The 288358-nt window shown below is 39.9% G+C and overlaps 4 protein-coding genes across 8 annotated transcripts in view; 3 read left to right on the top strand and 1 right to left on the bottom strand.

Annotated features, from left to right (window-relative positions):
- The window catches only part of ganc (glucosidase, alpha; neutral C), a 124604-nt gene extending 105484 nt beyond the window's left edge, over positions 1 to 19120 (top strand). The window contains exons 20-24 of the mRNA XM_028822299.2: positions 2688 to 2762; positions 9228 to 9341; positions 9839 to 9951; positions 11945 to 12048; positions 18485 to 19120. Coding sequence (XP_028678132.2) covers positions 2688 to 2762; positions 9228 to 9341; positions 9839 to 9951; positions 11945 to 12048; positions 18485 to 18588 — 510 coding nt within the window. The 3' untranslated portion in view covers positions 18589 to 19120. The remainder of the gene's footprint in view (positions 1 to 2687; positions 2763 to 9227; positions 9342 to 9838; positions 9952 to 11944; positions 12049 to 18484) is intronic.
- An 8924-nt stretch (positions 19121 to 28044) lies between these two features.
- atp6v1d (ATPase H+ transporting V1 subunit D) lies at positions 28045 to 61895 on the bottom strand. Its single transcript, XM_028821537.2, has 9 exons — positions 61619 to 61895; positions 51111 to 51228; positions 50500 to 50579; positions 50021 to 50088; positions 44197 to 44241; positions 41614 to 41717; positions 40965 to 41031; positions 35255 to 35333; positions 28045 to 28805 (listed from the first exon to the last, which is right to left on the bottom strand). Exons 1-9 carry the CDS (start codon positions 61657 to 61659, stop codon positions 28661 to 28663), a joined length of 747 nt encoding a protein of 248 aa, XP_028677370.2. The 5' UTR covers positions 61660 to 61895; the 3' UTR covers positions 28045 to 28660.
- A 10922-nt stretch (positions 61896 to 72817) lies between these two features.
- On the top strand, positions 72818 to 79355 carry LOC114666945 (zinc finger and BTB domain-containing protein 18.2-like). Of its 3 annotated transcripts, none has more exons than XM_028821998.2 (3): positions 72818 to 73169; positions 74400 to 74431; positions 76524 to 79355. In XM_028821998.2, the coding sequence occupies exon 3, from the start codon at positions 76527 to 76529 to the stop codon at positions 78015 to 78017; it is 1491 nt and encodes a 496-aa protein (XP_028677831.2). In that variant the 5' UTR covers positions 72818 to 73169; positions 74400 to 74431; positions 76524 to 76526; the 3' UTR covers positions 78018 to 79355. The 3 variants fall into 3 exon arrangements, with proteins under 3 accessions (XP_028677831.2, XP_051776038.1, XP_051776039.1); XM_051920078.1 differs by having other exon boundaries at positions 74400 to 74601; XM_051920079.1 differs by lacking the exon at positions 74400 to 74431.
- Positions 79356 to 121793: 42438 nt separating this feature from the next.
- LOC114666982 (zinc finger protein DPF3-like) lies at positions 121794 to 287175 on the top strand. Of its 3 annotated transcripts, none has more exons than XM_028822040.2 (9): positions 121794 to 121935; positions 203303 to 203499; positions 209754 to 209861; positions 224080 to 224207; positions 240564 to 240659; positions 254601 to 254673; positions 259487 to 259633; positions 271150 to 271281; positions 286665 to 287175. In XM_028822040.2, the coding sequence occupies exons 1-8, from the start codon at positions 121820 to 121822 to the stop codon at positions 271194 to 271196; spliced, it is 912 nt and encodes a 303-aa protein (XP_028677873.2). In that variant the 5' UTR covers positions 121794 to 121819; the 3' UTR covers positions 271197 to 271281; positions 286665 to 287175. The 3 variants fall into 3 exon arrangements, with proteins under 3 accessions (XP_028677873.2, XP_028677872.2, XP_028677871.2); XM_028822039.2 differs by lacking the exon at positions 286665 to 287175 and adding an exon at positions 275244 to 275867 and having other exon boundaries at positions 203303 to 203463; XM_028822038.2 differs by lacking the exon at positions 286665 to 287175 and adding an exon at positions 275244 to 275867.
- Positions 287176 to 288358: the final 1183 nt, after the last annotated feature.

Below are 288358 nucleotides of genomic sequence, written 5' to 3'. Positions count from 1 at the left end.
TTCCTCTTGTACTTACACATATTATTAGTGAAATGCTGATTAATTAAAACAGTGTGTGTGATGCATATAGAACCTTGTGGATTAATTCTATTCAGTATGATGTTTGACATAGCACTTTACAGAATTACAATGATTAGGTTTGAACTAGTTTGTATTTGTCATTGTTCTTCAAACAAGCTCAAGAAAGCTTTCTTTGTGAACTTGCACTGTGGGAAAACTGCTGTAAAAATTAAGATAATAAGATATGGTAAAAATAAGATAATACAATTATCGTATTTTTATTGTCAATAACATTTCACATCTGTTGAGTTCTGAGCCCCTTGAAGGCATCTGGAAGAGCCAGGAAAAGGATTCTTGGAAAGATTCAAAGTATTGCCTCCTGCTTTTGTCACAGATGCAGCACCGTTATACAGTTAGATTACAACCAAAAGTTCATATACAAGCACCATGTGTTTTATAAGCTTCTAACTTCATATACTCCTAGCAGAGAATCAACACACCTATTTTATGCTCTCTAATCAATTTCATTCATATTTTCATGTAGTAAGATTACCAAATTTTGCATGTTGCTGATATTGGAAAGGCAGGTGGGTAGGAGCTTATTTTTCCATATCTGCATATAGGTTTGGACCATTGCAATTCCTGCGAAGAACTGCACCAATGTTAGGAGTACATTATGTATTCATCCAGTTTTGGCTTATCTTTATCTTTTTCAGAAAGTATCTCCTCTTATTTTTCTGATTTTATTAGTCCTTTTGGAAGTAAAGTTGCATTTCAAATTTTACATGGTAATCAGGTAGCCATCCATCCATCCATCCTCTTCCGCTTATCCAAGGTCGCGGGGGCAGCAGCTTGAGCAGAGATGCCCAGACTTCCCTCTCCCTGGCCACTTCTTCTACCTCTTCCAGGAGAATCCTGAGGCGTTCCCAGGCCAGCCGGGAGACATAGTCCCTCCAGTGTGTCCTGGGTCTTCCCCGGGGCCTCCTCCCGGTTAGACGTGCCCGGAACACCTCACCAGGGAGGCGTCCAGGAGGCATCCTGATCAGATGCTCGAGCCACCTCATCTGACTCCTCTCGATGCAGAGGAGCAGCGGCTCTACTCTGAGCCCCTCCCAGATGATTGAGCTTCTCACCCTATCTTTAAGGGAAAGCCCAGACACCCTGCGGAGGAAACTCATTTCAGCCGCTTGTATTCGCGATCTCGTTCTTTCGGTCACTACCCATAGCTCATGACCATAGGTGAGGGTAGGAACATAGATCGACTGGTAAATTGAGAGCTTCGCCTTGCGGCTCAGCTCCTTTTTCACCACGACAGACCAATGCAGAGCCCGCATTACTGCGGATGCCGTACCGATCCGCATGTCGATCTCACGCTCCATTCTTCCCTCACTCATGAACAAGATCCTGAGATACTTGAACTCCTCCACTTGGGGCAGGATCTCGCTACCAACCCTGAGAGGGCACTCCACCCTTTTACAGCTGAGGACCATGGTCTCAGATTTGGAGGTGCTGATTCCCATCCCAGCCGCTTCACACTCGGCTGCAAACCGATCCAGAGAGAGCTGAAGATCACGGCCTGATGAAGCAAACAGGACAACATCATCTGTAAAAAGCAGTGACCCAATCCTGAGTCCACCAAACCGGACCCCCTCAACGCCCTGGCTGCGCCTAGAAATTCTGTCCATAAAAGTTATGAACAGAATCGGTGACAAAGGGCAGCCCTGGCGGAATCCAACTCTCACTGGGAATGGGTTCGACTTACTGCCGGCAATGCGGACCAAGCTCTGGCACCGATCGTACAGGGACTAAACAGCCCTTATCAGGGTAGCATAGTGGTATATTGCTTTGGTTAGTGCTGTTTCCTCATGAATGCAGCATTCTAATTTCAAATCTCATTCTCAGTTGCTGGCTTTGTGAAAATTGTACCTTCTTCCAGTTTCTGTAAAATGTTTTCTCCTGGTCCCCAAGTTTTCATCTCATATCCCAAAATTATGCATTTTTGCTTTTTAGACAACTCCAAATTGACCCTGCTTGAATGTGGTTATAGGTGTGTGTGTGAGAGACTGGACCTAGAGTTGCATTAAGAGGGGCTGCAAGAATTGTTATCTTATGTTAACTTCTAACCAACATTAATTAATCAGATTCAAGCTAATTTTTTTTAATGTATTTTAGCAGCAAAAAAAGAATAAATTTATCTATTAAAAATAAATCTCCCAGTTCCTCACTGCCATGGATTGATCTCACACTTGCAGGGAGATTGTGAGAGAATGCGTTATACTTAACTCATGCTGTTTGGAAATGATTACAACATGGAAGCTGAGAGACAAAAATATTGGGGGAGGCTCTACATAAGATAAAAATTCAGTCTTAATGTTTTACACTCCCTTTGACACAATTTTTACACATGTTAGTGTCATAGTGAAACTGTGTTTTGATCTATTTAACTGAAGATGATAGTGAATTTAAATTCTGTAGAGAGAATGTGCTAGCCTCTAATTCAGGGAGGTTAGCCTTCTTCTGCCATTTACTGTTAATGGTAGGTTGATTATAATGATTTAAATTCTTTTGGATAAGGTTATGGAATACTCATTTTGATTTCAAGCACACAGTCATGCTGGCCCATTTATACCAGATGAGAACTGATATAAAAATAGTTATACATACACATTGCTTTTGTTCTCTTGCAGAGATGGTATGATGTCCGTACTTACCAGAGGTTTGAAGGAGATCAAAACATATGTGTCTCAGTTAATCTGGAAAGTGTGAGTAATTCCAATCGAATTGTTTATTTTGTTAGTGTAAAGACAGAAGAAACAAAAGTCATCCAACTTTTAGAATAGTTTTTTGATAAGATAATTACTATCAGGGCAATATTTGGTGCAATGCTTAATCTTGCTTGTGGAGCATGACTTTAGTTTCAGCTGAGTCATTGTTGGTATGGAGATTACATGTTATTCCTGTGCCTGTGCGTTTTATCTTTATGGGCTCCAGTTTCATTCTACAACCTGTACTATTGTATTTTTGGTTGATTCATAGATCTAACTTATTCCTGAAAATGTGAGTGTACAGTATGTTGTTGTAAGAGTCTTCTCTATAATAAATTGGTGCCCTCTCAGCTGATATTTCCTTCCTTCTGACAGATGCTTGATAACTCTGTAAAGCATTGTTCAAAATGTGTGGCAGCTGTATAAAATGCGACTTAGTAAATGTTTGTGACTTTTTGTATAGTTAACAGCTTTTTGTTAAAAGCCTTAATTTAACATCTATGAGCTGCAAAAGTTGCATTTGCTCTTGGTTTTATTTTATGGGTTGTGAATAAACTGTCATAAATGCAGAGGAATCCATTAAAATCAAAATTGACCCAAAAGACATGGTGACATAAATAAAATTGTAAAAGCTGTGCAAATCATGGGATATTTAACTTGTGTACCTTATTGAAACAAAAATGGGTCAAATTTCACCCAAAGGCATTGTAAGGGTTAAACAATGTTAAATAAGGCAATAAATAAGAAAACAGTAATAGTAGACACCATTGTAGTATTATTATCTTACTAGACATTAAGCCCGTTACAATAACGGGCATTAGAACAGTAGTGCATAAACATTAGTAGGAACAGTCTATATTAAATGGCAAGGGACCTTGACCTCATTCTGTTTCTTGTCTTAATTTTTTTGTCAAAAATATTTTTGCAAGAAGCCTAAAGTAAAATAATAATAAAAATAAAATAGAAACGTATATGACAATACAGTAAGTATAATTAATATTACATTTATCCTCTCCTCTGTGGCTGTTGATTGATGTGTTGTGTCTGTTTGAAGATCTCCTATCCTGCCTCTTTATTTTAGCTTGCTGTGGCGTCTCTCCAGCAAGTACTGTGCAGTTCCCCAGCAAGTATTTTAATCTGTGCTGGCGTGCAGCTGATTATTGTATGTGTGGCGTCTCCCCAGCAACGGATTTTATGTGCGCGAAAATAAATCTACTTTTAAAAGTCATCCTATTGTAATATCATGAAAATTCATATATTTAGGAAAACCCCTTCAACGACTGACACTTTACCAGGCCAAGCTTCCTAATCGCAAATCTGACATCCTCAGAATGAACATTTGCACAACAACAAACACTAATCCCACCTCTTTGGGGAAGCTGGTCTCCACATCTCAGTACCTGATTGGATTTTTCATGCCTTATGTTTTAGGTGTTACCTCATTTACCGAAATCTGATGGGATCGGCCGCGCAATATTTTATATGTCACACCCTCTCTGTCTTGTGTGACGCGTCAGGCGGCCTTTGAAGCATCTGCTAGAGGCCGGTGACTCTGCCACTCATTTCGCCCTTCCCTGTACTTCCGCCTTGTCCATAATTTGCGTTTAACTTTCTGTCACAACAGTGGGCAATCAGCAGAGTCTCTCCAGGAACTGATGTAATGTGTGGCGTGCAGCTGATAATCGTGGCTCTGGCGTCTCTCCAGCAATTACTGTGCAGTTCCCCAGCAAGTATTTTAATCTGTGCTGGCGTGCAGCTGATTATTGTATGTGTGGCGTCTCCCCAGCAGCGGATTTTATATGCGCGGCCTCGAGTACCCAATCAGCACTCTCCCCAGCAATGATGTCCTTTATTAAAGAGTGCCCCGCGCATGCGCACTTCACCAGAAGACACACACACATGGACGCATACAGGGATTTTATTAAAGAGGATAGGCAAATCTTATGGCAGGCTAAGTGACTTAAGCAGAGAAAACCTTTAAACTGGTTGTATGCATGAAATTGTATTTCCCAAATTAACAACAGTTATAAAAATGCCAATTCAGTCTATCATATGCCACTGATTTGGAGACACGGAATAACTTCAAGCTAGGGTAGTTGATGTACATCTCTTCATCCCTTAAGTCTAATCTTTTTCTTCATGTGTCCTCTTTTTTGGGTTTATAACAAAGCAGCCATTAGTTTATTATGGATAGGCTGTACTATTTTATCTAACATTGTAGAGGCCTTTCTGATGTCAAATGGAAACAAAGAGTGGCAAAAGAGTGCTATTCATCTTCCAGTTTCAGCAAATAGGGCGATTCATTTTGAGTTTTTTCTTAAACAGTTGTCTTCTATGAAAAAGCTGAGAGCACTCTATATGTTTGTAATACAGTAAAAACAAAAAGGAAAATAACAACAAAACACTGAGCTGTATGCACATTAATAGTTGTGTGTGTGTCTCTGTATACCTACCATATTAGCAAATTCAATCAGTCTAGTGCAGGGTCACAGAGAATGAAACTTCTTCCAGCAGCAATGGATATAAGGCAGAAAATATCTCTTTGTAACTTAAGAATAGGTTAAGCTAAGACTAGATGTTGTTATGATTTGCTGGCTAGTTAGAAGGGAAGCTGTGAAAGGAGTACTAAAACCCATAATTATATATTAAAATAATTCATATGGAATAAAGATTAAATAGACTTGAATAGCCACAAAATTAATTAAACTAAGAACAAATCAACTCACAAGACCATGTGATAAAGTTTCTGGGCACTGGTGCAACTGTTGGGATGCCAAGACAACAGTTCCCCTTTTTAATTGATATTTTCAAAATAAAAAAAGCCCAAAACAAAATGTAATTGAGTGTATGCTGTCCTGTAGATGTTTTTCTACAAAATAAACTGGTTTAAGTGGCGAGATCTTTGTCTCTTTTTACCTGTCTAGGCTCAAAAGATAGCCTTCCTAATTCCAGCCTTACAAATTTATAGGCCCCGGTTCAAGAAGGGAGGAACTGATGCAGCCTGTTATGGTTTGGACTGTGTCTCCTGTTCTGCTGACTTCTTGGAGAAGCAGAAAATACTGTTAGTGATCGTGTCTCCTCTCCTCCCAAGATGGTATTTGCAAACTTACCAGAGCTGTTGACGCACACGTACAGTATGTGACAACAGAAATACATCAACTGCAAGGCAGTATATCTTTACAAAAAAATCAACAGAGAATAATAAATTGACTTAAACATGCACAAGCATCCTCTCAAGAAGATACATTAAGTAATCCTATACAAAATCAAAAATGGGACACTAAGAACAAGAACTTGCAAAATGTAGTCAGTATTCCAACAGTCTGGCTAAGGCCAGGTAAGACCTCAAATACAGTGTATAAACTGGTACCTGACTTGTTTGATTGCCCACATGAATAACTGCGGCTCCAGTCCCCTTGGGTCAATTAGAAGTGCACAGAGAACAATATAATTAACAAATAAAAGAGCAGACATCCAATGTTTTACTTTACTTAAGCAGTCAGTGAATGCCATCATTGAAGAACAAAGGTCCATTCATAAAGAGAGATGAGTCTCATCAACTTTTAAATGAAAGTTAATGTTTCATGACCAGTACCTCTTAATTTAAAGAAACAAAAAAACTGTCCAAGTTGATCTTGATGGATGCTGTTTTACTTCGGAAATGAGTGAAAAAGTACTGTCATCAGATTTCTGCAAGTATGGAAAATAATTTTAAATAGCATGAAGTAAACCAACCAAAATAGTACTTGACAGTCCAACTGATTCCGTCTGCAGAGTGGAATTCTTTCAAATCATTCCTCTGAATATTTTAAAAATATAGTGATTATAACATTTCCTGCATCTAAGCATATTAGACTACACTTTCTCTGCTAGACTAGTCTGTTTGAGGTACAGTAATCCCTCCTCCATCACGGGGGTTGCGTTCCAGAGCCACCCGCGAAATAAGAAAATCCGCGAAGTAGAAACCATATGTTTATATGGTTATTTTTATATTGTCATGCTTAGGTCACAGATTTGCGCAGAAACACAGGAGGTTGTAGAGAGACAGGAACGTTATTCAAACACTGCAAACAAACATTTGTCTCTTTTTCAAAAGTTTAAACTGTGCTCCATGACAAGACAGAGATGACAGTTCTGTCTCACAATTAAAAGAATGCAAACATATCTTCCTCTTCAAAGGAGTGCTCGTCAGGAGCAGAGTCTGTCAGAAAGACAGAGTAAAGCAAACAAATCAATAGGGCTGTTTGGCTTTTAAGTATGCGAAGCACCGCCAGTACAAAGCTGTTGAAGGCGGCAGCTCACACCCCCTCCGTCAGGAGCAGAGAGAGAGAGAGAGAGATAGAGAAAAACAAACATCAAAAATCAATACGTGCCCTTTGAGCTTTTAAGTATGCGAAGCACCATGCAGCATGTCGCTTCAGGAAGCAGCTGCACACAGAAGGTAGCAACGTGAAGATAATCTTTCAGCATTTTTAGACGAGCGTCCGTATCGTCTAGGTGTGCGAACAGCCCCCCTGCTCACACCCCCTACGTCAGGATCAGAGAAAGTCAGCGCAAGAGAGAGAGAATAGTAATTTGGGTAGCTTCTCAGCCATCTGCCAATAGCGTCCCTTGTATGAAATCAACTGGGCAAACCAACTGAGGAAGCATATACCAGAAATTAAAAGACCCATTGTCCTCAGAAATCCGCAAACCAGCAAAAAATCCGCGATATATATTTAAATATGCTTACATATAAAATCCGCGATAGAGTGAAGCCGCAAAAGGCGAAGCGCGATATAGCGAGGGATCACTGTACTGTTAACTGAATCAGTACAAAATCAAAACAAAGGTGCTCTGGAAGTTAATACAGAATGAAACGCTGTGTAAGGAAAAAATTATTGGAAATCTGAATAGAGCAGATTGTGCTCACTGAGGTATTTACGGAGTATGTTGTGTCCCCAGAGAGTCAAGGAAGCTCAGTTTAAGACTCGGGCTTTGTTCAATCAACTAATTTGTCTACTATCCAGTTTTGAGAATTGGTCAAATAAGATTTTATATCTTCAGATGTTTGTGATGTGACCAGATGCCTGTCATTTCAGACACCATCAAGAAACATGAAGTATCACTGTTAACACAAGCTATTTCATATGTGTTAATTGATTTGTATCTACTGGTACAAAACTCATTGGCACCAATATACAGTACTGCTTAGATGCGCAGTTTGTGCCTCATAATGCAAACTGATGAGAAAAAAAGTTTAACTTCTTGTAAAAGAGTTGCTTATAGTTTAGTTGAACTTTACATCTCATCTTTATTAATTTTTAAAGAAATTATGGAATAGATCAGTTTTACATTTTATCCCACATCTCAGAGACCATCCATCCATTTTCCAACCCGCTGAATCCGAACACAGGGTCACGGGGGTCTGCTGGAGCCAATCCCAGCCAACACAGGGCACAAGGCAGGAACCAATCCCGGGCAGGGTGCCAACCCACCGCAGGACACACACAAACACACCAAGCACACACTAGGGCCAATTTAGAATCGCCATTCCACCTACCCTGCATGTCTTTGGACAGTGGGAGGAAACCGGAGCGCCCGGAGGAAACCCACGCAGACACGGGGAGAACATGCAAACTCCACACAGGGAGGACCCGGGAAGCAAACCCAGGTCCCCAGGTCTCCCAACTGCGAGGCAGCAGCGCTACCCACTACACCACCGTGCCGCCCTCTCAGAGACCAGCATATTAGGTAAATTGGGGAGTCTAAATTGTCCAGTGTGAGTACAGTATATGTATGAGAATGGTGTGGCCTCCTATCCAGCTGTGTTGAAAACAGTTTTACCTGGATAAGAACCTACTTCCCAATACCCTGATTTGGGTAAGTGGGTTGGAAAATGGATAGATGAATGCGTGTACGCTTAATGTTTGAGTTATAGGCCATTTCCATTGAAAGGAAAATACCACAGAGGGCAGAGGTCACTTTTTTTTTTCCTTTGTCCTTTTAACTGGTATTTAGAGCAAAGATATGCATTCTGGGTGTGTACTAAGCTTTATGAAGTTCTAAATCCTTAGCAGTTAAATTGTGAATATTTCAAATAATATTGAATGTTAAATTTGTCTATATTTCTTTTCATATATTAAATTTTGAATTAATTATCATTGAGGAAGATATTAATACTAATAGCTTTCATCTAATGTGTTCTTATTTGGTATTGTTCATCAATATGGTTGTGTTTTGGCTTTACTGAATTTTGATCATTGCTTATACTTTTGGTATCAGGGTGTAATTTGAAGTTTGTTTTCACTCACTTTTGGTACACTTATCCTGCCTATCTGATAGCTTCAAATGTCTTGTTTTTTAGGCTAACACACCAGACAAACAAAGGGAGAAGATGAATACTTTTTGTGTTTTATTGTTGGATTCTTCCAAAATATCAGTATCATTAAGCTAAAATCTATGTGTTTTAACCATTCTAAGGTCCCAGTATTCCAGAGAGGTGGCACTGTTATTCCAAGAAAAACTGAGGCAGGCATGACCACAGCCAGCCAGACCCAAACGGCATTCTCTCTGAGCATAGCACTTGATTCTAAGGTACTGAAAAGTCTTTTACTTCTGCCTGGGTCTGAAAAGCTAGTAAAGTGTTATTTCTTTATTACTTTTTGCTTAGTTGCTTGTCTTTTCAGCTTACTCAGGTACATTTTCTTTCACTACCAAAATTTGTCACTATTAAAGCATATGGCAACTTCATCTGAAAGAGTAATATATGCACATTTTCAAAAGATGGACATTCTCAAAATACACACACTGACCAACTTACTGATTACTGCCCGATTTACAAATCAAATGTCTATTTAAAATGCATACATGCTATAAGGTGCAGAGCTGATGATGATAACAAGTGGATCAAGCCAAATAACTAAAATAGAACTTTCCTGTTTTATACTTAATGGAAAAATGTTTGAATATATGCACGATCACAAGGAGCCTTTCATTTTGGCTTCCACAGTCAAGTTTAACTTGCACTGAGGCCAAACCATGAAAATCCTAAATATAATTATGCATGACTAGTAACATTTCATACTTCACAGGGTTTTGCTGAAGGAGAGCTCTACATAGATGATGGCTATTCATTCAGTTACAAAACAGAAAAACAGTACTGCCATTGGAAGTTTGTCTTCTTAAACAATGTGCTAAAAGCCAGGTAATTTAATATGTATTCTTGCTTTTTCTTTCCTGTTTTTGTTGTTGGTTAACAAATATAAAAAATAATGTTTGACATCTGTATGCCCATCTGAGAATTCTTCTTAAGGATTTCTTCTGGAGTCCATCTCTCTCTCTCTCTCTGTCTCTCTCCCACCAAATAAGTTGGCTTGACCACTTCCAAATACTGCATACTTTGCACTCTCATGTGTCTCCCTCACCTCTTGCTCTTTTGCTACCTTTCCTCTACTGGAGAACTCATACTTCCTCTGTAGTTACTTCAATGTCAAGTCTCTCTATGTCTATTGAAACCCAAGCTAGCGTTCCCACTAGTGGATTCTGGTATCTATGTCATGTAGCTGTGTTCAGGGCACTGTACAAGCTTCATTCATTTGTAGCCATCTACCAAACTAAAGGGTTTTCAAGGGACACCTTGAACTAGTAGTAGTCCCAGGTTAAGCTTTAGTGTACCAAAGGGATACCAGCAGTTTTTCCCAAGTAGTCTCCATCTCTCTCTCACACACACACACGCACACACACACACACACACGCACGCACACACACACACACACAGCCCCCATTGGTAGTCCAGACAGGCCAGTTACTGGGGAATACCTCAAACATTTGTTTTTTAAACTCGCCTGGATTGTTTTTGTTGAACAAGTTGTACTCATATACGGTAAATATGGTTTTATTAGTACTTTCACAACTTTATCTTTATTTTATGTTTTTTTTTCTTCTAGCAACACGCAGTTGTTATTAAATAGTCTAACTTATTATCTTTTTCTGTATTCCTGTAGCCCTTTTCAGGTTAAACTAAACTAAACTGAAGTAACCAGATCAGAGTAGTGCTGTCTCTTTGTCTCTTTATGTATCACATTTTGGAAATTTTCAGAACTTTACAGGACACTGACGATTAGCCCAAAAGGTTACATTTAAATTGAGTGTCAAATTTTAAATAAATTACCATAAATTGGAATTTGCTTCATTTTCTTCATTACTGCTTATTTTTCACAATGAATATTATTATTATTATTTTTTTAAACCAAAACACAGTATTATTCTGTTAGTATTCTGTTACTAATTTGGGTGTTAGAATGGACTCCCAACTTACTTTTGACACCCACATCAAATATCTCTGTAAGTCATCTTTTTACCATCTCAAGAACATCGACAAACTCCGCCCATTACTCACCCTGGCAGATGCAGAGAAACTCGTCCATGCCTTTGTCTCTTCCAGGCTGGATTACTGTAATGCACTCCTCATTGGGATTCCTGGCAAGAGTATCCAGAGACTCCAGTATATTCAGAACAGCGCTGCCAGGATCCTGATGAGGGTGCGAAAGTATGATCACATCACCCCAATCCTGAAAAACCTTCACTGGCTCCCTGTTTCATTCAGAATAGAGTACAAGGTCTCCCTTCTTACCCATCAGTGCATTTATGGACATGCCCCTCTTTATCTACAGGAACTCCTTACCCCTCATAACTCCTTACGTTCCCTCCGCTCTGTACTCACTAACACTCTTCAAGTCCCCAGAACTAAGCTCAGCAGCATGGGTGACAGGGCGTTTTCCTCGGTGGCGCCGAGGCTGTGGAATGCCCTCCCTGATTACCTGAGAGCCCCACAGTCGACTGAGGCCTTTAAGCGAAACCTAAAAACTCATCTTTTTAGAAAGTCATTTTGTTAAAGTATTTTATAGACTCCTCTGTTTTTTTTTATTTTATTATTCTATTTTTACTCTGTAGCACTTTGGGATTGCTAAAATATAAAGTGCAATATAAATAAAATTTATTATTATTATTATTATTATTTAAAATCAGCCTTACAAAATGAATAAAAAAAACCTTTTCAAAAGATGCACTATTTGTTTGTTCCTGTCTGGTTGTCTGCATTTTTTTTTGATTCCCAAAGTATACATGTTCAGACTGAAATAAAATTGGGTATCTAGATTGCTGTGTAAAATTTCAGTTTCCTGCTTTTGTTTTTGCAGACCTGTTGATGAAATGGGGAAGATGATTTCATGTTTAACTGTAGAAAGAGTTTGGATAATGGGCTTAATGGACAAGCCTGTATCAGTGACAGTACAGTGTCCAGGTAAGGTACCCTCCTTGAATTAGACTATTAGTCCAGAACACCTGAATGAATGACAAAGGTCAAACAAGGATGTATAGTAATTTCCAAATTAAATTGATAATTATTTTGACCATAGGCTGTTTGTAAGGCTTGTTGTCAATTGGGCAGAAAACATTCAGTTCATCAAGCACATTGGTTAGCTAATAGCTAAGATGTCTTAAAGTCTTAACCCAGAAATTTCAAGGCTTCAACTACATTCTCATGTTGTTATGAGCTTTCTAGTTTTAATTCACTGCCCTTTAATTTTCACTGGTGTGCTCAAGTATGCATTCACTATTTAAGTGAAATAATTAATCTGCTCCAGCATCATTAATGACTCTAGGGGTTCTAAAGACCTGGATTAGTTCTCCACATAGCCTTCTTTCCTTAAGTCTAAAACAGATATGTTTTGAGTCTGTTAGAATCGAACATACCTTTTATCCCAGTGGTGCAATTGTCTGCTTTCTTTGCACAGGTTCTAGAGCTACTTTATATTTTTTGTAGCATGTTGTCCAGAACTCAAACCAGAACTCTAGATGATATCTGACTTCATCATAGGGTTCAAACAATATGTTCTGATTTACTATATATTACATAATTTTAAAAGTATTGCTTTTAGTTTTACTTTTGAATTGCTTCTGAGCAATAACACTGTTAAGAGGTTGCTTTCTGTAAATTAGTGTAGCCCATCTTGTATTTATAGTTAACGTTCCTTTTTTGTTTGTTTATTGAACTTTGTACTTTTTTTACGTGTATTTGATATACCAGAAATTACTCCCTATATCAGAATTAATGTTGTTAATCTACATTAGAAATGTGGTAGAAATTTAACATCTTATTAAAGAAAGAAACATCCTCTAACAGGATAATTCAGTAATCAGGCAGGAGAAAAGCTGTTAATTGAATCTTTTAATTACTCTTTAGCAAAATGCCTTGGAGGGAGCATTCATCAAAAGCAGTTTGTTACAGCCTGGTCAGAGAAACAAAGAATAGCTGAGGTTCATTTTATAAACTGTTGAATTTACATACAGTATCAGTCAGTGCATACATTTTACTACGGTTGGTTCATTGGTTTACGCCCAAATGATTTACATAAAATAAAAGTCTTTTATATTATACTAGCCAACCCGCGGCGTACCATACGCCGCATAATCAGGCCGCTTTTTTAATGATTTTTAAGCACAGGGAAAAAATTAACATTTGAAAAATCCGGAGAGGGGAAGGACGCCCATTACGCCCCATTCGTCATGCTAGTCTGCTGATTTGTCGTTCAGTAAGTTGTGAGTAGTGATGGGCGGGGTGAAGCCTCGCGAAGCATCAACACGTTTGAAGCAATTGTGTCGGAAATCGTATCGAAGCTTCGAAGCATTTGACACTCACCTGTCACGTGACACCTTCTGGCCATTTTCATTAACGTTACAGAAACTTATGATACACTTCAATGACGTCTGTTAAAAGTCGTATTGCTTTTATTTTTTCGTAGCTACAGACTGACAACGAAGAGAAGGGTTCGTCAGTAGCTTCTAGTGTCTGATGTCTAAAAAATATAAATATAACTAATGCCGACGGGCAGAATGCACTATACGATAGCAAGAGTTAAACAAAATAAGACGCCTCACCTCATGCTTTCCCGGCTCTTTCAATTAGTATTTACTTTTGCACTGTATCATTATAATCGCTCCTGTTATTAGTATTATAATTAACCCTGATCTTTTCTTGAGATCACATTTAATAGCCGTAAATGTTTTGTTTGGTCTGTCTTAATTAAAACGGAGTAGACAGAAAATAAAGGTTTATCCCTGTACTTTGCCATGATATAGGTAAGCACATTTGAGAAAGAAAATGTGAAATCCTTAAATCACAGATGTCATTATTCGATCAAGTATTCTGCAAATCTGCAGTGCTTCGAAAGCTCAACATAGTGTCGAAACCTTAGTATAGAACGGCCCATCACTACCTGTGAGTCACGTAGAGTTTTGATTGTTGTTTGCGATTCTGGCCGCTTTTCGCATACTGAGTTGTTCGGGAGTCACAGTTGAGAAACAGTTTTTTAATGTCTTTTAAGCACAGGGGAAAAAATGAACATGTGGCCCGGTGCATTGTTTAACTGCCTTGTGGCGGTGTAGTAGTAGGGCTGCTTTGCAGTAAGGAGACAGTGGAAGATTGTGGGTTCACTTCCCGGTTCGTCCCTGTGTGGACAGCAAATTATCCGTGACAAACTGTTTTACACGCTGCAAACCAATCCGCGCCGCTTTTTCAATGTTTTTTAATCCTTCGAGTTGCTAATTAACTAACTAACACCCACTCACTCAGCCTATCAAAGACTTGGTGATCATGTTTTGTAGACTCAATATATATTGGCTTTTCAGTCAGCGCGAGGGCGCGCATTCATCTGGGATTATTACATCTTGCTAGACTAATCTGCTACACGGCTGCGTTTGAAAAACCGATTTATCCCGGATGAGTTTCACCGGCATTAATGATTAGGAATCTGGTTGGAACAAAACCCTGCAGCCACAGGGGTTCACCAGGACCGAGTTTGGCAAACACTGCTGAACAGAGACGAAACCGACTCAGGTGAGGAGTGGGGGCGGGCAAAGTAGTTGGAGCTATTGATTATTCAGTGTTGTTTGCCTGGGTGTCTGATCTGTTCAACAGGATTATAAATAAAAGGAAAACAATGTGAAGGCAATGTCACAGGTGATCCTGTGGTATAGCGGGTCCACAGTTCCCCTTCAAAAGCCCATTTTTAAATAAATAATCATCGCACTCACAGTGTAGACTCGTGCTTCGGGCATTTCTCCCCTGTGCAGTGTGTGAGTGAGGAGAGAGAGAGAAAGCCGGTACGTTAGAGTGAGCGAGAGCAGGCTTGAAGGCAATGTGTTCCTGTGGTATAGCGGGTCCATAGCTCACATTGAAAAGGCCATTTTTAATCGGGCGACTGACAGTAGTGGAGTCAGGCACGCACTGAGGTTGACTAATGAAAAGTCAACGTAGCTCAGAGCTGCAAGTGGAATGTGGCACAGACAAACAGAAATGACGGCATGTTTTTCGAGGCGTCGCGTCCGAGTTGGTGGGCGTGACTGATTTTTTCGTCGTATCCAATGGTCTAAGAGTTGGTGGGCGTGGCTCCTTCCTGCGTGCGCCATTGGCGTCTTACTTGTCGGCGGTTTAGTGAATCCACGCCCCTTCCGACGTGCTTTCCGTGGTCGGCTACTTGTCTCCTGGCTTAGTGAATTATATAATCCACGCCCCTACCGGCGTGCTTTCCATGGTCGGCTACTTGTCTCCACGCCCCTTCCGGCGTGCTTTCCATGGTCGGCTACTTGTCTCCTGGCTTAGTGAATTATATACAGTATATAGATTCTGGTTCGTCTTATACCTTTTGAGTTGTGCCACCACCCTTGAACTTTCTGTGCATATAACAATTGTCCATTCTCGTTTATAGGACATCTGCTGATTTCTTAGTCATCCTCTTTCAGTACGTTTTGTATATTACATCAACCTTTCTTGTGGTACATTATTTAATTGACCATCTCAGTATTTTTTCTAAACTAATTCTTATATTTCAGTGTACATTTTGTTGTTCACTTGACCTTTATTTGGTTTCCTGGTGTGCCTGAACATGTTTCTGACAATTATTAAGCCCTTGTGATATTTCATTAAGATGAATGTCATGTTACCCTAAAATTATTCTTCCACAGAAAGGGATCAGATCACTGAGAGACTCCACTAATGACCTAATCCCATAAGCAGCATTCCTTTGTTATCAGAATTCTATTCCTCTGGTAAATTAGTTTTGTAAATTACTTCTAATTACGATGGCTTCCACCCTCTGTGTAATCCTCACTAGAAAACCGTCTCTGTACATTACATTGTACGCTTTGCTTCCATTCACTTCTCCTGCTGACTGTTCAAAGATGTCTAACATTTTGGTTAATAGGGTTTTCAACTCATAAACCCATGTTATCTTCTATTTATATTGTTATACAAGTAGTTGTGACTATAGTGTGAATAATGTTACGTGTGAAAGAGGTAGGTACTGTTGGTCCTTAATCACTGGGATCTATTTTGTGGACAGGAGTCACTTTCGCAATTATCCAGGCATCAGGTACTTATCCTGTATGAAGAGACTGCTGAAACAGTTTTATTAATATCATCTATTTTGACTGTGTGGTCACTGGTGAGTCTTCCTCACATTAAATTGTAGTCAACAAGTGGTTTTACTTCTGGAGTTCCCCAGAAAGTTTTGTAGCACAATTTTCTATTGCTAGCAATTTATTATAGAATCATTTGAACATACTTGAAGGATAACTAGATGTATTTGCTACATGGTTGATCATGTGGCATAATATCTATCAATATAACTCCGTCTGCATCCAAAATTGCAATGCCCATGGCTCTCCCAGCTGTAGAAATAACCAACTTCTTCTGAGCAGAGGTTACGAGTAGATGATGCCATGCATTTTTGGCTGTCATTTGATTGCCACTTCAGAGTTATTGATCTATATTTCATCTTCAGTGATTTGACTGTCAGCCTTGTAATAGAGAACAAACCTAAACACACCTCTTTCTGTATAGTTTTGCGATTGACGGTTAGACTTTTTCAAACCCAACATACATACACACAATTTTGAATAACCTATAGCAAGTGTTTTCAGCTTTTTTCACACTGTTTACCACGTGGCAACTTTTCAAAAAACATTTACCACCTGTCTTCCTTTCTTGTTCAGTAATTTGAGTTATATCCATCCATCCATTATCCATCCATCCATTATCCAACCCGCTGTATCCTAACGACTGGGTCATGAGGGTCTGCTGGAGCCAATCCCAGCCAACACAGGGTGTAAGGCAGGAAACAAACCCCGGGCAGGGCACCAGCCCACCACAGAATTTGAGTTATACTTCTACCATAATAAAGTGATCGATAAAGGTGAAATTTTAAATTACTCTACTGTTTTTAACATTTTTTATTTTATTTTAAGTTTAAGTAACAATAATAAAAGCACATAATAATGCTATATCACTTATTTAAAATAAACTAATGATGAGAAGATACTGGTATACCAGAACAAAACACCCTGAGTCAATAAGAACATATCAATTATTGAGACGCTTTTCTTGTTTTTCACCTACGATTTAGGATATTCTTGGCACAGTTGCTGGAAGAGCAAGTCTTTTGGAACTAATTGAGATCTTTGCGACTTTAGCTTTTACAGCAAATTTACCCCCTGCATAGATGATATTTACCCCTGGTTGGGAACCCCTGTCCTACAACATCAGTAACGTTGTGAGGTTTTAGTATCCAATCACTTGGTTGCTGAGAGCTCAGTTGCAAGCTTACTGGCTGAATGAGTTCATCAGATAACTAAAGCAGTGACAGTGTGACTACTCTTATTGGCCTAGAGAGAGGCACATCAATGAGTCACACTTGTCCTTTAGCAGAACTCACAATTAATGAAACCCCTCGACTAACAGTGCTTTTAACAGCAGCATTGTGACTGTATAAAATTTTACCGGTCTGTGAATATTGGTCAGTGATTCCACCTCTAGGAAAAATTCAATAATAGAATGGTGTTTTAAATACTCCTTGGCGCTGCAGTAGCAAGTGGAATGACATTTCAAATTAATCACAGAGTAAGTTGCAGACATTCCTTTTTATTTTGACTAAAACATCTAACATTGTAAACTTTTGTTGGATATTTGTCATAAATGTTCAGGCTAGAATGGACTTTATCAATGACAGTGTTCTACAATTAGGCATATCTTCAGTATACACTATAATTATAGTGCATTAATTATGCAGTATGCCACAAAAACATGGACAGTATGACTTATTTTCTGTGTGATCCTGAGTGAGTTACAAGCATTCTAAATGTAAAATAAATATGTTAACAATTATTAAATAATTCTGTATTTGTATAGTGCCTTGGGATAATGTTTACTATGAAAAGGTCTATGAATAAATGATCAAACTCCCTAGCTCTAAGTCAGGGTCATGGAGACTGCAATCTGTTGTGAAAGTAAGGAGCATGGAACAGAGACCAACCTTCGACAGGTTAGCAGATTATTGTAGGGCACTAACAAAAGGTAGTATGAAAAATTGTCTGTTTGGACAGAACATGTAGCTTAGTGGTTAAACGTTTGGACTACAAACCACAAGTCTACTGATTTAATATCCTTCATCAGTAATTCATTATGCGACTGTCCTGTGTTTGTACAGTGTTTTGGGGTGATGCTATAGGATGGTGCCCTATACTGTATGTTTTTGCTTATAAAATCGGTGTGGAACACACTCAAATTAGTTGTTCAGTGTTTAATTTTGAAAATTTAGATGCAGTTTTTTTATAATATGAACATGGTTTCTATTATTATTAACACTTAACTAATCAAATTTTTATTTGTATTTTCTTTCAAGGCAAAAAAGAAGAAAAATTGGATTTTAGTTTCAAGGACGAAACAATGACAATAGGAAACTTACACATTCAAGTTCTCCAGGGTTGGCTGCTGAAGTTAAAGTAGTATTCAGCCAATGGAGGAGGTACATATTATATTCTGAAACATTTTGAAGTGAACCCAGGATAATGAAAACTGAATTAGATTACAGTTTTATATTATTCTAAGAAAACTGTTCTGAAGAAAATTTAAGTGAAAATTTAGTAAGTGATTACTGGATTCATATACAATAGTTAACAATGCACACAGGTTCCTATAACAATTTTCAGTTTCATCAGAGATGTTAAGTCACGGCTGGCATGGTGGTGTAGTGGCAGCACTGCTGCCTCACAATAAGGAGACCAGGGTTCGTGTCTTGGGTCTGTTCCCGTGGGTTTCCTCCAGGTGCTCCAGTTTCTTCCCACAGTCCAAAGACATGACATTAGGTAAATTGGCATTGTTAAATTGGTCCTTGTGTGTGTGTTTGTGTGCACAATAGGCAGCTGCCATGTCCAGGGGCCTCATGTATAAACGGTGCGTACGCACAGAAATGTTGCGTACGAACCTTTCCACGCTCAAATCGCGATGTATAAAACATAAACTTGGCGTAAAGCCACGCACATTTCCACGGTAACTCATTTCTTTGCGTACGCAATTTATCCGCCCGGTTTTGCAGACTGGCGGCACCCAGCGTCAAAGCAGTGCTACTGTTCCTGTGTGATCACCCTTTCTTTCTTAGACCCACATTCCTGGCGCGGCTTTATAAATACACTGAAATTAACTGCATATTGTTTATTAGTGTAATGCATCTGATTGTAATTAACCTGTAGCAATATAATGGTCCAGGGAATAGCCATAGTATTCATAATACCATAACTGCTTTAGCGTTGTAACTCTCACTGCATCTTCTTTCAGCTGATCCCGTTAAGGGTTGCCACAGCAGATCATCTTTTTCCACATTACTCTCACTGCACCACTCAGAGTATTTATATCACTGTATCTGAGTGGGAAATCACAGCAGCAGCTGATTGGAAAGAGAATTATCGGTACACAGCATGAAGCAGATGCTGCCTGAGCCACAGCAAACGCTTTAGTCCCTGTACGGACTTCGCGGTTTAGAAACAGTTTAATCCCAAGAACTCTAAACGCACTAAATCAGTCCATCAAGTGGTCCTTGTAGAAATGTTTGGACTTATAAGTACAATTACCCCACTGTAAACTTGCACTACAGTTATAATATTGCACAACCTGCGCCACTTTATAAAGCGCGTATTTACATGTGATGACGGTATTCATTTCTAAGACGAAATGCAGCAAAACATGTTGATTATATTATACAGATAAAACTTTAACTTCATTTAAATAATCTGTATTGTTAATAATTAAACATGTGAGGACACGGTGCCGCAGCGCTAGCTAGTTCAGTAATTGTTCCTGCCTTGTGCTGTATTCTTGCTGGTGCTGACGCGACACTGGAAAGATAGACGGATAGAATAATTAAACACGTACTACTAAGATATGTCAATGTTCCTTAAAAGTTTTGAAGAATCGAAGTTCTAAGCTTACAGATGGCTTCACGTCTATTACATAGCTTATTGTGTGGCGATTGAGTTTTTGGAGAAAGAAAAGTAAGGACAGGAATTGGAGGTTAGTACGTTTGAAAGAGACAGTACTGCTGTGATAAATTATTACATCGAAGGTTGCGCATGGCGCAGCAAACCTCTTGCGTGAGACATGAACAAGCACTGCGCCACCGTGTTCCCATGTTTAATAACATGCTTTCATTCCTATCATCATGAAAAAGATATCACGTATACATCTTGTATTTTAATTATTCAGAGAGCTGTAATATCAAGAATGTAATGGATTATGTGTCCTGTCGGAGAAAGAGAAAGCCCGTTTAAAAAGCAGGTAGTGATTCACACACACAGAGCACATAGAAGATCAAATACAGAACAAAGCATTTAACATGCCACTTTAGTTACAATGGGATTTGAGAAACTAGTAAATTAAACGATTTTAAGATGAAGTTCATGATGTTCTACTTTAATGGTAAAATAAACTACGTGATTAAAGTGGAAATTTCGAGATTAAAGTTGACATTTCGTGCTTTTTTCCCCACTGTGTGCCTTTTTTTTTGTCTGTACCCTAATAAGCTTTCATATGACACTCAGACGGTGGGCTACGACTCGCTTTTTCACGGCGACTTTGATATGTGATTTCTTTTTTATTTCGGGCACTGTGCGACTTTGTGAAGTTGAGCCTTCGAGTTTCTCCGACACTCTGTCACTCGATCAGCTTCCTTTTGTTGATTATACCACTGTTTAAACCAACAAATAGTACGTTTTTCCTTTGCCTCCACTTGGTATTCGCTGAAATTCTTATATTTTCTCCCGTGCTTTTCCCATTGTCTTTTCACAGAAGACTATTTATATTGATTTGCATATTCAGAGGAGTAATTCTGCGAGGAGTTGGGGCGGGACAGAAGGCGCGTGCACGTGCGTTACTTTTCACGCAAATCGGGATTTATGTAGTGGAAGAACGTGAAAGTATGCGTGCGCACAGATTCCTGCATCTGGATTTTTCTGTGCGTACGCACAATCCCGCTTTTGTGCTTACGCCATGTTATAGTGTGAGTTCTACGCACGGCGTTATACATGAGGCCCCAGGTCTCAGTGGCTTTCAAACCCCAAAACACGCTACGGCAAAAATTGGTCCACCCTAAGGATCGGGTGCCCCGGCACAGACAGAATAATATAGTTTATGCAGTTAAGTGCCAAGAGGATTGGCATGAATCATACATCGGGGAAACCAAAAAACCACTGGCGAAGCGGATGGCACAACACAAAGAGCTACCTCGTCAGGCCAGGACTCCGCAGTCTATTTACACCTACATGACAGTGGTCACTCTTTCAGTGATGAAGATGTGCACATCCTGGACAGGGAGGAACGCTGGTTTGAGCGAGGAGTCAAGGAGGCCATTTACGTGAAAAGGAATGACCATCTCTGAACCGAGGAGGGGGCCTAAGGGTACAGCTTTCACCATCTTACAATGCTGTGATTGCAGCCATTCCCCAACTCTCTGTGAATGGTACTCAAGGCCATTGATCAATGGTCAATTTGCATATCGTTGATCACACAGTCCATTGTTAGTCAATGGTGCTAGTTTCGGTCATTATGCAAAGGTACTGTTTATAAGGTTTGAGATACCTACAGTACAGTCAACTGAGACTGAGGAAGTCACTTGGATGAGTGATGAAGCATAGTTTTTTTCCAATATGTCCAGATGAACAGAACCAACTTTCTAGAATTTCCTAACCCGGATTATTGAGCATGCAACGAAACAAATAAAACAAAGACTTCTTCATTGAAAGCCTGGGTACTGACAGAAATTTCAGCCCTTCTCAGAATTTGCCCACGGCCATTGGACCACCATTACCTGAAGCCCTGCACACAGCAGCAGCTTCTCTTGGTTTTGCACACAGTGCCGCTATTATGCTTCCCTCCGGACTCTTCCTTCCTTCTCACCAGTCACCTTCTGCCTTCACTGTTACTAAAACTTGCTGAGCATGGGGGTTGATGTGTTTCGAACCTAGTTTTGTTAAACTTGACATGCTTGTATGAAATGTTATTTGATTTTAATAAAATCAATAAAATACACTTCCAGACCTCTAATCAGAGTTGGATTACATTTCACTCTCTCTCATCTCTCTAGTAACCTGCACAAGGCTCACTCCATCCACCCTGTCCCTCTCTTCTCTCTCTTGAGCTCACTTTCACTCACTTTTTTTTTCTAGTCAAGTATGGTGGAAGCTGTTTCATGCTATGGGGATGCATCTCATCCACAGGGAAGGAGTAACTTGCTGGTGTTGGAGGAAAATCATTGGAGCACTGTACTAGCAAACATAGCAAGGGTGCTTGTCCTAGTCTACAAAAAAACATAAAGATTGGGAGAAGATTCACCTTTCAATAGGGCAATGTTGCACAGTTAGAAGTTAAGAGTTTTAATTGACTCAGTCAAAGCTCCAATCAGAACACCACTGAGAACCAAGGCAACAATTTGAAACGAGCTAAACACAAGCACTGTCCTAAAAACGTGAAAAAGCTGCCTGGTGTGCAGCACAGGAGTCCATTGACCTCAAAAGATATAAAGGTATGAAAGGTCACAAAGGGAATACAACCACATACTAATGCTTGAGGCCCCATGTATAACGCCGTGCGTAGAACTCACACTATAACATGGCGTAAGCACAAAAGCGGGATTGTGCGTACGCACAGAAAAATCCAGATGCAGGAATCTGTGCGCACGCATACTTTCACGTTCTTCCACTACATAAATCCTGATTTGCGTGAAAAGTAACGCACGTGCACGCGCCTTCTGTCCCGCCCCAACTCCTCCCAGAATTACGCCTCTTTGAATATGCAAATCAATATAAATAGCCTTCTGAGAAAAGACAATGTGAAAAGCACAGGGGAAAATATAAGAATTTCAGCGAATACCAAGTGGAGGCAAAGGAAAAACGTACTATTTGTTGGTTTAAACAGTGGTATAATCAACAAAAGAAAGTTGATCGAGTGACAGAGTGTCGGAAAAACTCGAAAGATCAAATTCACAAAGTCGCACAGTGCCTGAAATAAAAAAGAAATCACATATCAAAGTCGCTGTGAAAAGGCGAGTTGTAGCCCACCGTCTGAGTGTCATATGAAAGCGTATTAGGGTACAGACAAAAAACATAGGCACACAGTGGGAAAAAAGCACGAAATGTCAACTTTAATCTCGAAATTTCTTAAAATCGTTTATTTTACTACCGTAGTTTCTCAAGTAGCATGTTAAATGCTTTTTTCTGTGTTTGATCTTCTATGTGCTCTATGTGTGTGAATCACTACGTGCTTCCGTTCTTTCTCTTTCTCCGACAGGACACAGAATGCATTACATTCGAGATATTACAGCTCTCTGAATAATTAAAATACTGAGATGTATACGTGATATCATTTTCATGATGATAGGAATGAAAGCATGTTATTAAACATGGGAACACGGTGGCGCAGTGATTGTTCATATCTCACGCAAGAGGCTTGTTGCACCATGTGTGACCTTCGATGAAATAATTTATTACAGAAGTACTGTCTCTTTCAAACGTACTAACCTCCAATTCCTGTCCATACTTTTCTTTCTCCAATCGCCACACAATCAGCTCTGTAATAGACGTGAAGCCATTTGTAAGCTTAGAACGCCGATTCTTCAAAACTTTTAAGGAACATTGAAATATCTTCGTAGTACATGTTTAATTATTCTATTCGTCTATCCTTCCAGTGTCGCGTCAGCACCAGCAAGAATACAGCGCAAGGCAGGAGCTATCCGTGAACTAGCTAGCGCTGCGGCACCGTGTCCTTACATGTTTAATTATTAGCAATACAGATTATTTAAATGAAGTTAAAGTTTTATCTGTATACTATAAGCAACATATTTTGCTGCATTTCATCTTAAAAATGATATTGTCATCATACGCGCTTTATAAAGTAGCGCAGGTTGTGCAATATTATAACTGTAGTGCAAGTTTACAGTGAGGTGATTGAGTGCGTTTATAGTTCTTGGGATGAAACTGTTTCTGAAACGCGAGGTCCGTACAGGAAAGGGTTTGACGCTTTTTGCCGTGGTTGAGGTAGTGTGTACTTGAAACTGTATACCGATAATTCTCTTTCCGATCATCTGCTGCTGTGATTCACACTCAGATACAGTGATATAAATACTCCGAGTGGTGCAGTGAGAGTAATATGGAAAAAAATGATCTGCAGTGGCAACCCTTAACGGGAACAGCAAAAAGAAGAACAAGATGCAGTGAGCGTAACAACGCTAAAGCAGTTCTGGTATTTGGAATACTATGGCTATTCCCTGGCCCGTTATATTGCAGCAGGTTAATTATAATCAGATGTATTACACTAATAAACAATATGCAGTTAATTTCAGTATATTTATAAAGCCGCGTCAGGAATGTGGAGCTAAGAAAGAAAGGATGAGCACACAGGAACAGTAGTTTGACCATTCTGTGGACCATTATATTGTTACAGGTTAATTACAATCAGATGCATTAAATTTATGAACGATATGCGGTTAATTTCAGTGTATTTGATAAAGCCGCCGCCGTGGATGTGGATCTAAGAAAGGGTAACCACACAGGAACAGTAGCACTGCTTTGACGCTGGGTGCCGCCAGTCTGCAAAACCGGGCGGATAAATTGCGTACGCCAAGGAATGAGTTACCGTGGAAATGTGCGTGGCTTTACGCCAAGTTTAGGTTTTATACATCGCGATTTGAGCGTGGAAAGGTTCGTACGCAACATTTCTGTGCGTACGCACCGTTTATACATGAGGCCCCAGGTGTTTTTCCTGCCTTGTGCCCTGTGATTGGTAGGATACACTCCAGCTGCCCTGCAATCCCTATCCTGGATTAGTGGTTTAAGAAAATGGATGGATGGATGGATGTCAAAGCAGCATGTTTTGGTTATTATATTGTAAGCTGTAAACCATATCTAGTGGTACAATTACACACAGGTCAGCACCTCGCCTTACTTCTACAGAGACCCAAATTTGATTTTCTGCCCAGTCACCCTCCATGTAGACGGTTTTCTAATCATGTGTTTTTTCCAGCCTGTGTTGTTTCTGCCACATTTCAAAAGTGCACTGGCCAATTATGTGAAACACCATGCAATAGATTGGCACCCTGTCCATTTTTCTTTGCTGCTTTGTGCTAAATGATGCTGAAATATTCAAAAACTGAATGGACATAAACCAAACCATAGGCAATGTCTGCCTGTTATTCCATCCACAATGGCAAGGTAAGCCCCTAGAAAATCTGGGACAGTTTGGAGAATCTGCATATTTTTCTCATTTCACAGATAATGATACACTGAAGTGAGATATCGTGATACAGTGCTGCTTCCACTTAGCACCTGTCTTGGGTTCTGTCTTGATTTTTGAATCGCAGCCTAGGGATTGCCTGTGTGTATTTTGCACCCCATATACTCTCATACCCCAACAGTGGTGCATTTCACATTAATCAGCAGTTCTGTATTGGTTCTACAATGGGCTTGGTCCCTGTCCAGTTTGGTTTGTGCCTTGTGTCCAGTATTGCCAGGGTAGACACTGACTCCCTACAGACATCAATATTTTATGTATGAACTGTCAAATGATATGAAATAAGCAATACAATTTCTCCATCTTGATTAAAACATTTTTCAAAATAGCTTAGGGGAAAAATCAACATTATAAACAGCATGTAAACAATATTTCAAATACTGAAAAAATACTTCTGTAAAATATGCTGTTTAAAACCAGAACATCTTGCTAATGTTTAAAAGGAGTATCTTTGAACAGTTATTGGAGATGTATGTATGCCATGTGCCTAAATGAATGGGTTCATGCTCATATTACTCAAGTTTTACAGTGTCAATAATACTGATGGAACTGGAAACTGTGGTCAGATCTTTTGTACATCACAAACTATTGTATTTCATACCAGCCCTTTGTCCAACTGATAATGTTCACATACAAGTCTTTGATGAGCTTTGTGCAATCTATGTTAAATGAACTCCAGAAATGATAAACAAAATAAATTAAAAACACATTTAGTCTTTGTGTCATGTACTCACATTTTGTTATGAAATTAAGGCCTTGAAAACTACATGTGGTCTTTTCATTTTGTGCATTATCACAAGCCTGACAGTTGTTTTAAAATGTTATCTTCTTCAAGCCAGAAAACTTTAATAATAAACCAAATAACTGTAACCTAATATTTAAGTTAGGTGAAGTTAGCTTTGGCTGAACAGTAAAGACTATGAAAACAGTGATAATTTTGAATAAAAAGTGGAAAAAAATGGCTAATAAACTGAGTATATTTTTTTCTTTTCAATACCTTTCTCATTGGTGATATGTAAGGTGTACTTATGTGTTGATAGAAATATATTTCACATTTAGAAATCTGATCTAGCATTATTATTACTTTTCATACAATATTTGTAATTATGGTATAGCACACTAGATTCTTAAGTGGAAGTACGCTTAACAAGAATTATTTGAATACAATCATTAGTACAAGCGATAGAACAGTTGTAATAACTCATGAAACGACAAATTAATCTTATCCTAGTGTTACAGTTAAAAACTTTAATGGTTTTCAGCAGTTGTTGTAGTTCATTTGAAAAATTTTGGGACGCGAGTGTAAGAGGCACCGAATCAATAAAATTGCCCCATTTCATTTAAGAGTTTGAAATACATGAAAATCCGGGCATAGATCAGAGAAGAGTGAGCATCCATCATTCTTTGGCTACTTCTTCCCTGCATATTGTAAATGGCTTTCACACCATACTATACATACTCCATATACTGACGGACCCACCACTTTCTCATTGTATTTTTTGAAAATATATACATTTTCAAAATAGAATAATTTCAGAAAATTATAAGTAAAAACAATGGGCAGCCCTCTGGTTAATGCCACTGCTTCACATACTGGGTTTGAATCTTGTTTTTGTGTGTGAATTTTGTCTGTTCTCCCCAGGTCCATGCAGGAATTTCTCTGGCTATCCCAATTTTCCTATCACATCCCCAAAAACATGCATGTTGGGTTAAGTGTTGATTCCAAATTGACCCTGTGTGGGTATGTGCATATGTGGACCCTGTAATGGACTGTTTGGTTCTGGTTTTGCGGCCAGTGCTGTGAGAACATGTACATGCCCCCATTACTCTAAATTAGATTAAGTGGGATTTGAGAATGCTGTGTATGTTATGTTATTAAAAACACACACACAACTTACTTTTTAACATGACAATTACTAAGAGCAAATCAGATGTGGCCAGATCATTTATTCAAACCGAGCCCTGATGGTTTTCACTTTGTCCAAAATCTGTTAAGAGTGGAAAAATGGTGCTTCGGTATAGGTACCTTTCCCACACTCTGCATTTATACAAAGTACTTTTAGCATGTGAACCTATCTATAGTGTTTGTGTAAAAAGCTATACTTACCATACTACAAGTCACACACAAAACTTATGAACCCTGGGGAATCGAGGAGAGAACAGGACAGAACTTTACTTTTAATTGGAAATTATACCACAAAGAAAATATAACCGAGTGTGTCATGTTTAGTAATATTATTTATGTATTCAAACTTTTACACTCTTTAGCACTTACTGACTTTTTAGCATCCAAATACCACATTTATTTGCTAAATCATTACAAAGTATTTTCAGTTCATAGGTTGGTAACTAAATGTAAGATGGTCCACTATAATTTATCAACATTATTTTTTTTTCTTCTTCCCCAACACAATGAAAGGTTAATTGTCAATTCTATACTGGACCTGCAATGTACTTGCAGCCTTTCCAGAGATCTTTTCTGCTTTCCACCCAAAGCTGCACAGACAGGCAATATTCTACCCACAGTGACATGACCCTGAATTGGATTAAGTTGATTACGAATGTTATTTTTTTTTCTCTGCCATTTTAGCTATAACTTGAAATATTAACACAATAGGGCAAAACAGACCATTTTGATATTTTGCTTTATTTCCTCCATACACAGTGTACGTGTTTCTTTAATAGATTATACAGTATAGTTTTCTTCCTGGTGCAACCCATTAGGTATCATCCTTAACTTAGGTATATTAAATGACAGTAGTAATACAGATTTTACTGCACAACTTGGATTGTAAAGAACCAAGTTCCAGGTTTAAATTAGAACTTCAATACTTTGTTAATTGGACCCATTCACATAACCATCTTATTCTCCAAAAAAAAAAAAAAAAAGCCACTACACAACAATGACAATACTGAATAAAAACAAGACTTGCTTGGAAGAGGCTACAATCAGGACTTTTTTAATCACTTGATGCATATATCTACAGTGTACTATTTAGTTTAAACCATTAACTGAAGGACACTGGAAGAGGACTCTGAAAAATGAATGGATTGTCAAAATGGCATACATCAAGTTTTGTCTTGGGTAAAAGGGTAACTGGTACAAGAAAAGTTCAGGAAAAAAAGTAAAATGCCTGTTTCCATGTGAGCCACATTAGACAAAAATAAGTCTCACAATAAATATATTCACTATACAATAAATGACCTGTTTTTTCCACAGTGTTAGGTTGGAGGGTTGACATTGTTATTCAAATAGAAGGTCTTCATCCTTTCCATCAATTAAAAGATTAGCTGGCTCTGATGTTGGACCAATCTTTTTCAGTCGTTCTTCCATTTCCTTTTCATTTTTAAGTTTAAGTGCTTTTTTCTTCTCCTGAATCTTTTTCAGCCTGGAAAAGAGAATAAAAAGGTAGTGATCTCAGATACAAAGTATGACAGTAGAGTGGTGAATTAGTTCTAATTTAATAAGCAAAGCAGCTTTCCCTCTGCTGATCTGATAACTAACAACATTTGCAGATATGTGTGTGACATTTAAGCATTCAAATTCCACTTGGATGTTTACTCTGAATATCAAAGGCAAACTAGCAAAACACATGACTTTCAATACTAGTAAATGTACCTTCTTTTGTAATTCGCATTTAAACTGGACGTTTTTTTGTTGTAACAGTATAAAAGATATAAGATGCATTTTTTCGAGATAAAAGCAAACAAGTAATTCTATCAATGTACAGATTTTTATATTGTACTACTGGCTACATAAATTCATGAAATCATTTTTTCTCCCCGCAATACATATGGTACAAAGAGGGAGGAGTAAAATAAACAATGGATTGATTATTCAGGTGTATGGTCTAATGCCTGAAACGACTGAGTTGAAATCATAGAGTTGCAGCTTCAAGACAAACTGGTGACACCTAGGACACTTTCTTAAAGTCATGTCGCCTGCCTTTACTAACTATGTAAAGGTTTGAATCACTCATTGTTTGTTTTTGTTTTTTTCCCCCCATTTAAGGTTTTCTGGGGTGGGAACTGTACTGTAAAACTGTATATCCAAGCTGGCAAAGCCAATTCCTAAATGGTTACTATATTAACAGCCAATACTATAGGGTCCAGTACCTCCATCTGGATAAGGATTCCTGTGGGTTTTGTGTACAAAGAAAACCAACTTTGTATTATTCAGTTAATAAAATAATTGCAGCTTCTCCATGCTTTTGATGAAAAGGCAGAAATGTAAAAATGATAGGGATTGCTTTGTATGTTGCAACTGCATATCAGTTACTAATTGTTGTACAAGAGACTCCAATCTGGACCAAGGCTGCAGCAGCTAACATGGTTTAATCCAGTAGATGGCACTATTCCATTTTTTGCGCAAAGCTCTGGTAGGGATACTTTGAATAGCAGGAAGAGTATGCTTCTTAAAGGGAGAAGGAACATATACTTCCAGGATTCCAGAATGCAGTCATTATAACACTTAATAGGGTACCATCTATTAAACAGGATTTTGCTACCAGTAGGGATCACTATGGTTTAGGGCTCTACGATTGAATATTGCTATTTGAATATACTTTGAATCTACAGGAATTTTTTTATTCAAACAATGACTTTTAACTGTCCTTTATTGTACTCGCTCTCATTTCAGCAACATTTTACTCTGGACATGCTATGCTGCAATACTCCTGAATTATGCATGTGTTTTACACATCACTTCCATGACCAGTAATTTTAAAATTTTTAATTGTTAGTTTGTGTTGTCATTTACTGTATACAACAGACAGATTTTCCTACTGCACTGCATTGCCTTTCGGTAAACTGGTGTACTACAACAAATTCTGATCACTACTCCAGTGCTCCAAAAGCATCATTTTGCTCCTCATCTTGTTCCATTCATTCTTCAACCCAAGACTTCCAATTTGCTGATTTATAACTATTAGGCATTCATCATAGAAAAGAAAAGCTGGTTTCCTTTGAAGAATTAGTAATAGATAGATAGATAGATAGATAGATACTTTATTAATCCCAATGGGAAATTCACATTTTCCAGCAGCAGCATACTGATACAATAAATAATATTAAATTAAAGAATGATAATAATGCAGGTGAAAAAAAGACAATAACTTTGTATAATGTTAAATGTTAACCTCCCCCCCCCCCCCCGCCCCCCCCAGGGTGGAATTAAAGAGTCGCATAGTTTGGGGGAGGAACGATCTCCTCAATCTGTCAGTGGAGCAGGACAGTGACAGCAGTCTGTTGCTGAAGCTGCTCCTCTGTCTGGAGATGATACTATTTAGTGGATGCAGTGGATTCTCCATAATTGATAGGAGCCTGCTGAGCGCCCTTCGCTCTGCCACAGATGTCAAACTGTCCAGCTCCATGCCAACAATAGAGCCTGCCTTCCTCACCAGTTTGTCCAGGTGTGAGGCGTCTTTCCTCTTAATGCTGCCTCCCCAGCACACCACCGCGTAGAAGAGGGCGCTTGCCACAACTGTCTGATAGAACATCTGCAGCATCTCATTGCAGATGTTGAAGGACGCCAGCCTTCTAAGGAAGTATAGTCGGCTCTGTCCTTTCTTGCACAGCGCATCAGTATTGGCAGTCCAGTCTAATTTATAAGGTTACATGTGTTAAGTAATAAGGTTACATGTGTTATATTTTTCCTGAATCTGTTATGTGGTAAAAGTATCCCATTTAGTTTAACCTGTATGTTATTTTTTGTCCACTGGACTCCCCAACTGCAGTGATTGACCGGTGCCCCGCTCTACAAACTTATCAAATCTGGCACCTCTGCACATATCCACAAGCTCCTTATTTATCCTTTTTTTAAGTTGTTGTTAATGAAAGTGTTTGCCATACAAAAAATACATTGCAGAAAAAATACATAAAAGATTATTACAATGTTAAATTCAGTAACTCCTTTTCTGAAACATGAATATACTGACTGTGGCTCAATTTCTATAAAATACAAATGGACACTGACTTTCTGTCTTTTGCACCCTCGGACCAGAAAGGCACATAGTGGAGCAGAGGACTGAAGGACAGGAAATGGTGCAGAGGATAAAAGTAACAAGTGCATTTAACTTGTTTAACTAATCTTGAGTGATTTTGTGTGGGTTTCATACTGTATATATATTACAGACATGTGAAGTGTCCTGTTTCCACTTTTCTCCTTTAACATGTTATTCATGTTACTTTTCACACAAAGTGCACACGCAGAAAATAATTTTTTATAGAGTCGTGTTTTCTAAGTTAAGGCTGTGTCAATGCACAAGTCATAATAAGCATTGAACATTTTGCAAATACACCACAAGAAAAAAGGCAAAAATATTAGCAATAGTGAATCATACAATGGCACAATAAGTACAAACCTAAATGTAGCAGAACTTAGAACTTTTAACCAACGTTCAAATATAAAGTTTTTGAATATTTACATACTTTTAATATGAGTATTTGAACTCTAATTTTTGTGTAATTTGACAGCCCTACTGTGTCTCTTAGTTGTTTGTGCTGAATGTGGTCACACTTAGGGCAGTAGTGCTGCAAGAGGTGAAAACAAAGGGGGCAGTGTCTGTGCTCCTTCTGTCTATTAGGTGCCAGCAGGGAGCCTCAAAATAATAGATGTGGTACCTGCTATACATTATTATGGGCAGTCGACCAGGCTAGGCCTGATCTTTTAAATTGGCACTGAAGACTGCAAGGGTGCCTGGGGTCAGTAAAGGGAATTCTAGCCAGATAGCTCCAGGAGTACCAGTGGCCAATCCTGACCTTCAGGATAATTTGAGAAACCATCCCAGAAGTGTTCCTCTGGACAGGAGTAAAAAGGCCTCTTGCAGACAGGACTCCTGTGAGTGTGGAGGTGGAGGGAATGGTGTCACAAACACTCAAGTCAACGGCAGGAAAAAAGGCCAGGGTAAAGAGTGAAAACGAAAGAAATGAGCTGTAGCATACTGGAAGGAAGGCAAGTGGGCAACCAAACTACATAACAGACAAGGACAAATCTGTTTAGTTAGGCCCAGAAGGTTGTTGTTCCTTGATATAAGATCAGCCACAATGTTAAAACAAACTGCCTAATAGTGTGTATGTCACCCTCCTTCTTCTACTTTCGGCTGCTTCTGTTAGGGGTTGCCACAGCAGATCATCTTTTTCCGTATCTTCCTGTCCTGTACATTTTGCTCTGTCACACCATCTAGTGCTACCAAAACAGCTCTGACCAGTCAAGGCATGGACTCCACAAGACCTCTGAAGCTGTCATGAGATAACGTTCATTTCATTTCATAACTGTCCATTAGAAAACTGGAAATATTTACATGAGAACAGTACTTTCATCCCAACAGTGCTTGTCAGTCCTATCCACTTAAATCCCCCAAATTAACATCAAGTCTAGTTTTGTAGGTCCCTAAAGTCCTACTTTCCACTATACTATTTGGTAACTTATTCCAAGTGTCTGTGGTTCTCTGTGTAAAGAAGAACTTTCTAATGTTTGTGCAAAATTTATCTTAACCAAGTTTCCAACGGTGTTCCTGTGATGTTGTTCAACTCATTGTAAATTAAGTCTTGAACCACTTTACTAATTCCTTTCATTGTTTTAAACATCTAAATCATGTCTTCCCTTAATCTCCTCTTGCTTAACCTAAAAAGGCTCAGTTCTTTTAATCTTTTCTCATAACTCATCCCCTGCAGTCCTGGAATCAGTCTAGTCACTCTTCTCTGGACTTTTTCTAGGGCTTCTAGTTCCTTGTGTACCCAAGAGACCAAAGCTGTACACAGTACTCCAGATGAGGACTCACCAGTTCATTAATAAAGCTTGAACATAAACCTTCTTGGACTTGTGCTGTACACATCAGGGCGCTATATAACGTAACATTCTGTTAGACTTCTTAATGGCTTCTAAACACTCTCTGAAAGTTGATAGTGACAAATCCACTATATTTAAATCTTTTTATATAGTGTACTTTCAAGTTTCAGACCTTCCATTGGTATTAAAATCTAACATTTTTACTTTTGAATGTATAATACTTTACATTAACATTGATCTTCCACAAGTCTGCCCAAGGCTGTAAGCTGTCCAAATCTCTAATGATTTCAATGGATTCTAGATTATCTGCCAGTCCACCTAGCTTGGTATCATCTGCAAACTTAACCAGCTTGTTATTTATATTCCTATCCAAATCATTTATATGTATTATAAATAGTAGTGGCCCCAGCACTGATCTATAAGGTACTCCACTCTTAACATCACCCAATTCTGATAAGGTTCCTCATACCATAACCCTGTGTGTCCTGTGTTTTAATCAATTCTATACACATCTGAACTCCCAATTTTTTTAGTGTGATGCCCAACCTCTCTTGTGGTGCCTTTTCAAATGCTTTCAGAAAGTTAATATAAATAATACCATATGCACTGCTTTGGTCACGTCCTTATGTTACTTCCTCATAGAATTCCAGGATGCTAGTAAAACGAACCCTCCCTCATTTGAACCTATTCTGAAGGTTTAGTAAGTCCTGTAAATTTAGAAGTCAGGCCTGCATGAGTTGGAAGTTTTTTTTCAGCACATCCCACAGGTGCTCAATCAGACTGATATCTGAGGAATTTGGAGGCCAAATCAGCACCTTGAACTCTTTGCCATGTTCCTCAAAATATTCCTGAATAGTTTTTGCAGTGTGTCAGGGTGTATTATTCTGTTGAAAGAGGTAACTGCCATCAGGGAATATCGTTGCCATTACAGGGTGTACATGGTCTGCAACAATCTTTAGGTAGGTGGTACATGTCAAAGTAACAATCACATGAATGACCTTGTGTACATGATCAAAAAAGAAAACATAATTCATCAGACCATGCCATCTTCCACTGCTCCATGGCCAACTTCTGATGCAAACATTCCCATTCTAGGTGCTTTGGTCAGCAATGGGAACTCTATCCAGTCTGCAGTAGCGAGGAACCATACACAGCAAGCTGCAATACACTGTGTGATCTGACACCTTTCTTTCATGGCCAGCATTAAGTTTTTCAGCAACTTGTGCTACAGTAGCTTTTCTGCAGTATTGAACCAGGCAGGCCAGCATTTGCACCCCACATGGATCTAAGAGCCTTGGGCACCAAAGTCCTGTTGTTGGTTCACTGGTTTTCTTTCCTTGGGCCACTTGTGGTAGGTGCTAACCACAGCATGCCAGGAACATGCCAAAAGACCTGGCGTTTTTCAGATGCTGTGACCCAGTCATCTAGCCATAAGAATTTGCCCCTTGTCAAAGTCACTCAGATCCCTACACTTGCCCAACACATTGCCTTCAAGAGCCGACTATTCACTTGCTGCCTAATATATATGCCAACACTTGACAGCTGCCACTGTATTGAAATAATCAATTTTATTGACCGGATGTTGGTTTTAATGTTGTGGCCAAATGGTGTATGTTGTACAATTCAGTTTATTATTAGTGTTATAAATAAATGGACTCTTACAGTTATTTTAATTTCTTTTGGCCTTATTTAGGTTTGGGGATAGTTCACAAACGTTCTGAGTGTCCACAGTGTAAAAGTTAGCAATAGGAATTAGAGTAATTAACTACCAGATTATTCACACAAAAAAATAATAAAAAAAAAAACCACACAGACACAAACAAAAAACAAAACACTGTGTTAGAACAACCAGTCCATCAAGTTGAAGACAATGTAGTACAAGCTACAGCCTGATGCTGTAATTTTCATTTTAGAACATCCTGTGTAAAAGGATGATACATGTGTAAATTGTTTGTATAAGGAGGGAGACTGGCCTCCTATTTGCCAATTACATCATTGTTGTTACTCTTAAATGCACTAATGTGCAGAAGCCTTCTAACCTTAACTTACCTGTAAAACTCCTCTCTTTCTCGTTCATCCAGTTCTGTTATTATGTAAGACAGGGTCCGCTCGATGCGAGGGATGATTACTGGAAATAGAACAGTAAATACAACAAGTGAAATTTCAGTCATCCTAACCCATTAAACCACTCTGCTTTGAAAAGGCTTCTGTTATTACTGAACCTTAATTGGCTTAAATGCACCGATTTTGTGCAGGGGAAAAAAATTTGATATACAGTAAATTAGTCCACTTTGAGTATATAGAAGGTAAACAGTTGAAATGTTTGGTCCTAGGACATACATCATAACGTATACACTACAAACACAGTATAAAAACAACCTAAAAATTTTTTTTAGCATGTAAATAGAGCGAGTTCTAGCTAGATAGTACCAAAAGCTCAGCAGAAATATTAAACTGATTTTGATTCCCACAGTTAAGAGATGCAATGCTGGTAAATGTACCCTCACATATGGCATTTAGCAGTGCTTCACTAACTTGCATCCGGAGGCCTCTAGTGACTTGAAGTGTTTTATTTCATTCAATTAATGCTTTTTACTTGGCTCTTACATTACATGTGTGTTTATTTTCTAGTGGCTACATTTATTGCACTAAATTTTAGCAGTGTTTATTAATTTAATCTAGGAACTTAAAGAGTGTTTATGTGCCTTTACATGAATTTGAACAGTAGTATTTATTCTCAAATTGAGTAATTTATGACATTGTTTACTAACACACACATAAGTGGAAATTACACTCTAGTCACTAAACTTCTTCATCTTTCATTTTCACTTATACCTTGATCTGTTCTTTGAGGAATAAAAGCAACTGGATACAGTTAAGAGAAGAGGACTCAATACTCATTTTTTTACAAAAATGAAAGTCTTTTTTATATTAAAAGCTATTACATAGTTTTTAAACATAAAATATCTTTCCACCCACAGAAATAGGGCAAAAATACTAATTACTATTAATCAGAAGTAGTAATGAGTAACTAAAATTATATGTTTAGGCTCAGATAGAAACCCAAACCTAAATACCACTGATTTACATACAAATTTTGTTTCTCTTTTTGCAACATCCAAAAGCATGCTGAACCTGGGATAAACTTACAGTTGGATGGAACTTATTACAGCTATTTGTATAGCACAAATAAGCAAATAATAAATAAACAGAGGAACCAACAACATATTTAAGTACAGTTATTTTTCCAGTTTGTGTCAAAGACACATTTTTCTTTGATTTACCCCTCTGCTCCACAGTTTTTAATTATATCTGAATTGTTTGATTTGTAATTTTAGTGCACATGGCAGACTTTCAATTAAGGGGATTTGCATACATTTTGGTCAAAACATGTAGAAATTGCAACATTTTTTCTACATGATCTCCCCATTTCAGGGCACCATAATATTTGGGACAATTGGCATCAAGGTGTTTGTGAATCCTCAGGTGTGTTTCACTGCTTCATAAGATACAGTGGCATATAAAAGTTTGGGGACCCTTGCTTAAAATGTCTGTAACTGTGAATAGTTAAACGAAGAGAAGATGAACTGATCATCAAAAGGCATAAAGTTGAAGATTACACATTTCTTTTCGGCATTTTATGCAAGATTAGTGTATTAATAGTTTTTGTTTTGTGCAAATGTACAGTGTAAAAGGAAAAGAGTGCTATGCAAAAGTTTGGGCACCCAAGACATTTGAGGTCTCAAATGTTTACCAAGGTGGTCTCAGACCTTCATTAGCTCCGTAGGGCTATGTTCACAGTCATTGTTAGAAAACCCCTGATTATGCAAATGTCAAAGCTGTATAAATTCTCTGACTCTTCAAATTTTGTCCCAACAATCAGCAGCCATGGGCTCATCTAAGCAGCTGCCTAGCACTCTGAAAAATAAAATAATTGATGCTCACAAAGCAAGAGAAGGCTACAAGAAGAGAGCAAAACATTTTCAGGTAGCTGTTTCCTCAGTACGTAATGTTGTTAAAGTGATGGCAGTTAACAAGAATGATGGAGATCAAGATGAGGTGTGGAAGACCAAGAAAACTTTCTGAAAGAACTGCTGATTGGTTTGCTAGAAAGGCAAATAAAAAAACTCTGTTTGACTGCAAAAACCCTTCAGGAAGATTTAGCAGACTCTAGAGTGATGGTGCACTGTTCTACTGTGCAGCAACACCTGAACAAAATATGACTTTCATGGTAGAGCCAGCAGAAGAAAACATTTCCTGCATTCGAGCCACAAAATTCAGCACCTGAATTTTACAATTTTACAAATGAACATCTAAACATGCCTGATGCATTTTGGAAACAATTTCTGTGGACTGGTGAAGTCAAAGTAGAACATTTTGGCCATAATATGCAAAGAAGGTATGTGTGAACAAAAAAAGAGTGAAAAATTTCCGGAGAAGAACATGTCTCCAACTATTAAGCATGGCCGGGGATCAGACATGCTTTGGGCTTGTGTTGCAGCCTGTGACACGGGGAACATGTCATTGGTAGAGGAAAGAATAGATTCAAATAAATACCAGCAAATTCCAGAGGTTAACATTACACTTCATCTGTAAAAAAGTTGAAGTGAAAAAGAACATGCATAGGTCCTGCAACAAGAGGATGATCCGAAACACACATCAAAATCTTCAATGGAATATCTCAACAGCTTTGCTGTGGCCTTCACAGTCCCTTGACCTAAAAATCATTGAAAATCCGTGGATTGATCTCAAAATAGCAATGCATGCAAAATGTCCCAAGAATCTGGCAGAATTAGAAGCCTTTTGCAAAAATGAATGGGAGAAAATACTCCAAGTAAGAACTGAAAGACTCTTAGCTGGGTACAAAAAGCATTTATAACCTGTGATACTTGCCAAAATGGATCTTACTAAGTACTGACCATGTCGGGGGCCCAAATTTTTGCTTCAGGCCCTTTTCATTTTTTTGTATTTTGTACCTGTGAATGATGAAAATAAAAATGTAATCTTGGTTAAAATATTAAAGAAATGTGTCATCTTTAACTTCATGCCTTTTGGTGATCAGTTCATCTTCTGCTCACTTAACTATTCACAGTAACAGACATTTTAAGCAAGGGTTCCCCAACTTTTGCATGCCACTGTACTTCAGCTCGATTCTACCCTTTACAGTCTGTAGTTGCCATTGTTCAACATGAGAACAACAGCTGTGCCAATGAAAGTCAAAGAAGCAATTATGATTCTGAAAAACTAGAATAAAACTATTTGAGACATCAGTAATACCTTAGGATTACCTAAAACATCTGTCTAGAATATCATGAAGAAGAAAGAACGCACTGGAGGGCTCAGTAATCACAAAGGTATTGATAGGCTAAGGAAGACCTTCACTGCTGAGAACAGAAGAATCCTCACTATGGTCAAGAAAAAGCGCCAAATGCCTGTCCGACAGATCAGAGACCATCTTCTGGGTGCAAGTGTGGATGCGTCACAGACTGCTATCTGCAGAAGACTTCATGAACAGAAGTAACAGCAGCAAAACTGCAAGATGCAAACCACTTGTTACCCACAAACTCTGGCTGGCCAGATTACAATTTGCAAAAAAGTGCTTAAAAGAGCCTGCAGGGAACTGAAAAGATCCAATGCATACCATCTCATCTGTTAAATATGGTGGTGGTGGTAGTGTTACAGCTTGGCAAACATCTCTTCATTGCTGACTTAGTTACTGACGACAGTGGCACAATGAATTCTGAGGTGTATAGAAACATCCTATCTACTCAAGTTTTAGCAAACTCACTGGCCGGTGATTTATCCTACAACAAGATAATGATCTAAAATATACTGCTGAGGTAGCACAGGATTTTTTTCAAAGCTAAAGCATGGAACATTCTTGAATGGTCAAGCCAGTCACTCTGTTTAAACCTAATTGAGCAGGCCTTCCATATGCGGAAGAGAAAACTTGAGGAGACAACCCCTCAAAACAAGCAGGAGCTGAAGATGGCTGATTTAGAGGCTTGGCAGAACATTACCAGGGAAGATACCCAGCACCTGATGATGTCTATGAATCACAGGCCTCAAGCAGTCATTGCATGCAAGGGATATGTGACAAAGTCCTATATACAATGGCTTTAATAGACCTACCATTGCCATGTCCGAAACATTATGGTGTCCCACGGAAATGGTGTGATGGAAATATATGCAACTATCCTTAAATAAAAGTCTGCAATGTGCACTTTAATCAGGTTTCAGTTGTTTGGTTTGTAATTTTAAACTGTGGAGCAGAGGAGTGAACCAAGGAAAATGTGTCTTTGCCCAAACATTATGGAGGGCACTGTATATCTTTCATCTTAATAGCATAACATATTATTCTCAGTCCTACTTAATCCTGTTCATGGTCATAGGTGAACCACAGCTTGTGCCCCACAGGACATGGTGCAGAACAGGAAACTGTTGCAGACAATGTGCCACTTCATTGCACATTTCAGTTACTTGTGCACCCACATTCACAGTCACACAGGGCCAATTTAAAAGTGCCAGTTCATCTAAACTCAGATTTTTGTGAGCACAGGAGGAAAATGGAAGTACCCAGAAGACATAGGGAAACACGTGAACAACATCTTTACTTAGAAGGCACAGAATTTGTAAATCTACCTATTGTACCACAGTCCTACCCCTCACCACTTAATGATTAAAAATGGCTCTAATGTCTCAAAAGCTGGACTGATAAACACAACAGTACAGCCTCACTGCACAATAATTTGCCAGTCACGTTCTTTACCAGTTACCTAAACAGTAGCCCTAAGCAGTTGCTCTGGTATATCCAGCACATGACTTTCTCTATATAAAGCTAGGATGCTAGAAGAAGAAAACAAATTACAAAATCATTCTCTCTGTATAGCAACATCTACTGGTGCAAAACTTCCTTAAAATCAATAGGCTTCCAATATTTCACAATACTAATAGTAGTGCAATGTCTTAATTGGTTTAAGTGATTCATTTAGGAATTGTTGTGTCTGAAAATGGTCAGCTTGTATTCTAGGATCCCTAAAACATCCATTGAAAACTCCACATGAACATTTTAAACCTGTCACATTACTTTCTCCATACTGCATGCCTATGGTTTATGCAGATAAAGTAACTAACACCTGGATTTGTATTTAGGCCCATGAACTGTCTGTGTGAAGTTTACGCAATCTCTGCGGACAGTTTGGTTTCCTTTCTAAATGATGTTTATGTGACATAAAACTGGCCTGATATGAGTGACTACGACTGTGTAATCAAAGAGTGTTGTGAGACAGACTAGCTTGCACTAACCTCAGTTGGGATCAAGCAGCTTGGCAAATGAAATAATAAACTGATTGAATGGATTTCCAAGCCAAGATGCACAATGTAGTGAAATTTGTAAACAAGAGAATTAGTTTATACCTATTCTATAATCTGGTACAAATCTGTGGTTTGGTGCATCTAATTGTTATTTTAAAATCAGACCTAAAAAAATCCTTGTTTTTATGTTAGTTTGTTACTGAGCTGTTTTGGGGAACAGTTTGAATATGTTACATTCGGAATGCAGAATCTGCTGTCAGTAGTTGGTTAATCTGATCTTTATATTAAAGCATATTTATTGAATCCTAGTATCCAAATTGTGTCAGTTATACTGAAGGAACAAGTATTTACAATAAATGGTTGCTTACAGAAGCTTGTAAATTTTCAGACATAAATCACATAGACTATGACCTCGTTTGAAGCCAGGCGTTAGGCAAAAACTTACCATGCTCAATTGCGTTCACACGTCGGTTAGTAATCTTTATTGCTTCGTCAAGAGTCACAAAGGAAGTCTGAAAAATAACACAACACATGTTTCATTTTCCCTCTCGATCAGCAGGAATCTGTTTCCAGACATCTAGGGATTTTAAAAATAAAAAAAAAACACTTTCCGAGTGCAAAGCTACACTATATCCAGAACCAAGAATGAGCTGTAAAATCCACATTTCTAACAGGCAATAAGGAACCATGGAAGCATGTTGTTCATTTATGGCACAAACTAAGCTGGCTATTTTTATTTCATAGTTAAACAAAGAGAAGTCAGGAGCTCCCAAAGTTTTATCATCTATTCTCACCTTCAATTTCAATGAAAAATTAGACATGTCAAAATTGAATCTAGAAATGAGACTGAAAACATGATTAGTCTGTTTTTCCCCCAAAATTTCTTCTCTTTGGGATTATGCCACAACCAAAATAGCACTGCACCAACCATTACAGGCCAAAAAACATTTCATATATCCATAAATCTTTGTAATTTAGACCAAAGTAAAGTGTTTGTCAAGCACCGTGGTAGTCATGCACCATTCACCTTCATCAAGAACACTTTTCATAAAAGAGTGGAGCATGTACACACTTCAAACTGGTTAGCTGCCTACCTGCAGTGAGGCCAGTTCCACCAGAAGCTCCACAGCTTTGGCATAGTTTCGTTTCAGTTTGGCCACCTGCTCTCCACCTCGAGCCAATCCAGTCAGCTCATAACCTGTTTGAAAAAATACATTTGCTTACACTGCGGCCAGGAAAACAAGCTGCATTTTTGTTTTTCTTTTTTTAACTCTTTAAAATTTTATCTCAAATCATAAAGGTGCCAAAATATATGGGATAATATAAGTCAATTCAACTCATTTCGTATATACCACAGTTATAATACACATACTGGTGTAGGACAAACTGGGTGTTGCCCTATTTTCCTAGGTTTTTAGGGCCCCTCAAGAGAAGCAGGAAGCCAGCTGCTCATTCCCCAACCATATTCCATGTAAACATTTCACACTTTATTTTAGTTGCTCAAGTATTCTACAGCTCTGATACTATCCAACATTCGATCAGCTTGCTTTATCAAATTCATCTAATTTACAACAGAGTGGTTAATCAAAGATAAACTGACATCTTTGCAGCCTGGAATGACATTAATCGAAAGCTTGTACCTGCAAGGTGACCACTTCCTTACTCTGATGGGTCACACTCATACTGGGACATACTCCAGTAAATAGAAGTGGAATTTGATCCAGTCAGTAGAGGATGTAAATTCTTGTCAAAACTAATGGAACCTTTTAATTCTTGTTGAGGACTGAAAATATTCTTTGGAACCTGGAAGCTCACTAGCCCTATTTGGATTTGAAATTTTTTTCTCACCTTAGAAATGGACATACTGGAATCCCTCTTAAATAACCCTGTGGCAGAAAGGGGAATCTATAGAAAAAGTTCTACTTCCAAGAAGTGAATCTTAGCACATAAACTCTTGTGGCAGAAACAGTCAAACTTTTTCCTATGAAGGTGAAGAGGATACAACAAAGAACTTGACTTCCAAAGTGACCTGAGGAAGACAATGTTGCATGAGACACATGGATAAACATCCATTTGGCAAATATAATGAGTGGACTCCACTGTAAGCAAAAATATTTCAGTTCAGCCTGGAGCAACACCACATGATTCCACACAAATATTGTAGATATTTAGATGAACTAAGATTCATAGATGACCTAACTAGGAAATAGCCAACTAAACACCAGCTTGCAAATTTTTAATTGTTCTTGTGTAATAATATGATTATTGGTCAGTCATTGTTCTACCTTCTGTAACGACTACTGTTTTATTTGATGTTTGGTAGCAGTAATGTGTGGGACTTATGTTTTGAACTGGTCCAATGATACTGGGAAAGTAGTTTGCTCTGACTCACTTTTTCTTTGCATGGGAAGCAAGTTAGAAGCACATGATGTATAGAGACATTATCTTTATGAACTCTCCTGTTGTATCCCCAGACATAAATGGGTTTCTCACTCCTGTTCATTTATGTCTTTTGGAAAGTTGATTAAAGATATAATGGAACTCATTTCCAGACTTGTGAATAGAGTTTACCTTACTGTTTACCTGCATCACCATTTAGGAAGTAACACAGAGAGAACAGTACTGCCAGCTTCTATTTTTTTTAAAAGCTTTTAAAAAATTTCAAGTCAAAGTGAGTTTAACCCTCTCACACCCATGGCTGTGATTTAGATAGATAGATAGATAGATAGATAGATAGATAGATAGATAACTTTATTAATCCCAAGGGGAAATACACATTTACAGCTGGGGCCAGCCGACAGCTACTGTACCTTATGCTAAAATTCCAAAAGTGAAATGTTTAAGGAATGAGCTTATACAAGCAAACACTCTAGAGAACCTTTAAATGATTTAAGAGCAGCCACTTCTGAGTCATATGTATGCCTCTTCCTTTTATATTGGCACATACAAGCAATTACCTTATTTCTATAATCCTTGTATCTATCAATAAATTATATTATTTCTTAAAATGAATGCACTTTAGTTAATTGCTGGGAACCCCCATTTAAAAAGGGAAAGTAAATGACAATAACGTAGGTACCCTAACATCATGTCTAATAAATGACCGCTGTTGTCACCAGTAAAGCAGATACTGAATTAAACAATTAACTAATATCACCCAATCAATTCAATGTACCCATAATAAAACTTTCTCAAACCTGCTTAATCCAGTTCATAGTTACTGGGCCCAGAACTATTCCAGGAGCATCAAACAAAGAGAGCCCTAGACAGATTATTAGTGCATTGCAGGGCCAATTTGAAATCTCTGGTTAACTTAACAAACAAGTATTTTCAGGGTGTGGGAGAAAAGTGCACTCTGACAAAGGGAAAAATGTAAAAATTCCATATAGACAATGACAAGGATTTGAACCCATGAGACTATGTGTGTGTAAGTCAGCAACACTAGCCACTGTGGTACCTCTGTTTGGGACTGAAAGGTATATTGAGTTTCAACAAGATTGTCTGTTGTCAAAACAAGAAAAGTTGAAAACATAGGTTGTGTGTTTCACATAATGTCCTTCTGGATGGCATTCACCATATAAGGCTGTATATGAAACTACTACTAGTTTACATTACAGCACACCAAATACAGTACTGTGAACTGTGAACAAAGAGACCATAAAACATGTGGAACTTACTGTCTGTTCCTTCATGGTAGTGTTCAAACACAGGAAGAGTGACACCTGCAAAACAAAATGTGATTGAAAACGCAGAATAAGTCTTTGTTGATTTTTAAATAGCTGGAGTTTATAGAGTGCCTCTTGTCTATGGTATTAAAAAATCAATTGCCTTCAGTTTTTGCCTCTATATACTGCTTCCTCATCAATTTCCCTGTTTGTCTTCAGCACAGGCCATCCTCAGGGTGGTCCAGATCTAATTATGCAACTGTTTAACTGACAACCATCTCCCCGCCATTTTGGAATGCAGGGCAGGTGCTGCCATCTATTGGCAACTAAAAGAATTTTAAGTGAAATCTCTATGTTCAGGGCAGGTGCTGTGAATTCTCTATGTAATAAACTTAAGTTATAGCGTAATGAAAATTGCATAATTAGATCTGGACCACCCTATACTGTATTAACTTATTGCTGAATTTATATTCCCATTTCCAAATTTCTGTAGAAAGTGCCTGAAATATCAAACAATGCAAGACTTGTACAGTTTTCATACTGCCAACTGAAAGTAAGCAAAATTTGTTATATCCAGGACAAGTAACATTTTCTGTAAACTTCAATATTTAATGAAGTAGACCATTTTGAGGGGGTCCAGTTTGGTGGGCTCAGGATTGGGTCACTGCTTTTTGCAGATGATGTTGTCCTGTTTGCTTCATCAGGCCGTGATCTTCAGCTCTCTCTGGATCGGTTCGCAGCCGAGTGTGAAGCGGCTGGGATGAGAATCAGCACCTCCAAATCCGAGACCATGGTCCTCAGCCGGAAAAGGGTGGAGTGCCCTCTCAGGGTTGGTAGCGAGATCCTGCCCCAAGTGGAGGAGTTCAAGTATCTCGGGGTCTTGTTCACGAGTGAGGGAAGAATGGAGCGTGAGATCGACAGGCGGATCGGTGCAGCATCCGCAGTAATGCGGGCGTTGCATCGATCTGTCGTGGTGAAAAAGGAGCTGAGCCGCAAGGCGAAGCTCTCAATTTACCAGTCGATCTATGTTCCTACCCTCACCTATGGTCATGAGCTATGGGTAGTGACCGAAAGAACGAGCTCGCGAATACAACCGGCTGAAATGAGTTTCCTCCACAGGGTGTCTGGGCTTTCCCTTGAAGATAGGGTGAGAAGCTCAGTCATCCGGGAGGGGCTCAGAGTAGAGCCGCTGCTCCTCCGCATCGAGAGGAGTCAGATGAGGTGGCTCGGGCATCTGATCAGGATGCCTCCTGGACGCCTCCCTGGTGAGGTGTTCCGGGCACGTCTAACCGGGAGGAGGCCCCGGGGAAGACCCAGGACACGCTGGAGGGACTATGTCTCCCGGCTGGCCTGGGAACGCCTCGGGATTCTCCCGGAAGAGCTAGAAGAAGTGGCCGGGGAGAGGGAAGTCTGGGCATCTCTGCTCAAGCTGCTGCCCCCGCGACCCGACCTCGGATAAGCGGGAGACAATGGATGGATGGATGGACCATTTTACATGTAATATATGCTACTTCATATATTAATGGTTAAATAATTAATTAATTAATTTTAATCATACCAGGCCGCCCTATCCTTAGTGACATTTTCCAGCTCATCCCAGGTCAGTTGTGAGATATAATCCCACCAGTATGTAATGAGTCTTCTCCTAGTGAATCACAAATGTTTGTTTAAGTAAGCATCAATTATATCTGTACTAGGGGGCCCCGCCCCCCTGCTCGCTTCGCTCGCCAACCCCTGGGGTTGGGTAATTATAAATAGCGTGATGTATGTATGAGATATAGCATAGTGTGAAGGTGTAGATGACGCACATAGGAAGCAAAGAATAAACTGCATGGCACAGTGTAAAGATTTATCGGAAAATTTGTTTGTACACAACATTAGTAGTAAAGATGGGGTCTTGTCCTTGAATGAGTTTTCTTTGGCATGGATCATGTATAACCTTAACTTTAACATCAGATGAATGTCGAACTCGTGAGAAGGCCACATAAAGTTGTCCATGTCCAAAAACGGGCTCAGAGAGGTAGATGCCAACCTTGTTCGTGGTTTGTCGTTGTGATTTGTTGATGGTCATGGCAAATGCAGGTTTAACGGGGAACTGTCGCCGTTTAGGTCAGAACTTGTAAGGTCAATTCTAGGAATCAGCACAGTATTGTTAGCATGTGATCCTGTAAGAAGTTTTGCTTCAATAATATTGTGTGTCATGGTGTTGACGACTAAACGTGTACCATTGCATAAACCTTGTTTAGTGTTAAGGTTTCTTAATAGCATGATTATTGTTCCGATATTAAGGTTAAGATTGTGTTGTGGTAATCTGGCTGGGTTAATAGTATTCAAATATTGTAAGGGGAAATTAAGATGGTCATTGTCGTCATCAGAGTCAACTTTGTCAGAGCTTAGAAAGAGCTGTGCCTCTCTAGGAAGTAATGCAATGACTTGGTTATTTATGTGATCAACATTAATATTTTTTGGACATAATACAGTCCGTTGTGTTAAAAGGGGTATTTGGTCTAATGAGATTGTTGTTCCAAATATCTCCGTAACTAAGTCGTCGCAGATAAAGGCTTGAGGAATTGTAATAATATCTGGGTGAAGTCCATCTGTATTGGCGAGTGTCCCATCTCCCAGTTTTAATAACTAATTGTTATATTCTGGATCTGGACATCGCATGTTTTGTACCAATTGTATCTTTTGAAAGCAATGCCAAATGTCCGCGTATTTTAAGGTGGACTGAACAATAGCTCAGCGCATGGCATGTGGAACAATAGCTAAGCACTGTCTAAAATCTCCTCCTAATAAAAGTACCTTTCCCCCAAAGGGAATATTATTATTCATCAACGTTTGTAGAAGTTTATCAATGGTGTTGAGTAAGTGACTGGATGCCATTGTACATTCATCTATAATTAACAGTTTTGCAAGACGGATGTCACGTGCATTGTTACTGTTCATTTTCATAGTGGATACCGATGTTTCTGTAATTGGGACCGGTATTTTGAATAAGGAGTGACATGCGTTTTTGGAGCCGAGACATTTTTTCTTCCACGGTTTCAGAAGCGCGTTGTAGGCGCCGACGTGTATTGTTTTTTTTCATGCGGGTTCGTGTACGCGAAAGCAGTATGGGCCATTGCCTTTTGGTGGCCTGATATTTACTCCGGTAGATGCAAAAGCAAATGAACTATTGTAGGATGTAATGCAGTTCATAAAGTTTTTATTTTCAGGTACATCGTTAGTTAGAAGCTTCCGTAGATATTCAGGATATGAATGTAAAGGAGGCAGTCTAACTTGACCCTTTTGACAACAACGTGTAAATTCATTACTTGTATTACCAGTTGTTTCTTCAGGGAAGTTAAGTGAATGACAATGATTGCAAATGACATTCATTAATCCCAATGAATTTTCATGAATAGTGGACTCACTATTGAACGTGTTGTCAGCTAACTGGCGGAATCGTTTAGCAGGTGTTTGTTGTTCATGTCTTTGACGTTTATCTTTTGCTTGTGTCGTTTGAGAGGCGCGTCGTTGTATACCCAGTATTTGGGATGTGTTGTTTTGCAGCTGTAATCACTTTGCTTGTGTTGTGTGAGAAGCCCGTTGTAGTCGCCGGCGTTCATTGTTTGTATTGAGCCTGGCCCGTTTTTGAATCTCGGTCAGTCGAGCTTTCTCTTTTTGGAGCTTTGCCTGCTTGTTTTCTGGCATTTCAGATGCGCGTTGTAGACCTCTGCGTTCATTTATTTTTGTCCCTTCGCTCCCGTTTTTGTATCTCTGTGACTCGAGCTCTTTCGTTTTGAACCCGTGCCTGCTTCGCTTCAGTACTTTGAGACGCGCGCTGCATGTGTCTACATTCATTGTGTCTGTCCATCTGGGCTCGTTTCTGTAACTGTGTTAGTTGAGCTTTGCGTTTTTGGAGCCGAGACATTTTTTCTTCCGCAGTTTCAGAAGCGCGTTGTAGGCGCCGACGTTGATTGTTTTTTTTCATGCGGGTTCGTGTTTGTGGTCCCGTTACTTGAGCCGTATCGTTTTGTACCCGTGATCATGAATTCATGACTTGTTTGTTCTTTATTGTTAGTAATATGGATAAGTAATAAGGAGGATCGCAGTCACTGTTAATATGGAGCCTTTTCTGTGGTTGTACGGTTAATAGTGCATCATTGTAATGAGATTCACCTATGCTGTATAGTTTGAACGTGTTCAGATGACGTATGTTTAATACGGACTGTTCGTTTCTTCGTATTATTACCCATCAGGTGTCGCGCCCGTATATGTATTGTAGTCCGGTGTCTTGTTGTTTATGTATGACGTCGTTTGTTGGCGTGCGTTTTTTTAGAAGTGCGTGGAATGTGCTGTATAGTCTGTACATTGATTTCAGATGCGAGTTGTAGGCGAATGCTTCTATCGTAGTATCTGCTGTTTTCCGAAACACAAATCGCTTTCTGTAATATGATGGGTTTGATGTGTGACCCTTTGAGGACTCCGTAGTTCAATCTCGGGCTCGATGGGTGACCGTGTGTGGAGTCCGTAGTCTGTCCCGTTTCACTTTGGGGTGTATGTCTGACTCCTCGTTTTTGTGTGATATGGGTGCGTTGCCTCATTTCATATTTCTGTTAGTGGAGGGGCGCTTTGTGTCTCATTTCTTATTTATGTTAGTGTGTGAAATCCGTAGTCTGTCTCGTTTCATGTGCTATGGGCTTTGTGTGGCACTTGCATCTGACTCCTTCTTTATGTGTGTTAGGGGCGCGTTGCCTCATTTTTTATTTCTGTTAGTGGAGGGGGGCTTTGTGTGTTGTGAGCCTGAATCCTCTTTTTTGTGTGCGTACCGTTTCGTGTGCTATGTGGCGCTTGCGTCTGACTCCTTTGTTTTTGGTGAGCTAGGGGTGCGTTGCCTCATTTCTTATTTCTGTTAGTGGAGGGGGGGCTTTGTGTGTCGTGGGTCTGAAGCCTCTTTTTTGTGTGCGTCCTGTTTCGTGTGCTATGGGGTTCGTGTGGCGCGGTGTTGTCGCTTGCGTCTGACTCCTTTGTTTTTGGTGCGCTAGGGGTGCGTTGCCTCATTTCTTATTTTTGTTAGTGGAGGGGGGCTTTGTGTGTCGTGGGTCTGAAGCCTCTTTTTTGTGTGCGTCCCGTTTCGTGTGCTATGGGCTTCGTGTGGCGCAGTGTGCCATAGGTTTGTGTGGCGCCTGTGTCTGACTCCTTTTTTTTGTGTGCTATGGGCGCGGCGCCTCATTTCTTATTTTCCGTTGCTTGGAGGGGGGCTTTGTGTGGCGCCTGCGCACTACGTCTTTTGCGTCCACGGCCCATGTCCCTGCGTCCATATCCGGTTTACCATTCTCGTTTAGTAATATGGATGAATAATTTAAAAACTATAAATATTTTGGTTGTCTTAACAACTAGTCTTATATCCTGGCTTGATTCAGAGAGTTTACTATCTGAAAACACAACATTTCTTTTTCTTAACCCGTTACTTTTTAAATCTGCCGAAATGTTTAGGATCATCGTCATACTGGAGGCCCTCGTTTTCAGCTCAGTTCATTTCAGTTTCAGAATATTTTGGTATGATTCTGAATGCATGGTTTCCTAAGTGCTGGTGATTTAGGAGTAGACAAGCAGCATGAAATCATGACACTTGAGGTTGACACACCAGCCCATTGCAGGGCCCACTTACACACACAAGCCTTTGGGATGTGGAAGGACAAACTACAAAAACCTCCAGACCTTAGAGAAAAACACTGACTGGATAGGACAGTTGAACCCTAAAAATTAATTAGCCTAACTAATCTGTCCAAAAGAGGCTTATGTCAATGTTAAATTGTTTGATCCAATCTCCAGTGCCCATGGGTAATGTTACCTGCAACGTTGTCCTTCTTGGCTCTAACTTTCACTTGTGCTCGGTTTACATTCTGAATCACAGTGGTACTGGGTGAAAAAACAAAATGGAAACATAAAAATTAATTATATATACATAATAGATCCTGAAACTAACTGATTGGTAAAATTCAATAGCTATAATTATCTATCCTTGAACAGCCACTTGAACTATATTTCTTAATTGTTTTAAAAATATATCAAATTGTGATTTTCTGACTTACTGAGCTGAACAAATGCAAGAAGCAAATACAACTATCTTGAGAGTGGAATGTATGCTGAATGCTGGTAAAAATACCTCACAAAAACACAGGAAGAATAGTTATAAACTAAGGAATCCCAACCTAGAATGGGAATTGGATTGCTAGAATGTGGGGACGTTACCTGAGCTACACCTACACCCACCAATTTTTACTCAGACTGATTTAAATTTTCCTAAATTGTAAAATTCCAAAGGCTCACCTAAAATCTCCAGCAGCAAACTTTGCTTCAGCCAGAGAAAAAGCAGCCTCTCTCATTACTTCACCCATCAAAGTCTTTGTCTGTAAAAGAAAAAAATTGGCAAAAAATGAAAAACACATATTTCATAGAATTTCTAGGTCTTTATGTAGTAGTGGAGTGATCTACTGTTTTAGCTATTTTTTAAAATAAAAAGTGCACTAAAATGACAACTTTTATTGGCTGAGTAGATTACAATATGCCTGATTACAAGGTGTCTGGAGACGGGGCCCGATCTGCCTCGAAAAACTTCTATATTGTAATCTATTCACTTAGCCAGTAAAAGGTGTCATTTTGCATCATTTCTCATTAAGTCTTCATGAAAAGAAGTGGCGCCAACATGACATTCCGACACCTTAATAAGAAACCTAGCAAGTCCCAGACAGGGTGAAACCTGAGGGGAAGGAATGGTTCTAGTCTGAAGTAATGACAGTATTTATTCTCTGAGATTGTACCTCTGGAAGCATATATTATGGAGTTGAAAAATAAGGTCACAAGAATGATCACAATGAAAAGTAGCACTGTCTCCGAACTGCAGACAGATGATTTATGAAAATGTGACTTTTACCACTCACCTCAATAATCTTCCTCAGAATCTGTCTGAAACGCATTGTAAGGGCATCAGCTTTCTTCTTCAAAAGGTTACGGCCAGTTTGAGCTCCTTTAAGCCGTGCTTTCATAATGGTCTGTGCCCTTTAGAAGAGTAAAAAACCAAAATGAAACCTACTTTGCAATCTGACAAACTAAAGAAATTGTATATAATCAGCAATTGGATTGACTTCTTATTACAAAAAACTGGTTTGAAACAAAACCTGCAGGTGTTACTTGAAAACCTCAGTTATGTGGGAGAAGATATCAACTTCTGCTTCATTCAAATAAAAATAGAAATATAAAAGAAATATTTTGCTAATTTAATTTCAATAATCAATATCTGAAATTTAAAGAATTTACTATTTTACCATAAAATGACTTAAGTGTTTGGATAATATCATATGGTGTGGTCTCTGCAATTTCCTCTCCTATTATTTATAATGAAGTATGATAAGACATGATGCTTTCAGTCACTGCCCTGCAACAAATAACCTTTTCCATTATTTAAATCAAAATTTAAACTCATTAGTTTACCAAACCTGTAGTCAAAATAAACACCCCATAAAAGATTTTAAATAACTAATGCACCATAAACTTTGTTTTAGAATGTAGAAACCTGGAAGGAAAACAAAAAAATTCCAAGTTTGGTGGACTCAGGATTGGGTCACTGCTTTTTGCAGATGATGATGTCCTGTTTGCTTCATCAGGCCATGATCTTCAGCTCTCTCTGGATCGGTTCGCAGCCGAGTGTGAAGCAGCTGGGATGGGAATCAGCACCTCCAAATCCGAGACCATGGTCCTCAGCTGGAAAAGGGTGGAGTGTCCTCTCAGGATTGGGAGCGAGATCCTGCCCCAAGTGGAGGAGTTCAAGTATCTCTGGGTCTTGTTCATGAGTGAAGGAAGAATAGAGCGGGAGATCGACAGGCGGATCAGTGTGGCATCCGCAGTGATGCGGGCTCTGCATCGGTCTGTCGTGGTGAAAAAGGAGCTGAGCTGTAAGGCAAAGCTCTCAATTTACCAGTTGATCTATGCTCCTACCCTCACCTATGGTCATGAGATGTGGGTAGTGACTGAAAGAACGAGCTCGCAAATAAAAGTGGCTGAAATGAGTTTCTTTCCGCAGGGTGTCTAGGCTTTCTCTTAAAGATAGGGTGAGAAGCTCGGTCATCCGGGAGGAGCTCAGAGTAGAGCCGCTGCTCCTCTGCATCGAGGGGAGTCAGATGAGGTGGCTCGGCATCTGATCAGGATACCTCCTGGATGCCTCCCTGGTGAACTGTTCCGGGCACGTCTAATCGGGAGGAGGCCCCAGGGAAGACCCAGGACACGCTGGAGGGACTATGTCTCCCGGCTGGCCTGGGAACGCCTTGGGATTCCCCCATAAGAGCTAGAAGAAGTGGCCGGAGAGAGGGAAGTATGGGCATCTCTGCTCAAGCTGCTGCCCCCCTGACCTGATCTTAGATAAGAGGAAGAGGATGGATGGATGGATGGATGGATGGATGGATGGATAAAAGCTACACTTCAAAACAAGAACGATAACAGGGTCAAAAATCCAGAAAAACAAAATGAAAGCCAAATAATCTACTGTATATACAGTAGCTAGCAAGAATAGAAAAAGAGCAAAGACATTCTGCACTCAGTGTTAGTTAATGCAACTCTGTCAAACGAGCGGCAAACACAGGTCTTTAAAGCCTTTAGTTGCTACAGTCTGACCTGCTTACAGCACCTGATCAAGTGATTCACCCCACAACTTAATTACATAATTCAACGTCAAAATGCCAATGCAAAACAGTACACAAAGACACATTATTCAATTTAAACTAAAACTGAACATTTGAAAGTTAAAAAAAATAAATACAAAGAAAAAAACGCAAAATTTACAGTTGTGTATGTTTTTATTTTATTTTTGTATAAATACAAAAATAGATTAATTTCATGTTCTCTACTTGTTGGTTTAAAAGTATGCTCCTAGATAGATAGATAGATAGATAGATAGATAGATAGATAGATAGATAGATAGATAGATAGATACTTTATTAATCCCAAGGGGAAATTCACATATTCTAGGGAGATTAAAACCTGGCAAGTTACAACTTGACTATTCTTTAACTTTGATTCTGGCTGCCAAAGCTAAAAACCCTTTGCTGGTTTTTTTTGACATCTAAAAAAGGAAGAGGTTGCTACCACTTCCTCTTATACAGCCAGTGTTTCCATCTCTTACCCATCATATGTTCCCTTGTGAAGATAGCAGATCACGATGGCTATTTTTTCAATGATTATATGATGATTTTTTAAAAAAAAAAAACACCAACTGCCTTTTCAATCCACATGAATGGGCCTGCTGTAAAAGGCTGCTTGGTAGACTTTCCATTCACAATACAATAATATACTTCTATATTAAAATAAATTTCTAGCAATGTAAAGCACCAGGTGTACAGAGTAAGTATTGATGGTTGGATTCTTCACATTTCTTAGGCGATCCTGCGGGGGGACTCCCACCTGCATCAAATCACCTAAGAAATTAAAACATCAGGGAGCAGTGCGATAAGCAAACATTGGAAGAAGTCTCAATACAAAAGCAAAGGCTATACTGATTTGGTCTTGTGAGCAGAATGGAGAACCACTGCCTGCCCTACAACCTCTGGAGACCACAACCATTGAAGTGGAAGATAACTTAACCACCCCCAAAAGAACACGTGGATAAGTCAGACTGAAGTACAACTGCAGAACCAGCGACTCGCAGTAATGAATGCAAGACAAGTGGCTATTGACTGAAAGGCCTGAAAATCAGCAGTACAAGATGCCAGATGCTCAGTGGCACCCACAGCAATGTACTGGTCCCATGGCCAACCACATCCAGATGCTTGCCAAGGGGGAAAGTAGAAGATGGCTGTGTTCTTCTTTAGTTGTTTCTATGTTTCTAACAGTTTACTTAACAATTTGGTGCTTCTATGTTGTGTGTGCCTATCATATAGATAGATAGATAGATACTTTATTAATCCCAATGGGAAATTCACATTCTTCAGCAGCAGCATACTGATACAATAAATAATATTAAATTAAAGAATGATAATAATACAGGTGAAAAAAACTGACAATAACTATGTATAATGTTAAATATTAACGTTTACCCCCCCTGGTGGAATTAAAACACATATATATTGAAATTTGTGATTGAGTTCTTGAGTTCCAGCTGGAATATAATGGAAAATGTACAAAGTACAAATTTATCTTCAAAGACATCTAAGCAAGGAATCTATTGTTCTAACATACATTCATTCCTTTTCAAAAGCAGCATTTGATGCCTAGGTTGCCTGCAGCTTTGGCATCTTCTTGTACCCAGACATCTACAGAGATGACCAGCATGGTTAGAGAAATGGTGACATATAAACAAACAAGGTTGGTGCATCAAAGTGCTTTGTGCAGTTTTAGTCAACAGTGTCCATAAATAAATAGGGTGCAGCATCAGTTTTTCTATAAATAAATGAATAATCCAATAAAAAACAGTGCATCCGTTAAGAAAAAAAAACTATCAATAAATAAGTCCCTCAATTAAGTTAAAACCAAAGAATTATAGTCAGAAATCAGGCTCCCTTTCATTCCCTTTCTCTCTGAATCCAGTGCATCTTCCCTGCTCACCCGTCAATCTTCTTAGCCAGGCTGAGATGCCAGCAGCTGTGGTCCCCTCTCTGGCTCTCATCCCAGCCATCTCAGTTGGTCACTGCTGGGATGCTGTTCTTGGTCCAGCAGGACCCATTGAGCACTCAATAGCGCCTGGTCCTATCGATTTTTCAGCAGCGCATACCCGCCACTGGAAGGCCATTCCCCTCACTCCATCAACGGGTGCCACTGACCCTTTCCCCACCCCCCCCCATCATGCAGGCTCAGTCTCCCGATTCTTTACTTTCTTGTCTCTTTCTGTTCTTTCCTAGTCATTCCTTACCTCTTGTCTGTCCTGCTCAGACTCCCTCTATACCTTTGTGTGTGTAGGTGCTTTGTTTAATGAACCACAGAGTGCCAATGAGAAACAGCTGTGCTGAACAAACCTGCAAGCTAACAAGAAATCGCCTAGATTCCACGATGAACATCCCATGGTTGCACAGCTTCACAGCAGCACACTCCCCATTACCCACAAGCCTGAGCTGCACTGTTTTTCGTTCTAATATCCATCACTACCACCGACCCCTAACACACAGCACCACACACGTAGGTTACTACTATGTAACATTTTACGGCAAGGTAACTGATGATTATGGCTGATGATTATGTATCCAAGAGAAACACCTCTGGGAATACTCTGGCTTACAATTAAGTGCATCAAAATGAATGGGTTCATAAACCAAAAAAGAAAAAAAATACACAAAAGTGTTATGAAAGTACATTTAGGGGTCCATGGTAGTGTGCAAGTTTTTAAATATAAAATGGGCTCTCAGGTTTGGGAGGGGGGTCGTAGATGTGCATGGTAGCACAGCCAAGTGGCCATGGGGTGTTAATGCGGAGACTGACTGAACAAGCATGCACACGCAGACGGACACAGCTCAGCTGGTTTCCTCATCGTAATTAAGGTGTCTATGCAGTCCAGAGTATAAAATGAGCCTTAGTAGGAAGATTGAGAGAGAGAATGAGAAAGAAAGAAATAAAAAAGAAAAAGACTAGATTCAGGAATGTGGCAGAGCTGGTGCTGTAGTATGGAAATGGCACCAGAAAGAGCAAATAGAAGGTGTCTACAGGGCAAGCAGGATGGACCAACTGCTCCGAGTGACTCCTGCTGAAAGACGATGGGAGAAGGGAACATTTCCATGCTTAACGCCTAGGGATGGTGGCTAGAACTCGAGTAATACTGAAGAATGGGCGTGTTTGTCAGCGGACATCTTCCCTTGCTGAAGACACCTACAAGGGTGAACAGAGGAGACTTCGGTTTTAGATCGATGCACCAAGGCTTGTGATTTATTTATGTATTTATTTATTTTAATATAGATCCTGAGTATGGTTTTACCCTTTGATTTTAAACTACTGAGTTAAGTTATTTATAGAATTTTTAATCCCCACAAAAAGACAGTTTTTATTAAGATTTATTTATGGAATACAAGCATGGAAATGGTGCTATATAGATAAAGTGTATTCTAAAAATGTATGTAAAATGATAAAATGTATTATTATATTATTATAATTATGAAAGAAACTGCACTGCACTTTGTTTTTGACACTGCTGGAAATGTCTCATAAAAGAACTAACTAACCACTTAGCACCATCTCTTGCTTTGTGTTTGTGTTCTCATTGCCTAGTCTATCTTTGGTTTATGTCTATTGATGTCCTGGGTTCATTAAAGAGTATGCCAGCTGTGAACAACCCAGTCATTACAGAGGTTTAATTATAAAGAGGACACAAACAAAGGGGCATCAAATTTAAACAGAATCCTATGGCACCACTATGTCTAACACAGGTGGGGTGGCTTCCATAGTTCAACGTCATAGAAAAAATGTAATGACTCTTCATCTCACTTTCCATATGTGCCTACTTTTCTTCCCTGTCAGTAAGCCCTCACAGAACTCAAATGGTTCCAGCAAAAAGCACCCTGGATAGTCTTTTGAGTCGCTTTTGTTTAATTGTTTGAACCTACTTATTTGCGTTATGTATAACCTTTTTCATTTTTTTGTCTACAGCAACAACACCTGCTGCTGATCATATAGGCAATACACATGACATGCTCACATCAGCAGCAAACTCCGGAAGGCATCTAAACTCTAAATTCTCAAGGGAAAGACCTAGAAAAAGGGGCTTGCTTGTTGCTACCAAGAAAACAAAATGTTTGTACGGTTTGTTTGGTTTCAAATTAAAAATTTTAGATTATGTCTTGAATAAAAGTTTTATATTTACCCACATTACAACTTTCATCTGTCTCCTGACAATCCTTCTGAAACTCCCTTTCAACACATGGTTATCTCTGCCGTTATAATAATTTATAAGTCCATTTGGACTGACTTGCCCCTTTCCAATACAAACTTAACGTCAGGGTTCTGAAGTTTGATCAATAAAGTTTTGGGGCATTCTAATGATAGTCATTCCCTCCCAGGCCATCTTTGAGATCCTACACTAAGACCTGTCCTTCAAGGGGCTGCTTTTAAGAGACTTATTCTCATGTACTTAAAGATTCCAATAAAATAAATTTGCAGAGCTGCAATGCAATGATGTCAGTGCAGTTTTAGGGCATAACATCAGTACAGTTTTAGGACGAAAGCTACAGTAAGTGGTTAGGCTTAAGTGTGAAGAGTATCCACATTCAGCATAAACTTTAGGCATAACGTAAGCAGTTCAGTTCAGCATGTACCTAGATAATTATATAATTTTATTTTTTTTTCAAAATGCAAACATAGCCTTTAGAAGTTAACATTTATTCTTATTTTCTATATCATATGATGTTGCTTGCTAATGATGTTACCTGTTCTCCCTTCTCTCCTCTGCTATTAGTGCTGTAATGCGGTGCAGATGCCTTGTTTGACACACTATGTGGAATCACAGTGGTTGTTTTCAGGCTTGAATCACATATAATCCAGCCATCCATGCATTTTCCAACCCGCTGAATCTGAACACTCTGCTGGAGCCAATCCCAGCCAACACAGGGCAGGAACCAATCCCGGGCAGGGTGCCAACCCACCACAGGACACACACAAACACACCCACACACCAAGCACACACTAGGGCCAATTTAGAATCGCCAATGCACCTAACCTGCATGTCTTTGGACTGTGGGAGGAAACCGGAGTACCCGGAGGGAACCCACGCAGACACGGGGAGAACATACAAACTCCACACAGGGAGGACCCGGGAAGCGAACCCAGGTCTCCTAACTGCGAGGCAGCAGCGCTACCACTGCGCCACCATGCTGCCCTACATTGAATCATTCATCTTCAAATTCTATCGGGAAATAATGTGATAATGTTGTAGGAATGAACATATCTAGAGACGTCTAGGAACATTTAAACTAGAGTGTGCTTAGGCATCAGAAAGTAAACATACATTCCCTGGCCACTCTATTAAGTACATATTACTAGCACCAGGTTGGACCCCCCTTTTGCCTTTAGAAGTGCCGTAATTTTTTGTGACATAGATTTAACAACATGCTGGAAACATTTCTTGGGGATTTTGGTCCTTTTTGACATGATAGAATCATGTAATTGCTGCAGATTTGTTGGCTGCACATCCCTGATGCAAATCTCCCGTTCCACTGCATCCCAAAGGTGCTCTATTGGATTGAGATCTGGTGACTGTGGAGGCTATTTCAGTACAGTGAACTTGTTGTGATGTTCAAGAAACCAGTCTGAGATTATTTGAGCTTTGTGACATGGTACATTATCCTGCTGGGAGTTGCCATTAGAAGATGGATACTTTGGTCATAAAGGGATGGGCATGGTCAGCAACAATACTCAGGTAGGCTGTGGCATTTAAACAATGCTCAATTGGTACTAAGGGGCCCAAAGTGTTCTAAGAAAATATCCCCTACACCATTACATGACCACCACCACCAGCCTGAACTGTTGATACAAGACAGGATTGATCCATGCTTTCATGTTGTTGACACCAAATTCTTACCCTACCAACCAAATGTCACAACAGAAATCAAGACTCATCAGGCCAGGCAATGTTTTTCCAGTCTTCTATTGTCCAATTTTGGTGAGCCTGTGTGAATTGTAGCCTTAGTTACCTGTTCTTAGCTGTCAAGAGTGGTACCCAGTGTGGTCTCCTGCTGCTGTAGCCCATCTGCTTCAGGGTTCGATGTGTTGTGCATTCAGAGATGTTCTTCAGCATATCTCAGTTGTTACGAGTGGTTATTTGAGTTACTGTTGCCTTTCTATCAGCTCGAACCAGTCTGGCCATTATCATCTGAACTCTGGCATCAACAAAGCATTTGCGCCCAGACAACTGCAGCTCACTGGATATTTTCCCTTTTTTGGACTATTCTCTGTACAGGCTACCACTGCGCCACCGTGCCGCCCATCACATATTATGTAGTTCTTTAAATCTCTCTTTAAATACAAATGGAAAATGTCCTCATGAAAGAAAATACTTCTTGTACAGTATAATTTAAGAGAATTTCAGCCTTTAGCCATTTGCCTGTTCAGTGGTTTTGAGTTTGCTTTTGCCCTATCTGTTTCAGCTTGGGCAGAGACATTACATCACAGATTAGGTCAAAAAACAATGAAGTGCTTATACTGGGTTGGTTCACATTTTGGGCCTAATGCTACAAGATCCGACTCAGTCCCTTTGAGCTTATAGTGAAAATGCTGCATACAGTAAATGGATGGTTGTTTTGTTGAAAATCACACCTCCATTGTTTTTCCCCCTGCAGCTTGGCTCCAGGATTGGTTACTGAAGAGGTTGCCCATTATCCTGAAATCACAAGGGTAAGTGGATTCTGTACATCTTCTCTTTTACTTTAATAATCATAACTGCACTAGTTCCACATAAGTTGTCATTTGGTAGTACTAGAATTAATAAGTACAGTGATCTTCTTATTGCCTATTGAACCATCATGCAACATGTTACACTCTGTGGCTCCATCATAAACAAGAATGTTTATCAAAAATACATTGCAACAGAAGATTTTTTTTCTGTTTACTGATTAACACTGACCTTCTTCTACCTTTCTATAAACACAAAAGCTGCTTTTTGCATGTTTGATTTTTTTCTTGCAACAATGGTTATTAATGTGTACAAATGCTTGTGTGAACGTAAGCCTGCAAGTCGCAAAGTTTAAAGAAGGTGAGAATCCAGAACTAACTAGTTATAGCCTCATCTGTCCATTTGTTACCCAGAAACGATGCAGAGTGAGGTGGAGATGTGTGTACAAAACAAAGTGAGCTGCAGCAGAGCAGAGAGTCAGGTGGGGGAAACTAAAAAACAGACTTTTCAGTCATTTCCTTAATTGTAAACCAGGCTATACATAATTATTAACTAATATGTGATCACTATTACTGTGAGCCTTATAATTTGCAATTATTAAATTATAAAATAATATACCAAACACAGTAGTTCTTGGCTTTTCGGGACTGATGTAAAAGATATGGTATCTTAATGGTGATACCGGCGCCATTAACCTTTACAATGGTGCAACATTACAGGATAAAACTTGCAAAATAAAGGAAGTAAAAACTAAAGTAACATGTCATACCATCAACATGGGGAGGAATTCATCACAAGGAGAAAATTAAGTGACACAGAGTAAGCATTTGTCACTGTCGGTGTGACGATGAAGTAGGGAAGATCAAAGTATTTAGCTTGAATTTAAATAACATGTTGACAGATTTAGCCAGGGTTGAATAGTAAACGTATTCCACAGTGCACCTTCTTAGTAGATGGTTCTCTCCCACATACCAAACACATGAAAGTACTGAAGAAGAACTGCCACTACATACAGGGCTTCACCTGATGCTGCAGCTCCCTACAGCACTAAAATTGGTTTAAGCAGGTTCAAGCAGGTGATGTACAGACTTCTGTTTTTAGTCTTCAAGGTCACATGTGTGTGGGGCACCTTTCCTCACACATCTTTATCTTAATTTATTTAAATATTTGCAAATAGTACATGACTAGTGAGTGGAAATGGTCAGTGTTTTAAAAAGAAATCAAACAGCAAATTCCTGTTTAACAGTGTCACAGAAAACTAACTTCTGGCATACTTTACAAAAAAGAAGAAATGTAAATCCTGTGTCTTAACATTTCTGATCTCTGCAGTGACAGCGCAACTCAGCTGCTAGACAATAAAATGGGCACTTCACTTTACGGCAGGAACTCACTTTGATGAACCTTCATCCACGAGATCACACGAGGACTAAAACTTTAAATCTTACTTGTTATTTTGCTCAACCCGCAATTAACACTGTGGCTTAACGCGCTTGTTCAGTTTTCAGTAAGGCATGGGATTTGATCCGAATCACCCTTAAATGTAATTCTGCTTGTATTAAGAATAACCTCAGCATGAAAAGTGCTACATAAAAGTGGCGCAAAGTGCTAACCTCTTCATCAAAAACACCATGATGAATGACAAATAGAAGTGCAGACTAGTGTAGGATGCAATGTTTGTTTAGTTGACAACAAACAAGTTGTATCGATCACCTCTTCTACGTATCCACCCCGGAATACACACATCACATGAGGAGTAGCTTCGGATGATTTCAGCTAATTTCCTCTTTTTCAGACGTTAGCTGAATCACAAATTGGAAAAAATAAGTACATTATCAATCGACCTATCCAATACCTTCGACATTCAAACAAATTAACTCTTAGATCGCCTGGTGCTATTCGCAGCACGATGTCAGCTGCTAGTGAACAAGTCGAATACTGTGCTAATAAAATCATGGAGTGGGTGGCGGGCAAAATAACGGGAAAACAAATTTGGTAATGAATGGCGGCTTCGATCGAGATCCCTTTCATGACAGGCTACAATCAGAAATAGAAATCGTTGCATTTTCCTGTTGTTGTTTTTTTATTGATACTCACATTCGAGACGGGAAGATCTCGATCCTGTCTTTACCAGACATCTTCCTGGATTCAGCTGCAGATCTGAACCTATGGCGCTACTCTCCTTCTGCGTCTCTGTCTCTCTCACCGGCGCCCTGCGTCCTGTCCTTTCAGCCGTCGTGGACCAGCCTTTCTCAAATGTAAATGTAGGTGATTCAGTAGATTTCCACGTCCCTGACAAAACGTAACAAAAATGACAATGCTTGGGGAAAAAGAAGCAAGCGCAAAATACTTCCTGGGGCAGGCAAGCAAGGGGCGGGGAAGTGACCCATCGATGACCAATCAAAACCAGGGTGGGCGGACTTTCCCGGCTTCTCTATATAGAGATTGGTCATAAACACGCCAATCTGACAATTGCAATGCAATTAATTCACGTGACCGTGAAATAAGTAGTAGTGAATGAAATTCTAATCGTCCTTCTCAGAAAGAAGCAATTCGTAGCATATGGAGAAAAATCATTATTTTAACATGGAACACGCATATCAGTTTCTTGTAAGAATTGACTGTCCAAACCATGCGGTCAAAGCATACAGCTTTCGAGATGTAGTGCGACGTTACCGTTTAGTTTTGCAACATCATTTTGCTAAGAACGTTAATCGATTTTACTTTACAAGAACAGCCTGAAGATTGGTGACACATCTTATTGACAGGGCTATTAAGGACAAGACAACATATCGAGAGGTCGCGTTATGTTGAAGTATGAAGGTCAAAACGAAGTAATATCTGAGACCGTAGGGTGGCGCTTCGGTAGTTGGGCATTTCGTAAATCAGTCGGTTTATGAACTGAGGTTGGATTGTAGTTTCGAGCTTCGTAGTACTTGCAAACCTGTAACAACTCAAAAACTGGAACTCTGATGCCGGTATGGTGACCGTTGACGGTAATCTTTTCAGTTCAGGCCTGCGGGTGCTGACACTTTGCCTGGGACCTTTCTTTTCTTATTTAACCGAAGACCTAGATCCGTCTTTTTTCTCATTGTTTAATCCTGTACTGAGTTGCTGAAGCCAGTCCTATCCATTTTTAGCTGGAATACCATTCTGTTGCAGGGTGCTCAAGTACTCGCACACCCTTGGCCCAGAGTAGAATTGCTAAGCAACTGGGTCTTAATTCTTTCTGGTCTATGTTTATTTTCCACATAACAGCTTTAAGGGCAGCAACTACTGTACTTAATGAATGCAATAACAGACTTGTGGTAGGAACAAGCCCTAGACGGAATGGCATTGCTATTGCACACCAAGCTAGTTCGTCTGCTAACTCAACTGTTGATGTGTGGTTGGAGCAGCCGAAAGAAGAAGAAGAAATTAGATATATAGATATTAGATATATAAGGTGTGGCAATTAGATCTGGTTGTTCTTGAGCCATCGTTGTGTGTAAGGTTTTTAGTTACAAAACAATATAGACCTGTTTATGATAAGCGTGAAGGTTTGTTTTGCACTTTTAGTGTTTAAATTTTGTTTAACAATGCCCAGGTTGATTTTCTGTTTAGTGTACTTACATTTATTTGAAATTTATTGTAATATTAATGATAATATTCAAGGAACTATGGTATCTTTATTGTTTTTGTTGATTAATCAGTGGAAAATACTTTGAGTTCTTATAACTGTATAATAACTTTATTTTTATAGCACCTTATCATTATAGTTTGAGTCATTATTCAACACATCCACATGTGTGGGGTACCTAAGACAAAGGTACACTTTGCCTGTTCCAGAATTGTTCTCCAGTTTGAGTGTTTTGGGTTTAAATCCAAACACAGTCACTTCTTGTGTGTAGTCTACATGTTCTGTTGAAGTCTGTGAAAGTTTTTATCACAGATACTCGAGTGTGACCCTCTTCAGGGCATGTTCCTGGGTTGTGCCTCATGCTTCCAAAACTTTAATGTTGCATTTGGTTAATTGGGGACATTAGGAAGAAACAAAAATATGCAAGTCCTGCAGTCCACCAGTCTTTAGTCCAAGGTTTGGTTTCAGCCCTGCACGTGATACTGATGGACTGTAATTCTTTGAAATCGGGGATAAATTAGGTACAAAGTTATTTTGGGAACCACCATGTAGCCTATTTAAAATGTTGTTATGGTGTTGTTCTCAGCTGACTTAAGTACATAATATCTGTGATGCATTATTCCAACCTTCTGTTTAAAGTTTTATTATTAATAATTTGTCAGTTCCTTTTATCCATGGGGAATAACAAAGTCATTTTTTTCTAAAATTGTATCTTATTTGTGTAATTAAAATTGGAAAAAAATGACCTACCTCTGTCACTGGCATGGTGGATAGGTATATCCATGGATGTGCCTTCAGATTGACTGCCAGACCTTTTGGTGACCTGAGGTGCATATCTTTTTTTTTGATGTCCTACATCCCCACAGAAAAGCAGAGTGAAGGGGGTAGAAACCCCAAAAATAGGTATATGGCTTGAAGAACCAAAACGGCAAAACAAAAGCCACGGAGTTCAAAACTTTTGTATAGATCTTTTCTGCCTGAAAATGGGTCTTTCCCAGGGAGAATTTGGAAGTTGGATATATATATATATATATATATATATATATATATATATATATATCCATATCCACATTACTAACCGAGAATGGTAAAGCGGATGGATACTAACCGAGAATGGTAAACCGGATGGACGCAGGGACATCCGGCCATGGGCCGTGGACGCAAAAGACATACTGCACAGGCGCCCCAAGAAATGAGGCGCCGCGACCACAGAAAAAAGGAGTCAGACGCCGGCGATGCACACAGCGCCGCACGAAACCCATTGCACACGAAACGGGACACACACAAAGAGGAGGATTCCACAAGCCCCTAGCACACAAAAAAAAAGAAGCCGCTCGCGCCCCACAAATCCCACCCCCACCTCCAAGCAACCCCCCCCCCCCTACAAGCAACGGACGGGACACACACAAAGAGGAGGATTCAAGAAGCCCCTAGCACACAAAAAAAAGAAGCCGCTCGCGCCCCACCAATCCCACCACCCCCGCCAAGCAACCCCCCCCCCCCCCCAGACCAAGGCGCTTGCACACGAAACGGGACGCACACAAAGAGGAGGATTCAACAAGCCCCTAGCACACAAAAAAAAGAAGCTGTGACCGCCACACAAAGCCCATTAGACACGAAACGGGACAAACTACGGACATAGCACACGAAACGTTCACAAAAACAACGATTCAGACCCACAACCACACTAACATCAATAAGAAATGACACCCAAAGCCCCATTTCTGAAGGAACCGTCCGTATTAAACATACGTCATCTCAACACCTTCACACTATGCAGCATTGGTGGATCTCATTACAATGAAGCACTATTAACCGTTCAACCGCAGAAAAGGCTCCATATTAACAGTGAGTGCGATCCTCCTTATTACTTATCCATATTTCTCACACTGAAGAACAAACAAGTCATGAATTCACGATCACGGGTACAAAACGATACGGCTCGGATAACGGGACCAAACACACGAACCCACATGAAAAAACAAAATACATGGCCGTGCCTACAACGCGCTTCTGAAACTCCGGAAGAAAAAATGTCTCGACTCCAAAAACGCAAAGCTCAACTAACCCAGTTACAGAGACGAGCCCAAATGGACAGACACACTGAACGTAGACGCATACAGCGCGCGTCTCAAAGTGCTGCATCGAAACAGGCACGGTTCAAAACGAAAGACCTCGCGTCTCAGACATACAAAAACGGCAGCGAAGAGACAACATAAATAAACGCAGACGTCTACAACGGGAGTAGCAGCTAATTTGTTAATAAATGGTCGTACATGTCACTCCTTATTCAAAATACCGGTCCCAATCACAGAGACATCGGTATCCACTATGAACATGCACAGTAGCAATGCCCGTGACATCCGTCTTGCAAAACTGTTAATTATTGATGAATGTACAATAACATCCAGTCACTTACTCAACACCATTGATAAACTTCTACAACCATTGATGAATAATAATATTCCCTTTGGAGGAAAAGTACTTTTATTAGGAGGTGATTTTAGACAATGCTTGGCTATTGTTCCACATGCCATGCGCTCAGCTATTGTTCATTCCACCTTAAAATACGCAGACAATTGGCATTGCTTTCAAACGATACAGTTAGTACAAAACATGCGATGTCCAGATCCAGAATATAACAATTGGTTATTACAACTGGGAAATGGTACACTCACCAATACAGATGGACTTCACCCAGATATTATTACGATTCCTCAATCCTTTATCTGCGACGACTTAGTTACGGAGATATTTGGAACAGCAATCTCATTAGACCAAATACCCCTTTTAACACAACGCACTATATTATGTCCAAAAAATATTAATGTTGATCACATAAATAACCAGGTCATTGCATTACTTCCTGGAGAGGCACAACTCTTTCTAAGCTCTGACAAAGTTGACTCTGATGACGACAATGACCATCTTAATTCCATCCATCCATTGTCTCCCGCTTATCCGAGGTCGGGTCGCGGGGGCAGCAGCTTGAGCAGAGATGCCCAGACTTCCCTCTCCCCGGCCACTTCTTCTAGCTCTTCCGGGAGAATCCCAAGGCGTTCCCAGGCCAGTCAAGAGACATAGTCCCTCCAGCGTGTCCTGGGTCTTCCCCGGGGCCTCCTCCCGGTTGGACGTGCCTGGAACACCTCACCAGGGAGGCGTCCAGGAGGCATCCTGATCAGATGCCGAGCCACCTCGTCTGACTCCCCTCGATGCGGAGGAGCAGCAGCTCTACTCTGAGCCCCTCCCGGATGACCGAGCTTCTCGCCCTATCTTTAAGGGAAAGCCCAGACACCCTGCGGAGGAAACTCATTTCAGCCGCTTGTATTCGCGATCTCGTTCTTTCGGTCACTACCCATAGCTCATGACCATAGGTGAGGGTAGGAACATAGATCGACTGGTAAATTGAGAGCTTCGCCTTGCGGCTCAGCTCCTTTTTCACCACGACAGACCGATGCAACGCCCCGCATTACTGCGGATGCCGCACCGATCCGCCTGTCGATCTCACGCTCCATTCTTCCCTCACTCGTGAACAAGACCCCGAGATACTTGAACTCCTCCACTTGGGGCAGGATCTCGCTACCAACCCTGAGAGGGCACTCCACCCTTTTCCGGTTGAGGACCATGGTCTCGGATTTGGAGGTGCTGATTCTCATCCCAGCCGCTTCACACTCGGCTGCGAACCGATCCAGAGAGAGCTGAAGATCACGGCCTGATGAAGCAAACAGGACAACATCATCTGCAAAAAGCAGTGACCCAATCCTGAGCCCACCAAACCGGACCCCCTCAACACCCTGGCTGCGCCTAGAAATTCTGTCCATAAAAGTTATGAACAGAATCGGTGACAAAGGGCAGCCCTGGCGGAGTCCAACTCTCACTGGAAACGGGTTCGACTTACTGCCGGCAATGCGGACCAAGCTCTGGCACTGATCGTACAGGGACTGAACAGCCCTTATCAGGGGGGCCGGTACCCCATACTCTCGGAGTACCCCCCACAGGATTCCCCGAGGGACACGGTCGAATGCCTTTTCTAAGTCCACAAAACACATGTAGACTGGTTGGGCAAACTCCCATGCACCCTCCAGGACCCTGCTAAGGGTATAGAGCTGGTCCACTGTTCCGCGACCAGGACGAAAACCACACTGTTCCTCCTGAATCCGAGGCTCGACTATCCGACGGACCCTCCTCTCCAGGACCCCTGAATAGACTTTTCCAGGGAGGCTGAGGAGTGTGATCCCTCTGTAGTTGGAACACACCCTCCGATCCCCCTTCTTAAAGAGGGGGACCACCACCCTGGTCTGCCAATCCAGAGGCACTGTCCCTGATGTCCATGCGATGTTGCAGAGGCGTGTCAGCCAAGACAGTCCTACAACATCCAGAGCCTTGAGGAACTCCGGGCGTATCTCATCCACCCCCGGGGCCCTGCCACCAAGGAGTTTTTTGACCACCTCGGTGACCTCAGTCCCAGAGATGGGGGAGCCCACCTCTGAGTCCCCAGGCTCTGCTTCCTCATTGGAAGGCATGTTAATGGGATTGAGGAGGTCTTCGAAGTATTCCCCCCACCGACCCACAACGTCCCGAGTCGAGGTCAGCAGCGCACCATCTCCACCATATACAGTGTTGACACTGCACTGCTTCCCCTTCCTGAGACGCCGGATGGTGGACCAGAATCTCCTCGAAGCCGTCCGAAAGTCATTCTCCATGGCCTCCCCAAACTCCTCCCACGCCCGAGTTTTTGCCTCAGCAACCACCAAAGCCGCATTCCGCTTGGCCTGCCGGTACCTATCAGCTGCCTCCGGGGTCCCACAGGACAAAAGGGTCCTGTAGGACTCCTTCTTCAGCTTGACGGCATCCTTCACCGCCGGTGTCCACCAGTGGGTTCGGGGATTGCCGCCACGACAGGCACCGACCACCTTACGGCCACAGCTCCGGTCAGCTGCCTCAACAATAGAGGCACGGAACATGGCCCATTCGGACTCAATGTCCCCCACCTCCCTCGGGATGTGGTCGAAGTTCTGCCGGAGGTGGGAGTTGAAGCTACTTCTGACAGGGGGCTCTGCCAGACGTTCCCAGCAGACCCTCACAACACGTTTGGGCCTACCACGCCTGACCGGCATCCTCCCCCACCATCGAAGCCAACTCACCACCAGGTGGTGATCAGTTGACAGCTCTGCCCCTCTCTTCACCCGAGTGTCCAAGACATGTGGCCGCAAGTCCGACGACACGACCACAAAGTCGATCATCGAACTGAGGCCTAGGGTGTCCTGGTGCCAAATGCACATATGAACACCCCTATGCTTGAACATGGTGTTCGTTATGGACAATCCGTGACGAGCACAGAAGTCCAATAACAAAACACAGCTCGGGTTCAGATCAGGGGGGCCATTCCTCCCAATCACGCCCTTCCAGGTCTCACTGTCATTGCCCACGTGAGCATTGAAGTCTCCCAGCAGAACGAGGGAGTCCCCAGAAGGTATGCCCTCTAGCACCCCCTCCAGGGACTCCAAAAAGGGTGGGTACTCCGAACTGCTGTTCGGTGCATACGCACAAACAACAGTTAGGACCCGTCCCCCCACCCGAAGGCGAAGGGAGGCTACCCTCTCGTCTACTGGGGTAAACCCCAATGTACAGGCTCCAAGTCGGGAGGCAATAAGTATACCCACACCTGCTCGGCGCCTCTCACCGGGGGCAACTCCAGAGTGGTAGAGAGTCCAGCCCCTCTCAAGGAGATTGGTTCCAGAGTCCAAGCTGTGCGTCGAGGTGAGCCCGACTATATCTAGCCGGAACCTCTCAACTTCGCGCACTAGCTCAGGCTCCTTCCCCTTCAGAGAGGTGACATTCCACGTCCCAGGAGCCAGTTTCTGTAGCCGAGGATCGGACCGCCAAGGTCCCCGCCTTCGGCCACCACCCAACTCACACTGCACCCGACCTCCTTGGCCCCTCCCATAGGTGGTGAGCCCATGGGAAGGGGGACCCACGTTGCCTCTTCGGGCTGTGCCTGGCCGAGCCCCATGGGTGCAGGCCCGGCCACCAGGCGCTCGCCATCGAGCCCCACCTCCAGGCCTGGCTCCAGAGTGGGGCCCCGGTGACCCGCGTCCGGGCAAGGGAAAACGCCGTCCAAAATTGTTTTTCTTCATAGGAGGTTTGTTTAACCGCTCTTTGTCTCATCCCTCACTTAGGACCAGTTTGCCTTGGGTGGCCCTACCAGGGGCATAAAGCCCCGGACAACAGAGCTCCTAGGATCATTGGGACACGCAAACCCCTCCACCACGATAAGGTGACGGTTAAAGGAGGGGGCCATCTTAATTTCCCCTTACAATATTTGAACACTATTAACCCAGCCGGATTACCACAACACAATCTTAGCCTTAAAAACGGAACAATAATCATGCTATTAAGAAACCTTAACACTTAACAGGGTTTATGCAATGGTACACGTTTAGTCGTCAACACCATGACACACAATGTTATTCAAGCGACAGTTCTTACAGGATCACATGCTAACAATACTGTTCTGATTCCTAGAATTAACCATACAAGTTCTGACCTAGAATTACCTTTTATATTGAAACGCCGACAGTTCCCCATTAAACCTACATTTGCCATGACCATCAACAAATCACAAGGACAAACCATGGACAAGGTTGGCATCTACCTCTCTGAACCCGTTTTTGGACATGGACAACTTTATGTTGCCTTCTCACATGTTCGACGTTCATCTGACGTTAAAGTTAAAGTTATAAATGCTCCATGCCAAGGAATACTCATTCAAGGACAAGACAACATCTTTACTACTAATGTTGTGTACAAAGAAATATTCCAATAAACCATTACACTGTACCAGACACTTTATTGTTTGCTTTCTATATGCATCATCCACACCTTCACACTATTCTATATCTCATTCATACATCTCACTCTTTGTCATGCCCCAACACCAGGGGTTGGCGAGCGAAGCGAGCAGGTGGGGGAGCCCCCTAGTATATATATATATATATATATATATAAGCGAAGGTCTTAGAAACAGTTTGCGGATTTCTAGCTGTAAATATACAAAGGGAGAAAATAATTAATGTATCTTATTACAGTTTTTTATTTCTGAGCTTTCGTTACTTACCAGGTGTTGTCATTAGAAGAAACTGATTAGACATACAGGAATCAAATGCAATATCTAGCAAATGACGAAGGGGTGGGGGTAGGTGGGTATAAGAGGGTTGGATTAGTAAGATGGAGTTTGAAGGGTGTTGGTCTTAAAGTCATTTAACTGGCATACTGTGCAAGTAAGATTTAGGGCAAATACTAATAGTGCCAGAGAGCTAGCTGAATTGTGGCCATCAAATGAAAATGCCATTAACAAATACATGAACCCAGTATATGCACGCTTGAAAAGAAGAAAAACCAAATAATAAAAAGACTTCAAAAGTTTGGCTTTACAGAGTTGAGGACTGTGTGACATATATGTGCCATGCTATTTCATGTTTTAAAAATTCAGACTAAATTGTGCCTTAACGACCCCTTTAGAAATTACTTACTAAATGTCATGTATATTTATTTACAAGTGGTTTGCTATTGTGTGATGAATCACACACAAATTTGATTTTACAATGGCTAATAAACCTAAATGGTAGTCATTGATTTTTCAGTTTTTTTAGTTTAGTATTGTGTAGGCTTCTCCCCGTGTCTGCGTGGGTTTCCTCCGGGTGCTCAGGTTTCCTCCCACAGTCCAAAGACATGCAGGTTAGGTGCATTGGCAATTCTAAATTGTCCCGTGTGTGCTTGGTGTGTGTGTGCGCGCCCTGCGGTGGGCTGGCACCTTGCCTGGGGTTTGTTTCCTGCCTTGCGCCCTGTGTTGGCTGGGATTGGCTCCAGCAGACCCCCGTGACCCTGTTGTTAGGATATAGCGGGTTGGATTCTGGATGGATGGTATTGTGTATGCAATGTCTCCCTCTAGTGGAAGAGGCTCTGGACTTTAAACCTCATTTTTGCTGGTTCAGTTTCACCTTTCCCTGTTTGACTCTGTGTAAATCAACGAAGCTGCCTATGCTCTGAATGTACTAAAAGCTTGTGGGTGGCCTACTGTTTTGTGTGCAGTCTCCTACTGTAGGTTACCCCATCACAGCGTGATCTTGCCCTTATATTATAGGAATAGAGTTGCCCTATATGAGTTTTATGGAACGTTTCTGATCCTGACTGCATTTCAAGACTAAGAACCCAAAATAATTCCAGAAGGAAGTTTGAAAGCTCTACTGACTTCCAAACAAAGGTGTTTGGAGTTGGGAGTAGAATGGCGGTAGTCTTATTTGGCAGGGACTAAGAGAGATCATTCAGAATGTAAGCATTTAGCAAGGGCTTCATTGACAGTGGGGAAAAAAGGAAGACCATGGTGTGAAGGAAGTGTTTGTTCTTGTGTTTAAAAAAAACAAAACAAAATGAGCCGTGGAATTTTGTACAAGGTGTTTGTGGAGAGTGAGCCAGCCATCTGTAGATCACAGACACTTACTGTTTGTATCGCAATAAAATATGCTCTATCAGAAATTTGGGGTTTTGGCAGAATGCAAGTAGACTCAAGCAAGGTCATGTATTTAAATGTCACTTTACTAGCACAAAATGGGTTTTAATTAAGAAAATAGGCAAAAACACAACCTGCCTTGGATACCCTACTGCTAAGGTAGCCTTTCAATGTGCTAGTACCACCTAGGGCTGATTAACAGCCTTGGTATGATATAACAGCCATTGGGTTTCTTTGAGACCTTTTTGTTTACCACCATCACCTCTGCTACAATCATACGTCATCCAGACAATCAATAACAAGTAAAAAATCAAATTAACATCTTTGACCATATAGTATTATGTCCCTCAAAAGACATTTGCCTATAGTAACTTATTTATTATACACCAAACGCATTTAAAAAAAAAAAAAAGTTGCACCACCCCCAATTTCCTGCACCAGTCTCCTTAATCATTCCTGCATTTTGGACATTCATTGTTATCTGTCCAATGTCAAAGAAATGTCTGATTTAATGGCACTGTCCCTCAACTCGAATCCTTTGCTACCACATGACCTTACTTCAGAATTGTCAATTACCAGTATTCCACAGGCATAGTTTATAATCGTTCATAATTTCTTCACCAATCGAGGACCCAGCAGTGTTGTAGGTAAGGCGCAGCCACCACAGAGTTGATAATGCCTTAAACCAAATCTAAATCTTCCTCATGTCTGTCACACTTTTTGTACCTTCCTATCTGCTGGCATAAGATCCTATAATCCTTGCAATAATGTGCCAGTTGAGCCTCTCATTTTACTTGATCAGGTTCTTGGCAGCCTTCAGTTGTCCAATAGTGTGATTCTCCAGCACCAAGCAACTCCCTAAAACCTCAATATGTATGTGAGTACAAAAATCCATAGGAGGGATTCAGGAAATGAATAGATGGTGTGACCCAAAAACAACAATTACAGTAGTTATCTTGTATGAACCTGGGACCTCCACCTTAAGTTTTCTTTGCGTATTTGGTTGAATATTTCTCAGATCTCTACCACCATAGTCATATTATTCTTCTGTGGTGCATTTGTATCAGTTCTAAGAATGATGTGCAGATCATCAAACATACAAACATTCCATCCCAAATCCCTCAGGATATATATAAAATACATTTCTTGAACATGGTCTAAATGCTGAAGTATTTAGCATATTTTAGTATTTATTTTTTTTTAGATTCCACCTTTTAAGGATGTAATCAGACTAATGAGAGCTACTTGATTAGTAAGAGTGAACAGAAAGAAAAGCGCCGAGGCCATGCCCTGTGACTCCTTACCCCCCTTCTTCCCCTCGCCAACTTACCTTCACTGCCATGGGCACTATCGCGAGACTGCCCGTTGCCACCTGAATAACAAACATAGAGGGCTGGCAAGCTAAAGGACGCACACCCTGATCAATCGAGACTCGGCTGCTTCGCCCAAGGGGACCTCTGCCGCTTGCAGGACGTCAAGTCTTCAGCTCTTTCCTTCTGCTCAGTCTTTGTTTATTCCATGTAAGTATGTTACAGCAGTAAGAGACGCGCGGGCGGAACTTCCCTGAAGTTTATCCGGTTTTCTTTCACTGCACTTACTACTAAACTGATTTCCAGTGGATTCATTCCACTTTGCCCGTCCGTTCTTATTTATGACGGGTCAGTGGGTAAGTTGAAAAGGGCAGCGCACATCCCGGAGACGCCCTACAAAGACCGGTGCCATTTAATAGAGGTGCGTCACTTTTTTAGGGAACCTGTGAGAAGTTGGCAACGATGAGTGACCTAAGGAAAAGAAAAGTGCACTGTTGGCAAGTGTAGTACGTCTGTGAGATGCAGGAGCGAAATGGAGCCTTTGCAATGAGCAAGCTGTGCATATTTTTTTTGAAGACCTGCTGTAATTATAGTGGCACTCCCAGGACCTCCTTCTGTTCCAGCACGGTCTTGGTACCAAAAAGGAATGCCAGGGTATCCAATTGGATGCCCAAAAGAAAACCTGAACCACTGTTGGTTGCATCAAAAAGAAAGGTTTTACAATTTTATTTTATTTTTTACGCGTTACACTTTTCAAACAGTTTGCGAAATGTTTCTGAATGAACACCGCCTGAGTGTGTGTGCGTTGCACGTTCTGTACTGTTAAAGCTTTTGACTGCTTTCAGAACGTTCTATGGTTCAACCCTGGACAGCAAGCCAGCACTGTGAGTTTATATACCGATCTAATTTTTCACGTATATAGGTAGTCGAACATCAGACAGAGGTAAACATTGGGTAGCCTTGAAAAGTGGATCAGTGTAGGTTGGTGGTTTTTTTGGGCTGGTGGAATGGCAAAGAAAAACAACTTGATCAGTGTTTTATAACGGTATGTTCGTGAGCACCTTGGGTGCAAGAGCATGGGCAAACCCTGGACAGGTCAACAATTTTCTGACAGAGAGTGGACTAAGTAATAATCAGATAAACAAAAAAGGCGCCTATGTCCACTTGAGGCAATACTGTCCCTTTTTATATTTGATTAAATCATTATTCGCAAAAGTTTCCAAAGTGGCGAAAATCTAGGTGTGCGTGGCATAGTGTGCGCTACCCCTGAAGCTCCGCAGTTTTCTTGTTTTATATATTATATATTCTAGACATTAAATTGGAATGAGCGTGTCCGAGAATGTAGAATTTTATTAATCTCTTAATCATATGTGTTACATTATTTAAAACAATTAGCACCTGTCTAATCAGTTTTCATTTTTCACTGTTGTTATTTCCTAGATATGTGACGGTGTAAACGTTCCCTTTTTAAGGTACGTTGGTGCTGAAGTATATTATTATGCAAGGCTACCACTGGGATATATTCTGTTTTTTATGTTTGAGGATGTTCCAATATTATTGTTTAAATTTCAATGATGTGCAGTTAGCACTGGTATAATCTCAGGTGTGGAAATCACATCTTCGTTTTTGCCCGTGACTCATGGTGAGACACCAATCACTTATTCTTTTTTACAGTACTTCCCAAATGTGCGTCCTTTTATATAGTACCATCTTAGGGCACTTTACAAACAGAAACACTCCAGCAAAGTCTATATGTATAATCTGAGCACAAACAAGTTAAGTGTTCAGGTTCACACTGAAAATCGGCTATGGAACTGATTCAGCGCCCTCCTTTTACATTTCAATGTCTTGACCAGAATGCTTGACAAGCAAAAATCATTTGTTAACTGAAAAGGATAACAATGCTGAAAAATGTTTACAATATTTCAAAACCTATTTTAACTCTGACAGGAATTGTCAATGTAAAAAGTCGAACCAAGAAAGCTAATTAAATTTGATTTCAGTATGAAATTTACAAACAGGCTGTATTAAAAATCTGTAATCCTCCAGCTCACAAACCTTGCTTTAATGAATAGTGTGGAGCTTTGTAAAAATGGTATAGTTTCTGTGCAATTCACCAAATCAGTGTATCATGTAACCATGAAGTGTCCATCCATCCATGATTTTACTCATTCACTTTCGTTTCCACTTTTTATAAGACAAGGTTGCAATGAGCCAGAGCCTATCCCAGTAGCAGTGGTTACAAGACGGAAACAAAGCCTGGATAAGATGTCAGGCATTTAAAAAGGTGTCACCATCCATCCAAAGCCATCCATCCATCCATCCATTATCCAATCCGCTATATCTTAACTACAGGGTCCCGGGGTCTGTTGGAGCCAATCCCAGCCAACACAGGGCGCAAGGCAGGAAACAAACCCTGGGCAGGGCGCCAACCCACCGCAGATCCATCCAAAGCATTTCTGCTTTTTCAATGTACAATTGCAGTAATCCATAGTTTATTCCCATATTGTAGTTCTAATGTTACACCAGTATTACCATTCATCTATCTTCACATTTTCTTACCCTGCATTTCTTGTAACAAGTTCATGGAAAACCTGTTTTGGCTCTAATGGATGAAAGGCTGGAGCCAGTGCTGGATAGGGTACCAGCCCATAACACATGCCATCATCCATACTTTCATTCATCCACTTTCTCTTTTTGCTTTTTTAATACTCAGTTGTACAAAGTCAGAATCTATTTCAGTAGCAGTGGTGGTAAGGCAGGAACCAACCCTAAAAGGGTGACTAGGACCATTACACGTGTATTTATCCAATTTGCTATTCGTCTTTTTCCATAATATGATCATGGAGAGCCTGTACCAGGTGTAATGAACATAAGGAAAGAAGCAAAACCAGTTAGGACACCAGTCCATTATAAATATGTTACTATCCATCCATCCTTACATTTATTTATTCACTTTCTGTTCCTGCCTTATACTCAATTGAAACAAGTCAGGATCTATCCCAGGGGCAGTAACCAACCTGGAAGGAATGCCAGTCCATTACACATGAATATTTGTCATAACAGGGTGATGGAGAGCCTATCCTGTTATAAAAGGTTTATAGATTTACAGGGAAATTTTTGTCATAATGGATGAAAGGCAATAACCAAACATTGATGAGGCTTTAGACCATTACACATGTGTTACTGTCCATCCATCCATCTGTCTATCCATCCATCCATCAATACATTTTCTTCACCAGTTTTTTCCAGTAAAGTGTCACAGGAAATTTAGGCTTATCCTGGTAGAAAGACAGGAAAGTGCCTTGCATGGGACACACACACTTACCCCATTAGACCAGTTTAGAATGGCCAATCCATCTATTGTATATTTTTTAAATACAAATCTAAATGGCCTTTTGAATTTTGACTTAATGAACACATATGCTCTCCTTTGTCCTATGATGAGTAATCTGTTATGCTGTGTTGATGCAAACTGGCGGCGTGTTCCTACTTTACTGTAATTCCTCTTCAGAATAGCTTTCTTTTCTTTGTTTCATATCCGGTTCTTCCTGTTTTGATTAGGTTATGGAGTTCCCAGAGCACAGCCGGCAGTTGCTGCGCTGTCTGAGTGAGCAGCGTCACCAGGGTTTCCTGTGCGACTGCACTGTTCTTGTTGGAGATACACGGTTTCAAGCCCATCGGGCAGTTCTGGCCTCTTGCAGCGTCTATTTTCACCTCTTCTACAAAGAACAGCTGGACAAGAGAGACGTTGTTTATCTGAACAGTGACATTGTCACGGCACCAGCTTTTAGCCTGCTACTTGAATTTATGTATGAAGGGAGGTTGGAAGTCCACAATCTCCCCACAGAAGATGTCTTGGCTGCTGCCAGCTACCTGCACATGTATGACATTGTGAAAGTTTGCAAAGGTAAACTGAAGGACAAGGAGATGAGTGTGTTACGGGATGTCAGTAAGGAAATTGGCCCAAATGGCCACTTGGAGGAGGCTTGCAATTTAGAGTTATATAAGCACCAACAGAAACTGTACTGGAGTTTGCCCTGGCAGCAGCGCCAGTTATATTCTGATGCAAAGAGTCTCAAGTTTGATCCGAGTGGCACAGATTGTGAACGGGCAGCGCAGAGCAGACAGGAGGCTAACGGTCACCCTGGCGCATCACAGGGCCATGTATGTGTCAATTATGTGTCAGCGGAGGCCAAGTCCTATGGCCGAACAGCTGGAAAAATAAAAGCTGATGTCGCTGGTTCAATGGGATCGGTGTCCCAGAGGTCCAAGTCCTCCAATCAGGTTGAGTCGGCTCTGGATTTGTCTGTGAAGTCACTGTCAAGCAGCAATTTCCTACTTACCTCCTGTGTCTCAGGACAGCTGGCTACAGACAACCAGCAGCAGGGCACCAAGTCACTTGTTAAGGAAGAACATGATTTCCTGTCAGAGCAAGAGGACAGTGATCTGATAATCCCTGAAAACCGTCCCTTTGGGGATTTGCCCAGGAAGGCAGTGGTGACAGGGTTCATGGCCCTGCTCAAATGCAGACATGGCTCCTTAAATGTACTTGGGCACCAGCGCAGTGTGTTAACGGAGCCAGGCACAGGGCCAAGCAGTGAAGAGGATGATGATTGGAACCCCTCAGCCATGTCCACCTCAAGTGAGGCTCTTTCGCAGATCTATGTTTGCTCCATTTGTAAAAAAGTCTTTTGGCATGCTCAGATGCTGCAGCTTCATCATGATTCACACTTGAAGGAAGCAGAAAAAGCACAACTCAGTTTGCCTTCAAATGGCACTGTGCCAACGTGCCAGCAATGTGGAAAGACCTTCTCTTGCTTGTACACTCTGAAGCGGCACGAGCGCACCCACTCAGGGGAAAAGCCATACACATGCGGGCAGTGCGGCAAAAGCTTCCAATACTCTCACAACCTCAGCCGCCATGCTGTGGTGCATACGCGGGAGAAGCCACATGCCTGCAAGTGGTGTGAGAGGCGCTTCACTCAGTCAGGGGACCTTTACAGGCACATCCGCAAGTTCCATTGTGGCCTTGTGAAGACCTTAATGTTGGACTGAGTAGGTCTTATATATATAAGGGCCAAATAAGAAAGGTAGAAATCTGAGCAAGATTGTGTTTGTGTTTAGTAGGTATATGATATACTGTATATTTATCCATCACCTTTCTGAAACCACTACAGAGCCGCAAAGCAGGAACAAACGCAAAATGAAGTGCTTGTCTATCACAGGGTACATTCAGTCAAGCAACTTCTGCGTATCTTCAGAACATGAGTAGAAATTAGAACAGTGCCAGGCACAAATGGCAAACAATCAGACTCCATAAAAACCTTCCACAGGGGCACTAGGCCATTGCAAAGAGCAATTTAAGGATCCTTGTCAGGGTTTTTTAGAGGACATTCAAACTGAAGGTGGAAAAGTTGGCACTTGCCTCCAGCCTATATTAGTCATGTGTTATCATGTTTGCATGTAATTTAATAAAAAAGCTGCCTCCTTATCTAATCCTTGATTTGCTGAAAGGCTACATTTATCCAGACAGAAAAAAAAATATATTTACATTTTTTAAAAGGGTCAATTACCCACATAACATACTGGCTTCACAATAATAATGTCATGGCCTTCGGTTGTATCTCATAGAATATTAATTGAAGTGACACACAGAAACATCAATATTTGTGAATAGTATTGTTACCACATTGCTGCTGAAGAATGGTTCAGTATTTTTGGGGTGCCCCTATACATTCTAAACTGATTGCTTATACTGTATTTAAGTGGAATCTTATTTTTTACTTAATAAGGAAAATTAAATGAAATTCAAATTCAAGTATAAATCCAAGCAGAAATGTATTGCTATGTTCAAAAATATTATGCCAATGAGAGGTGAATGTGTGAGAACCACAAAAAGAATCAAGGCAAGAAAAATGGTGGCTGGGGAGGCAATAGATTGAAACTGTTTAGTATATAATTAAGATGAACATTATCATATAAAAGACAGTGGTAGGAAGACCGTATATGGCTGCAGCCTTTGTGCTCACACAGTGAAAAGGCTATGTGCTTAGTGTATGTATGTAGTGAAATCCAAGCAGACCTAGTAGAACAGTTTGTAAAAGTACATTCTTTACTTTGTGTCACTGTATACTTACATGACCATGGTTAGGAGCTGTAGGAATCTAAAAGAGTGCAAGAACTTTGAAAAATAACCAGGGTCTATAATCTAATATAGTATCACATGAGTCCCTTCTGGGGTTTCTTTTTGCCTTGTACATATTGCTGCCAGTTTGTAAACATGTATTAGAATAAACAAGTTTGAAAAATCTATCTATCTATCTATCTATCTATCTATCTATCTATCTATCTATCTATCTATCTATCTATCTATCTATCTATCTATCTATCTGTCTGTCTGTCTGTCTGTCTGTCTGTCTGTCTGTCTGTCTGTCTGTCTGTCTGTCTGTCTGTCTGTATTATAGCTCATCTTTTTTAACTATCTGCATATTGAGTGCATGGTGGCACCAAAGTTAGTATTGATTCGTCACAGCTTGTCACTGTCTGTATGCAGGTACTCTGGTTTACTTTCCACATCTTACTGATGTGGGTTTGTGATTAATTAACATCTTTAAATTGGCACAGTATGAGTAAATTTACCCATGCCTATAAGAGTGCCCCATCCAGGGTTGATTCTTGCCTTGTGTCTAATGCTATTGGAGAAGGCTCTGGACCTCTGCAAGCTTAAACTAAGAAAATGGACAGTGGGAACAAAAGCCAACACCCATTTATATATATATAATATATATATATATATATATAAACCGTATATTTATATCCTTGTGTGTATCTGTATTGTATTATGAATGTATTTAATATTTTTGATTTAACAGTATTATAATGGTGAATGTGCATAGCGTTCTGTGGTGTTCTAAGTGTAAGTTTGCTTTATAAGAAAAATAAATTGAATTAAACATTTACCATTTGATAACCTGGAAATGCTATCTATGTGGCCTGAACTGGTGGCTTTGATCAATAGAGCAATGACACAATCGTCCATTTTGAAGCCTGTCAGCTAGACTTGAAAGCTAAGGCCATATCCCTGTTTCTTTGGGTGTCCTTTGAGTAGGCAAGTTAACTGGTCTTGGCTGTGCACTACTTATTGTACTACTGATATATATTTGTTTTCATGATAGGTACTAAATAATAAAATGCATTATACTGAATTATATCACCAGTTCCTAAACACTATCTCTTACCAGTATTTTGTAGATTTGAAAATACTACCATTACTGCTACTACTTCCCTGGTAATTTCATTGTGGTGTGCTAATATCAATATTATTTAGCAGAGGAGATCTTTGTGTTTTGCGTGTACTGCATATTGGACATTGTTGTACTGAAATAAAGAACATCATTTACTAATTTCCACCAACACACTATTCCAAGCACCCCAGCACAATCATTTCACACCTCTGTGATCAGATAGGTAGTATCACTTCTTCAAAGCTGGCTCTGCCAAAACATCAATAAATATGGGAAATGGGTGACCAAAGTGAACAGCTTCATTTTGTCTTGCAGTACAAGTGTCTTTAACGTTGTTGAATTGATGCACCACCATTTTTCCAAGAGAAAATCAATCATCTCATCTTGATGTACATAGCCTCAGGTGCAACTCCAGTTTTTCAGAAAAGTTGTCTCAGATCTGGTTATAGGGTCAGCCATAGTCTGTTGTTGACACAATTTTCATGCTCTTAAAAGCATTAATAAGGCAATTGTGCCCTGTGGTTGGGGTCATTGTCATCTATTGCGACAGGATGAATTCAGTAGCTTATTGGCAGTACCTTGTGTTGTGTTCATATTAGAAATTTGTGGTGTTCTAATACTGTAGAGAGTTTTTAGGAGTGATTTGTAGTGAAACACTAAGGGATTTTCTAAAGAATAGTCTGCGATGTTAACAATGATTGGAACAAAACCAAAACATAACATAAGTCATACCCAAAATCTTTTTTTTTGTAAATAGCAAGTGCACTACTAAGTCATTCCTTTAAACTGTTGAAGTTTGGATGCTCCTTCTTGTGTGCTGACATCTATTATAACACAGTCACGATGGAATCATGTGCATATCACACACCTGGCAATACATCTGTAGTTTAAGAATGGCCATGTCCAGAAAAATCAACATAAAGTAATAACAATAAAATAAAAAATTAATCAATCGCTCATTCCTAAAACTTTTTGGGAATCAAAACCCACTAGAACACTGCTGTACATTGTGGGCAACAAGCCTTAGGCCTTTTGTGGAGTGTGCCATTTGTATTTGTTGTGTGTTCAAAATAAGATATAGAATAACTCATACATATATACTATACAGTATGTCCTTAAACTCAATTAATCCATTTTAGATTGATTTGGTATCCAACGTTCATCAGATAATGAAACATCCTGCTCTTACTATAGTTTTGGCTCATGTGATTCAGACTTATCCGTTTTTACTTGGATTTTAAATCAATGCATTGAGTCACAGAGTTTCTGCAAATGTCCAGATTGACTTCCCTGGCTGACGATTTTGTTTTTACCAACTTCTATCCCAACATCTCATTATCCACTGTGTCTTGTAAAACGTAAGTGCGAAGTTTTTCCCAATGAAGCTCCATTGTCCAGATTTCTACTTGTAAACAAGAAAACCAACATCACTGCTAATGCGACAGAAGTAACCTAGGTAAAAATAAATAGGTATCACCAAGCTGAAGTGTCAGGTCTTCCTGTTTGTAATTTAATGATTCTTTGATCAAATCGGTTTAATTAAAAAAAGTTGTTTTAGAAGTTTCAAATACAGTATTCATTTTTATTCTCAACTATTTATCTTGAAGAATTGTATAAAAAAAACAACAAAGTGACATTGTCATTTTACCATATATATATATATATATATATATATATATATATATATATATATATATATATATATAGTAAAATGATGACAGATCATCAGAAAAATTGTTGAGCATATCGGAAAATTTCTCAAAATTTATGAACATTTTTGTTTTCTATCCCTTATTTGATGGCTAATTGAAAACCTTTAGTACTATTGTTGCACATCTAAAGACTTATAATTTGTCCAGGTACCTTCGTTCTTACTGTACACTTCACAGACACATACAGCAACACATTTTTTACATGGCCTTTAAGGCAAACACCATAGGATTTTTTCATGTCTTCATCAAATAAATATTTCTCTCCTGTAAATTTTGTTGGGGTTATGAAATGCCGGCACCTGAATGCTATTGCCCTGTTTATTGTTCCGTAGACTCCATTCAACATTTGACAAGTCCACTTTTCACAAACATTTCACAAAATTAAATGCACATAATTCTCTCACAGGTAAAGACTCGCATAGAAGCTGATCTTGTTATGAGTGTATGGTCACAAGGCATTGACCTTGACTGTCCCACTACGATGCAGCTGCAGCGGACACAGAATGAATGCAATTAATTTAGTCTCCAAACCTTTCAATCAACCCTTGCATTTGAAATTTATTTTCAGAAAATTAAAATTTGACATCACTTCTGGTGTGAAAACTAACATTGTATTCATTAAAACAGAAATTCCTGTGGGGTTTTATGATTATAATAAATTTGCCAAATTTAATCACAGTTGATTTATCTATGGGTGTGCCCACAATCGAGAAAATAAGCAAGATTTACATAGAGCAAAATAAAAATAAAACAATGTTTAAAATGCATTCTTTGAAGTGGAAAATTGCTGAATGTTCATAATCATTAATCCACAGATAATGAATAAAAATATAACAAAAACTGCCTGTCATGATTTATACTACATATGGGGAAGCTGATTCATTCCTGAACTAATTTCTCCATAGGGAGGGGTCTGATGGCAGTAAAATATGGCTACATTTGAACATTATATAAGAAAATTACTGGAGGAGTTCAGGGAGATTGAAAGTGTGCAAGAAGATAACAGAGGTATAGGCCAAGGAAGGCAGAGGTAAGAGGCTTACTCTAAAAGTGATAATCTCTTGTTAAAAACTAGTCTTTCTTCTTCAATAACAAAGGTGTACATGCCGCTTCATTCAATAAATTTACTTCCATTGCCAGGGTTGTATTTTTTGGATAGTACAGTAATATTTATGTTCCATGTGGAGGAAAAATTGGCAGGAAAAAGACCAGAAAATAAAGCCACAAACTGTTGTTTAATAATGAGAGGGGGATAAAGAGCTACAAGTCAAACCAAACCAAAGTATCAAAATAAAGTAGTAGATCAAAACTCAAGGTAAAAAATTCCTAATTTATTAATGTTTTAAATCACCAACTACAGTATAATCACATTAAGGATTTTTTTTAAGTCAGAAACTTACATGATAGTTTCAACTTAGGTTTTTTTTTTTTCTTTTTTCTTTAGCTTAACTTTCCTTCATTGTTTTCTTTCTGTGTTGGGCTTTGTATCCTGGTGAATTCATCTGTTTGGTCGTTTTGTGGAAATAATACTGTTTTAAAGCTCTTAAAATATTTCCTGCCATGATACACCACCATTTTCTTTTCATCGTAAGCAGCAAAATTGTGGGTATTGTTTTGGGTACTATTGCTGGCCTCGGTGATAATCTTTGAATTCCAGAAATTACTATGCATCATGTCAACATTGTGACAGAATAAGGTCAGTGTTGCTTGTTACTTGATTGGTCAAAATTCTGGATAATTAGGAGAGTTTGTTTTGATTCAGAGATTAAGAATTTATTGTTCTGTTTTTAGACATGATTTAAGAATATCCATCCATCCATCCATTTTCCAACCCGCTGAATCCGAACACAGGGTCACGGGGGTCTGCTGGAGCCAATCCCAGCCAACACAGGGCACAAGGCAGGGAACCAATCCCGGGCAGGGTGCCAACCCACCGCAGGACACACACAAACACACCCACACACCAAGCACACACTAGGGCCAATTTTAGAATCACCAATCCACCTAACCTGCATGTCTTTGGACTGTGGGAGGAAACCGGAGCGCCCGGAGGAAACCCACACAGACACGGGGAGAACATGCAAACTCCACGCAGGGTGGACCCGGGAAGCGAACCCGGGTCTCCTAACTGCGAGGCAGCAGTGCTACCACTGCGCCACCGTGCCGCCCGATTTAAGAATATGATTTATTTATTTATTTGCTGCTGGGTATTTATGTACTTTTGTTTTTAACCTCAGCCTGTTTTTGACAACCATTGTAGTGTTGTCCATATGCGTTACCATTTGTTTTATCTGCTAGCTCCAGCAAGGCAGAACAGACAAAGTTTGTAATGTGCTCCAAACTTAAGTGGTATAAGGCCATAATGTCATGCATTGCTACTTCTGGACTCAGAATTCTAAATGCAAATTCTCCCACCAAGGCTCCTTTATAAATCATGAGTTTTACATGGAAAGTTGCTTATGCACATTGTGGTCTCTTTTTGTTTGTTAACAAGTTTTCACATATACAGCATTTCAGAGAAAGTCGGAAATGTTGACACCCTTCATAAAACAGAGAATTGCAGGGGCTGCATTCAGTTTCTGTATGGTGCTGGTGTACAAGCCAACATAAAAAAACAATTTTCAGCAGTGCCTGGTTTTCCATGATTGAGACAGAGACAACGAGCGAGAATGAAGCTGAATTTGTTAATCGTAAGCAGTTAAATTCCATTAATCAGCTGTGATGTCAAGATGAGACTGACAAACGTCGTAGCTCAGTGGCCTGGGTTAACCTATGATTTCAGGGCATAGTCATTCAACCGTCTCCACTTGCTGGAATTCCAAAAAATAAAACATAATGAGTGTATAGTGTTTGTAAAATACCCTTTAAGTTTTATTAGAAAATACAAAATATACAATTTGAATATGTAAATTAAAACCAGTACAAATATATGATGGAATAATCTGTAGCCAACATGAATCAGTTTCTTTACTCATTTTGGTACCTTTGGAGCATTAGTAGTTTTTCGAAATGGGGAGAAAGGAGCAAGAAAAAAAGAATGTAGAACAGATATTCTGAAAATCAAGAACACAAGGTGGGACTTTCATCTTGACTTTTCGTGCTCTGCAATACATTATTACTGCAGCTAATATGTCATCTAATTATTCAGCTACTTTGGGTTGCAAAGTGTCAAGGAAACCATTATCTAACATCTGATAATATTTTGCTAGTTAACATCAACTCACTACTTTTGAAACTTTGTCAGTTGGTAAAGTTTTGTTGTTTACCCCTCACAATTCAGTGAAAAGTCAAACAAAATGAGAACTTTTACTGGCTAAGTAAAAAGATTACAATATAGAAAGAACATTGATTACATCTTATGTGAAGAAGGGGCCTGAGTTGCCTTGAAAGCTTGCATTTTGTAATCTTTTTATTTAGCCAATAAAAGGTGTCATTTTCTTGACTTCTCACTATATCCATAATGGCTAACACGGTACAACACCCTAGTACTACAGAAAAAACATTGAAATACTAGAATCAGGGGTACTAAATTAGACTGGTAATCCTGATTGGCAAGAGCATAAGGAGTTCCATTTGTGCCAAAATAAAATAAAAGGTAATTATGAAATAAATAATTACATGAAAATATCTAATTTTGAAAAACTGAAATATAATAGATTGAATTATTAATAGATGATATAAACAGGTTAAAAAGATCTTTTGAAATGATCAAGTATTTTGAAATGCGCCATGTAGAAAGTTCCACTATGAGATATAAACAATACCTTTTAAAGTAGGGTAGTTTTTACATAAAACCTACCAATGTCAAATTAAAAATACATTATTTAAACTGAATAAAATGCTGATGTAGCTTTTAAGGATGACTAGAAGTATTTGACGTGACTATTAGTATATAGTGTTATCAAATACTACGTTCTATTTTACAGTTATTTTATAAGATTTATTTATTTAGGTAGTTCAGTTTTAAACAAAAACATTGGCTGCATTTTACTTTGACATTAACAGAAATATGAAACTGTCGTAAAAATTAGAGTGAGAGACAAAGCTATGCATTGAAAAATCAACGTCACTGTTTCAGTAGGTCAGCCTTGTGTCTCTGTTTATTTGAACTTTTTCACAAGAAATCCTTAGGCCGGGGAAACATAACATATATTGAAAATCAGTAAAAAGGTAAGCTAATTTAAAAAAACAAAACTATTTTTTTGGAAAAAAGATCCATCCTACCCAAGAGAATAGCAACATGCCTGGACTCATTTATTCTAAGGTAAAGTAACATTGACAGACAACTCGCTGATGGTGCTGTATGCTATGGCTTACTTGTTGGAAAAATAACTTGCTGAACCCTCAGTGTTTAATGTAACATACATTATAACAACAATCACGTCATTACATGTGCCAGGTGATAGTGGCTAACTGCTCAGACACTGGCTCCTCGACCTCCACAATGCGGAGGAGAGAAGCTACAATACCGCACATGTTCTTGGCACACTCAATTCCTGAGTGAACCATAAGACTGCGCAAATGTAGGTGACGGTTTCTGGATGCATCAGGAAGGAGGTTGCTGTAATAGCCAACAAAGGTGTACAGCATTGTGACTTCATATGTGTGAGGTTAATTAGCATAGTCCAAGTATGGTTTGTGTTCCACCAGGGTGCGTACAACTGCCCTAACCTGACACAGACAAGAAGAGACACAAGTGCAGCACACAACACACTTTTATTTACAGAGGGGAGACACTTTCCTTCTCCCCAGAGCACATCACAGTACAATACACCAAAGTACAAGTCACAGTCCTTTTCTTCCCTCTCTCTATCTTTCCACCTCCATTCCTCTTCCAGCAAGCTTCGTCCACCTCCTCCTGACCCTGGCGACCCCCACAGAACACAACAGGGCTGCACCAAACTGCAACTCCCAGCATGCCCTGCGGGAATCCGTGATGCCACAGCCGCCAAGGTTGGCTTACCTCTAGTATCCCAGTGGAGGTAGTGCCTCACAGATGCTCTCTCCCCTGGTCCTTCCATTTGGCTGGCATCCTGGCTGGGTAATGGCCATGGCCGCCCGTCATACTGCCCCTCCCTCAGCTGAGGCTTGTGGGGCAAAGCGTCCTGCCCCACAAGGGTTGTTCTCCAGGATGAGGACTCAATGTTGTCTGAACCACAGCTCCATCCTGCAACTAAAGGACAAGAAAGGGATGGGGAGGCCCTGCACTGATGCCCTCTCTAGGCGTCTATTGATACTCTATTAGGACAGCGCCTCCACCAGTGGCCCACATGGTGGCACTCATAGCAGTGTCGCTCCCCTCCTCGTATCCGCACCCTGTGGACATGGAAACAGTGCAGGAACTGAGGTCAGCCCATCCCTCTGCCCCTGCAGAGAGCAGCCCTCCATCACATGTGAGCACATGGGTCTTACTTCTATTCTGGGGTGCAGGGACAGTCTGAGTCTTCCTATGGCAAGAAGGACCACCACTGATTTGCTGGGGTGTTGAAGGATCCGGACACCGGCACAAATATGCCACTTTGGCTTCTCCTCCCCCACCTCCAAACGGTCGGTCATCACACCTACACCTGTTGATCGGACTTCCGGCTACTCGCCTCCCTTCAGATGTTACATCCGGGGACAATTCACACAAAGTTCCAGTATTTTGTACAGTACAGGATACACCTACCTGTACCGCTGAATCAATCAGGGTGGAGATTCCGACCCCATACCTCTTCAGGTATGCATCGACTGTCTTCATTGGCTCAGCGGCTGTCCTCTCCAGTCCCTCAACAAGGCTCCTTAAATAAGCAAGCACCTGTAATAGTGAATGTACGGGTTGGAGAAGCCTCTTCTGTTCCTGTACATCAAATGCAGTAGTGCATATATCAACTGGCAGAGAACTCACTCTTCACTCTTCCTTCCCTGCCGGCCAGAAACCAGGTGACATGGACCTCTCCAGCACATGCTCGATCGAGTCATCTGGAGGGTCAGGGTAGCCCACCAAAAAGCCTGACGACTCTGCCTTTTCTATTTCACCAGTGGAGCCTTGGCACATAAATTCTGACTCCTTACCTTCTCTGGGGAGTGTGGCTTGGCTTCTCACCATACCTTCCCCTTTCTGCAAAGTCCTGTCCATTGGGCATGGCAACAGACAGTTCGAAGGCTTCCCTCTACTTCGGACCTTCCAAAGGTCCTTGGGGCAGGTCCCCCAGCTCAATCCGGCAAACAGCAAGGCAAGATCACTGTTGCACGATACTTCCGAGCCTACAGTGTCACAGTCTTCTTCCAGAGTGCTCTTCGGCCAAAGATGGGTGTCCGGGCTTTCTCCAGCTAGGGGATAATTGGAAGCAAAAGATGTTAAACATTCACAAGATGCTCCGGTCTTGCGTTCAGCACTTATCCCCATCTGGAACCCTTCTCCTAGTGCTTCACTCAGCTGTCTGGCCTCTTTCCCCCCGGTAGCTTCCTTGCCTCCAAGGACACAGTGCGTCTGGCCCCTCTCCATCTTAAAACTCTGCCAGTGCCATCTTCTTTCCATTGTGGGTAGGTGGGCAGTGCTCTCAGCGGTTTGGGTGCGGTCCACTGCGCTGCTGCCTTGTGTGTGTGTGTGTGTGTGCTTGCGCTGCTGTTGGTCACAAGAAATTATTTAATACAGGTCTCCTGCCTACTGATGGCTAGGAAGTCCCACCTGGGTCACCACTTGTGGAAGCCAGGGGCATGTACAGCCCCCACCCCAGCACAGACAGGCAGAGACACAAGTGTTGCACAGCAGCATAATACAAATAAGCAAAGCACAATACACAGTCCTTTTCCTTTCTTCTCTCTCTCTTTTCTCCGCCTCCACTCCTCTCCCTGCAAGCTCTGTCCATCTCTTCCCAACTTTGTCGCCCTGACTGGAGTGAGGCAGCCTCTTTTATGTTGCTCCTGGGAGTGCTCTGGGTGGCTCATTAGCGTTACCAAGAATCACTCCCAGGTGTGATGGAAGTTCAAGGTAAGGCTCTCAACTTCCCCTGGTGGCCCCCACAGAACCCAACAGGGCTGCACCAAACTCCAACTCCCAGCATGCCCTGCAGGAATCCGTGGTGCTACAGTCACCCCGGGGAATGTCTTCTAGTGTCCCGGCGAAGGTAGTGCTTTGTGGATACTCTCTACCCCGGTCCTTTCATCCAGCTGGTGTCCTAGCCAGGTAATGGCCATGGTTGTTTCACAGGTTGTTTCAGGTAGGCAACCAAGCAGGGTTTGTAGCACATTCACATACTCACATTTACAAGACAACTGTGAGTTATAAAGGGTAAAATGGATATCCATCCATCCATCCATTATCCAGATATATATATATATATATATAAAATACAGTAATGTACCAAATATTCAAATATAATAGTTTACCATACTTTATTAATATGAATTGTTGCATTTTGTTTGTTTTGTAATCTGTGTTTACTACACTTTATTTTAGTAGTGTATGCTGTATTCTTGTTGCATTTTATGTTGTGGAATTACGGCCCGGCCACAGACAGATGGACATCGTTGGTTCACCCACAACACGTTTATTTGCAAAGTCCATTATACACAGTGCACACACACAACCCCAAAGAACACCCCCAAAAGTCCAGGCCTCTATCCAATGCCTCTTCTTCCTTCAAGCCGCCTCCACTCCTCTACACCAAGACCTCGTCTCTCGACCTCCCGACTCCAGCCATCGAATGGAGGGAGGCGGCCCCTTTTATAACCACCCAGATGTGCTCCAGGTGCCTCCCAGCAATCTTCCTCCGGCACTCCCTAGTGTGGCGAAAGTGCCAGCTGCACACCCAGAAGCACTCCGGGTATCCCTGGTCTTCTTCCCCCGAGCACTTCTGGGTGTGGCGGAAGTGCTGAGGGCCAGGGCTTCTCAGGCATTGGGGCGCCCCCTGGTGGTGACCACGGGCCCCTACAAGGTTGAGCTTCAAAGCTCTGTACCCGTGTTCCCCAAAGCCACCAGGGCGGTCGCCCCCATGTGGTCTGGGGGAGGCGTAAGCACTCCTCTGGTCCTCCGGGGCATCCCGGCTGGGTACCACCCCCAGTCACCTGTGACAATGTTTATGTTCCAGTGGGACAAGTGATAAATAATTATTGATCTGTAATATTAGGGTGTTGTACCATGTTAGCCATTATGGATGTAATGTAATGAGAAGTCAAGCAAAATGACACCTTTTATTGGTTAACTACCAAGATTACAATATGTAAGCTTTCGAGGCAACTCAGGCCCATTCTTCAGGCAAGACGTTATTGAGCTGCAAGTAAAGGAGATTTGAAAAGATGCAGGTGTATCAATTGATTCTACTTGATCCCATTTTAGGGTTTGCAAGGACCTAGAGCCTGGCCCTTCAGCTCTGGGTACAAAGGAGAGTAGCTGTGCTTTGCTCACAGATACCCATCTTGCAATATCTCACTGACTTGGAATTAATTGGTGATATTACCAACTGAGCCTTCTTTAATTTCTCCATGTAACAGAGCTAACTTCCCAGTAGGTTATCCACTAGGTGGCACCAGACATACATTTTTAAAACTTAATGCAGTGCAGTTGCCCCGTTCCAGTTGTCATGGGTGTCATTTTTTCGTTTTTAAGAGATTATTATATGTCTATGCTCACCAAGACCAGTCTTTATCAGGGCTGTTGCATATCTCGTTGCTACCAGAAGAAACAATTAGAGATGTTAGTGTCTCTTTTAGTGGGAAAACATAAGGAAACATTCCTTCTGTGATCTATGAGGCAGCGGTGCTAACCCTTCTACACTTGATAAATGCTGGGTTTCATAATGTTCATATCTGGATTCCTACAAAGACTCGTGAGTATGAATATTTTCTTACCTCTGAAAACATAAGAACACTTTACAATATATGGTGTGAACCTCGGGGGCATACATGAGCGATCCCCAAAACTAGGTAGACATTACTAAGACCTTGGTAATGGTGAAGGCTGTCTTTTATTGTTAAAAATTACATAAGGAGGTAAGGTAACATATCACAACACAATACAATTAAAGAGCAAATCTACAACCACTCTGGGCCTACTGTACAAATACAGTAAGGTTCTTGTCAAGTCCTTGTGGGGTGGCTGATCACTTTCCCACCCATTACATTTTTAAATGCACCACTTTACCTCTCTCTTCCTTCTCTGGTAGCAAACTGGCCTTCCTTTCTCCCTGTTGGGTCAGCCATTGCCTCAACACCACACTTGCCTCCAAGCTCATCCACATCCAACTCAGACCCTCAAAAGAAAAGCCATTCTAAGCCAGCCAGGATGTCACTTCATGTATTGAGCCCCTGGGGTTCTGTTCCTACTTAATGAATTACTGACCAGGGCGCTGTCTTTTACATAGAGAATGGAACTCACCTTAAGCATTTGTTCATTTTCTGACTGAGCCCCTCAACTCCAATGAACAAACCCTTATTTTTCACTGTGTACAACCCATCCATTCCTCCAAAAAGATCTGGAAACTGGGTGCAAGGCAGGAGCCATTCCAAGACTGGATGCCAGTCCATCACAATATTCACTTTCCCACAAAGCATATGGCAGGTCTCAGAAGTAGTTTGCCCACTTAATGGAGGAGTATCAACTTTACAGATTTTACAAGAAAAAAAATAAACAAATAAATAGAAATCTGTTACCATTTAATCCAACATCAATTAATTCTCAATGCTACCTTTCAAAATCTAATACTATTTAATGACCCTTCCATTGACTGTATGACTCACTTAATCCTAATCAAGGTTCATGTGGCTCTGTTTTGACCTGTTGGTAGTGAATGTATGTGTGTAAGTGGGGGTTTCCTGCAGTGGACTGCTGTCCCATTCAGGATTGGCACCCACCTTGCAAGTGTTCAAGTTTTTACTCTTATATGCACTTTAAGAACATGATCAGTTATTTTACATAACTGGTATAATTTAATCCCACAGGGTCCAATTTTTTACCAACTAAATGTTGCACTTATTTTTCCTTTTTTAATGCACCCTAAAATCTCAACCACAAGAGGGCAGTACAGCTGCACAAAGATTAATAGGGAAAACAACAAATGAGACAAATGAGAACACACACCAGATTAATATCACAAAAAAGCTACAGATTCAAACTAATAAAAAAATAAAAAATGCTCTAGTATAGAGCATCAAATGAAAGTTTAATTCCTAATAATATCTTAACCCAACAGCTCACTACAAAGGTAGAGCAGAAAAAAAGGAAGTCTGTCCCATATACTCCTAGAATCATTTACATCCTGCTCATGGCTTTTTCTAATCTTCTGTCCAGTACTTTTCTTAGTTTATTTTTCTGTGGTTTCAGTCTATTGGAATAGACTGGATTTCCTTAGCATACTTTCTGATCCTCTAGGTCTTCTTTGATCTTCCTTTTCATTACTTCCCTTACCAAAGCCTTGCCCAATAATTCTTTTTTAAGATCTGTCTTTAAATACTTCTCTTATTATTCCTTTTACATGCGCTTGGTCTCCAGAAACACTTGTTAAAGTACTTTTCTTCTCTTGCCACATTTCATTCTATGCTGAGCCTCGTGTAATCAGCCTTTAATTATTTTTTGTATTATTATTTTGCCCTTAGGCAGTCACTTTCCTTACAATTTGGTACACTCAGTCTCCACTAATATTTAATTTGGAACCATGTGTCATTTATTAGACTTTCTGTTCACCTTAGTCTCTTCTACTTTGCTGTTAAACACTCTCTCAACTAACCTTATTCTGCTCCTGCTTTCTACTAATCTTCCCTTAATGTACTTCTTTTGCCATGGTTAGTCCTGATGTTTCTTTCATCTAATCTGCTTTTAAATTCTTCTCATATACTTCTGTTCTTGGTGTTCTGAAACCGTTGCAAAACACTAACTCCTGTTGATTGATTATCATTTCTTCTAATGTATTTTAGTACTTCCCTTACAAGAGTTTATTCACCTTGTAATCCGTCAGTAAGTACTCTATTATCATACATTATCGTTATTTTGGTTTCCTCTAATTTTTGTTTAATTACTGCACATCTGTAATTATCCTCTTGTTTATGTGGTACTCTTTCTCACCAGTAACCTGCTCTTATGTACTTCTCTTACCAAGGTGTCTACTAACTCTTCTCTCTTCTTATTATGTCCTAAAGACTCTATTACTGTAAATATGTATTCTCATGGCCTCTTCTAATCTTTCTTTGAATGCTTCTCCTTCCAGAGTTTCTCCTAATCCTTCTTTCTTTGAATCTACCATTAAATATTTCTCTTATAATATTTACTGCCAGTCCTTTTCTCCTTAAATCTTTCTTAGAGTATTTTTCTTCTCTTATAAGACTTTCTCTTGAATATATTTTCTTCATATCTGCCATTGCATACTTCTCAAATTATACCATTTCCCAATCTTGATTTTCTCATACCTTTCTTAAACTCTTCATGGTTTATCAGATTTTCTGCTAATGATTTTTTTGTTCTACCTTGCTATAAGCACTTTGCCTGATCTTTCTTCCATGGAATCTGCATTTTTGTACTTTTTTCATATGTTTGTCTCTTAAGTTTTTTCTTTATATAATGCACTTCTCTGATCAGATTTTCACATGCTCTTGGTCTACATATTCTGCCATTAAGTACTTCTCTTACCCAACTGATTCCTCTTAGAACGTGCCAGAGTCATTTTCTTTTTACAATCTAGAATGAGGTTTAGAAGTTTTGTGCTTTCACTTATGGCTAACAACTTCCATTCAACTTCTAATATTTCCTCTGGATTCCCTCCATGTCTATCTGTGCTTCTTCGCATTTCAGTCTCTTTAGACTTGCCTATTTCCCCCTCCTCTTTGTCCATTTTATATTATTATATTTTGCTGTCTGTGTTTTTCTTCTCTTGGTAAGCTTATTTTTCTCTGTCATGACGGTTGCCTGTATTTCAAGTTGCACCTCCTCTTAACCTTCACCTACTTCACCTTCTCTCCCCAAACTGGTTGTTATAGAGAAGAGTGGGTGAATTCTAGTGTGTGGGTTTGGGATATGTAAGACTTGTGATTTGGGATGGTAAGTATGGTTTAAAAATATTGATTTCCTCAAGGGAAGATGGGTAATGTACCTTAAGCAATGAAACTTAAGCAGTATAGTCATGGTGTGCTGTTCATGTCCTTTAGTTATGTCAATTGACACTCATCACGAAGCAAAGCCTTTGAGCCCTTAGCTAGCATCCCTTCTGGTACAAGTAAGCATAAACACTTCCTATTGATAACTATCAACGAAGATTCCCCAGTGGGTCCCTTAAGCAAAATTATCTCCCTGGTCCTCTGATAGAAAAACTGGAAAATATAACTTCTGGGATTCTGAAGCAATTCTCATCTCATTGTGGTCATGGTCACATGTACAAATGCTGGCCATACTTCATTGCCTGTGCATGCAGTGGAGTTAGAAAGTATTCATGTCCCTTTATTTTCTGGACACTTACTATGTTGTATATTTAAATTTAAATGAATAAACTTGCCATTTTTGCCTATAAATCTACACTCAATAAATCATGATGACAAAACGAAAACATGTCACTCTATTATAAAATATGAGACGAAACGAGACTATTTCCAAGAGATTTTTTCAAGTCCCACGAGACAAGACTTTTGCCATGAAAGTTTTTCAAGTCCCTCCCTCCTCTCAACCATTTTCAACCATGTACACGATCACTCATTTGTGTGATTGCTTTTGACAGACACAGTTCCTGCGCCCTCAGCTCTTATAAATTTTTACGTTTTGCTCACTTTAAGATCCCAAATAAAGAAGACTTATTATGTTCAAATCTTATTGAAGAATTCATCCCGAAGGGTTATCAGCCGAAGAAATGAGTACACGGGCAATCCTATCATCAAGAAACGATGAAGTAAAAAGAATTAATGGGAAAATTGTTGATTGGTTACACGGCAAAGTGGTTAAATGCATATCAATAGACTATGCTGAAACAGTTAGTGGTGATGGTGCGGAAGATGAAAACATCAACTTACAATATCCCAAAGAATATCTACAAGTGTTAACACCGTCCAATCTTCCACCGCCCAAATTACTGTTGAAAGAAGGATGTATCCAAGAAAGGTAATGTAGTACATCTTCCGTGGATAACATTAGACACCAAAGGAGGTCTTGATATGCCATTTGTATTAAAACGATAGCAGTTTCCCGTTAGAATAGCTTTTGAAAAGACAAGACACAGAGACAAACATTCAAAAAAGTTGTTTTATTTATCAGAGAGAAAGAAACGAAATTCACGTTGCATTGTCAAGATATAAGTCCAAACACAAAATCAAAATTCAATGCGATATTGAGTAAAATTTAATTCAAAAATTTGTTTTTACTCAAGTTTTACAGTAAAAGTGTAAATTTAGAAAGTATTTGCATGTCAATTTCAAAGTCAAACTGAACGAAATTGTATAATGCAACGAATATCTCTAACACAACATGAAACATAATTTACTTTCAAATTCTTATGTTTTACTATTTTTTAATATGGTTAATTACTCGCTATAATGTAAAATAGTTAGTTCTATTATGCATATGTAACAATTCCCATGAAAATAACTATATGTTGAAATTTGTACATCTGCATCCCCATACGCGAACGACAGAAACACAACATGGCTAGCGCATAGCACCAGCCCGGGGACTGGGAAGCGAAGCAAGCAGGAGGCAAAGACCCCTAGATTTATTAAAAATCAAAAACTGAAATATCTTATTCATATAACAATAACAGCTTCAAATCTCGTTGGTTAAGCCTCTACAAATGTTGCAAACCAGGATTTGGGCAAATGATCCCATTCTTTCTGGTATGCCCTCTTAAGCTCTATTAGATTGGATGGGAAGTGTCTGTAAACTGCCATCTTTAGGTCTTTAAGTTCTGAGACATTTAAGTCTATGCTTTGGGTGGACCACTCAAGGACATACAGGGGTTTGTCCCAAAGCCACTCCAGCATTGCCTTGGCTGCGTGCTTTGGGTCATTGTCGTGCTGAAAGGTGAGCTGTCACCCCAGTCTGAGGTCCCATACACTCTGTAGCAGGTTTTCTTCACAGGGCAATCTCTATTTTCCTGCAGTCATCAGTTCTTCAATTTTTAACAGTCTCCCTGTCCCTGCCTCTAAGAAGCAACGCATAGCATGATTCTGCCATTACCATGCCTAACTATTGGGATCCTGTTAGGCAGGTGATAAGCAGTGCCTGGTCTTTGCTAGACATAGACAATGGAGTTCTGACCAAATCGTTCAATTTTTGTCTCATCAGATCAGAGAACCCTTTTTCTTGTGCTTTTAGAGTCATTTAAATGCCTTTGGAAAATTCCAAGTTGGAATTACCCTGATTGATGGGATGCTACTCAGATGGTTGTCTTTCCAGCATGTTCTCCAATCTGAGTAGAGCACTTCCGAATCTCTGTTAGAGTGACCTATGGGTTACTGGTCCCTTCCCTGACCAAGGCCCTTCTTACCCGGTTACTTTGTTTGGCCAAATGGACAACACTAGGAAGAGACCTAGTGGTTCCAGACTTTTTACATTTTAAAATTATTGAGGCCATTGCGCTCCTGGGAACATTCAAAGCTTTACAAACGGTTTTATCCCCTTGTCCCAATTTTTGCTTCACCAGATTTTAATCATGGAGGTCTGCAGAGAGTTCCTTAGACTTCATGGCTTGGTTTTTGTCCTGACGTGTAGTGTGAATTGTGGTACCTTATATACACAGGTGTTCCTTTCTAAATGATTTCTAATCAATTAAATCTGCTACAAGTGGGCTCCAATGAAGTTCTAGACAAATCTCAGAGTAATAAAGCAAACAGGATACACGTGAGTATGATTTGCCACAGCAAAGGATCTGAATACTTCTAGGAATTAAAGTTTTTCATTTGTGATTTTTAATACATTTACAAACCTTTCTGAAAACCTGTCTTTACATTGTCATTATAGGTTATGGAGAATAGACTGATGGGCAAAGTTTGTGAATTTATCTGTTTAAAATGAAATCTACCACACAATAAAATGTACAGTAAGTGAAGGAGTCTAAATACTTTTTAAATCCATCATATAGTGAGTAGTAGCTTTGATAGAGAATATGGAGCTTCAGGGACACAAGCATTCAGAGCTTTCCACAGAACTGACATGATCTCTAATGAAGACTGTTTATTTGTAAATATTTCTTAAAGGAAACATATATGAGCTGGTTAGGTTATGAATGATAAATCCTAATTAACTGTTAAGTATTTTATGACTTAAAAATATGTTTTTTAAGGGAAACCTTGAGAATAGTTATTGAGAAAGTTGGTGTGAAAAGCATGTGCATGTAACTAGAAAACCAAATTACTAAAGCCAAAATATTCAAACTTCTCAAAAATGAATAAAGGTCATTTTCTGAGGCCCTTTATTTTTGACTAATTCTAATTTGTTTTTAAAGCAGGCAATGAAGTCCAGGCTCAGGACATACAATATGGGATGTGAACATGGTACACATTGCATTGTGGTTGGCTCATGTACTGTAGCAGCAATGAATACTGTTATTAGCAAGAATATGGCAACATCTGTGAAAATCTGCAGTATGTACTAAATAGCATCACCTGCTGAAAAAACACGTAGTAAAATGGTGACATGATAACATCACAAAAGTAATAAAGTGATAAAAATAAATAACAGTACAATAATAATAGTGAGTTTTAAAAATAACACAAACAGAATTAGAAAGCTCTCTTGACCAGTAATCAATGAAGAGACACGGTTCAGCACACAGAGTGAACAAACTCTAATGAATTTGTGGCTTTATTTGCTGTCTCATTTGTGAACCTTCTTGTATCAATTTGGATCACTGTGATGTTGTAATTTTTTATTGCTATTTTTGTTTACAATTTTCTCTGACATTTTGTTTCTTGCATGTGCTGTCATTTTGTGGATTTGTGACAATATTGTTGTTGGCAAGTCTTGCCATTCCTATAATGCGATGCCCAGAAATGATGTGCCATGGTAAAATCACATGAAGTCTTTTTCATAAAACTTTCATGGATATGAGTGTGAAAGTATGTGTATGCCAGAAAACTGGAAGATGCACATGCCAAAAAAATCTGACTTATAAAACCAGATGTATGCAGATTTCTATGCAATTTGCCATTTATAAATCACAGTTATCTTGTAATTGTGATATGCATTTTCCACCCTGAAACAACCATATATGTTATCATCCTCATGCATACTGTATATAATCACAATGCAGCAAACCTACATTGGCTGATGGAGCAGCCCCCCACTTGACACAGTAAGACACTACCACTTACACTGAGGTTTGGGGAAAAGCGCAAGGCACCAGCATTTGAGCAGACAGACACTATCACCTGGAAAATGTAATGACATAATTGTTGTTAAAATGAATACTACACTCCATATGAAACACTGAAGGTTCCTCCAGTTACCTTACCACCAAGCCAGCCATCACATAGAGTACCATCAGCAAGTCATCTGCCGAAGCTACTTTGCCTCAAAATAAATTACATATGGGCTGATCCAGACCACCGAGCTGCAATGTTTGTCCATCTCATCTTCGCATCACAGATGTCCTGTGTGTTATTGGAATGCCACTGATTAGAACTAACAAAAGCAGCTTAATTTTCTCCTTTAAAGGTGTCTTTATTACAATATGAGTGTAGTGAATTACTCCGATGACCTTAGGAAAACCAGTCACTGCTGAAAATTGCCTTTTTATGTTGGCAAAAATGTGATGTTTTATATATGTAAACCCATACCATATGAAAACCATAAGTGTTGGTTAAGAGCTTCCAGCACAGTAGACATGATGGAGTGAAGCTTGGCAGAGGTATTCCTGACATGTCAGCCAGTGCCCTGAGAAGTGATAATAGGTAGTCAATAGGAACTGACCAAAAACAAAAACAAACTTTAGTGCAAATTTGCAGCATTGGTCCTCTTCAAAGGGAACTCAAATACAGTTTGTACAACATATTCATCACTTTATGTTTTGTCATGTCAATGCACATTATAATGTTGGCTCTCTGATATGAATTACTGTAAATGTGAGTCGTTGTTTAGCTGGTTTTCCTGCACTTCCCTACTTGATTAAGGGTACCATCACTTCCCAGCTTCTTTGAAATGTGGCATAGGCATGGGTCAGAGTTTCTGTATACGCCAGTTAAATCTGACACTTTTAGAGTATTTAAGATGGCTGTACACTTGTTTTGGTGTCCAAAATTGTATATAGTGTTTTCATGGACTTTCTCAATGTTAGATTTTTATTTAAAGGATGAATGATATGTGGCCTGTAGGCTGTAGTTTGCATTTAGTCCGTGACATGGGTGCAAGTGGCCTCCAAGCTTCTCACTGAAATATGTAATATTCTGGCCATGTAAATTGATCTTAGCAAAATGATTCTAGAGGTGGCTGGTGTAAATGTAGAAAGTTGAAATGTGGTATCATTAAAAAAAAAATTAAATTACCCAAACTTTTACCATTCAGATAGGGAGATTCTATAGAGCAGACGCATACAGTAGATGGTAATTATGTGTTTTTAGCTTCTTCCTTGCTTTATATGCAGGTTTTTAAAGATATGAGTTTGTGTGTTGCAGTATTATCCATGGAATCCCAGAAAGAAGAACTCTGGGAGTGACTCCAGGTCTGTGCAAAAATCAGTATTAAGAGTGCCATTTACAAAAGTTAAAGAGGGACATTAGAAGGAGTAAGGTTTTCTTGTAGAAAAATAGATATATTATGCACTTTAGCACATGTTTTTGGTGAGGCAAAGAGTAAGATGCATGTACCAGCAGCAATATCCCAACCATGCCATCAGGCAGTTTGTGTGTTTTTCAAATACTTCATTGCCAAGTTAGAAGAAGAGTGTGGTTACTGTTTTCAAGTGAGCCCATTTCAATTGTGGTATAGTGCTGTTAATTTCTCTTATTCTCTATTCGTCATACTTTATGATAATGGTGTCATGCAAATACTGGTCAGTTTATCAATTTTACATAACCATGTTATGACAGAAATTTGATCTTTGCCAGGCATACTGCTCAGGTTGCCATCCTTTGTGGTAGATGTGAATCTTGCTTTCAGGGTTTTAGGTGTCACAAGACAGATTTTGTAATTTTTAAATCTCCTTTTGCTGTTGATATGGACACTGTTCCTGATGTCTTGTAGATAGGTAGGTAGGTAGATACTGTAGATAGATAGATAGATAGATAGATAGATAGATAGATAGATAGATAGATAGATAGATAGATAGATAGATAGATAGATAGATAGATAGATACTTTATTAATCCGCAAGGGGAAATTCACATACTCCAGCAGCAGCATACTAATAAAAACAATATTAATTAAAGAGTGATAAAAACACAGTGCAAGTTAAAAAATGCAAGGCAGTCAATAACATTATTTAATGTTACCATTTACCCCCCGGGTGGAATTGAAGAGTCACATAGGGTGGGGTAGGAACGATCTCCTCAGTCTGTCAGTGGAGCAGGGCATTGACAGCAGTCTGTCGCTGAAGCTGCTCCTCTGTCTGGAGATGATCCTGTTCAGTGGATGCAGTGGACTCTCCATGATTGACAGGAGCCTGCTCAGAAGTAACAACAACAACAACATTTATTTATTTAGCACATTTTCATACAAACAATGCAGCTCAAAGTGCTTTACATGATGAAGAAAGGGAAAAAAGACAAAATAAATAATTAAAATGGGGGAACACTAATTAACATAGAATAAAAGTGAGGTCCGATAGGCCAGGGAGGACAGGAAAAACAAAAAAAAAAAAAAAAACTCCAGACAGCTGGAGAAAAAAATAAAATCTGCAGGGGTTCCGAAGCCACAAGACCACCCAGCCCCCTCTAGGCATTCTACCTAACATAAATGACCTCAATCAGTCCTCATTGTATTCAGGGTTCTCATGGAAGAACTTGATGATGATGGTCATGTGGACTTCTGGCCTATAATCCATCAATGTAAGGACATCACGGTGCTTTGATTAGGTGGTGGTAGTGGCGCAGATTGCTACCACAGAAAACCAGAAACAGAACAGAAGAGAAAGTAGGGGTTAGTACGGATTTTGGAGTCACCATGAATAATAATGATAATTAATTGAATATACAGATTGTCAGGATTAAATTAAAATGAAGTTATGAGAAAGCCATGTTAAAGTAATGTGTTTTCAGCAGTGTTTTAAAGTGCTCCACTGTATTAGCCTGGCGAATTCCTATTGGCAAGTTATTCCAGATTTTAGGTGCATAACAGCAGAAGGCCGCCTCACCACTTCTTTTAAGTTTAGCTCTTGGAATTCTAAGCAGACACTCATTTGAAGATCTAAGGTTACGATTTGGAGTGTAAGGTGTAAGACATTCTGAAATATAATATGGAGCGAGATTATTTAAGGCTTTGTAAACCATAAGCAGTATTTTAAAGTTAATTCTAAATGACACAGGTAACCAGTGTAGTGACATCAAAACTGGGGTGATGTGCTCGGATTTTCGTTTCTTAGTTAAGATTCTGGCAGCTGCATTCTGCACTCGTTGCAATCGATTGATGTCTTTTTTGGGTAGTCCTGAGAGGAGTGTGTTACAGTAATCTAGCCGACTGAAAACAAAAGCGTGAACTAATTTTTCAGCATCTTGCAATGTAATAAGAGGTCTAACTTTTGCTATAGAAAAAATCAAATGAACCCTAGCGCAACAGTGAATTTAAAGATAAGTTTACCAAAGCTTGATTTCTACCGACTGTACATGACTTAGGAGATTTGTAAGGCTTTGCAAGCTTGTTGAGCGCATGGCATCAGTATTTGGAAGCACATACAACTGTGAGCAGATTTTTTAACAAATGAAAATTCCTACAAGCAAGTATGGAAGTGTACTAACAGATACCAATCTTTCCAGTTAATTCATTATTGCGACATGCAGCATTGCAGTTGGCATTAACAGTTTTTGCTAGCAGTTCATAATGGGAACAGTGTCATAGCAAAATCACTGTGCTTTAAAATTATCTCTTACAATTGTTTGAGCTTGAAGACCCCATACAGCAGCCCTGCCCTAATACAGTATCTTGTCACTATTATAGATTGATTCTTTGTTGTCATTGTAGATTGAAACCCTCTCCCAGTCTGTCTTGTCATCATTATAGACCGACGTTCCCCATTCCTGTTTTTGTGCCGTCATCAGATTTAATCATTGCCCTTTACATTCTTGGCATCATCATGTTGAAGCGCCACCCCTTACTCTCTTGACATCATATGTTCCAGCCACACCTCTTACTGTATCGACATCATCATATGTTCAAGCCACCCCCATTAGTCTTTATATCGTTATATGTTTAAACCACGCCCCTTACTGTCTTGACATCATATGTTGTTACCAACATAAGTGACTGAAGCCACACCCCTTGCTATACTGTCAGCATTGTAGACTGAACTGTCTGCTTCCTTCAGTCTTTTCACTTTTGTACATTGATGCTCATACTCCCTGCTGCCTTGTCACTCTTCTAGATTGAAGCCTGGCCCCTTGCTGTCTTGTCGTCATCGTACTTTGAGGATTTACCCCCTGCCGCCTTGTTGCCATCGAAGATTTCAATCTCTGAAACCTGCTGGCGTGATATATCTTATTTTATATTATTATTTAAGTGCAATCTGATTTCAAAAATAAACAGAGTCCGAGTAGAGGCATGATAGTATAGCTCTTATCCACAAGGGGACACGATTTTTTCATTAGTAAGTTCAGCAGAGATAGAGTGAAATTAGAAACACTGAATATGTCAGCTGATAGCGCACGTTACGGAACGGTAAAACCTCTATCCTTCTAATAATTGACACTACTGCGGACATCTTAAATGAAATCGCCACCTAGTAGATAAATAAATTTTACAATGCGGGCGGTACTAACTTTGGAGCCTGAATTACACATTCCGTTTCCCCCCTTAAATTTGAAATGCCATCATATTGAGTGAGTAAACGTTTTTGCACATGACAGAAAAAACATATCTGAAGATATAATATGCAATTTCGTGAGGAGATGAGATCACATGGGGACAAGACACGAACCCATCATATTGCGATGCCATTCCAAGACACACACACTCAAACAGAATTAATTTAGAACAGAAATAAGACATCCTCAGAATATTAGTATTCAACTGGAGTATATCATTCGAAAACAGTCAAATGTCACCTCCGCATCCTCGGAGGCCGCACTTGTCTTCTAAAGCCATCTTGTGAGTCAAAAGAACGCAGCAACAGCTTCGGAAATGCGTTTATTATGCTTAATACCGCCTCTGCTATTTGTAAAGATGCATATATATTAGTGTTCAGCAACATTGTTCAGAGTTGATCTTTAAGGCTAACACTAATTAGAAAATCCCACGGTCGAGGCTGGCCGGCTGTCATTACAGCGCAAGGCGATTCATCAACATCGATTCGTCAAAAGTGACCAGGCAAGGATTTGACGGAACAAGGAATCGCTACGGGCAACAAGGGAGAAAGGAAAAGCATCTGGTGCCAAAGTAGCTGCGAGCGACTGTACATTATGACTCAAAGATCTGATTTTGTAATTACAGTATTGGTAAAACAGACTAGCTGTTTAAATCTGAGTGAGCCATCCGTGTTAATTTTTACATGCTAACAAGCAATATTAGAAATGCATTAAAATTACAAAAATGTCTTAATTACATTTTAAGACGAGTCGGGATGGCACGTCTATCGAACTATGAGTTCATAATCAGATTTGTATCTATAAACTCTTTAGCGAAGCGCAAAACTGTCGACCCTTAAGCTTTCCGTGACACTTTATTGTATTAACGCTAAAACCATAAATAACATCCCAGTCTTAGATTAAGAGGAGTCCTTGCATGTAGTGATAAAAGAAATGGATATATTTCCGAAGTCATTTGAAAAAGACCAAACGAGTTAAAATATCGTTTCTTTTCAGCTTCAATACGTTCTGCTTCCCATTTGTACATTTTTATTTCATATTAAATATTTCCTCCATCAGACTGTTAACGCATCTTTAAAAAGTCCACTATCTGTGTAAAATGTCTTCCTGATTAGCTAGTTTGTGCATATACATCATGGCAGAAGGTTTTAAAGTAAAATTATAGTGCCTTTTTTTCCATCACCGGGTTCTCCGGTTCCCCTCGAATGCCAGAGAAGCGTGTGGGAGGTTAAATGGCGACCTTATTTTTAATGAGAAGTAGCGCGAATGTTTGGAGGATTGTGCTCTTCGATAGACTTACATCTCTAACAGGATTACTTGCTTTCTGGGCCCGATAGATTTTAGTCCCCGCGACCCCATTTATTTCGGACAACGAAGCCTAACATACTCTTATTAGATTCTGTAGTGCTGTCATTTATGTTTCACTATATCTTTTGGCATGTTCTGTCCAAACTATTCTTTTGTGACTGATACAAATACACATATTAGTTTTCTATTTCCAGGAAACATTTAGTAATATTAGTGTACTTATACTGGTAATCGAAGTGAATCTGGGGTTGGCTATTTAACGAAACTCTGCGCTGAAACGAGTACTAAATTACCCAGAAAGCTACTCACGGCCACTGTGATGTTTTACTTTTTGCGCACGACACTTTTGGTCTTGGAATCAAGCTAGAGGCTTGTCCCGGACATTTTTAAGGCTGTGTATTTTTCTTGTGATAATGTAGCCCAGATTTTAATTTCGAATGAATAAAAGACACCATAGATCAGATGGGAAGACAGTGAGGTGAATGTTGCGAATTGCCAATTGCGTTTAATACACTGCTCTACCAGGAATTGGCAGTGGTAGCCTGACAGCAAATCTATGCGGCTCTCAGTAAAGTGTGCTTCGTTTGCGGAATTTGGAGCATGCGTACAAGTCTTCATTGGCGAGCGCCTCCACGCTACGCTGAAGCATATCGTAATGAAGTGGTCAGCGAGCTCCTGCTGATGACGGGTAACTCATTCCACTGGGTATTTAACAGTAGCGAGTGATAATAATTGTGGTAATGTTCGTCGTCGTTATTATTATCAAAGAGCCCAAAAGGATCCAGGCACATCAAACAACTATGAAGATGGATGTATATGTAGATAATTTTAAGGTTGAGGCGCGACTCAAGAACCATAACTCTCAGGATTACATTTAATTAAAACTAGCAGATACGACTAGTTTGGAGCTTCTGTTCAAACTCCTCACAGGCTGTCACCGACACTTGAATCGAACCAAGGTCGCTAACTGCTTTGACACCGTGCTGCTTCATTTCTCTTTCCTAACAAAACAGAAAAACATTTACTCAGGCGTCTGTTACATCGAACGATGGAGCGAGATATGTTGTGATCAATGTTATGCAATTTTAAAGAATCACTAAAGCAACATAAAGATCGTGTAACAGTCACTAAGTCAGACACTATACACTGTACCGTGATGACTAAATAACGAAACATGCGCGGCAGGCGATTTACTGTCTTTTGCCTTACACTACAACCGTTATCACTAGGAACATTAGAATGCTACGAGGATAATAAGTCAGAGTAATTAAGCAGAGGAAAAATGATTGTCTGTAAATAAGTCACAAAAATGCTGAAATGCGTAAAGCTCATATCAGAGCTGTGTCATCAAATTAAAGTAAACACATTTGTCAGGAACATAAAAGTGAGGAAAATATAGAAAGACAAACACAATCGAATATCTCTTTCTTTCTTGTGTGTTGTATCTCATGTTTATTAAATGTCGCAATAATCTGTTTATTGAATAGTGCTTACTGTAAATATTTCGTAATTATAGAAATATTAAAGCCAAGGTGGCGTATTGGATCGAAACGCCCGGTGGTGTTTTCACGTTTTCGTTTTGTGTGCCTGAGGTTCTTCCACACCCTCAAAGACGAGCAAAGATTAAGTTAACTGCTGGCTACAAATCGGAAGAACAATGCGAACAAAAAAATAAACTTCTGTCCCAGGTTGACGTAAGTACGCCTTCTGATATTTCACATGTTCTTTAATGGTATTGGTACTTTACTGGGTTGAGCGATTCCTCGTAGAACAATCGATTGACAAAGAGCTATTGCATTGTATAAGGAGTACTTTCCACCTGAAATGCGTTTTTCCGGCTTTAAAGGGTTCCTTGTGAAAAAAACAGTCAGTCAGTCAGTCATTTTCCAACCCGCTATATCCTAACACAGGGTCGCGGGGGTCTGCTGGAGCCAATCCCAGCCAGCACAGGGCGCAAGGCAGGAACAAATCCCGGGCACACACACACACGGGACAATTTAGGATTGGACTGTGGGAGGAAACCGGAGCTCCCGGAGGAAACCCCCACACACACGGGGAGAACATGCAAACTCCACACAGGGAGGACCCGGGAAGCGAACACAGGTCTCCTTACTACGAGGCATATGGCGTATGGGTTGCAAGATGCAACAGATCAAGAGCACCTGAACTTGAATGAACAGCAAGAGTCATTTGAAAATCATGAACCCAGGCAATTCTTAAATCTCTTAACATCTGTTCATGATTATTTATGGAGTCCGTTACGGATCAAAAAAAGATCTTCCTTGGACCTTCATGAAGGTGGTTCTTTTAGCATCCTAAAATGGCTAACTTATAGCATCACTCTGAAGAACCACTGTGAAACCTTTATTTTTAAGTGTATTAAGAGTGTGCTCCAGCATCCCTAAAGTCCGTGCGAATTCTGCAAGTTCAGTCTCACATTCATTGCTGCCCGGATGGGCTCTGGACCCCTGCAATTATAAACTGTGTTACGTAGGTTGGAGAATATTTTTATAAATATATAATTTAAATTGCATAAAATTAGTATAAAATAATTTTCATATTCATCTACCATTCGGGAGTCTTTTTAACCCGAACAAAATATGTTGGTCACACTTCAATGTATTCGTTATAAACCTACTATTAACAGTTTATAAACATTTTATTGACAATATTAAAAAATAATTCAACTTATAAAAGTCCTGAACTGTTACTTTATTATTTTTTTCATCATGCAGGTCCTCCAGCTCACAGGGAAACTTGGGAGTTGGTAGGTTTGGCACTCCAGCCATCGTAAAAAAACTCACACTATTTCAGTTTGGTGCTGAGGTGTCGCCCGGTGCACTTGGGTCCCAATCCACGTGGTTCGTTGTCTGGTGGGTATCAGCGTATGCTTGGTATCGGCCTAAAAAGTTGAAAGCGCTTTGAAGCTACATTGAACTGGTGGGGATAAATTTATTGATGCTTTGTTATTATTCATTAGTGACATTACAAGTTCTAGGCTGTAATAAAGCGCAACTATAAGATAATAATTACATTCTATCCAAGAATTCCTATACAGGGTAACTATGTTTAACTAACAGATACTGGACAAAATCACACCAAAATGTTAGATCATCTGATTGGGACACACATGATCAGCAATTTAACTGAATTTGTTTAAATTTTCTTCCATGGGGAAGCATTAGCACAGAGAGGATATGTCTTTTACTTTGGAGCTTGTGAACAATTAAACATCAGGAGAAAGACTGAAAAATAATAATGGCTAAAATGTTAAGTGGTGACGCTAAATCGGTCCCGATGGGGTCTCGTCCTAGCATTGGTTCCATGCGTGGCGCCTGATTCTGCAAACCGTTCTCTGTGCGACCCTCAATGAGACGATCAAAAAATAGAATGGCGGATACTGAGTAGAAACTTGAAAGCAGCGACTGTCTGGTACGGTAGAGCGGTGGGACTGCAGCGTGGCAACGAGAAATCCAACAGGAAGCTAATGAATGTCCATAACATCATCAAATCCGCTCATTTCTAACTCTGTCTTGGCTACCATCACGTTGTACATGAATGACATCTTTCATCTCATCAGTCTTTGTCTTTTGTTTCATTTATTTTTACAACACCGTACGCTGGGTAGCGTAGTTATTTGATATATACTGTTCAAAAAAATGAAAGGCACACTTTTTAATCAGAGTATAGCATCAAGTTAGTGAAACTTCTGGGCTATTGACCTGGTCAGTTAAATAGCAGAGGGGGCTGTTAATCAGTTTCAGCTGCTTTGGTGTTAATGAAATTAACAACAGGTGCATTAGAGGGGCAACAATGAGACAACCCCCAAAACAGGAATGAATGGTTTAACAGGTGGAGGACACTGATATTTTTCCCTCCTTATCTTTTCGGACTGTTTTTTTTCACTAGTTTTGCATTTGGCTAAGGTCAGTGTCACTACTGATAGCATGAGGTGATACCTGGACCCTGTACAGGTAGTCCAACTTTTCAAGGGTGGCACATCAATAGCTGCCATTGCCAGAATGTTTGCTGTGTCTCCCAGGACAATCTCAAGGGCATGGAGGAGATTCCACGAGACGGGCAAGAACTCTAGGAGAGCTGGACAGGGCTGTAGAAGGTCCTTAACCCATCAGTAGGACCGGTATCTGCTCCTTTGGGCAAGGAGGAACAGGATGAGCACTGCCAGAGCCCTACAGCAGGCCACTGATGTGAATGTCTCAGACCAAACAATCAGAAACAGACTTCATGAGGGTGGCCTGAGGGCCCGACGTCCTCTAGTGGGCCCTGTGCTCACTGCCCGGCACCGTGAAGCTCGATTAGCATTTGCAATAGAATACCAGAATTGGCAGGTCCACCACTGGCGCCCTGTGCTTTTCACAGATGAGAGCAGGTTCACCCTGAGCACATGTGACAGACAAGAAAGGGTCTGGAGAAGCCATGGAGAACATTATGCTGCCTGTAACATCGTTCAGCATGACCAGTTTGGTGGTGGGTCAGTGATGGTCTGGGGAGGCATATCCATGGAGGGACGCACAGACCTCTACAGGCTAGGCAACGGCATCTTGACTGCCATTAGGTATCGGGATGAAATCCTTGGACCCATTGTCAGACCCTATGCTGGTGCAGTGGGTCCTGGGTTCCTCCTGGTGCACGACAATGCCCAGCCTCATGTGGCGAGAGTATGCAGGCAGTTCCTGGAGGATGAAGGAATTGATACCATTGATTGGCCCCCAAACTCGCCTGACCTAAATCCAATAGAATACCTCTGGGACATTATGTTTCGGTCCATCCCATGCCTCCAGGTGGCACCTCAGACTGTCCAGGAGCTCAGTGATGCCCTGGTTCAGATCTGGGAGGAGATCCCCCAGGACACCATCATCTCATTAGGAGCAAACACCCCCCACACACACGTTGTCAGGCATTGCATAAAAGCACGTGGGAGCATACAAACTACTGAGTACAATTTGGAGTTGCTGCAATGAAATTTCGGCAAAATGAACCAGCCTGCCGCCTCATTTTTTCACTTTCATTTTCACTGTGTCTTTGAATTCAGCCCTCTGTAGGTTGATAATTTTAATTTCCATAAAACGATGTGGCATCCTTTCGTTCTTAACACATCACCCAGTCCATATCAGTATAGATATCTAGCAGGATTTTTTCCAATTGAGATCTGATGTGTTTTCAATGCGTTTCTTTTATTTTTTGAGCAGTTTAGTTACTTATTATTTATCTGACACTTTTATCCAACATACAGTGCATCCGGAAAGTATTCAGAGCGCATCACTTTTTCCACATTTTGTTGTGTTACAGCCTTATTCCAAAATGGATTAAATTCATTTTTTCCTCAGAATTCTACACACAACACCCCATAATGACAACATGAAAAAAGTTTACTTGAGATTTTTACAAATTTATTAAAAATAAAAAAAACTGAGAAAGCGCATGTCCATAAAGTATTCACAGCCTTTGCCATGAAGCTCAAAATTGAGCTCAGGTGCATCCTGTTTCACCTGATCATCCTTGAGATGTTTCTGCAGCTTAAATGGAGTCCACCTGTGGTAAATTCAGTTGATTGGACATGATTTGGAAAGGCACACACCTGTCTATATAAGGTCCCACAGTTGACAGTTCATGTCAGAGCACAAACCAAGCATGAGGTGACCAAGAACCCGATAGTCACTCTGTCAGAGCTCCAGAGGTCCTCTGTGGAGATAGGATAACCTTCCAGAAGGACAACCATCTCTGCAGCAATCCACCAATCAGGCCTGTATGGTACAGTGGCCAGACGGAAGCCACTCCTTAGTAAAAGGCACATGGTAGCCCACCTGCGGTTTGCCAAAAGGCACCTGAAGGACTCTCAGACCATGAGAAAGAAAATTCTCTGGTCTGATGAGACAAAGATTGAACTCTTTGGTGTGAATGCCAGGCGTCACGTTTGGAGGAAACCAGGCACCGCTCATCACCAGGCCAATACCATCCCTACAGTGAAGCATGGTGGTGGCAGCATCATGCTGTGGGGATGTTTTTCAGCGGCAGGGACTGGGAGACTAGTCAGGATAAAGGGAAAGATGACTGCAGCAATGTACGGAGACATCCTAGATGAAAACCTGCTCCAGAGCGCTCTTGACCTCAGACTGGGGTGACGGTTCATCTTTCAGCAGGACAACGACTCTAAGCACACAGCCAAGATATCAAAGGAGTGGCTTTAGGACAACTCTGTGAATGTCCTTGAGTGGCCCAGCCAGAGCCCAGACTTGAATCTGATTGAACATCTCTGGAGAGATCTTAAAATGGCTGTGCACCGACGCTTCCCATCCAACCAAGCTTGAGAGGGGCTGCAAAGAGGAATGGGCGAAACTGGCCAAGGATAGGTGTGCCAAGCTTGTGGCATCATATTCAAAAAGACTTGAGGCTGTAATTGCTGCCAAAGGTGCATCGACAAAGTATTGAGCAAAGGCTGTGAATACTTATGTACATGGGATTTCTCCGTTTTTTTTATTTTTAATAAATTTGCAAAAACCTCAAGTAAATTTTTTTCACGTTGTCATTATGGGGTGTTGTGTGTAGAATTCTGAGGATAAAAATGAATTTAATCCATTTAATAAGGCTGTAACATAACAAAATGTGGAAAAAGTGATGCGCTGTGAATACTTTCCGGGTGCACTGTATTATGATATAACTGGTAAAATTGCTTTTCTTTTTCCAATTTGAGCTCAGGCAAGAGAAGTGATTTGCTCACGCTCGCACAGTGTTAGTAGCAGGATGTGAACTTGCCACCTCAAGGACTGAAGTAATCATTGCACACGTCCAGCTTGGACATTTTCTCTGAGCAAAACAGTTTACTGCCGCATTCAACGCAGGTTCGTTATGATTAGCAGCTCTAAATTTGCCCTTTAAATTCCTCGTGGATGTCATGTTATTATTTGCACAATGCTTTCACTACATTTCTGCCGAGATTTCCGTGGTCGTAATTTATTGCTGACGTTATTTACGGTATTTAATATGTCTGCATGCAATAACGTAACCGGTTATGGAAAGTTTTCTAAATTAATCGTTTTAAAAAATAACCCAATGATTTGGTTTTAGCTGCACGAAGGCGCAGTGGGTAGAGCTGCTGCCTCGCAGTTAGGAGACCCGGTTTCACTTACCGGGTCCTCCCTGCGTGGAGTTTGCATGTTCTCCCTCTGTCTGTGTGTGTTTCGTCCCAAAGACATGCAGGTTAGGTGCATTGGCGATTCTAATTTGTCCCTAGTGTGTGTATGTTTGTGCGTGTGCGGTGAGCTGGCGCCCTGTCCGGGGTTTGTTTTGCGCCTGTAGTTATGATATAGCGGGTTGGATGATGGATGGATTTGGTTTTATTACTAAGACCCAATCCTGAGGCAACATGGCGGCGCAGTTGTTAGTGCTGTTAATACTTAAGTTTATGTTTACGCCAAAAGATCTCCACCATCCCAAACCTTACACACGTTTTGTTGGGTTTTACAGTATCTTTCTATTTTATAATACTGCATGTTTTCTAAATGAGATCTGAATGCGTGACACCTCATATATATTTGCACGCACTTTGTGAGCAGGCCTCCTGCTGCTGCAGACGTCCCGTTCTTTACTGGTTTTTGTCTTATACTCCGGCTACTCTAATTTACTTCAGAAAACGAATGGAAGGTCCGGAGTTTTACTAGATGTGGTGACGTATTTCCAGTTTTAAACTTTTCCTATTGTCCATTCATGATCTCACAACAAACAAGTATCGGAGCGAAACTACTATGAATTACTAGGCGTAGACGCTAATGACTGGGAATCTGCTTCCATCTAACCTCAAGTCTGTGGAAGGGAATAATAAAGCCCATCAGAAGGTATCCGAAAAGGGAACTGACACGTAAAGTCTACGCTGCCGGCCAGCTTAATCTTGGGGTGGACAAGAGCTGCAGAATCATGCTGTGCTTACAATGAGTTCGTAGTCAGCAGTCCAAAAGTGAAATGATTAAATATGAAACCGTTTAAATAGATAGTGAACTACTCACAAAGGAATTCCACTGAGCAGGGTTACGATGCAGGATTCTAGTCAAGCTATATAACCCTTATGATCGTTATGCAAAATGACATGCTTTGGTGTTTAATCATTCCACTTGCTGTTGTGTAATATACGATTTAAAAAAATTACTAACAGGAGAGGTTTGAGGACATGTACGAAAATGTGGGGAATAATTGTTAGAAAGAATCTCAATTCTGCCATCCAGTGGCTATTCGCGGCGGCACAACAAAATACATCTAGAACTTTTTGTAGTTTTCAACGGGGGAAATTTGACTTTTTAAAGAAGCTCTTAAAAAAAATAAGTAAACAGATAAATTATATATAAAAAATATTTATATACATACATACATACATACACACATACTCTATACAGTCTGAACACACACGATAATTATTAAAAGGAAGAAAATTAAAAAAAAAAATCTTCTCGGCAGTCACAGTTCCAGTGAAGCAGTATGAAGGTGTATTTTTGTTGGTGGGGCTCCATATTTTTATGATCAAAAATAACTTTCCTAATTTCTATTTTCCCCTATTGGTAGACATAGTTTATATACGGCAATGTCTAGCACTTGATGGAACACCACTCCCACAAACATCCATCCATCCATTATCCAACCTGCGATATCCTAACTACAGGGTCACGGTGGTCTGCTGGATCAGGAAACAAACCCCGGGCAGGGTGCCAGCCTACAGCAGGGCGCGCGTGCGCACACACACACACACACACTATAGGGACAATTTAGAATCGCCAATGCACCTAACCTGCATGTCTTTGGACTGTGGGAGGAAACCGGAGTACCCTGAGGAAACAAACGCAGACGCGGGGAGAACATGCAAACCCCCTTCCCACAAAAAATATAAATTAATTTTGGAAGGAATCTTAAGCAAGTTATCTTAAGTGAATTAAAGAAACGAAACGTTTCAATGTCCTCAGACTCTGATTAAGGGGTTTATTAGAAGAAAAGCGGCAAGTACAGTCTTAAAAATAAAGGTACATGGTTCTTCAGACAGATAGGGGAACGTTTTTGGTCCCAAAAAGAACCATCAACGTGAAGATGTCAGAAAAAATATTTACCTTTTTAGATCCATAGCAGGCAACATAATGAACAGATGATAACAGATTTGTAAAATACCATTGGGTCGATGGTTGTAAAGGACCTCTTGAATACATAAAATAACATATACGTTCGGGTTTTCTTAACCTGTAAACAGAAATATCTGATGTATAGGTTATTTTCTCTACATATTAGGGATCATTTTAAAGCCCAAAGAACCAACTTCAAATGCAAGGAGCATTTAAATGTTTTTTTGTCAAGCAATGGTTCTACGAGGAGCCCCACTGTCCAGTAAAAGGGGGCCGTAAAGGAACCTTTATTAAGAGTGTTTGAGGGCCCCATTGACTAGACGGGGGCATTCTTTCGAACGATTGAGGAAAGGCCTTTGTGCAGTCAGATTTGACTTGTTGAATAATATTGTTAAAGTTTACACAGTAAGTACTATTAACGACCTTCTCGTCACACTTTTTGCGTCACATGAGGCGATATATAGTACCACGATACATAGTACCATTGAAGGGTAACTTACGATAAACGGAAAACGTGGGAAAAATGCAATGTAATAAAAATGTCTTTGTCTGATGGGAATGGTCGAGCCGACACACTTTATTTACATAGGCCATAAAATGGACGACATCAGGTGTTTCACCTTCATCGTGCCCAAACGTCCCTTAATACAAACTGAGTGTGGCGGTCCTACCACGTACAGCATGCACACACCCACAAATACCGATTTACAATTACTTGTTCACCTAATCTTCGCGTTTTTGGGATTACGGGAGGAAACCCCAGGTACACACTGCAATACTCATGCAACGGTCGGAACTGAATTCATTTTGTCAGGGTATATGTTATTCCCGCATTGTTGACGGATTGATTCCACTTTTATGTATGCGTGTAAGCCACTATATTCTCCTAACCTGCACAATATACATAATTATTAAAACGGACCGCATAACTGAGTTGGGGGTTGTTGGACGAAAAGAGCGACTCGTGGGAGCAGTCACACGGTGACACACAAACGCGTCTACACGCACATTTAGACTCTTCACACTGCCATGACAGACTTGTATGCACGTTCACGCAAAGTCGCAAACTATTTTGCACAGAAACTTAAAAGAAATACAATTTCATTTTTCACGCACGAACATTCCAAGGCACTCCCTGGGCATCTCACAATCTTTCGGGCACACACACACTTTCACGTACACAGACCTATATATACACACACAGTTATTAAGAAATACCCACAATCAGACTGTCACGCACACTTTCTCAGTGTCATACGGCCTTCTCCTGGTCTCACTCGCGCACACGCACACACACACACGACACTGTCTGAGGCGCACACAAACCCCTAGGAACGCACACCCAACCCCCCTTCAGGCACACACACACACACACTCTCTCTCTCCCCCTCTCAGACACACGTACACAGGGCTTCACACCGACTCTGACATCCCTGACAGCTCCGCAGGATCCGATCAATTTATTCTGAAGCGCAGTCGCTTCTCTCATTCCCCCAGAAGGAGCGGCGTGCTCATCCGTGGCTTTTATACGAGTGACAGCGAGACAATGAGAAACGCAAGTGTGCAGACGAGAAAGTCGCAGCTCGCGTTCAATTAGCGGTCAGCAGTCAAGAGCACCCTGCACGTGACGGCCAAACTGGGATTTGGGCATCAGGTCACGTTTCTGCAACGGCTTGCTTAAAAAGCAATAGCGAGCGAACTCGTCTCCAAGAGCGCTGCGTGCGCCCCCGCCGAGTAACCCGTCAATCTGTCTTTATTGCGTGCGCCTCGTTTTTAGAGAACATCGCAGTGCCCTTAATCACAGCGCTTGGATCGTTGTTGAAAGCACGTTAAGGACACCAATGAGTTCAGCTATCGTTTTCCTCAGCAGAAAGATTAAAACTTTTAACTTTTTAGTCATCATTTGAAAAGTAAAATCATAAGATTTATTTACTTAGAAGCCAAAGTTTCCTACTGCCTGAATTTTAAACTACTGGTTCCGGTCAGTTGTACATTTTGTATACTACCACGGGGAACGTCCAACGTAGTGTAAAGTGCTTTATGGTCATATTTACGACGAAAAGGATGTACTTTAATTTAAAAGCAGAGTTGATTACGTGACCTGCTCACGATGTCTTTGGGTACCACAGTTGCTACATATCGCAAATTAAGTGATTTATAGTCAGGTTTACGAGGGATGGCGATATATGAAAGATCTGGTTTCACTTTAAAAAAAGCGTTGATTGTGTTACCTGTAAATTCTGGTATCGATTTTTTTTTACTGTATTTTATGTTTCAACGGAATCCAGATAAACTGATCTGTGGTCAGATTTATGATGAAAGGCGCTATATTAAAGATCCGCAGCTGCTCCCGATGGCTATGACTATATTTATTTGAAGTTTTTGTGTTTAACTGTTGCAGATCGCAGGTTTGGTTACGATTTTTGTTCAGTATATTGCGACAGTGGCTAATACCCATCTGTTTTCTAAGCCTGCTATATCCAGAGCGGATTCGCGGTAAAGCTGGAGCCTGGCCCTAAGAGCATAGTGCGCAAGGCAGGAATAATCCTTGGGCATGGAGCCAGTGCATCGCAATGTGAATGCAACACACGCACATATTGTAGTTTAGGGTCAATTTAACATCGCCAGTCCACTTAACCTGCAGGTCTTTGGACTCTGGGAGGAAACCGGAGCACTGAAACCCACACGTACGGGACAAAAACATGCCAGTTCCACGCAAAAATGACTCGGAGCTTGAACACCGGCCCCCCTGATGTAAGACGGTTGAGCTACTACTGCGTAATTTCCAGCGGTTATTTCTGATGTGCAGAATTCATTTTCATGCTTAGCCAATGCCATTTAAATTTTCGTCCCGCTAATCTCGTGCTTCTGCCCGACGGACAGACGATTCGATATATTGCATTACAGTGCTGCGCCCAGTCATTTTATACGTGAACCTCGCATACGGTGCTTTTCCTCCCACAACTCCGCAGACATGTAGATACATTAACTGGTGAGTGGGTCCAGTGATGTTCTGTCACCCTGACCATGTCTGTTTCTTGCCTTGTGCTCAGTGCTGGAAAATTTGACTATGGCATTATACATGGGTTGGCGGAGTGGTTATGTGTGGAGCTTTCAATGGACTGGCACCTTGTCCAGGGCTGCTCCTTTAACCTATAGGTTAGGTTCTGACCCCTAAGCGATCCTGAATTTAGATTAAAAATATACCCCATAAAGGACATGCAAACGAATGTTGTGACTTATACCTTCTTTCTTTTTCGCTTGGAAATAACAAGTATTTTCCTTAAAAAAGTGTGTATTTATATATAATTGAATACGTTACCTGTGTAATGCAGTATCAAAGCTTGTGCGGAAGCGCAACATAAAAATAAGGTTTATATTTATTTGTAGCCCTACAGGACCACCACGACTAGCACACAAGAATGGATTCTCGTTTATTTTCACGTATGGGCAGCACTCATCTGGAAAAAAGACAAATAAATTAGCACCCCCGATCGCCCCCGCTGGAAAGAAGCGAAGGCGCTGATAAGCGTCTTGCCGTACCCAGCCTAGGGCTGCCAACCCACACGCTTGTTCTCATTTTCTTTCGCAGTCTCCACCGCACACTGTACTCCCTACTGCTTTAGCAGATGACGGTTTGCCCACACCCAGCCAGTTTCGGTCTCCTGGTACCTGCAGTCACAGCTCAGCCTGTATCCCCGGAGGAGCAGAGCGAGATGAGCGCTTCTGAAGAATTACTACCGGTGGCAGAACAAAAGAAGAGAGAAAGGCCGAGGCGAACCTTTGTTCTGATCAGCTTACATCATGCTAGCTACTAAATTCCAGATAGCTCATTTCGTGGACTCTTTTTTATCCCTTTAATGAAAGACAAAAACAGACGTCAAAAAGAGTTTCCTCGGTACCGGTAATAAAAATAAAGTAGACGATCGAACCAAACACTCGCTTTAAAACAAAATAATTATATAAAAATGCAAACGCTTATTTTGATTTGGGCAGCACCAGTAGTTGTCTCAAGTATCCTACGTCCTGTGTTCAAATTCACTTCCTATGTGGAGTTCGCGTGTTCGTCCTCACCAAGGTCCAAATGAGACAAAAGTAGCAGTTCTTAATCGGCCCAGTCTGAATGCATGACTGAGACCCTAACAGGGCGTGATCCCTTTTACACAACTAGGTAGTCTCCGGCCCAACCTAAACTGCATTGTGGCATATTTAATTTGATTTTTACCTACGATGGCTGTAGCGCATGCTCCAAACCTCCACTAAAAAACAATTATCCTGTTGTCTTCAGACCACTCGTTCCACCTACTTTGAAGAGCAGGGCGATTTCTAACTGAAGTTTCATTTAACGTCCTCTAATCGCCCACATATTTTGGTAACACTTGGGTGACTGCAGTATTGCATCAGCCATTACTTACTGCAATGTAACACAAATCAGATAATGTCAAGTTGGGGTTAAGAGTTCAGACTTGAGGCCCTGATGTTGTTGGTTCATATCTTGCTGCTGACACTGTGTGACCCCGAGTCAGTCACTTCACCTGTCTGTGCTCCCACTGTAAAAACAAAATAAATTATAACCAATTTTACCTCTCAAATGTTGTACCTTGGTACCATGGTCACTCTTTTACCACCTAAAAACTAGTGTTTGCTGAATGCACTGGTGCAGGAATGGTTGTCGTCACTTCATGCAGGTGGATGCTACACACTGTTGGTGGTTGAAGTGCTTCCCAACTGTCTATGTGAAGTGCTTCGATTGTCCACAAAAGCACTATATAACATCATGTCATTTACTAACCAGCTTAATCCAGCCCAGGGTTGCAGGAGCCTAACCCAGCTAGCATAGGGTGCAAGGCAGGAAGAAACCCTGGACAGGGTGCCAGTCCATCACCAGGGGAACACCCACACACCAGACACACACTAGGCCCAATTTAGCATCCCCAATTCCCCTAACCTGCATGTCTTTGGACAGCAGGAGACAATTGGAGCACCCGGAGGAAACCCACTCACACACCTGCAGACCGTGCAGACTCCATGCAGAGAGCACCTGGGATGTGAACCCTGGTCTTCTTACTGCGAGGAATCTGCACTACCACTTCACCACCATGATGCCCTGCTATGTGTAATTTATTATTCTGTAACAATAGGGTCATAAAAAACATAACCGATGCTAAGATCTTGTTACATATTAAGTAATTCATGGGTTCATTATTGTTAGTCCGTAGCCTTAAGTGTCATTGGTGCTTCTTAATTATAATGTGTTTATTAGGGTCATATTATATAGCCACAATTGACTAATCCATGTGCTATAGCAAACCCATAGATACAGTAACCCTTTAGAAGAGAAGGTGTAATACAAATGAAGCCTTTGTTAAGGTCTTGTTACATGGCTGTAACTGACTAATAAATACATTTTAGGTATTCCCATTCTGAAGTGTTTTTATTGATGCTTTATGTACCTTATAAAGTCTAAGCAAAACATTCTTTAGTGTCTTATTACATAGGCATTAACTGACTAACAGAGGCACTTAGGGTTCTCTTATTCCAAAATGTTAAGTAAAGCAAAATGATATTGACTAACTAAAAAGATTACAATATGCAAGTTTTCGAGGCAACTCAGGCCCCTTCTCCATATCTTGCCTGAAGAAAGGACCGGAGTTGCCTTGAAAGTTTGCATATTGTAATCTTTTTAGTTAGCCAATTAAAGGTATAATTTTGCTTGACTTCTCACTACATTCATAATGGCTAACACGGTACAACACCCTAGTATTCCAAAGTGTTAGTAATATACACAGTGGTTTCTTTAAAGCACCCATGATTATTATCTAACCTTAACCTTAACCCCAACGCTTGGCTCACTCTCTGATCTAAGTAAATCATTTTACATGCTTGGGAGTATGAATAATGTATTTTAATGTACAATGAAATTAATAAGTCTGAATTTTTGTAATGTTAATTGTATTGCTTGCTATGAAAAGATACTCGGTGTGCAATAAATCTTGGTCGCTTTTGCACACGACTCATTAATCAAGGCACTATATAAAGTTTAAGCTTCATTTACTCCTTTATAAAGCACTTTATAACTGTCATGGTTTTACATTTTGTTGTGTAAAATAGAGTAGCCATATAAAGCACCCTGTAACACTCAATAAAGTAAAGCTTAATTTCTTTTTGAAATGCTTTGTGACAGTCATCCCTTTTCAAAGCAAGCTCTGAAGCAAAGATGTGATTTTTCAAATGGATATTATGATTGAACACACTCTTACAAATCCTGGTTCATTAATGGCACTTCACAGTTGTTTACTGTGTTGCATAGTTTCTCATAGAGCTGTAGGTTGACAAAGCACCATTTTATTCTGGGAAGAAAAAAAGCTGAAATTTTTAACGTACTGTATGGTAGGCTAGATAGAAGGACACTAACAGATTAAGAAACCCTAAACTTAGCCATGTGTTATTTCACAAACCTGTTACAATCTAGTCATGGTTATTTACTGTATGGAGCCTGTTACAGATCTCAATAAATAAAGGAACTTCCATGTGGATGGGTCTTTTAAAAACCAAAAATGGTTCCCCTATGTCATCATTTTGAAGAACCACTCTGGCATCTTGATTGTTAAGAGTGCAGACTGCAGCTATACATCCATCCATCCATCCATCCATCCATCCATCCATCCATCCATGTTCCAACCCGCTGAATCCGAATACAGGGTCACGGGGGTCTGCTGGAGCCAATCCCAGCCAACACAGGGCACAAGGCAGGAACCAATCCTGGGCAGGGTGCCAACCCACCGCAGGACACACACAAACACACCCACACACCAAGCACACACTAGGGCCAATTTAGAATCGCCAATCCACCTAACCTGCATGTCTTTGGACTGTGGAAGCGAACCCGGGTCGCGGCTATACAGCACTGTTAAAGTTGGGAAAAAAAATTCATACGTTACTAGCGATTTTCCTGCTCAGAAAGCTTTAGAGACGGCAATATATGCGAAAAAGGATACTATAGAAAATAAAGTATGAAATAAAACAGTACACGTCCAAGGTGAGACTCCGCCTTGCGCCCAGTGCAGTCAGGAGACATCGACTTTTTATGTCCCAAAACCAGATAACCGGTGTAGAAAACGGGTGGTTAAACAGATGAAAGGGTATAAAATGTTGCATGGCATTTATTTTTTCAAACTAGGGACTATACAGAAGAACTTCAGATGATTTAAAGTCAAGACTAAATCTTTTCAACACTATCACTTGAAACTAAGAGGCCAGGCTGTGCTTTGTTTTATTTTCCACATTGAAACTTCCGATATAAACCAATCGTGTAGGGTTGTAAAGTGATTCCTAACAGTTTTGATATAAATAAGGCACTATATGAAACAGTAGCTTTTTTACGGTCTGTATAATAGCACCGCCACCTACGTTAAACACATATTGTAAAATGCATTATGGAAGTAATGGCTCGCCTATAAAGCTGGACAGCGTTTCAAGTCCCATTTGTGACACTGCTGAGGCGCTATATACAGATAGGTTCTTTTTGATAGTACTAGCTATATAGGGCACTGTATAAAACAGAGAAAAATACTTTATAGACGATGAAGGTGTTATATAAATGAAACTTGACAGCTTTCTGTACAACCCTTTGACAGCGCTGGCTATATAAGGGACAATATAAAATTAGGCTTGAAAGCTATTTTTGGCGTGGCGGCCACACAAGGTTATTTTGAAAACGACGTAATTGCTGACTTTATAAGGCACTATATAAAGCACTGCTTCGGAGATTTTAAATCATTTTTGACAGTACTTATAATCAAAGATACAATAAGATTTAGTAAAGTGCAATTTCACCGTTCACTAAAACGATTATTCTATATTATTACTTAGACGATTTATAACACAGACACACATAAAAATATATATATTATATATGCAGTATATGATGAAGACTGCATAGATGAAATGTTATGTGTTTAGCCATCTTTCTTTTTCAGCGTGAAAATAACCTTTAACCCCTTTTCCTATAAATATTTATACTATCGTTTATATACAAGAAATTTTACATATATTTGAGATTTTATGTAACCTTTACATTGTATAAAATCTGCGTTATTTAGCAGATTGCATAAAAAATCAAAATATTGTCTATACTGAAGGGCGCCACCACTTCAGGCAGGTACATTGTGCTTTTCGAAACATGAATTTTAAAATGTTCAGATGAAGTACAGAAAAAAGTTTTGTCATTTTTTTTTACGGTTGCTTATTCTTCAAGAACACTGCCAGCGAATTTCGATAAGCGTGAGCACATGTGTAAAGTTTTTAGAAGTGTGTCAGTGCAACCCTGTACTTTGAGAATGAAATAAATAAATAAAAACCCTCCGCGCTGACTTAATGACTTAATCTCCGTGGCCCTTTAAGAGCTGTACGTCTCCTGCTGTCCAGTTCCACAAAAGGGAGCGACTCTTTCAAAGGCTTTGACAGTTCTGGCTGTACTGCCCGCCCCCTCTCCGCTGTGATCGGCCCGATTGGCTGGAGGTTGGCACTTCCGTTTGCTGATTGGCCTGTCTCCCGGTCGGACCCCTCAGGACTCTAATGCACACACACACACACACACACACACACACACACGCACACACACTCACACACACTCGCTATATTGGGTTACACTGTAGCAAAATGGCGACTGTCATTCAGAATCCCCTGAAAGCGTAAGTAATCTCTTAAATTATTACTATGATATCGGTTAACTTTTTTTGTTTTTGTTTCAACGGGTATATGCTGCTGGGAATGAGCTCTGAAGCTCGGGTGCCTTGGGAGGATTTGCTCACTGATGTTTCCCCCCTAGTTATTTATATCTTGGAATGCATTTGCGATGCATCTTGTGAAACGGAGAGAATATGTGCGATATAGTTGGATCGTTTTGAGTGCTCTAAACGTGATCGGCATCCCCAGGTGCGCACGGAGAAATATTGGCACTGATTTCAGTTCATATTCCAGCTTTGAATAGAAAATGTCAACATGTTTAATTAGTAAAACTAGCGTGAGAAGGAGACGGAAGAATTAAATGCGCTGTTGTTTTAAGAAGCCTTTAGAAATCCGTCGAAGTTTGGCTCTTGTCGTAGTTTGGAGGCTCTTGCGCTTATTTGTGAAGCTGTTAACGGTATTCTTTAGTCTGTGGGCTTGAAAGTAGGCGCTGCGCGACTGTGTTATTAACTGGGAGCGCTCCGCAAGTGATTCCTTTCTGTATATTTAGATATTTTAATTATATCTGACCTTTACGTGTCAAAACTATGGGTGCTTTACTGGGAAATTTTATTGTCAGCTGCTCAACTGACCCATTAAGGCGATGTTGGGTATGAGAGTAATAATAAAATGCAGCGCATGGAAGTGGAAGTGCACCTGCGCCGGAATTAGTGATAGATGCGGGAACACTTGAAATGCATCGAGCACCTTTGACCCGCATGTGCATTTTCATTTATTTCTTTTTTTCTTAATTTTTCTTAATGCAATCGGACACACAAACAAAACACATTGGATCCGTGCAGAGTAGCTTTGGGGGGGCAGTGTTGGAGTGACACGGACGTTGGAAAAATGCGCATGAATAGCTGAACTTTTTTCTACATAATCGGCTCTACCAACAACTCGCTTTTAATTGGAGTTATGAATTTAACCCTCTGTTTTACATCTGGTCGATTTTCACACAGAGTAGATGTTCCTTTTCACAATGTCAGCATGGCCATTCTTCTGATTCGTAGGGATGACCCCGTAATGAAGGTATTTTGTTATTAGCCGGTTATTCTTCTAACGCGAAATCTTCTTAGGATTTAGTAATTGTGCTAAAAAGGAGCGATCGGCAGCGGTGCTGGATGAAACGGTGCATGAACGTTTTTTTTTTTTACCTGTTCGAGACGAGGCAACATCTGCTGTGTCTTCCTTGGGTGTTTGTGACATTCCTCAGATAATTATCCACATTTGAAATTCAGCACCGTGTCTCCCTAATCGGCTCATTTATCCCGGTAGTCACCCGCTCGTTTCTTTCCTCCTCACTTTTTCGCCTAAGTGTTTTATTGACTTACTTTTGCATGTATTCTCTGACGCATATACTTAAAGCTTCGTGCATTAAGAGTGTACTTTTATTAAATTAAAAAAAGACATCTGCCGTTTAAACCCGCGGCGACGGTTTAAACGGACGAGTTGCTTCTTTACACGGTGTCTGGGCATCAGATAACTCGCTGATTTTTATTAGTTGCACTTGGGGTATGATTCGGGAGTCTTCTCGCTTGGTTAATTTACGCAGCCCTGTGAAACTGATGGCTGAAGCGCTTGCGCTGCCAGAGTCCCAGATGCACATTATTTCTCCAGACGGTGCCAATAAAGTGTGCCCTCGACGAACCCTTCAGCCCATGCCAACACATTTTTAATTAGGCACAGTCTCGCCAGCGACTCATAGATTGACTTCATTTATTTTTTATTTACCTGCTTGTTTGATTATATAGCGCCTTTCACATTGACTGGGATTTCAAAGCTTTCAGTTTTCGATCAACGTACAGGAATATTTCTTACGCGGCCGTGTGTTGCTCAGTTTTTGTGGGTTTATTATAAACTGTGTAATGACTGATAACAATATTTATACTGATTAACAGCGGGAAATGTAACTGCCAAAACGTGTATATGCCATGGCGCTTTATCACAGCACAAGCCTGAGTGAATGTCCCTTTGACAGTAATCTATGCTTAAAGTTAAACTGTGTGTCACGAATCCCATATCTTTGTGTAGTTAATGTAAAAGTATCATCTCTAAATCAACAATTTACCGCGTACGCAATGCTAACGTATTTTTACTACGGATCACATTTAAAACGACTAATCCATAACAAAGATGATAAAGTAAATTATACTGCTGTCTTTTATTGCTCCGCAAGTCATTATCCGTGGCTAGCTTAGCAGTAAACTGTTGCCTCGCTGGTTTAACGTGGTCGTCGATTTGAAACTGGTGCTACTACATTTCTGATTAGGGCACTCGAGTTTGCTTATCAAAGCACTTTGGGTTAGACTGGTGGGTGAAGTTAACCCGACCAAGCGTGCCATACAATGGACTAGTGTCCCGCCCAGTAAGCGTGAGATAGGTTGAGACCATCTTAAATTGATTTTAAGGTCATTCAGAAATGTTGTTATCCATCACCCAACAGCATACTTTAAGAACTTGCGTTACAGGATCAGTAGGTGCCTACTGGACCGTTCGAAAAGGCACCTTTTCTCGGTTTAAAAAATTGAAGAAACAGCTGAAAGTGTATTTACATAGCAGCCAGTGGGATATTTAAACATAGGCTATGTCCTTTCTGTGCTGTCCCCCTCGAACCTTCCTGTCTTGACTGCTGATCTATTTGAAGGTCACATTTGACTTTAGAAATTACAGACTTTAATGTGGGATATGTCGAGAGTTAAGATCTTTTTATCAGACAGGTTAACTCAATATAGCTTCTTTCCCGAAGAAGACCGTCGCCCCGCAAAAAGGGAGTTAATGTCAACAGAGAGACTTTTTATGCCCCGATCAGAGAGGACAGGGACGGCCTGATAATCTATAGCGATCTATTTTAACCACATCGTAGAACAAACGAGGACGAAGAAAACGCTTACGCAGGAGTGTCCCTGAACAGCAGATCTGCCCTCGCCTTTAAATCATCCAGCTTGCGACACCGCGTCGGATCAATTGCAATTGCCAGGAGTTCGTTCTGACTAGGAACCGCCGCCAGGGTTTCATTTGTGTCATTTGAGCAGAGCCTCTTTTTCCTCCAACGCCACGGTCACCTTTACTGCCACGGGCACTGGGCAAATCACCGGCACTAGAAGCTTTTTCACCAAGGTTTTACACGCGTCTTATTTAGTATGTGCAGTATAAACCCTTTGTCACAACCTGCTGTACTAATTACACGGTCAACCGTATAGGCTCCAGGGGGAGCCCTCCCTGGACGGGACGTCATACTCTATATGCACACTAATACACACCCTTACTCCACTTTGTGGTGTAAAATAAAAACTACAGACCACACAAAGTCAGACTTTTAAACTTATACACACTACACGTGTTCTGTAAATAAATGTAGCAGAATATTCCTAAAATTGCTTCTTCCAGTTAGGGTTCACAGGGGTCACCAGAGGACACAAGGCACTAACCTGCCACAGAGAGGACGTCAGGCCACTCAGACAGATATATGCAAACCCTTGCTCCTTGATGGGAGGCCAAACACACTCACACCTTTACTCCAAAATGAGTGAAAACTATAATATAATATAATATAATATAATATAATATAATATAATATAATATAATATAATATAATATAATATAATATAGGGCGGCGTGGTAGCGCTGCTGCCTCGCAGTTAGGAGACCTGGGTTCGCTTCCCGGGTCCTATCTGCATGGAGTTTGCATGTTCTCCCCGTGTCTGCGTGGGTTTCCTCCGGGCGCTCCGGTTTCCTCCCACAGTCCAAAGACATGCAGGTTAGGTGGATTGGTGATTCTAAATTGGCCCTAGTGTGTGCTTGGTGTGTTTGTGTGTGTCCTGTGGTGGGTTGGCACCCTGCCCGGGATTGGTTCCCTGCCTTGTGCCCTGTGTTGGCTGGGATTGGCTCCAGCAGACCCCCGTGACCCTGTGTTTGGATTCAGCGGGTTGGAAAATGGATGGATGGATGTATAATATAATATAATATAATATAATATAATATAATAATATAGGGTGGCATGGTGGCGCAGTGGGTAGCGCTGCTACCTCGCAGTTAGGAGACCTGGGTTCTCTTCCCGGGTCCTCCCTGCGTGTGTTTCCTCTGGGCGCTCCGGTTTCCTCCCACAGTCCAAAGACATGCAGGTTAGGTGCATTGGCGATTCTACATTGTCCCTAGTGCGTGCTTGGTGTGTGGGTGTGCGCACGCCCTGTGGTGGGCTGGCAACCTGCCCGGGGTTTGTTCCCAGCCTTGTGCCCTGTGTTGGCTGGGATTGGCTCCAGCAGACCCCCATGACCCTGTAGTTAGGACAGAGCGGGTTGGATAATAAATGGATGGATGGATAATATAATATAATACTATTCCATATTGTGGAGCCTATTCCAGCGGCACTGGGTGCAAGGTAGGAAACATTCACTGACAAGAGCACCAGTCGAGGAAGCTAAATTGTCAATTCAGAGTCTGTGAAATCCAAGAGACTGTGCAGCCCATCTGGCTCATTCCTTTAGCTGATAGGCGTATGGCAGACAGCAGTATCTTCTCCTGTCACTTCTTAAAAGATGGATGAGCCTCTGTTTCTGTCGCACAACCGGGCACTTCGTTCTAGATTTTTTCCACCATCTGTGTGAAGAAGTGAGTCCGTCAGTCTCAACTCATTGCTGACAGCATGTGTGAATTTATGGTTTGTTCAAAGGGGAAAATTCTTAATTTCAAAGGTGTTTTATTCAGAAAGAAAACTGGTATATTTAGGAATGTGTCCTCCCTGTGGTTCATCCACAGCTGCTGCTCCCCCACAAATGTTGAAGGTCTCTGCCCTCCCTTATTGCTGCCCCTGCACACTTCACAAGTGCAAATGAATGAAGCTTTAACTTCAGTATGCCAGCATGCCCTTTAGTAGGAACAGAAATAGAATTCTAGTTAAATATCCACCAAATCATTAAATGTTTGTGGCACGCCAGGTAAATTTTCTACTCCTTCTGCAGGACGTCTGTCTCTATGCAGGTTGTGTTGTGGTTTCAGAGCACAAGATCCAAAATAGAAAAACCTGTGTACTTGTCCTAGGGTCTGGCAGGGTGACCAGGTTGGGACAGAAATTCCACAAGCCTCTGAAAACATACAACAAACATTTTGCTAAGTGGATGAAATATTAGGCACTTAACCCTCAACTGAATGCCGGGAAAACAAATCACAAAAAGTTAAGAGTTAGCATGAAACAAACTGACCATGCCCTCACTTCCCTTGCTGCAGATCGGTCCGCTACCATAAACGTATGTGCCCAGCACACATTGGTATGTGACATTCTCACTGCAGAATGGGCTGAGCACAAATGAGAACACTACATGTCTACCTTACACACCAGTGCAGTTAAGATACTGTAACACACAGGCAATCAACTTTAAAATCTTCACACAAGACTAAAAGCCTTGAGAAACTGGTGCATTCACTGTGAATGTATATTTTTCAAGATTTACTTTGGGACAAACTCTTTTAATTCATCAGATTGCATCCTCTGTAGCAGTGATGAGTGCATCCAAACTGTGCTGCATTTTTAAATTAACAGTTTATAGAATGTTAATTACTGAAATTTTCTGGCAATGAACTAGTATTTAAGTGATGGTATTAATTTGGCAACACATATTATGAAAATGGTGTACATGAAGGGCGCAGTGGTAGTGCTGCTGCCTCGCAGTTAGGAGACCCGGGTTCGCTTCCTGGGTCCTCCCTGTGTGGAGTTTGCATGTTCTCCCCGTGTCTGCGTGAGTTTCCTCCCACAGTCCAAAGACATGCAGGTTAGGTGGATTGGTGATTCTAAATTGGCCCTGGTGTGTGGGTGTGTTTGTGTGTGTCCTGCCTGGGATTGGTTCCTGCCCTGTGTTGGCTAGGATTGGCTCCAGCAGACCCCCGTGACCCTGTGTTCGGATTCAGTGGGTTGGAAAATGGATGGATGGATGTACATGAAATGCACGGTAACAGTTAAAAGTTGATTCTCAGAAAGGTTTCATATTTAAATATCTGACAGTGTTACCATTGTTGTGTCTGGTCTGAAATGTAGTGGTTTTTCTTCCACTGCATTTTAAAGCAAATATAGCCATCCATTATCCAACCCACTATATGCTAACTACAGGGTCACAGGAGTCTGCTGGAGCCAATCCCAGCCAACACAGGGCACAAGGCAGGAAACAAACCCCAGGCAGGGCACCTGCCCATCACAGGGCACACAAACACACACACACCAAGGGCAATTTAGGATCACCAATGTACCTAACCAGCATGTCTTTGGACTGTGGGAGGAAACCCACGCAGACACAGGGAGAACATACAAACTCCACCCAGGGAGGACCTGGGAAGTGAACCCAGGTCTCCTAACTGCAGGGCAGCAGCACTACCACAGCACCACCATCATTAAGAATAATTGTATTATAGTGGCTGCTTAAATATTCAATTTTCAATTCATTGCCTGAGCCAGCAAAAACGGTGATAAGACAGGATTCAGTCCACTAGAGGATAAACGCACAATACGACCATAAACACAGTGCCTGCAGTACAACACAAAGTCCCAGGCCACCTGATGGTGTGTCTCTGGACTGGGTCAACAAACTCTACATTATATTTTAAAAAATATATTTTGCGAAGTGGTTCTTTAGAGCAATGTGATAAGGGCGCAATTTTTAAATTAACCATCCATATGAAGGTTCCAGGAAGAACATTTATTTATTTAGATTCGCAAGAGGTTCCATAAATATGTATGATAACAGTAGATGGTAACAAATTTTATGAAATGCCAATGGGTTCATGGTTTTAAAGAGACTCTTGCTGCACATAATAACATTTGTTATTCAAAATTCAGATTTTCCAGATGTTTTATTATCCTGCTAGTTAGCTTGCTATACGTTAAAATTTCTGTTTTGTCCTCATTTTGGAGACCTTTACAAAGCCCAAAGTGACAATTTAATGTGCAAATATCCCTTCCCTGAGTTAACAAGGAGCCATATAACCCAGTAAAATACTACTAAAAAACATTTATTTTTAAGAGTGTAGTCACTAGTCAAAATCTACTTTTATATGAGTTGAGCACACAGACCACATGCAACATGCTAACCAGTGAGACTTTTATCCCACCATCCATTCATCTAACTCAGGCAGCTATCGTGTATTCTGACAGTATGTCGGGCAAGTCAAGAACCAATTGGGCTTCCATTATATTATATTATATTATATTATATTATATTATATTATATTATATTATATTATATTATATTATATTATATTATATTATATTATATTATATTATATTATATTATATGGACGGCACGGTGTCGCATCGCAGTGGGTAGCGCTGCTGCCTCGCAGTTGGGAGACCTGGGGACCTGGGTTCGCTTCCCGGGTCCTCCCTGTGTGGAGTTTGCATGTTCTCCCCGTGTCTGCGTGGGTTTCCTTCGGGTGCTCTGGTTTCCTCCCACAGTTCAAAGGCATGCTGGATTGGCAATTCTAAATTGGCCCTAGTGTATGCCTGGTGTGTGGGTGGGTGTGTTTGTGTGTGTCCTGCAGTGGGTTGGCACCCTGTCCGGGATTGGTTCCTGCCTTGTGCCCTGTGTTGGCTGGGATTGGCTCCAGCAAACCCCTGTGATCCTGTGTTCGGATTCAGCGGGTTGGAAAATGGATGGATGGATATTATATTATATTATATATTTTTTTATGTTCTAAGCCCACTTAGTCATGAGCAAAGTCATGGGGCACAGGAGCCTAACACAACAGGCATAGGGCACAAGGTAGGAACAATCCTCTACACAGATGCCAGTCCATCACAGTAGAACACATATACACATACACTAGGGTTTATTTAGCATTGACAATCTATCTATCCTGCGTGTCTCTGGACTGTGGGAGAAAACAAGAGCATCTGGAGGAAACGCATTCAGACATAGGGAGACAATACAAATTTCATGCAACGAGGATCCGGGATGCAAACCCTGGTCTCGTTTCTGCAAGGCAGCACCGCTACCAGTGTGCCACCCATATTATATTATATTATATTATATTATATTATATTATATTATATTATATTATATTATATTATATTATATTATATTATATCATGGATTTGCATCTTGTCACCCTTTCAATGTAATAAGTGAACTAAATTGAATCTGAAGATGTCACACTGTGAGGAGAATGAGGGACTAGAGACATTTGAGGAGAAAGCAGTCATGCTGTTAGAAAAAATAAATCACAAAATCAGAATACAGTGTGCAGTAAGACTTACTAAGAATAAAAGAGCTCTTTAGGTGTTACACTGGATATTAATTGAAGAAGTAGAGTTGGAATTATAGAGATGAAAAAGAAAATTGCAATATTTATAATAGGTAACATTTTTACTCCCATTGAACAGTTTACAGAGAAACAGCAAAACTGGATGCCTTTTTGGCAGCCTCAATGGCTCCAGAGCTACCAGTTTCTTGCTAAAAATAAATGAATTAATCAATCACAGCTGTTCTAGAGGCAGAAACACAGAACCATTGTCTCGTAAGTATGCTCATGTCTGCTCAATATGTTGGCTTTGCTGTGACTTCTGAGAGATTTTCATATCTGGCATAGCCCTACCTTTTGAACCATTCATGGATTGAGAAATAAAACAGGCTTAAGTTTTGGGTTTGATCAAAACACAAAGCAATCACCTACTGTATCAACCATGCACAGGTCCGCCTAAACAGGTGAGGAATTCTTATCTGAATGAGAGTGAGGCTGCTCTGCATGCCCCTTATGCGCCCAATCTCCTCACCTCCTTTTTCCCTTCACTCTTCAGGTTTAGCTCCAGTGTTTATCCATTCTTTCTCTTTGTCAGGCAGATGCCATCATCTTCCTCCTAACTTTTAGTTGAATTAACTCTTGCAGGAAATCCTCATTTGAAACCCATTCTGAATTTCAGTGTCAGAGTAAACCTTCAAAGTTATAGAGGTGCAAACTGGCAGCACCCTTTGGTGGCCACTAGTCTTTCTGAGCCCAGATATTTTGATAGTCTGATTCTGGGCAACCTATCTTTGCTACCCTGCATTTGGCCCCAGTTTGGATCCAGTTATGGCTTACCTTTAATGTCTTTCTATTTAGGAAACGCGACTGGGATTATCATGGAGCATCCTAACATGCATTCCAGTAAGCCTTGCAGGCCAAGCCTCAAGGATTGGGGTTCAGAATAAAAATGGTTTTTTTAATAAAGCTATGAAACAGTTTTCATTTTATAAAGTTAACAGTTTTAAAACCAAATATATTTTGTGGTGATCAGATTTGGAGACATTTGCATGACTAATTTTTGTTCAAATTTAATTTAGATGTTATAGGAGGTGTGGGTCGCCAGTACCATATTCTGCCTCAGACTTCATCAGTCTGCATGTACATTTGGACGTGATTACTATGAAAGGAAAGCAGTGGAAAGCGTCTTTTCCAGTCCTTTCATTCCCTCTAGTAAGCCTTTCTGGTGAAATGTACTTCTCTCAACTCTGAGTTCATTCAACCTTTACATTTACACATTCATTTTTAGAAATGGCAAGTGCTTAGTAAGATGCTACTTTATTACAAGTGGCTTCACATTCCTGACAGTTCTGTTTCAGCTGTTAAAGGGTTTCAACTAGGGTGGAGCAAATTTAGAGATCAAGTGCCCTGGCTTCAGATGTGGAATCTGTAGGTTAGGTTTCCCCGCACATCCCCAGAGTTATGCAGATTAGGTTAATCGTAAATGTAAAATTGGTTCTATTTTTGTGTTACTTTGATACACTGATGCCCCATCCAAGGCTGGTGCTCATTGCTGCTGAAAAAGGCTTTGGTTCCCCGAGGTCCTGTATTGGATTAATGAGTTTGAGAATCTTTTGTTATGTTATGAATTTTACTGAAGTCTGTGAAATGTTATGTCTTGATGTAGTCCAAGTTTGAAACCTCCAGAAGCACACCCCCCAAATCCTCTTTTCACCCCCCACCCAACCCCCACCAGCTAGAAGAGTTGAGCTCTGTTATTAGATAACAGTCATGAGGCCGATGTATCTTGCTGATTATGGATGTCCATCTCCCTATATAGGGCATTAATGAGAGCAAAGTGAAGCAGTGCAAGACATTTTTTCCATAGCTAACCCATGCAATGTTGGAACCCTGTGGTTGTCAATCTAGCACACCACTTCTTATCCTTTGTCTAGCTGAACATGTCAGGAGACGTTACACTTACCAGGAGCCAGAAGGATGCCATGATCCTCTATTGACATTTTTGTCTGTAAATATCCATCTATCCATTTCCCAGTCTGCTTTGTTTGATTAATGGTTGCAGGCAGCATCAGGTGAAGGGTAGGAACAATGTATAAATGGATTGCCTGTGTGTTGAGTTAACAGCCAAAAAGCTAATGTTTCCACCAAAAGGTGTAACAACTGTCTTCAGAATGAAAGGAAGCAGAGAGTTCTGAAAATGTCATGATTTGTCCCAAATGGCATGGCCAAATCCACCAAGAAACCCTCCCAAAACTCAATGAAGCCAGTTGGTTACTTTTAACAAGTAAATAATATTAAATAATTAAGTTTAATAAAAAAAAGAGCAGCAATAATGCCATCAAATAATAAGATAATAAAGGAAAACCCCAATCAATTAGTTAAACACAAGAAATAAACAAACAGTAATAAACTGAAAGAGTAGTGCTAAAGAAATGAAAAAATATCCAAAGGCAAAATGTAAACCTTACATAAACAGAATAAAGTTTATGCTTGCCAAGGGACCATCCAAAAGTGATATCCTAGAACCAACCAAATAAATATAAACCAACAGTCATCTGTTAGGGCGAAATTACAAATACAAAACAAAATGTAAATAGGACAACAGTAATGGATCGAAGCTGATGAAAAATGCAAACAAAACTGTAAACATTGGCAAGGAACTCCTGCAGTTTGAACTGCCTACTTCTTTCACCTTTATTTTTATTTTTTTCAATATTTGTCATTTTCTATGATAGTTTGAGCATATATTGAACATGGTCACATGTATGTGTGACATTAGGATGGCTGTCTTATATAATACTAGCTGTGTTATCTGCAGTTCCCAGGATATTAATTCAAAACATCATTATAGACTTAATGAGGAAAATAATGTATTGTGTTTAGACTAAATATGAGCTATGATCTCAATTCTGTATGACATTTGACTCAGGTTTGGGATTACAGCTGCTTTAAGTGGTTTTAGGGTTACAACTGCTTTAAGTGGTTATCATAGTACAGCTTCAGGTACGGTGGCGCAGTGGGTAGCGCTGCTGCCTCGCAGTTGGGAGATCTGGGGACCTGGGTTCGATTCCCGGGTCCTCCCTGCGTGGAGTTTGCATGTTCTCCCCATGTCTGCGTGGGTTTCCTCCTGGCGCTCCGGTTTCCTCCCACATTCCAAAGACATGCAGGTTAGGTGGATTGGTGATTCTAAATTGGCCCTAGTGTGTGCTGGGTGTGTTTGTGTGTGTCCTGCGGTGGGTTGGCACCCTGCCCAGGATTGTTTCCTGCCTTGTGCCCTGTGTTGGCTGGGATTGGCTCCAGCAGACCCCCGTGACCCTGTGTTTGGATTCAGCGGGTTGGAAAATGGATGGATGGAGCTTCAGGTATGACACAGAAACAAAGCCAGAATGTTTTTGATGGTGGTGTAGTGGTGTGAGATTATACTTATTACCCCCAGTTGCAATAGATAATTCTGGAGACAAAATAACCCCATGCCTTCATGGTGAGGAACATTTTTGATTAAAGAAAAAGTTAAGAATGATTTACGGAGACTGAACTTGGATCATCTGCTTTTAAGGCAAGTATACTAAGTAGTACCTGTCAGGTAGTTCTCCTCTGTCAATAGATCACACTGTAGTTTTTCATGACACTTGTTCTAGCCCCAATACCCTCTGTAGGGCATCATATAGCCCATATTTTAAGTTGATCTATAGCTGAATAATTATTCATTTTTATGAAAATCTGTTCAGCTGCTTTTGTGTGATGTCGGAACAAAGATACAAACATCTATACCGTACATTCATACAAACAGATGCCAGCTGAGCTTTATTTCTATAGATAACAGCATGTTCACAATAACTGTTTGCTCTTTGCTGAAAAATATACCTCAACCTGATTAGATTAGATTTGAAAGCAATTTCTTTTCATTTTTTTAGTCTTTGATTTTGGGTTTGCTTTTCTTACTCTGCTGAGTTTGTCAAGTCCCCTTTGGTTTAGTTGCTTATATTGAATCTTGCTGTATTTTGACTTCTCATTCAGTCTTGCCCCAGTTAATTCTTTGTCTCAGTAAAGTATGAGTTGATGTCTTCCTTTTATAGAACGGTGCTTGTGACAGAAAGTGGACATGTATTTCAATGTGGAAACCCCCCCACCCAAAGCTTTACCACTTCTACAAAAAGACAGTAATGGGCACTGCAACCCCTGCTGTAGAAAATGTAAAAAATAGTAGCAATATTACAAAGTAGACAACTGATAGAACATGTGCTATGAAAAAGCAAATCAATGACAGTCTTCTATTTGACAAGGTTTATTTATTTTTGTACTGTTCTGTTATGGTCAGAGTGTCCAGCGGTGGAATGAATAGGGAAGAAGACCAAGAAATGCAGATATAACCATCCAGACTTTATAAAATCTAAATCTCAAAACAGGCTGAGATCAGAAACCAGATGAGTCAAAATAAATCCTTAAAACCAAAATGAAAGGCCAAAAGTCATGGTCAAAAGTTTAGAAAGTGTTCCAAATAATTCTTAGAAATCCTTAACCCTTAATTAGTGCTGATTTTAAGTAGTTTTTTTAAAGAATGAATCCAGAAGATTTAATTAAATAGGCAGGACATAGAGAAAAAATATGTCACGTGACTGGCAATAGGAGTAAAAACCATAAAAAACACGACTGTGGCTGTTATGGTGTAGCCAAGGCCTCAAGGCCTTGTCCTTTTTATTACTTTATTTTATTGTTATACATGTATTATTTTGTAATTTATGTTTTAAAACTGTTTTTGTCATCTCCTTTTTCTATTATATTTTTCTTTATTATGTACTTTGCATATTTATATGTATACAGGGCCGGATTAAGAGCTTTGGAGGCCTGTAGCACATTTCAAATTTGGGGGCCCTTTTGGTCTGCATCATCTGAAGTTTAGATTCTGAACAGTTCAAACCGGACTAAATAATTATTTTACTCTCGATTATAATAAGAATCTTATAATATTTATGTGAATTTTATGTGTTGGGCCTCTAAAGTTTTGTTGTGTAAGAAATTTACAGTTTAAAAACGTAAAGATAATATTTTTAAAGACCAGTTTTTCAATGCTACACTTTTTCATTAAATATTGGGTCCACCATTTGGGGGCCCCCAAAATTGCGGGGCCCGTAGCATATGCTACATGTGCCTATTGGTTAATCCGGCACTGTATGTATAGTATATATTTTTAAACATTTCCATTTAGTTGATATTATTTATTATATTCCTTGTCCTTTGTATATTGAGCCAAGTAGAATGGGGCCTTCTGACACTGCAGCTTTGGGCCATGTCGCAGATCTTCATTGGTTTGGGGAAACCTAAGTATGTGTGCCACGGCATTGGCATATGCTCATGATCGTTTGACTGTCTGCATTCCAGAGGAGCTGATTAAGGTAGTTCCAGTATCTGATACAGATACCTCATGAACGCCTCCCTGTGGCACAACCAGCTGGGAGGAGAACTCTGGAAAGATCCAGGACTGTTATGGAGGAGAAGTCTTGGGAACGTCTTCTATGAGTTGGCAGGTGGTCTTCTATGAGTTGGCAGGTGGCAAATGTGGTTGGCAAGGACGTATGCTCCTCATTGCTAAGACTGTTGCCCCCACGACCCGGGTTCAGATAAATGATGGAAAATGAATTAATGAATGTTTATCTCTCTCTCTTGTTTTTGAATTTATGGGTTACAATTTTATTATTGCAATTAACTTTTTGATTTTCTGGTTTTTAGAACACTGCTTTTACTTTGGATTTTGGTTCTAATTTAATTTTTCAGCTTGCCTTTCTGGCCAACATTTTTAACTTTCTTGTTCTTGGTGTGTTTTTCAAAACTTTTTTGCAATATATTCTTTAAATATACTGAAGGAATTATTTTATTTGCCAAAGTCTTTACAGTTCCCCTCTCCCATTATTGTGAGAATTTATCAGTCTCAATACCTTTGGGCTTGTGCTGGCCTTGAAGTCAGCTTCTAGTGTTTCAGACTAAACTGATTTTAAAGTCTTGAGGCCTAATTTTTGTGCTGAAGACCTTTTTAAGTTTTGTGAGCTGGGAAAAAAATGACACTGGACATTCAAAAATTGTTACAAAGTGGCAAAAACCATAGAAAAATGCAAAAACTATACTGCCTGAAGGAGACAGAAGGATTTTTGAAAAGGACCATAACAGAAAGTGTAGTCAAAGTCTATAATCCTATCTTTGTCAAAACGAAAACGAAAAAAATGAAATCATCATCAAAATTAGAAAGAAATATGTCTTTTTAAGATGGAAAATTCAAAGAAACAATCAGTTAAAAAGTGTATAGGTTTTCATCTAATTCGAAATAATCCAGAAGTAAAAAGAGTGATCTTTAAATAGTTGTGTCGATGATGTTATCATTAAACCATGCAGGTGAATTATAAGAAACATTTTTCTGAGTAACAAACGATGCAACATTCACAAAGTAGCAGTGCCCATTGCCCATAGACAATGGTGTTAAACGATTAAATAAGAACTGATTAACTTTTTAATAAAACCTACAGGTAAAAAACAAACTGCAGAAATTGATCAGAATGGTCTGGAAAACCCTAAAAAGACACCCAGAACACCATGATTACTTTAGAAAATAGCAGAAACAATTTAAGAAAAATCAAGTCCTAATAAAAGCAAATCTGGAATAATGATAATAAATAATGACAAAAAAAAAATAAACTTAGTTTAAAAGAAAATAATAGTGTCAAAAAGCATTTTTATACCACCAGTGGAACACAGAACTGATATTTATAACATATGCAAAATAAAAGATAAAATATGTGGTGGCAAAGTAGGGCAGCTGCTTTACTACTGTGAACTCCAGGGGCAAATCCCATACTGATCACAGCGCTATAAATTACAGGTTCCTCCAAAACATTTGCTTTCAAAGTTGATTGGCTGCTTTAAACTGGGCAGGTAAGAGTGATAGTGGGTGTACCCTGCATATTATGCACAATGTTGCTTCGGTAAGCCTACCACCTGTGGCTACCTGGGTAAGTTTGCCTCCTATAACCCTTTATGCATTTCAAAATTGGATGTATTTATTTGATTTCTAACCTAGAATGATATTGCGGTGAAAAAATTAGTTTTTCTATGACTTCTAACCCACAGATAGCTTTTTGGTCTCTTGATTTGGTCTATTACCTCAAGTGACAAGATTTTTCAAATGTAAACATTAACGTATAAGTACACTAATGGACATAAGCGTGCAGCTGGGGTACTGATGCCTAAGTTGACTTTGAAATTTTTTGGGGAATTTTCTTCAATTGTGGTCATGATTTAATGATGGCAGAAGTAAATTAATTTTGATCTGTTATATTTCCTGTGGCTACATGAGGATGGATATTGGGTAGGTTTGGACACATTTTTCAAATTTATTCCAAAGGGATACATTTTAGCTCAAAACTCCTTTATAACTTTAGCAGTAAAATGGGAGCAACGTGTCATCCCAGGGCTATCACTGTAATCTGTGGTTTCTCTCAATTTATAATAATATATATATAACCCATTTAATCAATTTCAGGAGTCCATCCTTGAACGTTTAGGCATTAAACAAGAAAAACAAATGGCATGAGGATGTCTGTTATGGCCCATTAGAGTGTGTCAATAGCTTTAGCTTTAGCTATGAGGATCTGATTACTTTGCCTTTAGTCTCTTTAGTCATGGTGCATGTACTTGTTTTCAGACTAACCTAATCCTTTTCAAAAATTCTATTTAGATCTTGAAAACTCTCTACTCCCTCTCGAAAATGAGTGATTGGTTTGGCTGGTGCAGTGTTGTGATATTTATCATGATGCCAAAAGTAGAAGGCAAAACATCTTAATTTAAACTTTCTTTTTCCTACTGTTTATGTTAGGTTCCAAGATAGCTTTGAACATCTAGCAATGGGTTGAGAAAATGGATGGATGGATAGATGGATGGATTTTAACATAACTGTCTCAAACCTGTTTAATCCACTGGTCAAAAGGCAGTAACCAGACCTGGATAGAGCACCAGTGTGTTATGGTGCCCATTCACACATTAGAAGTTAGTTAAAATATGCCAAGTTACCTAACCAACATGCCTTTGGGGATATGGGAGTTAAAGCCACATTGGGAGAATGTGCAAACTACACATAGACAATGACTTAGCAGGCTGAATTCCAAACTGTTTCCAGGAGCCATTAGACAGTAGTGTTGATCTCTGCGCCACAGTGTTACCTTGCACATACACTGTGGAACCTGAAAAACACAGATAAGACATGCGCTACCCTGTTTAATGATAATTCCTTCTGAACACTAAATACACCAAATTAGTTTGGGTAAGGTCAACCCAGTTGCATTTCATTCCTTCAATGATTTTTGTGGCACTGTCTTGCTGTTGATGCACTGTTCATATACTGGAAAGACAGGAACAGCCGGGCAAGGAGGCAGAGTTTGAGTGATATCATGGTACTTTTTTGGTACTTTCAGGATAAATAAAGCCAGCTGTGTGACTCTAACCTCATTCTCTGTGTACTTTTTAGGTTATACCCTGAAAGAGACAGGCATTTGTCTCATGTGTGAGAACATACACATTGGATATAAATACTATAGACTGTCCACAAATCCAAAAGATACACACTGGAGACATTACAGCACCACAGTCCACAGTACCAAATGAAATGTACAGTAGTTGGTTATGCACTCAGATGATAACACTAGTGAAAGACAAAGTGCAAACAAATGATGGAAATAACAGACACCTCTGCCCAGGGGGCCTTCCTAAACACCATGACTACTCTGTCACCACTGCTCTCCCACTCACCTTCCCAATACACACTCCTTCCAACCTTTATTCTTATTCCTCTCTCTTGCCCATTGGGCCAGATAACTCACAACTCTAAGCTCAATGGACCAAGGTAAAGAAGGTTTTGTTTTAGCTGTGACCCTGCAGTAAGCACTTCTGGGATTCTGGGTGACATCATCAATCCTTGGTGTTGCATGATCAGAACTTCTCCTAACAACACCTGGTGCTCCTTACCACAGAGGTGCACTAGAGTGGACCAGACTGGCTCTCCCCACATTCCTCAAACATATTAACAGGATTTCATATTAAATGGAGGGTATTAGGTGAACGCTTGTTGTTATGTTACTGCCTCCTGTTAATCATTGAGGGTGTCACCACACAGGTTAGCTTTAAAATTTTCATATATAAATCTATATATAATTTCCATTCAATTTACTGTAAATAAATAAATATCCACATATGAGCCCAGTGTACTATACAATAATTACAAATACAGTATGAAGACCGAGATATGCAGCATTAGAAGACTGGCGTCCTTCAACATCTATCAGACGGTTGTGGCGAGCGCCCTCTTCTACATGGTGGTGTGCTGGGGAGGCAGCATAAAGAAGAAGGACACCTCACGCCTGGACAAACTGGTGAGGAAGGCAGGCTCTGTTGTAGGCATGGAGCTGGACAGTTTGACATCCGTGGCAGAGCGACGGGCGCTGAGCAGACTCCTGTCAATAATGGAGAATCCACTGCATCCACTAAACAGGATCATCTCCAGACAGAGGAGCAGCTTCAGCGACAGACTGCTGTCACTGTCCTGCTCCACTGACAGATTGAGGAGATCATTCCTCCCCCACACTGTGACTCTTCAGTTCCACCCGGGGGGGTAAACGTTAACATTATTCAAAGTTGTTGTCTGTTTTTACCTACATTTTTATTACTCTTTAATATTGTTTTTTTGTATCAGTTTGCTGCTGCTGGAGTATGTGAATTTCCCCTTGGGATTAATAAAGTATCTATCTATCTATCTATCTATCTATCTATCTATCTATCTATCTATCTATCTATCTATCTATCTATCTATCTATCTATCTATCTATCTATCTATCTGTCTGTCTGTCTGTCTGTCTGTCTGTCTGTCTGTCTGTCTGTCTGTCTGTCTATCTATCTATCTAAATGCAAAAGTACTATGTGCTTTATGTGTTATATAAACTATATACTAAATACACAATAATAAATGCAGACAATACTATACACTATGCAGTATGTTGTTAGCATTCTGATTACTATTGTCAATGCTTAGCTTGTTCTCATTAATGAGCGAATGATAAGATTGAGTTTGGAAAAATTGTAAGTGACAGCTAGCAAAATGTCCTTATCCAGTATGGCACCGTTGCGTGGTGGTAACTTATTGCTCGGACTGTTTTCCCTCCAGTGAAATAAACATTTGGTATATCATTTAGTATGCTTATGTTTTGACAAATGAGTTTTGAGATTTTTCAGGTAAGGAAGACAGACGTTTTGAGTTAAGGTTTTTCTACTCTCTAATCGTGGCACCATATTGATTAGTACATGTGCTCAAATAGATTCAGCTAAATTCTTTCAACTAACTGGCAAATCACATAGGTGAGAATACCAGTAGAAAGTAAGGGGAAGTGTATTTAAGACAGTACCAGAAAGCACTTACTGAAAGAGTTGTGAGAATCTGGCACAAACTACTGAGATATGTAGTTGAAGCAGAAACCTCAACAACCTTTAAGAAGTACCTGGATAAGATACTGGGACAGCTTAGCTATTAGCTAAATCAACATTGATAGACTCTTTTGCCACATTTCTTATGTTCTTTTGCAATTTCACTGCACATGTACATGTGACAATAATGACCACATAAACCTATAAACATTATGTACAGTCTTTAGCTTTTGAACCCTCTTCAGCTACTAGGCCTCAATGTCAGTCATTAGATAGTGTAGTGTATGTATTTAAAATGTTTCTGTATTTATATCAGTTTGAAGCTTTTCTTGTCTTGATATCTTGTCCTGAATTGTCAGTATCCGCTACTTAGAGATGTAGTGTGATTTTTTTAAAAATGCTCTGGTTTTGGAATGTACTGATTGCTTTCTAAGGCACCTAAAGCTTCAGGTGAAGAGTGCAATGTTTTTTTGTGATAAAAAGAACAATATTAATATACTATGTTATTATTGGCCTTAAAAATGTAAGAAACATTTGAAAATTTAAATGAAGGCTTTGAGGAAACTAAAAATAAGTGACATTAGGGGTTTTATTATGGTTTCCCAAGTTTAGAAGTTCATCTGCTTTGATTTATGACAGACATGGAGCCTGTACATTCTTTGTACAAATGTGGGAAAGGGCAGTCTAGATACTTCTGGCATCTTTCTCACTTTTCCGTGGTGGTAAGTGTACCAAGCTATATCCAAAGTAATGGCAGCTATCTAGAAAATGGTCTTAAGGGGAGCAGCCACTACAGGGCAGCAAGGGTAATTATTTCCCTATTATCCGGTGTGTATGTACAGTATGTAAGGCAAGAATAAGCTTTCTGGAATAAGAGATGTAATACATGCTGGCGCCTCCAGGAGGCAGTGTTAATGGAAGGTATACACATCATTGTTTATACAAATGTTCAGACAAGAAGAAACATGGCGGTAAGAGTAAGATGAAGTGAACTAATTTTTCCAACTCTGAAAAATGAAAATCCTGTAAAAGTGAACCTTAAATGAGGTAGTCAGGTGATTTCCTGCTGGAGAAGCTTCTTCTGTGTTATACATTTAACACGGAGCCCTTCTTTCATAATTGTGGTATCTTAGGTTTCATCTTGAGAGACCTTAGGGGCATCAAGACAGCTTCTTTTAGCCCGGAGTTACAGCAAGTTTGGAAATATTGTGTCTAAAATAGCATGGTTTATCAACAAGCATTTTAATTCTTGGGCGGCATGGTGGCGCAGTGGGTAGCGCTGCTGCCTTGCAGTTGGAAGACCTGGGGACCCGGGTTCGCTTCCCGGGCCCTCCCTGCGTGGAGTTTGCATGTTCTCCCCGTGTCTGCGTGGGTTTCCTCCGGGCGCTCCGGTTTCCTCCCACAGTCCAAAGACATGCAGGTTAGGTGGATTGGCGATTCTAAATTGGCCCTAGTGTGTGCTTGGTGTGTAGGTGTGTTTGTGTGTGTCCTGCGGTGGGTTGGCACCCTGCCCTGGATTGGTTCCTGCCTTGTGCCCTGTATTGGCTGGGATTGGCTCCAGCAGACCCCCGTGACCCTGTGTTCGGATTCAGCGGGTTGGAAAATGGATGGATGGATGGATTTTAATTCTTCTAGAGCACTGTTTTTACTTTTGTAGCCTATTTTATTAATTATCTTATTAATTTTTTTATTAATTAATTAATGACATCTTTCACTGTTGTTCTGTATTCATAAACTGTATTCTTGAGTGCTTGCTGAAGCTCCTTGCTATGGTATCTGCTGTGAAAGGTGCTACATTATACAAGTATTGATTGATGTATGGATGGCACAGTAGTTAATGCTGTTTTCTTAGAGCTCAAAGCTCCTTGGTTAGACTCCTTAGCTGGTTCAGTGTCTGGGTGCAGTTTTCATTTTCTTCCTATGCCCCTGTTCCACATCAACTCCCTCCAATTTTCTCACACGTAACCCTAACATGTGCATCTCAGATTAATGGGCACTGTGCAGGTGTGTCTGAACAAGGGTGCTCCATAAATAAACTGGCATCTCATCCAGGTATTGTCTGAAATCCAATACTTCTAGTGAAGTGGAGTGAACAAAGTAGGTTCAGAATATGGATAGATAGGTGATCACATTATTGAAACCTAATTCAGTGTTCTGAGCTTCTTGTTTGTAGAAAGTGCAACACTTCAGTTGGGATTATCCATTTAGCTCATGACCAGGCTTTAAATGTGCCTTTATACTTTTGTCTATTTTTGCCCCTTTGTGGCAATACTCTAATTCCTGATTACTCACCCTCTGGAATTGTCCTATAAACAATGCCAAGAATGGCTTATATCTTTCTGTCCTGAGGCATAATCCTAAAGTCTTTTCAATCCGTATCACCCGATGTGAAGCTGAATGAGTGAAAGTGACGGTCAAGTTCAGGATGGTGAATGCAAGAGTGTCATCAACACTGAAACCTTTCCTGACAGCAAAAGGATCATTAAACAGCAGTAAAAATATCAGTTCATTTCTAACAGGGATGTTGAGGGAGTTGAGCCTATCCTGGCAGTACTTCGTACAAGGTCATTGTAGGGTACACCAGACTGGTCAACTTAAACTGTGACCTGTAATCTGTCAGTTTATATGGTAACCTTAGTGACAAAACCCACTGAAAATAAATTCCATATCATTTTTGCACTGGTATTTAACCATCTCTACAGTAAGAAAGAAAAATATGAAATCTTATAATATGCAGCCTGGATTGTCGGTTTATCCTTTCCCATACTGATCCTCACTTGTTTTCATTGTAGAGATAGCAAAGCGTGTTCTGCTTTGAGATTCATCCCACACAATGAAAGCACTGTAGGAGATCATGGCTGAGTGTTGTTCCAGCCCTGACAGAGCTTCAACAATCCAAAAAATTGTGTTTTGTTTAATGCAAAGATGCAAAGCAGAGATGATCAGGGGAATAAAACAAAATTCTGATGCAACAAACAGGGTAAATAAAATGGCCTGACATATCACAATTGTTTGACCTTTTCTTTCCTTTACACCGACTCATCTTAATGTTCCCACTTCTCCCTCAGTCTCTACCTCGCTGCTAGTGAATCTTTGCCTGACTTACTTTCTGACTCTAGGCTCATTTATTTACAGTCAAAGCCTTTTAAACCCCATATGGCAGTAACATTCAAAATCTTGCAGATGCCTGTACCTGCTCCTTTGGCCTCCTACCTAAATGCACCATTTCCATCCTCTGTATTTATTGATCTCTCCAGCATTCTCATCCCTATTACCAGAATTTTCAACTGCTTTGCCACATAAGCCTCTGCCCTTCACTCCGTCTCTTTCCTTACACCAGCAGCAACCATGCTTTTCCAATTGGATAGACCTCCCTGCTACATACAACCTGCCCAAACCACATCATCCTCCCTTCCATGACTTTTTCTACAATGAAATTGTCATTCTGTGAAACTACTCATTTATTCTTCCTTTCTATTAAAGTGACCCCCAGCAGCCATTTCAATATATCTACATATTTCTCTTCTCATGAACAGGTCCTACTTCTACTTTCATTTCTTTATCTGATTGTTTTACCATGGAACCCAAAAGCCTTATTTTTAATGTAAACGTTCAAGCAACAATTGGATGCCTTTTGGAAATCCTACCCTGAAATGTTAGTGACCCTTGCCAGGCTCGCCTGTTGCCATCTGACTTCTTCAGAAGATAGTACTTCCTCACTTCCCATCTCCAGTAGCACCTATACTGAGCCACTATGTTTTGAGAATTCCTTTCTAGGGTGCTGTCACTGATGAGAAACCACTCAGGGACCCATTCATTTTACTGAGTCAGTAAGGAGCAACTTGTACACATGCACTGAAGGGGATTTCTTCCATCCAGTGTGTAAGTGGGCCTCTGACTTCCATTGCAACTACTAGGGTATTATGCAGTGGCAGGCTCTCACTCTCTCTTTCTCTCTTACAGCCTCTTACAACAGGTATGTTCTGCATTCATAGTACTTATAACTGGTTGTGGACCTGGTTTATCCAGGACAGATTTTAGAGGTGCATACTAGTAGGCAGTGTATGTTTCTCTCATTTGTGTGATATGGCCTACTGCACTAGAAAACCTGTTGTTGCCAAGCATGCCAGTGGTTCTTTTTTACATCGCAAAGGAATTACATATAAAATTCTCATTCCTGCTTAGCTTATTTATAGGGGTCATGTGATGCTGGTGCTTACTCTAGTAGCAGTACTGGGTGGAAGGTGGGTGGAAGCCAAGCCTGAAGAGGGTGCCTATCATTTGCAGTGCTCACTCAGGCAGACAGGGCCAGTTTCTAATCACCAGGTAACATACATGTACTTGGGAATAGGGAGGACCACCCACACAGACATGAGGAAAATTAAATGTGCATAAACTTCTGTTTTATTTATAATGGTCCAAACTCTATTCAGTTCATTTTCAGTTCATGAAAAACACAGGAAAGCAAATACTGGTGTTTACTTGGAGAGGCCCATGAAGGGGGTAGGATGGCATTAGGAACAAAAGGCATTGCTTGCTCAGAGCTTAAGGCAGATTTAGGGCTTCATTATGAGACTGATGGCAGAGTGAGATTAGGGGAACCACATATACACTATTAATAGTGGTCACTAACCTCCTGTGTTATAAGAGAATTAGATTAGATTAGATTAGATAAACTTTATTAATGCCACCAGCCTAGAGTTCAGGTACCTTTTTAAGTGTACCACCAGAGGGCAGTACAGTATGTAAGGTCCCAGGGAATTGTGTGCCCTTGTCTCTTTAATTTGGTATGCTATTTAGAAGGACCAAGAAGTGTACTGGACTCAGGTGTTTAAAAATGTCCTCAAATCTTCACATTATTGAGATTGCTTTACTGTGACAGCAGGGGGTCACATGGAAGGTGTTGGAATGACTGCTCATTTTATTTTTAGATTCCGCCATTGTGTTATCTCATTTACTTTTGCACTTGTTCCAGACCACTAAAATCTGGCCAGTGCAAAGCATGTTGCACAGAGGTGTAATTATGGCCAGTGCTGTCTACCAACTTATTGGTCATGTGATATCTCAGTCAGAGTAAGAGGGACATGCTCCAGTGAAGGCCAGACAAGATTTTTGAATGTCCCAGCTAATGGGGGAAGGGAAGTGATTTGAGAATAGCCTGCTGAAATGTGGCCAGTGGGTTGGTCTCACCACATTTCAGAGACAGACATGTGCCTGATGTAGCCTGAAACTGAGTGGCAGATAGGATTTTGATCATTCAGTACAACTGACACTAGGGTAACTTTATTAATTCTTAATAAGCTGGAGGGCAAGAGAAGATATAGTAGCTCAAAATGGTGGGAAAAATGCTTTGCTTGCTTGATTAAACCTCTTAAGAAAAGAAACAATGAGAAACTGCTGGCACTTATTGGCTTTTCCATGTGGGATATTAATCATGATAAAAATAATGACGGTTGCCGCTTGTATGAAGGTAAATGGTCTTGTTTTAACAAATGACTGGGAAGTGCTGGCATCGAGAGCTGGTGATGGCTAGCTGGCCGGCAGGCAGTCCGGCTTCCTGCTGCTTATCTCAGCTTCTGGACTGTGGATCATTCATTGTCCTTGAACACGAGATCTGACTCTCAAGGGCTTTCCAGCAGAGTGTGCGAGTCAGTTTATTAGTGAGCCACATCTGCCGTGACTGCCACCCGAGGAAGCAGAGCTGCCAGCGACGTCATATCACTGCCCTGCTAAAGGACAGCTTGTGGCCAGGCGCATGTTTTGTTTCGGCTCTGGCCTTAGCAGTACTGCTCTTCATCAAACCCAACAGCAGGGACCGTGGTGTGCCAACCTTGGCGCCGTGCTTGAAGCTGAGCACCCCCACTTGGCTAATCTGTTATATGAGACATTGGAGCTAATGGTGGTGTCCCTGAAATACTGACCCTCCCACGCTTCATTTCATGTGGTCTGCGGCATTGGCAGCTTACCCAGAAACGCTCGCTCTCATGCTTGCCGTGTTTGTTTTTTTTTGATCCAGGTTTGCACTGCAACATTTCTAGAGCCGAGGGCATTGTATTGCTTGTATTGCCATGGATGGCTCACTGTGAGCTTTGCAGCCCTGACACAGGCTCAGTGACATCAGCTGAATGTTTATCATTCTTCATCTGCTGTGACGTGAAATGCTTATATACATGGGATATGAGCATAAGACAGAGGGCAGAAACAGTAGGCAGCGAACGGTAACAGTGAATAGTTACCAGTCATCTTTGGATAGTAGAGGTTGGCATGATGCAGAATAAATCCTGTTTTATTGTTATTTTATTGATATTACTTTAACCACCAGTACATTTTGTCATCTCCTCCCATTTCCAGTTTTACTCCTCTGGTGGCTTGCTGCTGCCTAGATGAAGTGAATGTGGTGTCTTTACTACATTTCATTTGTCTGTTTTCATGAATTCTCATCTTCTTTGTAGTTTGTGGTGGTTTGTTCTATGGAAGGCACCTTGAAAAACACTGTTGTGTATTCACCATATGTCCATTTTCTTAACCTGTGTATAGATTAGAAGGTTGACTGGTGCTAGAGTCTAGCCTATCAGGATTGCATGGCCTGGAGTATAAACCACAATGTTGCTGGTTCAACCCAAATGTGTGAATTATTCTGTCACCCTTAGCAAATCACTTAACCTGCCAGTGCTTACATCAAAAAAAATGTGCCATTGCTCTGTGCTTACTCCGTATGGAAAGCAACCTTGGGTTTGTGAAAGGCTCTCTATAAATGCATCTTATCATTATTATTATTAAAGCTCACCTCAGAGAGGACTATATAAAATTCCATCATTTGGTACATATATTTCATTACTCCATTTCTGGTTGCACATGTTAGCCGTTCAAAACTTACAATCAGGATTTATATTTGGCTCTAGGTTCAAGTGTTTCTCATTTTTAGACTAATGGGAAGTGCTGGAAAGCGTCTAGGATTTGATCTGTTAACTGAGCAGATTTTTCATTTGACCTTCCTGATTTGACAAATGTACATTGTGGTGTTACTGCTATTATAGAACCTTGGCTTCTTTAATGATTTTTTACCATTGTGATCTGTAGATCCATATCTTGGTTCTGCTGGGAATTGAGGATGATACTAACAATTTATAAGACGTAACAGCACCCCATGGCTACTGTAAATCAGATTATTGTGGTAACCAGCACGGACACAGACAGTCGGACACCGAAGGTTCATACACCAATACACGTTTATTGTACATTTTCTCTATTTACAGTGCACACAACTCAGTGCTCCCGTACCAATCACCCTTAGTCCAGGCCTCTCTCCCTCTAATGCCTCTCTTCTGACCACCTCCACTCCGCTCCTCCGAGCTCTGTTCTCTTCCACCCGATTCCAGCTCTCAAATGGAAGGAGGCGGCCCCATTTATATTCACCCGGACGTGCTCCTGGTGCCTCCCAATGAACTTCCGCCAGCACCTCCGGGTGTGGTGGAAGTGCTGACGTGCAGGGCTCATTAGGAATTCGGATGCCCCCTGGTGGTGACCATGGGCCCCTATAGGGTTGAGCTTCCATGCTCTGTTCCCATGGTCCCCATACCAACCAGGGCGGCTGCCCCCTCTTGGTCTTGGTGTAATCCCTCTTCTGGTCCTTCAGGGCATCCCAACTGGGTACCGCCCCCAGCCGCTCTCCACACTATGATTTATAATCTAATATAATTTTTTCTGCCAAGTTGGATACAAGGTTTTTAAATTCTCTACCTCTTATCAAAATAGTACTGGTTTACTTAAAATTGTTAATTTTGGCACATTCATATTCTTCAGTCGTATAGATCTGGCAGTCATTTATAATATCCCTTTTATGGGATGGTTGAATGATAGAAGAGCACCATTCCTTTGGTATATCTTCTTTCTGTCACACTTCCTTTTTTCAATACATAGTTCTTGTCCTTCTTTATATTGAGCTCCACTGTAATGATGTCTTCTCTAGGGACCTGACCACTCTTAAGTTCTTTAATAACTTTCACTACTTCCTCATAGCTTGGTTCTTCCACTAGTATTTCTGGTGCTTCTAACTCTATTCTACCTCTCATCCTGGTGACTTTAATTGTTGTTCAAAATACTCTACTCAGGTTTTCATAATCTCCTCCTTTTTACCTCTTTTTGCCATTGTTCTTCTTACAGAGGATTATTCTAGGCCCAAGGTAGTGTACATCTTCTTCTAAGTAGATCACTTAGTCTCTTTATTCTTCTATTCTCTACAAGTGGTGAATCATGTTAAGTTAGGCAACCCAATTCACTGTGGAGGTAAACAACCTCTTAAGAAAACTTTGTTGGTGAGTAGGCAAGAAATGGGGGTCCTAGCTTAGCCATTTGGAGGTAACCTGAGACCAGGTGTATTAGGATGGATGGATGGATGGATTACAAACAGCGGGCCATGCGTCAAGGGCTCATGGTGGATGAAACCCATCAGCTGGTCAATGTCAGCAAGCATAGGTTGACATATAAGATTAAGTGTGGCTCTGCAGCTAAATTGAAAGTGGTACATCTAGGGCTGAACCATCCCAAGATGAACCCCTAAAATGAAATGGAGTTGGTAACAGAGTTTACAGATCCACCTAGAAAATTCAATTTAAAGGTTTATCTGGTCATTGTTGTCACAGGCACAGAGTACAGTAAAACTATTACTTGCATGTGCTAGTTAACATGTGACACGTCTCCACACTTTGGTACCTTACCAAAAAACATGTCTTCCTCACTGCAGTGGGTTGGCACCCTGCCCGGGATTGGTTCCTGCCTTGTGCCCTGTGTTGGCTGGGATTGGCTCCAGCAGACCCCCGTGACCCTGTGTTCAGATTCAGCGGGTTGGAGAATGGATGGATGGATGGATGTCTTCCTCACCTGAAATACCTCAGAAAATATTTGTTATTAACAGACAAACAGAATAAGGACATAATACATATTTTTGTTATTGACTAATACATAAGCTACAGGGAAATGAAAGACTGAACTGTTGAGGGAATTTTATCAGAAATTGATCCAAAATGTAATTTACAAAAAAAATGACATGTACAAATTAATGGTTGAATAGCAGCATCTTCATCAATGGCTTATTTTATAATTGGAATAAAACTTAAAGGGAAATAGATAGATAGATAGATAGATAGATAGATAGATAGATAGATAGATAGATAGATAGATAGATAGATAGATAGATAGATAGATAGATAGATAGATAGATATTAGTAATATCTGGCCGTTATACAAGGTATCAGTAATGGATGCTGTTTAAGTGGTACCACCTAAATATAGCCCCAGTTGCCATATGTAGTCAAGTTGTTAAATGTAATGAGGTAAATGAAGTGTAACAAGATACATTTTATATATTGCCTTTCATTCAGTCATTAATTTATTTTCAGCAGTGTACTGGGCTACAGGATTATAACAAGGTTGGCAAATTAAGGGTTACTAGTAATTGGAATAATTCAGGCTTCCACGCAATGTAAGGCAGCCTTGCTAATCCCCTGACCAATCCTTCCTTTAGTCGATCTTTATTTTATATAGAACCTATAAATCAATATTAATACTGCATGGACTAAGAAAGTACAGTACATGAGAGTTAAATACAAGTAGCAGGTTGCCCCCTGGTGATATGTATTTGCAGCGCAGCAACATGTTTAACTGGTTAAGCAGCCCCTACAGAACAGCAGGGGTGGGATTTCTACCCCTGACCTTGAGGTCTCCTCTTCCACTCCCTGGTCAAAAAGCACCTTGCTATCAAAACAGATACCTTGATGAGAATGTTTAAGAGTTCTTTATAATTAATATTTTTTTCTTTAAAAGTTTAGAAATACGGTCTCAGGATTAACAATAATTCCATTAGAAATGTTAAGAAGCAAGACATGGAATGAGGATAATGGATTCCATGAAAAGCAGCAGTGACAGAGCGACCCAGGACGGAGCAGGGCAGCCATGTCCTGCATTTCACATCTGTGCTTAGAATTTCCTGTTGGTTTAATATTCTGTCAGATGCCGCAGCCCAGCAAGAAGTGCACATCTCTTGTCAGCTTGCCTTCCTTACAGGCGCTGTCACTTTAAGCCAAACGCGAGGCAGATTAGCTGCACCCCATGATCTCCAGCCCATCTGCCCAGGGAGACAGTGAAGTGAGAGAGGTGCTGGGCATTAGCATTTCTGCCATCTGTTGTGTACAAGAGGAGTGTTTGCGTTTGCTGACAAAAATACACTTTTAGTCAAAAGTGAGCCACCAAGCCTTTTGGACAGAATGTCAAATCTTGCAGCAAATAAAAAAAAAACCACAGGCTTCTGCAGGGAGTGCTTTTTAAAAGGCAACCAAGATTGTGAAATGAATGTGAAATGGTGAACACAGCACCAGAGCTCTCTGGCGTTTAATATGTCTCAGGCTGGGAGAGGCGGGCTTCATCTCTTGTAGGTATTATGGAAGTATGCTGCTGCAACCCTTCCCCGATGTGAAAATTGTCTGTCCACCCCCGTTTAAATTTAAATTGGATCTTTCACTTGCTTCCTTTTTTAAAGACACGGCTTATGTTCTAGGCTGGCGGGATTCTGGAATTATCCCTGGGGCAATTGAGAATGGCTGCCATATTCACTCAAACAGTGGCTTTGTAGCAGTGACAAGTGAGCTATGTTGCACCTAGCTTGTTGTGATGCCCTGAGTATTGTGAAGACCGGCCTCGACCATGAACAGACACCAAGACAGCTATGTCCAAAACACACACGTTTCTTGTGCTTTCTCTACACAGCACAATGCACAAGTCACTCACAGTCCTTATTGTTTTCTTCTCCTGCTGCCTCCACTCCTCTCTCGTCAAGCTCCGTCACGCTACCTCCCAACTCCGGCTCCCGGAATGGAGTGAGGCGGCCCCTTTTATCCAATACCCGGATGTGCTCCAGGTGCTTCCTGACGAGCTTCCTGCAGAACTTCCGGGTGTGACAGAAGTGCTGCAGTCCATGTTGAACGTTCAGGCGCCCCCTGGGGGTGGCCACATGCCCCAACAGGGTGGAGCCTCCTAGCTCCGATCTTGTGGCTCCCCTGCACCCCAGGGTGGCAGCCTTCTCGTGTCCCGGGGGAGGTATTGACGTTCTCCCGGTCCTTCCACGTCCCAGGCATCCCGACTGTGCAGCCGTCTATCACAGTATATTAGTGGCACTATATAAATAAGACACATTGGACCAATGTGAAACTATGTTAAATAATTCTGCTGGGTGATATCTGTAAGTGGTGAGACATAGAAGCCAGGTGGGAAATTTAAACAAATTGTCAAGGGACATACTCAAAGTATGGGTGTCTAATGTCCATGACTCCATTTAGCTTTATGTCCTACAGAATGGTGGCTGCATTGGGGTGTAAGTATCCAGCTTCTGGTCAAGAAGAATGGAGTGGCCGCTGCTTTCTGCAGCAATCTGATGTTTCAAATGCTACATTTACCCTACTACTTTGATTTGATATAATTCCCATTTTTTCTCATTTTTGACACAGATTACATTTTGGTGTAAATTCCCAAAACCACATGGTGTCCAGTTTTTTGAGACACAGGCTGCTTTTGTATATGGTACTGAATTCTAATGAATTTTTGAATACCTGTGCCCACTCTGAGTTTAAACAGTTTGGTTGGATTTTTGTTTAATAATGTAGCATGATTTGTTTGTGTATCCTGTTCCCCATTAAAACAATCAAGGTGAATGAGGTGAACATTCAGTGGTGCAACGAGAAAACAAAATTTATAGTCAATTTCAGCACTGCACTGCCTCACAGGAACTAAAATGCATAAAACTCTAGAGCAGCACCAGAAAGTCACATTGTGCACACAACACATACTGTACCTTCCACACAAGCTGAACGTGTATGTAGATGTTCAGGCCACATTTACACAATGTAATGTGAACACCACAGACATCAGATCAAATTGCTTCACCAATTTGTCCTTCTACACCTGACAGCGTAAATGTGGCCATATAGATAAAGTCCAGGCCCAGATTTAATTTGGTTGTGAATACTGATGAAGTAATGCACAAAGGTGTGGCCACAATTCTACAGATGTAACTCCCAGAAAAGGGCCTTCATAGTACAAATGGAAATCATATAAACTCAGATGAGATCAAAAAGCTTCTTTAGGAATGTGGTCTTGGGTCACTTTGTGGTTGCCGTTGCTGTGAAAGTATGGGATTTTTTGTTAACTTTTTTCCACAAAAAAAAAAAAATCTGAAATGTCGCTGTTAAACTTACTAAATTGTTTGATTAACTTATGCTGAGGTGTTTGTCGAGTGCTGTCACCGCAGTGCAATGCAAGCAACCACAGGATATGGTGATGCACCCCATTCCAATTACCACTTCAATGGTGAGCCGTATGTACAGTATAGCCATCTAGTGCTGACTGTCAGAATGACAGACACGCAAACATAATTTATATTATATTTTTTTCATGCTGACCTCCCACGCTGGGTTTACATACAAGCTCAAACCACTGCAACTACAATTTGGCCTTAGTGCTTATTTTAACAGCTGTCCTTCTTGATGATGCTCATATCTCAGAATGAAAAGTTACCATGTCACTGAAATGTACATTTAAAGGGGAAGGCAGGCTTTTATTTAAGAAAATACAGAATGGCTAATTAATGTAACAGTACATACAAACAAAACATGAACACCAAAAAGCCAACCTTCACAGTTATTGAGACCCTAACTAGTATTGGGGCAGTTACCCGGTGTTTACACCACTACTTATTTTGTGATTTCCTTTGCCTCCTTCTTCCTCCCTGGGAACTCTTGTTTCTGTGCTTCATTTGCTCCATAAACTCTTGCACTTAACAGCCACAGGGCTCTTCTTCTCCTAAAATTCCCTGTTCTTCCTTTAGTAAATGAAAATTGCAGGTCTTTAAGTTGTGTCAGCAAATATACAAATTCTTCAATAGTCCCTTCCAGAAATTCCTCAGACAACTACCTGATTGCACTGGTGGAACTGCTAACATTGTGTGACAGCTTGGACTGGGGAGACTAGGGAGACTCAGCTGCACAGCAATTTAGGAACTGAATGTAAAGTGGGGATAAGACTGAAGGTTAAATCCTGAATCAAACCATAACAAAATAATTAATAAAAAGAAGGAAGATTTCAAAACCACAGAAGACACAAGAAACCAGGGAAGCAGTTATAGAGAAGAACTTGCTAGTCTCCATGTGTCTTTTTAAAACAGGTGAGTGATGTGCCAGTAGAGGCAGTGAGAGAGCTGTGATGGTTGTTGCCAGGCAACAGGAGGAGAATTGTGGTCAGGGGCAAAAGGCATCAACACTCCACTGCCCTCCATTAGCTATGGGGGACAGACTTGTCTCCTGCGAGTGCCTTCACTTTGTGCTCCCTAGAATACAAGCCCCATGGCAGTGTCTGTACAAAATGAAAGCAGTGTCCTTAACAGGCCAGATACTAGCACCAGCCTGCCCCATTTTAGCAAAGGCTTGACAGCTTTGTGGCTAATGCATTGGACTGTATGCCACAAGACTGTCAGGTCAATATCTGCCTCCATTTCACTACATGAAGTTGAGTCAGTCTGCCTGCTCACACTCCAGCTTATTTGTTGTATATGTTGTATACCCAGAAATGATGGTCACTACCGAAAGGCACTTTATAAAATTATTGTCACATTATAATGGAATATTTCTCCTCTAGTGACATTCTCAGGTGGAAACTCTTTTATGCAAATCTTTCTGTCCTCTAATAACCATCTTTTCTCTAGGTATGGGTCATTTTGTAAGAAACCCTTTTTCTTGGTCCTGTAGTGACCAGTGCCATTGTACCCAATGTTTCAGAGAGACAGATAAGAGAGTGTTGCAAAATCTTTATGTACTTCAGCAGTTCACACAATATCCTTGGTCTTTAAACAAAGAAGGGTCATAGCCTGCACAGCTATGCTTGTCAGGAGCCCCTGGTATCACCAATGGCCTTCCTCTGAGTTCCAGATTGGGGCCTTTCATAATTAATGGTGCTGTGCACTACACTGTTTTTTTTTTAACATTTAAGAAGCAAATTGTTCGCATCTTTGTTTATTGGCCTACCTTAATGAACACAGGCGCTCCTTCTTTGAACATCTACTGTATGTTGTGGCCTGTGAAGCTGTTTCTGCCTACAATCTTACCTTGCTTTGTGAAGCTAATCAATTTCTAAAAATACATTTGTAAGATGATTTTTCATTACCATTCATGTAAATGGAAAACATTTAAGTATTTCCTGGCTCCAAGAAACGTTCTTTATGGCAAAACGTACACCATAATACACATGAAAATTGACTAAAATTGCAGCTATTGATGATATGTTGTTAGACTTTGTATTTAAATATATTTTACTTTTAGTTACATTTAAGTTACAATTTTATCCATGGGATTGATTACAATCACATTTCTATTATTGAACGAAATTGTTTGCTTTACTTAATTAATTACTGGGATTGACAGGGGTCATCACTGAGCCCCAAACCCTGGAGACAACTGACACAAACACCGTCATAGGTTCAAATGCAATGGTTTTTATATCTCCAAAATACCTTTAGGGCGGCATGGTGACGCAGTGGTAGCACTCCTGCCTCGCAGTTAGGAGACCTGGGTTCGCTTCCCAGGTCCTCCCTGCGTGGAGTTTGCATGTTCTCCCCGTGTCTGTGTGGGTTTCCTCCGGGTGCTCCGGGTTCCTCCCACAGTCCAAAGATATGCAGGTTAGATGCATTGGCGATCCTAAATTGTCCCTAGTGTGGGGGTGTGCCCTGTGGTGGGCTGGCGCCCCGCCCGGGGTTTGTTTCCTGTGTTGGCTGGGATTGGCTCCAGCAGACCCCCGTGACCCTGTATTTAGGATATAGTGGGTTGGATAATGGATGGATGAAATACCTTTATAGGTCCTTTTAGAAATGTTTTCCACAGCACAATATACAAAGGGACAGTGACTTCTTGTCTTTGTCTTCTTCATCCATGCTCCTCTTTTTCCACTCAAATGTTGTTCTCTGCCTCCTGATTTCAGCTGTCCAAGGTGAGGCAGATGGCTCCCTTTTAAGCCATATCCTGGAAGTACTTCCAGTGTTTAAGCAAGGTCCAAAGGAGGTACTTCCAGATTAGGTGGAAGTTTCTACAAAGTAGGAACCATTCATCCCTATAGCTTTCCCACTGGCACCCATGGAATACAGTTCTTAGCATGCCATGCAGGGCAGGTAAATGGGAGCAGTGACACAGGAGTACTGACCTCTAGCACATTGCGGGGGTATATACTCTGAAAAGGTTAACTTCCTCAGTCCTTCCATTATTCTGGTCTCACTTTTTGGCAAGGGATCGATTCTCAACCCGATCGGAATGCAGTCCATTCTTGTCCTTCCACTCCAGTGTCCTTTCCTGGCAAGGAACCATCTTTCCTCTTGGACAGGATGTTAGCACTTACATTACCTTACATATAAAAAAACCTAATCAAATTTAATTTGTCACATACAATTTTATACACATTACAATATGTAGTGAAATGCTTAGTTGCTAAACTCTGAGACTGTGCATTAAGTGGAATGTAAAAGAACGATTAACAGTAATACACAACTTCATAAATATCAGTAAAGATAATTAATGTTAAGAATGCAGCAATAATATGCATTATGTTCAATTGTGAAATATGTAATTAAAGAATTCAAAATAAACTAATAATAAATAACCAATAATGTAAACTTCATCCATCCATTATCCAACCTGCTATATCCTAACTACAGGGTCACGGGGGTCTACCGGAGCCAATCCCAGCCAACACAGGGCGCAAGGCAGGAAACAAACCCCGGGTAGGGCGCCAGCCCAGCACAGATAATCCATCCATCCATCCATCCATCCATTTTCCAACCCGCTGAATCCGAACACAGGGTCACGGGGGTCTGCCGGAGCCAATCCCAGCCAACACAGGGCACAAGGCAGGGAACCAATCCTGGGCAGGGTGCCAACCCACCGCAGACCACAGATAATATAAACTTAAATAACTTAATATAATAAATAATTTTATGCAGCTCTACACACTGTCCTCATTTAGGATGTGAATGGCCTGTGGACAAAAGCTCATTCTCAGTTTCTCTGGTCTTCAGGTATCTGTAGTGTTTGTCTGACCACAGCACAGAGAAGAGGCCATTGTTGGAGTGGCTGGTATCTTGGATCATTTTCTTTGCCCTGGTCCAGCATTGTTTGGTATAGATAGCTTGGAAGTGATACATTCAGCTGACCACACCACTTTCTGCAGAGCCTTGCAGTCTTGCGGCATGCTGTTTTCAAACCAGGCAGTTTCTATTATCAATATGTAGAAGTTTTTTAGTAACTAACGAGAAACTAAAATACTTGAGGTGTCTGAGGTGGTATAGATGTTTCTGTGCTTTCTTCACTGCTGCGGTGACCAGGTCATATCCCCTGTGATATGTACACCAGGGTGTCTGAAACTGTCCAGTCTCTCCACCACACTGCTGTTATTCTGAGGGGGTGGTAGTGCCTTTGCTGTTTTCTCCCAACGTTCACAATCATCTCTTTTGTCTTGCTGACATTCAGGAGTAGACTTTTGTCCTGACAGCATTGTGACAGACTCTGCATTTCATCTAGATGAGCCAGCACATTTTTGTTACAGATCAAGTCCACCACAGCTATATCATCTGCAAACTTTACAGTGAGTCAAGTGACAATGATATAATTTTATAACTTTAGTTTCCTAGTATAATAGTAGCAGCAGTAGTAGCATTGTCATGCATACAGAGTGCAATTAAATCCTTACTTGCATGCCTAACCAACATACAACATAGCACTGCTCTGTGGGTCATCAGTGATTGTTACTGTAACAGTTTTGAAACTGCTAGACCTACTCTTGACTTGATTTGTTACTTTCTGGAGAGGTCTCATATGCCACTGACACTTTACTGGACAAGTGGGTTTTGAAAATGGGTGAGTGGATGAACAGATGAATGGACCAGGCACCAAAAGAGCCTCTATATCTGGTCACTGTTCAAGGAGTGGATGTAGAAGTGGTCCACTCCTACAGGTACTTGGGGCTCCACATTAATGACAGGTTGAACTGGTCTCGGAACAAAAAGGAACTATTTAAGAAAGGGCAGAGCAGACTCTTTCCTTAGGAGATTGCATTCCTTTAATATTGGAAATGACATCCTTCACATCTTCTATAACTTTGTGATAGCCAGTGTGATTGGTGGGTTGGTAAGATCACTTCAAGATCGGCCCACCAAATCAACAAGCTAATTAAAAGGTCAGGCTCAGTTATAGGACACACTTTGGAACCCATGGAGATCACAGCAAGGGAGAGATCCATCCATCCATCCTCTTCCGCTTATCCGAGATGGGGTCGCGAGGTCAGCAGCTTGAGCAGAGATGCCCAGACTTCCCTCTCCCTGGCCACTTCTACTAGGTATTCCGGGGGAATTCTGAGGCATTCCCAGGCCAGCCGAGAGACATAGTCCCTCCAGCGTGTCCTGGGTCTTCCCCTGGGCCTCCTCCCGGTTAGACGTGCCCGGAACACCTCACCAGGGAGGCATCCAGGAGGCATCCTGATCAGATGCCCAAGCCACCTCATCTGACTCCTCTCGATGTGGAGGAGCAGCGGCTCTACTCTAAGCTCCTCCCAGATGACCAAGCTTCTCACCCTATCTTTAAAGCCCAGACACCCTGTGGAGGAAAGTCATTTCAACCGCTTGTATTCGCGATCTCGTTCTTTTGGTCACTACCCATAGCTCATGACCATAGGTGAGGGTAGGAGTGTAGATCGACTGGTAAATTGAGAGCTTTGCCTTTCGGCTCAGTTCCTTTTTCACCACAACAGACCGATGCAGAGCCCGCATCACATACCGATCCGCCTGTTGATCTCCTGCTCTATTCTTCCCTCACTCGTGAACAAGACCCCGAGATACTTGAACTCCTCCACTTGTGGCAGGATCTCTCCCAGTCCTAAGAGGGCACTACACCCTTTTCCGGATGAGAACCATGGTCTCGGATTTGGGGGTGCTGATTCCCATCCCAGCCGCTTCACACTCGGCTGCGAACTGATCCAGGGAGAGCTGAAGATAACGGCCTGACGAAGCAAACAGGACAACATCATCTGCAAAAAGTGGTGACTTAATCCTGAGCCCACCAAACCGGACCCCCTCAATGCCCTGGCTGCACCTAGAAATTCTGTCCATAAAAGTTATGAACAGAATCGATGACAAAGGGCAGCTCTGGTGGAGTCCAACTCTCACTGGAAATGTGTTCGACTTACTGCCGGCAATGCGGACCAAGCTCTGACACTGGTTGTACAGGGAACGAATAGCCCTTATCGGGGGTCCAGCACCCCATACTCCCGGAGCACCCCCCACAGGATTCCCCGAAGGACACAGTTGAATGCCTTTTCCAAGTCCACAAAACACATGTAGACTGATTGGGCAAACTCCTGTGCACTGTCTAGGACTCTGCCAAGGGTATAGAGCTGGTCCACTGTTCCACGACTAGGAAGAAAACCATACTGTTCCTCCTGAATCCGAGGTTCGACTATCTGACGGACCCTCCTCTCCAGGACCACTGAATAGACTTTTCCAGGAAGGCTGAGGAGTGTGATCCTTCTGTAGTTGGAACACACCCTCTACTCCCCATTCTTAAAGAGGGGGACCACCACCCCGGTCTGCCAATCCAGAAGCACTGTCCTTGATGTCCATGTGATGTTGCAGAGGCGTGTCAACCAAGACAGTCCTACAACATCCGGAGCCTTGAGGAACTCTGGGCGTATCTCATCCACCCCCGGGGCCCTGCCACCAAGGACTTTTTTGACCACCTTGGTGACAGTCCCAGAGATGGGAGAGCCCACCTCCGTGTCCCAAGGCTCTGCTTCCTCATTGGAAGACATGTTATTGGGATTGAGGAGGTCTTTGAAGTACTCCCCCCACCGGCCCACAACGTCCCGAGTCGAGGTCAGCAGCACACCATCCCCACCATATACAGTGTTGACACTGCACTGCTTCCCCCTCCTGAGATGCCAGATGGTGGACCAGAATCTCCTTGAAGCCATTCGGAAGTCATTCTCCATGGCCTTCCCAAACTCCTTCCATGCCCGAGTTTTTGCCTCAGCAACCACCGAAGCCGCATTCTGCTTGGCCTGCCAGTACCTGTTTGCCACCTCTGGAGGCCCACAGGACAAAGGGGTCCTGTGGGACTCCTTCTTCAGCTTAATGGCATCCCTCACGGCCAGTGTCCACCAACGGGTTCTGGGATTGTCGCCACAACAGGCACCGACCACCTTACGGCCATAGCTTTGGTCAGCCGCCTCAACAATAGAGGCACAGAACATACAGTCATATGAAAAAGTCAAATCATGAGATATAAAGGTATTTAAGGTGGTCAATTGCAAGTTGTGCTTCCCTTTGACTCTCCTCTGAAGAGTGACAGCATGGGATCCTCAAAGCAACTCTCAAAAGATCTGAAAACAAAGATTGTTGAGTCTCATGGTTTAGGGGAAGGCTACAAAAAGCTATCCATATTACTAACTGAAGGTTGTAAACCGGATGGACGCAGGACGCATCGAAGCGCACGCGCACTGCCGCACTGCAACGAGCCCGCCCATAGCTAACGACACAGCCACAGAAAACACAGAAACGAGAACGTTGTAAACTGGATGTCATGAATCGCCTACCAGTGTGATCGCTTTGAAGACCCATATAGATATTAAATAACGGTTAATTGGCACACGCATGATGACCCGCTAGACTAGATGTACCAGACTCAGCCATTTGCTTAGGCTGTACAAATCCAAGCCCATAGCTAACGACACAGCCACAGAGAAAACAAAAACGAAATGATTCAGCGCATATTTGAATCACATTACAGTATTACAGTACAGAATCCCCAGATTTCCAGACTTCGAAGCGCACATGCGCAGCCGCCTACAACGCGCTTCTGAAACAACACAGGCAGAGGAGTAACGGCTCAAAAACGAAACAGCTCAACTAACGAAACAGCTCAACTAACGGAAATACAAATCCGAGCCCATAGCTAACAACACAGCCATGGAGAAAACAAAAACGAAATGATTCAGCACATATTTCAATCACATTACAGTATTACAGTACGGAATCCCCACACGTCCAGACTACACAGCATATTTGAATCACATTACAGTATTACAGTAATACATTATTAACAGTCCAGCCACAGAAAACACAGAAACGACACCAGATGGAAAAAAACAATAAACGAACGCTCCGCGCAAATATGTTTAATTAATTAAATGAAAACTTTAACATGGCTATGACCTGTGGACTAAACCTGAGGTACAGCGTGCACGCCAGGTTGTACAGCCGCCCAAACGCGACCGCCCACACCACCACACCGGATCCGCCGCCATGGTCACTTCAGCACGCGAATCCGCCGCCGTCAGCAAACGACGTCTCGCTGACGACACAGCCATAGAAAAACAAAAAAGAGACTGCATGGATAAAAACAAATGAAGGCGCCTACAACGCGCTTCTGCAACACCAGAACCAGATGAGTCACAGCTCCAAAAAGAAGCCGCTTTAGTACAAATATGTTTATTTAATTAAATGAACTTTCCCAGGATGCACTCACCCTCCATGATATTTCATCCCTCCAAGTATCGGAGGGAACAGAAAGTGATTGCCATTCTTGGATTTGCGATTCGTTTGAGAATTGCGGGCTTGCTGGTCTCAGAGGTTTAAACTGTCAGTTTCAACTGTAAGGAATGGAATCAGGAAATGGAAGGCCACAGGCACAGTTGCTGTTAAACCCAGCAGGTCTGGTAGGCCAAAAAAAATACAGGAGCGGCATATGCACAGGATTGTGAGAATGGTTACAGACAACCCACAGATCACCTCCAAAGACCTGCAAGAACATTTTGTTGCAGATGGTGTATCTGTACATCGTTCTACAATTAAGCGCAATTTACACAAAGAACATCTGTATGGCAGGGTGATGACAAAGAAGCCCTTTCTGCACTCAAGCCACAAACAGAGTCGCTTGTTGTATGCAAATGCTCATTTAGACAAGCCAGATTAATTTTGGAACAAAGTGCTTTGGACTGATGAGACAAAAATTGAGTTATTTGGTCATAACAAAAAGCGCTTTGCATGGCAGAAGAAGAACACCGCATTCCAAGAAAAACACCTGCTACCTACTGTCAAATTTGGTGGAGGTTCCATCATGCTGTGGGGCTGTGTGGCTAGTACAGGGACTGGGGCCCTTGTTAAAGTCGAGGGTCAAATGAAATCAACCCAGTATCAACAAATTCTTCAGGATAATGTTCAAGCATCAGTCACAAAGTTGAAGTTACGCAGGAGTTGGATATTCCAACAAGACAATGACCCAAAACACAGTTCGAAATCTACAAAGGCATTCATGCAGAGGGAGAAGTACAATGTTCTGGAATGGCCGTCACAATCCCCTAACTTGAATATCGTCGAAAAATCTATGGGATGATTTGAAGCAGGCTGTCCATGCCATCAAATTGAACTGAACTGGAGAGATTTTGTATGGAAAAATGGTCAAAAATACCTCCATCCAGAATCCAGACACTCATCAAAGGCTATAGGAGGCGTCTAGAGGCTGTTATATTTGCAAAAGGAGGCTCAACTAAGTATTGATGTCATATCTCTGTTGGGGTGCCCAAATTTATGCACTTGTCTAATTTTGTTATGATTCATATTGCATATTTTCTGTTAATCCAATAAACTTAATGTCACTGCTGAAATACTTCTGTTTCCATAAGGCATGTCATGTATTAAAAGGAAGTTGCTACTTTGAAAGCTCAGCCAATGATAAACAAAAATCCAAAGAATTAAGAGGGGTTCCCAAACTTTTTCATATGACCGCAGCCCATTCAGACTCAATGTCACTCACCTCCCTCGGGATGTGGTCGAAGTTCTGCCGGAGGTGGGAGTTGAAGCTACTTCTGACAGGGGACTCTGCCAGACGTTCCCAGCAGACCCTCACAATACGTTTTGGCCTACCAGGCCTGACCAGCATCCTCCCCTACCAACAAAGCCAACTCACCACCAGGTGGTGATCAGTTGACACCTCCGTCCCACTCTTTGCCCGAGTGTCCAGGACATGTGGCCGCAAGTCTGATAACATGACCACGAAGTCGATCATCAAACCTAGGCCTAGGGTGTCCTGGTGCCAGGTGCACATATGGACACCCCTATGCCTGAACATAGTGTTTGTTATAGACAATCCGTACGAGCACATAAGTCCAATAACAAAACACCACTCGGGTTCAGATCTGGGGGGCCATTCCCCCCAATCACGCCCTTCCAGGTCTCGCTGTCATTACCCATGAGAGCATTGAAGTCTCCCAGCAAAACAAGGGAGTTCCTAGCAGGGGCGCTCTCTAGCACCCCCTCCAGGGACTCCAAAAAGGGTGGGTACTCCAGACCTTTGTTCGCAGCATACGCGCAAACAACAGTTAGGACCTGTCCCCTCACCCAAAGGCGAAGGGAGGCTACTCTCTTGCCTACCGGGGTGAACCCCAATGAACAGGCTACAAGTCGGGGGGCAATAAGTATGCCCACACCCGCTCGCTGCCTCTCACTGGGGGCAACTCCAGAGTGGTAGAGAGTCCAGTCCCTCTCAAGGAGACTGGTTCCAGAGTGCATGCTGTGCGTCGAGGTGAGCCCGACTATATCTACCCGGAACCTCTCAACCTCACACACTAGCTCAGGCTCCTTCCCCTTCAGAGAGGTGACATTCCACATTCCAAGAGCCAGCTTCTGTAGGCGATGATCGGACTGCCAAGGTCCCCGCCTTCGGCCACAACCCGACTCACACTGCACCCAACCACCTTGGACCCTCCCACAGGTGGTGAGCCCATGGAAAGCAAAGGAGATAATTAAAACAAAACTGAGTGCCATTGTGATCAATGTTGCACATCCTTTCTCTGATACACTAACACTGAGGACTTTAAGCCAACAAATTATTCAGGTAGAATGAACATAACAATGGACGTCATTGGTGCTGGATTTAAGTATATGAAAAAGTAATTGGTTATACTCTTGGTGTTGAGACTGGCATTGTGCTCTAAACTGTCTTTAAATAGTCACTAATATAAATTAAAGGTATTAAGAAAATTCATTAATTCTCCTGAAGTAATTTGATAATAAAAGGTAAAAAATGCATTTGTATATTTCAATGGCATTTTTCTTAATATTACAAGGTTGATAATTTTAAGAGTCTATATATGTATTGTTTTAAGAAAAAATGTACAGGTTATTTCCAGGGTAAGGTTGCATACTGTAATTGTTAAATATAAGGAACAAATTGGTCCCTAAATCCCTAAAACATAGTAAGATTGTCTGTGTACATTTCACCTTTAATGAGATGCAAAATGCAGTTCTACTATTAAGCAGTACAGAGGGAGCTCAGCTTTTCCTAAACCTGATCCTAACCCTTACTCAAATTCTGATGCAGTCCTTCACTGATAATTGCAGTCTCAGAGACAGAATGATAGAAGGCAGTTTAAGAGCTACGTAACCAAAATAAGTAAATAATTAAGGAGCAGAAACTAAGTATAGGAACATGCTGGAGTCAGTTTAAATACAAAAAGGCAAAAAGAAACCAAAAATCCAAACCAAGCATGTCATCCAAAATGTCTAGTCAACAATGAACAAAGACAAAAGTCCTAAAACTAACTTGGTAGATCAGCACTAACTAGCACTATGAAATTCACATGCCTTGCAAAAGAATTCAGTACTTGGATGCCAGAAGGTAATCTTGGCCCTCTTTTATATGCAGGAGGTGATGATGCACCACCTGAAAAAGGCATTGCAACTGTAAGTAGCACGGCCATAGCCATCCAAAGCCATCACAAAATGAAAATGATAAGCATACAAAAAAAACAAGCACCAAAATCACAAAAAATATATTGTATTTGCCTCAAAATCATACACAAATTAGAAATGAAGGATTTCCATGGTAGTTCAAACCCCAGATTATAACAGCTGACTTCACAACTTCCATTAATAACAAAAAGATAAATGTCTATAAATACAGGTAAACAAATTGGTAGCAGGCACAGAAGTCTGGTGAGGTAGAAACCTGCACACTTTGTCATGAGGAGAAATTCCATGTTTTTTATATAAAGGGTAATTAACTATATGAATATAGTAAATAACCAGTAAAACGCCCATCAACAAATATCAGGCCAAAAGTCCAGTAAAAGGTACATTTCTTGGGTTTTTATAATGAGCTTTGGTGATGTGAGCACAAACCGCTTCTTGCTTTCTGTCTCTCCTGGAAAACCACATTTAGAGCTATTTGGGACATCTTGCATGTTCATTACCACACACAAGTAAGAATTTCACTGTACTCTGTTCATGTGACAATGATGACCATATAAACCAACTACTTCAGGTGTCTGACTAATGCTCTGTGCCATCTGCATTTTGTAAGCAGTGCTGTTCTGCTTTTTCTACCGTTTTATTTGTTTGTCTTTGCTGGTGCAATTCCCTCACTTTAGAGCTTTGCATATTTGAAATGATGGGCCAAGATGTCTTGCGGCACTTGTTTTGAATAACCCTAATCCTCAGGTGCAATAAGGTATTCCTTTGTTGTCAATATTACAGCCATGAAGCTGTCCTTTCATTTTTTCCCTTCAGCAACACGTTCAGAATCAGAATCAGAATCAGAATATCTTTTTTGTCATTGTAACAAATACAACGAAATTAGGTGCAGTCCCTGCGGTGTCAAAATATAAATAAATATAATTACAAAAGGATAAGAAAGGATAAGAAGAAATAAGGTAGAACACAAACATTCAACATAAGACCTTAATTGCACATGAACACTATTACACAAGATGTCATCTATTGCACTGCTGCATTGGAGGTGATGAGGTGGCATTCAGTGCCCTGATACCAACAGGGTAGAGACTGTTATTCAGTCTATTTGTCTTTGTTTTGATGCTCCTATATCTTTTGCCTGATGGCAACAGTTGGAACATGTCATGAGCGGGGTGTGAGGAGTCTTTCAAGATGTTTTCTGCTTTTCTGAGGCAGTGAGAGCTGTGCAGTTCATCCAGAGAGGGTAAAGAACAACCGATGATCTGCTAGGCTGTGTTTTCCTCTGTGCTGTTGTGCAGGTGGAAAATCACACGCAGAGGCAGTAGCACAGGATACTCTTGATAGAGCAGTGATAGAAGGACACCAGCAGATTTTGGGGGATGTTATTTTTCCTGTGGACTCTCAGGAATTAAAGTCTCTGCTGAGGCTTCTTCGCCAGCTCAGCTGTGTTCACATCCCAAGACAGGTCTTCCGTGATGTGGACTCCCAGGAAGTGGAAGTCTGACACCCTCTCCACACAGTCCCCTCTGATGTAGAGTGGTTTAATGTCCGTTTTCTTTTTCCAGAAGTCCACAATGCACTCCTTAGTCTTAATTGTGTTCAGGAGCAGGTTGTTGTCAGTGCACCATGGTGTCAGCGGCTCCACTTCGTCCCTGTAGGCGGACTCATCCTCCCCAGAGATGAGCCCCACCACAGTGGTGTCATCTGCAGATTTGACGATGGTGTTGCTGTGGTGGGCGGGGGCACAATGATGTGTGTACAGCGTGAAGAGCAGGGGACTCAGCACACAGCCCTGAGGAGAGCCGGTGCTGATGCTGATGGCCAAGGAGATGTGAAGGCCCACCCTAACTCTTTGTGTGCGGTCTGTCAGGAAGTCTTTAATCCATATACAGGTGGAATACGGGAGTCCTAGGGCTAGCAGCTTGCACACCAATCTGTGAGGGAGGATGGTGTTAAAAGCAGAGCTAAAATCAATAAAGAGGAGACGTGCGTAGCTCCCCTGGTGCTCCAGATGGGACAGGGTAGCAAGGAGAGCAGCAGCAACAGCATTCTCAGTAGACCTGTTAGCCCTGTAAGCAAATTGGTGTGCATCAAAGGTGGGAGAGATGAAGGACATGATATGACTCCAGACCAGTCTCTGAAAACACCGGGGTGAGTGCTACTGGCCTTCCATCTGAAATGAAAAATAAGGATAAGTCACGGGCATAATGAAAAAAGTAAATATTGTATATTAATTGAAATGCATTTGTATATTATTTCTTTATATAAATACATTTCATTTTTGCTTCCAGCTCTGCACATTTACTTGCCCTTAGGACTGAGATATTTTATCATGTTTAAGTGATATTCAGTCTTATACCAGAGACTTGGACCACACTGAATTATGGTTTTCAGAAGAAGATCAAAATAACGAATCCGTGAATAGAGGTTAAAGGGAAGCAGCAGACAGTCAAATACAAGAAAATCAACTGCCGTAATGTATAAAGGAAGCAATGGTGCAAGTTGAAGCCTTGACTTTAAAAAAACACATTTTGATTTATGGAAGTGCTTTGGTGTGATTAGACAGCATATTAATTATGGGAGTCAAATCTGTGGTGAAGGCAAAAGTGCAGCTGAAACAAGGAAAGAGCAATTACCATCAAGTAACAAATAAGGCAATGACTGACCTAGTCATACAACCTAAGTTTCTAACCTGAACCAGAGATTAAACTGACAATTCACTGCACAGCATCAACACATTTTTCCAGACATTTTAGTATTATTGTTGTTTAGTGAGGAAAATACTCTGAATCAGTTAGTCATTTTATCATATCTATTATCATCAATACATTTGTCAACAAGTATTCTTGACATGATTTTTTCCTTATTGAACAAAACATTTTGAGATCATCTATGGTCATTAGTGTGAAGCAGGCCTACTGAGGTGACATGGGCTAAAAAAGGAATTAGGAATCTATGCCTAATTCATGTTACAGGCTGTTTACTGTGGCTCCTAGATCTTAGCAAGTGTCTAGATACAGTATGTGTATTTGGAATATTGGGAGTCAATTTCACTATTGAAGAAAAACTGTTTTTCAACCCTTGGATGGGCCTTTACTCCCCATATCTGCAGTGGATGCTAGATATTTAGTACTTTACTGGTTTTCAGTTCAGATGAGCAATTTCTTCTGAAATAAAAAGGGTTGTGTAATTTTTTTGCATTTTCAGAGTTTTAGTGTGTTTCCATGGCTTAGGCATATTCCTACCCTCTGCTTCTATTAGGGTGAATACATTTCTCTTTCATCATAACTGATCAGAGTGATTTCCATGAATGAACTTTACACCTTGCTATCACTTTACTATTCTGAAGGCTATCAAGATGACTAAATAACCTTAACATTATGCTTAAAAATGTATTAAGCTTTGACATCATCTCTTAAGAAGCCATTGGCTTGGCTACAGAGACCCTCCTGTCACCACTAAACTTTCCTCAACTACAACCAATTTTGTCTTATGATGGAATTATTTGGCATTCCTAATAATTGACAACCACCTCTGTTACAGTGAAATTCTTCACAATAACAGCATGTGTTTTCTTCACTTTGAAGACAATGAAGTTGCTGCTACTCATAGGATAGCCCAAGCTTTCTAGGGAAATAGCAAGTGACTTTCTAAAGTTTTTGCTGAGAAGCCTTTGCAAGAAGAGTCATTTGTTTCTCGGTCAGCCGAGGCTGACTTTGCTAAATTATTTAGCATCTGAAGAGCTAATGAGCCTATAATGAGGTGGAGCAGCAAAGGACGCAGTTTCAGCAGAAGACGACGCATTTCAATCCCCAATCCAAAACAGACCCTGGCAATGATGAATTCTTTAATGATTCTGCCTGCTGGAATTTTTTTCATTATCTTCTGGGATTTTTGCTTTTAATACAGCTCAAGACTAAGCATTTCTATTTGTAATAAATGCTCTGTGTGCATTTTTTGGACATTGTCTAATTGGTCACCAATTTATTGAACTTGCTTTGTTTACATTGTTATATTAACCTGTTCAGATGTAGCCTCTTTATACCTTAAGGAGTTAGACATAGAACATAATCTTAAGGTTTTTTGTAGCACAGCACAGAATATACTCTTTAGTTATCTCCAGCAAAAAATAAAAGAGCTGAGCCCCTGTAGGACTAGAGTATCTAAGAATTACTTTAACACCCATGCCAGTGAGACAGTAAAACAGAAATGATCTGGCCTCCCTTAACATTTGATATTAATGTGTGCTTTTGGTGATTCAATCATTATTAGATAGCAATCACCAAATTAAAAAACAGGTACAAATACAATTGGGATCAAATAATGACCAGATCACTCAGAATACTTTTGGAGGTGGTCAGAAATGGAGAGAAACTACATTTAATATAAGTGGAAATGCAAACGTGTTTACTGTGTGCATACAACAATTATTTAAATGGAAGCTGATTTGAATTTTATGTGAGGAGCTTGACATTAGATCTTCATCCGGATGTGATGCAGACACTGGAGACACTTTTAAATGCCAGGTGTAATTGTAATCTGGTTAAAGTATAGATATATTAGTACCAGAAATTTCACTGTTACCATCAGTTTGTAATGATTTTATTCATTTGGTTTGACATACTTTTCACATAGGGCAATGATTATCAGAAGGAGGAGTGGGTAGGATGTTCTGTTTCTTTGTTCTTTGGTAGGTGGGTTGAAACAGATTTCTGTCTTGGAATTTCCCAACAGCATATTAGGGTTTGTAGGGTTATTATTGTCATGTGCACAGAGTACAGTGAAATAGATTCTTGAATGTGCTTATCAGCATGCAACGTGTCACCTCTGTACTGTACCATGTGTGACAGATAGGGGGCGCTGTCGTCCTCTTGAACCCTCAGACCACACGTCAGACACCAGATAAAAGTCCAAATATTACATTTATTATCATAACAAAGTGCACAAAGCACCCTTCACTCCACAATACTCATAAACAATCAATAAATCAATACATTATCATAATCCTCCACTCCCAGCAGCTCAGTCACCCTTCCTCCCAAATTGGCTCAGTCTGCTGGGGTTTCCCACAGTCCTTTTATAGTCCCTGACCCGGAAGTGCTTCTTTCTTTCAGTCCACGTGATTTCATAACATTTCCGGGTCAGGTGAAAACTCCTTTTTTTCTTCATCCCGGAAGTACTTCGTCAGTTCCATTCCCGCGATTAGAAAGTACTTCCGGGTTATAATAAATATCCTTGTGCCTTCTTGCAGTGTCCCCTGGAAGCCCCCATGGTATCCAGCAGGGCTATGATGTAAAACTCCACTGTCCATGATGCCCTGCTGGAACTCGGGGCACCTCCATGTTGCAAGAAGGGCACCACCTGGCGGCATGGGGGTATTGGCCGGGGTGAACTGCTGGCCATATATCACACACGGCATTAGCAATTTATTTTTGTTGAAAATTAAAAAAAAAATGTATGTTGATGAATAGGTAGACATTTTCCTTGTCTAGAAAGAAAAATAAGCATTAATACCTGTTCATTGGTTCTGGATAGTTTGTGGGTATAGTCCTACAGATAGCCTGAGTAAACTCCTTTAAAAATGTCCCAAAAACTAGAGCTATCTCCACTAAAACTGGGCCGATTCCTTACATATGTTGGCCTTATTCAGGGGTTTAACCAGCATCCCTAAAAACTGGACTTTTTAAATTAGCTTAATGTTTTATTCATTTTTCTGTGTTTGTGTTATATATTTCCATGGCCTAAGAGTTTCTTGTGATAAGGTTAAAATCAATATAAATACAACAAATACTGAAACAGTGACATTTACAGTATTCTGGTATTATAGTTTTATCTCTCATTCTAATTTTTAAAACAGTATCAAATTAGCAGTAATTTCAAAAGCAAAAATGCAGTCATTTTTTTTAGAACTGAACTAAATAAATACTTCCTAGTAGATAACAATATTTGATAATGTTTAAGCATAATAGTGTCATAATCAACAGTAAGTAACAGTTTTTCAAATGACTGGACAAAAACGTTGGTTCTTGTGAAAGCAGCTTAATGATAAAGTTTGCAGTCATGTTTGCCTATAACTTCAGACATTTGATGCCATTTTAGCAAAGGAGAATTGATTAATACCCACATGTGCATCCTGTTACTTTCACTTGTAAAGAGAACACGGCAGACACAAAAGGCACCATCACATTTTGTGCTGTACACTAACCAGGAGCCGTATTTTTCTACCATTAAGGCCAACAATCAGAGTGCCCAGTTGTATCCACCAAAAAACGTTCTTGGGAATATATACTTTTTTGTTGGTTTGATATAATTTCTGACCATCTGACATACATTGCACTCTTTGGTTGAGATATAGTGGTGCTTTTCTGGTCTGGATTTAAAATCCTAAATCCTTGACCATTTCCTCACTTTCATGTGGTTTGGATAGCTGAGGTTGCACACATGAATGCATGTGCAAATTGTCATCAGTAGAGGTGCCTATAATAGATGAGTTGGTAAGTCCATAGTTTGTGCTAACTGCTAAATATGTAGCGATATCATATATAAGGTGAACTAACTATAAGTAGCTTATTTTAGAACATTATCTGAATAAACCCACCTGACAGTAATCCTGTATCTGTCCCTGGATGATTTTCAGATTCATCAGAGTCTGACAACATGATTAAACTTCAAGTTCATATTTTACCTTAATAACAATCATGTGATGTACTTGTTTATTCAATATTTAAAAATACAAATGCAACAACATTTTTGCAGTATGTAATAAATAGCTGTGATACCCTTCTAAGACAGCTTAAAATCTGTTAGTCAACATAGATCTCAGCGTTAATGTTAGCAGTGCACCATGCAATGCATATGTTTCTGTTATAAGTCATTTGGTATGGGGACTGTAAAAACAGTGTAAATTTTTGCGGTGCACCATCTGTTGGAATGAAGTTGGCAACTAGATGGACACAAACAGACACACATATATTTATCCTTTTATTAAGCTCAAATAATAACTTATAATTAACTTGATTATTCAGCTGTGTCAATGGCATTTTGCCTTTCAATCCATGTGTGTCACCTATAGCTCAAAATGAAATAAAAAATAAATTATTAAGTAAATAATCACATGCAAAAGTACAGTGATATATACAAATTTATCATCAACTTTAGAAAAACTGAAATATTATAAATAAAAGATTTATTAAATTGTAAAAAATGTGTGAGTAAATAAACATTGCCTAGTTATCACAAAATATTACATCAACATTTTATTCAATTTCAGTATTGTACTTACTTTTAATTTCATCTTTGCAGATTTTGTTTCAAAAATGGGTAACTCAACAGATTCACAGCAATGACACATTTTTCCAGAATTCCGGTATGCAAAACGGTTTTAATTTATGTATTTAATTTGTTTAGTATTTTTAATGACATTTCAAGAGTGTTATATAAACACTATGCACTTATTATGCTTTATTTTTTGGACCACTACGAGTCTGAGGTGGGTCAAATGACCTACCTGAAACAATTCCTAGACTCCTGCTATTATAGCTACTGGCACTGTGTGACAAAGAAAAGTGGACCTATCAAGTCTGTGAAAAAGGAATCCGGTGTAGGGGAAAGGAGCGAGTATAATTGTGCTAGATGGCTTAGGAGAGAGGCAAGGAACGTGGCAGTGAAGTGCCAGTTTCACATATAGCCCTGTCTGGCAAGGGGATTCCTGAGGAATGTGTGTTTTCACATTAGCCATCCTAATGGAGAAACACCAGTAGAAACGGGGTTCTTAGTTTCATTCATTTTTCCCAAATAATGTAGAATTTTTTTTTGTGGTGTTATACATTTAGTTTGAGAATTTAATGAAAAAAGTTGTTCTTTCCACTTCATGAATTTCCTGTCTATTGTACAGTTCCAACTTCGGTGGCAGGTTACCAAATTCCCTTCCTTTTTTCAGGATCAATGTAATCTGTATCTTCTTCTTCTTTTTCTTCTTTCGGTTGCTCCCAGTTAGTGGTCAGCACAGCGGATCATCCGTCTCCAGTTATCCCTGTCTTTTACATCATTTTCTGCCACACCAACTGCCTTCATGTCCTCCCTTCCTCTATTCCTCTTGCCTGGCGGTTCCATCCTCAACATTCTTTTCCCGATGTACCCCTCATCTCTCCTCTGCACGTGCCCAAACCATCTCAATCTAGCCTCTCTCACATGGTCACCAAACAGGATCAGTGTGTAATCTGTATAATAGTCAAATAATTTGCAATAAAGTTTTTTTGCTGTTACTAAAAAATGCTTCCTTCACATGAAATGTAAGGCAATAGTAAATACTTTGTTTTTTGTTAGTGTATTGGTGGTTCTTGTGATTCCAATTTAAGGAGTAAGTTTTTTTTTAATTTGATTCACTTATTTTTAGGTTCCTCAATTCATGTTCACTTGAACAAAGAAGCATGTCTGAATCAAATTACCGTGAAGATCCACCATATCAAAGAGTTGAAACTAAGTGAGCAACAGAGTGTCGTTGATAAAACGTAATCTAGAAATGAGGCTTAATTATTTAGAATGCTATCTACAAAAATAAGACATAAATTAAGTTGCCCAGTTTAATTTAGTTTTTTTTTCAAAAACACATATGATATATAGTATGAGGAAAAGAAAATCAATAAATTTAATGGTATTGAAGTGTGTTGCGTAATGCATTAGGCATAAACCTTGTTTAAGAAACATTATGGGAAGAGCCTGGGAAGAAACAATACATCTTGGGAGACAACAGAAAAAGAATGAGCTTGGAGGAGCAACACGCGAGTTAGTGTATTACAAATTTAATTCAGTAAAGGAAAGTTGTAAATGTTTGTTTTCCTGACACAGAAAATTACTCACCAACACCTCAAAGTGCACCATGTGAGATGGGTCTTTCCATGAGATACTTTACAGTTTTGAAAGTACGGTTTATGTAAGAATGGACTGTACCAGGCTGGCATCCCATCCAGGTGCACATATTGTAAAGTTCACCTAGTACATCAGGGATTGCCTTCAGGTCCCCAACACCCAGGTTGGGCTAAATGGTTCAGGAAATGAATGAATGGATAAGTTATTCTAAGATGGCTATGTTTTGCTCACATGGGAAACCAACTCAATAGTTCCTTTCTAAGGTCAATGGTTTGAGGGACATGATGCAATTGCTCTGTTTCACTCCCCATCATTGCCTCACTTTGTGAACTAGAGTAAGTTACTTAATGTACTAGTGTCCACACTACAGAGATATGGAAGTAATTATACTATGGCAGTAACTTACTCTGGTGCAGATTTTAATATAAGAAGGCACTATATAAACTCGTAGTTATTATGATTCATTCCACATTATTATCTTACTGTGTGTATAGACACAATATAAAATGAATTTTGCTCAAGTTCAGTATCACTACTGAGTGACTCAGAACAATGCAATTTATCAGCTAGAGCTCACATTGGACAAATACTGAAACAATTGCCCTTTAACAGGGTTCAGTATGGAAGGCAAAGTGGCACGAAATAAAATTAAAATTTGGAATGTGGAAGTAATTTTATTGCATCTGTAATCACCATGGCACAGAGGCTACTGCAGAAATGTACTACAGTAATCCCTCGCTACTTCGCGGATTCACGACTTTGCAGATTTTATATGTAAGCATATCTAAATACATAACGCGGATTTTCCGCTGCTTCGCGGGTTTCTGCGGACAATGGGTCTTTTTACTTCTGGTGTTTGCTTCCTCAGTTGGTTTGCCCAGTTGATTTCATACAAGAGATGCTATTGGCGGATGGCTGAGAAGCTACCCAATCAGAGCACGCAGTTAAGTTCCTGTGTGCTGCTAATTGGCTCAGCGACGGAGTGTTGCATTAACCAGGAAGTCTCATCTCACTCATTCATCATTAATGTGCTAATGCTTCAGGGGCCGTGTCCAAGCACCAACAGAAGATGCAAATGATTGCAGAAAAGGTAAAAGTTTTGGATATGTTGAAGGAAGGGAACAGCTACACCGCTGCAGGACACCATTACAGCATAAATGAGTCCACGATTCTTTTTATTTAAAAAGGAGGAAAAACATATAAGATCTACGGCCGCAGTGTCCTTTAACCAGGGTGCAAAACGAGTTGCAAGTGGACGTGATAAGGCAGTAGTCTGGATGGAATCTGCTTTAGCAATCTTTGCAACAAGTTCGACGACATCATGACCGCCTACAAGCTGCGACGTGTACTTCGCTATACAGTAAGTGTAAACTTATCTACCGATTTCATATTGCTTAGCAGTTGTCCCTGTTTTTAATAGAGTAAATGGTGGGTTGTAAACAATACAGGGAGGGTTTAAAAACGTCCAAATACACGTTAAATAATTAAATAAATATAGTGTCCCTACTTCGCAGAAATTCAGTTATCGCGGTCGGCCTTGGAACCTATCTCCCGCGATAAGTGAGGGATTACTGTATATAAAATCACATATACTCAATTCAGTGTCCACCACTGCTTAAGTGTTAATCAGTTTATAAAATAACACTTTCTGATGTTCAGAGTGTCACTGTGTCTTCTAAGTGAGTCACTCAGGCTACAACTATTCACATTTAAGAAATATGTAAACAGTTATATGATACCTGTAAACAACCATGGTGTAGAGCTGTCTGTGAAGAGACCAAAGGCATCATATAAAATCACCCTGAATATCTCACCTAATCCAGCAGCGCTCACACTAAAGAAATATGGAAGCAGTTATAAGATGCAGACATGATAGTGTGAGAAACTCTATAATCCTGAAAGTCCTCACCAGAGAGTAGATTCACTACTAGTTTGGATCAAGTTGAGTCATTTGAGATGGTCTGTACATCTTTTGAATATACCACCTGGGCATGTCCTACTTGAATTTATAGAAACTTGTCCATCAAGTTGAAAACTTTGGGGTAGAAGGAATGGAGGTATTAATTATATGTCATAAATGGCTTGCTAAAACCTGGGAATCCTACAGTGGGAACAGGAGACTTCTGGTTGGGGAAAGAAAACCCTGCTCAACCCATTACTGGCATAGTCCTTTTCTGGATGGTATGGCTTTTCATTGAGTCTGTTATGTGCTCTTTTGGGAGTGTTGCTGATGCTAAAGTAGATTGCCTTTTAATGCTCTATACTCCATGCTGCCATTATAGGTTCCTGTTTCCTATAACTCAGTACTGGAAGAGATGTTTGACAAGGTATAAATTAAAAATTAAGTTTTTATATGAAAGTGCCAATGTTTTTGGTGTTCTGGATGCTTGTACAAAAACTTAATTTTCATTATGCTGTCAGCTCAATACACATTTCGCTTTGTCTGTTTAAAATGGTATTACTTGGATGCATTTGGACAGAATTTGCTTTCCTAACACTTGTTCCCCCTCCCCCTTCTTCACCTGTGAGAGTATTGGGTGCCTGCCGCATCATCGGCAGAAACAAAGCAACCCTTTGTGTTCAAGCCTGCTTTCCATTTTTTTTATCTCGTGTGACATTCCAATCATTGCTGTGCATCTGGACGCAGAGGCAGCCAGGACTTGTCGGTCAGACAGAGTAACGGGACGCCTCTCTTCATTTGCCCTTTGATGACAAATGCAATCAGGCAGAAAGCTTCTCAGAGATTTAGCCACTTGATCAAAGTGCATTATGGGAACTTGGCAGCTTCTTGTGGTGTTCAAGTGCTTGTGTCAGTGTCTGTGTGTGTGCGTGTGTGTGTGTGTGTGTGTGTGTGCGCTTGTCCTCAACCTGAAGTGCAATTGGTGCATTACTGCTTTATTGATGTATAATAACAACAACAACAACATTTATTTATATAGCACATTTTCATACAAAATATGCAACATCATGCTGTTAGCAAGATCGGGTTTGCATTTAAAGCCTTCTGTAGCTCCTACTCCACCCTGGATTGAACCCAGAACCATATATTTACAGCCTGCCATAGACTGAACACACATTAGATTTAATCAGGTGTGTTGAAGATCTCTATCCTTGATGGTTAACGTCACTGTGCTGATGCCTTTAAATATTCAGTTACAAGCATAAATAACAACAAATTATTTTTCTGGTTAATGTTAACAATGAATGCATTGTCCATTATTATAATGCAGACATGCTTTAGTTTCTTCTGACCTCTCTATATGTTTTTCCATTGTTGTTTCTAACCATTCTGTATTTTGAAATACCCAGATTCTAATTCTGAGGTTAATTTTTTTATTAAAGTAGTTAAATTATGTTTTCATCTTTTATATCGATGTTCTGTTTACTCATGGATTCCACCATTTTGTGATTTTTGCCACGATTCAATAAACTTGTTGCCAGAGGGCATGTCTGTCAAAGTTCAAAATCTGTGTAATTCACTTTCTGGCAGTGGCAGCTGCTGAAAAATAATTGGGCAGGGGCACAGTTTTTGGGGGTACAAACTGAAGCAACATTTATCTATTATATAGTGCCTTTCACATACATCTATTATATAGTGCCTTTCACATTTATCTATTTATTATATAGTGCCTTTCATATCTATCTATTATAGAGTTCATATCTATCTAATGATCTATTGTCGTTCTCATCATAGTGTCAATGCACATCTTGACCTGTCCATCACCAGACCCATAGGACAAATCCTGCGTAAAATGTATTATACCCTTTCCACCATGCTGTCCAGTCTGATGCCAGCTTTCCCATTTCTACTGTGCTCCAAACCTTCAGTCCGTGACATCCACAGTCCCTTTATTCTTCCCATAACTTGCCCTATAGATGTGAAAAGGAACAGGTGTACCTGCCACCCAAATATAATGCTACTCCTGTCTCTAAATCTCCCGATCCACTGCCAACTTGCCCACTTCCCCATTCTGTAAAAACCCACACTGTGATGTCAGTACCCCCACCTCGGTAATCCTTCAATTACGTGCACTTCCGTCTGTCCTGTAACACATCCATAGCGTAAGTCCAAATCTTATTCTGCCCCTGCTAATAGAGTGCCCAGCCCTTGGCCATTTCCACTGTATTTCATCAATCCACATCATACAATCACTAGACCTCCAATTTTTCTCAAGTCTTGCACATATGTAGTTACATTAATGACGGATGTGAACTGTGAACCATTGATGTGAACTTGAAATAGTGTGTCAACAGCTGTCCAACAACATTAGATTAAAACAATATTAATTAGCTGCCAATAAATGTAGGAGTGTCTGGGGAGCAGAGAGCTGTGTCACCGGGAAAATCTGAAAGCAACCAGTTAAAGGACAGCCTCAGGTCACCTGCTTGACAAAAGATCAAGGATTCACATAGACTCTCATTTGGCCAGGGTCCTTCGCCCAGAAAATACAGGTATTCACATAGAAATTAAACAAATTCAAGTTGGAACCAATATTTAATGTATGTTGACCTGCACTGACACCAGGCATGTTGTGCAAATAAACACATTTATTTCATGATTATTTTGCATTACCTAATTAGTTTAAGCAGAGTTTTTAAAATATTTGGAGGGGAGTTAGCGCCCCAGAACTGCTATCCAAAGACTGTGGATAAACTCCTTCAATACTTACTATGCTATACTATTTTTGTTTAGCATTTTCTAGTGTAAGAACTTTAGCTTCGTCTTTTGAGTCTGATTTTGGATTTTTGTTTGGCCTTGATGATAGTATGTTTTGACCATCTGGTTTTGACACTTGCCTGTTTTGCTATGGACACTTTAATGTGTCTGAGATGTTTTTTTTAAGAGGGAAAGAACCAGGAGATGGTAAACACTGGTCCAGACGTAATCAAAGACAGCCAAAAGTTGAAAACAAAGAAGTGAAAACTAAGCCAGGCAATCACAAGTCAAAGAGCTGAGCACAAAATATGTGAGTTGTAATAAAGCTAACTAAGAGAGCATAATGAACTGTTTATTCACCATGGTATAAGAAACAATAGGCATGCACCCACATTTTTACCATCAGTTCCAGTGATGTGTCAATATCAACAATACAGGCACGTGACTTAAAAAAACAATACAATAACTACAAGTAACTTTGTTAGTTCTTATTTAAAACAAAAATAAGCAAAGGGAATCAATTTCTGGAGCAAAGAAATTGTGAATTCCTCACTGGGGATATTTGTGAGCTTGTATATGATTTACTCAGGTGTGGAGTGGTGGGTGTAGCAAGTGTGACAGATTGGGGGCGCTGTCGTCCCCTTGAACCCTCAGACCAGACGTCAGACACCAGATAAAAGTCCAAATATTGACTTTATTATAATAATACAGTGCACAAAGCACCCTCCACTCCACAATACACAATAAACAATCACTAATCAATACAATACTCAATAATCCTCCACTCCCAGCAGCTCAGTCACCCTTCCTCCCAACTCGGCTCGCTGCTGGGATTCCCAGCTTCTGCTTCTGATTCCCCAGTCCATGTGATTCCCCAGCACTTTCGGATCAGGTGAAACTCCTCTTTTTCTTCAGCCCGGAAGTACGTCATTTCCTCTGTCCCTGTGACTAGGACGTACTTCCGGGTTATAGCGCAAATATAAATCATTATGCCTCCCTGCAGCGTCCTCTGGTGGCCCCCATGATATCCAGGCAGGGCTGCGAAGGAAAACTCCAAAGTCCATGATGCCCTACTGGAATTCGGGGTCCCTCCATGTTGCAGGGAGGGCTCCATCTGGCGGCTTGGGGGTATTGGCCGGGATAAGCTTAATATGGATAAGCCATATTCCACACAAGGATGAAACAGAGATAGCTCACTGTGAAAATGAGCACAATTGGTCACTAGACAATGAGAGGTCTACTGTAGCTCAACTGGCTAAAACAGTAGCATACTAGCTCTGAGTCCAGTGGCCCAGATTTTAGTCCAGCACCTCCGAGGAAGGGCACTAAAATCGAAAGGGACACTGCCTGAATGAATTTATCACCAGTGACATATGTAGGAACTGCCATCACTGAATGATTGCAAGGAGGCATAAAAGACACTCTTGCTGACTTATATTTTTTCTAATTAAAATATGGATCCCTCTTCATATACCCAAATAATGAAAAACAGATTAACCCTTACTACCTAACGTGGCACTATCAAGCTGAACTGTGGCTTTAATTTTCATAGTCATGCCTCCAGACTAGATGTATAAGTTGGTCTACCTGGCTGAAGTAGAATCTTCTGGCTGGCTACCATTGTTCTTATTTATAAGTATGTCATTATTAATGGCACCACAATAAGCTTACATAATATCTCTTACACATTCTTCCCCCACTTTATTCCCCAATTACTGGTGAAAGGCATACTACAGCCAACACCATTATAGCCTAGGTGACTTTCCCTAATTATATTTGTTGTCCATTACAATAGACATCCAATTTCAAATACCAACATAAACAAGTCAGTTTCACTCTTATTCCATATTGTGCCTCGTCCTGACCTTGGACTGAATCCTGACACTCATTCTTAGTTGTACAACAGACTGGATGCACAATGTTGGTCTAACTGGCTAAAAAAAGATCTTCTCTATTGGTGGGGGACAACTGCTGTTTTTATAGTCAAGGATCTCACAATCAAAACACCACAATCCTGCATGACAACTCTGATATACTCTTCCATAACTTAAGTCCCTAATCATTTATGATGGGCATCCAACTGCTGACACCACTGAAGCATTATCGGTTCTCTATATACATTCACTATAATTGGTGAAAAGCATCCCACTAATGTACTAACATCATTGTAAGCTCACTGATGACCAAATAAGTTGGACAAATGAGTGACCTAACCAGCAGGTACATTAAAGAAAAGATTCTGAAGCCTTTCTTCAGGGGCACCAAAACTCCAATCATTGGTGAAGTGCATGCCACCACTGACAGTACTGTAGGCCTCAACAACTTTTCCCCGACTTGAGTTCCAATAAGCTGGACACATGAGTGACCTAACTAGCTGAGTTAAAGAAGGTTTTCTGAAGCTCGGCTTCAGGTGGACTGTAACAGTAATGCTCAGAGATAACTGTAGGAAAAGTTCTTCTTTAAGTGACCATGCTAGATTTTGTAATTAGTCATTCATTTCCACACCTAGATATTAGTAACGCCATGACATTTCCATGTAATATAGTCTGCTATTAAAAGTAATGCTTTTGATAAGGAGTGACAGCCATCCGATTACCTTAAGAAATTATTCCTCTACTTTGTCTTTAAGAATATGCATTTAAAAGTTCTGACATCCTGTCATTACGTGTCACTCTGTATTCTTATGAATTCTGAAATGTGGCTTGACTTGCGGGAAATTAAAAGAGAGTTCAGCTAGATTCTGACCTAAAGTCATTTTGCAGGTTTGCATTTTTCTGGTCTCATGCATATTATGACTAGGTGTTATTTGAAGGTCATTTTAAACCATGAAATTGTAAAGCATATATTAAAACACTGTGCACGGACAGTTGTACTAAGGGGATTGCCAACATTGCTATGACATATGTCATGGGATATTCCCTAGACGACCCAGTGACACCCACAGATCTAAGGTAAAGCTATTTCCTTTTTCTAAACTCTTTCTCTTTTTTAAGGTGCCAGGCACACAGGACCGCTCCAGGCTGTCCACAGTAGTGTCCCAATATATCTGTACAGCAGGAAATTCAAACTGCTCTCCTTCCAAGCACCAATCTGATTTTCCCAAAGTCTGGTAAACATCCATAAAGTTTTTGCATACATTTTCTCCAAAACCATAGATACCAGTATACTCCATAATCTATTTTAGAGTGCCCTGAAAGTGTGACGGCCACTGTGTTTCTTTAATAACCAAAAATGAGAAATACTGTCACAACCAAATGATTCAGAAGTGAGTCAAGTCTGATCAATCCACTTGAATGAGATTCTAAATGTTGAAACCTACCTTCACTTAGCAAATTTAGGAACACTATATTAATACATGGTAGGGTCTGCTTTTGCTCTTAAACCCAACACAATTCTTCATGGAATGGATTTCACAAAATGTTGTAAACATTCCTTTGAAATTGTGGTCCATGGTGACATGATTGCATCACATAATTTCTGCAGACTTGTCTGCTGTGCATGCTGTGAATCTTCCATTCTACCACATTCCAAAGGTGTTCTATTGGATTCAGATCCAGAAAGGCTACTGAAGAACACTGAACTCATTATTATGTTCATGAAACCAATATGAGATGACTTGTACTTTATGTCATGGTACTGGAAGTTGTCATAAGAAGTTGGACAAATTGTTTGCCATGATGGGGTGCACATGGTCAGCAACAATACTCAAATAGGCTGTTACATTCTGGTGATGATGGAGAGACCAAAGTGTGCTCAAAAACACTCCCTATACCATTACTCCACCACCACCAGTCTGGACTTTTGACACAAGGCAGGTTAGGTGCATGAATTCATGCTGATGGTGCCAACTTTTCACTATACCATTTGTGTGCATCAGCAGAAATCAAGATTACTCAGAGCAGGTTACATTTTGTTTTCAGTCAGCTAGATTAATGTAATGTACTCCTCTCAGGACCACCCAAAAAAGAGATTAATCGATTGCAACGAGTGCAGAATGCAGCTGCTAGAAATTAGGAAATGAAAATCTGAGCACATCTCTCCAGTTTTGATGTCACTACACTGGTTACCTGTGTCATTTAGAATTGACTTTAAAATATTGCTTATACTGTGGTGGGCTGGTACCCTGCCCAGGGTTTGTTTCCTGCCTTGTGCCCTGTGTTGGTTGTGATTGGCTCCAGCAGACCCCTGTGACCCTGTAGTTAGGATATAGAGGGTTGGATAATGGATGGATGGATGGATGGATATTGCTTATGGTTTACAAAGCCTTAAATAATCTCGCTCCATATTATATTTCAGAATGTCTTACACCTTACACTCCAAATCGTATCCTTAGATCTTCATATGAATGTCTGCTTAGAATTCCAAGAGCTAAACTTAAAAGAAGTGGGGAGGTGGCCTTCTGCTGTTATGCACCTAAAATTTGGAATAGCTTACCGATAGAAATTCGCCAGGCTAATACAGTGGAGCACTTTAAAACACTGCTGAAAACACATTACTTTAACATGGCTTTCTCATAGCTTCATCTTGCTTTAATCCTGATATGCTGTATATGCATTTAATTATCTTTTTTTTTTGTGGCTCTGAAATCCGTTCTAACCCCTACTTTCTCTGCTGTTCTTTTTCTGGTTTTCACCACCCGATCAAAGCACCGTGCAGTCCCTACATTGATGGATTGCAGGCCAGAGGTCAACGTGACAATCATCATCAAATTCTTCCATGAGAACCCTGAATACAATGAGGACTGATTGAGGTCATTTATGTTAGGTAGAATGCCTAGAGGGGCCTGGGTGGTCTCGTGGCCTCAGAACCCCTGCAGATTTTTTTTTCTCTAGCCGTCTGGAGTTTTTTTTTTGTTTTTTCTGTCTGCCCTGGCCATCGTACCTTACTTTTATTCTATGTTAATTATTATTGCCTAATATTATTTTTATATTTTGTCTTTTTTTCTCCCTTTCTTCATCCTGTGAAGCACTTTGAGCTACATCATTTGTATGAAAATGTGCAATATAAATACATTTTGTTGTTGTTATACACAATTCCTGATAATGTGCACATAGTATGATTGTCCCAACTCATTGATTGTGTTAAGATGAAATTAATGAAGGCTGTGACTGTAAATTGTAGGTAAAGTCAAGCAGTGTGACACTGGCATAAGCACCATCTGATTTTCTGAATCGCCTCACCTCTGGGTTACTCCTTCAGTGAGCTTTTTGCTCTTAGACACACAGACTTTGGTTACCTGCCCGGTGTTATTAATCGATCGTCACATTATATCACAATGGTGCATTTGAGTAACAGAGCTTTGAGCTTCAGTCTTGTCTCACACTCCTCAGTGTCTGTTGAGCCTTTTCGGTTTTGCATATGCTGTTGTGTTTAGTCACTCTGGTGCTGACCATTGCATTTGCTTTCCGACTATGTATTTTAGATTTTGACATTGTTTGTCTTCTCCTTTAGACTTTCTAACCATGTCTTACATTTCTGACTTGAGATCCACATTCAGTGGCTGTCAGAATCACATCAGCCATCATTTGCTTTCATCTTCTAAAGCACTGTAAAGTCCTCTGTGTTCACAAATGCCTTATCAAAGTACAGTTAGCTAACTGCACCGAAGAAAAGGTGAAGTGCAGTAGGGATGGGGATACGAATGGGCAGCAATGTGATAGTAGCAGGCCAGACCTGGCCAGCAGTATGGTAACTCTTACTGACCAGTCGCATACCATGTATTCTGTTTAAATGGATACTGCACATAGCCAAAGGGCAGGTAATGGTTACTTGTAAAAAATCTATACATGAGATTAGTTATTCTTAATGAATTACTGTAACACTGATACAAAGAAAAAGTAGACAGTGCTTGAGTTAAAAAGCTATAACCAAATTTCAGCTAGCCCCTGATTTAGAATAAAACTATAATTCATGGTGCACAGTGTGGTGTGGGCATCTCACAATGCTTCGTCCTTGCCTAAGTTCCTGGCTATGTGGAATCTACACACTCTCCCTGTGTTCTCATGGATTTTTTAGATGTAACTTGATTTGTTCAACATCCTAAAGATCAAGAGTTTATTTAATTCGTGTCTTTAAACTGCCCTGGTCTGCCTTTTGTGTAGCTAGCTGTGATCCTATTGCAGAAATATTGTGGCTCAGAAATTGAGTGAATGGGAGGCCTCAGAGCCTCTCAACGTGTTTTCTTGCTTCATCTGATGTCAGCTTCTAGTGAGTGTCAGCTGATACTCTTGTTTTCTTGTTTTTGCACTTTCTAACACTCACAGAACAAGTGACTGGTCCTAAACAGCCTTGGTCACTAAAACCAGGTATATCACCCTGTTTCATATTTACACAGCTGTGCTTGTGTTCACGGGATGGCAGTGCATGCAGTTAAGCTTTTTTCCCAGTTCTTCTTGAAATATTGTTCACATATGATAAGTAGTGGTCTGCAGATGTTTCTATATATAAAGAGGTGTTAGCCTTGTATAACGCCTCTCAAGCTTTTGATGTTCTTGGGAACATGATTGCAACTATTGTGCTTTTTTGAAATCAGCTGCTGGAAAACTCTAATTAAGGGATCTCTTTATTCCCAAACCATCAATTAACATGTTGGTGTGCATTTCTCTAAATCAGGTCATTACTGAGCTAGGAGGCCAGGGTGCCCTTGTTTCAGAGGAGTGTCTACTTCAACATAGACATTATAGTATAGAAATGTAGCATAGATGGCATGCTTGGAGAAAATGCTGTTGTGCAATGGGGTGAGTATTTTCTTTAACTATACTGATACACGGCAAGTAGAGACACAGGGTGATTTGCAAACAATATTAAAGTTTGTAAGAAAACAGGTAATCTTGCAAAATATTGTCAACCAATAATAGATCCACAATGTTTTGATATTTTAAATGTCAAAATTCCTGTACATTACATCCAAAAAACCAGGCTGAACAATGAAAGGTAAATTTTAAATAGATAGATAAATCACTATATAATAGATAGGAGGTACAGTTGCAAGACAAGTGCTAGCAGGGAGACTCAGGATCATACGTGTAGCCTCCTAGTATTTTCAGTGGTGGTCAGGTGACCTAGAGTTTTCTTTGCCTTTTAGGAGGAACCAGAATTTCAGCGACATCTTGCGTTACTAGGGAAAATACTAGCAGGATAGTCCCAAGAGTTTCCTGAGAAGTATTGGCCTTAAAAGAGATACTCAGAATCTAACATAGAAGTCATTTGTGGTTGTGACTTGAAATCCCCTTCCAATAAAAAGATGGTGTGATACAGAGGGCATGTGGCTTAGTAGCTGGTGGTCAGTTTTTAAACAAATAACTAAAGAAATAGCCGACTCAATCTCTGTGGGTGTGCATGCTCGTGGAGTGACTGAGGTGGGGCGCACCTGCATGTGATGGTGATGTCTGTCTTGATTGCTTCATTAGTTTCCTGCAGTTCACGATTGAGACACAGTGTCCATGGGGGTATATAAGGAGGAGCCAAAAAGAAAACAGGAATCCGAAAAAGTAAACAAGCCGAATGGAGAGAGAAAAACGATCAAAATGTGAAGGCAGTTTCTAGTTAGGCAGTACAGAGGAGTGGAGGCAAGCGGTCAGGGCCCTGTTTAGGACCGAGTGATCGACATTGAACAGGGGCAAACGGTTCTCCGCTGAACAGCTGAAGGGTTCTGGGGAACAACAGAGGTCTCCCCAGGGATCCAGAAGGCACATGTTTGTGTGTATTAGAAAGATGGGAGAGGCGGCTTATGGCGTCATAGCAGACCTGAGAAGGGTGAGCCGGGGAGATGATGTAATATGTGCTGGGCTGAAAGAGAGGAGAGGAAAAGAGAGAGGATGGAGGTAAAAATAGGGTAACAGGCAGGACAGCAACAGGCAAGAGGATGGGTGCTGTAGCACAGCAAAGGATGAGGGGTGCATCATGGATGCCTTGTGTTTGGAGATTTTAAAAAGGAAATCATGATTTTTTTTTTACCTTCAATTTTTAAACTATATTTTGAACTATTTATTTGCTTTAAACCTTCACCACAGACACTGGTTTGTTAATATATGGGCTTATTTATTTGTTTATTGGATTATTTATTTATTGAGGGAAGAAGCATTGTACTTTTTGACTGTATTTTAAGGAGCACTCCACTTTTACAGCCAATCATTGCTGATGTTATGTGTTCTTACTTGCTATGACCCATCATCTTGGTTATGATTATTAATGGGTGCAGGTTCATGATGTTCCCAAAAACAGTTTCCAGGAGCGTGGAGCTAACCCGCTTCATCACAGAGGGGTGAGCTTAGAGTTTGAAGGACTGCTATAAGCAAAAAATCACCTGGAAGGAAGAAGAGTGGCCAGAAGAAGGATAGAGGCCAGAAATTTGGCTTTTTACAGAAGCTCTTTAAATAGATAAATACGTAAATAGATAAGTACAGTAAGTAAATAAATAAATATACACACACATTGATCATCAACAAGCAGAAGAAATGTTAAAAGAAAACAGCAACAGAAAATAAAAACAAAAAGTTAAAAAATTTGATACATTTTTTACACCAACCCCATTCCGGGTTTCATTTATCAGAAATGCACTGGGGCTTCTAGTCCATCCCCATGGTTCTCTTCTCTCATCCCTGTCTGTTGCTATGATTGAGAGGCAGGGAGCATAAATTAGGAATCTTACACATAATACTTCAGACCTCTAGAGAACCGCATCTACCGTAGATATCTTCTTACTTAGCAATTTTGTCTTTTAAATTCTTTAAAGTTTTGAGTTTTGTTATCTTCTACGTCATGTTTTTTGGATAAAAAGTTTGAAAAATGTTTTAGTTTTTGTTTCAGTTTCAGTTCCATGTAATGACTTCTTCCTGTTTTTTGGCATATTTTTTCTGAATTTAACATAATCCTGACAAGAACAAGCCATTCAGCATAACAAGCTCACCAATACCGTTCACTTAATTTGTCTGAAATAACATCAAATTGAGTTTTGAAGGTCCCCATAGTAGTATTCTCTACCACACTACTTGATCACTTCATTCTCTGCATGAAGAAAAAAACCTTCTGTTTTTTACAGATTTACCTTTAACTAGTTTTTTGTGTTCTTTTTGTACACACCACTTACATAATACCACTAGCTTTGCATTACAGATGTGTATAATTTAATTTGAATAAATCAGATCATCTACATTTTGGCTACTGTCTTTAAAACAAGGAGTGTACAAGGGATGGATTGTATCAGAGAAGGAGCTTGTGAACGTGTAGAAGTAAAACTGGATCTCTGCATTGTAAACAGGGATCTCATCTTCATCATAATCCACAAAAACGCCAACCATATGAAGCTTAATGTCATTTAAAATCAACATTTGCAGTGAGCTCTGCTTTACAAAGCAAAATGTATTTTCCTAGCTGGCTTTTACCAGTGAGAGAACTAGGTGCCAATGGGCTATGCTATTCTGTTGGGGCAGTGATCCTATATGAACCTGACACCAGTCTTTCGCAAGGCATTAAAACAAATAAATTAACACAAAAATAAAATAATGAAATACTAGCCGACATCCGCCATAGCATACGGCGGTGTAAGAACTTGAACGGAAAACGGTGAGAAAGGAATTCAGAAATCAAGTAGAAATAAATACTTCTTGAAAAACGCAGTGTGCATGTAGAATTTCCGACCAAGTAGGATTACATGTGAAAGTGATAAATAAATCAGGCTTTCCGAATTTACGTAGACCTACTATGATCATGGCATCCTGATAGTATTGTTGTATGTATCTTGGACTTCCTGGAAATGTGGACGGTAATATGATTATTTTGCCTACACGTACGTTGCTATTTTCTGCATTTGCTTGCAGTGCGTCTGACAGTTCCACGCGCAGATCTTGTTGATGTAATCTGAGATAGTTGAGACGCGCGCCCTCTGTTTTAACATACGCATCTACGACGTAATGTTGGAATAGTTTGCCGCTGGAGTGCAAAATACTAAAAGTATTCCTCATTGCTAATCTGTACACGTAAAATTGGCATTGAGTAAGCCATATTCGCTTGGCGGTTCTTTTATCGGGAACATGTTGTAAATCTTTGTGCCAACCAATGTCTCCGTAAGGGAATAAAAGTGGGTAAACCATAGGATCACATTTCATATTGAGCGTGGAAATCTGTTTACAGGAGTTGCCTATGGGATAGATGCAAATGTCCCATTTGGCAGGTGTTTCGCCATCTTCTCCGACGAAAATCACTGCAATGTCGGGGCATTGTATCATCGTAAATCCTGCCCAGGGTTTTCCTTGAAAACCATTCGTACAGATGCTGTTGGATTGGACTGAGCGATTTCATGCATGTGTTTGTATGATTTAGCGAAGGGGCTGATGGTTCTGAGCATGGAATCTAGCTGGAGAAGTACATTTTCACTGCATGCAGAGTTTGCTTTATTTTGTAAGCGTACTTCAGTAGCTTGCGCTGTGTCAAAAACATACAACTGTCCATATCCTGGAGAGGTAGAAGTGTTAGCGTATAGTGGAGAGATTTAGTGATAGATTTGCCCGTGTATTTTAAAACAGTATGGTCCGTGGCCAGGAGGTTGAGTTATCTGTGCACCCATGGAAGCAAACGCTAGAGAAGAGTTGTATTCTCGAATGTATTCACGATAATTTTTAGCTTCTGATGTTTGCTGTGTAAGAAGCTGTTGTAAAGACACAGGTGGCTCCCGCAGAGGTGGTAAAGCTACTTTACTGTTGTGGCAGCACCTCGAGTACTTGTTGGATGTATTACGTTTAGCAGGCCAGTATAGTGCATGACATGGAAGAGGACGAATAGGAATCGAGAAATGCCGTGTCGGCTGCGTGTGGGCGGGACCGGTTTTGAAGTGGAAGCAGGACGAACCAGAAGAGAAATATATATAAGAGATAGTAAAATTTAAAAATACTCTAACAGTACATTTTCTCCAGTCTATTTCAATGAATATCATAAAAATGTACATGTTACATCTATTTTGAGACTCTTAATTGACTTGGCATGAGTGTGTTTGTAAATGAGTCCTATAATAGGCTTGTGTCCATTCCAGCCTGGTCCCTGCCTTGCATCTGATGGTGTTGAGATAGGTTCTGGCTCCTAATGTTCCTGAAACATTAAGCAAGTTCAGGTAAAGAATGAAAGGTTAGAAAGCAGCAATGATAACCAGCACACTAGCTGCCTACAGTGAAAAGGGCAACTACAATATTTTTTAAAGCTGGAATTCTGGTAAATATACATGTGTCTGCCACTGTAATATAATTAAGTATAAATACATAATACAAGCAGTTCTCTTCCTGTTTCTTCCTTTGTTTCCCTCTTGTGTCTTTCTTCACTCAGGTGTTACTCAGTTTACTCCCAAGTGTGTTACATTCACCTGACTCCTACTTGTCAGCCCATAATTACCCCTGCATAATATCTGTAAACACACTCCAACAGTGCACGACTCAGTTGAAAACCACGGTATGCATTAAAGCAAGTCAAGTGCATGAAAAAGAATTCAACTCTGCTCAGTATAACTTACTACATGCAAATGTAGAAAATAAATTTATTATAAACAAAGAAGTGTAATCAATTGTATCTATCAAATGTTGTAAGTCGCCTTGCATAAATATGTCAGTCAAATAACAAGTAATAATAACAGTAATAATTAATTTTTAGGTAGGCATGTCTACGGTATGAAAAGGTTGCTCAAGCTATGTTTAAAGAAACTCATTTCAAATGGCCTTGAGACATGCCTGGAGTCTATAATAATTTGAAATGAGTATAGTTACTTAGCAGTGTGGCTACTAAGAGCATGTCTGGGGCTTGTAGATCCTATCTAAGCTTTTTTGCACTTGGTAGGTAAATCAAACTAGATAAGCCATGCTGGATTCTATAGCTTGTTATATACTTTTATTCTTCTTATATCATATACTATATTGTATATCACATCATTGCCTATGAGTAGCCAGAGATCTGATAAAATAATACAAATATCCATTAAGCAAATGTGACCACTGATAAAACATCAGGCAGGTAGGCAAAGCAGACAATGTTATCCAAAACACAGTAGGCAAAAGTGATAATCCAAACAGGCAGATAAATATTGTTAAATTAAAACAAGAGAATTAGCAATAAATGTCATTGTACTTCTTCATAAAGTTCAAACAGACTGTAACTGTGAGCAGGATATGAAAGGACAAAATGAAAGGCAGAAACATCCAGTAGTCAGAAGCCATCAAGATAAGCTAAATCAAAGCACTAAACCACGAGACCCTAACCAAAGCAGAACACAAAATTTGGTGTCCTTTTAACTGTTTAGCCTAACTTACGCTGACATTTGATTTTAGGCACAATCCACAATATTGGACATCAAGTGTACCACATTACCATCTTAAATTCCTATACAGCAGTGATGGCACTCCATGCCATTTCTGGACATCATGTAATAGCAACAGGAATGCAGCACGAGCAGCAGCAAAAGCACTTGATTACAATATGTTGGTGCCTGCAATATATAAAATACTAGTGACGCTGTAAATAAAAAACATTAAAAATGATCATAACATAGAAATCATTACATTTAAATGTTCAAAAATCAAAGAGTACACAAAACTCCAAGACCATAATAGCCATAACTTGTCCCAAAAGCAGCAGTACATTTTGTGCCTCCTTTTTATTTCTCTACCTTTGTCTGTCATGTGACTACAATATACATAGTGTTTCCTAGCAAAAGAACAAGAGGGAATATAAAAGGAGACTTGAGAGGCATCTAAGGTAACAATCAAAACTTTACCCTGTCTGAATATGTCCTTCTTGTATTGGTTTTTTATTGACCCCAGTTGACCCTTTAATGGTTTTTTTATCTGACCTTTAGCTTTTACTTTTTTTTTTCCTGCCCATCCCATTCTTGTTACGTCTACTATCTGCCCTTTAGCATTCATAGATTGTCTTGTCCACCCTTTGGCTTTTTATCTTCTCTCTCTGACACTTGGTGTGTTGATTCTTTATAATATCTGTTATCTGCCTTTTTGTCTTCATCTGTTTATCTGGGAATTGGCACTTTATGTCTTCTGCCCTTTAAGTATTACTTCTCTTTTTGGTCTGCCCTTTGTCAGTTGACTTTTGTCGTCCTTTTGTTTTATAATTTCTTGTCTTATCTGCCTTTTGGTTTTGTCTTATTTTGGTTAGTTTTTTTTTTTTTTATCACCACCATCCTTTTGGGCATTGAGTCTTCTGTTCTATGTGCTTCTTCAATCCTTGCTGTTTATTCTGGCTTTTCTTTGGGCTTTAAGTCTTAAGCATATATGTCCTTTCAGCCTTCACCTTTTACACACATTGATTCTATATCCTGTCTGAAATCTTTGTCTATGTACACTTTAAAATAAAATGTATTATTATTATTATTACTGTAAACCTTGTTCTTGTGATGTACATCTATCATGTCTTGGACCTATTTATTATTGCACATTAACTGTGTCTGCCCTTTAACCATTTGTTTGTCTGTCTGTCGGGTCTTTTCATGATTTTTTGCCACATGCATACCTACTGTATGTTTTCAGCTCTTTGCCCTGTTCACCCTTTGATTGTTATTTTTTTCATCCTGACTGTCCTCTTGCACATTTGTCCTATATCCTGGCTGCCTTTTTTGTGTTAATGCATCCTGTCTGCCCTATTTTGGTGTTAGATCTTTTTGTCATATCTTTTAGTTTTTAGACCTGTGTCTTCTGTGCACTTTTGTTTTTAAACTTTCAAAGGGTGTTTGCGTTTGTGTCCTTTTTCCCCTTGGTTGTTCACTGTGCTTTTTAGTAAAATCCACCTTATTTCTTATTTAAAAAACTAAGCAGTGTACAGTTGTAAACTCAGCTCTTCTTTTAAGACTGCTGCTAGATGCAATTTTCTGAGCGGCTGCATATCCCATGTTGCCAGCTTGCTGACATTGCCTTGAACTGCACTTGCTGAAATCTCCTGGGAGAGAAGTTGACAATTCCTGCTTGTGTAACTTCAAAGCCTACTATGCCCTGTTGTTCTCTGGGGTGTCTTGCAATCCCAAGAGCTTGCTTAGTAAGCATTGGGCTGAGGAAAACAAAACTCTGTAGTGTATGTCAGACCCCTCCAGACAAATTAAAAAAAAAAAAAAACAGTAACAGGAAAGGGCATTAGCAGTGGACAGACAATAGAAACCAAGCTTGCCTTGTGGTTGCAGCTTTCCTTGCTGGTGACTGAAAGCAGTGGCCCATATAAGTTTAAGAACAGGTTGTACACTATGCATAAAGGAGGTATTGTGACAAAATCCCAAAATGGATTTGGATACTTCAATGTGAAGTATGGTTTTTCCATTCTCCATGTGTGTTTTTTATTTCTTTGCATTTCTTTTTTGAAATTCTTTACTGCTATCTGGAACAGTGCTAGTCTCTACATTAAAAACTCTGATTCACTAGGGAGATGCCTTTCTACGTCTCTTACTGTCAGAGAAGTACACGTCCTGATTAACACTTGTATTTTTTATAACAGTCTTGTGTCTCATCCTAGGGTTGTTGACACAACCTTAAGATGTTGCAACGTAAGCCCTGCAAGAATAAGAGAAAGAGTTGTCAGGTCAGAAAATAGAGAGATTGACAGTCAAAGTCTTATGCTGGGGTTGCAATGCATGTTGGCAGGTCTCAGATAAGAATATGTGGCTTGCACTGTCATGTCTGAGCGTGGTATCGCTGAGGGTATGAAGTGAGGTTTTCACAGCAACTGAGAAACAGAGCACAATGCTTATCCACCAAGTATATACAGTATCTCTGTTGGTGAGTCATTTTATTTGTCAACAAATCCCTTCTGAAAGGCAGGCTTAGTTGACCGCTATAAAGCATGGCAGCCAGGATGTTCAAAGGTGAGTTAAGACACTCAGCATTACCATCATAAGGGCTGGTAGACTTGGCCAAATAGTCCTTAAATTGGGACAAGTAGGGAAAAGGGGTTAAATATACCCAGTATATTGCCAACAGTAGTAGAATGACTGATTATAAGGAACAGGAGATGAGTATAAACAAGAATAACACACAAAAGTCAAAGCCAGAGAGACTAAAGAATCTGTCATCAAACCCAAAATTGCAAGTAAGAAATTGTAGTTGTAAAACCTAGCCAGAAGTCAAATACCAAGAATACTTTAGAAACCAAGCACACACCAAAGTGTTTTAGATAGATAGATAGATAGATAGATAGATAGATAGATAGATAGATAGATACTTTATTAATCCCAATGGGAAATTCACATTCTTCAGCAGCAGCATACTGATACAATAAATAATATTAGAATTATTTTTAGAACTTATCCACAATCTTGGACAATGATGCTAGTGTGATGCTGGCTTAAATAACATTGTGCTAATGATGGAAAATGAAGTAAATTCTGATGAACGTGGCCTAGCAACCATGACCCGTGTCTTATGTAGGACAGATTGGTGTTTACCATTTTGCTGTGCTTTAGGGTATAAGACTTTGCTAAAAGGTAGACTACCAACCCTTCTTAATTCCACCTTAAGTGTCAGTTTTTCCCACCGTTAAAAACCTCACCCTGTTCCAGTGTGGTGCTGAGGTGTCACCTGCTGCACTTGGGTCCCAATCCAGGTGGTCTGTCATGTAGCGGGTGTAGCAACTTGCTATCAGCGCATGAGCCCAACCTCACCTCACCTTTTCTCACAGGGCCTCTTTGGAAAGAAGCATATGGGCCTTATCTGATAAACTTGTCAGTTAAAAAGTGACATCCCAAAGATGTCTTCTCGATGCACCATTTAAACACAAAAGGCCATATCTCAATGATGGGCAATGCTGGTGGACAAAACTCTGCACCAATTATCAACTAAAAGGTTGGACTTAAGTGTACCTAAGAAGCCAGTGACAACCAGAAGGTGCAACCAAGTCAGAGAAAGAGAACAGTTCCTGAGCAAAGAAAAAAAGCATCCTGAACATCCTTCCATGAGAAAGCCAACTCAGAAAGATTGGAACAAAGCATTACCATCACCACACCATAAATACACATACTTTGATTCTGTGAACTATTCATTCAATCTTAGTAGTTAGGATAAAGCCGGCTAATGTGTTATGGTGCTAAGGTCACTGTAACTAAAAGTAATAACTTTTAGGAAGGATATGTATTTAGCTGTTGTAGGTTTCTCTTTCTAAATTAAGTAGGAATGTTTAGAGCAGCATCTCTCACACACACACAAACATTGTGTGTGGTGAGGGGTCATAAACCAGTGCAGATTAGCTGTGAATAAATGAATGCCACAATATAGACGCTAGACAATAACTAGCAACAATAGGGGGTTAAAAGTTTGACTGAGCTTGTGTAAATTTATGTTTTGTATTGTTTGTTATTCTCCTTCTTCTATATATCAATACTGTATATTCATCTTAATAAAAGAATAGGTCTCTGTGTGTCCTACTGGTTGCTATATCTGTCATTCCAAAAGATGGTGCATCGGAAACAATTTTAGTAATACGATGAATTACTAATGTTATTCAAATACCTGTAAATGGCACATCACAAACGTTTTAACACTGCTTTTACGAATCCCATACCAAATGGCATATAACAGACATTAGGTATTGCTTGGTGCACTGCAAACATTAACACTGAGGTGTACGCTCATTACTTAGATTTCAAACAGTCCCAGACTGGTTGCATAGCTAGTCTACATATGCATGTATATATCCATCTTTTATTATCTTATTATTATTATCCTCTTTATTGCAATAACCTTCTCTGGGTTACTTGTTAAAAAATATTACCAAGTCCAAACCACAACAGAGAAAGTGATAAATATTTAATGTAGACGTTTGCTGATTTATGAATGTTTTTCATAAATTGTTTAGATTTCTTCATATTTCTGGAAAGTGACATAGAGACCCCCCACACATCTACACTTACCATCAGTGACCCAAAACATCAGAATCTGTTGAAAAAACAAACTGGTGTCATAAAACATACAAAGCATAACTGTAATAAAAGTAAATATTCCCTTAGAGGTGAATAATAATAAAACTAACCAGGCTAGATGAATTTAGATCCTCCTCTGCTTCACTATCATGTGGGGTTCCACAAGGCTCCATACTTGGTCATCTGCTATTTTCTTTGTATCTCCTGCCTCTTGGCTCTATTCTTAGAAAGCATAAAATTGCTTTCCATTGTTATGCAGACGATACTCAGGTTTATGTACCCCTCAAACGCAAGGATGCTTACTCCATACAAACTTTGGTTATGTGCCTAGAAGAGGTGAAAGCTTGGATGGCAGTAAACTTCTTAAATTTTAATGAAAATAAGACAGAGGTTATAGTCTTTGGTCCTGGGGGCACCAGTGGGTCTATTTCTACTTCTGCTCCTGTGGATTTGGGTCCCCTTGCACAATATGGTACACCTGTCATTACAAATCTGGGTTTTAGGATAGACGAGGATTTTAGACTGGACGGTTAGATCAGCGCGGTGGTGAAATCTTGTTTTTTTCAGCTGAGACGTTTGGCGAAGATAAAAAACATTCTTTCCAAAGATCAATTTACAACAGTAATCCACGCTTTCATTACAACCCGGCTGGACTATTGTAATTCGTTGTATGTTGGTGTTAGCCAGTCCACCCTGTCTCGGCTCCAGCTGGTGCAAAATGCTGCTGCACGCCTTTTAACTGGCACGCGAAAAAATGAGCACATTACACCTGTGTTATCCTCACTGCACTGGCTGCCTGTTCAGTTTAGAGTTCATTTTAAGATTCTTTTATTTGTTTTTAAGTCCTTAAATGGGCTTGCTCCGCCCTACCTCGCTGAGCTGCTGCATATGCACTCTCCTTCCCGCTCACTCAGATCAGCCTGATCAGCTGCTTCTGGATGTGCCTAGGACTCAGCGAAAGCTCAGGGGGGATAGGGCTTTTTCCGTTGTGGCTCCAAGGCTCTGGAATTCACTGCCGATCCACATTAGACAGGCCTCCTCACTGCCCATTTTTAAGTCTGCTCTTAAGACTTACCTCTTTGGTTTGGCGTTTGATCCTGTGTGAGCAGTTGATTTTACTCTGTATTAACTCTGTTTACTTGTGTTTACTATGTTTTAATTAGTTTCATTTATTGTATTTTATTTTACTTATTATTTTGTTTTTGTTTAAAATTTATTTTAGCCTATGTTCAGCACTTTGGTCAGCGGCTGTTGTATGTAAAGTGCTTTATAAATAAAGTTGACTTGACTTGACTTGACAAAAATCAGAATTTAGAATATAAAAAACCATGAGATAGGTAACTCTGTACTTTAGAAAATAGTTATCATTGTAGAAATGCATTTTTAATGTTTCTTAAATCGTAATACCCAGCAGCCACAATGTGACAATTTATAAATTGTTGTAACGAGTTATGCCGGAAACCTGTTATGAGATTAGGACAAAGGAAAACATTTAGTTTATTACTTTCATTTTAAAGAGCTCATTTTTGCTGTTATTGTTTTTTGTCATTTTGTTAGTTATGTAATTGCAGTGCCACTCTAATTTAATTCCTTCCTGAAGTTGTTTTAAGGAAGAAACGGTCCTCATTGCTGGTCACATGACTGACAACAGCATTGTGTGTGACATCATATTTGCATTGGCTGTGCCATATGTTATCACAGTAATCCTAGTATCAAAAGTTCTGGATATTTAAAAAGCCTTTGAGAAATGTCTTTACAATTTTCAAAGATAAACTGTAAATTGTTTATTGACCAGTGAGTTTACCTTGTGTATTGGATTTAGGGCTGAAGTATTTACAGTTTTATTGTTGACCATTCTTTGTCTTAGCTTTTTGGTGCCTTCACTTCTAAAGTCCTTGTCACAAAATAATTGGCAAACCATTCATCATTGCAGAATTAAGACGTTATTCTAGATGTGACATCAAAATAACCAAAAATCACATGCTTTGGTCATCTAGTGCGGTCTGTTGCTAGGGTTACATTTTATGTTTTTATGTTTTGATACTTATCCAAATTATTTTTTATTATTGATATTTTTCTGATGTGTGTGTGTGATGAAACAAACTGAAAAAGCAAAGTCATGTTTTAGTATTATTACATTTTGCTTTTCTGAGATTGTGGACACAGACCACTTACAGCAGGGGTCCCCAACTTGGGTTTCCTGCACCCCTAAGTGATGGAATTTTGTGGGGTACGACAAAGAGGAAGCCTGTCTGGCAATTGGCCAAAACCGAGTGTGGCTCGTTGTTCAACTTCATCATAGTGCAATTAGCATATTGCAGTGTTCCGTCATTTGCTGGTCATTTATTAGTTAGTACTGCTGTTCTACGATATGAAAAGAATCAAGTATTACAGTACACTTGCAGTTGTCACCTGTAAATGAGCTTCAAAAATGAATGTTCTTGAGGGTTCCTTGCTGTGGATGGAGCATTTATAAAGGCAAATAACCTTTTTTTAGAGAATGGAATTTGGACCTTGCGATGATCGTAGAGAAGGGTGAGGTCTATTATTGATTTCTGTGCAAGCCCTGATCATGAAATGTCACAGAATTCAATTCAGTTTGATTTAAATGTTGGCCAGTGGTTTTGGCAAAGCGGTCTGAATTGGATGCAATACCAGCTTGTTTACACTCAGCCCATCTCTCCTGCTGGTGGTCTTGGAAAAAGCGCAACAGTTTTAACTGTGAGGCACATCTATTTTTGATCTGCAGTGCAGGGGTTATTGGGGGACAAAGCTTGTCAACTGCGTTTCACTGCTTAGTGGTGTGCCGGCACCCATTACTTCACAGGGTCTCCAATCCTCCACACCCCTTGATCGTTGATCGTGTTGATCATTTCCTCATAGCACTTGATGCTTTGTGGGATACCTCAACCCGCAGATCAATGATTGAGTGTCTAAGCTTCACTAGGGACACATTTACAAGATTAATAAGATATAGGTAAATTGCTCTCTTTATTTATAAATTTTATGCACTGAGCTGAAAGCTCATTTTTCTGAGTTCAGTTTGTTCATATGCAGTAATTTATGCGGTTCAATTGGTGGTTCAAAAATTCGAAATTTGACTTCATCATCTTCAAATATAATGTTACTTTTGTAGGGAGATGTGAATATAAAACAAACATATTCTAAGGGTGCAGGCTTACAGCATACATATTAACAACTACAATGTGATGACATTGACACTGAAAATGCTTTATTAACAGCATTGTGGGACATGGTTAATTCTGATGCCTCACAGCTCTACAGATGTTATTTTAGGATGTAATAATGTTTTGCCATGTTTTTTCAGTTTTTCCCATTTAGTTTGTTTGGTACCTTTATTTTTTTGTTAACAAGTGTTTCAGTGTAGAGTAGTAGTATTATTGTCCAGAATAATATCGTACAGAATACTTGAAATACTTACTGATATGTCTGACCAATATACAACATGTCACCGTTCTCCAATGCTGCTATAAACAAGAATGTATTACTGTACTCCATTAATACAAAACACAATTGAGCTTACCTGATGTACTCGTTTCTGCACACAATATATCATAAACAATTAAAAAAGAAGTTGAACAGTTCCATAAAATACAGTCTAGTTTCAATCAACATCATAAAGACACAAATATTAACAACAGTTATATATTTATGCAGAAATGTGAAAATGGGTAACATTTAGTAATGACTGGGCTATCAGGCACACCATAGATCACGATTCCATCATATCCTGTCAAAAGGATTACCACTGACTCATCTCACACTGGTCATCTCTGCAGTCAATTAAAGCCAAAATGAACAGAACTAAACCTAAACAGTTTCTTTCCCAGAACCAGTGATTAAGCCTGTCTTCCTCGCTTATGTGTGTGTTCTTTCATATACTGTATGAATCTGTAAATGTGTGTGTATGTATATGTACATGTATGTCACACACACTTTCATTTGCACATCACTTGCACATCTTCAGTATTCTGCATCTGTTTGTAATGCATGTTGGTTAACTTATGTTATTTGGATGCGATGTTGTGTTCTGTTATAAGTAGCTCCAAAGATACTAAGTCTGAAATTTTGCATGATTTATCAACACTGGTTATTTAATGCAAAACTTAAGATGTACACCTGAAATTTGCCAATTAAGAAAAAAGATGGTACTTTTCCTACAGCACAGTTGCTCCATGGTTTGGGAGTTTAGTGTGGATTTGCACATTTCTGATAGTGGAATGGTTCTGTCTCTGTTTAGCACTGACTGCTTTTTTTGCTTTGTTGGTTTTGCAGTGTTTGGAATTTCAGTAACAACTTTTCTTAGTGAAGGAGTAGCTAATTACATATGTAACAACCTTAAAGAAAAATCATTATTTCATTTAAGTTTTGTTATTTTTCTGGTTCACTGGATTATGTAACATGGCAGCAGCTCCTGTCTTAGGCACTGTCTATATGTCTGCTACACCTTTTTCCGCTTTGTCATGTGTGTACCGCAGTTTCCTCCCATAACCCAAAGGTGTACAGGATAAGTTGATCGATGATTCTGCATTGGTCGTATGTGAGTCAGTGTGGGTGTGTGTGAGTGAGCAAGTCCTGTGTTGGACTAATCCACCATCAATAGTTGGCTCCTGCTTATGCTATATTCTGCCTGAATTAACCCAGGCCTATGGACCCTACTGTTGTGTTACCGCCAGGATTTTTTAACTGGCTTATAGCTTGTATTTATTTTCTCTTTTATTATTGTTTTTTGTTATGCTTATACTACTATTTTTCACATTTTCATTTTGTCTCTGTTAGTTTTGTTATAATTAGTCAACAATATACTGTTATTCTAATTCCATGCACCTTGTGGATGGAACCCCACTAGTGTTGGTTCCTCCTTCTGGCTTTTTAAGTCAGCCAGAAAGAGAACCCGGTAGTGGCACGTTGACTTTGCATTGGAGCTTGTAAGTATTGCTTACTTTCTTTGGACTTAGTTTTTTTTTTTTGGTCTTAGATTCTTCAATTAATGTTTTTGGGTTATAGATTGCCCATGACCCTGTGTTCGAATTCAGTGGGTTGGAAAATGGATGGATGGATGGGTTATAGATTGGACTTGATTATCTCCGATTGCCTTTTAGGCATGTCCTTTTTGCTCCTTTGAGCATTTTATTGTATTTTTTATCCATTTTCCTGATAATCTCTTAATTTGTAAATATTACTGCTTCACTGTTTCTTTCCCTTGCAAAACATTTTTGTAAAGTTTGTGACTTTCTTTTGTAAAAATAAACAGAAAAAGTCAGAGTTTTGAGGCACCTTGCCGCTAACCCCATATAATTTTAGACAAGAAAATGCAAAGAAAACGTGTGTATAATGCAAAAGTAAGTCATCCCGACTTCTGTCTCAGGTAGACTGCCCAAGATGGCAGCTCCTCCAAATATCAGGAACTGTGGGAGGAAGAGGCAGGTCCAAGTGGGCAAAACCCGAAAGTGATGTCAGAGATGGAACAGTGTCAGTGTTCCTTTCTGCATTGGGAGAAGAAGAGAGTTTGTTACCATACAGCACCACCTTCTCTCTTGGTGGAGAATTACCACCACCTAAGCCTTTAAGATGTTCCCTATGTGCATGTGCATGACACTTTCTATTTTTGAACTTTACATGCAAGTGACCTATTAGGCCTGCAAGTAGCAGTTTGGGGACTTACAGCATTTGGGTGGGCCTTGTCTGATCTTTTTGGTGGACTCAAATCACTTTCTTCATGTTCTTGACTCTGTGGTATGGCACCTTTACTTCAAGAAATAGGATTGAGAAAGTGAGTGAGTCGATGTATAAAATGTTTTTAAAAATGTCTTTGTGGAGTAAAAAGTGTTCATACCTTCTTGCCCTTTGCATCCCTTCATTATCCAAAACTGAAATCCATAACAGATAAAAGTGAGAAATTAATAAATTATTTGTATATTTTATTTGATCTTAAAGGCAAAACATAACCCACATTACCATGCATAACGAATGCATCTGCATAGCTACTCTGGACACCATCATGTATTTTTGGCATTGCAGTCCTGTCAGTCTTTAAAAAGATTGTCCCATGTTGTCTGCTAATATGTGATGAAATATTAATTAAATTAAAAATCAATACAGATTCATTAGGGAAGCATCATTCTATTTCATTGAAAAAAGATGTGTAGCTTCCTTTGTGAAATATTTACAAGGGGTCAGTAAGAATGCTTGTGCTTCAGTGGCTTTGATCTCGCCTGTCTGCAAGAATACATATTGGCACTCATCCATGAGATGCCATAGGTCACCTTGGGCTTGATGTGTGGTCGGTAAGGTTTTGATCTCCAAGGGTTACATATGAAATGCTTATTTAGGACAGCGGGAAATCCAAGCTGGCAAACAGATGAAATGATTTTCTTTAGCACCATTCCCGGTTCTGCTTGTTAGGCATCAGAGTTATTTTGGAATAAACCCTGCTTCCACAAGGGCAGTCTACCAGGCTGTGGGGTGAGAGGGGCAGACAGCAGCCCTGTAGCTACAAGAGTTTGAAGAGTTACCAGGGGGAAGGTGAGAGGAGAATTTGGGAAGTAGCTGCATATGCCTCGGTGGTGAACTGAGCCTTGTGAATTTCTTCTGCTATTGTGTTCTTTCTTTCTCTCTTGCTCATGCATGTATGGCAGAAAAGTCTATGAATAATTATTTTCTAATGTCTGTTATTTCCAGGAATCAGCAGGAATCATACCAACCATCTAACTCTTCCCACCACTATATAAAAAATGTTGTACTGCAGATATAAAGGATGAAAAGAAAACAAGGCTAAACACTTTTAAAATAGATCAGAGCAATATGCTTTGACAGCCAGGATTACTATTCTCTTTTTTCACATAGGCTGTCTTGTGTATTTCAGGATTTCTGTTTTGCCATTTTATTGCACAAGGGGAGCTTTCACCCTTGTTTTATAAATGAAAAATGCCCACGATTCTTTCTTCACATCTCCTAGAAAGATAGGATTGGACACAAAAAGACGCTGAGCAGGCAGGTCTTTACTGAGAGCAACAAGCACATCAGTACGTGAGGGAAGCCCATTGTTACGATTTATTTCCTGTTCAGATTCCATTTTCAAGACTTACTTTTGGCTTATATCATTTATATATGTGGTCATTTTTTATTGTTATATTTTTTTCACTAGCTGTACAACCCTCTAAGACGATTTGAAATCTAAATAATCAATGTAGACCTAAGTGCTAACATTTGCAATGCATCACCTATTACAATGTACTTTGTAAAGCATGCAGTAATAAAATGCATTACTATGCATTATTTGTGGTGCTCCACCTGTTGGAATGACAAATGCAATGCATTTTATTACTAGAAATGTTTATAATGCGCCACCCTTCGGAGTGACGGAGACATACCTACCAGACAGACACACAGACACGTATCCTTTTATTAAGGCAGATGTTTTCAAGACTTCATTTTGTGGATTTTTGTAGCACAGATGCCGCCATGTTGTTGATCTGCATTTGCTATCCAGTGACAACCAGAAGTCATTAGGCATTTCATTATCACAGTGTAAAAAGAGGTGAAGTAATAGTCTCCATATTTGGGTTTCTGGATAAGAAATAAAAATCTTCATGGTGTGTTTAGTTGTTCAAACCGCCTCAGAGCATTAGGATCTTTTGCATTTGTTTTGCCCAATGAAATTTATACTAATAGTGCATTGATGAAATGGCAATGATCATAGTCTCATAATCAATTTTCTGTTTACAAGACCTCACTAAAAAGTTTTAAACACATTAGAAAATGTGTACACTATGACAATACAAGACCAGTTAACTGAAGCCATTGACTATTTATGCTGTTCAAGATAATGCCATTCTGAACATGCTTATAAATGTAATATTTCACATCAATAATGAAAATTAATCTGTGATTGCAAATCAAGGTGAGATTGAATTGACAGTGTGTAATTTATGCCCCACTCAAACTATTTCATTCTTATGCTTTCTCAATTTAGAATGGGTGTAAATCATTTTTTCAATCACACCAAAATTATGGTCAATTTATTCCTTAAAATGTATCCAACTAAAATTCCAGATTTAAAAAGTTCAGTTTATCTAAGTATAAATGGAATCTTCCATTTAGTTGATGTAGAAATGTTCATGCAAGTATGACTATTTGACTGATATTAAAAAAAGATCATCCCTGATCACACTCAAGTATTCTCATCAACTCCTCAGTTATTCGTTTTTCCATTAGGGATGTCTGAACTTACAAAGCAAAGTGTTTGTCTAAGAGATGGCTTAAACCTACATTTCTCAGCATGCCATTAAGCAGGTAGGCAAAATATTTAAGCCAAGTTATACAAGTTGGACTCAGCACAAAACTATTTGGGATATTGTCATGAGGTCTATTTTAATTTTCTTTTTTTTCCTACAGCCTGGGGGACCAATTCTATCAGGAGGCTATTGAGCACTGCCGAAGTTACAATGCTCGTCTTTGTGCCGAACGCAGTGTTCGCCTGCCTTTCCTCGACTCACAGACCGGTGTGGCACAGAACAACTGCTACATCTGGATGGAGAGGCGCCACCGGGGGCCAGGTGAACAGCATTGGGTCCACTTAGGGGTGGGACGGGGTAGGATATTTATATTTTTTTAGATTAACTTAGTCATTACTCACATTCCTTTTCAAGTTGTGTAGCGACATTAATAAATCTTGTTAAAGTAATAGTAAATAATAATTTGGTTTGTCCCATCAGTAGTCCAATCATTATTCTACTCATTTTCTTCAGGATGCAGGAGTTATGATGTAAAGGGACTGTTGTAAAAATAAACACAAAAGGCAATGTTTGGTTAAGTTTTAAATGCAGTTGCTCTCCAGTTGATTCAATTTATGTCATTTGTTTTGTTCAGCATTTAATGGTCCAAGCTTTTTACTGACCATTTTCACTTACAAGTGCTAATGGAGTGCCATCAATAAAACATTTCATTTATACAGTACATAGGTTAAGAGAATGTCTGTTTGACAAATAGTTTCCATGGGCAAAATAAGTAATACAATGTTACTGACAGAGGAACAGAAGATACTGGAAAAGAGAAACCCTCACGTGAAAACCCACCCAAAAGTTAGAGTGGTTAAGGAGAGGAGGTGGGCCATCTCCATAAACTAGGTGCCCCAAAAGAACATCCTTTTGGTTAACAGAATGAAAGAGGTACTACCATAGGATACCAGTGGGTTTTTCAATATAACCACAGACCAGGGTACACACCACGTCGTTAGTTTAATGAAGCAACAGCTGACAGTTTTGCTAATATTTCAAATGAGATGCCTGTTGTCCCTGAAACACTAATTATCAATAAAAAGGTCATTCATTTTAACAGTTGCCTAAGTTTGTGCTAGATGCAGTTACTCCAGACGTAATTAGGAGAAAATCTATCAAAAAAATGTACCATGGAAAAAGGAACATGTGCGACACCTTTAAAGAGACTGCCATAAAGCTGAACGTCTGTGGAGGAAATCAAAATTAACAGTTCATCATGATGCTCTTAAACAATCCATTGATATTTATAACAAAGTAGTACGCAGTGAGAGACAAAAGTATTTCTCAACTGTCATTAATAGTAATAACCCTAGAATACTCTTTCATACAATTAATCAGCTCTTTCCATATGTGAAAAATTCACTTATTTTTTTAATAGTAAAATTACCAATATTTGATTCTGCGGTGGATTGGCACCCTGCCCAGGATTGGTTCCCTGCCTTGTGCCCTGTGTTGGCTGGGATTGGCTCCAGCAGACCCCCGTGACCCTGTGTTTGGATTCAGCGGGTTGGAAAATGGATGGATGGATGGATATTTGATTGAGTAGGTACAATACCGGATCCTGCACCTTTTGGCCCACAACACATAAGGAACTCATTCTGCAAAATGAATGAAGCTGAGTTTTGTAAAATATTTAATTGTTTAAGTAATTCCACCTGTTTCCGTGATCCCATTCCTACACCTTTCTTTAAAGAGGTTATTGACTGTATCATTTTAACTGTGCTAGATATCACAAACTGCTCATTAGAAACAGGCATTTTTTCAGAAACACTTAAAACAGCAATTGTTAAGCCTAAGCTTATGAAACATAACTTAGACAATTCTACACTTAGTAACTATAGACCCATTTCCCATTTGTCTTCCATGAGAAAATTTTTAGAAAAAGTGGTTTTTAAACAGATCAACGGCTTTCTCTCTAGAAATAATATGTATGAGAAGCTCCAGTCTGGTTTTAAACAAGGGTACAACACTCTTTATGGATATGTTTCTATTCTAATACTCCTTCATTTACAGTAAGTGCTGCTTTTGATACAGTTGATCATAATATACATTTAAATCATCTTATGGAATGGATTGGTTTATCTGGGACTGTTTTAAATTGGATTAGGACTTACAGTATATTTAAACTGCGGTGGGATTTGTTCCTGCCTTGCGCCCTGTGCTGGCTGGGATTGGCTCCAGCAGACCCCTGTGACCCTGTGTTAGGATATAGCACACGGGTGTCGAACTCCAGTCCTGGTGGGCCGCAGTGGCTACAGGTTTTCATTCTGACCATCTTCTTCACTGGTGACCAGGTTTTGCTGCTAATTAAACTTCTTTTGCCTTAGTTATAATTAACTTGTCTCAGACCCCTTAGTTTCTTTTTGTTTAATTAGCAGCTAAACAATAATGAGACACAAAACAAGCCACCACATGACCACAACTCACCTGCACCCATCACACAACATGTGAAAATAAAGAAAGGTGAAGGTCTCGGTAAGGTTGGTCTCTCAGCTCACTAAAACATCTTGACGGTGATCTTAGAAAGAACAGAAATCAACAGTTTTATAAATGTGTGCTGTGGCAGAATGAGAGCAGCAACAAGCTATGGGATTAAATAACGAGTTTAATTAACACAGAGAATTGGCTTCTCATTAAGAAACTGGTTGAAGTGAAGCTGGATGGATTTTGAAATCCCAGTTTAGCTGGTCATCTGTTGGCTCGTTTCACATCTCATTTCTGTTTGGCTGCCATTTAATGAAGAAGCAAATCAATTCAGAGGACCAAATCCTTAAAAACAGGGCTATTAAAATGAAGGGAAAAGGAGTTAATTAGCAGTGAAAACTGGTCACTAATTAGGAAAATGGTCAGAATGAAAACCTGCAGCCACTGCGGCCCACTAGGCCCGGAGTTCGACACCCCTGAATAGCAGGTTGGAGAATGACTGACTAACTGACATATATTTAAATGGAAGGCAGTATTTTATTAGCTTAGGGGACCATGTATCAAAAATATATGATATTCATTATGGTGTACTTTGTGCTGGACCTCCTCCTGTTCTCCCTGTATATGCTGCCATTGGGTAAAATTATTGCAAAGCATGGAGTCAGCTTCCATAGCTGTGCTGATTATACTCAGTTATACATATCTGTAGTTCCAGAAGATCCCAGTGCTGTAAATAAACTGCTGAGTTGTCTATAGAGCTGGATGAATGGAATTTCTTTCTAATTAAATGAAGATAAGAGTGAAATTCTCCTTATTGGCAAAGAAATGCAGAGGGAATAGCTTTTAAAGATTCTGCGCAATTTGGCACTACAGACTAAAACTGAAGTTAAAATTCTAGGCATTATTCTTGACTCTGAGCTAACATTTAAACCACACATTGAGAATGTCGTGAAGACTTCTTTCTTCCATCTCAGAAACATAGCCCATGTAAGACCATTCTTTAACTTGGAAGATGCTAAGAAGCTGCCTCATGCTTTTGTTTTCTCACACATAGACTATGGTAATGCACTTCTCACAGGACTTTCTAAAAAGACATCAGAAAGATGACAACTTGTTCAAAATGCAGAAGCAAGAGTACTTAACTCACACTAGAATATCTAAGCATATTACCTCTATTTTAGCAAGACTATATTGGTTATCTGTTTCTTTTAGAATTGATTTGAAAATACTTGTAATAGTATTTAAAGCTGTAAATGGACAAGCACCCTCATATATTTCAGAGTGTCTGATTGAATTTGTTCCAAATAGGTTCTTAGGATCATCAAGTGCTTACTTGCTAAACATTCCTAAAGTAAAATACAAGAAACATGGAGAAGCAGCTTTCTGTTTTTATGCACAAAAGATTTGAAACAACCTGCCCTTAGATGTTTATCAGGCCTCTTCTCTTGGTATTTTTAAAAAGCAGCTGAAAACATACTTTTTTGCGCTTTAGGTTAGTTTTCACTGTATTATATTATTGTATTTTAATTTTCACCTTTGCCTCTCTTTTATCTTAGTATGATGTCTGAATGTTTGATTGTGTTCTTGTTTTATGAAAATTCTTATTGATTCCATTTTGTTTTTATTTTGTCTTTATTCTTATTGGTTTTTTTTTTGCACTCTCTGTAAAGCACCTTGAGCTGCATTCAGATGTATGAAATGTGCTATTACATTATTATTATTATTATTATTATTATTATTATTGCTTACTTACTCAGTGTTTGGCTTTGACTTATAGGACACTCTTGCAGACATACATTATTTTTTCTTTCATACTATAAATGAGCATTGGAATGATGTTACCTGTATTAAGTTGTTGTATAAAAGATTTTTGAAAGGGTTAACCAAACACTTAGTGTTGAATTAAGAGAAAGAGTTGGTGTGGAAACAAGAGGTGATAAGTGTTGTGCTGAAGAGAAACAGGGAGATGAAAGACGGAATATGTTTGGGTGAAGAGGTGGACCAAGATAGAGATGGTGGGCTAAGGCTCAGGGGGAGGGCAAAGAAGATATGGTTGGAAGTGGTGTCTGATTATAGATAGAGGATGCCAAGCATCACGGCAAGTGGAGGAAAAATATTTGGGGGTGCAACCAGGTAACCTTGGTAAACCTGTACAATGGCCTTTAAATCAGTGAAGATGATTATGATTTCAAATTAAGTTACATAACTGTATAATGTAGGTCCATCATATAGGGAGAAGCAGTTTATATTCTGTCTTATTAGGTCGTGATTATGTCATTTCCCTCACATAAAAAAACATACCGATCAAGTAGTAAATAGCCATCTTGCACAGAATAATCTCTTTAAATGGGTCATGCAGCCCTAAATGTGTTACTTGTTGACAACTCATACTTTGACTGTGTTTTCAAGAATATTACTAATCTCCGTACGTGTATCATACTGTAGTTGTAGTGATTTCATTATGAATATTGATTTTTGTATGTATTCTTTCATTTCTGATTTATTTTGCACAACTATTCTTCATTTTTCAGATAGGTAAAATATTTGTCCATTTCTGTCATTTTTGCCCTTTATATTTATTGCAAGCAGTGCTGTTTTATTCTCGATTTTGATGATATCTGTCATGTTGCATTTGACTGTCATTGGTAAGCAATTAAGCTGCTAGTTGCAAGTTGCTGTTTAAAATTCTAAGCTTCAAGACAAATGGAGTATGGTCACAAGTAAAATTGGTTTCGTAATAGCAAGATGTAGCAGAGAGAAGCAGATTGTCAATCAATTAAATATTAATTTCTGAATAAGTATTGATGCAAGGTGAGTGTTGAGGCCAGGCAAAAGCCAAATGCTTGGGGTGCCATTCTGGCAAAACCCCATTTAATTCCAAGAAAAATATGAAAAATAATGAAAAATATGTGTTCACAGGCACTATCTGTTAGGGACCCTTCAGTCAGTGCTCTCTCTAGGTGACACTTTCTTTATCTTTTTCTTTTGAGCGTTCAATTTCGTGGTGAGCTCTGAAATGAGACACTACGTTCCAAGAGTGTCTCCCTTTTATATCAGGAGGGGCAAGGCTTCCTGGACTTCATTGGCCTCAAGAGGTGGTTTCTTGAGGCTGTGAGGATAAAAGGAAACAGGACTGCCGCCTCTTGTTCTGTGGTGGAACCACATGCCTTGGTGAGCCTGGAAGGTGACCCTCTGTTGCACATAAATGACAATGTAAGATTCAATGAAGAAAAATAAGAATACTGTCTCAAAGGCAGGTAAAGAACTCTTTATCAAGCAGAAATGTAATGGACCTTGATAAAATGTGAAATTTTGGAGGCTATTATAAACGGTTGGAGATGATCTTTATATACAATTTAAATCTCCCACCATTTTGAAATCAGGGTTCATATTGAGAATTAAAGAAAGAACTTTATGAATTCCTTAATGTCTCAGTTTGATGTTTATTATCCAAAATTAAATTATTTTCATTTATGGTCCTACATCTATAATTCAACACCACTCCAAATGAGAGATTTCTTCAGTAGCTGCAGACAAGGAAGCAATAAAAATCAATATTCTTGCTCCCCTGCTCTACTTGTTATAGATAGACTGAACAGACTGAAAACTAAAAGTTGTCTCATAGAGGAAAAATTCTGTAACTTTTTATTACTGTCCACATCATTTAAAAACAGAATTGTAGACATGGAACTCAGAAACATGGCAAAGTAAAAAAGAATCTGGTGACCTCTTCATTTATTTTTATTTTCTATTGTGTTTAATGTAGATAATTAAAATCTAACTATTCTATTTTTATTAAGTGCTATATATATATATATATATATATATATATATATATATATATATATATATATATATATATATACAGTTTTCAGGGTATAATAAAAATGCACTGTTTTGTAATGTATTTCATTATCTACAGATAATTATAGTTCTATTTTCAAAGCTTTGAAATACAACTTTTGATTCTTGATGGTTTCTGAAATGATTGAGGTTTTACATTACAATGTTGTTTTAAATTTCTCAAAGTCCCAGGCACATTGCTTATTTCTTGTAACAGGGGTTCAATAATAGGATAGCAATATATTTAAAAAGGTCACATTTTTGTAATGAAAGTCAAACATGATTGTTCCTTCTTAATGTAGGTTTGACCTCTGGACAGATGTACACTTACCCTGCGCGGTGCTGGAGAAAAAAGAGGAGACTGCAGCCAGCTGGAGACCCTCAGCTCCATCTGTGTGAGTTTAAATTGGGTGAGTTCCTTTCCCCTTAATTTTATTTTACAAGTAATTTTAAATAGGAATTCTACTTTTAACTTAGTTTGGGATAAGAGTTACAAGTTGGGGACAATTTTCAAAGTTATAATTGTAGCAGTTAGAGGCTTTATCCACCTCTTGAACCCTCAGGTACCACTCCAACCATGGTGTAAAAGCACAAGACTCTTTTATTTTTCTCTTGTACAGTGCACAAAGCACCCTCCACTCCACACTCATATAAACACAACAATTCTCTCTCACAATACTCTTTCCTCCTCACCCAGACACTTAGCCCTCCTACCTCCCAGCTCAGCTCAATGTACTGGGCATCCCAGAGTCCTTTTATACACCCTGACCCAGAGGTGTTCCTGTCCAACAGTCCACAGTTCCTTATTCCTTCCGGGTCAGGGTAAACAGTCCTTTTCTTCACCCCGGGAGCACGTCGTTTCTTCCTGTCATGTGACCATGACGTACTCCCGGGTTATAGGGCACATACGAGCCTCCAAGTCCCCCTACAGCGACTCCTGGTGGCCTCCAAGGTATCCAGCAAGGCTGTGTATAAAAACTACATAGTCCATGAGGCCCTGCTGGAACTCTGGGCACGTCCACGCTGTTGGGAGAGCTCCTCCTGGCGGCCTGGGGGTGAGGGCCGGGATATGTAGCCGGCCATTCATCCCATAATATGAATGGCATATATAGAAACAATGGTTCCAAAGAAAGAGCATCCCAAAATCAATCATTTATTTTGTCATAAGAAATTTAAACCTAAAACTGAGGAATCATTTCTTATATTTATTTAAACTTCTTATGTTCTCCCTGTTAGCCTGTGAACACACTGTGATCTGTATACTCTTACACTCAACAACAACAACATTTATTTATATAGCACATTTTCATACAAAAAGTAGCTCAAAGTGCTTTACACTCATGGCTGATCTGACTTTCTTGATCAGTCCACACTTTGTAGTTAAAAGTGTTTTCTGTCACACTAAACATTTATGTTTACATGTCAGAAATGATACCCTAATAACGAAACCAAAATATTTGTAGATACAATTTGGACATCTGTTGTGTTGCAGTTTTTTGTTTATATTATAACTAATTTAACCTGTCTATTAGTTTAAAAAATGTAAATATTCAGAAATGATAATTCATTGCTGACTTTTATTAATTGGCAATTTCAATTTAATTCATTTTCATGGAGAGCCCTTCTCATTGTTAAACTAAGAGATCTGTACTCAGTAACTTGCAAAGGACTTTTATATATATTTTTATATCTCTCTATTGTAAAAAAATCTTGGGAGGGAGACCAGGGACACGAGATGTGATCTTCTCGGAAGACAATTTGACGTCCCGCGAGAGACACTTTAATGTCCCACAAGACAAGGCAGTGAGACAACATTTAAAACAAGTTCACGGACATCTAACCTAGCAGTTGTTGGAATGCTTTTGGCAGACACACTTCATGTGCTCCCAGCTCTTAAAACAACGACAAGCGACAAGCAGAACACGCAGCTCACCAGCAGCAGCAAGCCAGCAGATGATCCGACTGCTTCCCCTTAGCGTGCGTTCAGCCCCCCCCCCCCCCCCATAACCCCTTCACAACACTAGTGGCAGAGATGCAAAATGGCAAAAGGACAGCTGTTGTACAGGCTTTTAAATGATCGATGTGCAGCGCGACAAGCAGAACACGCAGCAGCAGCAAAAAGCCAGCAGATGATCCAACCACTTCTCCTTAGTGTGCGTTCAGCTGCCCCCCCTTCACAACATGAGCAGCATTATATGTCCTGCGAGAAAGAGATTTAACGCCCGGGGACGGAAATAAAGGACAAGTATTGCTTTTACAAAAGTTTTAAAGTAAAAGTGAAAATAATGCATATGTAACAATTCCCATGAAAATAACAATCTCTTTAAATTGTATATCCGGTAACCCAAACCCAGGGGTGGGTGAGCAAAGCGAGCAGGGGGCCAAAGCCCTTATGTATATACAAGGGTAAATCGAAAAGTAAAGGCAATTTAAATTTTATTTAATTTTGAAATTATGCAGTAATTGCAGTGGATAGGAGCTGACAAAATAGAGCATGTTCGCGATGGCCTATGGGTAGTTTGAACGTGCAACGTGCAGCAATCTGTCATTAGTCTAGTTAACATCAAGATCCAATGAACATGGTCACTCTACTGTGGGATTGCACCGCTGTTGTATGTAAAGTGCTTTATAAATAAAGTTGACTTGACTTGACTTGACTTGACATTGTTGAACAACACAGCATAGGGAGATTTCTTTGGTTTGACAGTCACATGATTACTCAGAAACTACTGGGGCCAACACCTTGATCTCCATCTTGATTGAAAGCTTATCAACCTATATATACTGGTATTTTCAAAAAATATGAGTCCTGGCCAACTCAGGAAACTGACCTGTGCTCATGGATTTCTTATATGAAAGTGATACACAAAGTGACATGGAAGAAAGAAAGGCAGCACTATCTGCTGAGTGTCTTACTGGTGGGTAGAAAAGTTTATTGTAATAAACATGTTACATGTAAAATAAAACTGAGACCCGGACCACTAAGAAAAATACTCCTGTTCCACCAAATGACTACCAACTGGCTCTTAGCTGCTTTCTGGCCATCCAGCATAGCACAAAGGTGCAGTTCAGTGTATGTGCTACTTACATCTACCATCTATTAAGCAGCCATGCTATCAGTCCTGGAGGATTAACTTGATCAGAGGGGCAGCAAAGCCAAGTACTGCTTCAGGACACTTAGAACAGATGGCAAAGACTTATCTGAGTGATTAATGAGAAATACGAACAGCATCCTCAGCAGCTATAATGAGTATTCTGAGTGCTATGGGGTCTCCAAAATATTAGTACCTGGATCAATGAAGAGTTTGGGGTATTATTGTATAGCTAAATAACAGGAATTTAAAAAAGACCTGCAACTTGAGATCAAAGGGTATGTGGCATATACACTTAAGTGCATGTAATAATAATTTGTATGAATTAAGGTGATGTGGGCCAGGACATAGTATGTCAAAAGGAGATGTAGCGTAAAGCAAATTAGCCTGTTCACAGGCAATTTTGATTGATATGAACTAATATATGGACTTTTGTAAATAGATAGAAATTAATCAACTTTATAATAGATAGATAGACAGATAGATAGGTGTTGTTTTCTTCTCCTCCACTGTCAACTGACCATAGCTCAGGGATAATGGTTAATGGACATACTGTATATAATAAGATTCCATATCTATATCTATACCTTTATGTGTATACGCTATTTGTGCAGATGAAATTTCATTTTAGTTGTAAATTTGTTATAGCGCTCTGAATCTGCACTCAGTGAAGAGCACAACGCAAAAATAATCCGAATTAGATAGATAGGTAGATAGAGCCTTTTCTATCTATCTATCTATCTATCTATCTATCTATCTATCTATCTATCTATCTATCTATCTATCTATCTATCTATCTATCTATCTATCTATCTATCTATCTATCTATCTATCTATCTATCTATCTATCTATCTATCTATCTATCTACAACAAATTACCTTTCATTGTTCAGCCTGATGTAATTGGATAGAATGTGCAGTGTAAGATAGTTAAACCTTAATTCTAGTTAGAATTTGGTGAGGAGAAATGCCTCTTTGCCATTCTGTCCTCCTTGCTGTCCTGGACTACAAACCTAGGGTTCTTGTGGATCCAGATTTTCACTTCTTGCCTTTTCCCCTTGCACACAGATTTCCCGGGGGAGAACTGTCTAGTCACTGACAGCTCAATGTCAGGGAACGCAGACACAATGGGTTGTGCATTGATAGAGGGCGTTTATTAAAAGATCTTTATTAACTATTTGTTCTGATTCTTTTCAGAGCCCATCTCAATTATCATTGTTTGTCATTTATTTGTAACTAATGTAATGAAATTATATGACATACAGTTGAATAGGCTGCTTTTCAGGGGTCAGCTGTGTGGACAAAACTGTGATGAAACCAAAGTTCAGACCATAAAAGAGGCTGTGAGGATAAATGATGCAACAGTTCATGTAATTAAACACATACATTGAACTGTATGAGCATTGCTGAGGAGCAGAATGTCCACTCCATATAGGAAAAATAATACAAACAATCAACTCATTAAATTATCCGTTCTATTCCAGTGGAATGTCTCTTGTTGATTACATTTTTTACTCAGCTCAAATTGTGTAGCTTTCTGATAAGCAGTGTTCTCTGTCATCACCACTGCAAATTTTTTGTTGGCTTAGTAAATCCTCCCTTCATCTGTCTGAAGCCTTCAGCCAGAGCTTTGCCTCCTCCTCTGCAGGTGCCGTCTGTGAGGCTGACACTGAGCCTCAAGGCTGCTGCCATTAATAAATAAGTCGGCTCTGAGTGGGATGTGAATATAAATCTACTGATGGTTGGTGTGACTGCAGCACTGTTGTTATCCCTTCCAGAGTGAGACAAATGGGTGCGGTACAGTTTCTTGGTACGGGTAGACAGGCGTCATCATGTCTCAGATTCATTGAGGCACAGTTTTAGGGTGTATGCTAGGTTGTTGATGCATTCCATGTTTATGCTAGATGACTGTGAATAACCATCACAATTGACAATCCTTATTTGGATCAACTGTTGTCTCCAATTTAATAGGCTTGTTTGTTTCATAAGGTTGGGTCAGTCTGCTTGGAGGTCATGAGACTTTGAAGGCTGAGTTTTTGGAAAAGAATATTTGCCTCCAAGAGCATTGGACACATCAGGAATAATGTGACGTGATGTTAAGAACAGCAGCAGTTCAGTGTTATTTTTCCATTAAGAGACGCTTAACAAAAATCAATAAGATGTGAAGTAGCAGAATATAAACGGATGAAAGCTCTATAAATTGAATTCGAAATAGAAAGGTGGCCTTATCTTGGGTTCCTAATTTAAATAGGAGGGGAGTAAGCCATGCCTTGCCCAGCAGCACATCCCCAGTATTCACATCATCTCTAGCCACACACTACATATGTCCAGTTTATGTAAGAACTTAGCCCAGTTAAGGTTATATTGTATATTTTGATAACTTGCTCTTTTATTTTTATGTTTCATTTATTTTTCAGCATTATTTATCTACCTTGTCCTCTGCCTGTACTGACTAAAAAAGGTAGTCCATTCAATAATTTTTAAGCAATGGCCAGGAGAAAAGGACGCGGTCACTTAAGAAACAAAGATCAATATCGGAAGTCAGAAAGAGAGTTTACAAAGCCAAAATCGTGACCCAAAAATCAGAGTTAAAAATTGCAGAGCTAGTTTCTATTGCCAGGATTCACAAAAGTAAATTGCAAGAATCACTAGTATTATCCAGACTCAGATATTGTGGGAAGGCAAATGGTGGCCTTTATATGGTCAAATCAATTATGTAAACCGTCATATACTTCCCTCTGCATCATGGGATACACTGCCACACTAGTGGCCACATTAACCTCCCAAAATACCAGTGCCCACAGCCAAAATAAAATATTGGAGAAAACAGCATTAAAAATGATTAACTTTTCAGGAAAGAGTCCAATTGTAAAGTAAAGTGCAACATTGAGTTCCTTGGGTCATAAAACCACCAGCAGGATGTCCATAGGAATTTTACTCCATTAGTAGATAAACAAAAAATGAATAAAAGGTGCCATTTATAATGCTGCCTGTGCATTAATGCCATCAGGTCCACCTTATATGTCTCACCTGGGGTAAGTGGTAACACCATCTGACACACTTTCCCTAGCTTTGTCAGCCGATCCAAGCCAGGATCCTAAAAGGCTCACCGGCAGCCACACACCCAGGCTGATGGACTTTAGCTCTGGAGAAGTGCCACTAAAGATCTTGCATTCCAGCAGCCCACAACATGAGCCACATCACTCAGGCCAGATTTGTACCCAGCTGCTGCAGTGTTTCTGGCAACCCACAGACGCCCAAGCAGCGTTTCCTTCTCGGACCCAGACCAGGGGGATCAAAGTATTCTTACTTTTCTTTAAATAATGGTGAATTGGTCTAATTGTTTTACAGATATTTACCAGTTTTATCAGAAAACTTTATATTTGTAAAGCTGGCAAAGCCTATATTTGTGTCATAATTTGACTCCATTTTCATTTTTTATAGTTATTTCTTGGCCTCAAAAAATCATTAAGCTGTTATTGTCAGTTATATTCAGTGGTTTCATTTTTTTTTTTTTGTTTTGATGTGCTTTTATAAACATTTATTGTATAAATTTGTTTTTCTGTGACACCTTGCATGTTTTTATATAAATGCTGCAATTTTTGTTGTAAGGTTGTTGCTTGGCTTAATGCTTAGAAATGTGTGTCTTGTGATGTCATCACCACGGTAAGATTATTCAGATTACTTCTGGACACTTGGCATTCAGCTCATTACATTAGTTTGATCTCTTGGTTTTGACTTGTTTTGGTTTCCTGACTTTGACTTCCTAAGCTCCCAACCCTCTTGCTATGCCCCTTTCCCTCTACTACTTTCTGTGCAGTCATCACACTTTGTCCTCATCTATAGGTTGCATTGGTTAAATTCTATACATCATCTTCTGTGTTTTTTTTTGTTTGTTTTCACCATCTAATCTTCTGGGTGTTGTGCTAAGTAATATAGATCCAGCCTTTATTAATTTTGTTAGCTTTCTCCGACCTCTCATGCAAGATTTAGTTCCACATTCACACAAAGAACATTGTGATAAAATGGGGGATGATCACTGAAGAGGAGGTGAAGATCTTTTTAAGGCAGGGCTGAGTTTGCCATGATGTTATTGTCAGGTAACTCATACTGCCTGACTGGTGGGTGCAGCCTAACCATGGGCCTGTACTAAAGCAGCTCTTTTATTGGGCCTGTCCTAAGACTACATTTGAGGCTGAGTTGTCTGAGTATGTAAAGCGTGAATAAACTTTAACTACCAGGTTTATTTGAGGCTGGAGCTAGCAGGTGAGTTTGGGACAACATCTAATTTATATCATGATCATTACAAGATAAACGGTAAATTGTTGAATATTATTTTCAAGTATTTGATTTATTGTTTTGATTAAATCACAATGCCATTTTGCCTTCCACAGTTTTGGTAATTTTTTTGTATCTGAAACATGGGCACCGCCATATTGTTTACAGTTGCTGTACCTTTTGCTAAGCATGTGACCCAAGTTATGCAATGCATGCCATTGTTGTTACAGCAGATAAGAGCTGCATAGCTGGCATCATAATTTTGCGATATTATGCACCTGCTTTTGTTCACGCTTATTTTCAAATTAAGGACACCTCTAGTTATGTTTGGCTGTGACTCTCGTTTAGATCTTATTGACTATGATTTCTCTCTAAAAAGTTTTGTTTTTGATTATCATTTAGTCTTTCTGACTGCCGAGTAGTGAATCCCTGTTTGTCTTTTTGACCACAATTTTACTTTTAGCCCATTGCTTTGTTCATCTGCTGGACATTCCAGAAGGTGTTGCACTAGATTCAGATAAGATGCAGCACTTAACAGTACCTCCTCCTGGAAGTGCTGAACAAACTTCAGAATAACCTCATCCTCAGGATGCAGCATAAGAATATTGGAAATTTGATAAACGAGATGAGACCATTCAGTCCATCAAGCTCGTTTGTTTAGCTAATAGCTAAGCTGTCTCAATATCTCACCCAGATCTTTCGTAAAGGTTGTCAAGATTTCTCCTTAATCTCCAAGTCTCGGTAATTTGCTCCAGATTCCCACAACTCTTTGAGTAATGGAGTACTTCCTGACTTCAGTCTAAAATGCACTTCCCCTTAATTTCCACTGAAGACTTAGATTAAGTCCCCACACAGTCTTTTCTGCTTGAGTTTAAACAGGTTTAGTTCGAGTCTGTCAGAGTAGGAGATGTCCTTAAGTTGTTAAAGCTCTGGGACACCTCTTTCTGGTGGTGTGAAACAGGACTCATGAACACATTTTCATAGTGATGGTAGAACATGATTCTAAGAGGATAGCTGTAATGCTTCCTAACTGAACCATAAAATGTCACCTTAGAAGCAACTCCTCCAGCGATTGGTGAGAGCAACTCAGGATTAACTACTCTTCAGAAACCTTTAGAAGAGGGAGACAACTCTAGACATTCCTGTACATCTACACACTCAAGCAGCAACTCTGGAGGGCCACCTGCTGACTTGAGCAATAACACTGTTGACGTCTTGTGAGGCCATGACCAACAAAACTGGATTGACTTGACCTTAGGAGCTAGAGGTGTAAGTAGTGGTGGTGGTGAAAGGTTATTAGAGCAAAGTAGAAGATATATAGGAAGCATTTTGGGATGTTTTGAACCCAGCTTACCAGACAGACAAACTCAGGCCCAGTAAGGAACATGAGTTTTGTTTTGTATTACATTTCTTTTTACTTTTTACTTATCCCTGTTGGATTTGTTTTGGTGAACATTGCATACACTGTGTATTTCTATACACTGTGACTATTGTGGAGTTTCCAGACAATCATGGAATAAATGCTCCATTTTTTAAAACAGGATCAGATTTATTACAATAAAAATAGATCAGTCCAAGCTGTAGTAAAAAGTCTATTGGAATACCCTGGGGTTAACAAAATCCCAGTCTCTGTATGCCAGATCAGTATTTTAGTCTTTTAATCAGCCACTTTGGGCTTTCAGAAAAATGTTTTATAAACCTACTGTGGCTACTCCAAGAAATAATTACTTGCTGTAGGAAATTCTTAGTTTACAGGACTAGTGTCGTCCTTTTCATAAAAGCACTAGGTACTAGGTGGAACTTATTCTCTTCTCCATTTCCTCACTCTCTGCCTGACTTCTCATTTTGTCCAGATTTCAAGGATGCCTTGACCTTTTGGGGCTATTGTTGCTACCAGGTACCTATGACATCAATGCTGACTGTGTCCTCTGTAGAAAAGATAGACTATCACTGAAGTTAATAGGTTTCTCTTTCCGGTGGTACCAGAGCTTCTCACTTGTTTCCACTTGTACATCACAATGAGGAAGCAGGTAGTCATGGTAATGCATTTAGTAAAAGGGCTTCAAAAAGTGATAGCCCAGAATAATACTAAAAGCAAAATAATCACTTAAAGTTCCCAGAAGTAGAAACACTTAATAAAATATTATAAAACATCTAGCATCTGTAAAGGAGCTAGACTGTCTTGTGGGTGCAGCATGTTGGTGTCATGATATCCATGGCAAGACACACTTGCCTGTTTACTTTTGCTCAAAATTTCATAAGTCTTGAAAGAAGGCTGGCATATATCAACCTTTTAGGCTGGAATATCCTTGGAAATATGGTACTTTTAGGGTCAGAAAACCCTCTTGTACTTCCAAAGAATTCTTCTAGGCATATTTGCCCCTATGTTCCATGGCTGTCCTAGGCTGTTTATTGCTTGACCTAGGCAGTAGGATCCTAGAATCTTCTTACACCTGTTCACCATATTCCTTTCAGCAGTTTTGGAGGCACCCCCTACTGTGATATTCCCTTATGCCACTGCTGATGTGCAGTGCCCCTTACTTTAATTCTGGTGGGCTCACTGCATATAAAGGCCATTATTTAATTCTGTACCTTTTCCATGGCATTATGTTTCTACTTCTGCCCCTAAAAAATATGGTCACAGGAACCAGTACATGTCCCAGTGATATCAGAAGCTAGTCTAGAATGAACATCGTATAATGTGCCCCTCCAGTAAAGGACATATTTTTGATAAATAATATATTGCTACTTTATCTTCTTCTTCTTCTTCTTTCGGCTGCTCCCGTTAGGGGTCGCCACAGCGAATCATCTTTGTAATTCCAGTTACAGTATATTTCTTTTTACCAATTTTAATTAACTATATATTGTGGTGGTTGTCATAATGGGCATGCGATATTGAATCCAAGATACTTTATCAATAGATGGCAAAGACAAACAAGGCTGCAACAATAATAGGAAATGTCATATTGCGATTAATCCTGGGGTTTCAATTTCAGGTCAACATTTGATGAGTAACAATGGCTACCCTTTGCATCCATCCATCCATCTATTATCCAACCCGTTATATCCTAACTACAGGATCACGGGGGTCTGCTGGAGCCAATCCTAGCCAACACAGGGCGCAAGGCAGGAAACAAACCCTGGGCAGGGTGCCAGCCCACCACAGGACTACCCTTTGCATGTTCTTTAAATGTATAAGAATTTCACTGTACTCCTTACATGCACCAATACATTGAATGTTAACTTGAAATAGGCACCAGCAGGCAATGGTATGGACTATGTGAGGGTTAAATGTACCAGAACTTTTTATTTATGTGTACATGTTGTGACGTGTGAGTCTCTGTCTTACACCCCAAAACACGAGGCTGCGCCTCAGTACTTTAGCAAAACCAACTTTATTAAGCTTGAAACAGGAACAGCACAGTTATTTATTGTAACAGGATCTACCACTCTCCTTTACACTGACACAGCAATCAGGCAGGGTCGTGGTCATGTTAGATCCAAGTAATACTGTTGCCTGCATTTCAATGTTCCTTGCATCACCCGTCGACGGCAGGTGCTCATAGCGTGACTGCGATCTTTTTGGATTTGTTTTCACGGTGGGCTGCTCCAGAGCTGGGAGCCCGCGGTTCCCCCAGAAACTGATAGGCTGTCTTTCATAGATGGGGTGATCACACTTTGGGATGCTTTTCGGTGTGTTGTCCATTTGGGTGGGGAGCCCCAAAAGAGTTTAGAAACCTTACAATGTTCAAAATCATGTATTGTATTAACAGCATTACTTCATGAAGTACCTGAAAGGTTTGTCGTTATCACTGTTGGTTTCCTATGTTTTGCCCAATAATGCTGAAATACATTCTAACCAACCCTTTGCAAGCTTGTAGTGGAAAAGGTGGACTTAAAAAATAATACCTGACCAGTCACCAGGAATCCTAGAAGTGAAACTCAGTGCATTGGAAGGTGTTACAGTGGTGTCTTGGTGAGACTTTGATACAATCAGGACAGGCAGATCAAAAGGTGATGTTATAATAAAAGAAAGATTTATTAAACACCTTCAAAGTAAGCAATCCCAGTGAAGAGAGGGACAGAAATATTTTTGTAGCAATATCCTGTCTGCTTGCAAGGAAGAAAGAAATAACATTGGTTAGCAATCTAGCATTTGATTTTTATCTCCCTCAAGTTTCTTGCAAGATCTGAAATATTAAAATGTGAACTACAGGGATTCAGTTTGCACTATACAAATGGCTACACAACTGGCCTAAACGTGCAGTACAAGTGCTCATACTCAGAGGATCCTTCAGGATCTCACAAAGATCTGTGGTTTGTTAACTTTTAGTAAACATGTTGCCTCAGTCAAAGGAGGTTGCTGAATTTCACTGAATAGCATATTTGCCCCAGTAGCAAGGATTTGGCATTAGTTAACATATAGCTAATAAACTTAAATAAATTATATCATTGTAGAATTATGGAGAGGTATAATTTAGTTTCACATAAATATTTGCTGAAAGTGCATAACCATTTTGGTTGTTTTTTGTTTAAAGGGTAGTATATGCAGAAAAGTGAAATGACAGAATTGCATTCTGACGGAGTTGTGTTCCAAAGAATTAAAAAGTCTTCCTCGGTCTTGTTTATTCTTTGCAGATTGTTTAAAGCATTTTTTTTTTTGGTTAGTAGTATGCATTATATAATAATAGATATTGTTACATCTTTGAAAGCCAGGAAGGTGGTATAGTGGAAGAAATGTGCATTACTGTGTGTGGTTTGTGATTTAGTACATTTATGTGTGTTTTTTATATATGTTAACAGAAATAAGTGTATCATTGAAGCCATTTTCTGTCATGTGTAGACATTTTATGTCTATGGCACCCAGTTTGCCAGTTATCATGGCAATCAAGGCGATTGCATTTTTAAGAATGTATCGAGACAGAGACAATACAATAGCAGGGAATGTGCAGATACATTTCACCACTTATGGTCACAAAAATGAATTTTTCACCAGTGGTTTATAGAAGTCCACTTTTTCAAAGAGCATATGCACAAATTTCCATGCAGGAGTACTGATTAATACTCTGCCTATTCTGTATCAGTGATGTGTATCATTGTTAAGAACTGGAAGTCCCAAAACATGTAATCCCAAAGACACTTCCAACATTGCCCACCAGAGGGGGATATTACCATCAAACCTCAGCTTGTAGGAAGGGCAAACACAGACTCTATATAATAGAAAAGATTTATTCTACACAAAGTACATTCAAAATGATCCACCATACTAAGGAAAGTTTAAACATCTCGACTAATAGGACTCATTCAGTTCAACTCGAACATAACAGAGAGCCATTTTCTGGGATTGCCAAGAGGCTATTAGGTTGGAGAAAAAAAAGGGTTTATTATACAGTACACCAATCTGCAACAACATTAAATTCACTTACCTAATATTGAGTAGGTCCCCCTCGTGCCACCAAAACGGCTCTGACACATCAAAGCATGGACTCCACACGACATCTGAAGGTGTTTTGTGGTTTCTGGCACCAAGACATTAGCGACAGATCCTTTTGAGTCCTGTAAGTTGCTTGTTTTTCCAGTACATCCCTCAGATACTCAAACGGATTGAGATCTGGGGAATGTGAAGGCCCAGATGCTCTGATCCAGTTGTCTAGCCATCACCATTTGGCCCTTGTCAAAGTTGTTGTGATCCTTATGCTTGCTCATTTTTCCTGCTTCCAGCACATTACCTTTGAGAACTGAATGTTCACTTGCTGTGTAGTATATGCTAGCCTTTGACAGTTGCCATTGTAATGAGATGTGTTTTTGTTGCAGAACCTTTTACTGTTTGAACTACTTTGTGTGCAATGTCACCTAATGTCATCCTTAGGGGTAATTTTAACATACACTTTGATGCCTCAACTGATGCACTCACAAATGATTTTAATGAAATGCTTAACTGTTTTAATTTAACTCAATATGTGAACTTTTCATCACATAACAAACGTCATATTTTAGACTTAGTTTGTTTCTCTGGCATTATACACCACAATCTTACTTCAACTGAATTACCCATCTTGATACCTCTCCATAAATTAAAGCATTCAGTGTGTGTTTTCATTTCATACTATGAAGCATGTAAACCCAGAGAGCCTTATTAGCAATTACAGCCTGCTTCTCCTTCTACCACCACACCATCGGAGCCAGGGCATTCTCTCATAGTGCCCCTTAACTCTGGAATTACCTTTCCTCTCATATCTGTGAGCTAGGCTCAATAACAGAATTTAAAACTGCCCTCAAAACATATCTTTTCAAACTGGCATATCAATTATGAATTTATCACTGTTATAGCCAGTTATCTTTTATGTTTGTTAGTACTTTGGTACCTTTATTGCTATTTGGTTTCATTGTCCTATTTGTTTTTATCTTTAATACTGTTGTTTAATTAATTGTAAGGTGACCTTGAGTGCTAAAAATCCATCCATCCATCCATCATCCAACCTGCTATATCCCAACCAAAGGGTCACAGGGGTCTGCTGGGGCCAATCCCAGGGGGCAAGGCAGGAAACAAACCCTGGGCAGGGTGCCAGCCCACCGCAGGGCACACAGACATACCAGGGACAATTTAGAATCACCAATGCACCTAACCTGCGTGTCTTTGGACTGTGGGAGGAAACTGGAGCACCTGGCGGAAACCCACACAGACACTGGGAGAACATTAAAACTCCAAGCAGGGAGGACCCAGGAAGCGAACCCGGGTCTCCTAACTGTGAGACAGCAGCGCTACCCACTGCGCCTGCACCCTGCCCAGGATTGGTTCCCTGCCTTGTGCCCTGTGTTGGCTGGGATTGACTCCAGCAGACCCCCGTGACCCTGTGTTTGGATTCAGCGGGTTGGAAAATGGATGGATGGATTATTATCCATGTTATTCTCTTCATCTATCAGTGATTTTAATGTTGTGGCTGATCAGTGTAAGAAGTTAATATTACTTCAGAAGTGGACATCTATCTACTTTCCAAACATACATATTCCTGTACACTGTAGTGTGCTAGAGCTTATTCCAGCAGCATCATACACAAGGTACTGTATGTGAATGGTGTGTTTTAGATGTCCACTGATACATTGCAAGATAATTCAAGTCATAAGACCACATTTCCAGGATTTTTAACATAGTTTCCACCACCAACAGGGGTTTGAATCAGCTGTCAATGAAAGCTCTGCAGACAGCATACATCTCTTGTTCTTTGAAACACATCATGTTTTTTTTCTCTCTTTTTAGAGGCAGACCTGTTGGAAAGAAAAGATGGATCAGCAAGTGAGGGAACAGCCCTGGAGGCTTTGCTGCGCAGTGATGGCTTGGAGAAAAAAAACATTTCTAAAGATGAAGAAAGTCTTCTAGAGATACAGGTCAGGGTCCCACTGAGATTTCACACTGGGGAAGATGCACATGTTGTTAAGAGAATGTTTTTTAAGCAACAAGCTGGAATTTTGGTCTCCTGTAAGCATGAAAGTTTCCAACTAAATCATACATATACAGTCATATGAAACAGTTTGGGAACCCCTCTTAATTCTTTGGATTTTTGTTTATCATTGGCTGAGCTTTCAAAGTAGCAACTTCCTTTTAATATATGATATGCCTTATGGAAACAGTAGGATTTCAGCAGTGACATTAAGTTTACTGGATTAACAGAAAATATGCAATTTGCATCATAAACAAAATTAGACAGGTGCATAAATTTGGGCACCTGAACAGAGATATGACATCAATACTTAGTTGAGCCTCCTTTTGCAAATCTAACAGCCTCTAGACGCTGTCCTCCTATAGCCTTTGATGAGTGTCTGGATTCTGGATGGAGGTATTTTTGACCATTCTTCCATACAAAATCTCTCCAGTTCAGTTAAATTTGATGGCTGCTGAGCATGGACAGCCTGCTTCAAATCATCCCATAGATTTTCGATGATATTCAAGTCAGGGGACTGTGACGGCCATTCCAGACATTATACTTCTCCCTCTGCATGAATGCCTTTGTAGATTTCCAACTGTGTTTTGGGTCATTGTCTTGTTGGAATATCCAACCCCTGTGTAACTTCAACTTTGTGACTGATGCTTGAACATTATCCTGAAGAATTTGTTGATATTGGGTTGAATTCATCTGACCCTTGACTTTAACAAGGGCCCCAGTCTCAGAATTAGCCACACAGCCCCACAGCATGATGGAACCTCCACCAAATTTGACAGTAGGAAGCAGGTGTTTATCTTGGAATGTGGTGTTCTTCTTCTGCTATGTAAAGTGCTTTTTGTTATGACCAATAACTCAATTTTTGTCTCATCAGTCCAAAGCACTTTGTTCCAAAATGAATCTGGCTTGTCTAAATGAGCATTTTCATACAACAAGCGACTCTGTTTGTGGCTTGAGTGCAGAAAGGGCTTCTTTATCATCATCCTGCCATACAGATGTTCTTTGTGTAAATTGTGCTGAATTGCAGAATGATGTACAGATACACCATCTGCAGCAAGATGTTCTTGCAGGTCTTTGGAGGTGATCTGTGGGTTGTCTGTAACCATTCTCACAATCCTGCGCATATGCCGCTCCTATATTTTACTTGGCCTGCCAGACCTGCTGGGTTTAACAGCATCTGTGCCTGTGGCCTTCCATTTCCTGATTCCATTCCTTACAGTTGAAACTGACAGTTTAAACCTCTGAGGTAGCTTTTTGTAACTTTCCTCTAAACCATGAGACTCAACAATCTTTGTTTTTAGATCTTTTGAGAGTTGCTTTGAGGATCCCATGCTGTCACTCTTCAGAGGAGAGTCAAAGGGAAGCACAACTGTTGTATATGATTGTTTAATGATGCTTTTGTCCATTGCTTTAAGTTTGGGTGTTGATTGCTATGGCCTGCGTCTTTTGAGACGTATGACGGCCGGAGGGAGGGGTGTGGTTTAGAGGCACGCAGTATGGAGAGTTGGTTAAAACAAGGTTAACAATAAACAGCATTCGAAACGTTATTCTGAGTGTGTTGCTACGTCAATCTAGAAAACACTACATTTGGCGACGTGGATGGGATGAAAATGTTCCATTTGTTTCACTGCCACCCCGTAGCCTTTCTTGCCTCAGCCGGGCGAAGCACCTGTTCCGTGGGACAGATGGAGGTCTTCCTTTCAAACGTACCTGCTTGTAGTGGGTTTGGACACAGTTGCTAGTGCTAGAAAAAGAGCCATTCTCCTGCATTGCCTCGGCTCAGAAGGACTCCGCGTCTTCCAGACTCTCGGCCACGCTGACACATACGAAGCCGCTATTGTGCTCCTTGACAGCCACTTTACAAAAAAGCAATGGACAAAAGCATCATTAAACAATCATATACAACAACAACTTGCAATTGACCACCTTAAATACCTTTTCTCACGATTGGACACACCTGTCTATGAAGTTCAAGGCTTAATGAGCTCATCCAACCAATTTGGTGTTGCAAGTAATCAGCATTGAGCAGTTACATGCACTCAAATCAGCAAAATTACAAGGGCACCCAAATTTTTGCACAGCCAGTTTTTCACATTTGATTTAATTTCATACATCTAAACACTGCTTCACTAAAAATCTTTGTTCGGAAAACACCCCAGTACTCAGATGTTCCTAGGAAATGAAAGACATACCACTGTTATCTTTTTTGTTGAAAGTAAATTATTATGCAGGCTGAGAGGGGTTCCCAAACTGTTTCATATGACTGTACTGTGAACAGTTGTATTCAACAGGACAAACAGCAGTGTGGAAGAGATCCAAGGCAGTTATTTAAAAGGAAAAACAAAAGAATTGTTGTTGTTGTAAGCTAAGGTCTTGACGTAGAAATTTGTTAAATCTTTCACCAATACCTTTTATTTGCAACAAAAGTCAAAACCAGACATTTTTGGTAATGTATTTTTATTAATATCCTTAGCACCATGTTTATCCCTGGAAAAGATAGATAGATAGATAGATAGATAGATAGATAGATAGATAGATAGATAGATAGATAGATAGATAGATAGATAGATAGATAGATACTTTATTAATCCCAATGGGAAATTCACAAAAAACAAGCTAAAGACTTCAGAATTTTTTTCAACAAGAAAAGATGTTGTTATGTGAAACATGTTAATACCAAAGCATCAGCGTAAATACAGTAGGAAAAATTGCAGATTCAGTGTACGTCCTTTGTGTAAAATATTTTAAAACAAACACCAATATACAGCCCGACAGTATAGAAGGGTGTGTCTTTGTGCACTTTCTTGCCTGACTCATCACGTTTTGAACAAAAACAAAACACACATTTGTTTACGATTCTGTTTCTCTGTTCTTGGTGGGCGGTAATTGATGAAATGATGACCAATCAGGCATTCAGGATTCACACATGTAGTCCAGCGATGACCCACTATTTCAGATAAGGTCAATGACTAGTAGTTCTTTAGAATGCTTTTCTCCACCTTCCCCATTAAGTCTTTGTGACTTATAGTTTAGTCAGCATTATTTTTGTACAGGACAAATGCATTCCATGGCACTTTTTGAGCAGATGGCGAAACATTTTCTTGTGATATTTCTTCTGTTGCTTGTGCATGACAGTGTAGAATGTCAGTGCTTGATCCACATGGTCTACATTGTCCATTGTATTGTTGTAGGCTACCACAGTGCCAGGTTTAGTGACTTCCACATTTCCTTTGATGAAATGAGTGGCATTATAAACATTGCTTAGGAGGCAGAAGTCTTCCTTTTCTACTTGCTAGCAATCATTTTGCCTTTTTGCCACACAGCTACTACACTATGTTGCATGTTCACATGATAGACGTTACCAGGTATATCATGGTGGTTCGGTCATACAGTGCCATACTGTATGCAACAGTTTTCCATTGCAGTAATATTTCTAACATTTCAGGTGAGGTGTGGAAATTGTCTATTGTGATGCAGTAACCTTGATCAAGAAAAGGGTCCACAAGTAACCTTACTGATGAGGTATTAATACCACATTAACTGTATTTGCCATCCCACCTGTTCCCTTTACTGGTAAAAACTGTCAAGTGACAGATGTACCCAGAGCTTGTTTCGCACAGCATGTAGAACTTAACACCAAATTGTGTGCATTTGAATGTGATGTACTGTATCCACAACTGTCTTCCCTTGTTATCCATGAGACTTTCATCAATACTTTTTTCATGATCAGGAACATACACTTTCTGCACATTTTTGATGATCACCTGATGAACATCACAGAGTTTGTACAGTTTTGGTGCTGGGTGATTGGCTTCATCATAGTCTTCATTATCAGTGAAGTACAGGTATTTTACAATGAGTAAAAACCAACACTCATTCATTATTTTACCAAAAATGGGTATCTGCAAAATCTGGTTTGTAGACTAGTAACATCCCTGCACTGGTTTACCAACCATACCCTGCAGTATCAAGAGAATGAAAAATATCTGCATGTCATCTGCAGTAATTTTTCCAATACTGCTCAGCACAGCGGTTAGATTCGAAAGATACTGTATTTTCTAAACCAGGTAATCATTAACAAACAGTCAAAAGTAGTCCAGATAATCATGACCTAAATACACCTTTAAACCAAGGTTACCTGTAAATGAAAAATGGGGAAGTGCAGGGTTGTCAGCAGTAGTATGAAGCTGACACCACACATGAACATCCCAGAAACTTGATAGGTTGGAATCTTCCAAACAGATGTCAGGTTCACTGTCTGTCAACATCTGATGACCAACTCACATTGCTAAAACTATTGCTCGATTTTAGCAACGGTTCGGTTTCAGATTGTTCTGAATAACATAGAATTCAGAATTGTTCATTATAACATTGAATTCTGAGCTGTCCTGATTAATGCCAAGAAGATTAATTGCTCAAGTGTTAGTCTTATGTGAGGTCGTTCCTTTGGTGAGTTAAGTTTGGATATTGTGAGATGCGAGCCATCTTTTAAAAAAATAATAAGTAGAAATAAATATATGAATGACATCAAAAGAAATCAAATGCAAATATTAATTGAAAATATGTCCCTGAAAATTGCAAAGATCCCTGCGTGGAGTTTGCATGTTCTCCCCGTGTCACCGTGGGTTTCCTCCGGGTGCTCCGGTTTCCTCCCACAGTCCAAAGACATGCAGGTTTGGTGCATTGGTGATCCTAAATTGTCCCTAGTGTGTGCTTGGTGTTTGTGGGAGTATGTGTGTGTGTGTGCCCTGCGGTGGGCTGGTGCCCTGCACGAGATTTGTTTCTGCCTTGTGCCCTGTGATTGGCTCCAGCAGACCCTCGTGACCCTGTGTTAGGATATAGCGGGTTGGACAATGACTGACTGACTGACAATTGCAAAGATGTGGTGAGAACCTTTTACTAGAGGGATGTAGTGAACTCCAAGTCCATACTGAAGAAGAATAATAGTAGCACTTCCCACTAAAGGAAAGGTTCTTCAGTTCTGTAAACTAAGCTGTCCTTTACTCCACAGGACACCTGGAAAATGCAAGGTCAAGCATTTATTTACAGGAGGATGTTACAATAACCTTGCCTATTGTGGACTGTGGCACAAAACTCATATTCATTTTCTAAGAAAAACAATTAGCATCAAAGTTTATCAGTAAACTGAATTCAATAGAATTTTTCCAGCTGAAACCGTGAAACCTGTACTTGAGAACTCCAGCGAAAGTGGTGGAAAAGCAAATAATGCAAGCACTTCTTTTCATAAAATACAGTGCAGTCATGATGTAGAAAGAGACTCCTTTCCATCTTTTGAGATCAATACTGTGGCAATGTGGTAATGATGAACTGAAGATGAAATCCAGGCTACATTTGTTACCCAAATGTTGTGAGTTAGGGTATAAAGATATGTAATGTAAGGCCGACTAGAAACCCCAAAAAGATGAGATTAATTACTGTAAATTGGTTTAATTACTGCTTTCTCAAACAAATCAAATATCATTCAAAACAGTCAAAGAGGCAAAAGAACAATAGAAAGGAAAATGGCAAGTGTTATGGTGGGTATTTTTATTAAAATTTTCCTGTGATTCCTTGGGCTTTTAGGTAAAATGTATATTATTTCTAATATTTTGATACCCAAGTAATTAAAACACAGCATTTGGTTTTGTTTCCAGTCAGTATAAACGTTGACACAGTGCATTTCCTGGTTATCTGAGATTATAGTTAAGCCAATGAATTACAGAGTGGGTTTCTTTGTTTGACTTTGATGTACTGATTTTGGACTTTAGCTTTTGGCAATGCATTTTGATTTCTGTTTTGGCTTAGGTGAAAAATGGGACAGATCTCTGGTTTGTACTTTTGGTTCTGTAACATTTCCACCTGTCTCCTGTTTCTTTCTAGGCAGGATACTTTATTAAAAAAATATTTACAACTAGCCAACACGCGGCGTATGCTACGCTGCATAATCACGCTGCTCTTTTAAGCACAGGGAAAAAAATGAACATTTGAAAAATCTGTAATTTAATAAACCAAGAAAAGTAACATTGCAACAATGCACGCTACGAACCAACATACAATTGTCCATGACTGAAAACTGGAGGACGGGGCTGGACGGCGCTTGGACGTGGAGGGTGGAACGGGGGGAGAGGGGAAGGAACGCACATTCCGCCCCCTCCATCCCGGCCCCCCTGCCATTCATTGTTCTTTGCGGTTCTGGCTGCTTTTCTATATATAATCCACCAAGTCACCCGACCATGGTAGTAGCGAGGGGGTGTCTGTACAAAGGGCAGGGACATAATCAGTGCGAGCATATGACCCGCACTTAATGGGAATTCCTCGTTCGTGGGGAACAATTGCAAGCCCCGGTCTCCATCACGAATGATGTTCAACGGCTTACCCATGTCTCTTGGCACCGGGTAGACACACGTTGATCCATTCAGTGTAGCGCGCATGCAGTACCGGACATCCAAGGGCATCACAGACCTGTTAATGCTCAATCTCACGTGGCTGAAAGCCACTTGTCCCTCTAAGAAGTTGGACACCAACCGCTCGGGGGTCGCATAACTATTTAGCAGTAGGGAGTCTCGTTCGTTTTCGGAATTAACCAGACAAATCGCTCCACCAATTAAGAACGGCCATGCACCACCACCCACAGAATCAGGAAAGAGCTATCAATCTGTCAATCCTCTCCGTGTCCGGGCCGGGTGAGGTTTCCCGTGTTGAGTCAAATTAAGCGAAATTTGTGTGTGGTGAGTTGTTGCGTCCAGGTACATGAGCAGGCACTGTGAATGCCTTGAGAGCGTGGGTGGACACGTGCCGGGGAATAATGAGTATCTATATATCTTCTTAGATATAGAAAGCATCTGATGTGGTGTTAGAGTTGGTGGGAGCTTTGTGAGTTGACGGACGTGGCTATCACTTGTGTATCCCATGGTTGTCTTCCGGCAGTGTGAATGCCTCGAGAGACAGGGTGACGGTGTTTGGTGAGTTGTTGCAGTTTGTGAGTTAAAAGCTGCGATGGTTTTACACTCCAGTACATTGCGGTGAATGCTGGTAACAGTCAGGCAGGCGTTCTCATCCCATGCTCTTAGAGTTGGCGGGCGTGGCTCTGTGAGTTGTCGTCGTATTCCATGGTCTTAGAGTTGGTGGGCGGGTCTCTGTGATTTTGCGGGCGTGGCTATGTCGTGCGTATCCCATGGTTGTCTTGCTTGCCCTGTCGGCTTAGTGAATTATATATATACAGTGATCCCTCGCTATATCGCGCTTCGCCTTTCGCGGCTTCACTCCATCGCGGATTTTATATGTAAGCATATTTAAATACATATCGCGGATTTTTCGCTGCTTCGCGGGTTTCTGCGGACAATGGGTCTTTTAATTTCTGGTACATGCTTCCTCAGTTGGTTTGCCCAGTTGATTTCATACAAGGGACGCTATTGGCAGATGGCTGAGAAGCTACCCAACTTACTTTCTTTCTCTCTCTCTCTCTCTTGCGCTGACGTAGGGGGGGTGTGAGCAGGGGGGCTGTGTGCAGCTGCTTCCTGAAGGACATGCTGCACCGGTGCTTCGCATACTTAAAAGCTCAAAGGGCACGTATTGATTTTTGACTTTGTTTTTCTGTGTCTCTGTCTCTCTCTCTGCTCCTGACGGAGGGGGTGTGAGCTGCCGCCTTCAACAGCTTTGTACCGGCGGTGCTTCGCATACTTAAAAGCCAAAAAGCCCTATTGATTTTTTTTTTGACTGCTTGCTTTGCACTCCTTTGAAAAGGAAGATATGTTTGCATTCTTTTAATTGTGAGACAGAACTGTCATCTCTGTCTTGTCATGGAGCACAGTTTAAACTTTTGAAAAAGAGACAAATGTTTGTTTGCAGTGTTTGAATAACGTTCCTGTCTCTCTACAACCTCCTGTGTTTCTGCGCAAATCTGTGACCCAAGCATGACATTCTAAAAATAACCATATAAACATATGGTTTCTACTTCGCGGATTTTCCTATTTCGCGGGTGGCTCAGGAACGCAACCCCCGCGATGGAGGAGGGATTACTGTATATATCAAGAATTGAATTTAAAATAAAAAATATGCAAATACAAAATGCTGCCTCAAATAGTCCATCCAAAAGAAAGAACAAATATCAAATCCTAAATCCTGAGCAAAGATTAATAAATAAAATAGAGAATCAGAAAACAAGAACTTACAATGAACAAGGTGCAAAGGGAATCCAATAAAGTTTAGCCAAACAACATGATCTGGTAAGCTAATGTCTCAGCACAGGATTGAGGCTTATACAGAGCTAATGGCAGCTCCTTAGCTGCAGCCTCAGGGCACCTTGAAAACAAACAGAAGACAAGGAAAACCAGTCAAAGAATGAATATAAGAAGACAAAACAACACTAATAAACAAGGAAATACAAGTTAAAGTACAATAAAATACAAGCCATACAAGAGATATGGACAAGGGTTACTTATCTTGCACTTGTGTTGGACTGTTGCTTACAGGAATAGTAAGAGAAACTGTGATGTAAATTTTGGTGGAAGACCTGAACAAAGATGAAGCTATGACTGTTCTGATAGAAAGGGTTAATACTGTGTTTTTAAAGGAGGAAAAGGATCATATCTACGAGGCATATTCAGATTTTGACAGAGTTAATAGGGCAAGTAAAGTTTCAATGGCGGATCATATAATTGATTTTGAGCAGAGATTCTGCCGCATGTGTAAATGTAACATGGCACTCCCAGATGCTGTGCTAGCTTTTAAGCTGTTAGATACTGCATGTTCAGATACGAATAAAAGACGGATGGCATTAACAGAATGTACAGAGCTTACTTTTTCTTTGATGACATTGGCGCCAAAGAGAATTTTTGGAGGAAAGGCATGTATGGTAACAACAGGCATTGCTGCCACACAAGAAACTGCGTATCTCACCAGTCAAAAACAAAGCAACATGTTGCATTTGCAAAGTAGCCAGATGAAGTCACCATTGCCAGGCACTAATCTGTTGAACAAATATGGTAGGAGATTAAAATGCATTATTTGTCAGAACACTTACCACTACGCTAAAGAATGCCCAAATAAAAATGAACAGGTTAATATAACAGAAGGATAGGAAAAAACATTGAACTGTGAAGAATGCCGCATAGTGTTGTTTACAAAGGAAACAAACTCAGGCCCACATATTTTTTTGGTAGAATCTTTAGGATTAGCTGTAATTGATACTGCTTGCACACACACAGCCAGTAGTGAGAAATGGTTAAACAATTACATTGTCAACATTGTCATAGCAGTGATATTTCAGTTCTGATATTAATTGTAGTTTTAGTTTTTATTTTATTTTTATAAAATTAATTTTAATTTTTATTTCTTTCTAGTTTTCAGTGGAGTCAACAATTTTTATTTGTATTTAGTTCTGTGTTTAAAATTTTAGTTTTTATTTTATTTAGTTCTGGTCTTTTTACATAATATGAGTACAATTTTAGATTTTTTTCTGTTGCATGACCACAAATGCTGGCCTACACATATTTCAATGCAAGTTATGTTTCAGTCAACAAAATACACTCACAGCTCATAATGCCGTTAAGCACAGCTTGACTATCAATGAGCAAACAGATGAAGTGGCCTAATGAGTACAGTCAGCAAGATCAAATGTTTCAACCCAAGAAACCAGTCTGTGCAAGCACGTTACTGTTAAGCTTCAAACAAACACACATTTCAAGAGATTTGTTAATGTTGCAATGACATCCGTTGCACAGATAGCCACACAGTGAAAATATTCGCTCAACAAATGCCTGTAATGCAGGAGCACAGACGAGGTCCTCAGCCACTGGCACCAGCAGACTGTATGCTGACGATTTCTGTTGCCAGTACTGAAGTACAATGACGTGTGGTGAGGTTCATGGCTGGTGAGGCGCTGACTCCTTCAGAGTCAGATTTACAGTACAAATATACTGTATGAACCCAAAAGAGTAGCTTATTCACTATTCAATTGACAGCATGCACATTGACTACTGGTTATGTTTCATATCTCATCAGCATTCTTTACACACACATAGGTAAGGTACACATCTGGCTAAGAAAGAATGTTACATTTATAGCAGCAAGAGAGAGTGGAGAGCGTGCATTTGCTCTGCACCCTCTATGTGTTCTAAATTTGCCGTTGCAATTCCTTAATTCATACTCATTCAACACAAATGAGAGTGTAGAGTGGTGAACAAAAATTTCAATTTTGACCTTAACTGAAATATTTAGTTGTTTTTAAAAGCTTTTAATTCTGATGCTTTAATCAATTTTAACACAGACTGTTCAACAAAAGGATAACAAGAAAAACAACAGAATATTTTATTTAAAGTGAAAATTTAGTTTTTAAATATTGGATTATTTTTCTTAGTTTGATCCTACTTTTTATAAAATGTACCTTTATTTGTAAATGAAGTCCATGCGCCTATCCTTCTCCACGAAAATCTCCGTCACTTTCTTGTAAAAGTCCTCCTTGTTTTTCTTTAGTTTTAAAAGTCTTAATCTTCCATTTTGGCAGTCAGTTGGAACAAAAATTAAAAATAAACGGACCACTGCAATGCACTTGACTTTGTAATATCGCCAACTTATTGGCGCCCAGAGCCTCTGCGCAGAAGAACAGCAGCAACGAGCACCTGTTGGGCTCACATGCGTCCCCTTTGGTGCGGCTCTGTACTGTCGGCCTCACTTTGTGCCTTTTCACTACAGTTTTATGTCTGATCAGCAAGACTGGATATGTCACACACATTCATTAAAGATATTAGCCAGATTGTGGAAAGTCAGGGTGTATAATAAACGTGTCTGCAAACATTATATTGAGGACATACAGAAAGCCATCAACAGGCACGCGGCAATCACATGCATCAACCCAGTGTGTGAGGGAGAGCGCAGTCTGAGGTGATGTGAGGCTCGTCGCTGCCACACCTCACATTTCTCCCCTGTATTTGAATTGGAAATATGCCGATTCAGTGATTTTGAGTATAAGTATGATAAAAATTATTGGAATCATACAGAAAACAAATTTTTAGCACAGACCAGTGGACAAATTTATTTTATGTTATCATTATTAATTTTTTTTACTTTTCATGATGGCCCCTGACCACACGTCCCTGAAGTGCAGTCATGGTGCCAGAGAAGTGCTGGACTTCTACAAGTACTGATCAAGCTGCACTGAAGCTCCGAGACTCTTTTCTTCTTCTCACACGCTACATTTGCTTTTATTATCATCTGCACGTAATTAAAGTATTTCCACATGTTACTTTCTCGCTTTCTACCTGCAAACATCTGTGCAAAACTCGCCATTGTCAACCACACATGCTTATTGCTTCAACTCAATGAGCCAAATGTGCTCAACAGTCAAACAACGGTCCTTTATGGAAGTTAATTGTAATAAGCCCAAGGTACAAGATCACCGCATAGTGAACAGCACAACGTAACTGAACGCTCAGGGCAACCTACAAACAACCCCTCTGCACGACTGAACCAGATTGAATGAAAATGCTGTTGCTGTTTTTTTCGTTTTTACTCAATTTTCATTTTCGTTTTAGTTCGTTCACATATCACTAATTTTTATTTTTTATTTAGTTTTAGTTTCTCTGTTTGCCTTAATTTCAGTTCTCGTTCTTGTAAAATGAAAAACAATATTTTTAGTTCTAGTTCTCGTTTTCATTATGAAAATATCAGTTTAACCTAAATAAAGTAAAAAAGCTGCTGAACTCAAACATTTCAAGCTGCAGAGCTTTCAAATTAGGACATGGCAAAATTGTTCATTCCACCAAACTAGTGAAATTCCTGCAAAGAGTGGACAGACACAATGCAGTATTGAAACAGAAGTGGTTCCAGCTGATATCCCATTGTTGTTAAGTAAAACATCCTTAAACCTGTGTAGGTTTCATGCTGTATATGTATTGCTCCATTGAGACATACTGTATAACTTCCAGTCCCACATAATCAAAGTGACCATGCCCTTCATGACCACTCTAGAAAGCTGATCTGAGATATGGAATGACTGAGGCAGAAAAGTTATGTGTACCTGCCCATATAAAATCATCAGCGTGACACACAGGTATTCCAGTCACAGTACTGTCTTTAGTCAGTTAAACATTGCAGGATCCACTTTTTCATCTGTCTTCAGCATGATCTGTGAGACCATACACACATCTTCTGAGACTTAATAGTTTTCCTACACGTTTAGCCTGTGTAGGTGAATGAATATAAATATTCCAAGCCAGTGTCATACCCTTTAGAAAAACACATTTGATGTCCATTGAATGAACTTTTTATTGTATTTGATAAATGACAACTAAAAGAAGAAGGAGAGATGTTGGTGAATCCATTTTGAGCTCATTCCTACAGTATGTCATTCTTCAAACCCTTTTGGCACTAGGCATGTTTTAGGTACTATTCCTGCTGAAGACTCTTTAAAAGTGTATATCCATCTTGTGGAAATACTTTTCTGACCAGCTTTTTCAACCTCCTCAAAAACACCACTACTTTTCCAGCAACTTATTTCATCCTGCTTTGCTGACTCAAATGATATATCTTTGATTTGAAACACATAATTTTCCACACACAAGTCACATAGTTGCAGCTGATTAGCTACTGGTTCAACTTGTAGATTATTCACACTTGACATGTCAACAGACCCTTCTGTGTTAGCAATACTGTCAGGATCATAAACTCTAAATGATACCAGTTTCTGTTTTTTCCTGATACTTTGCCAGCCTGACCTAATACTTCAGCTGTATGCCAATATCTCTGTCCACATATCTCATAGTTTGCCACCTTTTTAGACTAACACAATGACTGCGTCTTAACCCATAAGTTTCCTCAACTTCAACATTGACATCTTCTATAGGAACTGAAGAGTTTAGAGTCTCCTTTTTGCCTTCAGTGTCTTCATTACCTGATATAGTGTTAGATAGATCTCTTTCTTCATCTCTTTCCCTGTTGGTAGTATGTTGAATGTTACCTTTATTAATGACTTTACATAGTCTAGAATGGTGTACCCCAGAAAGAGTACCTCCATGTCTGAAAAAATATCACAACTCCGTCTTGTCCAATGACAACTGCAGGTCCCTTCCATTCTGCACAGTCAACTCTTTTGTAGTGCACTTTGTCTCCTTTCTCAGATTTATCATTTATAGCATTAACCTGTCTCAAAGTACTCTCTGTATTCTGTCTGAACTTTCGGGTTCAGTAAATGCTCATCTTGAAGCATACAGCACTGAAATATGTTCTGCCATTGATACACTTTTAGTGGTGGCTTCTAGGACGGGTGACCTATCTATGAGAAAAGAAGGAAGATTTGGATTTCAGCCAAACACTAGTTGATATGAGCTCTGCCCATAAATATTCTACAATGTATTTTTTGCCATTAGTGCCCAACCCAATGCTGTTTAACAGTCAGATCCAGTATTCTTTCTCACTTTAAGTATAATTTTTGTGAGTATCTGATTATGTCTCTTTAGTAGTCCATTACTCCAGGGACTTTATGCAGCTGTGGTCTTTGGTTCAATGTTAAAACTCTCCTCCATATCACTGATTTCATCATTATTAAATTTCCCACCATTATAACTCTTTAGTTTCTGAGGAGCTCCATGTACACTTATCCAAGAATGAATGAATTGTTTTGCAATTTGTGATGGTCTCATTATCTTTGCAGTACTTCCTGCACTGAAATATGTGAATGTATGAATGATGTGAACATACCATTCTCTTGTTTCAAGTTCATGTAAGTCTGTAGCCACAGTTTCATTGTATTCATAGTCTAGCGGCAAACCCACAGCTGGTCTGGGTTTGGGTGTGCCGTATTTCAAGCATGTCTAATTGTGTTAACAATTTTCTTAAGTAAGGAAGCACACTCGGCATCCTTGTTTCCTTAGCAATTGAAGCAATTTTTGTAACCTGTTCACTGAAGCATGTCCAAGTTTTAACAAGGCTCTTTGCTTCTCTTCTGAAAACTCGTGTTTTCTGAGACTGTCAGAATCTCACTTTTGAAATGACCATCAATTTTTTGTTTATCTAAGATGTTCCCACAGTAGCGACCAGAGCTGATTAATTCAAGGGTCATTAGCTGATTAAATACCACTGCTTTATCATTTTCTATGTCTCTTCAACCCATTACCTTAGAACCTTTTAGAGCCATGAAAAAGAACGATCCCGTCAGTGCACCTGAACTGGAACAACTAAAGTCAAAAAGAGTGCAGATTCTCTGGGTTGCCAGTCATAGCAGACCTGATGTAATGTTTGATGCTGCACCTTAGCATCCAGCACAAAACATGCTACTGTGCAAACAGTACATGAAGCCAACAAGGTCATTTGCAAAATTAATTCTGCGAAAATGATCTTGAAGTTTCAACACCTAGGAAGAGGGGAGTTATTGAGATAAGTTGTGTTCAGTGATGGCTCACTTAGGAATCTTTCTGATGGTAGCACACAAGGAGGACACTTCATTATTTTGACAGAAAAGGAAGGATGGTTCTCACCCCTTTCTTTGTAGTTGAAAAGAATTAAAAGAATAGCACGTAGCACTTTGGTAGAAGAAATCCAGTCAATGCCTGTTGGCATTTATAATGCAATCTTTCTTTCTACACTTTTTTCAGAGCTTACAGAAAAAATACTCTTCAGGTCATTTGTGTTACAGACAACTACTCTTGGGTAGAAGCAATTCAATCCACCAAGCCTGTAATAGAGAAAAGACTTTGTCTTGAGTTAAGTGGGATAAAAGAACTTATTCACCTACTAAGGAGAAGCTTTCTGACTATCTTTTGTACTTTTTAAAAGCGCTTAAAGAAGTAATATGGTATATTAAGTGACTAGTGTAAGCACTTTTTTGGAGTTTGGAGAGGGTAATTATTAGTTCTGGGGCGGCACAGTGGGTAGCGCTGCTGCCTCGCAGTTGGGGGACCTGGGTTCGCTTCCCGGGTCCTCCCTGCGTGGAGTTTGCATGTTCTCCCCGTGTCTGCGTGGGTTTCCTCCGGGCGCTCCGGTTTCCTCCCACAGTCCAAAGACATGCAGGTTAGGTGGATTGGTGATTCTAAATTGGCCCTAGTGTGTGCTTGGTGTGTTTGTGTGTGTCCTGCGGTGGGTTGGCACCCTGCCCGGGATTGGTTTCTGCCTTGTGCCCTGTGTTGGCTGGGATTGGCTCCAGCAGACCCCCGTGACCCTGTGTTCGGATTCAGCGGGTTGGATAATAGATGGATAATTATTAGTTCTACTGTGCATACAAGTTGAAGTTATCTTGATGGTCCAAAATAACAGCAAGTTGAGATTTAAAGGTCCTGCTCTCCACCACACTACATGGTAATTTATTCTATATGTCTATGGTTCTTTGCTTGAAGAAAAAATAAACATCTGTTTGAAATCTTCTCTTAACAAGTTTACAACTGGGATCTACTGTAATCTACAAGTAACATCTGGGATCTACTGTACTAATTCCTGTTAAAATGTTAAACATTTCAATCATGACCACTCTTTTGTTTTATGGGTTGTTCCCTCTCCTGAACAATGTTAGACTACTAGCAACCCCGACACATGAATTTTCTTTAGACATATTAATAGAGTAGAACTGTTGAAAATAATTAAATGTTATCTGTGCACATAATAATTTATTGGACCTAGTTAATCCAACTTTAGTGTTCCAGGGAGCTGGCTGCTATCCTGGCCGGCACTGGATGCACACACCCACATTCAGTCACATCACAAAAGTACTTTTTCGGATTGCAGCAAAAAGTGGATTATCCTGTTATTGTCCATATTATGAAATCTGATGCCTGTCTTCAAACGATAACAATCACAAAGTTAAAAGTACTCAGACAGCATCTCCCCTGTGAAAATAGATTTGGGGCTTCTTCATTAAGTTTGCATGACATGCATATTGTTAATTTTTTCTCTAAAAAAAAAAAAAGTAAAAGTATTATGCTAAGTCCACATCAACATTTAGTATGTTTATGTATTGGAGGTGGGTGGTTGTGCTTTAAAATCAGTTAAATCAATTCTTTTACTCAGGTGCAAGATATACCCCCAAAAATAAGCAAATGTATTTATGGGTAAGCATCTACACTGTATAAATTTTAGTCCTGTAAAAACGTCTTACAATCCCTCCAAACGATTTATATTGTTTGTTTTAGCACTTTGATTATGTGGAAATGTAAAGCAGAATTCTAATGAAAGTTTGTTCAAGTTGGGAGGAAACACCTTTATACCTTTGCAGCCTGTAGATACGAACATTAGCATTTTTACTTTTTTTTTTTTTTTTTGCAGTTCCTCAGTCACATTGCACACAATATTTTAATGTTTCTCTTTGTTTTCCTTACAGAAAGTTCTAGAATCTGAAGAAAATGGGGAAGGTTACCATGATGATGAAGATTTTGAACTTGAAACACCAAAACGCAAATACAGGGGAAGGGGACGAGTAAGTACATTTTTTTTTTGGTTTACGCAAAAGGTAGAAAGAAACACACATTTTATATTTTGGGTGTATCACTCAGATTTTTTTTTATTGTAGAAAAATTAAATTCCATGCAGTGAAGTCAAACTTATATAACGAAAAGACAAATATTTCATGTGATCAAATGAAAGTTAACAAAACAGAATTGAACCCTTCCCAAGAGCAAGAGAGAACAGCCAAAAGCATGGGCAAAAATTGAAAAAAAAAACAACAGAGAAGGGAGACTGTCCTTTTCCTCAACGTAAATGCTTCTTCTAAAAATTGTATTAGCTAGATCTTACCATATTTTCAAAAAAGTTTTGAACAGATCCAGTTTCAAATAGAACATAGAGTTATCTGCTGAATTATAAAAGGTGGATTGTGGTATAGACAATTACAAACAAGTTTTGCTTCTCCACTTTTAAGCCATTCTGGGAGTAAACCAAAAACAGCTGTTAATGGATTAGGAGGGATTGTGACACCAAGGCTGTCTGATAGGCATTTAAAATTTTTGGTCCAGAATGATGTTAATTTGGTACACACCCAAAACATGTGGCCTAGTGAGGATGGAGCTTGATCACAATGTTCACAGGTTAGATCTTGCCCTGGAAACATTTTAGAAAATTTTAAATGAAATAGATGTGCTCGATAAACATTTTTAAGTTGAATGATTTGCACATATGAAGCTAAAGTGAATTCTGTGCATGGCTGCCTTCCACTCCTTTTCTAAAATGTTGTGTTAGAGATGCTTTTCCCATTGTACTCTGGGATCTTAAGAAGGATGTGACTTTAAAATGGTTTTATGTATTATAGAAATGCTGTCTGAATCTTCAAGACTGATCAATATTTTTTGGAATAGAAATACAGTATGTGGGAGGTGAGGAAAATTGGCCAGATTTTGTTTAGCAAAGTTTCTAATTTGGAGAAAGTGGACAAATTGTGTTGTTTGGAAGCTAAATTTGGAGTGTAATTGTTCACAGGATGCCAGGACATTATTTATATACAAATCTCTAAATGATTTAATCCCATACGTTTTCCAAACATTAAAACTGTGTAAGTTTGTAGTGATGCAACACATAAAATATTCTCTAACTTGAAGTGCTTCCTGCATTGGTTCCATATTCTGAGTGAATGAAGGACAATTGGCTTGTTAGTATATTCATAGTGTACAAAGCAGGGAATATAAAGAAGTACTTTGGGAGTTCATTTCTATTGCGGACCGAGCTAGTGAGTGTTTATCTATTTGTATCAATGTCCAGGATTTTGTAACTTGCATATCTGTTACCCAATAATAAAATTACAAATTAGGTAGAGCCATGCCACCTTCTGATTTAAGTCATTATAGGGTCGCCCTTTGGATGTGTGGATATTTCGAATTCCAAATAAATACAGTTATGATTGAATCTAATTTCTTAAAAAAATATTTGTTATTGTATATGGGGATTTTTTCAAATAGAAATAGAAGCTTAGGGAGGATAGATAGATAGATAGATAGATAGATAGATAGATAGATAGATAGATAGATAGATAGATAGATAGATAGATAGATAGATAGATAGATAGATACTTTATTAATCCCAATGGGAAATTCATCTTGATAGTATTAATTCTCCCTGCTAAAGTAAGATGGAGGGTATCAACATCTATGCACGTGTTGTTTAAGTTTTTCCAAGCAGACAGCAAAATTTTGCTGAAAAAGAGCTTTATATTTATTTGTGATGTTTACCCCTAGGTATTTAAATTGATCTGCAATGATAAAAGGGATGGTGTCCAATTTAATGTTGTGTGCTAGAGAGTTCACTGGAAAAAGCACACTTTTCTTCAAATTAATTTTGAGTCCAGATATATTTTGAAATTCTGCTAGTGCAGTTAGGGCTGCAGGCACAGAATTGTGTGGGTCTGATATATACAGTACCATATAGTCTGCATTTAGTGATATTTTCTGTTTAAGTCTTTCTCTGATAATCCCCTTTATCTCTGATGCATTTGGAAATGAAACAGCCAATGGCTCAATGGCAAATGCAAATAGCAGTGGTGACAACGGGTATCCTTGTCTAGTACCGTGTTCTAGTTTGAAATAGTCGGAAATAATGTTGTTAATACAAACTGAATCTTCTGGATTGGTATACAATAGTTTGATCCATGCACGTATGTTAGGGCCAAACCCAAATTTATGCAATGTGGTGAATAGGTAGTCCCATTCAACCATATGAAATGTGTTTTCTGCATCCAAAGATAATAAGTTCTCCGGAGTGTTAGACTTTATGAGTGAATATATTACATTAAATACAGTAGGCGTCGAAGATTGGAAGCTAAGTATCCACCTTTAATAAAACCGGTTTGGTCTTGTGATATTACCGAAGGGAGCACTTTCTCAGTCCTTCCTGCTAGAGCTTTGGAGAGTATCTTAACATCATTATTCAGACATGAGATTGATCTGTATGATGCACATTGTAACAAATCCTTATTTTTCTTAGGAAAATCAGTAATTAATGCTTGGCAAAATTTTGAGTTAGAATTTTATTTTCTCTGGCTTCTGTAAATGTTGCTAATAAAAGGGGAGCTAACTTAATTGAATTTTTTTATAAAATTCAGCAGGGTAGCCATCAGGACCTGGTGTTTTCCAGCTCTGAAGTGAGTTTACAGCGTCGAGTAATTCTGATAGTGTCAGAGGTTTATCCAGTTCTTCTGCACTGAGAGTATCTAGCTGTGGTATCCATAATGTATCAAAAATGCATTAGATTATATCTTGTTTTCTTTAAACTGAGTAGAATATAAGGACTTATCCATATTACTAACCGAGAATGCTAAACCGGATGATGGACGCAGGCACATCCGGCCATGGGCCGTAGCTGCAAAAAGACGTACTGCGCAGGCGCAAAAAGAGTCCGCGAGAGGCGGATGAGGAGCCGCGAGAGGGGGACAAGAGAGGCCGCGAGAGGTGGCTGAGGGGCTGCGAAAGGCGGACAAGACCACAGAAAAAAGGAGTGAGCACAGAAAAAAGATAAAAAAGGAGAAATGAGGCGGAAAAGGCACATAAAAAAGTAGTCAAACGCAGGCAAAGCACGAAACACATTGCACACGAAACTAGACCCAAAAAAAAAAAAAAAAAAAAGAGGCTCGCGCACAACAGCAAGGCAACCCCCCCACCCCCCCCCTACAGGCACCAGACGGAACACACACCAAGAGGGGGATTCAACAAGCCCATGGAACACAAAAAAAAGAACACAAAACCACCCCACAGACCCTACAAGCAAGGGACAGGACACACACAAAGAGGGGGATTCAACAAGACACAGGAACACAAAAAGAAAGAAGACGCTCGCGCAACAACAATCCTCACCCCCCCCCCCCCCCCCCCCACACACACATCCATAAGAAGTGACACCCAAAGCCACATATTCTAAAGTGAACGTCAACACCTTCACACTAGACAGCATAGGTGTCAGCATAGGTGGATCTCCTTACAATAAAGCACTATTAACCGTTCAACTGCAGAAAAGGAAACATATTAACCCTTTAACCGCCAACTCCCTAAATATTCCCCAAGCCAGGCGAAATCTGAACAATTTTTGTTTTTTTACTTTTTTACATTTTTTTTACATTTTTTACATTTATTCAAGCAGTATTGACCACTAAATGTTGTGCAAGTTGCCAGTGTATACACGAAATCTATAAATGTAACCTGAATTCTCAGCTAAGCAAAACATCTTGATACCAAACCGTGCCCTTTTCAATGGTAGATACTGTCGAAACTGTAAGCGGCCCTTCCACGACAATAAACTTTCATCAACTGCAACTGACGGTCCTGGCATGTAGGGCAACTGAAATGCTTCAAATAAATGATCAGTCAAAGGACGTAGCTTGAACAAGCGGTCACGGTTTGGATCTTTCTTATCTGGCTCGTTTCTGTTGTCATTCAAATGAAAGAATTTCAGCAGCAAAGAGAATCGGTTACGTGTCATGACAGCTGCAAAAATAGGTGTTGCATACATAGGATCTGTAGACCAGTACATCTCAATATCTGGTTTTCTGATTATTCCCATCAACATCAAAATCCCAATGAATTTTTTCATTTCGTTTTCATCAGTGTCAAACCAAGCACGAACACGGGAATGTGGAGGTAAATTGGGATTTTTCTCAATAAACTGTGCTGCATACAGATTTGTCTGATGAACAAAATGTCTGATCAAATCAGGTGACACAAACAGCTCATAAAACTGCTCAGCAGTGTAATTGTTTACATCAACAATAAAGCCACACGTTCCCTCAAACGGATGCAGAAAAGGTAGTTCACCACGGGCAGCAGCCCAGCTGAGATGCTGGGGATACACCCACTCAGCGCCGTCATCCGATGCGTCTTCATTCACAATATCATGCAGCGCACGTTGCTGCTCATCACTATCACTAAAATCTTCTTCAGAACTGCTACAATCATGATCAGAACTGTCCAAAATCGCCTGCAAAGCCTCACTTGAAGTCAGTTTACGTTTCGCCATATTCACAGCTGTTACATGCGAATCACGTCACATGACCGGCCAAAACAACCACAGACTTGTCGAAATACAACGTAGTAATAATACCCACGCCAAACCGTCAGTTATACTACTTGCCAGGCATTCATATAACCACAGGCAAATGTGCCGGATAATTCCGGCAGTATGGCGTTAGCATTAAAACAACGGTGCCGGATATATCCGGCAGAGGGCGGTGAAGGGGTTAACAGTGACTGTGATCCTCCTTATTACTTATCCATATTTCGCATGCTGAGAAAGAAACAAGTCATGAATACACGGTCACGGGTACAAAACGAAAAGGAAAGGATAACAGGAACAAACACACGAACACGAAAGAAACAACAAAATAGACGGCTATGCAGCATAGGTAGATCTCATTACAATAAGGCACTATTAACCGTTCAACCGCAGAAAAGGCTCCATATTAACAGTGACTGCAATACTCCTTATTACTTATCTATATTTCTAAAAGAAAAAATGTCTCGACTCCAAAAACGCAAAGCTCAACTAAAGCTTATAACTAACGATGTACCTAAAAGTAAAAACTTTATGAACTGCATTAGATCCTACAATAGTTCATTTGCTTTTGCATCTATCGGAGTAAATATCAGGCCACCAAAAGGCAATGGCCCATACTACTTTCGCATATGTGCACAAATACTGCATCGCATTGGAACAGTGCACCCTGAAACAAATCAACAACGCAAATATGCACAAATCTACATCCTAGATCCACATGACGCAAACTATCAATCAAAGTGCTGCATCGCAACAGGCACGGATTCAAAACGAAACACCTCCCGTCTCAGACATACGTTAACGGCAAGGAAGGCTACAACGGGCTTCTCACACAGCACAGGCAAATCGATTACAGCTCCAAAACAACACGTCCCAAATACTACACATGCAACAACGCGCCTCTCAAACGGCACAAGCAAAACATACACCAGGAAAATTCATTCGGATTAATGAATGTCATTTGCAATCATTGTCATTCAGTTCACTTCCCTGAAGAAACAACTGGCAATACAAGTAATACATTTACACGTTGTTGTCAAAAGGGTCAAATTAGACTGCCTTCTTTACATTCATATACTGAATATCTACAAAAGCTTCTAACTAACGATGTACCTGAAAGTGAAATCTTTATCAACTGCATTAGATCCTACAAATCGGTATCCACTATGAACATTAACGGTGGCACTGCACGTGACATCCGTCTTGAAAAAATGTTAATTATTGATGAATGTACAATGGCATAAAGTCACTTACTCAACACCATTCAGAAACTTCTACAAAGGTTTATGAATAATATTATTCGATTTGGATGAAAGGTACTTTTATGAGGAGGAGATTTTAGACAGTACTTAGCTATTCTTCCAGATGCCATGCACTCAGCTATTGTTCAGTGCACCTTAAAATACGCAGACAATTGGCATTGCTTTCAAAAGATACAGTTAGTAAAAAAGATACGATGTCCAGAACCAGCTCATAACAATTGCTTATTACAACTGAGAGATGGTACACTCACCAATACAGATGGACTTCAGCCACATATTATTACAATTCCTCAAGCCTTTATCTGCGACAACTTAGTTACAGAGAGATTTGGAACAGCAATCTCATTAGACCAAATGCCCCTTTTAACACAACGCACTATATTATGTTAAAAAAATATTAATGTGCAAAACATAAATACCCAAGTCATTCCATTACTTCCTGGACAGACACAACTCTTTCTAAGCTCTGACAAACTTGACTCTGATCACAACAATAACCATCTTCATTGACCTTACAAGTTCTGAGCTGAAATTACCTTTTACACTTAAACGGCGTGTACAAAGAAATTTTCAAATAAACCTTTACACTGTGCCACACACTTTATTGTTTGCTTTCTATTTGCATCATCTACACCGTCACACTATTCTATATCTCATTCATTCATCACGCTCTTTGTCATTCCCAACACCAGGGGTTGGCGAGCGAAGCGAGCAGGGGGCGGAGCCCCCTAGTACTAGTCTCTAAATGTGTGCATTATAATTTTATGGTCAATGATTTTATCTCGGGTGGCGCAGTGGTAGCGTTGCTGCCTCGCAGTAAAGAGTCTTGAGTTCGCTTCCCGGGTCCTCCCTGCGTGGAGTTTGCATGTTCTCCCCGTATCTGTGTGGGTTTCCTCCGGGTGCTCCGGTTTCCTCCCACAGTCCAAAGACATGCAGGTTAGGTGCATTGGTGACCCTAAATTGTCCCTAGTGTGTGCTTGGTGTGTGTGTGCCCTGCCTGGGGATATGTTCCTGCCTTGCGCCCTGTGTTGGCTGGGATTGGCTCCAGCAGACCCCCATGACCCTGTGTTAGAATATAGCGGGTTGGATAATGACTGACTGACTGACTGATTTTATCTCTGTCCGTGTTGGTGATTACTGATATTGCATTGCGAATTTCCTGCTTGTGGATTTGTTGAGCTAAGATCTTATTAGCCTTCTCTCTGTGTTCATAGTAATGTTGTCGTGATTTAAAAATGAGTTGTTCTGTTTCTTTTGTTGTCAAGAGGTTGCGTTCTGATTGCAGAGCCTTATCTTTTCCTAAAAAGTGCCTCATTTGGAGACCTAGCGTGTTCTTGATCTTTTCTGGTAATTTTACTGATTAACTCTGAGGCCTTCTTGGTTTCCGATTTATTTTTGTAAAGAGATATGAGATAACCTGTCCTTTTAAAAATACCTTCAATTTTTCCCCCCCGAGTATTCCTGCAGAAACCTCTGGGGATGCATTTGTCTCTAAAAAAGAATCAATTTACTTGGATTTAAATTCTGTAGAGTTTTTGTCAGCTAATAACAAAGGGTTAAGATGCCAGCTGCAAGATGAATATGTGGGGCATAGTGATTTGAGCTCCATGATCAGAGGGGCATGGTTGGAGATAACAATAGCATCATACTTGCAAGATTTGAGCATGGGCAAGAAATTGTTATTTATAAAGAAATAATTAATTCTTGAGTAGGAATGATGTACTGGTGAGAAGAAGGAATATGCTCTTAAGTATGGATTTAGAAATCTCCATGGGTCTAATAAGTTATGATCAGTTAAAAACTGTGTGATTATTTTTGCAGTATTAGATGTTATTGTCCTTGTAGTTGAAGACCTATCCAGGTCTCAATTTAAAACACAATTAAAGTCTCTGGCCATTATAATTTGATGAATATTCAATTTAGGAATGGCTGCAAATATGTTTTAGGTAGAGGCTCAATCATCCACATTGGGTGAGTAGATATTTATCAAAATCACTTTACAATTAAATAAATTACCCATCATATACAGTTAGGTCCATAAATATTTGAACAGAGACAACTTTTTTCTAATTTTGGTTCTGTACATTACCACAATGAATTTTAAATGAAACAACACAGATGCAGTTGAAGTGCAGACTTTCAGCTTTAATTCAGTGGGGTGAACAAAACGATTGCATAAAAATGTGAGGCAACTAAAGCATTTTTTAACACAATCCCTTCATTTCAGGAGCTCAAAAGTAATTGGACAATTGACTCAAAGGCTATTTCATGGGCAGGTGTGGACAAGTCCGTTGTTATGTCATTATCAATTAAGTAGATAAAAGATCTGGAGATGATTTGAGGTGTGGTGCTTGCATGTAGAAGATTTTGCTGTGAACAGACAACATGCGGTCAAAGGAGCTCACCATGCAGGTGAAAGAAGCCATCCTTAAGCTGCGAAAACAGAAAAAATCCATCCAAGAAATTGCTACAATATTATGAGTGGCAAAATCTACAGTTTGGTACATCCTGAGAAAGAAAGCAAGCACTGGTGAACTCAGCAACGCATAAAGACCTGGACGTCCATGGAAGACAACAGTGGTGGATGATCGCAGAATCATTTCCATGGTGAAGAGAAACCCCTTCACAACAGCCAACCAAGTGAACAACACTCTCCAGGGGGTAGGCGTATCGATATCCAAGTCTACCATAAAGAGAAGACTGCATGAAAGTAAATACAGAGGGTGCACTGCAAGGTGTAAGCCACTCATAAGCCTCAAGAATAGAAAGGCTAGATTGGACTTTGCAAAAGAACATCTAAAAAAGCCAGCACAGTTCTGGAAAAACATTCTTTGGACAGATGAAACTAAGATCAACCTCTACCAGAATGATGGCAAGAAAAAAGTATGGAGAAGGCGTAGAACAGCTCATTATCCAAAGCATACCACATCATCTGTAAAACGTGGTGTAGGCAGTGTGATGGCTTGGGCGTGTATGGCTGCCAGTGGCACTGGGACACTAGTGTTTATTGATGATGTGACACAGGACAGAAGCAGCCGAATGAATTCTGAGGTATTCAGAGACATACTGTCTGCTCAAATCCAGCTAAATGAAGTCAAATTGATTGGGCGGCGTTTCATGATATAGATGGACAATGACCCAAAACATACTACATCTGATACTGCAAATGAAATTGTTCTGTAAATTTAGATTCCCACACCTCTAGTTTTCTTTGTATAGCTGGGGTGGCATATTTGGCCAGTCCAGTCTCTGTGCATCCAGAACTGATCCTTGCTGACTAAGTGAGTCTCCTGTAAAAATACTATCTTGGTGTTTAGACCTGTTATATGAGAGAATTCTTTATTCCTCTTTAATTTGTGATTGAAACCTTTGACATTCCAGCTCACAAAGTTCACTATTTGGTTATAGAGAGATTGCTTCTGAACTTTTGTTGTCATTTTATAGTCTTAAATTAAGGTAGTACATTATTACATTTGATAGCTTTAACCTTAATTTCCAGTACTGCCAGGAGTTGTGGCTATGAAGCCTATTGTTTAGCTGGCACTTACAATTGTGGGGATAAAAAAGACATATCAGAAATAGCTTTCTCTCCTTCCTCAGACCCCCCCCCCCACATTTTGTCTCCCAAAGTGAGACTAGACCACATTTCATGAATGTCCCAGTCCTCTGACATGCCTAGTGACAGACCACATCCAGAAATAGAGATATCTATTGGCAATGCAGTCCATGTACCATACAATAAACCTAGAATATAATCTTGAACAGGCCTGAAAAAATAAACCCAGGATATGATGTTAAACAGTACCCATGGAGAAGTATTTAACGTATGATAGTGCAGTCTTAATACAATAAACCAAGGGTATGATTTTAAACAGTCCCATTTGGGACATACATACTGTGACAGGTGACCATGGACATTAGCGAGAGTATAAGCAGGACAGTATCTTTCCTGGGACACCAGAGGGCAGCCCTCATGGGCTCCTGTGGGACCATGGATTCCCACAGGGCACACTGGGAATTGGAGTTTGGTGCAACCCTGTTGGGTTCCATAGGGGCCACCAGGGGGAGCTGCAGGGGGCTTTTATAAAACCTGGGGGTGATTCCAGGTCTGATTAATGAGCCACCTGGAACACTCCCAAGTGTCAGCTTAAAAGAAACCACCTCACTCCATTCGGAGAGACAGAGTTTGGAGGAAGAGGAACAAAGCTTGCCAAGAGGAGGAGTGGAGGCGGATGACAAGGAGAGAAGAAGAAGGGTGGTATTTTGATAATTTTATTGTGCTGCTGTGGGGAGTGAGGGGGAAGCGCTTCCCATGTGAATAAACGTGTGTTGTGTGGCAAACTTGTGTCTCTGCCTATCTGAGTCGGGTTTGGGACAGCTGGAGTGCCACATACACATATATACATATATATATATTAGTGTAAGTATAATTATAATCATAATTAACTTCTTCCAGGTGAGCACCAGTAGTCTGATTTAATACTCAATTTTGTTCATATTCTCCTGTGTTTTTTAATTAGTTTTTGCTAGATTTTTTTTTAGGTTTACATCAAACTTATTGCTTAAACATACCTCCTGGTCTTTTGTATCCTGAAGCAGCTTGTCTGTTCTGTTGTTTATTCTGTTGTATATACGTGCTATATCCTTCTTTATACACTCCTATGTATACTCTTTTAAATCATTTGTTTTTACCCTGAGTGCGATGATCAATACCATCATCTCAGACAGGTCGTTTCCATCTTCTTCATGCTTCGAAGGCAGAGTTTCGTATCCTGTTGTAGTTGATGCTATTGACTCACAAGGTATGTTGGCAGTAGTTGATAGCAGGGATAAAGAGGCCATGCTTGGTTCTAATATGCTGCCTGAGATCAGTGAGTGCTCATTGCTCGCCTCACTTGCAGTTTTGCTCCCACATTCACTGTCAGCCATAGCAGATGCTGTATTGTGATGTCCTGGATGTTCCATTCCTTCACCTGTCTTTCCCACCTCAGTCTATGGTAGGCCATATCGTGAACTTGAGAATGGCTTAGACTTTGCTGAAACTTTAGCTACCTTTTCCTTCGCTTTTTGATCTTTGGTCTCCTGTTCATGTTTTTAATATGCTTGTAATTGATTTATCTTAGGTTGATTAAATACAAGATATCTTGGATAGATAATAAAAAAGCCGAATAACATTGCTGCCAATGGAGTATCATCTCAGACGTCCATCTCTTGCAACAGACAAGACGAATATTTCATACATCATTCAGAATTTAGTGCATTTTATATATCACTAGCCAAAGTACCCCCTGTTTCCTGGACATACTGTATTTGTAAAATGGCATTAAGGAAAGAAAGCAAAGATTTATGTGTTTTTTCTGTCATCCACACTGCCACTCTATCAATGTTTCTGTTCTCTTGAATAGAGAATTTGTTCTTTTTGGGTCCAATTGGATTGCAGAATTGTGGTAACTTCTTGCAAGGTTGTAACCATAAATGTTGTGATGTCTGACTCATTTTCTTAGACAAAGCCGAAGTAAAGCAGCAACTCTTTGATTCTTTTTTGTGTTGCACTGCACTTCCACTCTTGAACAAATCTTACCCAACACTCTCCTGCAAAAGTCCATGATACTGCTTTTATAGAATACAATACAGTGGAACCTCAGTTCACGACCATAATTCATTCCAAAACTCTGGTCATAAACAGATTTGGTCGTGAACCGAAGCAATTTCCCCATAGGATTGTATGTAAATACAATAATTCGTTCCAGACCATACGAACTGTATGTAAATGTATATTTTTTTTAAGTTTTTAAGCACAAATATTGTTAATTAAACCATAGAATGCACAGCATAATAGTAAACTAAATGTAAAAACATTGAATAACACTGAGAAAACCTTGAACAACAGAGAAAACTAACACTGCAATAGTTCGTGCTATAGTGCTACCAACCGCTGGCTAAAAGCACTTTTTTTAAAGAGTTTTAAGCACAGGGAAAAAAAATGAACATTTGAAAAAATCAATAATTTAATAAACCACCAAGAAAAGTAACATTGCAACAATGCACGCTACGAACTGATGACTGTAAACAGAAGTGAAAACAAAATCAAGCCCAGTGCATTCTTTGACTGCCTTCCTACCTTAATGCGTCCAGCTCTCTCTCTCTCTCTCTCCCTGTGTGTGTGCGTGGCTCTCTCTCGCGCTGCCTCTGTGTGTGTGTGTGTGTCCCGCACAGGAAATACACAGGGAGAGACTGAACATGTACAAATCGAAAGGGAAACTGGCTTGTTCATATACCGAGTGTGTGGTTGTGAACCGAGGCAAAAGTTTGGCGAACTTTTTGGTCGTAAACCGATTTGTACGGGTACCGAGACGTTCGTGAACCGAGGTTCCACTGTATATAGAAGCAGCAGGTGACATTTCTTGGGTTAGTAATGTTAAACTCTGGTCATTTTGTCTGCTAGACTGATTTATATCTGTTTGGGTGTTTCATTTGCTCAGAGTCAGCAGGTGGCACTGGTGTATAAACTGTAGGACACAGAAAAAAAATCACTGGGACCACCATGGTCCAAATGTTGGGTTCCAAACTAGACTACCCTGTCCTTTTGGTCCTAGTGACCAACTATGCAAAATTTGGTCTAGATTGGCCAAAGGGTGTAGGATTGATTGGGTGTAGGGGACATACAGACAGACAGGCAGACACTTTATTTTACATTTATACAGTAGATTTGTTGCTTTAGCATATGGAGTTAAAGGAGTTTCATAATGTCATGTTATGATAAACGTTAATTTTTAGCAACCTTTTGCCAGGCTAACGCTACATGATTTTAGCCCCAATTTTCTAGTTTCCAGTGAGAAGGTACAGTCAAGTACAGAAAATGAATCTCTGACTGTATGCAATAGCAGAACTTCAGTTATTTGCTCTAAGTCTTCTCCATGATTCTGTAAATGTGTGTGGAAATTTGTGATATTAATATATGAAAGCAATCAGATAAGCACCCTTAATAAATTCATATGATCTTGACTAGGTCCCCCATCCCCATACTACTCAAAGAAACCCTTTTAGAAAACTTATGTTCAAAAATAAGCAGAAGTCTGTGTCGGGCTCACCAAGCCCAGTTAACAAAGCATTCCACTCATCCCCAACCATATTTTACACTGAAAGCGAGACCAGAATGGAGAAGGAAAAGGTAAGAAAAGAGATGGACATGTGGACAAGCCAACAAACCACATTAACTTTAACCCAGTTAATTTTGGGCTCAGGAGTACCAGTGGGATTACAACAATTAAATTTTCTTTCCAAATTTTGATATTTTGTGTTGATTCACTCCATTTTTTTGCTTTCCTTATATATAAATTAACAAATGTATTATTTTAAAAACAAATACTTTTGGCACTATTACATCCATGTCTCCACAAGGCAGTAATGTGTTGCAGAATGTAATATCTAAAGTTTGGTTATGAAGAGATTAAAAATAAAAAGTCTTGAATGGTATTCGTTAGTGAAAATCCTTTTGAAATTGCGGTTCTTTTGCAGGAACATATAGACCTTGTAGCTGTCAACAAAGCACCATCTAGAGATACTTTCACTTCACAACCGTTCAGGAGTCGTTTTTTTTTTCAGAAGTTGTTTTTCATCCTCTACATGCACTACACCAATGAAACAACTGACTAAAGACCTCCATTCCTTACTTGACTGAAGAGATTGTTATCTCATGCCCACTCTGACAAGGAACCTGACAAAAAATTATAATGTCACTTAGTAATATTCATCAGATTTCCTTGCATAAGGTAACACATGAAAGAGGTTCCAAAACAGGAGACAAGGAAAAATGGAATGCTTTTGGAATTATAGGTCATAAGTATCAGGCAAAAACACTGTGATTGATGCATATAATGAAAAAGCCCTCAGTGAGAGACCAGGCATTAAGCAAGAACTCCTCCAGAGAGGCCATAGTAAGCATCTCTAATTGTCCCATGCATGCTTTAATGTTTATCTGGAACACTGCTGAGATCATATACTGTAGGTGTTCTCCAGATATGACAACTGTGTGTATTTGGACAATGTGATACGTTTGCTATATGTAAAAGACATGATTCAGACCTTAACGTTCATTACATTAAGTGATTGTATTTATTTATTTAAAGGGGCGCGGCTCAGGGAGGAGAAGAGCAGATGCATCAACGATGGATGACCAGGAGAAACCCTACGTGTGTGAAAGTAAGTAACTAAAGACCGTTACATCTATCTTAGACGTCAGATGAGAGGTTGAAACAGGCTTATCTAGATTTGTAAAATACAATAATGGATGAAGTGGGGGTGAGCAGACCAAAAAATATGAATCATATGCACTCAGTGCTGCCTCTTTTAGGAATTCACACCAATAAAGAAGTCCATTCAAAGTATTGGGGATTTAAGACACAAGAAATAGCTAGTGGTGGGGCTGTTTCTAGCCTCTCTGTGGGCCCATGTGATATACCGATTTTGGGGCCTTTAATTCCACTTCACCCTTCTTCTCTGCGGATTGGGGGCCCATAACTAAGTGGCACAAAGAGGTCTTTTAATGTTATTAGCAGCCTTACTTATATGGCTGATTTAACTTTGTACAGATTCTAATGCCACATGCTGGCCCACACATTCTGATTTCTCTAAAAACATATATGTTGACATTTACATTGGATCCCTACATCCATCCATTTGAAAAACTTCTGCAGTAAAGGGTACGAGGCAGTCAGCTATTTTGAGGCAGTATCAGGTACAAGACAATCATAGATGGAATGCCAGTCTGTCACAGTGCAAGTTTTTGTAATCTAATGTAACAGACATGTGGCAGAAAACCTCCTTATTTTTTAAACTACCTGCTTATTTAAAACTACCCTCTGTGTATATCTGAACAGATCACTTTGGCATTACCTGAATGGTATATGCCAGGATTTGGTACATTAAAGAGTGTTTTCTTACTTTTTCCATTCACTTTATCATCTTATTTCATAGTTTTCCTTTGTTTTGTACTGTATGTGTTTTGATGCTTCTGGCATCTATTAATGACATAATCAGGAGTACCTGGCTTGAGTGTCAGAACTGCCTTTGTGCCTAATTCCAGTCTTCATTTTGTTTGGTACATCTGTTGAACCTGGTCAGTTATTTCAATTGTGCTCTGAACCAGCAGAGATGTGGCCTAATGCTCAATTAGGAAGCTTGGGTTCTGAAGGTGTTAGGGCTTTAATTGTCATGGTTTTCCTGGGGTATTGTCCTTGACCTTATTTTTAACTATTTATTTTCTTGTTTTCTGCCTATTGTTGTGTTGTTAAATGTCTTTGTATTTATTTATTTGTTTTTCATTTCTGGTAATAGTTTTGTGAATTATTTTAATTTACTTTAACTTTGATTGTTGTTTCACTTGTTATTTTTTTTTTGTAATGCCCAATATTGTATGGTGTTCTGCTGATTGGGCTACCCCTTGAGCTTGGCCTATTTAAGGGTTTAGTGGGCTACAGGATAACTGCTGGGGCATTTAGTTTCTCCTTTCTCTGTGACTTCTATTTCTCTATCAGTGGATGATTTAGCTAGGCTTAATCCCAATCCCTAGGTTTAATTTTCCCTTTTGAGTCTTTTCCTGGCCTTTTTTATTTTGAGTTTTTGTAATTCTGTGCGTTGCTATTTTGGTGACTTTCTTGTTTATTTATTTCATACACACACACACACACACACACATACACATATATATTATATATACAGTGCATCCAGAAAGTATTCACAACGCATCACTTTTTCCACATTTTGTTATGTTACAGCCTTATTCCAAAATGGATTAAATTCATTTTTTTCCTCAGAATTCTACACACAACACCCCATAATGACAACGTGTAAAAAGTTTACTTGAGAATTTTGCAAATTTATTAAAAATAAAAAAATTGAGAAAGCACACGTACATAAGTATTCACAGCCTTTGCCATGAAGCTCAAAATTTGAGCTCAGGTGCATCCTGTTTCCCCTGATGATCCTTGAGATGTTTCTGCAGCTTAATTGGAGTCCACCTGTGGTAAATTCAGTTGATTGGACATGATTTGGAAAGGCACACACCTGTCTATATAAGGTCCCACAGTTGACAGTTCATGTCAGAGCACAAACCAAGCATGAAGTCAAAGGAATTGACTGTAGACCTCTGAGACAGGATTGTCTCGAGGCACAAATCTGGGGAAGGTTACAGAAAACTTTCTGCTGCTTTCAAGGTCCCAATGAGCACAGTGGCCTCCATCAACTCTTCCTAGAGCTGGCCGGCCATCTAAACTGAGTGATCGGGGGAGAAGGGCCTTAGTCAGGGAAGTGACCAAAAACCCAATGGTCACTCTGTCAGAGCTCCAGAGGTCCTCTGTGGAGAGAGGAGGACCTTTCAGAAGGACAACCATCTCTGCAGCAATCCACCAATCAGGCCTGTATGGTAGAGTGGCCAGACGGGAGCCACTCCTTAGTAAAAGGCACATGGCAGCCCACCTGGAGTTTGCCAAAAGGCACCTGAAGAAAATTCTCTGGTCCAATGAGACAAAGATTGAACTCTTTGGTTTGAATGCCAGGCGTCACGTTTGGAGGAAACCAGGCACCACTCATCACCAGGCCAATACCATCCCTACAGTGAAGCATGGTGGTGGCAGCATCATGCTGTGGGGATGATTTTCAGTGGCAGGGACTGGGGGACTAGTCAGGATAAAAGGAAAGATGACTGCAGCAATGTACAGAGACATCCTGGATGAAAACCTGATCCAGAGCGCTCTTGACCTCAGACTGGGGCGACGGTTCATCTTTCAGCAGGACAACGACCCTAAGCACACAGCCAAGATATCAAAGGAGTGGCTTCAGGACAACTCTGTGAATGTCCTTGAGTGGCCCAGCCAGAGCCCAGACTTGAATCCAATTGAACATCTCTGGAGAGATCTTAAAATGGCTGTGCACCGACGCTTCCCATCCAACCTGATGGAGCTTGAGAGGTGCTGCAAAGAGGAATGGGCGAAACTGGCCAAGGATAGGTGTGCCAAGCTTGTGGCATCATATTCAAAAAGACTTGAGGCTGTAATTGCTGCCAAAGGTGCATCGACGAAGTATTGAGCAAAGGCTGTGAATACTTATGTACATGGGATTTCTCCATTTTTTTATTTTTAATAAATTTGCAAAAACCTCAAGTAAACTTTTTTCACGTTGTTATTATGGGGTGTTGTTTGTAGAATTCTGAGGAAAAAAATGAATTTAATCCATTTTGGAATAAGGCTGTAACATAACAAAATGTGGAAAAAGTGATGCACTGTGAATACTTTCTGGATGCACTGAATATATATATATATATATATATATATATATTATATATATATATAGGGGTGGGCAAAAGTACGTTTACAGTTGTGAGTACACAAGACATATTTATCTTTTAAGTAATCTGAGCACTTATAAGATTTTACCTAAGTTCACTGTGCCATTGCAGTATTCGGCATTCTATTCTCTCTCTCTCTCTCTCTCTCTCTCTCTCTCTCTCTCTCTCTCTCTCTCTCTCTCTCTCTCTCTCTCTCTCTCTCTCTCTCTCTCTCTCTCTCTATATATATATATATATATATATATATATATATATATATATATATATATATATGAGAGAGAGAGAGATATGAATGGAACTGAAGGTCTTTGATACAGTTTGCATATTTACAGCTGGAGATCCCAAAGGGAGAAGATGAATCACGTATCATAAAGTAGTTTTTATTCCTGAGCTTTCAGCCCCTGCCAGGAGCCGTCATCAGAGGATAATGCTTAGACATACAAGAATCAAAGGCAATATATAGCAAAATTAAGTGGTGTGGGGGTGGTCTTATGTCAGTGTGTGTGTATATATATATATAGTGACCACACAGGGGCGTATGGCACCCCAGACACCCAAACACAACAGCCACAGTCACAAGTGTTACACCAAACTAGAGTTTTATTTCTGTCCCTTTTTGGGGATACATTTCCAAATAAGAGTTTCCCACAGCACCAAGCACATTCCCAAGCACAATATAGCACACAGCACCCTTGAGTTTCACTTCTCTCTTGTGCTATTGCCTCCGCTCCTCCACTGGCAAGCTTTGTCCCTTTTCCTCCCAACTCTGGCTCCTGGAGTGAAGTGAGGCAGCTCCTTTTATGTTGCTCCTGGGAGGGCCCCAGGTGGCTCGTTAGCTCCCCCTGGCAGCCTCCAAGGAACCCAACAGGGCTGTTACAAACTCCAACTCCCATGAAACCCTGTGGGAATTTGTGGAGCCACAGCAACCCAGGGCAACTGCCCTCTAGTGCCTCTGGGGTATGCAGTATCCTGCACACATCTGCTCCCCCAGTCCTTTCAGTATATTGGCCTCCCATGGCTGTTGCATGGCCGTCTGTCACAACATACACTAGGTGTGCTACGCATCTAAGACAGATTGAAATCTAAATAATCAACATACACCTCAGCATTAACATTTGCAGTGCAGCATCTATTGGAAAGTATTTTGTAATGCATGTAGTAGGAGTAGGATGGTGCATGACACATTTGTGGTAATAAAATAGATTACTACAATGGTTTGTGATGCACCATCTGTTGGGATGACAAATGTATTGCATTTGTATCTGTTATATACCATTTGGTATGGGCTTCCTTAAAGTAGTTTTCATATTTGTGAGGCACCATCTTTTGGAATGATAAAGGCCTAGCAACTGAATAGACATGGAGATACATAGACACATAGACACTTATCCTGTATAAATACTAAAAAGTGTATAATTGAAACAAATAATACAGTATAACAGTTACTAACAGAAAATCAGTCATACAATCCATAACTGAAACAGATTAAATAATGTGCATTGGATGAAACCTTGCATTGAATGTTTAGTATAATATTGAAATTATGCCAGCATAAGGACAATATTGCATAGGTGTGGAATCCAGAATTTACCCAAGAATGCCTAAAAAATAACTCCCAAGATTTGTCACTATATATACTGTATACTGTATATATTTTTTTTTACCTTGCAGTCTGTGGAAAACGGTATAAGAACCGCCCTGGTCTCAGCTATCACTATGCTCATTCTCACCTAGAGGAGGAAGAAGAAGAACCAGAAGAAGAGTGGGTCTCAGAGCCAGCTAATTCCCCTCACCTGGCTGATTCTGACAACCATAAATGTACGTACATATTTTTTCCTCTATCTGACAACCAGCAGTTATACTTTGGATCATACTTACAGCTACAGAATTCAATCATCTTCTCATTTTGAAAACATTTTTTGCCTTTGTTTTCCACTGAGGAAGACTGGCTTGCAGTATTCCTTTGTGCAATGAATAGCTGATTCCTGTAGTAAAGTAAAAATATACAATGGAGAGATGATCAAAAACACATAGTATCTAACAACGCTTTCAAAATCTAGCTGTCCCAGTGAAACAGACTACAGAAGGATTGTTTCCTTGATTATCACATGGGTTGGTTTACCAATTTTCCCACTTCACAGTTACTAGCATTCTAAACAAATGGCAGAGAGCAACCTTTAAATCCCAACCAGAGGTTTGTGATACCTTTGTATTTCCAAGTCCCATTATGTTATCAAGGGATTAGACACCCTTGGTAGTTCCTAGGATGTGTGCCTTTAATGATATGCAGTAGAGTCCCATCCGTATGACATAACAGTTCTATGCTGCCACTTATTGGTTAGCAGGAATATTTAATTTCACTCCAGACCTCACTGTGGTGCTTTAATTGTTTTCAAGGCACTTTTTAAACAAGACAAGAATGCCATCCACTCGTGGACCCTATTTTACTTTCAGTATGGACTCCCTGTCTTAACACATTGCCTCTTGAACCTGGCACCACATGGCCACCTATGTACAGTGGACTCAGAAAGTATTCAGACCCTTTCACACTCTTCACACTTTATTGTGTTGTAGATTTCATTTTAAATGGATACATTTGAAAATTTTGCCCAGCAATGTATACTTAATAACCCACATTGACAAAGTGAAAAAATATTTTCAGAAAGGTTTGCAAATTTATTAAAAATCAAAAACTATTCAGACCCTTTGCTGTGGCACTCCAAATTGTGATCAGGTACATCCTGTTTGCTTTAATTCTCCTTCATTCTCTACCTGAATGACTTGATTGGAGTCAAACTGAATTGACTGGACATCATTTAGAAGGTGCACGTGTACCTGTGTATATAAGGTCCTACAATTCATATTGTATGTCAGGACGAAAACCAACTCATAAAGTCCAAGGAAAACCATTTCTAAAGCTTTGAGTGTTCCCAGAAGCACAATAACTACAATAATTGTGAAATGGATGAAGCCTGGAACAAGCAGGACTTTTCGTAGAGTTGGCTGTCCAACCAAACTGAATAACAGGCAAGAGAGCCTAGGTCAAGGTAGTGACTGCGAACCCAGTGCTCACTTTAAACTGAGCTTCAAAAGACCTCTGAGATGAGAGAACCCATATGACGGCTGAACATCTCAACAGCACTCCATCAATCAATGGCAATGTGGAAAAATATAACCGTCTTGGAGTTTGCCAAATGGAGTTTGCATGACTCTGAGAACAAGAAACAAAAAAAATCTCTGGTCTGATAAGACAGGAGTTGAACTCTTTTGGCAGAAATACAAGCACCATTAGCTGCCTAATACCAACCCTACAATGAAGCATGATGGTAGCAGCATCACACTGTGGGGTGCAGGAACAGAGAGTCAGAATTGAGGGAAGGATGAATGCAGCCAAATACACTGAGGTTGTTGAAGAAAATCTGCTCTAGAGTGCACACCACCTCATAGTGGGATGATAGTTCACCTTTCAGTGTCAATTTATTGGCAAACTGAAAATGTAGCCACTTAGAATTACATGTACTTCTTAATAAAGTGTGCATAATATGAAAAGGTCTGAAAACTTTCAGAATCCATTCTATCTATCTATCTATCTATCTATCTATCTATCTATCTATCTATCTATCTATCTATCTATCTATCTATCTATCTATCTATCTATCTATCTATCTATCTATCTATCTATCTATCTATCTATCTATCTATCTATCTATCATATAGTGCCTTTCATATCTATCTATCTACAAGTAAGCCAGCGATTTTCTAGAGAATCATAAATTCAAGAATGGCAATCAGTTTCTGTTCCGTCCGATATTTGGATGGATGACATATCATGGAGGGTGGGAGCATCTGGGGAAATGTCATTAAATAAGTAAGCATATCTGTACTAAAGCGCTCTCGATTTGTGGAGACGTGATTCCGTTGCCTTTGCTGACACCGATGGCCGGCAGACTGGAGGACAGCAAGTTTAGTGTACAGGTTGTGGTGTTCGTGTGCCAGCCATGGATTCTGGGAAGCCTACTGACTCTGGGAAGTCGCTGCGTTTGACTCTGGGGCATGCGCCACGGCGCAGTACGTATGCGCCTCAGTGGGAAGCCACTGCGTGATGAAATATCATGGAGGGTGGGTGCGTCCTGGGACAGTTCATTTCAACGCGCTTCTGTTATTGGTTTTCTTCATGCAGTCTCGTGTTTGTTTTTTTTTATGGCTGTGTCGTCATATATGCGGTGGTGTGGGCGGTCGCGTCCGGGCGGCTGTACAACCTGGCGTGCACGCTTCACCTCAGGTTTAGTTCACAGGTCGTAGGCATGGTAAAGTTTCCGTTTAATTCAATTACCCTATTTGAACTAAAGCTGTTTGTTTGTGTGGGCGCCTTCGCTCATTGTTTATATCCATACGGGCTCGTTTACAGGTTGTGTTGTTTGGGCGCCACCTACTGACTCTGGGAAGCTGCTGCATTTGACTCTGGGGCGCCGCGCCGCAGTGCGCATGCGCTTCGGTGCGTCCGCCGTGCATAAATTAACTGTCGTTTAGTAATATCTATCTATCTATCTATCTATCTATCTATCTATCTATCTATCTATCTATCTATCTATCTATCTATCTATCTATCTATCTATCTATCTATCTATCTATCTATCTATCTATCTATCTATCTATCTATCTATCTATCTATCTATCTATCTATCTATCTATCTATCTATCGAATGTAGTCTGCTTCTTGTCTATCTATGAGCTAAAATTTACCCAAATTTGCTGGTTTCTTTTACTAATAAAACTGTTCTTATCCTCCTGACTTCATTCTACTTTTCTTGATCAGTTCAAGCATTGTTCTTTGAAACCTCCTATTATCACTCTTTATCATATGATTTTCCTGCCAGTGTACTAAAAGAACCCCCCATCCCCTAATTCTTGGCCAACACATTACAGTTTATACTCTATATATAATGTGTGTATTGTCATGGTGTGGACTTATCTTCTCCTCACTGCTTCTGCCTCACTGAGGATTATTTATAATACTTTAATGGGAAAAAAAGGTTCAAAATTGTTGGACAAAATTATTGTTTCTCTTGGCATATTAAGGTGCAATGTTCATTTAGAGACAGCAACTGCCTTGGACTGCCTCTCTACAACTCTTTGAAGAACACAGCCAATTCAAAAATGAATGGTTAAATAATTTATATGTGTTTGGGTTTCAAGGTAAAGAACATTGAAAAAAAGAACATTTTCTAAAAAACTAAATATAGGTGATGGTATTTGTTTTTTGCTTGAGTAACTTGCACTGACTCTGATCTTAATAGGTTTTGTAAGAACTATCAAGTCCTTTTCTTGCTCTGTGATACCAGCTGTTCTTCCTGCCGTCACAGACTTACTGCTCTCAAACTGCTTAAGGTGATCCAGCTGGCACTCTGTAGTCATGATTCTCATTTCCAAGTTACCAGCTGGAGCCTTGCTGGCCTATTTGCCCATTTTGGTAATTTTCTGTGAAACAGCACCTCTTCTATTGATGAGGCAGAACCAGAAAAGCACAAGTTGTTAAAGAGTAACACAGAGTTTGGATTAATTCTCTTTTTGTTGAATTTGAAGATTTCTCTTTCGAAGTGCAACAGATACTGTTTTGGATTCCTGGTTTTGCATTCCAGTCCATTTTTTAAATCTTGCAGGCCCTTCTGGACTTTTCAAATCCTATAGTTTCCTCCCAAAGGCAGCATTGCAGTAGGCAAACAAATGTTATCTTTATGATTGTTAAGTAAGTAACTAAACAGTGAAGAAATCTGAAAATATATAAACAAAAATTAAAGGATTAAAATGTGATCAAAATGTCATCAGAAGAGAGAGAACTGTTTTTGAGAACAACAGAAAATGTGATGTTCATCATTTGTGTTCTGATTAAAATGAATGGAGATTGCATTACTAAAATCTAACTTAAATACAGTATATGTGTATATATGTACACACTTAGCAGCCCCAGTATAAGGTCCACCTGCTCATTAACTCACATAGCGTGCTTTTCCAAATAGCCAATCGAGTGGCTGTAACTCAGTATACTAAGCATGAAGGACATCGAGAAGACTTTTAGTTGTTGAAAATTTGAATGAGCACAGCTTGTTACTTCTGTTACTTTAACTGTTGGCACCAGAAGTGGTGATTCTAGATGGCCTGAGATGTTTACACTCTACAGAGGTTATAGAGAATGAGATGACCTACAGAAACTTAAAGTAAGCAGCAGGTTTGTTAATGAAAAAGTCATAGGAAAAATGGCTAGATTCAGTCAAACCAACAGTAGGGCCACATCTTGCTCAAATCACTGCCATTACTAACAGTCATGTGTGGATGAGCATATCTGAACACATAGAAGACCCTCTGAGTCCACCTCTGTCAGAGGGCACATGACCACAAAAACTGGTTGACTGTAGATTGGGTAAATGTCACCTGGTCTGAAGGATCTTGGTTTCTGCTGTGTCAGAATTTGACATAAACCATGTGAGTGCAATGGATTAATTCTACCTTGTGCCCATGATATAGGCAGGCGGTGGTAGTATAATGTTTTCTTAACATTAATACTCTCGATCAATTAATTTATGGTGTTGCCCACAAAAAATGCCTAAATTGGCATGGCTGGGGCAAAAACTCAAGACCTTGGAATTATGCAGCAGCTTTGTCTAAATGAAAAGCTCTGTTTAGCTTGGCTGGCTGACAAGCTTGCTATGTAATCCCAAGTTCCTGTGTTTGTGTCTCATGGAAGACATCAGATGAGAGAGGGAGCAACACACCAAATGAATTCCCTGCCAGTGGAAATTGTGGGTTTATCCAAGATTTCTACATGGAGAGAGCAAGTGTCAGTGGAAGAGTGCATGCTATACATAGCAGTCCTTGCCAGAAGCTGATTAATTGGAGTTTTACCTTTACTGAATCAGAAAATATGCTGTTGTTCAATCCCAAGGCCCCTGAGTTCACATTCCAGCACTGCCATTGCAAAGGGAATAGCCACTCGGTGTAGGACTGACACCCTGATCTAATAGCCACTTGGTGTAGGACTGACACCCTGATCTAATAGCCACTCGGTGTAGGACTGACACCCTGATCTAATAGCCACTCTGTGTAGGACTGACACCCTGATCTAATAGCCACTCTGTGTAGGACTGACACCCTGATCTAATAGCCACTCGGTGTAGGACTGACACCCTGATCTAATAGCCACTCGGTGTAGGACTGACACCCTGATCTAATAGCCCCTCTGTGTAGGACTGACCACCCTGATCTAATAGCCCCTCTGTGTAGGACTGACACCCTGATCTAATAGCCACTCGGTGTAGGACTGACACCCTGATCTAATAGCCACTCGGTGTAGGACTGACACCCTGATCTAAAAGCCACTCTGTGTAGGACTGACACCCTGATCTAATAGCCACTCGGTGTAGGGGCTGACACCCTGATCTAATAGCCACTCGGTGTAGGACTGACACCCTGATCTAATAGCCCCTCTGTTTAGGACTGACACCCTGATCTAATAGCCACTCGGTGTAGGACTGACACCCTGATCTAATAGCCACTCTGTGTAGGACTGACACCAATAGCCACTCGGTGTAGGACTGACACCCTGATCTAATAGCCACTCGGTGTAGGACTGACACCCTGATCTAATAGCCAATCTGTGTAGGACTGACACCCTGATCTAATAGCCACTCTGTGTAGGACTGACACCCGATCTAATAGGCCACTCTGTGTAGGGACTGACACCCTGATCTAATAGCCACTCGGTGTAGGGACTGACACCAATATGCCACTCTGTGTAGGACTGGCACCCTGATCTAATAGTCACTTGGTGTAGGACTGACACCATGATCTAATAGCCACTCAGTGTAGGACTGACACCCTGATCTAATAGCCACTCGGTGTAGGACTGACACCCTGATCTAATAGCCACTCAGTGTAGGACTGACACCCTGATCTAATAGCCACTCGTTGTAGGACTGACACCCTGATCTAATAGCCACTCGGTGTAGGACTGACACCCTGATCTAATAGCCACTTGGTGTAGGACTGACATGCTGAGGTAATTCCTGAGCAAACACACATTAGACACTTTAATACCAACTGAAATATACATTAGAATTTTTTCCTGGCCATGTGAATGCATTTATGGCCACAGTCTGTCCTTTTCCAAGCAGATAATATTGCTATGAACAATGTTTCACATCCACTGTATAGTGCCTCACTGTGACTATGACTGCCAATTCAGTAGTTTTCTTTCTTTTTATATTTTCTTTGTTTTTAGACAGTGTGTGTGTGTATATATATATGTATTTATCTATATATTTTAAGTATTTATTATTTAAATTGCTTCTGTGAAGATTTTCATAATGCCTTCCCGGATGGGCCGCCTCAAATTGGGACCCAAGTGCTGCATGCAGCGTGCAACACCTCAGCACCAACCACACCAGTTGTGATCCCCGACAGGCCTGACCCTATTGGCTCTCCGATGGTTTTGACTCTTCCGGGGATGGGGGCTCCCGAGAGCAACTCCTGGGTAGAGCAGAAAGAAGACCTGTCTGTCATCTCAGAGCTATGTGAAGTTTTTTTTAAGGTGGCCAATCCTGCCACCAACCCCCTTGATTTCCCAGAAAGCTGGATGCAGTTTAACATCATACTTAGGACTTCAATTACCTCCAATTAGCTGTGAACCATCAAATCTCACTGAGATTGCACAGGTGGTGAACCAGCTGAGGGTAGGGAAGGCTGCAGGGATCTGTGATATCCGGGGTGAACTTCTCCAGGCTGGTGGTAAGGCTGTCCTCCTGGCATGGCAAGCAATCTTTGCTTCCATTTGGGAGACTGGCATCATCCCATATGACTGGAAAACAGGACTTGTCGTCCCTATCTGGAAAGGGAAGGGTGATTGCCTGGATTGTGGCTGCCACAGGAAATAACATTGCTCTTGGTGCTTGGTAAGGTCCTTGCTAGGGTCATTCTCAATAGGATCTATTATCACTTGCTCACCTACCAGTGACCGGAGCAGTCTGGTTTTACGCCTAAGAAGTTCACCATTGACCACATTGTAGCACTGAGGGTTCTCATGGAGCGCAAATGCGAATATCGGCAGAGTTTCTTTGCAGCCTTTGTCAATTTTCATAAAGTGTTCGACTCAGTTGATCGAGTTACACTGTGAGACATCCTGAGACTTTGTGGGATCCCCTCAAGGTTGCTGGATATCATGGCCAGCCTGTACACTGGTACTGTGAGTGCTGTGCAGAGTGGAGGCAGAACCTCTGCGTTTTTCCCAGTTGATTCTGGGGTTCATCAGGGGGTGTGTTCTTGCTCCTACTCTGTTCAGTGCTTGCATGGACTGGGTGTTGGGCAAGGTCGTGGTCTCCAGTGGCTATGGGGCATCTATTGGTGAAGAAAGATTCACAGATCTTGACTTTGCTGATGATACTGTGATCTTCGTGGAGTCAATGGCTCTGATTGGGGTGCTCGAGAGACTGAGGCGAGGAGTCTGAGAGTCTGGGCTTGCAAGTGTCTTGGATAAAAACCAAGATCCAGGCCTTTAATGACCTCTTGGGCGCAGCCATCAGCAGGGTGTCTGTCTGCGGTGAGAGTTTCAACCTTGTCAAGAGGTTTACTTACCTCGTCAGTGACATTCATGTCTCTGGTGACTCTTCCAATGAAGTTAACAGACGGATTGGGAGAGCATTGGGGGGGTCATGAGGTCACTGGAAATGGGTGTGTGATGTTCCATCTCTATGCAAAAGGATGAAGATCCAAGTCTTTAACGTCCTGGTGCTTCCTGTCTTGCTATATGGTTGTGAGACATGGACACTATCCAGTGACCTGAGATGAAGACTGGACTCCTTTGGTACTGTGTCTCCCTGGAAAATCCTTGGGTACTGTTGATTTAACATTGTGAGGGAGTGTCAGTTATGGTATTATGACCATGTAGCGTGATTCCCCAGGAGTGATCTGGCTCGCAGGATCCTCATTGTTACAGGGCCAGGCCAAGGGGACACCCATGTAACACCTGAGTGTGGCAGATAGAGGGTCATTTCCAGAGGGTGGGAGTGGACCTCATGTCTGCCTGGGTGGTTGCCAACCTGGATCCCAAGCTGTTTCATCGTGTGGTGGGTGCGGCAGCACGCTCTACCAGAGCATGCTCCCCAACCTGACCTGACCTCTGTGAAAAGCCAAATTTTCCCCAGGAACAAATAAAGTTTCATCTAGTCATTCTGTTGTGACGGGTGGCCTCGGCCATTTCCCGGCTGGGATGCCACCTGGATGGAAGAACCAAAGTAGAGAGCATCTACGGGGCACTACCTCCCCTGGGATGCTAGAGGACAGCTCTCTTGGGCGGCTGTAGGGTAACACGTATCTCCCGCAGGGCACACCAGGACTTGGGAGTTTGGTACAGCCCTGTTGGGTTCTGTGGGTACTGCCGGAGGAGCTGCAGAGCCATTCAATGGACTTTCCACCACACTTGGGAGTGATTCCAGGTAATCCTGATGAACCACCTAGGAGTACTTCCAGGTGCTGAATAAAAGGAGCTGCCCCACTCCATTCTGGGAGGCAGAGTCAGGAGGAGGTGGCGAAGCTTGCTGGGAGAGGAGTGGAGGGTGGCAGAGAAGGAGAGAAAGAAGGGAGCTGAGCATTGTGGTGCTTTATGCTTGTCCTATATTGAGGTGGGTGTATTGAGGTGAGGAGCGAGGGAAAAGCACTGCCTCACAAGAAATAAACGTTGTGATACTTTGGACTTGTGCCTCTGTGCCTGTCTGTGTCTGGGTTTGGGGAGCCCCTGGTATTCCACAAGTAGCATCCCCAGATGGGACTCCTGGCCATCTGTTGGCAGGAGACCCTAAATATATAATTATTGTGGCCCAACTCAACAACAGCAGAGTGAGGTGCGCACACACTGTAACCAATATGGTACGTGCCTTCTTTGCATGTACATGGCCACTGGTGGAGGCGCTGTCCGGATAGAATCTCCATAGATGCCTGGAGAGGGCGTCAGCATGGTGCCTCCCCGTCCCCCTTTTGTCTTTGTTTTGCAGGAAGGAACTGTGTTCCAGACAAGATCAACTCCCCATCTGCAAAAACAACAGCCCTCGTGGGACAGGACGCTTTGCCCCACAAGGCTCAGCTGAGGGTGGGGCAGTGTGACGGGCTGCCTTGGCCATTACCTGGCTGGGACACACCTGGATGGAAGCACCAGGGGCTGAGAGCATCTGTGGGGCACCACTACTTCCCCTGGGACGCTAGAGGGTAGCCCTCCTGGGCATGTGTTGCTTTGGACTTTGTGCAGGTTTGGGGAGCTGTTTGCCCCCAGTATTCCAAACAATCTATGAACAACTTAAGAAAGATCCTCGAACATAACAATGACTCCAGCTTACTCAAATGGCCTGCACAGTCCCCAGATTTCAATTCAGTTGAGAGCCTTTGAAATTAATTGAAAGGCTGGATCTTCTGCAGGAACAGGGTGATCTTACTGAGTCAAAATGGAGTAAAATCCTAAAGGAATGTTTCCAGCCAAGAATGCTATTCAAGCCATGCCTTTAAGAATTCAGAATGTTTCTGGAAGTGAAATAGGTGATCCTAATAAATTAGGACATTTGCTGTATATTTATTATATATTATATTGTGTTCATACTTAAACATAAGATATGCTGTTTGACATGGCTTGATGTCTAATGCAAGACATCACAATTTGTTTGGGTTTCCTTCCTATTTTTGGCCCTCTAGACCTGAAAAAACATTTTCTTAGACCACTTTTGACCATGATTTGTGCAGAAAATTAAACCAATATCATAAAGAGTAAACCAGTTGATGAAGTCAATGTTACCCCTTTTCATAGAACCTCAAACAATGGGGATTGGTAAAGTAAGTATGTGGTGTTTATTTTTTGCTGTATGGATTTTAATGCAATTTCAAGGTTGCTGATCATGAACATGATAATATTTTTGATAATTGATTTTTTATCGATGATCCTAGCCCTCTAAAAACCACTCCCAGAACGTTAAACATGACAAATTTCAAACATATACATATATGGGGTATTGTTTTAGAATAATTCTGGGTCAGTGATTATGAAAATGATGTTATTTTTGATTTTCGGTCATTTAGTAGGATTCTGGCCCTCTATGGACTCAATCAGAGGTTGAAAAATAAAAAATTTCTATTACAATCAACTATATTTAAACATTTAACATTTAAATTAACACACACATTTTTAATATTTCAAATATGAATGCACTTATTCGTGTTTTGTTATGTACTTCCTACCTCATGGAGTAAATCATTATATTTCTTATGAACATCCCAAATTAATGCAGCTTATGCCTAATATTAGACTTCTTTACAATATGTTTGAATCTGGACATTGGACTAAGATGAATACAAAAATTTGGATAGAAGCAATACTACTAATGTAGCATAATAACTAAGTTTTTCCCAACTATCTGCAAAGTCTTGGTCTTTGATTTTACTATGTTATTTTGTAAATCCTGAATTTTTGAAACATAAATGTGAAGTGTTGGGTTTCATGTTACTTGTCTCTTGTAAACTGCGATCAGCATCAATGTGATTTTGTCCCTCAGTTCTATGCTGGGTGGCAGCCCGGAACTGTCCTGGCTTGGTGGAAGTAACCTAAGTGTGGGCACTAGGTGATCCTCTCCAAATATATCTGTGTAAATGACTAGCTTATTGATAATTTAATTTCCCATGATGAGACAGCAATTATCTGGGGTCTGTTTTATCCACACACTGCTATGCAGTCACCAGGCACTGGCATCCCCTTCCAGCTGCTCCTTTGCTTTCTGGGCTGTGTGCCCAATGTGTTTTCTACTCAGCTGCTGTAAGCTGAGAGGTCAGCTCTGTGAAACCTCGTTCAAAGCTATTTTGAGAGTCAGGGTGCCTCCATTTCACCATTTTAAGGTAATATTCACCCTGAAGGCAAACATTACAGCTAGCATATCCTGGCGGAGATGTACTACGCTCCATATGTAGACGATAAAAAGGGTCTGAACCAAGAAAATGTCTGCTTAGCAAAATATCTAGAGGAGAATTAGCCTTTCTGGGGGTGCAAAAAGTTAATATCAGCTAAATAATTTTTAACTTCAAGGAGTCCCTTCATATATTGGTATTATATGTTTCTGTAATGCTAATGTAAAGGTGTTCTTCTACCTCATGATCTAGTCCAATTCAAAGCAGGATGCCCCTGAACCCACTTTATTTCACAAAGTTCTTCTAAATGAGCTCACTTAACATTTCACTCTTCCATACTTTGTGCGTATGTCTTCTCTGAGATGCCATAGTGATGTCTCCATTTATTATTTTCTCTTCTACGCTAGCTCACAAGGGACCTCATGGGGACCATTGTTTCCAACAACTGCTGTAAGTTCTGCTTGCGAGACTGTGCCTCAGACAGGAAGATGGGTCATGCAGATAGACTTGGTTGCCGTGCCCTGACTGTGGGCGTTCCGGTGAGTCTATCCACTCTTGATAGCTTAAACATTACAATAATAAAAATATATTTTAAATATACATGAATATGTTTTACAATACAGTATGTTACAGTATGATTCAAGTATATTGCAGTATACTGAAATGTATTGTATAAATTATTACCCTTTTTGCATATTGCAATATATTTTTCAAAATCTAAAAATACACTTCTCAAAATGTTTTTGAAATAGTAGGAATAATATGTTATATATGCAGTATATATTACAGTATATGTAAATATACATATACATTCTAGCTATAATATACTTTTCAATATATTTAAAGTATATAGAAAGTTTAATCTATTTTAATATATGTTTGTCTTTGTTGTATATTAACTTTCCACTAAAAGAAAACCTGCTTAAGAACAGATTGCTCTAATATTCCACATACATTTATAGGTAAACTTGTTAGCCTGACAGTACATTTACTCATCTCTATAAACTACTATTGAAGAGATATAAATTTAACAAATTGCTAGCACTGTAGCTTTTTTTAACAATTTTTCTTGGAAAATAAAGAAAAGCATCAAGCTTTTACAGTACATGCCTCAGTGTGGAATATATCCACATCCTACATGTTCTGACACAATAAATTGTTGGGACGCCTGTGTTTAATACTTTCCATGTAAAAACATAAGCAATGAATGATTGCTCATAGTATTGAACACAAAATATATTGCCTATCTTATACACTATGTATTTATAAATACATTTGTAACAATATATTAAGGGAAATGTATGTTACATTATTTTTAAATATAATTCCTAAAAATGTACAGTATATTTTAAACTTCATACATTTTACATTATATTGCAAGATATGCCCACATGTTTTTCAGGTATATTGCAAAATATTTCATTTTTGTAAGGGAAGGCAGAATTAAAATTTTATTTAGTGGCAACTTCCACATCTTCTTTCTGAACTCACTGTCTTCTCACGAATGGTGGATAATCATTCATACAGTAGGTTGATAGATGCCAACCAATTAGAACACTATTTCAACTGAGGGCTAATTTTCCCAACTTGTTATGCACACCATCTTTATTTTTGATCTGGAATCAGTTTCCAACAATTTATCAAAGAGAATCAGAGGGCTACAAATTGATTTGCATTACCACAATAGCTCAATTACAGAAACAACTTGTATGATGTGTGTATGATTCATTGAAGGATGTGTTTATGGGGATCTCCCAAATTTCAACCTGATATTATATTCTAAACTGGTAAAAAAGACTTGAGTAAATAGGTTCATTAATACATTCATGAATGGCTAGGTGAAGAAATTAACAGTTATACTGCCCCTGAACAAATTGTCCTTATTGATTTATTTCTTTGGATACAGTGTTTTTCAAACCTCAGTAAGCCGTGACCAGTTATTCTCTTCTTAAAAACCATTAAGTCCCAATACAAAACTTTAAATGCACAAAACCTAGAAATTAACTACTGATACCAGACATTGACAAATCCATGAGAAAGTAGAGTACTTATAAATTGTCTCTGAAATAACTTGAAACTGAGAAAAGAAAATGGCACCCATCATTGACTATTCCGTATTTTACACAAATCAGGCTTTGCTTTTAAAGTTGTGTGATTTCAACAGAATATTTCAAATAATAACACAAATCAAAATGGCATGGACAAAGTAATATTTTGTTGCTCAACCTTTAGCATTTCCAATCAGTGCACACAAGCATTTCCTGGAGCTCTCCATGAGACTTCTGTACCTGTCCACAGATCGTTTGGCCCACTCTTCCTGAGCAGACAGCTCCAACTGGGTCAGGTTATGAAGGGGGGCTTCTCTAGACTGCATGTTTCAGTTCTTTTCATAGAGGACTGGTAGGATTCAAATCAAGGCTCATAGAAGACCACTTCAGAATAGTCCAATATTTTGTTCTTAGCCATTCTGAGGCGCTTCTAAGCTATGTGTGTTGGCTTATTATCCTGTTAGAGGATCCATGACCTATGAATAAGACAGAGCTTTCTGACACTGGGCAGTTCTTTTTGCTCTAGGATGTACTGTTAGTCTTTGAGTTTTCAATTGTTCCCTGCACAGACTCAAGCCACACCATGCCAGATGCAGCAAAGCAATCCCCAAACATAACTGAGCCTCCTTCATGTTTCAAAGTAGGCCTGGTGTTCTTTTCTTTGAAAGCTTCATTTTTTTTGGCTTATGTGACTTGCCAAATAGCTCCAGTTTTGTCTCATCTGGGCAAAGGACATTCTCCCAGAAGCACTGTGGCTTGTCAATAAGCAGATTCCCTCCTGGCTTTTTTACTGTTTTCATTCAACAGTGGAGTCCTCTTGGGTCATCTTTCATTGAGCCCCACTGTTACTCAAAAAGAAACACATGGTGCGATCAGATACTGATGTATCTTGACCTTGTAGTTCAGCGTGTATCTGTTTGGAAGTTGTCCTTGGCTTTTTGTGTGTCATTCTCACTATCCTTGTACCCATTCTGGGGTTGATCTTCCTCTCTGTGGCCACATCTATAGAGTTTGACTACAGTCCCGTGGACATTAAACATCTTAATAATATTTACAACTGTTGTCACAGGAACTTCAAGCTCTTTGGAGATGGTATTCTAGCCTTTGTCTTTAACATACTTATCTAATAATTTTTCTTTCTCTTCCAAAAGGTTTATAACACAGGTTTAGACACTATACAACTTTTATTCTTTTTCATTCTCTATGTTGAACATATACCACTTTATCCCTTTTATTCTCTAATGTTTCTTTTAAGCAAAGCCAATATGCTGTTTTAATATAGCAGTCCAAAGATCTTATCCTGTCAAATACCTAAACTAAACTTTTTTGTGTTGTTTTGAGTGACCTTAGTGCTAGATTTTATTAGTTGATCCAAATGTTGGGACACTGTTTAAGTTCATGCCACAGTCCTTAAATGGGCGAGGTGTACCTATGTGACGCTTTGCAATGTTGTTGGTTCTTAAAGGAACCTTAGCAATGGAAACAACATTACATTGCAAGTGAAATAATGCTAAAAATTCATAGTAATGAAAATAACAGCAGTAATAATTCCAAAACATTAAATCCACACTAAACAAAAGATCCCCCAAAAAATCCTGTCATTAATGACGATTGCTGACTCAGTCAATGAATATGGGTTTATAGGGTCATTATTGTTTCGTGTACACAGTGCGGTGAAATAAGTCACGAGATGGCACTTAATTAAACAATCTGATTTAGGTAACAAAATAAAGTATATGATTATTTAATATACTGTATGAAAATTTACAAGAAAACTGTCTTGGTTTCAATAGTCAAAGAGTTAAAGTAAATTTGGAGTTTATTACTATCATGCCATCATATTTGCTCACCTCAATGTCTCAGCCTCTGCAGTGGAAATTCTTGTCTTAGTTAAAAATCAGAAAAAAAAATAATATTTACAAATTAAGATCAAGTGAAAGAGTGCATCTGTCAAATGCCAAGCATTTTCAAGTGTTTACTTTTTTCTTGGATATGTTTAGGTAAGGTACATTGGAGATTTAGGATGAAACAAGCTAGATACTGTAAATAAAAAATAAATTTTAAGCATGAACACAATCCTCACTGAAGACCTAACCCTCTCAACCGCTCTTAACTTCTTTGTCTGTGTGGAGTGGTCATGTTCCCTGTCTGTTGTGGCCTTTTCTACCAGGACTGCAGTATTAACTTTGTGAAGCCTCAATGGTTTCAATGTTTCACAGTTTTCTAATGCCATTTTGTCAAATTTTTTATAAAACAAATGGTGTTCTGAATACAAATTTTTTTTTCTCACCAAACTGCCATAGGTTTCATGTATTTTAAACATACTGTATGAAAGAATGCAGCAAAGTAGAAAGGAAAGACAGACAGATAGCTGAGCCTGTGAGTTGACATTCTTGTCAACCAAGCTCTGTTAAATTATTTATTATGTTAATGATATGTTTTTTATGTGTCAGCTGAACATGGCCAAGGTGGGGAGGAGAGGAAGATGGGTGCCTTTGGTGCCGAGGACTTGTTTGGTGCCTCATCAGAGAGTGACACATCAACTTTTCATGGATTTGACGATGACGATTTTGACGAACCACTGTCGAATGGCAGCATGGAGTCTTCCAGGTGCAGATAGAACTTCTAAAAACACAGAAGTCCACTGCTACTTTGATTTTTTTCCTTTTTTTTTTTTATGAAAAGCACAAAAAATGATACTGGAAAAATGTTATGATTTTTGACTTTTTTATGGACATCTCCTTGAAAATAAAGTGTTTTTTTGTTTACCAAATTATACAAAACATAAAGTGCTGAGAAATATAACTCTTTTTTCAAATGTCTTAATAGAGAAGAAATTGTATTGCATATTTTTGCATCAAATAAAAAGAAAAAGATCAAACCAGAATGGCAGATTTGCTCAGCATTACCGTTCGGTGTCCCATTTGAACAGTGAAAGAGTGGGAGAAGAAAGTATTGCCGGACATGCTGCTGTTTCCTTCATTAATTGGAAGAAAAGAAACCAGAATATAACTGTAGTTGTGAACATGTGATGCACAGTGCCGACATCCAGGAGAATGGTGAAATAATGAAGAATGATCGGGAGAAGGTGAGAATCCCCTTTTGTTTTCTCTCTAAAATCTACAAAGTAGAGGTAAGTAGAAGCATAGAGAAGCTACTTATTTATAAAAAAAAAAACACAGGGACCCAGGATACAGGTCATCACACTACCTTAACTGGGGCCACCAAAACTAGGGTCCGGAGTCTAATTCTCAGATATTGGAGTATTTTAGAACGGGAGGAAGTCTACCCCAACTTCTCACACTGACTTATATTGACATTGCAAGTGCATGCTGCTCCCTCTCACTATTAAGATCTTGTACAGCTCTGCTCATATCCATGTGCAACTTTTAGGCTTGCACCCTAAATCTCACCTGAGGTCCCTACAACTAATATATGTATGGTTGTGTGTGTATATATTTTTTGTGTGTTAGTGTTGACAAAATACAAAAAAACAAGAAAATCGTAAGAAGGTGTTGTGTACCAATTTGATTGACTGTGATAGGGCAAAAAACAAAGTATAGCTGTCCTTTAAATCAGTCCTGTAGAGGGTGCACAATACTTACAAATTTCACAAAAATGTATTTTTTACTCACACTGCACATCACTCCTGCTTAATAGTACAGTGTAAGAGGCAACCCTTAAAGAAATATATGTACAGTATATTACAGCTGTACCTATTCATGAGACTCTCTTTCCCCTATATATAGCCACAGTAATCTCTACTAGAGTGGTGGCTCTGAGGCCTAGAGATCTGCACTGGCAATCGGAAGGGTTGCCGGTTCGAATCCCTGTCAATGCCAATAGGGACTCTGCTCTGTTGGGGCCTTAAGCAAGGCCTTAACCTGCAATTGCTGAGCGCTTTGAGTAGTGAGAAAAGCGCTATATAAATGCAAAAAATTATTATTATTAAAATTATATATATGTATCTACCATCTACAGTGAATTTAGAAACTATTCAGATCCTTTCAGTTTTCTTATTTTGTTATGTTTGAACCCTGTACTAAAATCATTTAAATACATTTTTCCCACAATACTCTGTACTGAAGAATGACTAAGTGAAAACAGGATATTACATATTTTCGCAAATTTATTAAAAATTAAAACTGAAATATCATATTGACGTTAGTTTTCAGACTCTTAGCTGTGACACTTGAAAATCTAGAATAGGTGCATACTATTCATGTTGATCATTACTGAGATGTTTCTACACTTTGTTCGGAGTACATCTCTGGTCAATTCAGTACAGAGATATCTGTAATGAAAACCTGCTCCAGAGTGCTCTGGACCTCAGACTAGGCCAAACGTTCACTAGGCCAACAGGACAATGGCCCTAAGTACAAAGGAAGGACAACACAGGAGTATCTTGAGGACAACTCTGGGAATATCCATGAGTGGCCCAGCCAAAGCCTGGACTTGAACCTAGATGAACTTCTCTGCAGAGACCTGAAAATAGCTGTCCATTGACTCTCTTCATCCAGAGCTTGAAAGGATCTACAGAGAAGTATGGCAGAAAATCCAAGTGTGTCAAGCTTGACACATCAAACCGAAGAAGACTCCAGAGTGTAAAAACTGCCAAAGGGGCTTGAACTTAGTAAATGGTCTGAATGCTTGCATCAGATGTGACATTTCAGTTCCTAATATAAAAGAAATTTTTCAAAAATTCCAAAATTCCATTTTTTGTTTGGTCATTCTTGGGTATTGAGTGTTAGCTGATTAGAGAAAAATGAATTGAAATAATTTTAGAAAAAGGCTACAACATAACAAAATGTGAAAAAGTGAAGTAGTGTGAATACTTTCTGGATCCACTGTATATATACTCTTGATGTAAATGGCCTCATAATGATTAAATATCTAAATCTATCTCTAAACTTAAAATATTCATATTTGTAAAAATAGACTACGGATGTGAAATGCATCACTATACTGAGAAAAATTCATAGACATTTAGAACCTCAGCATTTTAACTGATGAATTTGAGTGCCATAAGATGTGAAAATGTACAGGTAAGAGAGTTGTAGGAAATTGGTTTGGGGGACAAGGCCTAGAAGAGTTGAAAAGGATATCAAGTACTAAAGACAGCTATGTGAAAGTGCAGCCATCTGAAGAGAAGCAGATAAAAGGTCAGTTGATCATTCAGAGCTGGTGTAATGTGTGCAAGTGAGTTTGCCTTTTTCAGTTTCTCTTTGAAGAGCATCTTTTAATCCTCATGATAGAGCTCAAGCACACAGATCAGGGCTGCTATAATCAGGGGAGGTGTAAAGAGTTAGAGACCTCAATATAATTCTCTAGTGTGGATGTATAAACCAGCAGGAGATTTTCTCAATCATTTCTCTTTCCATTAACAAAAAAAGAATTTGCCCATAATGTCATTCTCCTTATCTTAAAATTCCACTTTATTCTTCTCAATGCCATTGCTTGTTTTGGTCCTCATTTCAGGTAGAAGAAAATTGTGTTGGAAAGCTTACAAGTGTTAGGGTGGCAGGTTTTTTATCTTCACCATGGGCACAATTTCTTTATGCACTCTTACTCTGCATTATATAGGTTCATTCACACTCTGATATGCCCTTTAATAATGTAAATTACATGACTTTGTCATAACGTTCTTAACAGACTTGCAGTTTGGCACTAATGCTCATTACTTGCTTTTTTAATGGCAGTTTTTTCACCAAATCAACAGAGTCATCAGGAATATCCAATTGGGATACAGCTATGTCATTATCATAGTTGGAAGGATGAAATCTCTTACTTGAGCTTTGTACCTGGCTTGTGTAAGAGATGAAATAGGATAGATAAATGGATAAATGTACTCAACTAATCATGACGTTGGAGTGTGGTGATGTGTCTCGTGTCGATCAGTATATGCAAGAAAGAATTTCAGTGTACATAGTACATGTGACAGTAATGACCTAATAAACCTATATTATTAATATTTTTTTAGTTATCTTGTCTCAGTTCTTGCTGTCTGTGCTACTTACAGAGTGATGTACACAGGATGTAAACCAGGAGTGTGTAGAGCCACCGTAACCCAACACAGACTATCAGTTATGGAGAATCCACTACATCCACTAAATAGTATCATCTCCAGACAGAAGAGCAGCTTCAGCGACAGACTGCTGTCACTGTCCTGCTCCACTGACAGACTGAGGAGATCGTTCCTCCCCCAAACTATGCGACTCTTCAATTCCACCTGGGGGGGTAAACGTTAACATTTAACATTATACAAAGTTATTGTCTTTTTTCACCTGCATTATTATCATTCTTTAATTTAATATTATTTATTGTATCAGTATGCTGCTGCTGGAAAATGTGAATTTCCCATTGGGATTAATAAAGTATCTATCTATCTATCTATCTATCTATCTATCTATCTATCTATCTATCTATCTATCTATCTATCTATCTATCTATCTATCTATCTATCTATCTATCTATCAATCACAGACAGACAGAGACACAGGATTTCACCACACAGCACGCGATTTTATCACTCCTCCTTGTGGGAACCACTCTACTTCACTTCCCACCGTTACAACACCGATCTAAATTACAGTCTAACACTATATATATATCCAATATATCCAATATATATACAGTATGTATATATATACTGTATATATATATATATATATATATACTGTATATATATACATACTGTATATACCTGTATATATATATATGTATACTAGACAAAAAGCCCGTTTCGACAACGTATGATGAAACGGGCACGAGTTTGTGTCAGTAGTGTATGAAGAACAAATGATAAGTAACGAAGAAGTTGTTTTGTAATGATTGTAGTTTGCTTTACTCATTACTGTACAGGCTTGTACTGTTAGTTGATGAATTTTCCAGGCCTATAGTATAATATTGAATGATGAATGTTCCAGTACAATATGGAATAGTAATAAGTATAAGCACCACAAACCTGATATAGGTGTATTGAATGAATGCGTAATTGAATCAGAATGCGTAATTAGGCCTCGAGCTGTAGTCGAAATCGCCTTTCAGGCCTCTAGAGCTTTAATCGAAGTCGCCTTTCTCTTTGAATTTTTGCGGCTATAAATCCGCCGCCTGCCACGATGTTGGGGTTGGATGTCGGTCTCATAAGTTTTTTCGGGCAGCTGCGCTGAAGGCAACTGCGCATTCGGCTTCGGACGTGCGCAGAAGGCAACTGTGCATTCGGCTTCGGACGGACGTGAGTGAGTGAATGAGTGAGGAGGCAGGTGAATTATGTATTAAGATAAAAAAATCAGTGTGGGAGCTTCTGCATAAGTGTTAGGAAGATGTTTCTGACTAATATTTGATTTTCCGTATAGAAAGAATGGCATTTGTGTACAGTATGTTTGGTTGTTATATAATTTTGTAGACTTTATGTTTCCTTGACTTTTTTTTAGCATTGTTTAATTATTCTATGCCTTGATTTTATGAAAACTATAAGACATTAAACTGCAAGCATTTCCATAAAAACTGAAAAAACGTTTGACCAGTAGTGTAATCTCACCTAAACATCTTGATGCCTCCACTGGTATATCAACTACTTTTCCACCTTTCTTCCTATTCATAGCTTCCCTCACTTCAGCATTGCTGATCCATTGTACTTAGTGATTTACTGTCTCCACTTCATCCAACCTATACTCTCATTTTCTGTATTCATAAGTCCTTCAAAGTACTCCTTCCATTTTTTCAACACACTCTCCCCACTTTCTAGTAAATTGCCATCTGCATCCTTTATCACCCTTACCTGTAGCATGTCCTTCCCTCTGTCTGGCACAATCTGTACAAGTGCTTTTCTACCTCCTTTGTGTCAGCTTCTCATATAGCTCAGCATCCGCCCTTTCCTTAGCCTTCATCACCTCTTTCTTCACCTTTCACCACATCTCTTTGTACACCTGTCTGCTTTCGTCATCTCTCTAATTATCCCAATTCTTTTTTGCTAATCTCTTCCTCTTTATACTTTCCTGTACTTCCTCATTCTACCATCAAGTCTCTTTGTCCTCCTTCGTCTGTCCATCACATCAAGGACCTTCCTAGCTCACTTTATTACCACTTCAGATGTGGTGTTCTAATCATCTATCATGTCTTCACCACCACACAATGTCTGTCTCACTTCCTCTCTGAATTTCTCACAAAAGTCTTCCACTTTCACCTTCCACCACCTGATCCTTGGTTCCATTCTCACTCTCTTCCTCTTTTTCACCTTGAAATTTATTCTGCATACCAACAATCCATTCTGTCTAGCTACACAATCTCCTGTCACCACCTTACAGTCTGTAATCTCTTTCACATTGTATGTCCTACATAGGACATAGTCCACCTGTGTGCACCTTCCTCCATTCCCATATGTCACCCAGTGTTCTTCTTTCTTCTTAACATATGTATTCACCACTGCCATTTCCATCCTTTTTGAAAAGTCAACCACCATTTGCTCTTCAACATTTCTCTTCTTAATGCCATACCTGTCCATCACCTCCTCATCACCACTGTTCCCATGCCCATTAAGATCAGCTCTGATCTTCTATCGGTATACTCTTTACCATTTCATCTGACTCACTCCAGAAATTTTCTTTTTCCACTATCTACATCCCACTTGTGGAGTATAGGTGCTGATGACATTTAACATTACCCCTTAGATTTCCAACTTTATGTTCATCACTCTTTCAGACATTCTCTTCACTTCCAAAACACTCCTAACATACGCTTCCTTTACAATTACCTCTACCCCATTTCTGTTCTTTCTCACCATGGTAGAACAGATTGAACCCACCTCCATGCTTCTGGTCTTACTCCCTTTCCCCTTTGTCTCCTATACACACAGTACATCTACCTTTATCCACTCTATCATATCGGCCAGCTCCCTCTATTTACCACTTATTGCGCCAACATTCAAAGTTCCGACTCTGAACTCCATACTGTTTCCCTTCCTCCTCTCCCATTGTCTTTGAACTCTCTTTCCCCCACTTATTCTCCTTTTCCTTCTTTGCCCAGCAGTATCATAGTTTGTGCCAATACACTGCTGGATGGCAGCATTGGTAGTGGTTGTTTGTAGCCTGGGTCTTGACTGATACAATATGGACGTTCTGTTTCTCATCTGCATGTTTGATTTGGCACAGGTTTTATGCCTGATGCCCTTCCTGATGCCACCTTCCCCAATTTACCTGGTCTTAGGACTGGCACTAAGACCATACTGGATTCTGTGACCCCAGTCACTGGGTTAATAAACATGCTAAACACTTTTTATATTCATTTTTTCAACATTGTTGTATTTTTCTGGTCTCACAGGTTTAGGTTAGTGGGTGGGAGGTATAACCTTAGAGGTTTCATTGAAGGGCTAAGCAGGGTTAGGGATGTTATATACAGGTATGTGAGACAATGGCCTGCAACAGATAACCAACAACAGGTTCTAGGACCAGAGATCTGGAACTGCAGGGTGAACCTTAAAGGGCTCTAAGGTCACCATTACCTCCCCATCTCTCAACCCTTAACCTAGAAAATAGAACTGGATAACCTGGGTCCAGGCCCAAATCTAGACAACAGTGAAGTGCTGTGCCATTAGTCTAGTTAAATCCAAGGTCAGATGAACATGGTAGCTCCGCTGCGGGATTGCAGCATTGTTGAACAATGCACCATAGTGAGATGTCTTTGGGACAGAGGGAAAGGATGTTGGCTTATGCAGATTAGTAAGCTGTTTGGGAACCCATCTTATGCAAATTTTATGGTACCCCAAGCACTATGGCACATGCAGATCCATAGCTGATATCCAAATGTGCAGAAATAGTGGACAACATAGTCAATCTTTTCTGATGAAAGCATTCGCCATGTCGATGTGGTCTTGTGTGTGCGATGTTGATGGTCCCTCTTTAAACCTTTCTACTCCTTCATAAACTTTTCTTTGAGTCATGCTGTTTTCATTTCCATACTGATCCAGCATCCCTTGGTAAATTGCAACAGGTTTCACTCCCTCTGCCCAAAGAAATCTCACTACTGCGTGTTATTCAACAAAGGTGTAATCTATGTTCATTTGACCTTGGATTCAACTAGAATAACGGCACAGCCCTACACTGTGCATGTTCAAACTACGCATAAGCCATCACAAACATGCTGTATTGCGTGAGTGTCTATCTGTTACCACATCATTTTCAATTTTATTTTACTTTTTGATTTACCCTCATAGACATAAATTTGTACATGATTGTGAATACCTTTTGTTATCTGAAGGCCACCCTGTCCTCATGGGACAAAATTGGACAAAGGAAGACAGAATTTTCTTGTGGGTAATAAAGCCGAAAAACAATTTATTTTTAAATGCATTTTACTGTGAGACATTTGTGTTGCTTCTTAGCATCATTCATGTATTTTCAGAAAGGCATATATTGACACATTATTGCACAAGTGAACAATTGTAGAGTGTGGACCCTTTCTCTTTATCTCAAAATATGTAACTGTATATTGTGACCAGTTGTTCACTTGTAGTGGTTAGTTTTGTATCCTTGTCCTGTAACACTTGTTTCCTAAACTGTGACACAGACTGATATTTTCCTCAATTCTTTACCAGTTTTGTAATTCACTTTGGTTAAAGCATCTGCTAAGCAAATAAATATAAATGTAAATGTTGATGGGGTAAGCTGGAGCACACCCAGAAAAACACGAATGAAGTCCACTAAATTAGGAAGTATATTTGCCAACAAAAATTAAAAGGGATGAACACAATACAAAAAACCAGAAACGGAATAATAATGGTTATGCCCTAAGAGCTTTCATGATGTCTTCTTGGTTAAATGCCCAACTACAATACCCAAGCTCCTTCTTACGTTCCAACCTTTCTTTTACTCAGTACTCTGGACTCCCCTTCTTCCTCTTCCTCCTCATCCTCACCAGGTGAACCCTCTGCCAACTACAAGCTATTCTGACTGAGGAGATAGATACCCTAATGACACTATTCACTATTATGTAACTTCTGGCATCTACTAGTAAGCCCTTTTGGGCTACTTCTGTTTCCACAGAGACTCATGCAAACACTACAATAACCAATTGTCTCTGTGGGAACATGAACCACTGTCACAAAGCAATGTGATGTCTGTAGAAGCACTGCTCATTCATAGTTTATACCAAACTGAGGACCTATTGACTTCGCATCCTATCTGACATGTGTTCTGGCTTGCAGCTCTTTCTGAATTACAGCTCTACAATATACAGTATATAGCACGCAATTTCATTGCAATAATTATATTTTGCAATATTGTGTATTAATAATGGAAATGAGACAGAGCATCGGAGTTTTTTTTCTTGTTGTGAAGAGAATTGTCTGCAACGCTAATATCAGCAAAACCAAGGAAAAGGTTTCTTACTGTTGCCGACTCAAGGAACTTCCATACCTGGCAAACTATTCAGGGAGTGGGTATAGAGGTGGTGCTTTGCTACAAGTACTTGGGGGCCCACATCAATGACAGGCTAGACTGGTCTTGTAACATTGAGGAACTACAGTGCATCCCGAAAGTATTCACAGCGCATCACTTTTTCCACATTTTGTTATGTTACAGCCTTATTCCAAAATGGATTAAATTCATTTTTTTCCTCAGAATTCTACGCGCAACACCCCATAATGACAACGTGAAAAAAGTTTACTTGAGATTTTTGCAAATTTATTAAAAATAAAAAAATTAAGAAAGCACATGTACATAAGTATTCACAGCCTTTGCCATGAAGCTCGAAAATTGAGCTCAGGTGCATCCTGTTTCCCCTGATCATCCTTGAGATGTTTCTGCAGCTTAATTGGAGTCCACCTGTGGTAAAGTCAGTTGACTGGACCTGATTTGGAAAGGCACACACCTGTCTATATAAGGTCCCACAGTTGACAGTTCATGTCAGAGCACAAACCAAGCATGAAGTCAAAGGAATTGTCTGTAGACCTCTGAGACAGGATTGTCTCGAGGCACAAATCTGGGGAAGGTTACAGAAAAATGTCTGCTGCTTTGAAGGTCCCAATGAGCACAGTGGCCTCCATCAACTCTTCCTAGAGCTGGCCGGCCATCTAAACTGAGCGATCGGGGGAGAAGGGCCTTAGTCAGGGAGGTGACCAAGAACCTGATGGTCACTCTGTCAGAGCTCCAGAGGTCCTCTGTGGAGAGAGGAGAACCTTCCAGAAGGACAACCATCTTTGCAGCAATCCACCAATGAGGCCTGTATGGTAGAGTGGCCAGACGGAAGCCACTCCTTAGTAAAAGGCACATGGCAGCCCACCTTGAGTTTGCCAAAAGGCACTTGAAGGACTCTCAGACCATGAGAAAGAAAATTCTCTGGTCTGATGAGACAAAGATTGAACTCTTTGGTGTGAATGCCAGGCATCACGTTTGGAGGAAACCAGGCACCGCTCATCACCAGGCCAATACCATCCCTACAGTGAAGCATGGTGGTGGCAGCATCATGCTGTGGGGATGTTTTTCAGGGACTGGGAGACTAGTCAGGATAAAGGGAAAGATGACTGCAGCAATGTACAGAGACATCCTGGATGATAACCTGCTCCAGAGCGCTCTTGACCTCAGACTGGGGTGACGGTTCATCTTTCAGCAGGACAACGACCCTAAGCACACAGCCAAGATACCAAAGCAGTGGCTTCAGGACAACTCTGTGAATGTCCTTGAGTGGCCCAGCCAGAGCCCAGACTTGAATCTGATTGTACATCTCTGGAGAGATCTTAAAATGGCTGTGCACCGACGCTTCCCATCCAACCTGATGGAGCTTGAGAGGTGCTGCAAAGAGGAATGGGCGAAACTGGCCAAGGATATGTGTGCCAAGCTTGTGGCATCATATTCAAAAAGACTTGAGGCTGTAATTGTTGCCAAAGGTGCATCGACAAAGTATTGAGCAAAGGCTGTGAACACTTATGTACATGGGATTTCTCAGTTTTTTTATTTTTAATAAATTTGCAAAAACCTCAAGTAAACTTTTTTCACGTTGTTATTATGGGGTGTTGTGTGCAGAATTCTGAGGAAAAAAATGAATTTAATCCATTTTGGAATTTTACTGTAACATAACAAAATGTGGAAAAAGTGATGCGCTGTGAATACTTTCCGGATGCACTGTATATAGGAAGAATCAAAGCAGACTATTTTCTTAGAAGACTGTGCTCCTTTAATGTGGGTAGTGACATCCTTTACAAATTCCACAACTATGTGATGGCCAGAGCAATTTTCTACACTGTGTCTTGCTAGGTGTTGTTGAAAGTTGTTCTTCTCATCACTAGCGGCACAGACAGACAGGGGTGCTGTTGGTAGTACACAGTTCCTTTCAAAAGAAGAAAATATGTGCCATGGTTTTACTGAAGTGTTTGTGTGGCATGTCAGTGACAATAAAAAAACATATCATTGGTGTGTATCTGTAGTGTTTGTCAGGTTTTATTAGGAATTATCATACTCAACAGGACAGCTGGCATGTTGTTGTCATCTCTCAAGACATTCCTTCATTTCTTCAATTAAAAACTGAAACTGATAGGCTAGAGTCCTCAGAGCCTGTGGCAGTGCACACACCTGCTGTACCAACACTCTAATGGGGAGCAGATGTTTCTTTACTGTGATCAGTTTCTCTTTAAGATGCAATAGTCGATCTTCCGTTAGAGAAAGTGTATTAAAATTTTTCTAAGGGTACATGATCAGTTTTGTACTCCTTTCCCTAAAAAATAAGTACTACTTCATTTTGCAAGAAATATGTGACATGTAGATATTTAAAGAAATAAAATGTTAAGCATGATGCTTTATGGGAGTTAGATGGAGCATCACCAAGAAATAATGTGCTGCTGTGCGTGTGCACTCATCTGTCTTGTGCTCTCTTTCTCTTCGCAGGATCCAAGCAGCTCTGAGTTCTGAGCAAGCTGGCAGGTGCGGCTCCTTTCTCCTCTCCCCCTTGAACATGAGGACCTCCTGAAGCCACAGCACGCATGAAGCTGAGCACATGCAATACCAATATCTTGTATGCACTATGTCTGCTCCAGAATGGAAAAACCCCCAGTTGAACTGGGCTGCTAATTTCAGGACTTGGTCAGAATTATAATATAATCACAAAAATAACAAATAATAATTAGCATTAATTATGACCTGTGTAACTTTTAATATTTTAGCTATTTAAAATTTATTTTTTGAAATGTGCATCAGCCAGCACGAGAACAGCTTGACGTATCTTTTATTTTGTGATTTTTTTCTTTGAAGTACATTTTATGTAACTTTTTTTTAATAATTATTTTTAAGGAAAAAAGTTCTTATAAAAACTATTTTGTAATGTTCATAAATGACTGTTCAATAGCACTAGACTGTTTCATTGTTCCAGACTGTGAAAGTAAAGATAATTTTTGCCTCCATCTCAGTAATACAAGTCCAATTTGTGCCATGTGGTCAATAAAAGAGTCAAGGGACCCTGCAGAGACAGAGGTGCTTGGAGTGTCCTGGAGTGAAGGAGTAGCTCCCTGATGCCTGCAGGTGACTAAAAAGTTAAAAGGTTTTAAGGCAGTTTGTTCCTGTTGCCTGTTCCATTTATTTGAATTAAAAATGTTTAATGTAAGGTCCCAATGATGTGTATCAAAATATCATTATGGTTTTGTTCATAGCAGGCCCTTCAGCCCAACATATTTGTCAATTCCAGTTCAAAAATAGTGTGAAATCAAGATTTAAAAGCCTCCATCATGCTAATTTCAGGTATGTGATTTAGTAACTTGTACATTTCTCTTTATGAAGAAATATTTAATAAAATGGGTGCAGAATTTAACCTTAACCTCCTGTCACCGTTAAGAGTAGGTTACACTAATCTATGGCCTTTCATCTCCCCTTGCATCTCATGGATAACAAAGATTTCCTTTTTAGGTTCACTTTAAACAGAATGTTAATGTAATAGATGGATAGAAGTTTTTTTGCAGCATCACTTTCTTAGGGGGACAGGCAAGGGAATGGTCAGTAAGTGAGTAGGGGTCAACCAACCATTCATCAAAACCAAAAAAATATATTTAATTCAAAATCAGATGGTCTACCTAAATTAGCCTTTGTTTTGTGGTCATTCTGGACACATTCTTTCATTGTTAAGTCCAATTTGAAAAGACGTAATGATCCAATTGAAAAAAAAACTTATTGTAGGGTGGAAGAGATGAAATTCTATATTTCTTAGTGGAACAGGTAAAGGAGTAGTTCGTAAACAAGCAGATACTGTATCTGTTACTGGTGTAGTCAAACAATCTTTTGTCAAAATCAAAACTGTACCCATTAATCAATGTAAGAAAAGCAAAATGTGACTGAAAACCAGATGAGGTCCTTAAATTATTGTGTATTTTTAAATGCAAGTCATTCCAATAAGAAGGTCTTAAAGGTTGGTTGTTTCCTCGAGCTTTTGTCATGGACCCATTGTGATGTCACGTTCCAAGAAACATGCTAATATTTTTGTACTTTCTGAATATATTCCTGCCCTAACGTTTTGCATTCATTTTAAATTTTTATCATTTTTTGGTTGATGTTTCCATATCACTTCTCTGTTTCATGGGCATCATATTTTTTAG

This window comes from Erpetoichthys calabaricus, chromosome 16, assembly GCF_900747795.2.
Source record: "Erpetoichthys calabaricus chromosome 16, fErpCal1.3, whole genome shotgun sequence".
NCBI lineage: Eukaryota > Metazoa > Chordata > Cladistia > Polypteriformes > Polypteridae > Erpetoichthys > Erpetoichthys calabaricus.
The sequence above is the reverse complement of the archived record's forward strand: the minus strand, read 5'-3'. Positions and strand labels throughout refer to the sequence as shown.

What these genes read in the sequence shown, in the direction of transcription:
- atp6v1d (XM_028821537.2), bottom strand. Translation starts at nt 61,659, where the DNA reads ATGTCTGGTAAAGACAGGATCGAGATCTTCCCGTCTCGAAT. An exon ending in CTACCATGAAGGAACAGACA is followed by an intron (nt 41,718 to 44,196) that starts GTAAGTTCCACA and finishes TTTTTCAAACAG; the next exon opens with GTTATGAGCTGACTGGATTG. An exon ending in TGGAACTGGCCTCACTGCAG is followed by an intron (nt 41,032 to 41,613) that starts GTAGGCAGCTAA and finishes GTTATTTTTCAG; the next exon opens with ACTTCCTTTGTGACTCTTGA.
- LOC114666982 (XM_028822040.2), top strand. Translation starts at nt 121,820, where the DNA reads ATGCACACACACACACACACACACACACACACACACGCACACACACTC. An exon ending in ATTCAGAATCCCCTGAAAGC is followed by an intron (nt 121,936 to 203,302) that starts GTAAGTAATCTC and finishes TTTTTCCTACAG; the next exon opens with CCTGGGGGACCAATTCTATC. An exon ending in AATACAGGGGAAGGGGACGA is followed by an intron (nt 240,660 to 254,600) that starts GTAAGTACATTT and finishes ATTTATTTAAAG; the next exon opens with GGGCGCGGCTCAGGGAGGAG.